Below are 288,358 nucleotides of genomic sequence, written 5' to 3'. Positions count from 1 at the left end.
AAAAAAATAAGTTTAATATTTAATTTTACAAAAACCTTAATAAACTTTGGAAATAGTTTCAAAAAGTTTGTAAATTAATTATTAGTCAAAGCTTTTTGACCCAAACTGATTACAATATACTGGGAAGGTATAAAAATAATAAGAAGTAAATAATAATTATATTAAAGCAAACAAAAATTAAAAATCATGACAAAAAAAAAAAAAAACATTGAGAAAAAAAAATTAAAATAATAATAAGTAAATAAAAATATACAATAAAACATGAAAATTTTTAAAAACATAAAACAAAAATTTAAACATTTAGAAATGAAAAAAAAAAAACAAACAAGACAAAACAAAACAAAAAGAAATAAAGAAATATTAAAAAACAAAATTAACTCATAAAAGACAATTTAAACAAAAAAAAATTAAAAATATTAAAAAAATAAATAAAAAACTAGAAAATATTAAAATATATATATAGTTTAACAGAAACATTTTAAAAAATAAAATAAAATAAAATAAAAAACAACATTAAATTGTTAAAAAAAACAAAATAAAAAACATCACAGATAAAATTAAAAAATATGAAAAACATTTTTAAAAATACAATTAAAAAAATCAAAATATTAATATTAATATTTAAAAAAAATTAATTAATAAAAACATTGAAATTTTTTAAAAGAAATTTATTAATAAACAAATTTAAAATTAATAAAAATAATTAATTAAAAGCCTCGCGTGCGCCTCACGGGTCCTGGGCATAGCAATTTGATTCCGAGAATCGGATTGCCACGCCCAGGGTCCATGGGGCATAACCCTGGGCGTGAGATTCGATTCTCAGTAATAGATTGCCCCGTTAAGGGCCCGTGGGGTGTGAACTTGGGCGGGGGCGGTAGTGGTAGGGCCCATGGGGTGAGACCTTGGGCGAGGGTTGCCAACCTCACCCAGGGTCATGCCCCATGGGCCCTGCAGCTCCCACCCCTGCCTAGGGCTGTGCCCCCTAGGCCCTGCAGCTGCCATCCCCACCCAGGGACGCACTCCACAGGCCCTGGGCGATCCAATCTAATTCCGAGAATCAAATTTCCCCCGCTTAGGGCTTGTGGGGCACGAGCGAGGCTTTTAATTTTTTTTATTATTTTTATATTATTTTATTTAAATTTTAATATTTTTAAATTTTATTTCATTTAATTTTCATTGTTTTTAAAATGTTTTTTTTAATTGTTTTAATGCTTTTTTTAACTATTTTTATTTTAATATATATTTTTTTCGATTTTTTTTTAAATTGTTTTAATGTATTTTTATTTAATTTTTTAATGTATTTTTATTTTTTATTTTTGTTTAATCTTTATGTTTTTAATTTTATTTTTTAATGATTTTGTATTTTATTTTTTTAACGTACGTTTGTTTGTTTGTTTGTTTTTTAAATTGTACGTTTTATTTGTTATTTTTACTTAAAATTTTATATGAATCATTTTTTTTGGAAAAAAAAACTTCAAATGTCATCATCTTTGGATATAAAATTCTATAAAATTTGTTATTTTTCCAATTTTTTTATTTAATTTTTTCATAATTTTTATTTATTTAATATGTCATTTTTAGCGAAAAGGTCCTAAAATACATATTTTTTTAATTATATTTAGATGATTTTTTTTGTGACAATTATTTTATGTGTATTGAAGTATTGATTAACAATATATAAATATATAAAAAATCATGACCTCAAAATATTAATGTTATCATTTTTTTTAAACTTTGCGAAAAAAATGTTTCATTATAAAAAAAAACATTGCGAAGAAAAACAAAAAAACACATATTTGGAAAACCCTTAAAGCACAAACATCTTAGGATGAAAAACAAGAAGAGGAATAATACAACTTGAAAAATGGTTAAATAATCAACATTTAAAAAAATTGTGCATACTTGGGACATAAAAAAAATTTAAGTGTCAAAAATATGCCTTAGAAAAAGTAGATGTTGTTCAAAATCCATATGAAAATCACCAACATTTAAAAAAAAATTATCCACACTTAATACATTAGAAATTTTAAAGTGTCAAAAATAAGCCCTCTAAAAAAAGGGGTTGATGTTGCATCAACACTTCACAAAATCAACATGAATATCACTAACATTTTAAAAAATATGTTCATACTTGATATATAAGAAAATTTAATGTGTCAAAAATATACTTAAAGAAAAAGGTGTATTCTGAATCAGCACTTTTCAAAATCAGATGAATTTTTTCTACCTCAAAAAAACATGTACTTGGTATAGTTCCCATTTGATAGTTTACATTGTTATTGTACCAATTCTTTATTTTCTCCTCATGGCATTAAGGAGGGCAAAATGATCATGAGTTATTTCAAGCCCAAGGTGCAGCAACCACAATCAGCAGCTGATTACATCAGGACAAATCTGGAGGTCTTGGCCAAGGATATTCATCCAATGGACCAGATTGAGCTTCATAAACAGACTGGAGAGATGGTCTACTCCACACTAGCTGATAAAGCTATGTTAGCTCATAAATTACAAAACTCCTTGAATAATACCTCTGCTCAGTTAGATTTGGAGAAAGCCTCTTCTCTTCCTAAGGACAACAGGATAAAGTCTTTGGAGGAAATCATCATTGAACTGGGACATGATCCCAAAAATGCCAAAGGCATAAAAGCACTGATGAAAAAGAAAGAAGAGGACATTGCTACCCTCAGAAAACAGCTGAAACTACCTCCTTCTATGCATCCACACACTGCAGAAGTTATACAACAGAAATATGAAGAGGACATGATGGACCTGCTCATGAGACTGAATGAGAGATTGAGTGAGATAGAACAGGAATTGGAGAAAGCTATACAAGAAAAGCAGGGAGAGTCGACCTCCCAGCCACCTGAAGTAGTCCCAACAGTCACTACTGCCCCCTCTACACTTATGACAGCATTGCCTCCCACTGTCCCGGCATCAACAACAGAGATCATCACAGGTACCACAGCAACAGCACCAGGCAGCAGTACTACTATGAATACAGAGCAGCTAATAAAAGCCATGGAAGAATTAAAGCTGCAAGTATCATAATTGAAACTGGTCAAAGAGCAATTGGCAAAGCTGGAAAAGAATTATGATAAATCCAAGATGAATGTGGCAGAGAAAACAAGGGAGGTCAAAACATTAGAGAACAAAGTAAGAGCATTGGAAAAAGATCTCTCTCTGGATAAACCTCTAGCAGAAATCAAAGGAATTCTGTGGACCAACATCAATCAATCCCTTAGTGATATGTGGAGGTCTATCCAAATCATTTATGAGCAGATTGACCTGATAAGAGTGACCCAAATGGAGATTCAAAAAACAAGAGCTTTATTAGGACAGGTGCCTGAACAAGCTAACTGGCTGATACATTTCTTGAACACCAAGACCAGTGAAGAACTGGAGGCTCTGGAAATCAGAGACAAAACAGGCACCATTTTAGACATCAAGAGAGTTCTAACCATGAGAACTCTAATGCAAAATTTGGAAAGAAGATGTCGGGACATGCAGGTAGAGGTTAATTCTTTCACAGAAAAGTTTACAGTCTTGCATCAAAAAGGTTTGCCAAGTCCTTTGGGAAGTAATGATCGTCTGATGAAACACAAAGACTATGCACTTAAATTGAATACATATGCTATTGACCAAATTAATACATCATCAAGTACTTTAGGAGAGAAGGCACTTCCATCTAGCCAAGCCCTCTACGACAGCCTGGAAAATTTGTTCTACATTGAGCACAAGGTGAAACATCTGTTCACCATCCCACCTAATTTCTTCAGATACACAGAGACTGATGAAACTTTGAGGAAGCTTCAGAGACATAAATTACCAGGATCGGAGTGGTGGCAAAGTATGTTAGAAATTCTATAAACTTATCTTTGGTCAATTGAAAATTTTGGACCATCGACTATAATGCAGAGAACATAAATAAATCAGAGTCATGCAGGTCAAAGCGCATCACATCAGAGTTGAAGAACATCCGACGCAGGATGGAGCAACCAGCACAAAGTATCAATAGAAGATGGCCTCAAACTGACGCGCAGCACCTATCTCCTGTACATCTCATAAAGACGAAACAGCCAACACACCATCAAATTTATTACATCAATTTATTGTTCCCCTGTTTTCGAGACTGTTCATCTCTATCTCTTGCAAAAGAAGCATTAATTGTCATCAGATATTATTTCTATCAGATATTTTGTAATATATTTTGACATTTTTGTATAAATACCCCCCCAGACGAAGTATTTGGGGTTGGTTGGTGGTGGATGTTCATAGTTTTGACTGTAATACTGAAGAATTTCGGAATAAAAAGCTGTTGGAACCATTTTTGTCGAGCTCACTGGATGAAGAATTGATGCTAAGGACTTGTTACAGAATTCTTGAATCGTTTTATGGATCAATAAGTTCCTTCTAACTTGTGTTTTACAGTTTCTGTGTTTACTATATCATCTATGTTTCATGATCTAAATAATAGAGAAAAAGAATAACTCAGAATTTGCTTGATTGCACTCTGTGTTCAGTCTTTGTTATTATTAATGTTTTCTTCAGAATTAGAATAAACAATGAATTCTTAATTGCTCATGTTTCCCCTGGTTCTTCCATCTTGAATATTTGCTAAGGAATTCTTAACTGCTCCTTAACAGTAGTCAACCATTTTCCCTCTGTCAACATGATGAAGGATTCTTAATTGCCCTTCACCCATTGACTCCATTCCACCTGATTCCAGCCTATGAATTGTTCCATGTTTGATTACCTTGCTCTGTGATACCATCCTTTGTTGAAAAACCAAATCCAGAAAGCTATCCTTCTTTGACTCCATCATGCCCAATGGACTGAAACTTTTCAGTTTTACTTCACTGTCCTTGTTAAACACACATGGGCAACCAGAAAATATGAAAGATAAAACATGCAGTACAATTTTTATTAACAACTGATATACATTTATAGTACATTGTTGTGACCGTTGGGTTTCACATCCCAAGGTATCTTGGACTACTTAGTCTATTCAGCTTCCACACTAACCCATTTAGGATTAGGTGTCCAACATTCCCCCCCTTAATCCGAAGGGTTATGTATGAGTCCAAGAAGAGAGCTGAAATACAAAATGTGCAAAAATGCATGGCAGCACTAGGCTGAATGTGCTCTCTGAAATGTTGGTATAAAGGGCGGTGGTTTAAGGATGACCACTAACACTGGAACGCTTAGTGCAGTTCCCGGAACTCTTCCAAAACTGGCAAGAAGCTGAAGTCTTCTGCTAGAGGAAGTGCTCCTCTTGTTTTGAAGAGGGAAACCTTCAACCATGAAAGGGAGGTCTCACCCCGCATAAAAGGGAGAACTTCAACCTGAAAATGGAAGTCTCAACCTGTGATGGTTTAAGGATGACCAACAACTCTGGAATGCTTAATGCAATTCCTGGAACTCTTCCAAAACTGGCAAGAAGCTGGAGTCTTCTGCTAGAGGAAGTGTTCTCAATTTTGTTCCTGGAATTCTTCCAAAACTGGCAAGAAGCTGAAGTCTTCTGCTAGAGGAAGTGTCCCAAATTGCCAACTGAAGGCATGTTCACGGGCATCTTAGTCTCTGGCTACAACTCTGAAACTGGTGTGGCAGGTTGTGGCTCAGGCTCGCTTGATGTGGCTTTGAAGCTTGTAGATGACCATCATTCCCCCCCCTGTCAGATACAAGGTGAGAAGATGGAGAAAACTCAACTGCAAGACTGTTCAATATTTTGGAACAAGTTCTGACATGTGTTTGGAATATCTTCTTAGCTGTTGATGCTCATTGCCAAGAAGCGATCCATCCAAGATGAATCTTTGTTCTTGCAGGACGTTTGTTTCTGAAGCATCTGTGTGAAGAATGGCTGGTTTTATGACAGTGCTTACATGGATGAAGATCAAAACAGTGATCTTTCAAATGGCCAACTCGGTCACAGTGTTGGCATTTCACAATCTGTTGTTGTTGTTGTTGTTGCTGTGGAAGAGGGGCAGAGTCTGGAACAACTGAAGCTGAACTGTCATGAGGAGCAGCTGAACTGTCATGAATGAATCCAGCACTCTGAAACTGAATGGGCTTGGCGTAGTCTGGAATATGAAAGGACAAGTCCTTGTCATATCCAAGACCAGTTCTGTGCTTGTTGTGGACAAGCTGTTCCCAAGGTCTGATGATGGGCTTGGGAAGTGCAGACTGAGTTTCTGCATCTGCATGTACAATTGCTGCTTTATTGGGCACTGGATTTGAATGAACTTGAACAATATTGACTTGCTATTTATGGGAGTCTGCTTCATTGTTCTGAACAGAAACAGGTTCAGAATGATGACTCCTTTGTTTTAATTCTTCTTGCTGTAGTTTTGTCTCAAGCTGCAAAAACTCAATATTCTCCTGTGCATTTTGTAGACATATTTTAATATTGAATAGAGAGGTTTTGTTGATCTTAACCATCTCATCAACAGTGGAATGTATCAGAGTATTTAATAACTCTAATGCATTATAAAGTCTGGTCATTTTCCTCATTATCTTATATGTTAAAGAAACAGATCACAACTATCAACCAGTGAAGAAGAAGCAAATCCTTTATAAATGTCAGCAAATGATCAGTGTGCAACATAAAAGATTACAATCAGCTCACCAAACTCTTTATGCAGCAGTGGAATCAAGGAATCAATGCACTATAATGAGTTTTAAATACAATGCTACACTGGAGCAGCAGCAACTGCAAACTTGCTTGGATCCTTCAAGTACTCCTTCACTTTCAAATCAGAAATGATGACTATCAAAACTTCAATAATTATAACACCATGTCATGGGCAGGACTTGAATACTCATATGCTTTGACTGGGGTACAAATTAATATTCTCTGATCTTGCCACTTTCTAGCAATGAAGAGAAGCAATGAGAGTAAATTCCAGCAAGGACTTTCAGACCCAGAATGCTGCTCCAACAACAAGGAATATAGTCAACAAAATGACAGTCTGTGCCCAGGAAGATAATAATTGTGAGACTGATTTTATAAATCGGATACAAATATTCCGCCCTCTAATATTATGCAATAATTCAGTCTTGAAAACCACTGTTGTGACAACAATTCAACCTTTGAGTCAAATTGAACTCGGATCTCGAAATAGTCTGCCACAGAGAATATGTCAGATATGGAATCAGCGAATGCCCACTCCTTTGAACTATGATGACCCAAACTAGTGCTCGGCTTTCCCTTTTAAAGACAGATAGCTTAATCTATTATGTGAACCTGTTTAGCAAATAAATGGGATACTCGGCCTCAGCGGATAGCGTAACAATTAGTCACAGAGGTATTCTTAGTGTATGAGGATTTCTGGTGCCTTCCAAACTGATACACACAGCCAACAATATGAGGCATTGGTCCATCCACAAACAACCTATAAGCCACTGGCACTTCGGCACTTGGACTAAGTATTTGCATATATGCTGTTAAGCATCATGTCCATACCATGCTGTTAAGCATCATGTCCATACCATGTAAATAAATTATTGTCATATATGTGTGGCTGCTACAGAATCCAGCAAATCGAAGAAAGCAAAACGAACCTTGTTGTCTCATTTGTTACAGTAAGCTGAGAAAGCACTGAAATAAAAGCGGAAGTAGTGCTAGTGCGCGTGCAGATACAAATGATATTTTCCAACAACATATAGAATCAACCCAGGATTTTATTTGTTTCCCATGTTTTTCTTCATTAGGAACAAATAAACATCATTAAACACAAGCCCAGTCAGAGAAGTATAATACATATTTAGTTATTACTGGTAAGCACCTTGTGAAGAATCTCGTTTCAAGTTGCGCATTCCTCACAGGTATCAGTTAATAATTGTAAGAAATGAAGCTAAGGTCTGAGGCTGAAAATCCAGACACTAATCATATCACCGCCCAAAACACTTCATCACCGTAGACGTGAGTGTTGACGAGAGAAACCTCATGCCGGCAGACCCTCCAGGGAAGTATGAGATAATATAGTATGACAGGGCCAACACCTGAACGCCAGAGAAAATAACTGATAGTATATAGCTATGAAGCACCATGCCGAGAAGCAGCGTTAAACTTTAAGATCTTTTGAGGTAAGGTGAGCTCAATACACGAACCATGCCGCGATCAGTTGATTTGTCCGACACAGTTTCTTGCACCGATCTCTCTTGTTCATAGTTCTCGGAAGTTTTCTTCACAGTGCAAGAAAGGGTGGCGGAGACTCAAAGATGTCAGTGCTGGCTTGTCGCTTTGAATACCGTGAAAGAGCAAGCGCAGGTACCAAAATCCTCCACCGCAAAACAACGAGAGGAATGGGACTGTGCGTAAACCATAAACTTACATTCTCCGGTTCAATAGACAGCGTACAAAAGAGCCTCCACCATAAACTTACATTCTCTGGTTCATGAATGGGACTGTGCGTTCAATAGACAGCGTACACAGCGTTGTCAATGATGCCGAGTCTTCCAGCTCCCAACCTAATGGCGTGATTTGCAAATGGTGCGACTGACGGCCAGGCGGGGGCGTTTCAATGGAATGAAAAGAGCAGCACAGCGTTTCATTAATGTCAAAACAGCGTTTCAGTAATGTCAGAACAGCGTACAGTAATGTCACCAGCGTTTAATAATGAGGTGTAGTAAAAATGGGTGGTCGATAGTGAGTTTGCAGCACCTGGCATCGGTTTTTTTTTTTTTTGAATATGGACATATGTGCAGCACTGGCAGAGGCAGGTTATCTCAAGACAAAGCACAGAATAATCAATGGAGGCGCAGTATAATCAAGTGAAGCAATTCATGCAATGGAGGCGCAGGTGCAAAAACGCCCTTTTTGAAACGTTTATGACAGTCAGAGAACTGAACAGTCAGACAAAGGGGCAGCTAATTTTATGGAGAACAGACACCAGCAGCAGTATAATCAGGTTGCAGCTAAAATTGAGCTGAAGAAATATTCATGAGAAAATATTCATGAATTTCATGGCAAAAATAAACTGCACAGAAAGGCCATAAAACAAATGGCTCAAATTAATTATTCAGGGCAGGAATACGCCTGCTTTGATACCATGTTAAACACACATGGGCAACCAGAAAATATGAAAGATAAAACATGCAGTACAATTTTTATTAACAACTGATATACATTTACAGTACATTGTTGTGACCGTTGGGTTTCACATCCCAAGGTCTCTTGGACTACTTAGTCTATTCAGCTTCCACACTAACCCATTTAGGATTAGGTGTCCAATAGTCCTATTGAATCTCCATCCCTCCAACCAAACTCCAAACAAAACCCTTGCACTTCATAACTACCCTAACACAATTCAAAACAAAGCTAAATTATAAAGAGAGAGCCCTCTCTAGATGCAGATTGGCTAGAATCTATATCTAAAAGATTGGTTTGTGGTTACCTCGGCCGTATTCCCCTTCTTACAACTTTGGGTAACAACCTGAGTGATAACACATTAAAGGCCTTCAAAACACCATATTCAACACTTACAATGGAAGTTGACATTGACACAAAAGAGACTAACGATAAAGAATGCTCTAACCAAGGAATTGATGTTGAATATGTTGGATTGTGATCTCCTTAGGATGACATGAATGAGACTAATAATCAAAGTGGGTATATGAAAAATGAGGATGTAAATACAGTTGTAGATGACGAAGATATCAAGATTATTGATTTTGATGATGGACATTAAGGGAAAATAGTTGATGCTGATAATGGAAAGAAAAATGTGGATGACATGTTCAATATGGACATGTTTGATTTTGGGATTAACGAGACAAACTCCTCTCCCTTACTGGACAATAGTGGAGATAAAGATAATTTACTTCTTTCTCCCTCCAAGCCTCGTATGAACGATAATATAATGCCCCCAACTAATGATAATGGTTTCCCTGCTTCTACTTCTTCAATAATTGTCCCTGTCAACATAGAATCACTAGAAATGCAGATCCCAGGAATTGTGTTTGTCAATGCAGTCTCTCTGGAAGTGCAACTCCCTCCTGTGCACTTAACATGGAATAATATTGATTCACATGGACTCACAGAACTGGAAGATCAGATATCTCAAGATTCATTGAATTTAGAGGCTACTATTGTGACATTTGCAAGGGTATACATTGCAAGAAATATAAATACAGATGAGACCGATGTAATCAAGGTGATAAGAAAAAAAATACATTACAAGAAGAATCAATCTCTGCTCAAAACAGAAGTCTCCGCAATGAGATCCCTAAGGCATCCGGACATCTTGCAACTATACGAGGTCATGTACAATGACATAGAAGTATATTTTGTGATGAAGTATGCGCAGAGAAGATATTTGTATCATAAACTTACTGACATCGACAAACCATTACCTGACGAGAATACAAAGAGAAGTTATTTTGTTCACGAGAATCAGGTGGCCGCACAAGAATTTACTGAGACTATCGGTGATGATTATAAAATAGTAGAAATTGTAGTTACTCTTCGTGAAGACTCGACAAGAAATAATCGTTAACTGATAGAAATACTAAGACAGAGGTGGCCGATTTCAGGGTGAGTGCAATGAAAGAAAACGTAGGGACGAACGAGTAATTTCACACTAGGTTCATAACTTCTCTCTTTTTGGCACTCGAGGTGATAGAGGGTCTAGGATACAATGGCACCAAGGCAGACATATGGTCATGTGGAGTAATTCTCTACACATTTCTTGCCCAGACCTACCAGAAGGACAACATTGTCCCATTCTCAATTATAGAGCTGCAAACCGACTTTGCGATGGATGCCACATATGTCCATATGAACTAACCTTAACGTGCATGTCCAAATGAAAAACCTTTGGGGACAATCGGATACAAGGGATGTGACTAGTGCTTAGTGGTTATATAAGTTAAAAAAAAAAAATACAACTTAAAAACATAATAATTAGGCAAGATAAAACTTTTAGGTTATATTTATATCTATATATATATATATATATTAAAACTTAAAATAATTATTATTATTATTATATATATAATAAAATAAAATAAATAAAATAACATTAAAAAAATAAAAATAAAAATATTTCATATTTAAAAAAAAAAAAACAAAAAAAATGAAAGGAAAAAGGGATAAACCTGAATTCCAAGTAAGTATCACAGATGAATTATGCATAATGAGATGACAAACACAAGGTGAATAAAATTGTTAACAATAAAGCTTTGGGGACAACGCTTTTTGAAGAGAGGGGGGGCAATGTTATAAACATAAGTTATATAAAATAAAATACAAATAAATATAAATAATAAATAATCAAAGTAATAAGCATTTAAATAGTCATTACTTATATGGAGAGACATGTTTAAAAAGGCATGTCCACTCATGAAGGGACAACTACCTAGGTATATAAGCATGCCCTCCTTGTAACATTCATTTTCATCATTGTACATTCATCTTATTAATAAAAATATTACTCACAATACATTTTGTATTTTACATTTTAAAAGCACAAACAACTCTAAGTTTTGTTCCTACACTTATCTTGTGATTGGAGGCATTGTATCCATGAGAGGTCGATAAGCTCTTGAATGGTAGCACCTGGAAATGGAGAAGTGTTAATTTTTCATAGGGCTACATTGTTCTTGGCTTCGATAATTGCATTTATTCATTAATACATTAAATTCACCCAATATCATCATTACATTATTCAAATCTACAACATTATTCATCAACATATGCAATTATGTAGAAAGAACAACATCATCATCATCAATGCAATGGAACATAAAGGAACACTAGAAGAAAAGCATGCACACATAGAGACACCAGGATTGGTCTAAGACTAGGGCAAAACCCACTATGGGGAAAACCATTGCAAATATTCTTTTTCTTAGATTGTCATCAAATGATTCAGCGAAAGAGAGTACAATGATCCATAAATTTATCTATGCAACAAAACAACTATGATATCCATGAAACAAATCTAATCATGCTTATAATAAAAAACCCATATTCTGAGGATTGTAAAGTGTCGTCATTGTCTGAAGTCAACTGCTGGATACTGTTGTCATTGATCTGAACACTATTGTAACTGAGCGAAATCTTTGGAATACAAAAATACCATCCATGAGTCCCGGACGCAGTGAGAAGGAGTTGTGCAAGTGTCTATAGCATATCTAGATGCTCTCTACATAACTGGATGACTGCGTCTGGAACAGATATGAATGCTCCCAGGTGAACTAGATGAGGGTGTCTGAGGTCAAACATACCCAAATCTGCCTCAAGTCCTGGATGCTCTCATAAGGTTGTTGTGCGAGCATCTATGGTAGCTCGGATGCTCTCAGGACCACTTTGTGCGAGCATTCGAGACTAATACTTCTCGATCTATTTCTGAAGCTCTGGACACTCCCATAACACACTTTGCCAGTATCCAAGACTCCTTGAGGTTGTTAGGACCACTGTGTGCCAGCGTCTAGGGACTAAAATACCCAGATTTGTGCCAGCGTCCAAGATCCAGAAAACCCTAGATTAGTGCAAGCTTCGCCTCTGATATTTTGGAACCTTGTGTGACTTTCCTTCGACAAACCTGTGTGAACCAAGAAAATAAGAGAAGAGAAGATGGCTTGATCAATGTGTCTAAATGAGCTTGAGGTCTCTTCTATTTATAGGATTTCTTGAGGGTCCACATGGGGTTGAGGTCAACCTAAGCAATTACACATGTGGTTAGGTCCGACCCATTCCATAATACATGTATGAATAAAATAATTCAAAAGTCAACTTTCACTTGTCCAAATAAGGTGATCTTTAGGTTGATTTTTCTCCTCTTGAAAAGAGGAATCTAATGCAATCATTATCTCAGTCATTTGAGTTGTCCAAAGTGGAATTTGACCGCAGTTGTAAAAATTAACACTCCCTCTCAACTAGGGAGAATTCCACCTGCCAATATATGTCCATGGATCAATATGTGACTCTAGAATCTTCAAGTGTTATCACGTATCATCCCTATCATGTAGTCATCATGCCATGTCCATCTAAAGTGTCTCATCATCACTAATCATCATTGTACATCTCGATCTATCCTTTTCTTATTTTTGCTTATCTCTTGATCGTTCCTGCTCGTATGCTGAACATTCTCGAATCTAGAAGAAGAATAATTTGTTAGCAGAAGGGAGCTTAAGCTCCCACCCTCTATCCATCAGGTTTCTACTTGGAATCTCTGCCAGCAGGCTGCTACCCAGAATATCATCATCAATCATCATTAGAGAGCATATCATCAAGGGGCACATCTCAACCTGGAACCACATCGGGGAGAACATCTTGACCCGAAATATCATGGGGGAGCTATACATCTATAACCCCATATTGAGCAATAGGACATCCAAACACACAGGGGAGCACATATCAACCCTGGGATCACATCAAGGAGCTCAATCTCAACCTGGATCGCATAGGGTTATCTCAACCCATCCTATTGCCTACTACTACTAATCTTCCCATCGATGACCCTAATTAGTCATGTGGTAGAACACCTTCATCGTAATTGACTTGGGTTGTACAACCCCAAGTACACTCTCAACTTGTTGGCCAAACGAGAGGCGGTATTCCCGACAAGCCTAGCTTGTGTGTATGATGCCAACTGGGGTATACTCTACAAAGATGAAACAGGGGGGCAACATTCCCTGACCCTATTAAGATAGGGGAGAAACATCTTCAACCCTATGGGTAACATATAGGGGTCATTCCCTATTATCTAGAGTTTCCTTAACCCTAGGAGACCTCTATCTCAATTCCTCACCCTGGGAGCTCAGACAAGGACGAAGAGTTGGCTCAGTGTCCTTGATCAGTGTTTCTCTCATCATACTCAAATCTGGTATTAGCTTGTCTCAATAGCAATTGTTTCCTGTTCATATAGGACATCAAATCAAATATCATGTCAGAACATAAATAATCATATAAATCACAAAAGTATACCATAATCATCCTCCCTCTCAAGGAGGTGCCAACCACAAGCCCGACCTTGTTTCGAACAACTGCACTATCTCAATATATGAGAGTATTTCGGTCCCAACTATAAATATGGGATTTTTTGTCATCCGGATCTCACTCTATGTCATCACAATGTATCCATTTCATAACCAGATCATGCTCAGACAACAAACTAAGGATCTTCTTCATCCCGCCACACAGCTAGCCATGATAGCAACATCGCACTCATCCTCAATCATACTATGGAACTATCATCCAATATATCATGGCATATCTCATACTAAAGAAGCATCCAAATGTGCTTATCAACAATAATCTCAAATATCAACAATACATCTATGCAGGCGCATATCATAGGAGAAATATCTCATTCTAAAAAATAGAACACTTCATGCATCCATTTCAAAGGATGCTCGGTGGAAACCCTATGAATTTATTCAGGTTCTATGCACATTATATATATACAGATGGATGTTCAAAATGGAACATCAATTCTTCAATCAACAGTTGGATACCATGTCAAGTTCAACAACATATTTGAACTTGAAATCGAAGTATCCAAGGCTTTGAATTTTCATTATTCAAAAACATTTCCCAATAGATTTGCAATGCAGAATTTCTTTTCCAAATTTCAAAAATCGATTCATCATGCCATGATACATCATTTTGAGCTTCAGAAGCCATCTCTCTCTTACTTAGATCATCAGAGGCTCATCACCTGTCAAGAGTATACCATCAGGATGTAAAACCAAAAGCATAATCAATATCAAAGACATACCTTGGAACTCATCATCTTGACTTCATCAGATAACAATCAAATATAGACATATCTGGATCAAGCTTGCTTCATGCAGTGCTCTAAGAATAATTCCTTGCTTAGCCTTACATAAATCAATGTTGTACCATCACATCAATAGAGTCAACTTATCAAAGTTTAGAAGTCAGATCACAACCAATATCAAAGTTATCAACATCACAGTATCAATTCTTTCAACCACGAGACAGGTGGAGATCATATCAAATCATGACTTCATCTATTATCATGACAACACGTTGTCATCAAGCATGCAATATCAATCCGAACGTTATCAAGTCATTCTCATAATCATAATATATGTCATTTTTGTCACTAGGTGCACATGCATATACCAAGGATGAGTCATGCAGCTTTTATTTTCATGCTGAATCATAACTATCAGTACCTCAACCATTGTGGCAGGAACGAGGAGGCTAATACAAAATCATTTTTCAAAATACCTACATAAATCATTATGCCCACATAGCATTGATATCAGGGAAAATCAGCAATCGTCAAATCAAATCATCAGTCATCAGGTCAAGTCCAAATTCACTATCGAAGAGAGATTTATAGTCAAAGCATATCTCAATCATCAATTCAAAATTCCAAGTTATTGTCAAGTATCATGACACAACACTAAGGGCTGCCCATCTATATCAATCAACCAAATCATGCCAACCTCTTGTAGCACAAACATAGTGGCATATCTATATGTATGTCCCGGTCACCTGCAAACGCAAGTTCAATCTGCATGTTCATGTTATGGAAAACATTCAAGTTTTTCATGCTTTCAGATCTTATTATCTGCAACACATCTGTGGAACTGACATCTTCCAAGTGAACATCTAATTTCATTCAAGATACTTCATTTTTATGTGATGAACAATTTAATCCAACAACCTCAGAAATCATATTACAGTGGTAGGAAATGTCAAAAACATCTTGATTCATAGTTCAAACAACTTCAGAAAGCTTCAGGTGATGGTCAATTGTAGTCAAACCCTTGGACGCTCCCTAGGTTAGCATGGGAGAGTCTTTAGCTTCTTGGATGCTCTCTGGGCCTTAACATGTGTGCGTCCAGGGATGAGATCTCCTAGTTCTGTGACTACATCTGGAGTAGAAACCCTAATTTTTGTACGGGCTTTAGATTTGAGACTGTTTTGCAGATCAATACTATTAGATGCACAAAAAGTATACTTCAGCAACACACAATGCAAGTTGTAATATGGGTAAGAGTCTTGAGAAGATATTCTCCCTCTAACTAGGGATCTACTTCATTCATCTTCATTCATGTCATCAACCTATCTCTACTAGAGTCAAGCAACAACATATCTGTTAGATCATAAACATATATCTATCATGGCTATCAGCATCATGACATTAAACTTTCATCAAAGGTTAGACTCAAAGCAAAATATAGATGCAACATCATATCTCAAAGATTATGAACACAATAACACTTTCTATCAAGTCACTTCATCAAGTTAGGGCATCCAATTTTACCATATGCCATTAAGACATGACCACATGTAGTAAGAGATCTGGAATATCAATCTTACACTTATAACTCTCATATCAAGGTTACCATGCTCTTCATGACCAATGAGATCAAATTAGGTCATTCAATAAAGCTTTACCAAAACAACAAGAGTGTCAATCTCTTTCCATATGCTTTCATCATGCTTATCGCAAGCATTACCAATAGACTCATGTATAGGAGTCAATGAGTTATCCTTCTATATGAAATCCATCATGACAAGTATCCAGAGTATTATTTACTAGAGACAAGATGATAGCCTTCCTTATAGGATCAAGATGTTCAACAAATGGATGTGAGCCAAACATCAAGTGTATCAATGTATCAACATTAGATAGCCTTAGAATCCAAGAAGATCAAAATGTTCAATACAAGGTGCATCATTTCATCATAGAAAACATAGATCCAAGTCGCTTTCATATGCATGTATGAGCCATCAAAGAAAGAGACATTCTCATCATACCTTAGGGCTTACTGGGCCAATAGCTGAAGCACAACATACCATGCATACCTTGTGGTATTGAAATACCTATGCACCTTCTTACTAGACATAGGTAGCATGTTTAACCTATTCATATAGTGCCTCTTTTCCTTTTCCATCTCTAGCCATCCTTCTTGTATTTCAAATTATCCTCAAGAAGGATTCACTCATCACATCTCATAAAGGAGGTTAGAAACATCCATATACTCATATATATATATATATATATATATATATGCAGGAAGTATCAAAAATAATAATCATTAGATTCATAGGTCTAAACAGAATTAAGAGGCATCATAGGTCAAGAAATACTTATCTTCAATGAGAGGTGATCCTCTCCCTCTTGAACCAATCTTCAAGGTCCATCAATGTCAATGGTCCATATACCAATGTTTCCTTCAATTATCCAACGAAGTCTGCTAGAGATTATCCCATCTAACCTTTGTCAAGTGCTTGAGCATCTTCACATTGACCAGCTAGGTTCCATATCTCATAAACCAGGGTTTTCTCTCCAACCCTAACCTCATAGAATCAGTCAAACCCTAATAATCAAGTTTCCTAGGGTTTTCTTCAAACCCTAGAATTATTTTAGGTCTCCACCATCCTCTTCTTGCTTCCATCAAAGGTGTCATCGTCAGGGTGATCTCCATGGCTTTTCTTCAGCCCACCTCTGATACCATGTTAACTTTTCATAGGGCCACATTGTTCTTTGCTTTGATAATTGCATTTCTACATTTCTACATTAAATTCAACCCATATCATCATTACATTACTCATATCTACACCATTATTAATCAACATGTGAAATTATGTAGAATGAACAACATCATCATCATCAATGCAGCAGAACATAAAGGAACAATAGAAGAAAATCATGCACACATAGAAACACTAGGATTGGTCCGAGACAAGGGCAAAAGCCATTATGGGGAAAACCCTGCAAATATTCTTCTTCTTAGATTGTCATCAAATGATTCAGCAAAAGAGAGTACAATGATCCATAACTTTATCTATGCAAAAAAAACAACTATGATATCCATGAAACAGATTTGATCATGCTTATAATAAAAAAGCCAGATTCTGAGGACTATAAAGTATTGTCACTTTCTGAAGTCAACTGTTGTCACTGATTTGAACATTGTTGAACATTGTTGTCACTGAGCGGAATCTTCGAAATATAGAAATCTCATCCATGAGTCCCGAACGTAGGGAGGAGGAGTTGTGCGAGCGTCTATAGCAGATCTGGACACTCTCTACATAACTGGATGATTATGTCTGGAACAGATTTGGACGCTCCCAGGTGAACTGGATGAGGGCGTCCAGGGTCAAACATACCCAGATCTACCTCACACCCTGGACACTCTCATAAGGTTGTTGTGGGAGTGTCTATGGTAGCCCAAAAACTCTCAGGACCACTCTGTGCAATCGTCTGGGGACTGATACAACCCAATCTACCTTTGAAGCCCTGGTTGCTCCCATAACACATTGTGTCAGTGTCCAAGGATCCCTAGACGATATCAGAACCACTGTGTGCCAACGTCCAGGGAATAAAATACCCAAATATGTGCCAACGTCTAGGGACTAAAATACCTAGATCTGTGCCAGCATCCGAGATCCAGAAAACCCTAGATCAGTGCGAGCTTCACCCCTGATATTTCAGACCCTTGTGCGAAATTTCCTCCGACAAACCTGTGCGAACCAAGACAATAAGAGAAAAGAAGATGGCTTGATCAATGTGTCCAAATGAGCTTGAGGTCTCTTCTGTTTATAGGCTTACCTGAGACTCCACATGGGGTTGAGGCCAACCTAAGTAGTTACACATGTGGTTAGGGCCGACCCATTCCACAATACATGTATGAATAAAATAATTCAAAACTCAACTTTTTCTTGTCCAAATAACGTGATCTTTAGGTCAATTTTGGTCCTCTCGAAAAGAGGAATCTAATGTAATAATTATCTCAGCCATTTGAGCTTTCCAAGGTGGAATTTGACCACAGTTGAAAAAATTAACAAGAACTTTTCATGATAACACAAATTTAGTTCACAAATAATCTCTTATTCTATCAAGCTATGAAACACAAAAGACAACTATTGGGAGAAGGAATTGCATAAGGACTAAGCACAAGCGACAATATTTGAGATAAGAGTGGCATGATTGGTCATTGGAAGTTCGAACTGTGAAATTGATGAGGAGATAGATTAGACATTCTTGATCAATAGAGGCAAAGATGAAGGTTAGGGTTTGTGATTGCGCAATGTGCAACTATTGAGGGAGAGATACTACGTGATTGTGTAGTTCATGGTTACAGTGGGAAAGGGCTGACACGCTGCTAACTAGAACTGTGCAATGCATAGTGGAGGCTAGGGCTTACATAGTGTGTAGTCACAAATGGCAAGGAAAGGCTCACAAGTGATTGAAATTGCACAATGTGTAGTTGGAGAGAGAGAGGCCTTGAAAACTATGCATGTTAGATCAACAAAGGACAAGGCTAGAGAAATGCACAATTGTAGTGATGGAGAGGCAGATCAAGTCAAAATTTAGCTAAGTATGGATCAACAACAAGCAATGAGGATTGCGAGAAGATAACATGCATAAATAGATTGATTTGCAATGATAACAGGAATGTGAAAGGACTTAGAATGTGAAATGACACTAGAAAAGAAGCATGCAAGAGAGGATTGACACATGCAACAACTAAATATAGTAAAAATGACACTTGTTATGTAAAAATCAGGGTAAAATGACACTTACAAAAGAAAAAATGACAAAAGCAAAAGTAAAAGCAACAAAAAGTGACAATTATGAAACTTACCCAAAGTAGTAGCGCATATGAGACCAAAAGCTCCTAGTGCTAAAGGAATGTGAAGATCTCCAAATATGAGCATGAGAATGAGATCTAGGCTAGCTTGTTATATAGGTGAGCACTTGTAGATCCAGGGTTAGGGTTTTGCGCATGCATGCCTAAAATTTAGGAGATAGGATTAGAAACTGCCACTTGTGATCGAGTCAACTTTGACAAGTGTGCCACACAGTAGACATGAGCTGCGTAGTTTCTATCCACAAGAAAAGTGAAGTTTCTATCCACAGTGATTGCACAATTGACTGGCTCAAGGAACTGCGCAGTTCATTGGCACAAGGAACTGTGCAATCAACTAGATCAAGGGACTACGCAATTGCCTATCACAAGAGACTATGTGGTTCTCTGCTGGAGAGGATTGCACAGGTGCTCTAGTCAAGGCATTGTGAAATCACTAGCACTATGGGGGTGCACAGTTGTGATTGGCAAGCAGTGACTGTCAACTCAATGTGCACATCTAGGAGCTAAAAACTAGACAATGCAAGATCAAGCAATTGCGACACTTACGATCACTAGAAGATGACTTGAAACTTAGTAAACTAAGACCAAGGGAGACTTGAGTAACTCAAAATGATAGCTCACAAGACCAAAAAGGAGGTTCCAAAATTAGAAATAGGCAAAATTTTGGAGGGGTTTGTAAAAACTCCAACACTTGGCGATTTACTGGAAGAACCCCAACTTCTTTGTCTAAGTCCACTTTTGTGCACACTGTTTAGCTTTCAGGAAGTATTGTTTCATCTCGTTGATCACCATAGTTTCTTTACTTAGCCTGATTACAGATGTATTCTCTTCTATTCCTCTAATCATCTTAACACATTCATAAAGCCAATCAAACTTTAGTTGTTTCGATTAGGGAGTAGGAATATAAAAATATGCGAGTTTAGGATGTCTGAGTTTTAATGTCATCTCTGGTGTTGCTTCGCTGCTAGCAAGCCTGTTCGGTACCCTGATGGAGTCACTTCAAGGAATCACAAGCAATGCTTTGTTGCCAGCGTGCCTCTTCAGTAACCCAACGAAATTGCTTGCTTCACCTCTCTACGTAGGAATCCTTTCTATTTTTTCTCCTGTTATTTATTGATTACATCATGCTTATGGAATTTTATAGGTATATGTATTGTCGCAGGTGGAAGAGGGATCCCAAATTATTTAATGAGCAAGAGAGGTTGTTCCTTGTTTTACAAAGACTCTTATATATACCTCTAAAAGTAATATGCTCGCTTGAGTTTCCTCCTTTCCCTTCTCTACTCGACCAAGTTGACACATTGAACTAATTGAAATAGAAAGGATGATTCAAAGAATGAAGATCCTATTATAGATACGAGCATCGTAGATCAACTATGGATTCTGTTAGGAGAGAAACATATTTTCCATCTAAGAATCATGGACTCTTAAAGATATGGGCTCAAACAAAGAGGTGGATCAAAAATTAATCAAGTGTTGTCAGTTGTTGCAATGTCCTCTTGAACTTGCCACATTTCTCCAAAGCCAAACAAGATAGATTTCATACAAAATTTATTTATGTACAAACTCGAAATAAAGCGCAAAATATTGAACTCAAAACAAACCAAGAAAAGGAAATATTAAAACGAATACAAGAAAGGAAACTAAACTAACCTACAACTACACTAACAATAAAATGTTAAGATTACATAAAATCAAACTTCCAATGTAACCTTAAGAGAGGTTCCCGACCTGTTAGAGACACGACAGGGATGATAAGTATCCTGATAATGCTAAGTGCAAGAATGCAAAGATCATCCTGAAGGATTTTCACATCAACTTGAAAGCCAGACATATTGGTGGAAAAATATAGAAAGAAGGCTTTTGCTAACAAACCTACCAATTTGTCTTGATAGTCATACAAACTTTGATCACTTCTCATCAAAGTACATTCACTCATATCATTAATTTTGACAAACATCATGAAAGATCAAAACTTATGTCTAGCAACACATCTTGCCAAGTAATATTCTTCTAACCATTCGACAATAGAATCATGATATTGAAAAAAATCTGTCGAAGAATATTGCGGTTCCAAAGAAGATATGTTTTCAATTTGCATAATTGGATAATGAAGAGTATCTCATGAATAAAATTTGATCTGATCATGTTTTGAAACCTTGTCAAGATCGCGAGAACCTGACATAACCGTCAGCTAATGTTGAAGTGCCTCGACTTCTTGACAAGTTTCCAAACTATCAAATGATGCATCATTAAACACGGGTGGCTTAGAGAGATCAACTAGTGGATATATACAACTATCAAAAGATGAATAGGTAAACACATCATCAAAGTCACTCACTCAATTAGATTTATCATTTGACGCAATAGATTCCTCATGAATAAAGAAACCAGATGAATAAAAAAAAAAGGACTTGCTTGAACATTCAAAGTTACAACCTTTTCTTCTTAACATATTAAAGATGAGGAATGAAAGAAATCATGAAAAACCAATTCCTCCTTCTACTCTTCTACCAAAGAATCAACAACACCCCATACTTGATTATGATTAAGACGAGCGGAAAAAGGATCAACAAAATCTAAAGAACAGTTTGGTGTAAAAGATTCATTAAATGTGTCAGGAAATGATGAATGATGTGTTGAGGGTGAAGAGGGAGTGGAGGACTCGGATGAAGGATCATTAACAACCAGTAATTCTTGTTCAAAATTCGAGTCCCACACATAATTATCATGAACAATCCCTTAACTCTTATTTTTCTATTCGAATGACATAACTCTCTTATACTTTATCATCATTTGAACCGATAGGTTGAGAAGAAAGAGAGTCTGAAACAAGTGATAAAGAAACTTGTTGATCCATTTTCAATCAAAATAATATTATGAATTGAGTAATCTGTTTGTTGAGGTTGAAAATTCTAATAAAACCAATGATGTAGGTGGCTACCATCGAGATAATAGTAATTTTGTGAACTTAATTGATAACAACTGTCCACATGCAATTTGCGATTTGACTCAATTTTCAAAATGTTGTTATATATCTTTTCAAAGTTCTGGAACTTGTTAGGAAGTCAAGGCCCTTCAACTTTCATTGATGGTTATGTCAGGGTCTCACAATCCTGGTGAGATTCTTGAACCATGTCAGATCTGGATTTTCTCGTAGAATTCTTTCATTTGTATTGTTTCATTGCAAACTCATCCTTTATGGATTTTGGGATTTCTCGTTACAATTTTTCTATCTCTCAAGATTGGGTTTCTGATCAGATAAAGAATACTGCTGTAATGAATTCATCTTCATCTAGACCTCTTGTATCTAACTTGGGATTGGAATGTATGTCTTTCATGAATGCACATAATTTTGAAGCTGATCAATGTAAATATTAACTTTGGCCAAAGAATTTATATTCATTGTGAATGTTAATCAACTAATCATTTTTGTTCTGGCCCAATCAATCCTTTTGAGCAACATTCAAGTCTTGAATCATTTAGTGGATCAAAACCCCTTGTTGATATGGATTCTAGATTTGATTTGACATATTCCTCTAACCTTTTGTCAGCATGTTGTTTCAATCGGTTTCCCATATTTACAAGGCCAACAATTTCTTTTGATTCCACAAGCTTTCATATTACTGGTCTAGTACAGAATTGGACACAAAGGGAACCAATGGAGAATCCAAAATATCATATGTTAATTCATCAATCCGGTCACAACATTGGTCCTAACAACTATCACTCGATGAATCATTTTCCCATTAGTACATTTGATGATAATTGTCCTACATCGGTTGATCTTGTCGATTCTCCTTATAATTTGAGTGCGCTAATTCAAAACTCATTTTAAGTATTGAGGGGTTTTTGCAGTGCATTATATTAGATATCATTTTTTGGGATTCAACTGTGTTAAGTAAGTCATTCATCTATATGACCATTTCCATGGGAGGTAGTCCTAGCTGACTAATTTCTCATGATTTTTGAATAGTCCACTTACCACTCATTGCATCGGGTGATGCTCACAGGGGTGAAGAAGTGGGATTGAAACTAGTGAAATGAATCACATAGCATCAATCATCACTTCCGGAGTTTGCACCCGGTAACCAGGACTTCCCGGGAGGTCACCCATCCTAGATCGCCTCTGGCTCAAGCGTGCTTAATTGTGGAGTTTTCCCCACAATCAAGCCCACTTGGCTTGCTACCCCATTTGAAAAACCTTAGCAAGTATTGTGCCTCATGAACTATTCAAGTTGTTGTCGCTTCAAATTGCACCAACAGCACAAGTGTTGCAAGGGAGATAGAAAGCCTCCTAGAGATAGCCTCGAGGTTGATTGTAGACCAATGACTAGGACATCTTAAAAAGAGGAGTGCTTAAGAGATAATATGTGAGGGGTTTTCAGCACTCCAATTATCATGTAAAAGGGTAATAGGATGTGCTTGGTTCAATAAGCCTTCACTAAGGTAGTTTCAAACCAACACATGGATACAAATGCTGGGGGTATATTTGGGGCAATCTCAAAGAGAAATGGCCTCTTCTTCTGGTGGCCAACACACAACAATGAGACAGCTTAAAATTAAAGTTGTAGAAATGGTGGAGAGGAGGAAAGGAAGGAGGGAAGTAGATGCATAGGGTTGTAACAAACAGAATCTTAAGAAACAATGTTCCAGCGTAAATATGGAATTTTATGTATAGAAATGTAAACAACACAAAATCCTAAGCAAAGATTTTCCAAGAGAAATATGGAAGAGGGAGGAGGTGGAGTGATAGAAATAGAAAAGTACTTATTGAGGTTTCATGCCTATGACGTGGGTACCTTTGTCACTAAACAATGTGAGGAAGGTTGTGCTCATATAGGTACTGTAGGCTAATCTAATAACACAAGTAAATTTGTAGTTACTGCAGGTACTGTACGCTATTGAACAACACAAGTAAATCTGTAATACACACAAGCATTGTTCTCTATTTAGCAGCCAAGGTAAATCCAAGAGAAACCAACAATCTCATTACATTATTTCAGAGAAGGAAAAACACAAATGAAATGAGATTACCTAGAGGAACATGTTGCACATTAATCATGCTTGGAATCAATAGGGAAATGCCATTTATCTTAAAGAGTCCAAATAACTAGTCCATACGTTCAACACGATATCAGTGAAGCGCCCATAAAAACAAATTGAACCAAAATGGCTTCTGCGAGTGAGAAATTCCGGAACCAGCCAATACCTGTTAAAGTGTTGCTTCCTCCTTTTTATAAGAGGGGGAGCTGGAATTATAGTTTACAAAATATCTGAGCCAGAGCTCCAGCTATCTGCTAGACTAGTTGTCTTGGCCTATGTAAGGCACTATTGCCCAAAACGATTACAATTGGGATTCGATCCCTTCTTGGAAATAAATGGAAATTAATAAACAGAGAAAGAAAATGGAAAGAGGAAGGAGCAGGTGTCCCCCTATTGTCCCTGTGAAGGTCTCTGGTCAAGCCACATCTCAGTCGTGATGCACATCCCCTGCTACTCGGCTGATTTCTGTCATTTTTGCCTTTACTGCGTGAACGACCAATTCTGTGGAATGGGGAGTGGGTCGCTGCAAGTGCCTGTCTCGATGGTCCTTTGTTGTGTAGAGGAGTGAGGCTCCATGCCGAGTCATTAAGTTTTCGTGAGCCTCCCATACTGGTTTAATGTTGCCCATACTCTATTTAATATCACAATTGTCGACCCATCCGCCTTAAGAGCTTTACACAATCCTTTCGGCGCTCTGATACACCTGGGGTTGCGTTTACAACGTAACAAGCAGTCCTTTGGATGTGGGCCTCTATCACTGAAATATCATGAAATAGGCGCGCTCTGATTTCCCCTTGGGCCCCCTTTGCTTCAACCCCTTTCTGCTTATTCATATCACCTGACCGTGGGTTGTGACCGAGCGCTTAGCCCTCAGGGGCCAAGGCTCTCAACTGCTGTTTGGGGGACCTTTTTCCTTTGTAACATGGAACGCCTTTGATAACTCTTTATACCACATCAGCCGATATCCTGGACGTGAAATCCTTATAAAATATAACCTATGAAACATTGCATTCGGGGACCCTTTTCCTTATCGCAATCACAGTCGTGGAGGAGTATCGGCGGAGGAAAGAAATTTACACTTTGTGCAACCATCGATCACCGATCTGCGGGGTGATGTCATCACTGCCACATGTCACCCAGTGAGTGGTGACATGTGTCACCCGGAAATGGCCCCATAAGACCCCTGAAAACACCGAAACTGAGTGACACGTGTCCACTCGTACTGCCACATCAGTGTCCATACTACCACATCAGCAATGACGTTAGCTGCCATGTCAGCGTTGAGGACCAATCATATGCCACCACGTGGCACCCTAGAGGAGAGAGAAAATGGCCTACCCAACCCTGTTTTTGTAGGCACTTTAACACTGAGGGCCTGAACTATCAGCGATTTGCGCTATCAGCGTGTTTCACCCCCTGCAATTCCTTAAAAATGGCCCATTGCGGGACTGTGGGATCGTGGGATTGCGGGATCACGGGACTGCGGGGTCACCGATATGCGAGATGCGAGATTGCGGTACTGCGAGACTGCGGGGTTGCCTGTATGCGAGATGCGGGTTGTGGGACCTGCAGGATGCGACATGGTCGATATGCGGGACTACCCACTGTCAATCGCCGATAAGCCGTACCACCACGTGGACGAGAGAGAAGAGGCCAACCATGCCTTGGTTTTTTCTCGCATTTCCTTTATAAACTCTTTTCGGCCTCCCCCGACGATGTTACACTATATCACAAATCACAACATAGAGAGGCTTTCAAGTTAGGACCCCGCCGATTGTCGATACGTTGTTATGTCGATGTGCCGATGATGCGGGACTACGGGGGCAGGACTACGATATCAACGAACAATACCATAACCCACCGATAAACCGTAAGCATGTGCTCGGGACCCCTCCGATAGTCTATTTTCCTTCATCCTTGGGTCACTTCTCTTTGTTTTTCGAGCTTTACAATGGTAACTTCAACATGCTCTAACTTCTACTCCAGGAGTCCATTTTTGGACTTCCATATACCGTTGGAAAGCTCTTTCCGAGAAATAGGCAATGGAGAGGGTCTGATTTATCTCTGAGAGATTTTGTGGCATTGTAAATGGCTTCAACTTCACTGTTGTTAGGAATTATGGACAGCTGACAACTCGTAAAGCAATGAGTGACAACACAAGTAGAGCTTCCTTCAACGCTCATTCTCTCGAGAATTTCAGGGGTTTCAAAAGGGTTGTTTTGAATTTCATGATCAAATCTATGAGTGGATGAAAGCATCTTACTTAGCAAGCCCTTATGCTAAGAATAAGTTCTGATATTTTTGGATGTTTGCTAAGCTTAACAACATAGATGCAAGTCAAGAGAAGTTACAACAATTACAATCGAAATCTCATTACACTTGACTTTGACCTTCTAGCTAGTTAGGTTAGGAGTAGGTCTAGTAGTTGTATTCTAGTTTCCTTTTTTGCACTCACCTCACGCTTGCTCTTTATCTAGTCTATGTTTTTCTTTTGTTTTCTTACTTCTGTCTACATGTTGCTTTATGTTCAACCTCCATTAGCTTGCCTTTTTTTCTTTATTTTGACTTTTTTTTTTGTGTTTTTCTTAACAAAATTTTGCATGAAAAACACTCATGTTTGGCTCAAAAGATAATGTGGTGAAACTTGAAAAGGGAAATTGTGATAACAAACAACGCTTGGCTTATCTATGATCCTCTTCTCTACCTTAGGTTTACATATATTTAAAGTCAATGACGTTTGAATGGAAAATACGATCCATTCAAATGAAAAGACTTTGGTTGAACCATAAAGGCTGTATTTATTCTAGGATCTTCATTCCTTGACTCGATATTGTAATTAAATGGTTTTCTCCCAACCGGTCCAACCGAGTAGAGAATGGAAAGGGGAAAATCAATAGCAAGAAAACCAATATAAGAGTTATATATACTCGTCTTTGAAGGAACAACCTCTCCTGCTCTCAGTAATTCGGGATACCTCTTCCGCCCCAGTAAAATAAATAAGTTCCTAAGCACAAACCCATATTAAAATAAATAAAAGGGTGAAAGAAGAGAAAGGCTTCCTACGCAGAGAGGAGAAGCAAGTAACTTCGTCGAGGTATTGTTTAGGATTGTTGGCAGCAAAGCGATGCTTGTGTTCCTGTAGTGACTCAATCGGGGTACTATCCAAGCCTATTGGCGGTAGAGCAACACCAAAGATGAAAACTCATACTCTAGTTATCTCTAACTCAAATTACTATATTACCCTCTCCTGGATCAAAACAATTATGATTTAGAAAGATTTGTAAATGTGTTTACCCAAGAAAAGGAATAGAGGAGACTATATCCATAACTGGGTCAAATGGGAAAGCTAAGGTAATCCATGCAATGAATTAATACTTCCTGAAAGACTGAGACGTTGCACTTAAAGATGAAACCTGAGCAAAGAAGCTAGAGTTCTACCAGTGTGTCGCCAAGTGTTGTTTATGCGACAAAAACCCTCCATAATTTGGCTTACACTTGAATTTTGGAGCCTACTGAGGATCTTTCAATCTGTTGTTCTATGGTCACTTCATGGTCATCTAATGATTTGTAAAGTATTGAGTCTTCTTCTAAGTGTCAAAGTCACTTTCTCACACATGTTCTGTCTTTAATGAATTCACAAACACACTTCTTTCGATGCAAGCTTAGATAGGCATTGCGCAACTCTTGAAGGTAAGGCTTGTACAATCACTGGTGACAGTGACTGCGTAATCCATAAGCACAATGCACTGCACAATACATATCGACAATTAGTGCACACTCTCCATTGACAATTTCCCTCACTTCAATTGTAATTGCACTTTCATTTCGGTGAGATTTCTCAACTGTCGTTTTGGCGCACGTTTGTTCTCTCAAGTGTCACTTTCATGTTCCCAACTGTCGTTTTTGCTTTCATTCACTTTGATAAGTTTTGTTTTCTTGTCATCTTTGCTTTGGCATGCATCACTTCCACTTTCTTTGAGCCTTTGCAAGTGTCCTTTTCACTTTTCATTTACTTTTGTAAATGTCGTCTCTTGGCATGGGAAGTGTTGCACATTGTGAAAGTAGTGTTTTGGTCTATTTCAAGAGGCAATTTTGGTGTCAATGGGTCCTATTTATCATATAGACATGTATTAGATCCATTCCCAAATTTTCATGCATTATCATACTAGTGTCGTCACTATCGTCGCAAAGTAGTGTCACACCTAGTCTAAGGGAGTCAATTGTACATTCTTAAAGGGCAGTTCTAATGCATTTTACTGCACCATTGTGTCCTCTTCATCCTAAAGAGATGCATTAGACTTATTCCCCAAGTCTTGAGCACTTTCGTACAAGTGTCGACAATGTTTTCGCAACGTGTACCCTAAGTGTCGCACTTGGGGGAAAGTATTATTTCATCGTCACATTAAGGGGATCATGTTGTTTATGAGTACTGAGTGTTATATGTTGTTTCGTCGATTGTTTTGAGTGTGTGATCATGTTCAAGTCTTACCTTGGTTTCATATCTGCTTCATTGATCCCACACTTAGTCAAATTCTAGAAGAATCCTCTACCCGATCAACTTGACCTCACTCAGCCTCCTTGAACTACGCATTGCATAGTAACAAGCCTCAAGTTGATCCCTTGCATCTTGGAATTGCAAAATGCACAATTTCTGCCTCCAAGGACTGTGCATTGTGTAGTCACAATGATGAAGGATTGCTTCCCTTCCCTTATAAATTGTGCAATCCTACCTCCCAGTTAGTCTCTTGTTGTGTATTACACAGTCTCAGTCATCAAGTTGCCTCCCTGAGTCCTTGAATTATGCAACTGTGCAATCCACTGACCAGTCTCCCTTCAAAACTACACATTGTGCAATCTTAAGGCTCAAGATTGCCTCACTGAGCTCCTTAATTGCACAATCATCTTTCCCATGCCTCCAAAACTATGCATTGCATAGTCTCAAGCTTCAATCCATCACTCATGACCCCTAGAACTGCGCACTGCATAATCCCTGAGTCTACCTCTCAATCTAACACCCAGTTCCAGCTCAATCAACATTTTCATGAAGCAAGTTAGACTAGGATATTTTTGGACTGATGTCGTCTTGTCATGAGTGGATTTCACTTGCAAGTACTATATCTTGACATGACAAGATGATGCCTGGAGAGGAGGAGAAGGAGACTATGCTAAAAGACACTTGTGAAGCTGAAACCATGAAGAGGTCATCAAGAGAGAAGATGAAGGAACACCAATTTATGACAGAAGACCAAATATTAGGACCACATGAAGACTCCATACCATTCAACCCCTTGGAGGGTGAAGATGAAGAACAAAGCAGATCTTTCATGAAGATGAAGTACTAAACAAACCTCTCATGAAGATTGAAGAAAAAGCAATAAGAGAAACAAATTGGTATTGCCACTTCATCATGAAGTCCATATCATCACTGTCAAGTTGTGATTTGTACCAGTGCCATCACAATCTCATGTGTGTCCATGTGTCTTGCCACATCATTTGTGGATGTAAAATTGTAATTATCAAAGGGAATGGACAAAATGTAATGTGTGGAAGTCCAAGAGTCATATGTGGAATATGAAAAGTCGCATAGTCATATATGAACAAAAGAGTCTTTAGGAAAAGTCCAAAAGGCATATAGAAGTCCAAAGGTCACATTAAAAAACTACGAGTCATGAGGGAAGCTCAAAAGCCACGGGGATATGAAAGGTCATTCCTCTTTTTATAAATACACCCTCATAACTCAAGCAAATGGATTTTGGAGGCTTAGCCTTGGCTTCTCCAACTTAGCATAGGAGAGAACATAACTCTTTGGAGAAGCAAGAAGTGCATAATGTTCCACTATTGGAGCAAAGTGGCTCGTCGTTGTAACTATATACCTAAATCTTTTACCTAATAATTAGAAGCTCGATGAGCCAACACATTTTCATGCATGTATCGTGAATGTAGTAAGACTATTCTTTATATGTTTGTGGTATGTGTTTTGTTCACATGTACTAAAGAAATTGAACTATTTCAGTGGCTTTGGTACTTATCGTGTTGAAAATGTGTTGTATTGCTTTAATGATCATTGGGTCTATGTGAACTACTTCGCTAGATAACTAACGAATCTTTTCATGATCTCGTGTGTCTCTCTTAGGTTAGTACTATTACTTCCTTCCAGAGACTCACTCCTCTCTCTCCCCTCATGAAAGTCTCTTTTTACACATTACAATTGGTGTTTCACAGTGTCAACTTTCTTGTTGATTTCAAAGGTTATGTGCATACTCTCTTATGGTATTCATTGCACCAAACTTTTAAGTTATGGTGGCCAAGCCGATACTTCGGATGGGGCTCCTACTCCAAACAGTGTGAGGTCTAATTGGGACTTCACATTAGGGAGACCCCCTTGGTTGATGAATTTCCAGCACCGTCAATATTGCCATGAACATACTATACCAAAGTATGTAAAGATACAACCACATATTATGTGAAAACTATCGTTGTAGGGAATATAAACTCTATCATTGAGAAATTATTTACAATTGATAATCCCTAGAATTTCAACTATGATATTTCTTAACCAGCTTATGTTGATGTTGTGGAGGGAACTTGGATAGCGTGAGTGACTGCTGAGAAAAAAAGGGGATCTCATTCTTTGGGTTGCATGCTGATGGGGAAGAGGACAATGGATTGAGATTGTTGTAAGTGTAAATATTGACTATGAACATGAGAATTGGACTGTGAAAAGAGAAATTAGAGGCAACCATAGGAAGAATACAACCTTGTAGATTCATAGTCTTAGCTTGAGGGTGGCTTCTATTGCATAGAGGTTAAGAGTCATATAGAGTCTATGTTTTGCGTGGAATCTCCTTCTGTAGCTAGTTGGCGAACAATTTCCATATAGAAAAGTATTATAGATTTTATTGTTGATGTGTTAAGTTTAACGTTGTTGTGCTATTGTATATGGGAACTATGTAGTGATGTTAATGTTGTTGTACTATTGTATATGGGAACTATGTAGTGATGTACTTATATTCCTTAAGATAAAAGTTTGGAAGTTACCTTTGTCTAAGGAGGGCATTCTTGGTTGTTTAGCATATATTTGTATGCAGATTTGAGGGTGTTACAACCACATATCGTAATGGAGAGAGAAAAATTCTCCCTTAGTTGCATTATTTAATTTACAACCATGTCAGTTTCCTATAAATGGCCTTATGGGCACCCAAGAAGAGGCTAGAATCATGAAGAAATGGTAATGACCTTCTTGGGGAAGTGTTGGTTACATATGTTACTATAGTTGCACCAAAAGGCACTCTCTACCCCAGTATGAGGGAGATGTTGTAGTGGCTTGTAAAATGAAGCATTAGATCAAATAATAATAATAATAAAACATAATGTCAACTAAGTTTAAAAAGCAATAAAACGTAAAAGTAAAAGTAATGAAAATAATAAGTCAGTTCAATTCAATTTATCATATTGTAATTTTGTTTTTATTAATAAAATTACAAACATTTTTTTCAAGAAAAAAAAATCATAATATGCATATCATATTAAAATAGATTTAAATAATAATGATTCATATTAGTAATCATAATATTTCAAAACTCCACAAGGTAGATGTTCAGAAGGGGGTTTTCCTCCACGGATTGAAATGAGTGTCGAGCATTTAAAGAAAGGTCGTAGAACTACCACCAAACAGTGTTCTGCATGTCACACAACACATTCGCACCTAATGGGGAAGTTAGCTAATTAGTGGGAGGCTGCTGAAGTGACTATCTTTATCGCATGGGAGTCTTCGGAAGGACGATCTATCATAAATTTGGTTTGCAAAAGCATCCTGGTGACAATAGTGGAAGTTGTTGGGCGATTAATAAGTATTATGATCCAGGGTGGTGGGAGAAGGTTATAGCTGGATTGATAAGTGCTTTTCCTGTTGCCTATAATATCATTGACAAACAGTTCTCGTGGGCTCTCAAGGGATTTTTTGGAGTTTCCATTTCGGAAATGCACTAGCTTAAAGCAAATTCATTGTGTTCGACGAATTTCAATGTTGAAATTCAAAATTCACTGAACCTAAAACCAAATCGAATTTCTCTGTTTAAATTCACTCACAAAATTAAAATTGAACAAAAACGCGAACCTGAAAATAGTTTTCAAATGGGTTCCATGAATGTTTAATCCTTCCTTTTTTTTAATTCGGGACGTCGATTCTTGAAGCCTCTGTTCTATGTAGTTGCAATCAAAATCTATATAAAAAGATAAAGATTATTTACATAACTTAAAAGCTTTTTAATAATCATAGTTTAAATTAATATAACTTATTTATTTATTACTATAGTTATATAATAATATATAAATTTTAATATATTTATAAAAAAAAATTACATAATAATCTAAGATTTTATATAATTATAATTTATACAATTTATTTATTCATCACTATATATATAACTTGTCAAACTACAAGTTAAATTTTATCATCTAATTTTTCATTGTTGAATTTTTTCTGAATTTCAAGGTTGTTGAATCCAAACTAGGTAACTTAGGTTTAAAGGGAGTGTGGGCCAATGTCAATTTCATGCTGAAGCTACCGCTGCATGTAAGTTTAGTTGGGCTCGTCAACTGGAAATTTACCAGCACATAACGAGTCATCTCTGGACTGCTACAAACTTGGTTAAGGAATTTCAGGATCAACATTATATTTCTCTTTATTCTAAACAATGGTTTGCTAGTAAACTTCTTGTTTTTGGTGTTTTCTGCTCAGTTGTACTTGGAATAAGAAGGACGGCTTCATTTCCCAATGGACAAGGCACCTCACAAATTTCAAATTCAGAAGTCTATGAGGGCAACTTTGTCCCTTCTTTTTCTCTCTTCTTCTATTTTCCTTCTCTATGCAAATTTCACACCCCTATCGGAGAGTTATAAAAATGACAATAGCATAATGAAGTTATGTAACAGAATTATAGAGTATTTTTTTCACTTAGTTAATTATTACTGCTTTTTAGCGGAAAATAATTAATTGAGTTTTTTAAGACAACCTCCAAAGCTATCTCAATAACTAAGCCATGAGTGGTTTTCTAAGTCTAAGGTGAATGTATATTACCATGCTAAGCATTATCTTGAGTCTCACGAAATTGCATTTGGTTTTAGTAGGAATTTTTAATAATTAAAAGTTTCCCACTAGACGAGAATTTTTAATTAATTTTTATGTGAAAAAATAAAAAAGTGGCATTAGGAAGACTCCTATGGCATGTGAGTACTTGATTTTCATGTTCATAGTACCAATATTATCCTACTACCCACTTTGGGTGGAAAATATTAATTTTCCCCCTCATGAAAAATCACGTTTGCTTTAAAAGTGAGGAAAAAGACAAGAAAAAGCAATAATTAATCAATTGGGAATATTCTCTCTCAATCGCTTAAAGGAGTGACTAAGCAAATAAGAGGGAGTTAGCACAAGTCAAAGGCTCACATGGAGGTTGAGTTTGAGTCATTAATGGGATCGATTTTTCTGCCACCTAGAGGCCAAGTTGAGGCCCGCACATGAATGCCCAGTTAGCTCCTACACATGGCCACTTGGAGCATGAGTTGAGTGGGAGTTAAAGTAGGCCGAGTTTACTCACACTTGGTTGTACTCTCACTCTTTAATCCCCTATGCATGTCTCCCCCTCCAACTCACAATCCACACTTGGATCTACGTTGCCCCCTCAATGAGATACACAACTCTCTCTTGGGCTCTATGCAAACACACTTGGCAACTTGTTTTCCCTCATTTTGCATCTCATTTTCCCTTGGGATTGTCATCTTGAAACTTGGGGAACTTGTCCCTCTTCCTTGGGATCATTAATCTTCTTTGGATCTCCTCCCATTGCTCTATAAATTGAAGGTTGCTCTCTTGAGAAATCTATTATGGAGACTTGAGATCCTGGGGAATTGTTGTTACTTTATAAGTTATATCTTTGTTTAATAAATGAAGGCTTTGGAGGCTTATGGCCCTTGTGACTTGTGTGGTTTGCTTCAAGATTTCACGAGGTAACTCTGTATTGTTTAAATTTGTATTGCTTTGAATTGTATTCTAGGCCTTGATATGGACATTGTTGTCCAAAGGAGAAGACAAACAATTGTTTGTTTGTCTTCTTGATATTTTGTGTATTGTAATTTAAATTTACATGTGTTTCTTCGTTGAATATCATGTTCATTCATTTTCTATATGCAAGCTTCACTTTGATTACTAATTTCTTTGCAAGATCTTGAGAAAGTTGCAATTTCATCAAAGCTTGAAGACTTGGGATTCTCCTTGCTTGGAGTACCAAACTTTAACATACAAAAGAATCCTTATTCCCACCTACCACCAAGTGTCTCCAAGGGTTTTGAAGACCCCCAAACTTCTCTTCTCTTCTCATATAAAAGTCTAAATTTCTTCTCAATATTTCTTGCTTTGATTTTTATAAGTTTCATTGATAAATCTAACATTTGGAGGCTAAAATCAATTGATGTCATAACAACAGTGATAGCAACTAAGAAAAAGCCAATTTGGATTTGCTTTTCCTAAGTTACTTAGTATAGAAGTTGATTTATTTCATTAGTATTTCACTTAGAATACTTTTGGTCTTTCGTACTAACTAATTTGGAGTGTTCTAAAAGATTTTGGGCACTTTTCACTTAGATTTGCTTGTTGGTTTTTAGTAGGTCAATGAATTTACAAGGGGATATTTTTCCAAAATTTCGTTAGGTTGAGTCATTTCAAGCACTCAGAAGGAACCTCATACAATTACCTTTGTAAAACAAGAAGTTTTACCATCATTGTAACTTCAACACCATCTTTTCTCCCTTTATTCACAAGGGATACCATCACTACTAAACATTGTAACATTAAGGGAGCTAAGAAAGTCTCTTAGGAATCTGAATCCCCCTTACCTAGCAGGGGGGCCTCTCTTGTGTTTTGTGTCTCATTTTCATGGTGTGTTTGTATTGGGCTAAAAACTTACTTAACACCACAAAACATTAGAGAAGATCTCAATTTCATAGATTAGATTTCATTTTGCAAAGACTAACGAACTCCGTCAAGCTCTATCATGATCTTTGCCATTGCACACGACCATAAAGAGCTTGTTGCTTGACTTAGTTTAATTAGGGAAAACCAATTCTACCACTTATTGTGAGATTGGGGGAAGGTAAAGGTTGACTTATGACATTAGGCTAGGAGCTAGATTCTCCTAGTGTTGGATCGCCTTGCAACTGGTCGACCTGTGAAATCATGATAGTAATCATTTAAGCAAAGCTTCCTCCTGTTAGATCTTCTTGTGACCCTCTGAAACTCATTCGAATGATAAAGGTAGAAGGGAAAACACACATTTAGATTAGATTTATTTTCTTGCAATCACATGGGTCATATACACTTATCTCTATTGTGCACTCACTTCACTAATTAATCTAAATCCAAGTGAAATCTAACTTAATAAAATTTACCAAGAACACACTCCACAACATTTCCTACAACATTCAACATTGAGTTATTATTTCATTTTCCATATTTATTTTCAAGCAATATTTACTCTTGGCATTTCATTTCCAATGCATAAGAATTTACTTTCAAGCAATAATCATTTACTTTGGGCATTTCATTTACAAGCATCAACAATTTAATTTTGGCACTAGTCTTTCTACTAATCATTTTTTTCTCGAATGTTGTTGGTGAATGTGATTATTCGCTTCTCTATCTTTCACATGATGTAAATCATATATTGAAGGTGAATGTATTCTCGAGTAATTAACTCCTAGATTAACATTTCTTATTTGCTATAACATACACAAAGACTTAGTTATTTTCTTAGGGACTACCTCCCTTGGCTTCATTAGGAGTTGGCCTAGACGCAGGAGTTGAGAATTGAGTGACAACTACTCCACTTGAGACTTGCCCCCAAGGCCACACCAAGTGGATTATAGATTTTCTCCACGATAGCCCGGGTGTGGATTAGGCGACAACATGGTGTTTTGCTTGTGTCTTGAGATAGTATCCATTTTATTTTCACTCCCCTCTCTTGGTTTGTTAATTTTGGGTGGTATGTTCTTTAGTTCCCCCTCTAAGCCTAGTTCCTGAGGTTATTTTCTTTTCCCTCACCAATATCTCTTTGCCTATTTTACTAAATGTTGGTTTTCTCTAACTCTCTTCTCTCTGCTAGTGTACCACCTCTCTCGCTTATGCGCCTAGTGCACCTCCAATTTTTCCCCATCTCTCCTCTCAACTTGTTGAGAGTGTTGGAAATTCGTCAACCAAGGGGGTCTCCTCGGTGTGAAGTCCCAATTAGACATCACATCGTTTGGAATATGATCCCCATCTAAAGCATCGGCCTAATTGCCGTGTATTACTGTATATTTTCCTTGGCTACACAATTCAACACAAGGGAATAATACACAGGTATTTATGGATCATAAAGTGTGTATGCCTTGTGAAATGTTCACTTGCGAAAAATATCGAGGTGTTTCTATTAAAAGGGCAGAGAAAAGTGGGCCCTTTAAAGACAAGTAATAGTACTAATCTAAAAAAGGCACATAAACATATACATATGAATGAATCATTGATCAACTAGTGAAATAGTTCACAAGGAAGAAAATATAACACAACTTCAACAAGATAAGTACCAAGGCCACTGAAATAGTTCAATTTCCTTGATACAGATGAAAACAACATACATCACAAACATTCAAAGAAGTCTTACAATATTCACGACATATGCATGAAAGCATGTTGGCTCAACGAGCTTCCGAATTAAGTAAAAGTTCCAAGATACATCAAGACAGTGAACACCACTAGCCCCAATAGTGAAGCATTAGAGCAGTCACTTGCTCCTCCAAAAACAATTATATTCCTCTCTAATGCCTGGTAAGAGGAGTCAAGGTGAAATGTCCTTTCCATGTACAATGAGGGTTCATATATAACAAATGGGGTGATCATTCACCTCCCATGTGACTCTTAGACTACCCTCATAGTGTTTTACTTCTCTATATTTCGACTCACACGTGACTTTTCACATTACATAGATGACTCTTGGATTTCCACTTTACATTACATTTTCCACTATAAAATTGACATAATTCACAAATGATGTGGATCGTGATGACTCATGACGTGACACGACACTAATGACATGGCACAGTCAAGCCACTCTCTATTGTTGCTTTGTCTTCAATAAGAGGTGTCCAATGCTTCATCTTCATGAGAGATATGTTTTGTTCTTCATATCCACCCTCCAAAGGGTTGTGACTCAGATGGAGTCTTCATGTGGTCCTGATCTTTGATCTTCTGTTGTAGTCTAGTGTTCCTTTGTCTTCTCGCTTGACGATAAGCTTATCTCTTCAGCTCCATATGTGTCTTCTAGCATGGTCCCCTTCCTTTTCCTCCCTCATCATCTTGTCAAGATAAGATAGAGTACCTGAAACTGAAAACCATTAATGACCAACCGACATCAGTCCAAAAAAACCCTAACCTAAGTTATTTCATGAACTCGCCTGTTAGGCTTGGAACTTGTGACCAGTTGAGTGAATGGCTAAGGGATTCCACAATTCCAGAGGCAAAGGCATAGGAACTGCACAACTGAGGGACTCAGGCTGGAGGCTTGATCCTTGAGTTTTCCCACTGCACAATTATGGGAGTTAGGGAGGCTTGGTGATTGTGCAATTGAGCAATTCAAGAGCTCAATATTGAGGCTTGAGGACTGAGATTGTGCAGTTCTGGGGATCAGGGGTTGGGATCAAGCATTGAGATTACGCAATGCAGAGTTCTAGAGGGCAGATATTTCACAGTGCGCAGTGCCAAAAGGCAAGGTTGTTGCCTGAGGACTAAAACTACGCAATGCACAGTTCAAGAGGGTTGACTGAGGCTGAGTGGCCTGGTCTGGGAGTTTTTCCCAGTTTTGACTAAGTGTTGGATCAGTGAGAAAAAGTCGAACCAAGGAAAGACTCGAACATGATCACACACTTAGATCACCTGACAACACGACAAGGAGCACTCTATACACATGAAAAGCATACTTCTCCTCAGTGCGACAACTCACTCCAAGTGTGACACTAAAGATACACTTTGCAACGACACTTGTGCGACAATGCTTGAAACTTTGTAAATGAGTGAGATACATGTTTACATGATAAGAACAAATCATTACAATAAAGATTACCCCTTTAGACAAACCAAAACTCCACTTTATACAATAAGTGACACTTCCCATGCCAAAAGACGACACATGCGATATTGAAAGAAATGTGCGAACAACACTTGCAATATGTGAACGACAGTGAAAGCGACACATGCCAGAGCAAAGATAACATGAAAACGACACTAATTAAAGTGAAAGCAAGCAAAAGCGACAGTTGAAAACATGAAAAAGACACTTGCGAGAACAAAGGTGTGCAAAAGCAACAATTCAAAAAACTCACCAAAATAGAGGTACAAGTGTAGCCAAAAGTGAGAGACTTTCAATGAACATGCACACTAACTGTCAACATGCACGCTAACCATCATTAAAAAAACCTTGGAAGCTTCTTGTGAATGTGTCTTCATCTACATCGAACTCCTTAACAAGCATGAGGAAAGATCAAAACTTGTTATTTGTGACAGAGCTTTCCAGGTAAGATTATTCCAACCATTTAGCGATTGGATCGTAAAACTCGAAACATTCCTCTTGAAAATCCTGAAATTTTTTAAAAGATGAATTTGAAATTAAAAGCACGGGATCAAGATGAGAATCTTGTATGGTAAAATGAATCTTATCATATTCAGAAGGCTTGTCAAGATAGTGAGGACCTGACATAACCATCAGTGAAGGATGAAGTGCCTCAGTTGCTTGACAAGTGTTCAAATGGTGAGATAAACCATAAATATTAATCGATGTCAAACAACTATCATCAAATATATCGATGGGAAAATGATAAAACAAATGATAGTTAATATTATGATCAGATGGACTGTTTGTGGCAAGAGATTCTCAGTTAGAAGATAACAAAGATAAATAAGTTTGAACGTCTTTACGAATGCCTTGAGCAAATGAATCATATTCCTCGCATGATAGATATGAAAACTCGTTTCCTTGTAACCAGTAACATATTGCACTAGCATCGTAATCATCGAAAGAAGTGAAAATGAATGCCAATACAACCAACACATGAAACCAGTCAAGATACAATGAGCGAAGAAGAATTTGATTCACCAAATAACTCATGCATTCATTATCACTCAAAAGGATTTCAAGTGTGATGAAGGGAAAGATTCACAATATAACATTCACAATAAAAACCCAGAGCTGACTATTACGAAATGAATCTGATAGACATCATTGCTTCGACAAAAGATGATTTTTGAAATGATCAAATTCACAGTTCCATGATTCTATGAGAGATACATATTCCAAACCCGAGTGTGATACAAGAGATTTGCATGAAGGTGAATCAACTGAGGAAGATTCGTGAATCTGATCAGAAATAAAATCTTGAAAGCTCGAAAGACTACATCCGCAATACCAAACATCTTTCAAGAAGGAATTTACATTTAGTGAAACCATGCAAAGAGAAAGATTTCGCGAGAGAAACCAGATTTGACTTAGTTAGGGAGTCTTACTAGAGTCGCGAGACCCTGAGATAACCATCAATGAAAGTTGAAGTGCCTCGACTCCCTGACAAGTCTCAAAATTTTCGAGGATTGTAAAATCATATTTTGAAGATTGAACCAAATTGTCCATGGTGTGAGGATAACTATTGTTGTTGATTTCAATAAGACCACTAGTAACAGAATGGTAGCCATCTTTGTCACTGATTTGATTGGATTTTACAACTTGAACAACCAGATTACTCAAGTCTAAAGATTCTTCTGATCGCAAATCTGAAGATGAATGAATCGGGAAATTTCCTGAGCAAGATGATTTGAAGAATTGTCTTTATGGAAAAAAAAATATTGTTATGTGGACCTATCCCTCTTGTGGACAAGAGCGATCTCCCTAGACTTCAAAGAAATCTAGTAACAAACAACTAGGAACTATTCCCTTTCTCTAGATTATGATTGATTGAAACAAATACTATGATAGAGGCCAGCTACTGTTTAAACAAAATGATTGATGAAGTCCCCTTCAAAGATTTCGATCATCCGCTCCTCAATGCTTTAGAGATCCTCCCGTTGCTCCCCACAACTTCTCCATAATGTCTTGAAGAAGATCTACATAGACGGAAACAAACACGAGATCAAAGCATCCAGTATATAACATAAGAGATAAATGGACTAATTAACTCAACCATGTATCATAAACTGATCAATATGTAATCACAATCTATGTAGGTGATCAAGGAATCCTACAAATTATATCAACTAAAATGTAATTGAGAAAGAAAAATTTCCTTTGTATTAATAAAATGAAGAATAACCTTACAACCATGTAGCCTTGATGTTGCAAGTCCCTTCCCACAATCTCCAACCCTCTCCTTGAATGAATAGCCTTCCAACCTTAATCCTGCAGCATAAACCTACTTCCAACAGTCCTCCCCCAATCCTCAGGGCTGGCTTAGCTTTATAGGCCAAGAGTGGGAAGTTTGGGATCCATTTTCCAAGGGATGAGATCCACTAATGGTGGAATATGGTTTCCACAAAAAGTAGTTTCTCCATGAAGGGAGGGATCAGGACTGAATAGGAAACCATTCAAATCTTGTTGGTTAGGATAGATGCTACCAACAATGCTTCTAGACTTTACTTTTTATTTTTACATGCGTTGAGTCATGTTCACAGGTCACAGTGTAAGACAATGCATACTTATGCACAATTCCTAATGGACTTTTCTGCGTATGCACAAAAATTGACTAGGGAACTATGTAGGAAGCCAAAGACAGGGTTTTGTACCACGGGATTCAGGAATTCCACTTTCTTTGGGATGATTTGGATTCTAACTTCGAAGGGGAATGTTTTTTGGGACGCATTTGTGGATAGTGAAAGATCCAAACTAATGGTCATTTGCCTAATGTGATAAAATGACGTGTAACAAAGATGATGAGGGATGGAAAGGATACTAGATGATTTGCTTATTTTCTCTTTCATCATGGATATCCTCACCACCTTGTGCCAATTGAGAAGTTAAACTCATCGGATAAAGAACTTGAAAATCATGAAGCATCTGCATCGCAAGTAGATGCATTGCAAACAGTAGAGCACAAGGGATAGTGAGATGAAGAGGAAGTTTCGATAAAAACATCTTCTTTGACCAAATCAGATTCTAGATTTACATTGAAATCTTCTAAATTAACATCTTCTCGAGGAACCAGAAAATCAATTGGTGCACTTGGGCATCCATCATCATATATATCGACAAAGACATCCTCATTAGAACGATTGTTGCCCAAGGCTACAAATTGATTCGGAAAATTGATTGCATTTGATTCACTATCGAGATTAGCAAATTGAAAATCATCCAAGAGCGGAAGTGCATCATCTTGACATGGGTAACTTTGAATAAGGGAAGAACGATCAAAAGTCTCTTCACTTTCCTCCTCCTCTACTAGAGTAATGTGACTGCCTTGTATCTTATCACAATTTGAACTGCAACTTGAAAATTAGAAGAGCATTAAGAGCTAGTTGGTGGAACAGATTGATCAAGCAAATCATGATACACAGAGTCATGACATGTAGATGATAGAGGATTACAGATGTCTCTTGAAGAAGTAACGCTTTCAATGAAACCAAATTCAAGATTAATGTTAAGAGTTCCAACGTCATCTTGAGGAATGAAAGGATCAAACTTCACCCTAGGCTCTATGAGCCATTTCGGGGTTTCTTCTGTTAGATATGAATCGTGAAAAGTGGGAGGAGGATGAAGATATGGATTAGGAATTCGATTTTCATACTTCCCAACTTCGACATCATCGCAAGGAGGCACCCATGTCAGAACTGAAAAGGGAGGAGGACAAAGAACAAAAGGAATCATAGATTCTTCATCTGAAATTAGAGGTGTCTCATGATTTACAAGAGTTGGGAAAGCAGAAACATCAAGAGGTTCAGATTCACCGTGCAAAAAGATGTGAACCAAACGCTCAAACTTTTGCTTAAAGAAATCCCAATCCGTGTCTTCTTCAAGAAATTCATAACGAAGGTGAAGGAATCGATCAAAGAAATCCTCAATAGATTCATTAGGCTTTATTCTTCGCTGATTGATTATTTTAAGAACATCTCCGTAATCATACCTATCGAAGGCTTAATAAAGCTCCTTGAGTAAATGATGAAAAGAATGGATGGAAGCAGATGGTAATGTATGACACCATCGATTAACATGACCTTCAAGGGTGAGGATGAAAGCCACACAAACAAAATCTTCATCATTGATCTCGTAATATTCACAAAAATTAAGAAAATTAGAAATGTGCTCGGTTATGGATGTTCCATCCTCACCATCAAACTTCAATTAAGATAAGTGATAAAAAGGCTCATCGGGGATTAAAATTTTACCATGGGATATGTTGGAAAAACACCTCAGGAGTATGATTTGAGGATAAGCCATTTATGATAAGAGATTCAAACCATAATCAATAGGCATAACTTGTCATCTGACCCTCCTTCTAGCAGTACCATTTGTTGACGATGCTGGAAATTGGTCAATCAAGGGGGTCTCCCCAATGTGAAGTCCCAATTAGGCCTCACACCATTTGGAATAGGAGCCCCATTCGGAGTATCGGCCCGACTGCCATGTATTCTCGTATATTTGTCTTGGCTATACAGTTCAACACAAGAAAGTAATACACAGGTATTTGTGGATCAACCAACGAATAATCTAGAGAAGGCATACGAGCATATACATATGAATGAATCGTTGATCAAACAACGAAATAGTTCACAAGGAAGCAACATTTGTTAAAGCAAATACAACACACCTTCAACAAGATAAGTACCAAAGTCATCGAAATATTTCAATTCCCTTAGTACAAATGAAAACAACATACATCACAAACATTCAAATAATAGTCTTACAATATTCATGACATATGCATGAAAGCATGTTGGCTCAAAGCACTTCTGAATTAAGTAAAAGTTCCAAAATACATCAAGACAATGAACACCACTAGCCCTAATAGTGGAGCATTAAAGCAATTCATTGCTCCTCCAAAACAACTATCTTCCTCTCTAATGCTTGGTAAGAGAAGCCAAGGTGAAAATTCATTTCCATGTACAATGAGGGTGTATATATAACAAATGGGGTGATCATTCACCTCCCATGTGACTCTTGGACTACCCTCATGAATGCTTGATTCTCTATGACCTTTCGACTCCCATGTGCCTTTTCCCATTACATAGATGACTCTTGGACTTCCACTTTACATTATATTTTCTAATATAGAATTTACATAATTCACAAATGATGTGGCACATGATGGCTTATGACGTGACATGACATTGATGACATGGCACTGTCAAGCCACTCTCTATTGTTGCTTTGTCTTCAATAAGAGATGTCCAATGCTTCATCTCCATGAGAGATATGTTTTGTTCTTCATATCCGCCCTCCAAAGGGTTGTGAATTAGATGGAGTCTTCATGCAGTCCTGATCTTTGACCTTTCGTTGTAATCTAGTGTTCCTTCGTCTTCTCACCTTATGATCTTATCTCTTCAGCTCCATATGTGTCTTCTAACATGGGCACCTTCTCCTTTTCCTCCCTCGTCATCCTATCATAATAAGATAGAGTACCTTCAACTGAAAACCATTCATGACAAGCCAACATCAGTCAAAAAAACCCCTAACCTAACATATTCCATGAACTCACCTGTTAGGGATGGAACTGGTGATTGGTTGAGTGATTGCTAAGGGATTGCACAGTTCCAGAGACCAAGGCATAAGAACCACGCAGTTGAGGGACTCAAGGACTCAGGTTGGAGGCTTGAGCCTTGGGTTTTCCCACTACGCAATTCTAGGAAGCAGGAAGGCCAAGTGATTGCACAATTGCGCAGTTCAGGAGCTCAAGGTTAAGACTTAAGGACTAAGATTGCGCAAGGCACAGTTCAAGTTGGGCAGGAGAGAAAGATTACGCAATTCTGGAGCTTAGGGGTTGGGCTTGAGCATTGAGATTGTGCAATTCACAGTTCTAGAGGGCAAAGACTTGATAGTGTGTAGTGCCAAGAGGCACGACTGTTGCTTGAGGAGTGAGACTGTGTAATGCACAATTTAGGAGGGTTGACTAAGGTTGAGTGGCTTGGTCGGGGATTTTTCCCAGTTTTGACTGTGTTGGATCAGTGAAAAAAAGTTGAACCAAGGCAAGAATTGAACATGATCACACACTTGGATCACTTGACGACACGACAAGGAGCACTCAGAACACATGAACAACATACTTCTCCTCAATGCAACAACTTTGTGACAACTCACTCCAAGTGCGACACTAAAGATACACTTTGCAACGACAATGACAACACATGTGCGACAGTGCTTTAAACTTTGGAAATGAATGTGATACATGTTTACATGATAAGAACAACTCATTATCATAAAGATTACCCCTTTAGACAAACCAAAACTCCACTTTATGCGATAAGCGACACTTCCCATGCCAAAAGACGACACATGCGATATTGAAAGAACAGTGCGAACGACACTTGCAATATGTGAACGACGGTGAAAGCGACACATGCTAGAGCGAAGATAACGTGAAAACGATGCTAATTAAAGTGAAAGCAAGCAAAAGAGACAATCAAAAACATGAAAATGACACTCGCGAGAACAAAGGTGCGCAAAAGCTACAATTCAAAAAAATCACCAAAATAGAGGTACAAACGCAAACGCAACCAAAAGTGAGAGACTATAAATGAACATGCGCACTAAACATGGGTTGAGCATAGCACATGCACTGTCTTGACAGACTGCGCTAGGCATGTTCAAGCTTGCGTGAAAGAATGCGCTCATGAATTCATTACGCACTAAGCATGTGTGAGCAGGTGACTTCGACACTTGCAATTCAAGAAGGAATCTCGAAATCTTAACAAAGGATCACCGACCAAGAAGTGGATATGAAACGACCGATCGCAAGATCCACAGTAGGCTCCAAAATTCGAGTGTCGGCAAAATTTTAGAGGGTGTTTGTCGCAACGACAACATTGTGATCCACAGTAGGCTCCAAAATTCAAGTGTAGGCAAAATTTTGGAGGGTGTTTGTCGCAGCGACAACACAACCCCTTCCCTGTCTATGAATACTCTCCCCCTCTCTGTGTTATCCCCCTCTATTTTCTCTCTCTTTGTGCTTCTCATGTCATGGCTAGGCGTCTTTTCTCCTCTGCTCACCGAGGAGGCGAGGTCATCCTGGCCCCTATGCAACCACTGATACATCTCCCCCCTCTGTCAACTAGACTCGTGCTCAAGCAACGACTCATTTTGCTATGGCCAGATACAAAAATATCATCCCTGAAGTAGTCGAGACAACGATTTCTAATGTTGAAGACCAAGTTAGGCATGCCTGAAGATTCTTTCCTGACATGCAGGTTGATTAGGATACCAGGGAAAGGATATTTGATGTGGACAACTCTTCCAGAGCTCGATATTTCTCCTACATGCAAACCGACAACCTATATTTGTATATCAAACCTCCAATGGGCAGGGTACTTACAAATAGAGCAGACACTCAACAAGAAATGATAATCTACATACCTAAACTAATGGACAAAGAGGACAGATTGAACAAAAGAGTCACAATTCGTGCCAAGAAATTGGCAAACTTTTGACTTTTCTTCCTCAAACGATGACAGTTAGCCACAACCATCGAAGCCGGTGGACCCTCCAATTGAGTAATGATTAAGCGAGCCAAACGTTTCTATAATGGCAATGCCATTGTCATGTTTGTTATCTCATGGTTTAGTTTATTTCCTGCTTCTTTTTCAGTTTAAAAGGCATCCTCGTAGCCTATGAAATATGCAACCATAAAAGTTTGAACTTATGCTACCTATTCCCAAGTGGCAGACCAGTGGCTTGTGAGAATTATTTGTGTACATCTTTTTGATAGTAATAAAAAAGGCCTAATTTAAAAAAACCAAAAAAAAAAAACCATATTCCAAACATTTCCTCAAGTTTTGCACTCAAAAGGGCTTTGCATCTTGAAAGATCTGATCCCTCTCAATCGTTGGTAGATCTGAAATTAAGATGGATCTATCCTGGTTTCCATGTATCAGTGGTTATTATCCAATGCATGAGAAAAAAATATGTTTATATGCTGATATGGTATGATTGATTATGATCATGGATATTGAATTAATTGTTTGTAGATATTGTATATTCTGCCAGTGAGTTTTATTTGCCTATCTATTCTATGTAAAATGTTGATCTCGGCTTAATTAGATGGCTGGGTATGTTACATTAACTTGACCCTTTAAACGAAAAAACTTTACATTTGATTAGAATTTCTTCAATAGAAGTCTAATATCAATGGAATGTATAGGTACTTATGTTCTACACCAGTTATTACAGGCAAAAAAGGACTGGTCTACTGATTTAGAAAAGTCCAACGTGCCATTAAAACAAACAGAACTTCAAGTTTGAACACATTCAAGCTAATGCATTACCATTGTTCTTGTCTATGAAGAATTCTGTCTGCTAATAATAGAACCGTATCCATGGACTGGATAAGTAATTATGTTCTGAACAAAATTTGGTAAACCAGGCAACAAAGGACTGGTATACTGATTTATATAGGTTCACAATGCCATTAAAACAAACTGGAGAGCATGGAACATATTCAAGCTCTTGCATTACTGTTATTCGTGACCATAAAGAATTCTATCTGCTAATGATAGACCCATAAATATCTAAGCAATGGTCTCCTCATTTCATTAAAAATTCCCTGTGGGAACGAAACAAAAGATAAAACTGAGGCTTGTCGAACTAACATCCATGAGCAAATAAATCATCCCACGACACAATATTGACAGGCATTTGGTTGTTACATTTCACCACACTCAGCAACAACACAAGGTAGCTTGGGTCGATTATGTTGCCCAGTTTGGACATTTTCAATTTTCCTCAAAACCAAGAGTCCTTCTCCTAGTACCCTCTGGCCAATAAAAGTGGAAGTCCATCAAGTCTGCAACGTTGAGATAAGAGTATACAAAGAACAAAGATATATGCTGGAAAATTACAAAAAGATCTAACGCAACTCCTGTTATTGTTAAACAAAATTTAAGAACCTGTTTGAGAACAACGATTTGAAAACTCACCCCAAAAACCACATGCTTATTGTCCAGCCAATCACATTTTGCACAAGTTAAAAAGAACTGCAGAGTAGCAGCAAAATGCATGATCAGATTTTTATAAACTCAAAGCAAGTTCACAACCAGGATGGTTACAAAAAGAGAAGCAACAAAATAGAAAACTGAGATTCAATTTATCCTCGTCAAATACAAATTAGAGATCTACTCAAAAAGTATAAAAGATACGAGACGGCATAGATTCAGAATGTATTCTAAACTTTCAAACTAATATGCAATATCAAATTATATCGAAGTCCCACACCTCAATTAAGAAAGCATGCAATATCTATCATAAATAAAGTATATTCTTAATATTAATAATCAGCATGTAATATATCCAGAATACAAACTACAAACGGCTGACAAAATAAGCAGAAAAAGCATAGGTGTCTAATAGTGTTTACAGGCATGTAACCAGAGCAGTGGCTGCCACCCGCTGGCAAACAAGTAAAAAAGCTTTCATGTAAATAAAATAATTTTTAGAAGGGACACATTAAAACTTGGGTTGATGGTCAACGGTAATTACCTGGCATCCATTAGTATTAGGCCCACTATTTGCCTGCACAATAGAACAGCCAAAAAAGCGTAAGGATGATGATATCAATTAAAGTATCTCGTTCGGTTACTTGTTGACAAATTATTTGAGCAAATGCACACCGATTATCATCCTAAAAATGCCAGAACAAGCATTCTGCTAAAAAAACATAGCATGCCACGGACAGCAACCATTCAAGCAAATTATCTCCAAATTCTTCAGTTTCAAATTAATCTATTTAAATGGTTTATGGTCAAGATGAAGTACTAATTCAGACATTAGAGTTAAATTACTACTCTAAGTTGCCCTGGGCACAAGCTGCCATTCAAGGAGGCCTGAAAAGTCCCTTCAAAAGTGCCAAATATTTGATAATAGTAAAGGAACAACAACCTAAGCCTGTACTGAACTGCAATTGTATCTGAATGGCATTTTGTCTCCAATACCATAAGCATGCAAAAGCATTTCCAATACAAATTACTGGAACCAATAGTCAAAGCTCGAGAGCATGGTCACCAAAGCACTAAATATAGTGATGCATATTAGCTCCAATTTTCGTATAATTTCAATTTAGGTTGCTCCATTTGCAGTAAACTATCAGTTACTTTCTTGAAAAACTGTAGTAAGGATACTATTGAAGATGTTCAAATCAAACTAAGAGACAAAGCACCTGCTGCTGAGCACTTGTCATAGAAGGAAAATACCTGCAAATTCCATCAGAAAAGCAAAGACTGAATATGATAAACCAACAGTAATACAAGGCTACAAATTACCATGAACAGCCAATCAAGGAAAATTTTAAGGATGGGAATTTATCTTAAAGTTTAGAAGCCTTGGCGAATCTTATTAGTCCCTCATATGCAGATTATAAAATATTTGGAGGTATCTTTGTAAAAAGCTCAAATTTCTAATGATTTTATGTGACAGCCCTGGTCATTTTTCCTTCCTAATTATGAATGCATTGTAAATGTGTCATGAATTTTTAATTACAAAAAAAAATGGCTGAGTCAAGAGACACAGATTCTAGGAACTGAGGATGGTTACTTGCTGGGATGCTCAGGTTTACTTGCTGCAGGAAAAATCTCGAGTTATATTGACATGCACAGCCATTAAAATCTGGTTGGTATGTTTAATGGGCTGGTATGTCTTAATTAAAGGAGCAGCAGCAGAAGGACACAGGCCCATGTTTGCCTTGGCAAATTCTACAAGGCAAAAATGACGAGAAAAATTGAGGAATGGGCAGGCTGCCAGCTTGTGGGGTGGCCCTGCAACAAGCCAACAGAAAAAATCTGGAAATAGATGGACAGGTGGCACCCTTCCTATTGGTTGGAAAGATTGTGGCAGGAAAATGTCACAGTCAGAAGGTAGGCAAGAAAGACCATTTGAATTTTTGGAGGACCAATGTCTATGTAAATTTTTCTGTAAAAGTGATTACTGCTGAAGATTAATAAAACCCTCCTCTGCTGCACCGGTTTTCCCGCATTGGGTTTTTCCGGGGACAATTGTCCAAAAATAACTATGTTGATGTGATTGATTCTCGTGCATATATTTGTTTCTGTATAATGGTGTGATATCTGCAGTAGAATTTATTTTAATATTTATTGAAGAGATTTCATAAATAACTTATTGGGAATAATAAGTATGTGAAATAAATCAGTTGTTGCAGTAATAGAATTTTTGTTTAGAAATTTTCACAAGAAGCAATGGTCATTGACCCTCTTTGGGAATCATGGAGGACCTCCACTTTTGATAGAGGGAAAAAAAATCAAGTTCATCATTCTTGATGATGCATGGTGGGACGATTTTCAATACCTTATGCGGTTTACTAAACCAATCTTGACCTTGATCAGGGCATTTGACACATATACATCTTGCTTGGGGGAAGTTTATGAAAACATTGATAGTATGTTGGAGAGGATAAGGGAAATTATCAGAGCAAGTGAAAATGACCCTTTTGAAACATTCTATTATGAAGTGAAGGACATAGTTACAGAAAGGTGGAACAAAATGACCACACCATTACACCTTTTGGCCTATGCATTGCACCCCAAATATTATCATTTCAAAATTTTGTCTTTACTACGTAGAACAACGTCAAACAAGGATTCTGAAGTGGTACAAGGGTACAAGACAACTATGAGGAAAATTTAGAGAGATGAGGGAGTTGCAATGGAAATATGCCAAGCATTTGGAGGATTTGTACAATCTACTGGCAGCGTTTCAGATTGAGTAGCTATGGATGATTGAGGGCATCTTGATCCTATTACTTGGTGGGACTTCCATGGTGAGGATAACATTCATCTCTCCACTGTAGCCACCAGGTTGTTATCACAGGTTGCTAGTTCCTCATCAGCTGAGAGGAATTGGAGTACATATGGCTTCATCCATTCAGTGAAGCGAAACAGGCTGGGAGCGGAAAAGACTGAGGATCTTGTGTACGTTCATTCCAACCTCTGTCTTCTATCACATGTTGAACTAGAGTATAAAAAAGGTCTGAGCAGGATGTGGGATGTGGAGCCTGAGATTTCTGACTTGAACCTAACACTGAATGCCATGACTCACCTCAACCTACTTGAGGATATTGTTCCACCACCAGTTTAGCCTACTGATGCGACTTCCTACATTCCAGGCCCCCATCATCTATTCATGATGTAGAGTTGCAATATGCAGAAGATAATGTAGATCCATTTGAGGATTTGTAGTTAAACCTACTGCACATTATGATATTAGTAGAGTGATCATGGATGAGACACTCATTTTTGTACTTACTATTATCATTTATGATATTATCCTTTTTGTATGAGGGAGGATGCATCATTTCAATGTTTCAGTCTTCATATTTATAATATATCTAATGGTTTCAATTTTAAATGTTGTGATTTATAAATGGATTTGATTTTTGAACTCTAAAAGTGTTTTTTAAAATTTTAAAAATATTATTATATTTTTTTTTTGTACTTGACATATCTTTGTCATATCCGGATCCTGGATTTTCAAAAAACTAGCGAATCTGGATCCGGATCCTTATCCGTATCCATATCTAAATCTTGGTAACTTAGAAAAATAGCTATTTGGTCAAAGGGATTGAATCTACCTCCATAGAGTTGGAATCTGGTGGGAACATTCATCTCAACAACATCCTCTATGTTCCAGGTTTGAAAAAGAATTTTCTTTCTATTTCTTGTTTAGAAGATAAAGGAGACAGGGTAGCATTTATTGATGGCAAAGTAATTGTTTAGGAAAAGGGATCTAGTATAGAAAATGCAAGGACTATTGGGATTCGTGAGGGGAGGTTGTATAGACTTCTAACTCCTCCTCAAGCTTTAGTACATTTGGACATCAATCCTTGTGAGTTATGGCATAGAAGGTATGGCCATCTCCATTACAAAATATTGCCATCCTTGAGTCAAATGGTTATAGGTATGCCCCAATTGAAAGAAGAACATGAAGGAGTTTGTAAAGGGTGTGCTCTTGGCAAAAATGTGAAAAAGCCATTCCCTAGCAGTGACTCAAGATCCAAGGAAATCTTGGATCTAATCCACTCTGATGTTCGTCAAAAAAATCACTTGGTGGTCATCAATACTATGTAACATTTATTGATGATCATTCCAAAAAGACTTGGATATATTTCTTGAAGTCTAAAGATGAAGTATTCAAAAAATTCCAAGAGTTCAAAGCAAAAGTTGAGAATATGATAGAAAAGAAGATCAAGACCTTGAGATCAAATAATGGAGGTGAATATACATCTAAAGAACTTGTGGCCTTTTGCAAAGAAGTTGGAATTAAGAGGGAGTTGATAGTCCCTTATAATCCTCAACAAAATGGTGTAGCTAAAAGGAAGAATCAATCTATTGAAGAATGTGTAAGAGCCATGCTACATGACCAAGATCTTCCCAAACTTATGGGGAGAAGCCTCTATGACAACAGTCTACATTCAAAATAGAAGTCCTCACAGAATTCTTGACAACATGACCCTGGAAGAAGCATTTACAGGAAAGAAGCCTAATGTTGATCACCTCAGAATTTTTGGATGTCCTATCTACATTCATATTCCCAAGGACAAGAGGAAGAAATTGGACCCTACAAGTATGAAAGGAATCTTCATTGGTTATAGCACCTCATCCAAAGCATATAGAATCTACATCAAGGAACAACGTCGTATTGAAGTAAGCAGAGATGTCACATTTGATGAAAGCATTGCATACAAGAAGTCCAAGGATATCCCCATTGACTCTGATGAAGAAGGACTTATCTTTCCCAATGAAGAGAGTCCAAGGCAAGTCAATTCTCTAGAACCTACAATTGATCATCATGAAGAACTAGAAGGACCAAGTGAACCTGTACAACTTATCATCATTCCAAAAACTCGAAAAAGACTAACTTGGCTAAGAACAACTCTACAAGAAGTTGAAGGACATGCAGTAGCAAAAGGAACATTCAGAGAAAGCAAGAGACCCAAAAGATATTCTAGTTATGCAACATATATGACCAAACTCATTGAAGCAAAACCTACTACTTACGAAAAGATCGTTGAACATAAAGTATGGAAGAATGCAATGTTAGAAGAATACCAATCAATAATGAAGAATGATGTTTGGGAAATCGTTCCTAGACCAAAGGATAAATCAATTGTGACTTCCAAGTGGGTGTACAAAATCAAGCATGCAGTTGATGGGAGTATTGATAAATACAAGGCAAGATTTGTGGCTAGAGGATTCTCTCAACAAGAAGGAATTGATTATGATGAAACTTTTGCTCCTACAGCTAGGTACACAACAATTAGATCTCTCATCTCTATTGCAACTTCTATGGGATGGAATATACATCAAATGCATGTAAAGACAACTTTTCTAAATGGTACAATTGATGAAGAAGTCTACATTGAGCAACCTCAAGGATTTGAAGTGCATGGAAAAGAAACTCATGTTTGCAGGTTAAAGAAGGCTCTATATGGCTTAAAACAAGCCCCTAGAGCATGGTATGCCTAAATGGATGTTTATCTAATAAGACTTGGTTTCGTTAAAAGTACTGCAGATCCGAACCTCTACATCAAGGTAGTAAAGAATGAGCCTGTGATCATATTGTTATATGTGAATGACTTACTAATAACAGGTGTGGAGCATCGCATTCGTCAATGCAAGAAGGAACTAACAGTGGAATTTAACATGAAAGATCTTGGAGTCTTGGACTATTACCTGGAACTCAAAGTTTGGCAAAAACCTAGCGTAATTTATCTTGGTAAAGGAAAATGTGTGATCAAGATCTATAGAGATTTGGGATGATGGATAGTAAACCCATGACAACACCTATGATCACCAATTTGATCCATCATCTTACTGGCAAATGATTGTTTCTCTGATGTATCTCGTGAACACCCGGCCAAATATATGTTTTGCAGTAAATACTCTTAGCCAGTTTCAGATGGAGCCTAGACATGATCATTGGATAGTAGCAAAACACATCTTAAGATATCTTCATGGGACCATACATCATTGTTTAGGATGCGTTGCAGGAAATGAGATTCAATTATTGGGCTACACTGATTTAAATTGGGTAGGCAGTGCTGAAGATGGAAAAAGTACTACAGGTGGTTGTTTTTGTTTGGGATCCACTATGGTTTCATGGATGAGCATAAAACAAGACTCGATTGCATTAAGTATTGTTGAAGTTGAACATATGGCAACTTGTAATATCCCTACAGGGAAAATTAACAGTAATTCTCAAAGAAAAATAGACAACACATCACAAAAAGAAAATAGACAATCAAACCACGAAAAATGCTCCACAACAGCGTTGTCTACTCCTCTTATTAAATGGGAAAGGAGTACAATCAAAGTGTTGGAATGTGTGCACCTGGGCTTGCTTTAAGCAAGCTAGCAAAGCCCACAATGATCCCTGAATCACCCTCCTTCAAGCCCTGTCAATTTGGCCCAACTGTTGAGCTGTAAAACCTAGAAAATGGTGTTGCTACCTGAAATGAAGAGCTGCTAGAGCCCAATCTACCGCTCAAAAAATTTCGGGAACTTAATCCTGACCTCTACTCATAAAACCCAGAATAACCCACGAAGGGCTTGGCCAACGCTTGACCCCAGAATTTCGACCCCTTGAACTTGACTAGCTCTCCTACTGAGAAATTTGACTTGCTGAATGATTTGTTGCCGAAATGCCTCCAAAATACTTGCAAACCCTGTTAGAAGGCTTCCTAAGCCTTCCCACCAATTCTCCACCTCAAACTCCCTTATCTCCCCTCACTCCCAGAGTGCCTCTATTAATGACTGCACAGTCCCTGCGTTGTTGTGGCTCCCTCTACTGCTGCAATTCGAACTCATGTTGCTGGTCTGGATTACGTTGAAAAGAACTCCGTCCTTGGGCTGGCACTCGAACTCCACCGAAGCAAGGGCTGGGATTTCCGCTCGGAAACACCTGGTGTGCTGAACAACACATGCAGACTTGGCTCACTGCTCAAGCGTGCTCTTTGTCAAAGACAAATTCGAAAATGATGAATGAATGATCCAAAATGAGAGCTCCTCCTTTTATCAAATTGCCTCCAAGGCTGCCCATGTGGGCCCACATCGACTTCCACCCACCTTCTTCGAGCCAATGAAGCGTATTCCCTTTGTGGGCCGAAAATGCCTTCGTGGTGGCCCCCATGTTCCACCAAAGCCACAATTTTTCGTTGAGCCTATAGTTGGAGTGCCTCTTAGGCCAAAAATCACACATGGGTCCCCTAGGCCCCCTTTTTCCTAAGTGAGATAGTGTGAGTGCCAAAATTGATCAAAATTTCGATATTCCCTTAGTGAAACACTAAGCAGAATATCACAGTCCTCCCCGCCAAAACGTTGCTTGTCCTCAAGCAACTGCAAAGAAGGATGTTGTAGTATCTGTTCCCCCTCCCAGGTGGCATCCTCATCCGGTAGATTCCTCCATCGAATCAGAAATTCCCTGATGACCTTGTTATGCAGGTGCCTCTCTCTGGAATCCAAAATGGCCTTTGGTTCCAGCACCAAATGGCCTTCATCGTCCATAGGGGGTAACTCTGTAGTAGCGGTGACCTGCTGCCCTAGTACCTTCTTGAGGCAAGACACATGAAAAACGTTGTGCACCCGACTCCTTGGTGGTAGCTCCAACTCATATGCTACCTCCCCCACCTTCTGAGCAACACGATAACGCCCACAGAAGTGGGGTTTGAGTTTTTCAGCCCCCTTCTACTTGAGCGTAGACTGTCGGCACAGCTAGAGCCTCAAAAAGACCGAGTCCCCAACTTCGTACTGCCTCTGAACTCTGCTCCTATCTGCATAAAGCTTTTGCTGATTCTAGGCCATTTGTAGATTGTCTTTTAGAGCCCCCAAGATGTCTTGGCTCTCCTGTATCCAGTCCTTGGCCCTTGGGGCCCTGCTATCTCCAAACATAACATTAGCAAAAGACAATGCATCATAACCATATAGAGCTCGAAATGGCAACATACCTATAGACATGTGATGGGTAGTGTTGTAGCAGTATTCCCCCAAATGCAGCCATCGTATCCATGCCTTTTGTTGCGCTATCACGTAGTTACGCAAGTAGCCCTCCAGCCACTTGTTAACTATCTCTGTTTGGCCATCTGTCTGTGGGTGGTAGCTGGTGCTCAGGGTGAGTTTCGTACCCACCAATCTAAATAACTCTTGCCAAAACCCACCCATGAACCTGCTGTCTCGGTCACTGAAAATGGTTTTAGGGAGAACATGTCGCCGAAATACCTCCCTGAAAAACAATTCAGCCACTTATGAGGTCAAGTACCGGGCTGGAATGGCAAAGAAATGGGCGTACTTCGTCAAGTGATCCACCACCACATATATGCAGTCCTTGCCCTGTGTTGTGGGCAACCCAGTGACGAAATCCATCGATATGCTTTCCCATTTTCCCTCCGGAATGGAAAGCGGGCGTAGTAGACCAACGGGGTGTGTCTGCTCTCCCTTGTTCCACTGGCATGTGTCACATTCTCATATATGCCTTAGAACGTCCTCTTTGAGGCCCTTCCATGCAAAGCGCTCCCTAATGATCCGGTGTGTCTTCGTAAACCCCTGGTGCCCTGTTAGTGGGGAATCATGGGTAGCCTGCAAAATCTCCTCCCTAGCGAGGAGTTGGGCACCAAGTAAATCTAGTTTCGATAGTAGATCACCTCGTTCATCACCCGATACCGGTCATTCATCACCAACCCATCAAGGATCTCGCATGTAAACTTGTCCTCGGAGTACTCAACGAGTAATTGCGCCCTCTAGTCCAGGGCAATGTTCATCAAGGACAAGGTGGCTGGTCTCCTGGACAACGCATTAGCAACTACATTGTGCTTCCCTTTGACATATTCAATGTCGAAGTCATATGCCTGCAGTTTGCTGACCCACTTTTGCTGCCTCTCCTGTAGTTGTTTCTGCTCCAAAAAGAACCTGAGGCTATTGTGGTCGGTTTTGACCTTGAACCTGTTCCCCACCAAATACTGCCTGAACTTGGCCAATGCATGCATGATGGCCAGCATCTCTTTGTCATAGATGGAGTAGAGAAACTCATGGGGCAATAGCCTCCTGCTCTCAAAAGCTATGGGGTGCCCTCCCTTCATCAATACAGCCCCCACGCCCACTCCTAATGCATCACACTCCAACACGAAACGTTGAGCGAAATCAGGGAGTGACAACACTGGACAACTACTCATGACCTCCTTGTGGCGATCAAATGCCTCCTGCATTGTAGTGGTCGACTTAAAAACCCCTTTCTTCGTCAAATCTATGAGGGGTGTTGCCAGTTGTGAGAAACCCCTCACAAATTTCCTGTAATAGGTGCAAATGCCTATGAACCCCCTCAACTCGGTCACATTCTAGTGCTCTAGCCAATCCCGAATAGCTCTGATCTTCTCCTCATGCACTCTGACACCATCCTCCCCAATGATATGCCCAAGGTAGAGCATCTCAGTCAACCCAAACTCGCACTTGGATAGTTTGGCATAGAATTGTTGCTCCTCCAGGATGCACAATACCGCCTCAAGGTGTTGTAAATGCTCCTCCCACGTCCGATTGTAGATCAATATGTCGTCAAAGAACACCAACACGAACTTCCTCAACTGCCCACGAAATACGTGGTTCATGCACGACTGGAATGTGGCAGGTGCGTTGGTCAGCCCAAAGGGCATAACCAAGAACTCAAAGTGCCCATAGTGGCACCGAAATGCTGTCTTTGGGACATCTTGGTCCCTCACCCAGATCTGATGGTACCCCGACCTCAGATCAATCTTCGAGAAGAACTTCGCTCCCCTCAACTCATCCATCAGCTCATCTATATGGGGAATAGGGTAGCAGTTCTTCAACGTTTTCTTGTTGAGAGCCTTGTAATCAATGCACATTCGTAAGGACCTGTCCTTCTTTTTCACTAGCACAACTGATGAAGCAAAAGGGCTAGAGATGGGTCTAATGTGCCCTAGTGCCAATAGCTCATGGATGGCCCTCTCAATCTCATCCCGGTAAGCCTTGGGATGTCAATAAGGGGTGGTGATGACAACTTGCACCCCTGGCTCCAACTCGATGGTGTGCTCAAATCCCTTGTCAGGAGGTTGTCCCGGTGGTATGTCCCCAAACATCACTGGATACCTGTCAAGAATAGCTTGTATCTCCGGATGTGGTGGCTTGGGCTTTCCCCCAGCCTCTAAGATCCTCAACTCCACAATCGACTCTATGTCTCCATGTCTCGAGTCAGCCTCCATCCTATGGGCTGAGATAGTCTGTGGGGGGTATGAGTGCATCCCGCGAAGCAGCATGGTCTTGCCATCTGGCCCTACGAACTCCATCTCCAGCTTCGGCCAATCTATCGTGACTCTACCCAGTGTGTACAGCCACTGAACTCCCAACACAACGTTGGTGTTTGATACATCCACCACAAAGAAATGATCTGTCATGGAGTAATTCCCCATGGTCATTGTCAAAGCCGACACATAGCGAGTGCACTGCATGGTCTTGTCCCTAAGCACAAGAACTGAGAATCCCTCGAACTCCTCAGTTGTGATGCCCCTCCTCTAAACCAGTTGCGCATCAATGAAGTTGTGGGTAGCCCCATTGTTCACCAGTACTGAGACACGCTGCCCTTGAATAGTGCCTCAGATCCTCAGTCAAGAAGTTGGGTACCCCTCCAGTAGGTGCAAAAGAAACTTCCCCTGTTGGTGGTGGTGGTGGTGGTCCTCCTCCTCCTCCTAGCGGTGTTGCATTGTCCTCTCCTGACATCTCAAAATAAGTCTCCTCCTCTGCATCACTATCAGAGAAGACCTTTATATAGTGAGCCTTGCCCGCTGCACACCTATGGCCTGGTGCCCATGGTTCCTGGCAAGTGAAACACAACTTCCTCTGCCTGAGGTCTCTTCTGGTCTCATCATCCTGCTGTGCATGCCCCTGATTGGCCCTTGGTGTTGGGGCCACGCTATCCTTCCCCTTCTGCTGGAAGTCTTGTCTATGGGGAAATGGTGCCCTTGTCCTGGGTAGGGCATCTTGTAGGTCTCGGGCTCTCCCAACGGCATCCTGCAATGTCGTGGACTTGTTGGACCCAATGTTTTAAAATTCGGCCGAATCGAATCCAAAACGGCCGAGTTGATCCGTTTCATTGCAAATTTTTGTGACTCGGTTGAAGAAACGGTACGGTCGGCCGAGTCATGGCTGACTCGGCCGAGTTATTGCATGACTCGGCCGAGTCAGCCATGACTCGACCAACTCAGCCGTTTCCGCAATAACTCGGTTGAGTCATTAACTGCGGCCTATAACCCCAATTAAAATGTGATTTATCATATTTTTTTTTAAATTTTTAAGTGTTTTTTGATTGGTGGGGACTCCAATGTGTTTTACGAATTAGTTAAATGCTATTTGGGGTCCATTTCCCCCTCCCAAACCCTATTTAACACACTCAAATGCTATCATTCTCTCACAGCCATCTCATGCATTTGAGTGAGAACTTCATTGAGAGTTAGTGAGCAGTTCTTGAGTTTGTTTTTGGAGCAGCAGTGAGGAGTCTTGGGCAAGCATTGTAGCTGGAGTGAGGAGCTTCTTGGGCAGCCATTTGGAGTAGCATTGAGGAGTTGATTCTTGGAGCAAGCTTGAGGAGGTAGTTTGTGCCTGGAGGTATTTTTTTTCACCTCTGCATCTGTGCTGCTACTAGTCCATTCTCCCAGCACTGCATCTGCACTGCATCCCCCTCTCATCATGCTACATCGTGCTACTGCATACTGCTACTGCTCTGCAACTCAGTTACTAAGAAGTAAGTAATTGATCCACCCAACTTTTGACATCCTTGTCAGGCTAGAAACACTCCCAATGCTAAATCTCTCTCTGTCGCTAACAAGTGCTCCCTCTACTGACCTCTGGGTTGCTGCAACAACTCCCTGCATCTCGCACTGTTGCACACCTCTCTGTGCCATCCTGCATTGATGCAAAACTCTTGTGCCTCTCGCATTGTTGCAACTTGCTAGCCTCGCGCTGCCCAGGGACTCCTGCACTGTAGCACTCTCTGTCGCTTCATCCGCATCCGTCTCTACCTACATCCGTCAGTCCTGCTACTCCTCTTCGGGGCTCCCGTAGCAAGATATAATCCATGAGGTTGGGTACCTCAAGGATCCTGCCCCTTATCGCCTGTAGTCCTCCTAACTACAGCTCGATGTCTCCCCACTTCTTCTCAAGTGGCACATGAGCACTCATGGCACAATCATCATCCTCCTCGACTTCTTTCTCCACCTTCGTTGGCATTGCCTTCAAGTCAGAAGCCTCTCCCTTACTCTTCTTCCTTGGACACTGGTTCACAAAATGACTCAGTTCCCCACAATGGAAGCACTTGACCTTGGAGAGGTCCTTCTTCCTCTTCTCTTGCTTTCCCACAGATGCTAGAGTTGCATCCTCTTCTTCCTCCTTGATCCTGACCGCTTTGCCGCTACTCCCTGCCTTGGTCAACCATCTGATCTCTTCTTGACGAAGAGCCGCCCACAATTCTTCCCAATCTGGAAGCTTCGTCCTGCCCAGTATGCTTTGGACAAATACCTCCCAATCCTCGGAAACTACGTACAGTGCGGTCCTCACCATCAATTCCTCATTCAGCATGGCCCCTATGGAAGTTAGCTGGTCATAGATCTCCTTCAACCAACCGAGGAAGACATCTATCCGCTCTCCCTTTTGCATCTAGTATGCCCTTAGCTAATTCTCCAAGAGCATCTTCCTTTGCACGGAAGTATGCTGGTACAATGTCTTCAAAGTGTCCCACATCTCCTTTGTCGTTTCCTTCCTGACAATATGTGGTACCACATGATCCTTGACCCCATCAAGGATAATGCACTTTGCCTTAGCCATTGCCTCCTCATACCCTATCATTTGCTACCGGGTCAACTGGGATAGCCATCGTTCTCAAGGCAAAGCCCTTGATGCGATGTCTGTCTAGAATGGACAAGATACTAGCCTTCCAGACCACAAAGTTGGACGCTCTGTCTAGCCTGTCCTAATCTCTCAGCCCATTCATGGCCATCTCGTTGCTCTTCTATCGACTCCTCTGAGTCTCTCTACTTCCCTCCTGGAAGTTCTCTATTCGACTCCTACTGAGTCTCTCTACTTCCCGTTTGGAAGTTCCCGGTTCTACTCCTGAGTCTCTCTACTTCCCATCTGGAAGCTCTTCTCTGGACTCCCTCTGAGTCCCAATTTCACTCCTGAAAATCCTTCTGCCAACGTCAAGTTGCCCCACTCTGATTATCTGTGCAACTGCACCACTGATCTGGATTCCTTGGCAAGAAATCCACCTTGGCAACAACTCCCTCCACCTTGGTCTTGCCCTGTTAGGTATTGTTCTAACCACAGTACCCCACCGGCTTCGCTCTACAAATTACCCACAGTCTCCTATGCCTCAACAACTGAAGGCTTGAGCCACTTGGTTCTGCGCAATCCCGACACTAGCAAATCAGCGCCAGCAGCCGACTGCGTCGGCCCTCCTGGCCTCTGTGTGGCTCTGCGTGAGTCTGATTCTGCCTCCCTTAGCCTCTGTGCTGCCTTTCTCTGGCCCAGAATGATGACGCAATCCCTCTACGTCACTCCTTCCTATGTCGCCTTTTGCAATGATCAGCTTTGTCACTCGGGACAGTTGAATCTGCTATAAATGCTCTGCTCGGCTGATGCCTTCAATTATCATGTGATCTGCAACCACGCTCTGATACCATGTTGAACTTTCTAAGTCTATCCATTATAAAACTAATCTGTATTCTGTTGGTTTATTTCTCCTACTTGTCTAAATCCAAACAAGTTATTTAATACAGTAAAATATTGAAATAAACACAAAACAGTCACAACATCTGCAGATCATCAACTGAAAGAAAACAAGCACACAAGTGACACTGTTATTTTTGGACCAATGTCCCCAGAAAAATCCAATGCGGGAAAATTGGTGCAGCTATTCAGAGGGTTATATTATTAAGCAATCTATCTGAGTACAACTGGACAACTAATCTCTCTCACCCGACAGAGAAAAATACACGGCAGCAACACCTCTATATCCGGAAACAGGTATTCAGAAAACATGTCTCATGAAACCCTCTCCGGCACAACTGAAGCTCAGTGCTGACCCTTTTGGCCTCTGCGTCAGCCTCTTGCTAACTTGTGTCAGCCCCAGGACTCTCTGCATCAGCCCTCTAAGGCACTATGCAACCTCTGGGAGCCTTTGTGTCACTCCCTCTGCGCTCTACGTGGATGTCACAGTCTCGTTGGGCTTTGCGCTGCCTCTGCTGGGCTCTACGTAGCATGGACTCACTGCTTCTCTGGCTCTCTCCGCTTCTATGTTGGTCTCCCAGTATTGTCCCTGCCTCTCTGCATCGTACTCACTACCCCTTGTTGTTGATCACTGATTCAACTTTTCTTAGCACCCTCGCTCTAGCAAAATGAATGACTGATCACTCTGGTGTGTTCTCCAACTGACCCTCAAGCCTCCTCTTATATTTTTCTCATTGGTCCATCAACAGCCGAGATTAAATCTGTAATCAACGGTTAAGATTAGATTTGGCTTGATCCATGACTTTTGGACCCTTCTAACCCAGTTTTATATTAATACCCATTAATATTTTATTTTTTCTAAGTTTAGACTTAGGAACTTCATCAAAAATATTAATTATTTTAATATCTCCCAAACCGTGTACAATCTGTCCAAACCATTTCTAGGTCTTGGAGATCTCATGCGCTTTAGCCTCTCCACCAATTTTCATGGCTAGAGCACATCCGATGCTACCCCAAATCAATAGTCAGTCCCATTATCAATCCTCAATATCTTGATTGTCTTCTCGAATTGGTTTTCGATCAAGGCTTTGAAGTGTCGGAACCATGTGAACACTTCATCCTTCTTCTTCAAGAAGTAGATTCAGGTCTTGCAAGTGGATCAATTGCAATATATCTGTGGCCTTGCTATTACTTGAGGGGAATGGTCCCCTTGTAAGTTTTCCTTCAGCACATCCCAAACATACACCTTCATGCTCTACTTTGAACTCAAGCATACCTGTCACCATCTCTCTCACATCGGATAGGGCCTTATAATGAAGATGCAAACCTCTAGTGCCATAGTTCAGATTGTAGAGATGTGTCGCAAGACATGGCTCCCAATGGACTTCCTCCAACTTGATACAAAGTATCAACCCTGAACCCAAGAGTAAAAACATCTTTAAAATTTATTTTCCAAACACGTACCTTTCCATCGATGAATGCCACCTTGAATCTTTTGTCCTCCATGGCTGAAATGCACACTGGATTTTTCTTGAGATCAGGTACATATAGTACTTCTTGCAAATAAATAGTGTTACCTTGATTCAATTGAAGGGTAACATTCCCTACTCCCTTCACGGGATAGGTGGCATCATCTCCAAGGATGATCTCCAAGTTTGTCTCCTTTTCTATCAAATTAGAGAGGGCTTCCTTGTATCCGATGAAGTGCCTTAAGGCACCACTATCAATCAACCAATTTCGCAAATTGTTTGGACGAGAGGCAATGGAGAGGGCCGATATAAGATAGTACTCTTTTTGCTTATTGTTAACAACATTTGATTCTTCATACTTGGAGTTCCTTGATTTCTTGGAAGGTCAACCATTTTCTTGATGTCCCGCATTCCTTTTTCCTGTGCCATTGGACCTGCCATTCCTTTGATCGTTGTTGTTGAAGTTGCCCTTGGAATGATTGTGATCATCATCATGCAATGTGTCCCTTCTAATTGCACACTCCCTTGCATAGTGGCCAAACTTATTGCAAACAAAGCACCTACCCTTCCTTCCTCCCTTAGATCTAGGCTTTCCATGGAAATGACCTTTAGACCCTCCATTATTTCTCCTTTTGGCATGAGAGGAGAATGCAGTGGGGTTGCTTCTTTTAGAAGGCATTTCTTGCTCCACCATTCTTGTTTCTTCTTGAATGCAACTCGGCATCAATTCTTCAAACCCTGGAATTTGATCATTGTTGAGGACGGTGATTCTAAATACATACCACTTAGGTGGGAGTCCTCCAAGGGTGGTGAGCGGAAGTTCCCTATCAGGAATGACTTCTCCAATCGAGAGTAGATCATTCTTGATCTCAATAATCCTCAAGAAATAGGATTGAATGTCCTCGTCCTTGCTTTCTTAACATCCTTCAACTTATTCTTGAGAAATAGAATTTGATTAGAATTACTAACCTTGAACATGTCAACCAACCTGTCGTAGATCTCCTTGGAAGTCTTCAATTCGGATATGTAGGCCACCAGATGCTTGTCAATGGAATCCCTGATAATCTTCTTTGCTTTGACTCCAGCCCTATTGTACTTGGTCTTCGCAGCAGCTGATACATTTGAAGGAGGCTCAGGGATTTTACCTTGCACATAGTCCATCACTTCTTTTTCTTCCAAGGTCAAATCAAGAGACATCTTCCATCCATGATAGTCAAATTTATCATGGAGATTGTCTTCAGTCGGGAAGTAGGATGAGGAACCCATTGAACCTTTTCTCCTTGTCCAAAGGTCTTTGGTGATTGCTCTTTCATTCTTGCTTGGTCTTTGTCTTCACTTCAGCGCCGATACCATGTTAATTTTAGGCAACAATGGTATGTTCTATGCTTTAGAGCAATTTTACTTCAATTTCGTTATTAGCGCAGTATCAATATTCAAATTAGCAATCACATCAACATGATAGTAAAATGCAGAAAGAACATAAACATAAACAGTAGAAGACAAGCCAAGACAAGAGGACACAAGATGTGGCACCAGCCAGGGACAAACCCCAATGTGGGGAAACCCTTGATCAAATCTTCTTTTAGTCTTCAATAGTTCAACAAAAAGAGATAGTACAATTTACAAATTTGATAATTTATAACAGCAGCAAAAGTGCCCTAACCAGAAAAGTCAACCCTGGTCAACAGGGCAGATTTGACCCTCAACAAATCGGTCAACTTCAATCAACTTCAGCCTCCAAACAGCAAGATAAAACAGCCCTCAAAACAGCGAAATTCAGCCTAATCAAAGTCTGGTCAAACAGCCCACCTGCGGTCAGCCCTAGCTGTAGTCAACATTGGTCAACACTTGGTCAAACTGTCCAAAAATTCGGTCTCCTAAAATTTTGGCCTCCTGAAATTTCACTCTCTAGATATTTCAGCCTCCTGAAATTTCGGCCTCTTGAAATTTCACTCTCCTGAAATTTTTCTCTCCTAAAATTTTGGACATGTGGAGAGAGGCCTAGAAATCCGTACCCAATCAATGATGAGAGAGAGAGAGAAGTGTGAAGATGAGTGTGTCCAAATGAGGCTAAGTCATCATGTATTTATAGCAAATGTTGAGGATGAATAGACGTGATTGTTGGGCTTCTGAGCCTACATAAGATTGTTGGTTGACCTTGACAATTTGTCCATAATCAAAATAAATTCATAACTTCATTTGTACATGTCGGAATCAGATGATCTTTAGATCAATCCTACACCTCTCGGAGAGAGGAATCCAAGAAAAAGCGGGCGACGAAATCAAATGTGTTACCATTGTTTAATAGGCATGAGCCAATAGTGGTGGTTGACGTATGAACTATACATATATGTATGTTCACATGGGTAACAAATATATATATATATATTACATCCAAATTTGTGGTATTGGTATATGGTAGGATCGTGGGCCATATAACCCAAGTGGACCACTGCAACAATATTAATCACAGATACATTCATAAGTATATATATAAATATATGTATGATTAGCCATATGGGGTATGCCATGTAGGCTTGTACTCTTAGGTTCTGAGAACCTCAACCTAATAGTGATGGGTTACTACGTCACATGGGTGCCACGTGGTAGAAAAAAGAAAACGATAGTTAAAATAAATGAAACATTAATGAGGCATAATTTAAGATCCAGAAGTCCAAATTGGACGAAATCTTATATCACTGGAAATGTCTCGTCGAGAGCAATACAATGGTGGCATTTATTTCGAGTTTTGATGACTTGAAGGAAACACAAGAAGAATGTTAAAAATATATATATCCCATTTCTCTAATTGTACAAGGGAGATTGGATAAGCAAGTGAACACTTCAGGTGGTATTAGAGCATCTAGGTTCAACACTTGGACTAGATGGGCTCTATCATGGACAAGTGACAGTAGAATTCCCACAAAGGGGTTTCATAATGATTTTTAGAAAATTAACTAAACTAATGTTTTAGGTGTTAAAAGTCGGTCTATAATTGATTTATTGCTTGCATGGTAATAATGCTCGGATCCCTGGTTTTGGGATGGACCTCAATTCTGAGTGTAATATCTAAATGTGCGTATGATGGCATCCTGCTCATAGTGTTGATTTTGGATTGCATATTAACTGCAATGATGTTCAACATGTTATTGTGACAAATGCCTTGGCAATGCATGTACTTGCTATTTGGCATCTTGAAGGTCTGGATAGTCGGTCATTGTGGCCTTGGAAGAACCTCAGTGGAGGTTGATTCTTGTTCATACACAGATGTTATGTCTCACCTTGTGAAGGATTTTTCTTGTGGTTAATACCTTCCATGTTTAAGGAGGGGGGGACTTGAATGCTTGCCTATGCGTGTAGGTGCTAGGTGTGGCACTGTGATTGTGTTACTATATGTAAAAATCCATTGATTGTGAAACTACGTGTATATGTATGATATACTGCACAAATGGGAAAAGTTATAAGTCGTAAAGTAAGTTATAAGTTGTTGGCCTTAAATAAAGAAGCTGAATTTTAACCTTGTAAAGGCATGAGTAAGGGCATGAGCTACTGCTGGCATAATAGATTGTTCTAGTTAATTCCCATAAGGTTGCAGATGCCCTGATTACTAGCCTTGGTATAGAGGCTGAATTTAAATTGTTGTTTGGCCTCGGTATAAGAGGCTGAATGAAAATAATGATGTTTATTTTGGCATAGTAACTGCTTCTACTCTTAGTTGAACTTGACAAAGAAAGAGAAGTTATAAATAAGCTAATATGTGCATGTGCATGTAGCAATTCTAGTTTTTGCAAAATTATGTTGAAAATAAAATATTCTTATTTACGTCATAGTTTTTGAGACATGCGAGTAAAGATGTAGATTGAGACGTGTGCAGTGGCAGGGCAGCATGCTTGTTGCAGTAGGGCAAGGCAACTGATGTATTTGTTTATATTTATTAATGCACTAACAATAGCACATAGCAAGACTTAGTGACAGCAACATGTATCGTGGCATGGTGTAGCAAGATATGGACCAAGTCCATCGAGAACGAGAAAGAGGGACATCCCTCCAAAGGAAAAGAACCTTAAGGAATTTGGAGGTTGAGCTCAAGGACTTGGAAGATGAGCTAAACATAAGCAAGGCGGAACTTAGAAAGCTCGCCAAGAAATAGAAAGCACTGGTTGAATGGAATGTTGAGCTGCAAAAGAAGTTGTGAGAGATGACATACCAGCTGAATCCTCAGAAAGGAAATATGGCATTGGCAGGAAAATGCCTCGTGAGGCTAAAAAGGAAAAGAAGATATTATGTTGTTGGTGTTGTGGAGAAGAGCATCTAAAAAATGATTGTCCCCACAGGCAGACGAAGAAAGAAATTAGCTCCTACAAGCCACAAGGACATGAATAAACAATGCAAGACATTGAGAAGTAGGAGGGTGCATTCCCTCAAGCTCCTTGATACACACACACACACGTGTGTGTGCTGAAATGATCCCTTGTGAACTTCTGGGGGAATGTGAAACTGTTGTGAGCCTTGCGAAGAAGTCTTGAACTGATTTGGTATATGAATATGCATATGTACATGTATATTTATGTGCACTTGTATGACGGCTAGACGTGCCATGAACGCTGGACTCATGGGGACAAATCGATTTTGGGATCTGTTGCCACAAAATCTAGCAGAGGCCCTAAGAGGCGAAACTAAAGGATGACTACTAGACCAAATGACAACAATCGGACAAAGATCCATTGTCACCTCAATCAGTGTCCCTTGCTCTTTACGGACTTTCACTAATGGGAGGAGTCTCGGTATGGAGTTAATGATAAGGTATGAAGTGATTCCCAGGGCCCATTCAAGGAGTGACTTAATTATGGTTTGATGGAGTAAAGGCTCTCCAAGAAAGACCTAAGTTGGAAGTCAAGGTCTAGGGTTCGAAAACTAGCAATTAAGATAGGTATGCCTAGAACCAAGATTCCAAATGTGATATAGGACCTCTCTAGAAGCGTTACAAGATGTTTTTCCACTTGACAGAGGTTTTTCACTTCACTAGAGAGACCCAAAGGAAGCCTATGAGAGACCTAGGGTTTATGAGTAATCGTGGGAGTAGTTCCTCTAATATGTTCACCAGGTCAAGATAAGATAGGGAAAGAGTCAAGAATGATCAATTCCTTTGAATACTATGTGCAAATGACCCTCAATAAGATCACCAAACCAAGGCGTTCAAGATGGGCATTTGAAGATGCAACTAGGCCTGAAGTTTTCTTGAAAACTGAACGTGAGAATTCCACCAAACTTTGTGAGCCCTTAGAGGAGACACCAATGCAATTTTCTATCCAATTAGCTTCGCAAGACTCCCCCTCTAGAGAATTTCGCAAGGAGCCCTAGCTGGCGATTTAGGAAAGGGGCCAAAAAAAAATTGGAGAGAGAAAAGAAAGGTAAGGAAGAGGTCACCGCCAATTTTACTTGGACCAATGCCTAATCCTTGGCCTATGGAGTTTATGATGATCTGAAATTTTGCCAAAATTGTCTTCAAGAAAGCTAGAAAGGGGTGCGCTAGCAACCACTCTTTAACATTTACACACCCAAGACCTATGGACTTTAATGGAAGAAAATAACTTTCAATCCACTAGGAATATTCATCTACTTGTTTTGCAATGAGTAACATGTTCAATTTAACAATCTAACAAATCTTCACAAGGATATTCAATCAATTACGGCACAAAAGATCTATCTAGTTGCAATGATTCCACACATTAGACATTGTATTAAGAAAATCTTCAACCAATAGCACTTACAAGATAACAAGAGATATATCCAATCATATATCAAGAAGCAGCTCCAAGAAAGAACGAGAATTTCAACTCCCAAATATATCGAAATGCATCAAAAGATCTCCAATAGTCATCCAAGAAAAAGTGTGAAGTTCGTATAAGAGAATAGATCCAAGAGATGATGATGATGATCTCTCTCAATGGGAGAGATCTCTATTTATATGGTCCGCTACTAACTCGAACTAGCCTAATAGCCCTTACAATCATAAAATAATGTGCAAATAACATGTCCTTGGTGACAAGCCCACCAAGTAGCTCATAAAGTGATGAAGAAGCCATCCATAAGTGAGTCGAAATGATGAAACCATGGTGTAGAAGGGTCGTTGGAAGGTCGAAATGAGTCCTCAAGGTGCCATAATGAGGGTGAGGGCTCCATGAATGATGGACAAGGGGTTGGCCCCTTAATCTCTGTGCAAATGATCATGTGGTGCTCCAAAGTGGCTTTGAGGCACAAGTAATGGTCTCATGGGTCTCCTAATGAAAAATAAGCCTGTAGACTACTCCAAATGAGGGCACAAAAGATGGTGCTTGCCCTCCCATGTCTCAATGATGAGATAAACCTCCTCTGGGCCTCAGATCAGCTGCCAAATCCTATATATACTACTACGCCGAGTGGGGGCACTGCTGGTCCAAGTGCATCATCTCGCATATAATGTGGGGCAATGAACAAGTTGCTAAAGGTGTTAAAGGTGCCCATAAGACGAGACAATACTATATCAGAAGTCCCATGGCTCTCAAATGCATCCCCTACAAGTGTCAATGTGAACCTCTAGTGGGCTTGGGCCCCAGTTAAATTGCCCAACCCATGATGAAACCACCTGTCAATTATGTAGAAGATCCAATGGGTCTCCTCACCCTCAGGTACAATACTTCATTAGTGCATCTAAGTGAAACAAGCTTGTTAATCCAAGGCACAAATGATACTTCATAATGGGTTTCCCTCCAAAATTTGGGGCTTTGAGCATGTAATGGTGTTACCTCCCTAGGTAGGAGTGGCTAATAAACAACCCTATTAGGTGTTCCCAGCCCCTAAATGGAAAGACATGTCCAAGGTACATCCTTCAAGTGGTAGGTGTCATGTGGATAATGATTAGGTGGATTGGGGCATAGGGGTCTCAATGCCAAATGTCATGGGCTCAAGGGTGGTAGTGATGAGGGATGTCCACACATTTGGGTGTATGAATGTAGGAGGGAGCAATCGTGGTACATGAGTAACCTCGGCCTTTGTTTTTCCACCCTTCTTCATTTGTCTTTTGCCTTTTATTGATATTAATTTTAATTTACTGCTCAGGGCTCCAAGGGATGAGAGCATGTTGTGCATGATATAGCAGTGATCACCCCCTTAAGGTGGGACAGTTCATCGTCCACCAGGGGTTGGGACATGCATGGGTTCCATAATGATGTAGTTGACACTCATAATGGCCCTAGGACCCAGAGTGATGGCCATAATGATAAGGGGTAGAGCTCATGTTTGGCTTTTGCCCACATGCTAAATTTTATTGTCTCAGGCATCTTTTGCATTTTGCGGTATTATTTCCTTTTGTATGTGGCCATGATATGCTTTTATCTTCTTTTTTTTAGCTGCATCAACCTCTAGGGCATCGTTTTAGGCCCGACCCAAACATGTGGACAAGTGGAGGGGGAGTACCAAAGCTTTGTGGACCCAAAGAGGGAAGATGATTAAATAGGGCATGTAAGTGCGGAGGGGAGTGAATAATGTGGATCGGGAAAACGGGACCGAACTGCCAAAATCGGGATCTCCCAAGTAGCGCCCATCCTGATGTTATAAGCCAATAGGGGAGATCCCACAGGACTAGGGTTGAGGATTAACCTCCCATTTAAGGTGAGGGAACAAGACTGCAGTCGAAACCCTTGCTCCTTCCAATTCACCCAATAATCCATACCCAAGTGCGCCCAAGAAAAACAAGCATAAGCATCCGATTGCACAATGAGAGACATACCTTTAGGATTGGATGGCCCACCTTCAAACATATGCTCTTGATAGATGGGCAAGGGGACATATGACTGGCTCAGGGAGTGGAGATCAACTAACACAACATCAGCTACACTGGTTGTTGTTGGGGTTGCTGGTTGTCAGCTGAAGACAAATCTAGGAGAAATTATTCTCCTATGAGTCACCCACAGGTGGTGGGTAACATCTAGCTCCAACTGGGAAATGAGCTCTTTGTATAGTGCATGAACCATGTACTTGAATGGGGAGGTCATGAGAATAACAACAATCCTCTAGGACCATAGACCTGTTATCCTACACATCACAAACAATTGTTGGAAGCATTTGTCCTAGGTGTACTATATCGCCCATGTTTTCATCACATAATAAAAACCATACTTGGAAATAAAATTCTATTCTAAAATGTAAGTCTACTATAAATGCATCTACTCTAGCATGAGAACATGATATGATGATGTTCGCTATGCAAAAGTCAATATGCAATGTATCCTACTCTAACATGCATGCTACATCATGCAAATGCTAAGTGTAGTCATAGCCAATGCAACCAGCATATCATTAGATCGACATCATATGTCCTATCTCTATGATTAATATACATGTGAAGATAAACATGATAGTTATGATACTCATATGCTAGCTCACAAGGGTGGGAGGTGGGAAAATAAGGTGACCACGAATGATGCACAGGAGCAATGAGAAAAGGGGAAGGACATGGATTAGGCCGAACCCATTGGATCAATCCCTCAATCCTAAACATGGAAAAGTCAATGACCAAGTTCAAGCATTCCTTCACAAAAGTCTCTTTGGTGGTGTAATGCTTCATGGGGTCCTTAGGGCCATGATCAGAAGGGTGAAGGGATGGTTGGCATGAAGGATTACAACCCATAAGTTGTTTTTCCTCATGATCGTATTCAAAAGAGGGAAATTACCTAGGCTCATCATCAATAATGGAAAACATTGGGGAATGATAAGGGTGTCCATGGATGACTTGAATATACCCCCAAGATCATAAGGAAAGTAGGGAAGGACAATGCTCATACTGGTATCATCATTGGTATCATAGATAAGGTCCTTGTCAAAACAATGGCCACCGATCTCCCATTTCCCATCTTCAATATGCAAGTAATCACCAATGTCAACATTCAAAGGGATGATGAGGTTGTCTTTCTCAAGGTCTTTGATATGCACAATATCAGGGATGACATCAGAGAGATTGGGCTATCTGGCACTACACTTTCAAAGGAAATCTCTTATTAAATTTTTTTTATCATGCTCCCACTCTAGATCACCCAATGTTTTCATTATTGACCTCATCTTGATGATCTAGAAAGGGATCTCCTTCTTCCTCATGGTCTTCTTCATTTTCAAGCAAGGCTTCCTCAAATTCTGCATCCAAAATCTAACATACTTCTTCAGTGGTTTCAAGATTCGGTCCTTTATGAAACAAGAAATATGAAGCTAACATAGAGAAAGAGGAAATGCTTCTACACTCACATGGCCTAATCCAATCATCATCAACAACCATGGATAAAATAAACAAGTAAATCTTGTCATTATGCTGGGTTATGTTGAATCTTGAAGTATACCTTATGAATTTTACAATATGATTGGTAGTTGAAAGTGGATCCCTATAGAACATTGGCACATTTTTTATGTATTTCGATTTGGGGTATTGCAGGATCCATGTTATCCAAGGCGAGAAAATGTTTGAGCAACATGTCGTTGGTTTTTGGATATTAATGACATGGGAGTCACCAGGGTGAATGAAAAATGCCTTAACGAATGCTCGCTTCACCCTACAAGCATTTCACTTTAAAGCTCAATGAAGAACAAGGGCTTCATTCTTCCAATGGAGTCGCCAAAAGAGGATCTATATTGTCGTTGTAAGAAACACTTCTTCAAATATTGAACCAAGAAGGTAGACCTGCTTCCTCCATGACAACGGTGCCAAAAATGTTGCCACACAATCTAGTAGGGGTCCTACGAGGGCAAACTAAAAGACGACTACTAGACCAAATGACAACAATGGGACAAAGACCCACCATCACCTCATTCAGTGTCCCCTACTCTTTACAGACTTTCACCGATGGGAGGAGTCCCAGTATGAAGGAATCACTTATAATGATGGAGTCAATGATAAGGTATGAAGTGATTCTCAAGGCCCATAAAAGGAGAGACTCCATTATGGTTTGATGGAGTAAAGGATCTCCAAGAAAGACCTAAGTTGGAAGTCGAGGTCTAGGGTTTGAGAACTAGCAATTAAGATATGTATGCCTGGAACCAAGATTCCAAATGTGATAAAGGACCTCTCTAGAAGCATTACAAAATGATTTTCCACTTGAAAGAGGTTTCTCACTTCACTAGAGAGACCTAAAGGAAGCCTATGCGAGACCTAGGGTTTATGAGTAATCGTGGGAGGAGTTCCTCCAATGTGCTCACCAAGTCAAGACAGGATAGCGAAAGGGTTAAGAATGATCAATTCCTATGAATACTATATGCAAATGACCCTCGATAAGACCACCAACCCAAGATGCTCAAGATGGGCTTTCGAAAATGCAACTAAGGCTTAGGTTTTCTTGAAAATCGACCGTGAGAAATCCACCAAACTTCGTGAGCCCCTAGAGGAGACACCAATGCAGTTCTCTATCTAATTAGCTTTGCAATGTTGAGAAATCTAGGGCAGCTAGATTAAGGGTGATTTCTCTTAACTTTGATAACTGCTTGTGATGTTCTTTACTTCAACTTATATTTATAATTAGATTCTTCTTATCTTGATTATTATGGTGTTCTTATCATCAAACAACTACCAAAACATGAAGATCAATAGAACAAATGGACATAAGATGTAGGCTACTAGTCAGGGCCAAAACATTTCCTAGAGAGGAAAACTCACAAGAAATTCTTCTCTTATAGAACCTTCAAATGACAAATTCCAAGACCTTTAGACCCAAGGCCAAAACCCCTTCCAAGACCAAGTCAACCTCCCTTTGATGAGCTTCTTTTCTACAAAGTCAACACAAGTCAAACTGTTTCAAAACTACTGTAACTTCACCATTGATCTCAAGTTGGGACCTGCAACTTCTCACTGCAAATTTCGGCTTTACTGCAGAAACCCTAATTCACATGTGTGGATGAAAAGATGGCAGAAAATGTGTTTCTTTTCTTTGCTCGACTTGCGTTCTTCTTCTAGGTGATGAGGCCTTCAAAATTGATCCAAATTTTGGCTTCTTTAAGTAGATTCGTAATTCAGTCTTGTAGCAACAAAATGTGCCCTAATTCCTTCGCACGTGTGGGAGAATATGGCCCAAAATCAGACTCCAAACTTCGATTTTTTCTTCTTTGAATTCCCCTCTCCTTTGCTGTCGTTTTCTTTCTTCTTGTGCTTCAAGGATAAGCTTGATTGATGGTCTCACAAATGAGGTCGAATACTTCTTATATATAGGCTTTGTAGGAGTGCAAATTGCCCTTAATGAGACCGATTTCTTCTTTGTATGCCAACTTGGTCTTTGAGGGACTCTTTGACACATTTTGACTCAAATAAATTCTTTTGTCTAGATACAAGATGCCCAATAGGGTCTACTACATATGACAATGACTCCTTTGACTTTTTACAATGACAACAAACCCTAGAAGCACACAATGGGTGCTTTGACCTAAAAACAAATTAACTTTAAGCATGAAACCCATGCTATAAAGATAATAAATTTTCTTTCTCTTTTACATCAAATATATAAAATCAAGAATACATAAGATATTATGAAGACCGAACCTAGTTACAAATTTCAACACTCCCTCTTAACTAGGGAGGTATTCATAGATGGTACATGGACATTCTCATACTGAAGAATTCTCAGAAGAAGAGTCCGATTAGTAAGCCAACTCATAAGCTATCTTTTCAGATTATATCAGTGCATCTCATCATATCAACCAGCATTGTCATATACCAAGGGCTTGACTAACAGATCTATCTCTCCACTAGATTAAAGCACAATGTTGGGGAGACAATGATGTATAGACACCTTCATCATTGTCTCTCAAGGCACATACCCCATTTAGATGTTCACAAGCTGTGTCCTTTTCGGATCATTCCCTTATTGGATTTATACATCCTCAAGGAATCTCCTCTTCAACTACTCTTACCTATTGGATGCCCTACCTCATCCTCAAAAAGTATCGGTATCTGTCTCAGATGCTTACCCACTCCTCCATTCTTTCTCATGATGTGAAGACAAGAATGATGTGTCTATCTCTCCCTCTCAACTAGGGAGGATCCACTCATTCCTTGATATGAAAGGAATATACCCAAGCTCCCTCTTAACTAGGGGCTTGTTTCCAACACCAACTGTTTATTCTTTCATGGAGATCATGGTATCAGCTGCTTGTAGGGCTCCTCTTCCTACATCATCATGTCATAAGTAAACTTCAACTTTTACATCATGGAGCCATCTTCTTCCATAACATCTTCATAGGGCTTCGACCATCTTTCTCATCACTTTCCTTCAAGGAAACGTATTGGTGAACCAATTACTACTAGTCATGTCATCCTTCTTATCATCTGAAAGTGACCTTCTTTCTCATCATCTAGCTATCCTTTATACTGCTACCTTTTCCAAGTCATGTTCCTTTCATAATCATCCATCTAATTTTATGTGTACTAATTGTAGGTGAATTTCTACAACTTTCTGTTGGTAGCCTATTCCAATCCAACAAGATGCTTGTTTTTCAAAAAATCAAAAGTGAACTTCAAAAAATAGAACATTTATGATGGCCCTTCGGCATAACATTTGCTTCTGCAGCATCATCATCTTTTTGTATACTACATGAATCTATCTATTATCAAGGTTCTCCTTCTTCACTATACTTATCAGAGTCTTCATAGCTTCTTCACAAGGATGTCATAGTTAATTCTTCTAATTGTCATCAGATGTTGATGAATCATCTTATCTAAGTAGTTGTAGACACATCTTCGCAAACTCTCCTTTCAATTTTTCACATACTACTTCCTCGGGATCTCTATACATAGCTCCTCTTGCATAGGAACAATTGTTGCCCACCACCTCATATTCTTCATGAGGTCATATGATGTTGATTCTATCATGTCATAATGTAGAAGAGTTCAAGGCATATTGTTTTTATGCCTTCATGTGTCATTCATAAGGAAGAGTTCCTTCTTCAATCATGCTTATAAGATAGAGTATTCTAACCATTCTATATGCAACTAAGTGATGACATGACTTTATCTATTAAAAATTACGAAATATATGCATACCTCTTCCTTCATGTGGTCATCTAGACTTCCTTTAGCAACTTCCTTTCCCTTGCTTGATGATGGAGAAATACTTCAACTAAATAAGCATGCTGCACATTTTTGTCATCATACGTGCAACCTTCCAAACCGTGGATCCCATACTAGGTGGAATGTAGAGAACCTATGTAGCACTTGCTTCTTCCAAGAAGGGGGAACCTTTTTCAACAAAGATTTCTGATGGAAGATCTTTGATGATCCTTATTTTGCGAAACTTTCTTTCTAATGATGACGTGATGAGCTTCTTCCTTCTATCTAATAAGATGACTGCTTCAACCATGTAAACTGCTACTTCTACAATCTTTCTATGCTTCTAATAATGATGTCATCTCAATCACTGCTACAATGCATCCTATCATAATTGTAATGCTTTTTATCATGATTGTTGTCTTCAAAAAGAACTTGATGTATGAGAGACCTTTAATGGTAAAGGTCCTTCACTTCTTCCTTCTTAGATTTCTTCCCTTCTGATTCTTCTACTTCTTCAGTCACATGCACTTTGTTGTCATACAGAATGTCTAGGCACCGGGACAACAGCTCAGATCGGGGGTTGTCACTCTGATCCCCAATGTCTTCATTTAAGTTGTCTCCCAACAACAGGGTAAGGGGGGAAGACCCTACGAAAATGAAATGAAGGAGAACTAGCTGGGAACCAACCAGTTCGGGAGACACAGTTAAGCGACCAAGTACTTGTTTTATATTTGGCAAGACTTATAAAATTCAATTAAACAATTGATACCAGTTCCTTATGGGGTCAACAATCTTGCTAGGAAATTTAGGGAAAGTAACTGATGAACAATTGCTGCTTGCATGAATAACTATCTTATATGAAATGCAGATCCTAAAACTAATGTGAGACGCAGGAATATTAGTTAATTTTAGTTAAATTCCTATCTAAGTTTTAACCCTTCAATCCTTTCTATATCGAGCCCGATTTCATAGTAAGTGGCAGAGAGAAGATAAGGTGAAGCACACTAAAGTGTGATTAACGATACCTCCCCTGAAAATCTAACATACCCGGTGCCTCCGGCGCTGCAGAGAGCTGTGGCTCTGACGAATGCAAGGTCGCCATTTTAAGTACTATTAAAAGCAGGCTTCTCAAGAAAAGATGGATGGGTACCTATCTTTCTATCGACCACGCTTACGCTTGGAAGTAAATTTTAATTAATGCAAGGTTAACTTAATATGCAAATGCACGAGAGGATTAGAATATGGAGCGAGAAGAAGTTAGATTCAAGGGTTGAAAGTGTTTATGTCGCGATCTATTTCTGAGTTATATACCAAAGCCCTTAATCGCCAAAATGAATGTTCACTTCACTAGATTGAAAGATAAACTTCTCAACAATATGCTTAAAATATCACAATATAATGCCCAATTAAATCACAACCTTATCACTTCAATTTATCCAAATTTCTTTCTGATGCAATTATAGCTCAAAGAGAACAAAATCTTTTTCACAATTTAATATGAATGCCAATTATATAGATGCTCAAAGATAGTCAGTTGAGGAAATGAAAGATACGCAATTTACTACAATTCCATAAAAGATACCATGTCAGGCCATCGACAGAGGCAGAGCAGCGCTCAGGACTGAGGCAGTGGCAGACTATTTCAGGACAGAGGCAGTGGCAGAGATGAAGGGAGTTACAACTATTTTTAGAACTGGCTCTGATACCATGTCAGGCCAGGCAGTAACTCTCCAAAGGCAGAAAAACTGATTCGTCTATTATTCCATAGGTAGGTTATTGTTATATACAATAGGAGTGATTGTTCAGTTCATCTCCCGATGACTGTTCACATTCCTAATTTATTTATTTACACAAATTCCCCAATCATGAAGATTAGGTGTCAACAGTACTTACAAATTACTTGAAGAATTCTCAAAAGTTTAATATGCAATAAATATTCAATAATTCAAGTAATTAAATCACGCTTAGAATTACTTTAACGACGAGCAATCTCAATAGATATCAAGCATAAAAAATGTTCAAAACCCTTAGCATGCAAAAGACTCTAGCAATTCAATTTCGAAAATTAATTACCATGTAAAACCATGAAATTCAAATGCTAGACACTCCAAACAATTCTGGATTTAAAATAATTTTCTTAAATGCTCCAATGCAGGAAAACTTATTGTTTTCCTATAGTCAAACTTTAGAGATAATTTAAAATATTTAAATGTGCCTTGACTATAGAAGAAAAAAAAAGGAACTTTAGATTTAAAAAATTTATATTAATCCTTTGGCAAATTTTAATATGACAAAGTTTGAGTAAAATTTTAATGTGTGAAAATCAAAAAATGTTTGATTTTCATTTTTAATGGGCCAAAGACCACATAAAAATTTTAATTCGAAGATTTAAAACCTTAAAAATGAAAGCTACACTAAATAAAATCAAAGCCACATTAAAAATATTTAAAATCGAAAATGAAAAACGATTAAGTAAAAAAAAAATTGATTTCTTTTGGTTTTGAACTAACCCTAAAAGAAAAAAGAAAATATAAAAAAAAACAAAAAACAAAAAAAAATGAAATGCAATCGGAAAGGCAAGTTGAGGGAAAGAAAATCGAAGGAGGGAGAAACGAAATGGACGAAAAGACACGGGGAAGGGAGGACGCAGGGATGAAAGCAAGTCCAGGGAACAGATGGGAAGAAAGGAAGCGACTAGACATGGAATAGGGAGATCGAACAGCAGCGAGGAGGATAGGTAGAGGAGGAGCGTTGCAGGCAGCGAAATGAATGGATGACAAGGGAGCTCGGGTAGCAATGGAGCTTGCAGGCAATGCAAATGAGAGAACGTGCAGCGAAGCAGCGTAAGGAGGAACCCACGAGGAGCAGCAAAGAAGAATGTAGCACGCAGAGATGAAGGAATGAAGGGTCGCACGGGAGAAGGAGAAGGCTCAGGCAACGTAGGGAGAACGCAGGGAAAGCAAAGGGGAAACCCATGTGGAGCAGCAAGGAAGGGACGCAGCGAGGACGCAGGTAGAAAATGCAACCAGAGGAAAAACACTGAGGGGAAGGAGGGAAGAAAATCGAATTATTGCAAAGAGCAGAGAAAAAAACGCAACAGTAAAGAGGAGCGATTTTTTAAGGGCTTCAAGGCAGTGAATGGTAGCCCAAGAATCTCAAAATAAATCCCAGAAATTTAAATATTAAACTGATATATTCCTGCTTCAAATTTCCTTAGAAAAACTTCATATATGAATTTGAAACCCTCAAAAAAATAAATTTGAATAATTTGTCCTTGCAAAAATGGTATTGAGGCCAGATCTTGCCTTCCAAGGCCTAGATCTGGCTTCAAATCAACATCTTTCAGATCTAACCTGCAAAAACAAAAACAAAAATTACCTAGATCCCGAATATACAAAAATGAACCAAAACCCCAAAAACCCAAGTTAGAAAAAACTTCAGATCTATACAAAATATTTACAGATCTATGCACAAAGGTTGCAGAGCTATTATGCCAACTCCAATACAATGTTAATTTTAGGCAACAATGGTATGTTCTATGCTTTAGACCAATTTTACTTCAATTTTGTTATTAGGCCAATATCAATACTCAGATTAGCAATCACATCAACATGATAGTAAAATGCAAATAGAACATAAACATAAACAGTAGAAGACAAGCCAAGACAAAAGGACACAAGCTGTGGCACCAGCCAGGGAGAAACCCCAATGTGGAGAAACCCTTAATCAAATCTTCTTTTAGTCTTCAATAGTTCAGCAGAGAGAGACAGTACAATTTACAAATCTGATAATTTATAACAGCAGCAAAACAGCCCTAACCAGAAAAGTCAATGCTGGTCAACAGGGCAGATTTGACCCTCAGCAAATCAATCAACTTCAGCCTCCAAACAGCAAGATAAAACAGCCCTCAAAACAGTCAAATTCAACGCAATCAAAGTCTGGTCAAACAGCCCACCTGCGGTCAGCCCTAGCCGCAGTCAATGTTGGTCAACACTTCGTCAAACTGTCCAAAAATTCGATATTCTGAAATTTTGGCCTCCTGAAATTTCGGCCTCCTGAAATTTCAGCCTCTTGAAATTTTGCTATCTTGAAATTTCGGGCGTGTGGAGAGAGGCCCAGAAATCCGTACCCAATCAATGAGGAGAGAGAGAGAGGTGTGAAGATGAGTGTGTCCAAATGAGGCTAAGTTATCATGTATTTATAGCAAACATTGAGGATGAATAGACGTGACTGTTGGGCTTATGAGCCTACATAAGATTGTTGCCCGACCTTGACAATTTGTCCATAATCAAAATAAATTCATAACTTCATTTGTACATGTTAGAATAGGATGATCTTTAGATCAATCCTACACCTCTCGGAGAGAAGAATCCAAGAAAAATATCAATTGTCATAAATAAGATGACCCGTGTGGAGTTTGGCCCTAGTTGCCAATTTTAACACTCCCTCTCAACTAGGGAGAACTCCATCTGCTAATTTGTACTATCTCTGCCATCAATGCACTGCTCTGCTCTGCTCTACTGAACTATGAAGAAGAAGAAGTGATCGACAATGTATCATACCATTCTCTACTGACCCGAAGTGAGTCCAAAATAAAAGAGAGTGTCTCATACCACTCTTACTGACCCGAAGTCAATTCCAATCAAAAGAGAGAGTCTCATACCACTCTTACTAACCCAAAGTCAATTCCAATTGATCCTAGATCAATATCGGTCATCCTAGCATAGCGAGTTCGGTAGTACACGATGCGTCCATCGATAGTACTATGGTCCCTATCCTCATTTCCCTACTCATTGGCCAAATTCGAGGTACTTCCCATGAGTCCCAGACTGCATGCATAGGATGCCTTAGCAGGAAAAGGATGAACCACTCATCCTGCCTACATGTCTCCAAGGGGTATCACAGGGTAAGGCTGAACCACTCACCCTGCACACAGCAAACCACTAGGAGAAGGCTGAACCACTCACCCTACGGTTGCTCATCACTCCAAGAAGTACCCCAAGCCCCCCGAAGCTCCCAACGCTCAATGTCCATCTCATACAGGACCCTCATAAGAGGGTCTCTCCCTAACTCCAAGTCATTCTTGGAAGGCCAAGAACTTGACCTTCCCCAGGGGCTTTGTCAGAATATCGGCAACCCACTCATCAATCCCAATGTGATGAAGCCTTATTGCTCCTCGTTGTACCATATCCCGGATAAAGTGGTGCCTAATATCTATATGCTTGGAGCGATCATGAAGCACGGGATAATTGAATCCCACTCTGGCTGTCGAAGAGGATCCCGGCGGTATCTAGCACATGTCCAAACATCTCACTGAAGAGCTTCCTCAACCAGACAGCTTCACAGGAGGCCATACTAGCAACTATGTATTCGGCCTCGGCGGTGCTCAAGGCAACCGATTTCTGCTTCCTACTCATCCAAGATATCAAAGCAGAACCTAAAGAAAAACAACATCCATAAGTGCTCTTGCGATCCACCACACTGCCAACCCAATCAGCATCAGAATAACCATGCAGCCTCACATTTCCGGAAGTGTATCCCTATCCATGAGTGATTGTGCCCCGAAGATATCTCAAAAGATTCTTGGCAGAAATCCAATATATATGATGAGGCTCAACCATGTATTGGCTCAATGTGTTAACTGCAAAACATATGTTCGGATGGGAGTTCACCAAGAACATCAGTGCTCATATGAGTTGACAATACCCATAAGCATTTCCCAATTCAGGTCCAACAGCACTACCACATAACTTCTTAAAGTTAAGTTCCATCAGAGTAGTCACAGGCTTGCAGTCCACCATCCCAAATCTTTCCAATATCTTCACAACATATTTTCCTTGAGAGAGGAAAATTTCACCTGGCTTTTGCCAGACCTCCAACCCTAGGAAATAGTGCATCGGTCCTAGGTCCTTCATCTCAAATTCAGAAGCCAACTCCCTCTTACATTTGTGAATGAGAGGGTCTGCACTTCCATCAGCGCCATGCTTGATTTTGTAGAGCCACTTAGAGGTAACAACCGATTTGTCTTGGGGTCTAGGGACCACATCCCAGACATCATTCTTCATAATTGACTCATATTCTTCATTCATAGAATCCTTCCATACTTGATGCTTCACGGCTTCTTCGAATGATGAAGGGTCATTTTGAATGATAGTGCTCATGGCAGTCAAAAATCCTTGATACATGTTCGGCTTCTTGCTTTCACAAAAAGTCCCCCTTGGTGCAATGTGTCTCTCGGCATCTTCGAGAGTCTCCCTAAGCCAAGCCATGAGGGTCTCCTTTTGGAGGAGGAGGATCAAAAGGATCCATAGGTTCATCAACATCAGGCATCATTTCGTCCTCTTTTGCAACTTGATTTCTGGTGTCAGCTTCTTTGTCCTTCCTTAGGATAGGAAGGTTATTGATCTTCCTGAGGGCCATATCTTTGTCAAAGGTGACATCATGACTTATCTCAACTTCCTTTTGACCAAGCACATAAATTTTATATTCCTTAGAATTTTCATTATAGCCCACAAAGATTCCTTTCTTCCTAGATGCACCCAATTTGCTTCTTTTCTCTTTCAAAACATGAAAATATACGGGACTTCCAAAAATTCTAAAATGAGAGACATCAGGTTTCTTACCAGTGAACATTTCTTCGGGAGTTTTGGAGTCCAATGCTTGATGAGGGCATCGATTTTGAACATACACGCGGTATTTGCTGCTTCAGCCCATAGGAATTTCGGAAGGCCTTAATCATGAAGCATGGCACGAACTGCTTCTACAATAGAGCGATTATTCCTTTTAGCCACACCATTATGCTCGGGAGTGTATGGCGTTGTAGACTTGTAGTCTCCCTCTTAATGCCAGCTTCTCTGCAATAATCTTGGAATTCATTGGATTTGTACTCGGTCCCAGTATCCATCCTCAATATCTTGATTTTCCTTTCGAATTGGTTTTCGATCAAGGCTTTGAATTATCGGAACTAGGTGAACACTTCATCCTTCTTCTTCAAGAAGAAGATCCAGGTCTTGCGAGAATAATCATCCGTAAAGGTGAGATAAAATAAGTACCCTCCCAAAGAGTTTACGGGCATCATAACAGATATGTCGGACTGGATCACTTGCACTATATCTGTGGTCTTGATATTACTTGAGGGGAATGGTCCCCTTGTAAGTTTTCCTTTGGCACATCCCGGACATACACCTTCATGCTCCACTTTGAACTCGGGCATACCTGTCACCATCTCTCTCACATCGGGTAGGGCCTTGTAATGAAGATGAGCAAACCTCTGGTGCCATAGTTCAGATTGTAGAGATGTGTCACAAGGCATGGCTCCCAATGGACTTCATCCAACTTGATACAAAGAGTCAACCCTAGAACCAAGAGTAAAAGGATCTTTAAAATTTATTTTCCAAACACGTATCTTTCCATCGATGAATGCCACCTTGAATCCTTTGTCCTCCATGGCTGAAATGGACACCAGGTTCTTCTTGAGATCAGGTACATATAGTACTTCTTGCAAATGAATAGTGTTACCTTGATTCAATTGAAGGGTAACATTCCCTACTCCCTTCACAGGATAGGTGGCATCGTCTCCACGGATGATCTCCAAGTTTGTCTCCTTTTCTATCAGATTAGTGAGGGATTCCTGATATCCGATGAGGTGCCTTGAGGCACCACTATCAATCAACCAATTTCCCAAAGTGTTCGAAGGAGAGGCAATGGAGAGGGCCGATATAAGATAGTACTCTTTTTGCTTATTGTTAACAACATTTGATTCTTCATACCTGGAGTTCTTTGATTTCTGGGAGGGTCAACCATTTCCTTGATGTCCCGCATTCCTTTTTCCTTTGCCATTGGACCTGCCATTCCTTTGATCGTTGTTGTTGAAGTTGCCCTTGGAATGATTGTGATCATCATCATGTGATGTGTCCCTTCTATTTGGACACTCCCTTGCATAGTGGTCAAACTTATTGCAAACAAAGCACCTGCCCTTCCTTCCTCCCTTAGATCCAGGCTTTCCATGGAAATGACCTTTAGACCCTATATTATTTCTCCTTTTGGCATGAGCGGAGAATGCAGTGGGGTTGCTTCTTTTAATAGGCATTTCTTGCTCCACCATTCTTGTTTCTTCTTGAATGCAGATCAACATCAATTCTTCAAACCCTGGAATTCGATCATTGTTGAGGACGGTGGTTCTAAATACATACCACTCAGGTGGGAGTCCTCCAAGGGTGGTGAGCGTAAGTTCCCTGTCAGGAATGACTTCTCCAATCGAGAGTAGATCATTCTTGATCTAAGTGATCCTCAAGAAATAGGATTGAATGTCCTCGTCCTTGCTTTCTTAATATCCTTCAACTTATTCTTGAGAAATAGAATTTGATTAGCATTAGTAACCTTCAACATGTCGACCAACCTGTTGTACATCTCATTAGAGGTCTTCAATTCGGAGATGTAGGCCACCAGATGCTTGTCAATAGAATCCCTGATAATCTTCTTTGCTTTGACTTCAGCCTTATTGTACTTGGTCTTTGCAGCAGCCGGTGCATTTGAAGGAGGCTCAGGGATTTTACCCTGCACATAGTCCATCCATCACTTCTTTTTCTTCCAAGGTCAAATCAAGAGACATCTTCCATCCATGATAGTCAGATTTATCATGGAGATTGTCTTCAGTCGGGAAGTAGGATGAGGAACCCATTGAACCATTTGTCCTTGTCCAACGGTCTTTGGTGATTGCTCTTTCACTCTTGCTTGGGCTTTGTCTTCACCTTAGTTCCGATACCATGTTAATTTTAGGCAACAATGGTATGTTCTATGCTTTAGAGCAATTTTACTTCAATTTCGTTATTAGCCCAGTATCAATATTCAGATTAGCAATCACATCAACATGACAGTAAAATGCAGATAGAACATAAACATAAACAGTAGAAGACAAGCCAAGACAAGAAGGCACAAGATGTGGCACCAGCTAGGAACAAACCCCAATGTGGGGAAACCCTTGATCAAATCTTCTTTTAGCTTCAATAGTTCAACAGAGAGAGATAGTACAATTTACAAATCTGATCATTTATAACAGCAGCGAAAGAGCCCTAACCAGAAAAGTCAACGCTGGTCAACAAGGCATATTTGACCCTCAGCAAATCGATCAACTTCAGTCAACTTCAGCCTCCAAACAGCAAGATAAAATAGCCCTCAAAATAGTCAAATTTAGCCCAATCAAAGCCTGGTCAAACAGCCCACCTACGGTCAGCCCTAACTGCAGTCAACGTTGGTCAACGCTTGGTCAAACTATCCAGTAATTCGGTCTCCTGAAATTTCGGCCTCCTGAAATTTCGCTCTCCAGAAATTTCGGCCTCCAGAAATTTCAGATGTGTGGAGAGAGGCCCAGAAATCCGTACCCAATAATGAGGGGATTAATAATTTTTTCGACCCTCTAATATTTAGCCATGGTATCTAATTATGACGGGGGCCATGCACTAAATATTTTTTACATCAAGATTTTACATTTTAATACATGAAAGCGGAAAACCTGTTCTTCATAGACCCTCAAATATCTACCCAATTTTGTGACTCAAAATATGATCTAGTAGACCCAGAAATTTGTAATAAAATAATCTCGCCAATTAGCTAGGATTATTCCGAAATTACTTTTACAACGACTCGATAAAAAGCACTAGGAGTCACTTAATATCTTGACAACAAAATCCACCCTCGCTTTGGGGTGAAGTTGGAGGGAAAACCTTTGCCGATCATTTGTGTCTAGAGACAGATGAATCAGTGAGACAAAAAACCCTCCTAGGGTAGAAATCGTCACCAAAATACTATGTTTACCTAAGTTGCTACATACATAATGGTCTTACTATGATCATTTACATTATAACCATGTGGAATGGGTTTACATCTTTAACAAAATTATCGGTTAATGATGAAGTATGAGTGGCACGGACACTCAAACACGATGGATCCCTTTTGCAAAAAAATGGGTGTACTGCTATGGGGTCGTTGACACAGAGTGGTCAAGATCTGGCTCTACTTGGGGACACATTGCTTCATCGGAGGAATGTGAAAATCCAGAATCCGCATCCAAGAAACACACAAGATTATATAAGTAACATCCATCCAAAACTCATCATATAACATTAAGCACATGAAAATAGAAACTCTTCATTTATTAACTATTTTACTAACATGAAAACATAAATTTAATCTAACTACAAAGTGAAAATGCTGAAATAACAGGGTGTAAGGTTAGAGATACAATACAACGGATGCCTTGTGGCATCAAATGTGTTCAATATAGTGCATACTGAGCATTTTCCTTCTTTCAGGCAAATCTGTCGGTTGTTTTTCGAATGTGCCATGTCCAATCCTGCATATGGTAGGACTTTGTCTTATCCGAAAATCGAATTGCTCGCGACCATCAGATGCATCAAACCGCTTCCTTATTCTTTTTATTTTCGCTTCAGGGTTTTCTTCTTGGCAAACTATATCGCTGATGATGTGGAACATTCTATTTGAGAACTTTCAAATGAAGTATTTAAGATATTTGTGACATGCCTATCTTCATTCTGCATCTACTTAGTGATAAATGATGGATCAGTTTCACAAGTGTTATGAGTTATAACCTAAACCTTTTCAATTTCTTCTCTGATTATGTCATCCCCAGCGAAATCTTCGTTAATGGGGTAGACCACATTCTCAGGATATTCACAACAAGACGGGACCTTGTTTAATGGATTGGGAAAGTTATGATCTGTTGAAAGCTTCTTGATTTTATGCCATCTATCATCTGGATCAGGCTGAAACTTTTGTCGTTGTGATTTCCTTTCTTCCAGCCTCTTATGTATGGAACTCATTTCTCTGGCATGCTTTACTATTAATTTAGCTTGATTGAGCTTAGTTTCACGAATATGTCTTGCAGAGTGATATGATTAGCCTCCATAGTTTTCATTTCCCGAGTGTTCTTTGCTTCCATTGCAATCATATGATTCTGAATAATGGACGTCTAATTAGAATGATTAACTTCCATTATCTTTGATTTGTTTTCGATGGTATCCATTCCTTCCATATTTATAACACATGGTGCTTGTTTTTTCACTATGGCCAATAACTTATTCTGAAGAGATATATGACCAATTTCCATGTCCATTATAATTTTATCATTCTTCGTTTTCATGGCCATGAAACAATTTTGCATATTGTTTCTCTCTTTCTCATGATGATTCCGCATGTCGGTCCTCATAGCCTCCATCTTCTGAACACACTTTTCTACTACGGTGGTTATGTGATCAGAGTGATTAATTTCCATGATCTACATTTCCTTAATGTGTTGTTCTTCTATAGCCAACAACTTATTTTGCACAGAACTCATTTCCCTAGCGTGATCTTTTGTTAATCTAGCTTGGTTAAGCTCCATGTTCTTAATGAGTCGAACCTGGTTGTCTTCCATATTCTTGATTACCTGCTCTTGATTTAGTTGCATATCCTTCTCATGGCCAAAGTTATTGATACTATAGGAAGATGTAAAAGGTCTAATTTCTTGACTATGCTCTTTAACTTCCGCCCAATATTCCAGAGACATTATATCCTTTACCACAACATTGACTTGATTATTTGTCCCTATCATTCTACTATCTATGATTCTTTTGACAACATGGCAAGTAGCCTCTTCATGAAAAGCATTGCATGCCCTGCAATAACGCAGAGCCTCATTCACTTGATTTGCATATTCAATCGAATGGGGAGGTCTTTGCTCACTAGGTTGGCCTTTTCTCTGCCAAGTATTACTGCTTTGATTATTATTGTTAATCCTAGGCTGAAAATTCTGCGCTTGAGCCATTTCCATTTGAACCAACCTAGACTGCAAACTACTTATTTCCTTAGCATGGTTAGAGATTAATTTTGCTTGGTTAAGCTCCATGCTTTCAATTTTTGTAGTAATTTTTGCATAGGGTCATCGTCAGATTCTTTAACCTCTTTTCCTTTAGGTTCTTTCAATTTGGTCGAAGCCCTATCAAAACCTGGGATTTCAGACTTCCCAGATGCCTTCTTATCTTTTTCAAGCTCTATAGCTAAAGTCTGAGCAACTTTATAATCACGATTCTTAGCTCGTCTCAATTCATAAGATGTATCAGGATTAAAAGCATCGATATAAAAATCTAGAAGAGATTTATCAGGAGGCTTATAATCTGTAGATATTTCTTTAATAATACCATTAAATCTCTTGTTGAACTCTTCAACCGTCTCGTTTTCTCTCTTTTTTATGACACTGATAGCTTTTACGAGATGTCTCTCTTCTCTCTTATCTCCATACTTTTCCTTAAAGGCATTAATAATCGATTGCAAAGAATCAAATGAATTATCAGGCTTTTTCGTAAACCAATCCAAAGCATCTTTCTCCAAGGTAAGAACAAAGAGGCTCATTTTTACATCTTCATGATTATAATCAACAACCCTTGCATACTTACCTACCCAAGAACCAAAAGCTTTCAGATGAGCATCAACACTAATTGCATTATTTCCCTGAAAAGAAGGCAATTTATCAATCCCATTCTCTGGAAGATCATTAGGATAACCTTGAATATTAGCAAAGTTACAAGGGGCGAACACATCCATGATGACTTGCCCAAAGGGAAAAGGAGGAGGCAAATGGATGTTAGAGAGAGATCCTTGCTCAAGAAAAACAAGAGATCCACAAGAAGCGAGCTTCTAGCAGAAATTCTTGTAAGAAATGAAAAAAGTGGAGTCGCCACTTGAACATGAATCTATCTCCAAGATCCAAAAGGCAAAAACTGAAAGATTAGTCAGGGAGAAAGCAAATGGATATCAAGAAGGGCTTCTTGTAAGAGGAATAATGGATGAATAAGTGGAGTCGCCACCCAAACAGGAAACCAACCAAAATGTTCAAGTGCTAAAGGTGCAGATAGAGAAGATGAAAGGATTAGTGAGAGGAAAAAAGATAAGGAGATGAAAAGATGAAGAGATGGAGTGGTGTCAGAAAATGTGGCGTTGATGGGACAAAAAATGATAAGAGATTGAAAAAATGGATGAGATGAATGAAAATGAATGTCGTAAAGCCAAGGTCTGATAAATTGGTCCCCGACAACGGTGCCAAAAAATGTTGTCGCACAGAATGTCTAGGCACCGCGACAATGGCTCAGATCGGAGGTTGTCACCCGAATCCCCAATCTCTCCGTTTAAGTTGTCTCCCAACAGCAGGCTAAGGGGGGTAGACCCTACGGAAATGAAATGAAGGAGAACTAGTTGGGAACCAACCAGTTCAGAAGACACAGTCAAGCAACCAAGTACTTGTTTATATTTAGCAAGACTTATAGGATTCGATTAAACAATTGATACCAGTGCCTTATGGGTTCAAAATCTTGTTAGGAAATTTAGGACAAAGTAATTGATGAACAATTGTTGCTTGGATGAATAACTATCTTTAGATAAAATGCAGATCCTAAAACAAATGTGAGATGGAGGAATCTTAGTTAATTTTAGTTAAATGCCTATCTAACTTTTAACCCTTCAATCCTTTCTATATTGACCCTGATTTCATAGTAAGTGGCAGAGAGAAGATAAGGTGAAGCACACTAACGTGTGATTAACGATACCTCTCTTCCGGCGCTGGAGAGTTGTGGCTCTGACAACTGCAAGGTCACCGTTTTAAGCACTGTTAAAAGCAGGTTTCTCAAGCAAAAGATGGATAGGTACCGATCTTTCTATCGACCAAGCTTATGCTTGGAAGTAAATTTTAATTAATGCAAGGCTAACTTAATATGCAAATGCACGAGATGATTAGAAGATAGAGCGAGAAGAAGTTAGATTCAAGGGTTGAAAGTGCTTATGTTGCGATCTATATCTGAATTATATACCAAAGCCCTTAATCGCCAAAATGAATGTTCACTTCACTAGATTGAAAGATAAACTTCTCAGCAATATGCTTAAAATATCACAATACAATGCCCAATTAAAACACAACCTTATCACTTCAATTTATCTAGATTTCTTTCCAATGCAATTATAGCTCAAAGAAAACAAAAGCTTTTTCACAATTTAATATCAATGCCAATTATACATATGCTCAAAGATACTCAGTTCAAGAAACGAAAGATATGCAATTTACTACAATTCCATAAAAGAGTACTTGAAAATTACTTAAATAATTCTCAAAAATTTAATATGCAATAAATATTCAATAATTCAAGTAATTAAACCACACCTAGAATTACTTTAACGACGAGCAATCTCAATAGATATCAAGCATAAAAAAATTTCAAAACCCTTAGTATGCAAAAGACTTGAGCAATTAAGTTTCGAAAAATAATTACCATGTAGAACCATGAAATTCAAATGCTAGACACTTCAAACAATTCCGGATTTAAAATAATTTTCTTAAGTGCTCCAATCCAGAAAAATTTATTGTTTTCCTATAGCCAAACTTTAGAGATAATTTAAAATATTTAAATGTGCCTTGACAATAGAAGAAAATTAATTTTACAATCAAAAAATTTTGCTTTACAAAATCCCAAACTCTTATCACAAAAAAACCCCAAAAAATGAACTTCAAATTTAAATTTTTTATATTATTCGTTTAGAAAATTCTAATGTGACAAAGTTTATGAGTAAAATTTTAATGTGTGAAAATTAAAAAATGTTTGATTTTAATTTTTAATGGGCCAAAGGCCACATAAAAATTTTAATTCGATGATTTAGAACCTTAAAAATCAAAGCCACACTAAATAAAATAAAATAATATAAAAAAAATCAAAACTTTCAAAAAAATCATAGCCACATTAAAAATATTTAAAATCGAAAATGAAATAAAATGAAAAACGATTAAGTAAAAAAAAAAAGATTTCTTTTGGCTATGAACTAACCCTAAACGAAGAAAAAAATAAAAAAACAAAAACAAAAAAATGAAATGAAATCGGAAAGGGAAGTCGAGGGAAAGAAAATCGAAGGAGGGAGAAACGAAATAGAAGAAAAGACGCAGAGAAGGGAGGACATAGGGATGAGGGCAAGTCCATGCAATGGATGGGAAGAAAGGAAGGGACTGGATGTGGGATAGGGAGATCCAACAGCAGCAAGGAGGATAAGTAGACGAGGAGCGTTGCAGGCAGCAAAAGGAATGGATGACAAGGGACCGCGAGCAGGAATAGAGCTTGCAGGCAGCGAAGATAAGAGAAGGTGCAACAAAGCAGCGTAAGGAGGAACCCACAAGAAGCAACAAAGAAGAATGCAGCACGGAGAGATGAAGGAATGAAGGGTCGCGCGGGAGAAGGAGAAGACTCAGGCAACGAAGGGAGAACGCAAGAAAAACAAAGGGGAAACCCACGTGGAGCAGCAAGGAAGCGACGCAGTGAGGATGCAGGTTGAAGATGCAACCAGAGGAAAAACGCAAAGGTGAAGGAGGGGAGCAAATCGAATTTTCGCAAAGAGAGGAGAAAAAACGCAGTAGAAAAGAGAAGCGATTTTTGAAGGGCTTCGAGACAGCACATGGTAGCCCAAGAACCTCAAAATAAATCCCAGAAATTTAAATATTAAACCGATATATTCCTGCTTCAAATTTCCTCAAAAAAGCCTCAGATCTGATTTTGAAGCCCTCGGAAAAATGAATTTGAATAATTTGTCCTTGCAAAAATTGTATTGAGGCCAGATCTTGCCTTCCAAGGCCTAGATCTGGCTTCAAATCAACTTCTTCTTTTAGATCTACACCTACAAAACAAAAACAAAAACAAAAAATACCCAAATCCAAAATATACAAAAATGAATAAAAACCCCAAAAACCCAAGTTCGAAAAAACTTCAGATCTATATAAAATATTTATAGATCTATGCACAAAGGTTGCAAATCTATCAGATCTGAGGAGTATAAGTCCAACTCCGCTCCCAGATCTGATAATCTAAAGCTCTTACTAGCTAGATCTATCAATTTTTCCACTAAATATTTAAAAAATAAATTTTTCTTTTTAGAAAGGTACTAGCCCAATAATACCCTATAGAAAAAATTAATCATTAGATAAATCCCAAAGCTTATATGAGGTAGGCTCTTCAAAAAAATGTGTTGAGAGTTGGTTGGCCCAACCGAGGACTATCTCCAAACACTCAATGAAAACCTAAGAGATCTTCGGCAAACACTAGATCAACCATCAAACCAAATAAAGAAATAGAATAACAATAAAATTCTGAAGAAATAAAGATACTTGCTAATTCAATCAAAATTAAAAATGTTATCCTAGATCCAACAAACTAAATAAGATATATGTATTCAGATTATTCTAGGAGAGCTATTGATTGATAGTTTTCACATAATATTAAGCAGAAATTAAAACAATGTTACCATAAATTCATGAAGAGGAACACCACTGCAAGTTGAAACCCCAAAGACTTTTGCATTTATTCCAGAAAATATACAAGAGAGCTTGAGAGCTTAGTACACGATTCAAAGATCGGATGAAAAAATAGACTGACAGTGACCTCTAATTTATAGATAAATTCTCCAATGGCTAGTTCGCTTGATCCCTATCATAGTAATCTCTACCGTTAAAATAGATTTGATTATCTTTTGATATCGTCCGTCGAAATTATTTATTTTTGAGAAATTTCGAATTTTTCATTTAATTCCTTTTTAATTAACTCACAAATAATAATTTTGAGTTAATTACCTCAAAAATTTGACTTTGACTTAACTAAAAGGTCCAAAGGTCCAAGATTTCTTAAAATTTTCAATATTCCCCTAGCCCAGGACCTTTTAAAAAAAAAATTAAGATCCACGAATCTTGCCTTCAGAGAATTTAAATTTACCTAAGACATAAAATTAATTAAATTTATGGCTTAGGATTTTAATTTTACTTTTCCAGAAAATTAAATTAATTGACTTATGCGGGGATTAATAATTTTTCTGACCCTTTAATATTTAGCCATGGTGTCTAATTATGAGAGACCATGCACTAAATATTTTTTACATCAAGATTTTACATTTTAGTACATGAAAGGGGAAAACCCGTTCGTCATAGATCCCAAATATCTATCCAATTCTGCGACACTCAAAATATGATCTAGTAGACCCAGTAATTTGTAGTAAAATAACCTAGCCAATTAGCTAGGATTATTCCCAAATTACTTTTACAAAGACTCGATAAAAAACATTAGGACTCACTTAATATCTTGACGACAAAATCCACCCTAGTTTTGGGGTGAGGTTGGAGGGAAAAACTTTGCGAATCTTTTGTGTCTAGAGACATAGATGAATCAGTGAGATAAAAAATCTCCTAGGGTAGAAATCGTCACCAAAATACTATGTTTACCTAGGTTGTTACATACATGATGGTCTTACTCAGATCATTTACATTATAACCATGTAGAATGGGTTTACATCTTTAACAAAATTGTTTGTTGATGATGAAGTCCGATTGGCAAGGACAATCGAACATGATGGATCCCTTTTGGATAAAAAGGGGTGTACTGCTATGGGTTCATTGACTCAGAATGGTCAATAGGCTTCACTTCTTTCTTTCCTTTTTGTGTTGTCCTTCTTGAGTTTAGGACAATTTCTCTTGAAGTGCCCATATTCATTACATTCATAACACTGAATCTTAGACATGTCAATTTTCTTTTGAGGTTTCTTACCAAGCTCAAATCTTCCAAACTTTCCTTTCCTTGTCATAGTTGTGAATGCTTGTGTTTGCTCATTTGATCCAACGCCATTCTTTGCTTTTAATCTGGTTTCTTAAATCTTACATAATGCCCATAAATCACTGAATGGTGTAGCATCCTTCTTTCCATAGATGCTTGATACAAAGTTGCCCCATTCATGTGGTAGTGCATTGAGTACACAAGTGGTCATCTATCTGATATTGTTTCTCCTAGCTCTTGTAGTTGATCTCTAATTTGAAATACCTGCATGAAATATGAAGCTACCCTTTCTTCCCTTGATATTTTCATTTTGTATAATTTGGTTCCTAAAGATATTATTTCCCCAATTGTACTTACAGAGTACAACTCCACCAACTTGTCATAGATCTCTTTTGATGTCTTCAATTTTACTACAAAGGGAATGAGAGAATTCCTAATAGATTCAATGAGGATTCTTGAGCCCTTGTTTCTCCTTTCATATATTTTGATCATGCTTGAGATTGTCCTTGAGGAGGCTTTGTCATGGAGCCCTTGACATAATCAAAAACTTCATTTTCTGTGAGAATCAAATCTATTCTTTTCTTCCATGAAAGATAGTTTGATGTCCCAACAAGTTTAATGTTCTCCTTGTAGAAAGTAGTCATTTGATTTGTAGGTTGAGACATGAATATAAAGTACTTACTTGATAAATGAAGATGCCTCCTTGAAGATAATGTCTTCCACTAGAGTGTGAACTTTCGAATGAGAGAGGGATGTTCTACCTTCTTCAAAATGGTAATGCTTCTTCTTCAAGATAAGGAGAGATGTTCTTCTTCCTTCAAAGATGCTTGAGATGTGTTATTTTCTTTAATATGAGGGAGATCACTTTGATTCCTTTGAATATGATGAAGAATGTGGAGGTTTCCCACAATACTTCAAATGTGTAGAGTCCTCCTTTCTTTGAGATGGGGGTGAGGTCCTTGAAGTCTTCATTTTCTTCTTCCAAGAGTTCTTCCTTCAAGATTATAAGGTCTTTGTGATGTGATGACTAGATGTCCTTGATGTTCTTCCTCTTATATTTGACCCTTATGATCTTCAAGTGCCTTTCGTTGTCACCTTAGCTTTGAAACCATGTGGAGAAATCTAGGGCAGCTAGATTAAGGGTGATTTCTCTTAACTTTGACCACTGCTTGTGATGTTCTTTAATTCAACTTGTAGTATAATTCAACTTGTAGTATTTATAATTATCTTCTTCTTATCTTGATTATTATGGTGTTCTTATCATCAAACAACTACCAAAACATGAAGATCAATAGAACAAATGGACACAAGATCAATAGAACAAATGGACACAAGATGTAGGCTGCTAGCCAGGGCCAAAAATGTCTCCTAGAGAGGAAAACCCACAAGAAATTCTTCTCTTCTTATAGTGTTAATTTGGAAGCTCAATGACAAATACCAACCATGGAATGAGATTCCTCTTTTTGAGAGGACCAATTTTGACTATTGAAGCGCTCAATTTGGATAAGGGAAAGTGTATTTTTGAATTATAAGCCCACATTTGCATATTTGATCAGGTTGCCCCTAAAGCAAATTGACACCCTTAGAAGGCTATAAATACAAGGGACCTCTACCTCATTTGGATATCATCATGTGTTGAAAAATGTGTAACTAGGTTTGGTCTTCATAAATATGAAATGTACTTTGATTCCTGTATATTGTAAAATGAAAGAAAAATTATTATTATTATTATTATTATTATTGAGCATGGGTTTCATGCTCAAGGTCTTTTATTTTAAAAGTCAAGCACCCATTGAGTTCTTCTGGGGTTTGTCCTAGGTCAAGAAGTCAAAAGAGTCATTGTCATAAGTTGAGAGAGAGACTGTCTTATTTATACAAGCCTAATGGGTTTCAATTCTTAAAGAAGAAGCCCCTAACATAACAAATGATGTGAGATACCCTTGGTTACAAACTTACAAGCCAACCAAGATAGTTTAAACATTAATCGTTGTTTAATTTGTCCTTTAGCCCATACAATTAATGTGGAGTGCTTTCCAATGCTAGTGTTGAGGCCTCATGTGCTAAGAATGAGGGTGATGCCTCAAAAATAATGCCCTCCAAATGTTGTAAAACATCTCCAAACCCCAATTTGGGCTATGTGGGCTCCAAATGGGTCTCATGGGTCTCCAAATGGCTCAAAGTCAAATCAATGCTCCATCAATGAGGGCTAGAAGATGACACATGCCCTCCCATGTCTCCCCAAGCAAGACGTAACCTCTTCTAGGCCCTGGATTAGCTACCAAGTGTCGAGTGCAATGTGTAGTCGGTTGGGCAACGTGATCTAAGTGCATCATCATCTCTGAATAACTGGGGCACAAACAAGTAATGTGGTGGTGCTGAAGAAGCCCATGGTGTGGCAATCAATGCTCTGCATGGCTGGAGGCCCATGGCTCTCAACGCCCACCCTACAAGTGCCATTATGACCCACCCTCTGGAGGGCTTGGATCCTAAATATGGAGGCCAAATCCAAGATGAAAACCCACCTGCAATCTTGTATAAGATCCAAAGCATCACCTCACCTTCCAATACAATAACTCATTAGCGCAATTGAGAAAATAAGCTTGCAAATCAAAGGAAAAAGTGGGCATTTCATAGTGGCATGCTCTTCCAAATAGCCTTTAAGCATGTACTGGTGTTGTCTTCTGAAGCAACAAAACTTATAATTGTTTGTACTTTAAATGTAAATTACACCAAGGTATTGTAAATAATATTTTTATTAATAAGATGAATGTACAAGGATGTTGAATGAGGGCCCGCTTATATACCTAGGCAGGTGCCCTTTCATGAATGGTCATGTCCATTAAGACATGCCTCTTCATGAACTAATCATTAATTAACTATTATTATTTATTCATTTATAATTATTTTAATTTTTATATAAATTATATTTGTAACATTGCCCCTCTCTTCAAAAAGCTTTGTCCTCTAAGCTTAATCGCTAACAATTTCTTCCTTGTCTCCATCATTTCAGCATGTGTAAGGAATGCATTTTTCACAGCCTTTTGAAGTCCTCAGTCGGAGAAATCGACGTCGTTGAGCAGGTTTTCTTTAATAAATGTCGTGGTGTCGTTCTCGCCATGACCGTCAAAGACTCCATAGAACACCATCGGTTGCCGTGACTTGAACTCACAACAGCCCAAATTGTTTCCCGCCACATTGTCAATGCATATGTGCTCGTCTTCCATGCTTGGCTTTGAACCAATGTCGGCCCAGCTTCCAAACTGCAAAACAGGAACAAAATTTTGAGCGCCTGATGGCATAGAGATAGCTTCAGCGTCAATATAATCGTTTAATTCCTTACATCTAGATTCAATTTTTTGTGCCTGTGGAGGTGACCCGCTTCTGTATATCGAGTTAGAGCTGGTCGTGGGGATTCTGTGTTTGATTTCTTCGCGAGCTCTCTTCGTATTCCTGAAGGTTGTTCTGATGGAATCCTCCATTTTGGATTTGAGTTCAATTCGAGAAAAACATAAGGAACGTTCTCTTATTATGAATCTATATAAAACGGTAAATATCAAATAGGTCAGCAATGGTTCTTTCATTGTGTTGTCTAGAAATCGCGATGGAGTTTTTTCCATTGTTGCCTTAAAATGTTTAATTATTAGCAATTTTGGATGAAGTTTTCTTAATTTCTTTAAATGTGAATGATCGTTGACGAAGTTGGGATTCATGGCGCTTGCAACAGAATCATAATAATAATTCATCATCTTATTGATGTTATAATTAACTCTGTTAGCAGGACTAGGAACAAAACTATTGTTGACATCATAATTGTTGAGGGCATCTTAATTATGATGATTATTAGAATTAAAAAAACCATAATGATTCTCACAAGGAAAGGAATTCCCCTCGATATCAAGCATGGCATTTGAGGAAAATGATGCATCATTAGTTTTCTCATTGTTTACGCTATGGGTACCAATGGCATGTAAGGTATCAATAACGAAATTAGGTTCATCAAACGTTGGCGCGTCCTTGCTCCCATGCTTAGTAGGGCTTTCTAGAAATTCCAATAAGTTAAACGATACAGTTCCATCACCTCTACTGAATTCTTTTTTGCATTCTCTATAAATTGATTGGTTGTTGTCTATTTGATTAGTCTCATCTATATCACCATGAGGACTTCCTAATTCAACATATTCAACATCAATTTCTTGATTAGAGCATTCTTTATCGTTAGTCTCTTTCATGTCAATGTTCTTCTCTGATAGACATGCTGCATATGCTTCAAGATGTTTTGTTGATTCTACAAATGATCTTTTTATTTGTTGTAATGATTCTCACATTTCACTTAACTGCCCAATGATTTCGGGACATAAACTTGATGGCATATTGTGTGGCGAGTAATGTCCAAAGACCCGCATGGCTCTGATACCACTAAAGCAACAAAACTTATAATTGTTTGTACTTTAAATGTAAAATACACGAAGGTATTATAAATATATTTTTATTAATAAGATGAATGTACAATGATGTTGAATGTTACAATGAGGGCCCGCTTATATACCTAAGCAGGTGCCCTTTCATGAATGGTCATGTCCATTAAGACATGCCTCTTCATCAACTAATCATTAATTAACTATTATTATTTATTCATTTATATTTATTTTATTTTTATATAAATTATATTCATAACACCTTCCTTGACAAGAGAGGTTAATGGAGGGCCCTATTAGGTGGTTTCAACCTTTAAGGGAACAACATGTCCATGGTACATCCATCAAATGGTAGGTGTCATGTGGAATAGTGATGGAACAGAGTGGGGTCAAGATGGGAGGCTCCAAGCCACATGCCATGGTACAAGGGTAGCTATGATGAGGGAGGCCCACATCTTGGGTATATGAATGTAGGAGGGAGCAATCGTGGTACATGATTTACCTCAGCCTTTGTTTTCCCACCCTTCTTCATTTTTATTTTGCCTTTTATTGATTTTTCTTCACTTAACTGCTTGGGGCTCAGAGGGATGAGAGCATGATGTGTAAGATGTAGCAGTGATTACCCCCTTAAGGTGGGGCATTTCATCCCCCACCAGCAGTTGGGACAATCATGGATTTCTTAATGATGAGAGGAGCACTCATATGGGCCCTAGGAACCAAGGTTATGGCCGTAATGATAAGGGGTAGAGCTCATGTTTGGCTTTTTCCCACGTGCTAAATTCTTATGTCCCAACCGTCTTTTGCATTTTGTGGTACATTCCTGCTGTATGTGGCCATATTATGCTTTTATCTTTCTTTTTAGCTGCATCAACCTTTGGGGCATCGTTCCAAGCTCGACCCAAGGTGTGGACAAGGGGAGGGGGAGGCTAACACCTTGTGGACCCAGATGGGGAAAATGTGAAAAGGGCTTGAAATGAGCGAAGGGGAGTGAAAATAGATGGTATCGAGAAGGGGGACTACGCAAACAAAATCAGGGTTTCCCGTGTAGTGCCATTCCTAAAGCTAGTAGCCAATAAAGGAGATCCCACAGGACTTGGATACAAGATTAAACCCCAAGTTGAGGTAATGGAACAAGAGTACAGTCAAAGTCCTTTCTATCTGTCGAATCCCCCCACTAATCCACGCCCAAATGTGCCCAAAAAAAGCAAGCATAAACACCCAATTACATAATGAAAAATCATGCCTTAGGGGTTGGATGGCCCACCTTCAAACATACGATCATAATAGATGAGCGAGGGCACAAAATGGTTGGCTTAGGTGGTGGAGGATAGTAGCACATTAAGCTATCAGGTGGCTGCAAGGAGTTGTTGGCTACCGGCTGAAGACAAATCTAGCAGAAAATTTCTCCTATAGGGGTCACCCACTGGTGGTGGGTAACAGGTACATCTAGTCTTGTGTCTTGACTAGAAGGACCTTGATTTGCCTCAATAGGAGCTTGCATTTGACATGTAGAGTGTGCAAGTGAGTTGCACGCATGTTGATGTGTTGCGTGTGACATGCATGAGATGTGCATGTAAAGCAAGCTAAATTTATCACTTGTACTTGAGTTAAAGTAGAGAAAGCTAAAGATAGGATAGTTAACTAAATTAATGTCACTTATCTTTAGTTAACTTGACGAGCTAATTTTGGCTATCAATCTTAACTTAGGAAAGTTATAAATTAAGCCTACGTGTTGAGGCAAAGACACAATAGCAGCACTAGCCTCAGGAGGAGGAGGAGTGTGATACTCCATAATGTCAGGTCTGAGGAAGGTGAAGGAGCAGCAAGGGAGACAGATCCAGATCAACCAAGGATGATCGAATGAAAAATCTAGGGCTTTATCAGTTGGATAACTCTAGGTTTATTGTTGTATAATAATTCCTCAGTGGGGCCATTATCCCAAGACGAGATCCCAAGTAGGTTCTGAGTTTTATAAATGATGAACTGAATTGGTGGGCAAAAATTTGTTTTGGTCATGTAATTCAGATCGTAATTTGCTTCCAATGAATTTTTATGTATTAGGAACTTAGTCGTGTATTTGTTCAGTAATTAATTGTTAGGAATTAAATACCGGGTGTTGGGTTTGGATAAATTTCTAACATCTGCAAACAACAAAAACAAAAGGAATGTGACGATCATGATCATCACGATCCTCTTTCACCCAAGTCTATCTCTAATCCTACTATGTAATTTATGACATTACATTACATTGCAACAAAGATATGTAAAAATTTCTCATTTCCCACCCCGGTTTTCAGTTTCACCTTATTTCTCCCATATAGTTAAATGCCCTTTCCCATATCCATACATTCAACAAGCTGGAAAAATAAATTTTGCTGAAAACACAAATTCTGGAAATTTTACAGAACGCTGGAAAATGCAGAAATAAATATCAGCACATACAAACAGCCATTCAACACATTTAAACACAGTGATTTTTGGTCAAGGTGACCCTGGAAAAACCCCCTACAACTCTTGGGGAAAACCAGTTCGAAAGCTTCTTTTATTTCTGGAAAATGCTTTTTACAGTAAGAAAAATATTCAGCAAAAATCAGCAAGCAAACTTTTACAACTTATCTCAGCCTTGCTGAAACTCCGCCTTGCTGAAACTCCGCTGTACAGACTTGCTGAAACTCCGTTGTACAGACTTGTTAAAACTCAGCCTTGCTGAAACTCCGTTGTACAGACTTGCTGAAACTCAGCCTTGCTAAAACTCCACCCTGCTGAAACTCCGCTGTACAGACTTGCTGAAACTCAGCCCTGCTGAAACTCCGCCCTGCTGAAACTCCTCCCTGCTGAAACTCCGTTGTACAGACTTGCTGAACCTCAGCCCTGCTAAAACTCCGCCCTACCGAAACTCGACTGTACAGACTTGCTAAAAAGCCTTGCTGAAACTCCGCTGTACAGACTTGCAGCCTCCTTCTCCTCACTGTCCAGAAATCTCCCTGGCTCTCTTGCTCTCCTTCTCTCAATCTGCTCATGAAAGAATTAATGACCTTTTCCTCTTTTTCCTCCTTTAATCTAACCCTAAGTGACTTTTGGGTGATCCCTAAATCCAATGGCTGAAATAGATTGAGATCTAGGGCTGAGATTAAATGTTCATTTAAATCTCACTTTCTATTTTTTAATTCACCCCACTTTAATAAAAACCCACTTAGTCATTTATTTCCAAAGTCACTTTTCCTTTCTAATTTTACATTGACTTTAATAAAGTCACTTTAAAATTAGACTTTAGTAACTTTATCACTTAAAGTCACTTTTAAATTAGATTTGACTTTATAAAAATTATAAAGTCACTTTAGGAGAAAAATTAAATTCTTTTGGACACTTTTCCCTAGGCCAAAGATCAAAGCCTTAGGGAACCACCTGTCCTTCGGTACCAAATTTCAACACTCCCTCTTACCGAGGAAGGTGTTCCTCACCACACCCATCTTGTCTCTGAAGTAGTCATGCTTGCCCCGTGGTAAGGCTTTGGTAAGAATATCTGCAACCTGCTCATCAGTGGGAATATACTCAAGCTTCACAACTCCCTTCTGAACACAGTCTCTGATGAAATGATATTTGATCCCGATATGCTTTGACCTGTCATGAAATACTGGATTCTCCGTGAGTTTAATGCAACTCTGATTATCACAGTAAATCACTGAAGGTCTCAACGGCTGACCAAATAAGCCAAACAACATCTTGCGAAGCCAGATGGCCTCACAACTAGCTAGACTGGCTGCCATATACTCTGCTTCCGCTGAACTCAATGCTACTGACTGTTGCTTCCGGCTGAACCATGACACTACTGTTGAACCCAACCCAAAACAGCACCCTGAAGTGCTCTTCCTATCAGAAGCACAACCTGCCCAATCAGAATCAGTATAACCTGCCAATCTCACTCCATCCCCCTGCCTGTAGTCCAGACCATAATCCACTGTCCCCTGCAAGTACCGCAAAATGTGTTTTGCAGCCACCCAGTGAACCTTCCTAGGCTCACACATAAACTGACTCATCGTGTTGACTGCAAAACAAATATCTGGTCTAGTATTGACCAAATACATCAAGGAACCAATCAGCTGCCTGTACAATGTGGGATCCACCAACTCGGAATCCGAAGCATGAAGCTTCTTCCAGTTGGTAATCATCGGTGTCGACATGGGTTTACAATCCTCCATGTGGAATCTGCCAAGGATGTCCACAATATACTTCCCTTGCCCCAGGAAGAAATACCCCTCCTCCTGCCACACCTCCAAACCCAAAAAGTAATGCATCAAGCCGATGTCCTTCATCTCAAACTCCGCCGCAAGATCTCTCTTGCAGTGCTCTATGAGTCTCTCTGCACCTGTAATGACCAAGTCATCCACATACAGCACCAGAATGAGAGACTCCTTACCTATCACAATAAAGTAAAGGTTCGGATCTGCCTCACTCTTTGTGAAACCCATCCCCTGCAAGTACGTATCTATCCTGGAGTACCAAGCTCTGGGAGCTTGCTTCAGGCCATAAAGGGCCTTCTTCAGTCTGCACACATGGGACTCCTTCCCATGCACCTCAAAGCCCTGTGGTTTCTCAATGTACACCTCCTCCTGTATGAAGCCATTGAGAAATGTAGTCTTCACATCTATCTGGTGGATCTTCCAACCCATCTCTGCTGCTATCGATATAATGGAGCGAATCGAAGTATATCGAGCCACGGGAGTGAAGGTCTCCTCATAATCAACTCCCTCTACCTGGGAGAACCCTCTAGCCACAAACCTCGCTTTGAATTTCTCAATGCTGCCATCTACAGCATGCTTTACCTTGTAAATCCATCTGGAAGTAACCACGGATTTGCCCTCAGGCCTCGGCACCACCTCCCAAACATCATTCTTCATGATAGAAGAATACTCCTCCTGCATGGCCTCTCTCCAGACCTGCTGGCTAGCTGCCTCCTCATAGCTAGAAGGCTCAGAGTCAAGGATGTTGGTAACCATTGCCATATAGCTACAAAACCTCTCAGGTGGTCTACTCTCTCTGACCGGCCTCTTCGGCTCAGCAACAGATGTGGCATCTCTCAAGGTGTCCTGAAGCCACTTGGGCTTCCTCTTCCCTCAGCATACTTCTCCCACTGGAGAATGAAACTCCTCATCATCATCATCAGGAGCCTGAACTCCTGACCGTCTGTCTGCTGTCCTCCTGCCTGCACCTGAAACTGTAGAAGCTGAGGTACCGTGTGAACTGTCCATCAATGAACTCCCTAGTGAACTGCTCTGTGAACTACTCTGCATGCTGCCTGGAGCACCACCCCTCTGGCTCGGCGAGCCACTGCTCACTGACAGACCTGACATCCTCATAGATGTACCTCCGGATCCTCCTGATCCCTGCCCACTGGATCCCTGCGACTGACTCAACTGCTGCTGAGGGTCTGGCTGATCCAGATGCTCTAACTCCCGTGACCTCCTAAAGGCCCTGTCCTCCTCGAACTTCACATCTCGCCTGACAACAACTTTCCTCTGTGCAGGAATGTAAATCCGAAAGGCCTTTGAGGTCTCACTGTAGCCCACAAAGATACCCTTCTCTGCGGTGGGCTCTAGTTTGGTCCTCTTCTCCTTGGGTATGTAGGAGTATGTAATGCACCCAAAGATACGAAGATGACCAATATCAGGCTTCTTCCCAGAAAAAGCCTCCTCCGAAGTCATGTGCCCCAAGGCACGATGCAGACTCCTGTTCTGCAAATAAACAGCTATGTTGCAGGTCTCTGCCCACAAGAACAATGGCAACCCCTGATCATGTAACATGGCTTTGGCAGCCCCTACGATGGATCTGTTCTTCCTCTCCGCAACCCCATTCTGCTGGGGGTTGTAAGGAACAATGAACTCCCTCCTAATGCCTGCCTCCGCACAATAGTCAACAAACTCTCCAAGGGTGTACTCTCCCCCATTGTCCGACCTCAGGGACTTGATCTTCCGACCTGTCTGTGTCTCCACAAGAGCTCTGAACTCCTAAAACCGCTTGAAGACCTTACTCTTGGTCTTCAAGAAATAAATCCAGGTCCTCCTGGAGTGATCATCAATGAATAAAACATAGTACTCATATCCACTCAAGGAAACATGAGACATCCGACCGTTCACATCAGAATGAATCAAATCAAGTATCCCAGTCGCTCTGTTGTCACTGCTGGGAAAAGGGGATTTGGCAAACTTGCCCATCGCACATCCTCTGCAAGTATCAAAGTGATCAGTGCTGAAATCTGGCACCCCTGTAATGATCTCCCGCAAGGTCCTCAAGGCTCCATGATACATATGTCCCATCCTGCGGTGCCAAATCTCACATAGCTCAGAACTGCTAGCTCTACTGTCGGTACTACTGCTCAATGCCACAAGGGACTGGAATGCAAACTTGTACACCTTTGCATGGCGTACACCTATCACTCTAGCTGAATCAGCTGGAGTGCCCCTGGGATACATCAACACCTGTCCTCCCCTGAACAGTACCTCATATTCTCTGTCCTCCAAAGCTGAGACGGATATGAGGTTCTTCCTCATCCCTGGCACATAAGGAACACCTGACACCTTCAAGGGAGGTTTGGACTCCCTCTAAAAAGTCAGTGTCCCCACACCGACCGCTCTAAAACTCTGTCATCACCGAGTACTACCTCTATATCAATGCCACTCTCTGAAAGCTCTGAGAAGTACTCACGGACTCCTGTCATGTGACGTGAAGCCCCACTGTCCACATACCAGATACCCGAAGATGCTCCGCTAATCGAGGGAAAAGCATGCTCCCTCTGAACCTGTGTGGCAGGTGATCCTGCACTAGAGGACTCATACGCAGTGAACCCAAACTCCCGGTCAAAACGAACTGCAAAGTCCTCAACCTCTGTTGAAGCTGCCACGCTCTGGTTCTTCCCCTTCTTCTTCTTCTCCGAACACACAACTGCATAGTGTCCCATCTTTTGACAATTCCAACACTTCACCTTGGAATAGTCCTTCTGTGTGTTACCCTGTTTACCTTTACCTTTGCCTTTGCCCCCACCATTGCTTGTGGAAGCCTGCTTCTTCCCTTTGCCTTTCTTGCCTCCTGCCACCAGTGCTACATCATCATCCTGCTCAACTGGCTTGGCTGCCCCAAGCTGACATTTCCTGATCTCTGTTTGAATGCAATCAATCCCAAAACTTCTCCCATGTGGGAAGGGTCTCACGTGCACAAACCCCATCAGCAAAGTTCATCCATGAACGGGGGAGGCCATTCACTGCAATCCGCACCAACTCGGTGGGTGAAATGTCCTCTCCAACTGCTGCCAACTCATCTCTCACATTAGTAATCTTTGTGAGATATCCAGCTGCACTATCATTACCCATCTTAATGGTCTTCAACTTCTCCTTCAGGACCATTTTCCGGTTCTCATTGGTACTCTGGTAGAGATTGGACAATGTTGTCCACATCTCATGGGCATTTCTCTTTCCTCTCACATAAGGAATGCAATGGTCTTTGACTCCGTCTAGAATCAATCTCTTACCCTTGTTGTTCTTTTTATTATACTCAGCCAACTGAGTGGCATCAGTAGGCACAACAACAGGGTTCTGTGTGGTATGCACCATGATATCCTAAACTTCTGCCTCCTCAAAGATACTCTGCATTCTCTCCTTCCAAACGCTATAATTTGTATGCCCATCCAACCTATCCTCCACTCTCAATCCCAATGACATCCTGCTGTCCTAAAACTGAAAAATAGCACTGCTGTAGTAAAGATAAAACTGTTGTTTGTGAAAAATCAGCTTGCTGGAATTTTCTGAGTGAAAAATCAGCACGCTGTAATTTTCCTCCTTGCTGTCCCAAACTGCACTTCAGCACTCAAGCTCTGATACCATGTAAAAATTTCTCATTTCCCACCCTGGTTTTCAGTTTCACCTTATTTCTCCCATATAGTTAAATGCCCTTTCCCATATCCATACATTCAACAAGCTGGAAAAATAAATTTTGCTGAAAACACAAATTCTGGAAATTTTACAGAATGCTGAAAAATGCAGAAATAAATATCAGCACATACAAACAGTCATTCAACACATTTAAACACAATGATTTTTGGTCAAGGTGACCCTGGAAAAACCCCCTACAACTCTTGGGGAAAACCAGTTCGAAAGCTTCTTTTATTTCTGGAAAATGCTTTTTACAGTAAGAGAAATATTCAGCAAAAATCAACAAGCAAACTTTTACAACTTATCTCAGCCTTGCTGAAACTCAGCCTTGCTGAAACTCCGCCTTGCTGAAACTCCGCTGTACAGACTTGCTGAAACTCCGCCCTGCTGAAACTCCGCTGTACAAACTTGCTAAAACTCAGCCTTGCTGAAACTCCGCCTTGCTGAAACTCCGCTTTGCTGAAACTCCGCTGTACAGACTTGCTGAAACTCAGCCTTGCTGAAACTCCACCCTGCTGAAACTCCGCTGTACAGACTTGCTGAAACTCAGCCCTGCTGAAACTCCGCCCTGCTGAAACTCCACTATACAGACTTGCTGAAACTCAGCCCTGCTGAAACTCCGCCCTGCTGAAACTCCGTTGTACAGACTTGCTAAAAAACCTTGCTGAAACTCCGCTGTACAGACTTGCAGCCTCCTTCTCCTCACTGTCCAGAAATCTCCCTGGCTCTCTTGCTCTCCTTCTCTCAATCTGCTCATGAAAGAATTAATGACATTTTCTTCTTTTTCCTCCTTTAATCTAACCCTAAGTGACTTTTGGGTGATTCCTAATTCCAATGGCTGAAATAGATTGAGATCTAGGGCTGAGATTAAATGCTCATTTAAATCTCACTTTCTATTTTTTAATTCACCCCACTTTAATAAAGACCCACTTAGTCATTTATTTCCAAAGTCACTTTTCCTTTCTAATTTTACATTGACTTTAATAAAGTCACTTTAAAATTAGACTTTAGTAACTTTATCACTTAAAGTCACTTTTAAATTAGATTTGACTTTATAAAAATTATAAAGTCACTTTAGGAAAAAAATTAAATTCTTTTGGACACTTTTCCCTAGGCCAAATATCAAAGCCTTAGGGAACCACCTGTCCTTCGATACCAAATTTCAACAAGATACATCACAAGGCTATTTGATGAACATTGCCAACTATGAGTCACTCTTATAGATCACACCACTCCCCATATGTAATTTATAGTACCACAATAAACACTTAACATTAACATTAATGGTTACATATTTGTCAACCCAAACATCATCTAACACTAGCCTAATATGGTCAAATAATACAAATGTTTACATGCTAATTTTTATTGTTGGAGCTCATATTTGCTTCTCCAACCAACATAAGGAAACTTCTAATGCAAGGTGAGGAACTACCTTCAACTTAGAATCCATGTCTACGAGGCATCTATTCCAAGAAATCACCCAAGACTTGCACTAAAACTCGTGTGCTTATTCGAGGGCAATGCCCACCAAATCTTATTCCTAGGTCTTATTGTGATAAGGAACTTGTTCTTACCGCTATACCACAGCTTGACAATTAGGTTTGAAGTATCAAAAGCAAAACCTACAACAATACCTTTTTAATCCTTCAGATGGATATCATTATTAGGTCTAACAATCACCTTTGTGCTGCATATCAATATTTTATCAATCCAAGAAGATCTTTTATTCCAAAGCATTTAACCCATACAATCCTGGAAATGCAAATATGACTTACCATAGAGAGGAGGCCAGGACCTGTATGTTTAGCAATGAAGTTTTCATCTTCAAACTTGCTACCATAGATAGAGATGCATCCGCTACCATCTCCCTAGAAAACCAAAAAGCGCCCATGAAACAATATTATTATAGAATCAGAACAAACAATATAACCACATCAAACCATCTTGTAAAGTAACTATCATGATTCGTCTTCCTTGTCTATTTAAGAAACATGCAAGATTTTTTTCATTACTAAGGATTTTATAGATACGTCATCCCAATTAAGTATAATGCAAGTGACATAGAAGAATGTAACCTTCACAAAATCACCAGCTTGAATCATGAAGTCCTTAATAACCCTGTGAAAATGGCAACCTTTATAGCCAATAGGAATGCCCGCTTTCCTACATTATCATTCCAAACATAAGATGTTAACGAATGGGGCATGTATCTGTGGGAAGGAAGCATACTAAATGGAAGAACTCAATTAAGATACTTGCACATAAATTATAGCAATTTAAATAAACACATGTTAACTTTACATATACTTCAAGATGTTTTTTATACATAAGTTCCAAAATTTTAAATGGACAGAGTCCATGCTCCAAACACCCTGGATGATGGATTATGGACTTCAAAACCAGCTGCCTTATGTGTTGTTCTTTCACGTTGACTGAAAAACCTCAAAAAGACTTCAAATCTGACATGCAATAATCACAGATGGTTTTGAAAATTACGAAGGCTGCAGTAATATTTTGCTGTCTTTGAATATATTTTACACCAAGTATTTATAAGGAGCACAACAAGACTAGTTAAACCCATTGAGTACTTGCAAGTTGGGTTAAATCATAGAGTATTCATGAGTTTGACAAAAATTGATCTATTATTGAACTTTAGTAGAAGCTGAGCTCATTTCAGGGCCTTCGTTGACTTGGCAAGTAATCATTATATTTGTGGAGTCTTGTAAAAAGAAGACCCTTCCTATACTCCAATCACAAGAATCTGGTTGAAAAGGGAAACAGGTACCATAAAACAACAAATAAGAGACCCATAACCAAAGCCAAGGAGGAACAAATCACAATGAGAAAACTAAAAATAAAAGGTGATTAAGCCAGGCAAGACATTGACAAAAATGTTGGACACTACAATGCCATGTTTCACAAAACCCATATAAGTGTGTATGCTATCAAGGAGAACATGAAGCAACATCAAATGACAAATAGGCAATGATTTTAACAGTAGGGAACCCTAGGCATGCTTACTGTGCAAATTTAGCATAAAGATTTTTTACAGTAGCCAAAAATAAATAAATGAAGGTCAATATGGTTGATGTCGCAAGTGTTGCAAAATGCAAAACAAGGAATTATAGTGGTACTTCCATTTTTGTCAAACAAGAAAATGCATGGCAGCATTTATAGCAATAGCAAGGATATTTAAGTTTGAGATGATCGAAAGCTACCATGTTAATTGAAAGATTAAATGAACTCCAAGAGATAGCAGAATAGAAGCATAAAGGATTGTTCAGCCTTAGTCACGACATTCAGCAATTTCTTTTTACAAAATACAGTGTTCACCATATCTCAACCTTAGTCAGGACATTCAGCAATTTCTTTTTATAAAATACAGTATTCACCATATCTCAAGCACTAACAAATTCAATGGTGAATCAAATTGGTTAGGGGACATTTTTATAAAACTCAAAGATAAAATCACTAAGATTCATTTTTTGTGAAAACACATTCATTTTTAAAAAACTGAAGAATATGACATGTTAACATGTTTTCATATTTTTGTATCAATTCTAAAGTGCAATTTTTTAGTTAGAATATGTGAAGTTATTAAAGAATTCACTCAATTATCTTTACTGAATTTAATTATTTTATCATATTTTTTGCACTGCTGATTATTTTTCCGAATTTCAATGTTGCCAAACGCAAACACAAACATGAACTAGGTGACTTAGAAAATAAAAATGGATGGCAAGTTGAGAATGTAGTAGCACTTAGCACTGTGAAAAATAAATAACACCACATCATTAGTGGGCTTAATTTATGAACTGCTTTCCAATGGATCAAATAAAAAACGCTATTTTGCACAGAGAGAAGCAAGGTTCTCTTACAGCTTGAGGAGGAAGATATCTGTGTCATATCATATCATGTGTAAAGCTAATAAAATAAGATGAAAAAATGGCATCCAACATCTAGGACCAAAAAGGAAAAAGTGGACCTTTTATTTCTTTAAACTAGCATAGATCCATCTTTAAACCCAGAATTCTTTGAAGGGATAGATGTTTGCACCTGTATTTTTTTTCTTTGGATCCCTCTTGGTTCTTAGTACTGGTAGATACAAGGTTAAGATGGATCTATGCTAGTGTAGACCATTTCCACAAACTAGTTGAATTTTAAAGCTACACGTTGTATTCTCTTGTAACAAGTATTGACCAAAGTTTATTAATATCCAATAAATGACCAAAGTAGGTCAAAAGGAGTATTCAGTATATAAGTGACTGTACATAGTGGGTGAAGGCCAGTAATATAAAAGCAAAAAGCAAAACTAATCTATCACACCTAAGCTCTTGTGAAACTAAAGAGGTAGGGTTTTGGAATTCAATTTCACTTGATATTCCCTATTTTCTATGTTTAAGAATCAAGTAAACAATTTAACTGCCTCTTTTGCTTTTGGTATGTTGCCACACAATCTAGCAGGGGTCCTAGAAGGGGTACCTAAGGGGCAACTACTAGACCAGGGGATAACAATGGGACAATGACCCATTGTCACCTCAGTCAGTGTCCCCTGCTCTTTACGGACTTTCACTGATAGGAGTCGTCCCGGTATGAAAGAAATCACTCGTAAAGGTAGCATCAATGATAAGATAGAAAGTGATTCCCAAGGCCCATTCAAAGGAGAGGCTCAATTATGGCTCAACAGAGGGAAAACTCTCCAAGAAAGATCTAAGAGGAAGACCCAAACCTAGGGTTAGGGATATTCAATAATAATGATTATGCCTAGGATCAAGGCTTCTAAGATGAGGCAAGACCTCTCTATGGGCTTGGTAAGAAAATCTTTTTTTCAAAAGGGTTTTTACTCCACTAGTCCGACCTAGAAAGAAGCCTAAACGAGACATAGGTTTTTGAGTGATCGTGGGAGGAATTCCTCCAATATGATCACTAGGTCAAGCTTAGGATAGGAAAGGGTCAAGAATGATTGATTTCTCAAAGTTTTAAGTGCAAATGACCCTTTAGAAGACCACCAACCATAGACTTTCAAGATGGCTTCCAAAGATGCAGCTAGGGCTTGAGTTTTCTCACAAGACGACCATGGTAATTGCTCCAAACTTGGAGGATCACTAGAGGAGACACCAAAGCAGTAGCTTATCCAAACGGTTTTGCAAGATCACCCCTATAATGCAATTTCCGGGCAGCCCCAGCTAGTCATCTAGGGTAGGGGCCGCAATTCAGAAAAAGGGGAAAAACAGAAGGATAAGGAGGGTGACTGTGAAAATTTCTAAACTGAAATTCTATTACTGCAACAATTGATTTATTTCACCTACTTATTGTACTCAATAAGTTATTTATGAAATTCTTTCGGCAAATATTAAAATAAATTCTACTGTGGTTATCAAACAATTACCCAGAGAAAAAATACATGCACAAGAATCAATCACATCAACACAGTTATTTTTGGACAATTGTCCCCAGAAAAACCCAATGCGGGAAAACCGGTGCAGCCGATGAGGCTTTATTAACCTTCAGCAGCGGTTGCTTTTACAAGGAATGATTTTATAAAGAAACTGAAAGAAAACACCTGAGACTTTTCCTCTGAGACCATCTGACACTTTGGAGACCCTGCTCCCACTTTTGCGTCACCCCTGCATCACTCTGATTGACCCAACGTGGCTCTGAGTGGCCCTGCATTCTTCTGCGTCAGAGCGTCTCTCCTCTGGACTGTGTCTCTCTTTCTGCGCTGTCCTCCACTGACCCTGCATCACCTCCTCCTCGATCACTGCCTGCTGCTGAAGCCCTCCTCTTCCTCCACCCTGCAACTCCCTTTGAAATCGATCCCCTCTTCCTTGAGAATCGAAATTCCTTGACATACTGAGTATCAGCTGGTGTATCTCCAAATGATCCTCAAGTCTTCTCTTATACTTTTCCTGTTGATGAATCAACGGCCGAGATTAAGTCCCTAATCAACAGTTAAGATTAAAATAGATTTGATCCTCGTCTCTTAGAAGCTTCTCATCCTTGTCTTTATTAATACCCATTAATATTTTTATTTTCCTAAGTTTAGACTTAGGAACCCATTAAAAATATTAGTTATTTTAATAACTCCTTATCCGGATGGAATTTCTCAAAATGATTTCTGGGTCTTGGAAATCTCATGTGGCTTAGCCTCTCCTCCAAATTTCAAGGCTAGAGCACATCCGATGCTACCAAAAATCAACACTCCCTCATAGCAAGGAATGTGCTCTAGCAATGTTTCACTATAGAAACATCACATTGATCTTCCGCATCGATGCCTGTGTTAATGCTTAGCTTGCTACCTCACATCCCCTGCACTGTTGCTTCCTGTACTGCTGCCCATGACACTGCCATTGTTGCTCCTGTACTGTAGCTCCCTCTCAACTTGCTGCAACATGGTGCCCATAGCACTGCCACTACTAACTATTGCACTACAACTTCTGATACTTATCCATTATTTAAATGGATTCTTTACCATCCCCATCTTCTCCCTGAAATGAACAAACTTTGTTCTTCCTAGAGCCCAGGTGAGGATGTCTGCCACATGGTCTCCAGTAGGAGTGTACCTCAACTGTATTGTTCCTCGTTGGACATAGTCTCTGACAAAGTGACACCTGACATCAATATGCTTCAACCGATCATGAAATATTGGATTCTCAGAGAGCTTGATACAACTCTGATTATCACACATGATCCTAGTCGCTTCCATCCTTCTCCTCAATAGATTCACAAGCAATTTCCTAAGCCATATGGCTTCGCACAAAGCTGTGCTAGCTGCCATATATTGTGCTTCAGTTGAGCTCAGAGCCACGGATTTATGTTTCCTACTACACCAGAAGGTCATTCCTGATCCAATGTTGAAACACTACCCAGTTGCACTTTTCCGATCTACTGAACTTCCAGCCTAATCTATGTCAGTGAACCCACTCAGCCTGATGTCATTGCCTCTGGTGTACAATAGTCAATGCTCGATTGTTCCTTGTATACACCTGAGAACATGTTTGGCTGCTGCCCAGTGCGCCCTCTTAGGTTCTACCATGAACTGATTGAGGGTGTTAACAGCGTAACAAATGTCTAGCTTGGTATTGACCAGATACATCAGGGACCCTATGAGCTGTCTGTACAAGGTGGGATCAACATCTTTATCTTCTGATGCATCAATCCTCTTCCAGTCGGTGATCATTGGAGTAGCCATAGGTCTACAGTCCTATATCCTAAATCTCTTCAAAATTTCTGTAGCATATCTCCCTTGTCCCAGGAAGATCTCACCCTTCTGATGCCAAACTTCTAACATCAGAAATTAATGCATCTGTCCCAAATCCTTCATGTCGACTTTTGTGGCTAAGTTCTTCTTACAGTCTTTGATGAGCCTGGATGATCCTGTCAGGAAGAGATCATCCACATATAACACTAGGATTAGAGGCTCATTCTCTACAACCAGATGGTAGAGATTAGGATTTGTGTCACTCTTAACGAACCCCATATTCTGCAAGTAGCCATCAATTCGAACGTACCATGCCCTAGGTACCTGTTTCAGCCAATACAAGGCTTTCTTTAATCTGCATACATGAGATTTCTTCTCATGTGTCTCAAAACCTTCCGGTTGTTCGATGTATACTTCCTCTTCTATTACCCCGTTCAAGAATGTCGTCTTGACATCCATCTGATGAATCTCCCACCCCATCTATGTTGCAAGATATATCATGGTCCTAATAGAAGTATACCTGGCTACTGGGGCGAAGGTTTCTTCGTAGTCTATCCCTTCCTTCTAAGCATACCCCTTAGCCACAAACATGGCTTTGTATTTCTCTACACTACTGTTTGCAACATATTTGACCTTGTAGATCCATCTTGAACCTACCACTAATCTGTCATTAGGCCTAGGTACCACTTCCCAGACATCATTGACAATTATAGAGCTGTATTCTTCCACCATAGCATCTACCCATACTTGATGCTAAACGGCCTCCTAAAAACTAGAAGGTTCCCCAACCTGAGCTACTAAGGTCTGGTATATGTCTAGCTGTCTTTGCTCCCTTTTACTATTCCTAGGTGCACCAATGAAGTCTTGTACATCCTATAGAATCTGTCGGAATTCCTGGCTCGTTCTTCCACTGGTAGTAGGTACATCTATCAACTCCTCTTCTTCTTGAGATTCCTCTTTTTCTGAAGCCTTGTCTTCAAGAAGATTTCTGGTACCAATTTCCGTTGGTTGAAGTGGTCTGACCAACGGCTCGTCTTTCACTGCTCCTCGGAAGGCATTTCTCAGGATTTTCTGAAAGCTCTATCCTCCATGAATTTTACATCTCGCTGAACTACTACCTTCCTACTCCCTGGAAGATAGGCTCTATATGCCTTAGCATTCTCGATATATCCCACAAGATATCATTTCTCAGCAGTTTGATCTAATTTCTCTCTTCTCTTCGGGTATACGGCAATATGTTAAATTCCCAAATATCCTGAAATCACTGACTTCAGGTGTCTTCCGAGTGAAACCCTTCTCCGGAGTGATTTTGCCCAATGCCTTGTGAAGAGTCTTGTTCTGGACATAAACTGTCGTGTTGCATGCTTCTACCCATAGGAATTTAGGCATATCCTGATCATACAACATTGCCCTAGCTGCTTCTACAATAGCCCTGCTTTTTCCTTTCTACTACTCCATTTTGCTCTAGATAGTAGGGAGTTGTCCACTCTCTTCTAATGCCTTCCTTAGTGCAAAATCGGTGAAATCCTTGTCAACATACTCTGCACCATTGTTCGAGCGCAACACTTTTATCTTCTTTCCTGTCAGGGTCTCCACTAGAGCCTTGAACTCTTTGGATCGACCGAAAACCTCATCCTTGGTTTTCATAAAGTAGATCCAAGTCTATTAGGTCCCTACAATACTAGTGATTACCCCATTACTATTGTAGTTTATCCCTTACTAATATTGTTGTGCCCCTATTGTCCCCATATTGTTATTACTGTGCCCCATAGAATCCCTCTATTGTTATTTTTGTGCCTTATATTATTATTGTTAGGTCGGCTGGGTTATATTGTGACTCCTTAGACTCCTATATATAGAAAAGAGGTTTTGTCATTTGAATCATCAAAGAATCATTCATTTGTGTAATGTAAAGGAGGTTGCCCCCTCGAAGAGGCTGAATTCTAAGGCATTGATCTATCTTTTCTATCTTTTTGTGAGCTAGTTTCATAACAAAGTCTTCCTAGAATGGTCATCGATGAAGGTGACGAAGTATTCGGCACCAATAAGAGCTTTTGTGGACATCGGTCCGCAGATGTCTGAGTTTATCAATCCTAGCACACTCTTCACCCTATTGTTACTTTTGGAAAACTCAACTTTGGCATACTTGCCCAGAGCGCACCCTCTGCATACATCATCTCGTTCAGTACTTAGTTTTGGAACTCCTGATACTGTTTTCCTGAGAATTTTCAAGGCCCATGGTGTAAGTGTCCCATCCTCCTATGCCATAGCTCATTCAAGTCTTTGTCTTCATTACTGCCTATCAATGATTCTATCTGTAACCTGTGTTGTCGTACAAAGTGTCTAGGCACCGCGACAACGCTCAGAGTAAGGGTTGTCACTCTAATCTTTACTCACTTCATTTAGACTCTCTCCTAGACAAGTCAAGGCGAATTGTCCCTAAGGTGAATGGAAGAGGATAGCCTGTGGAACATAGGCTCTAGGAGATTTTAAGGATGAACAACTTGATGAATTTAAAGCGAATCTCGGTCAATTGAGATAGATAGACACAATCACAAGATAAAAATGACTACAAACCAGTGCTTTTAATTTGAATTAACCAAAGACTAAATAAATAACAAGTCACCTAGAGCAATTTATAGTGTGGCAAAGCGACGATCATGAACAATTAATTGTAAAATGCCCAAAACTATAGCATATGGGAAAATCTAGCAAAATAATCTTTCTCCAACAAACAATATGATTTTTTAAACATTTATCGCACCTTGACAATAGAGAAAGCAAGAAAAATTAAGATTTTGCACTTAACACCAAAAATACCAAGGAACTTTTAATTAGTATTTTAATTATTCCTCAGGCAATAACTTTAATGTGGTAAATGAAGAAATCAAAATCTTTTATTGTGACGGAAGTAAAACGAATCAAAGAGTTAAAATTTTAAAAATTTAATGGGCCATAGGCCACATTAAAATATTTAATGTAAAAGTGCAAATCCCTTTTTCGTTTCTTTTATTCTCAATCCCAAATTTTAAAAAAAAAATAGATTTTTTTAACTTTTTTTTATTTTAGAATTCTCATAATTTTTTATGTTTTTTAAAGTTTTTTAAATGTAAATCAAAATCACAAAAACTAAATTGAAAAAAAAAAGTAAAACAAAATAAAATCAAATCAAAAATAAAAATAAAAATAAAATCGAAACTTTAAACTAAAACAAAATCAAATCAAATCAAAAATAAAAATAAAAATAAAATCGAAGCTTTAAACTAAAACGAATTTAAACAAAGTTAAAAAAAAAAAAAGAATTCGGATTATTAAGAAAAAGAACTAACCTAATCCCTAACGAAACAAATTAAAGCTAAGTTAAAACAAACATAAAAAAAAAAAGGAAAATGAAATGCTTGTTTGCTTTGTGTGTATGTAGGTATCGAAGAAGGCAACGACAGCGTATGAAGATGCAGCGGCGTTGTGGGACGGATTTGCTGCGGAAAGGGAATGGAAAGGAGAAACGAGGAAATGGAATGAAGGACGTAGCTATGGAAACTGAGAGCTTGAGATGCGGCATGAAGGGTTAGGAAATGAGGGCCGAGGAGCAGAGGTCGCAGGCTGGCAGAGAGTAGAAACTACATTGCGAGTAAGGGAGGAAAAGGCAACAGTGATGGGTGTGGATCGAGCTTCAAGCTCGAACTTGAGAAGAGAAAAGTGGGGTTGCGATAAGGATAAGGCAACGGGCAAATCGCAGAGAGGGATGGAGGAACACAGGCCAAAAGGGATGCGGGTAGCAGGTAGCCGCGGATTTGAAGGAGCTGACAGGGAAATGCAAGGAGGGAAGGAAAATGAATGGCAGCAAGGTTTAGGAAGCCCGTCTTTTGTAGAAATATGGAGGTTGTGGGCAACATTGAGGGATTTGTTTGAGAGGAAAAGAGCACACGGAAAATGAGGGTTGCAAGCAGTAACAAAGGGTTGTGGCCCTTCCATTAAAAAAAAAATCAAAATTTCTATAGCAAAAATGCAAAAAACCCTAGGCAGCAGACAGAATGGTAGGCAAAGAACCCAAAAAAAAATCCAAAAATCTCTAATTTAGTTGATATATTTTGCTTCAAATTTATCAGTGAAACCCTTGTAAAATAATTTCTAAATTTAAACAAAACAAAAAAAATTAAACCCCTGAACCGCAAAAAAGTTGGATAATATCCCTGCAAAAAATGATTTTGGGGCCAGATCTTACCCTCCAAGGCCTAGATCTGATTTCAAATCAAACCTCACATTCAGATCTACAACCTGTACCTGAAAACAAAAACACCCAGAACTCAAATATACAAAAAAAAACCCTAGAAACCCAAGTCAAAAAACCCAAAAATTTTACAGATCTATGCACAAGAATGGCAGATCTATCAAATCTGAGGAATGTGAGTCCAACTCAACTCCTAGATCTGATAATCTAAGGCTCTCAATAGCCAGATCTGTCAATATCCCACACAATTTAATTTTTTAAATTTTAAAGGAGGTGCTTAACTCAAAACCGTTCGTATATCATATAAAATCTTATGATAAGCCCGGAGCTAACTTAATTGAGGCCTTCAGAAAACACAGATCGGGAGTTGGTTGGTCCAACTGAAAACTTCCCCTAACACCCGAGGATCTAAAAATCAAGATCTTCCTGCAAAACTCAATCTAGCCATTAAAATAGAGCAAGAAAATGATAATAAAATTCAGATAAATAGAGATATCTGCTATTACATTCAAAATTTAAATTATCACTTAAACCCTAGTGACTAAGCAAGATACCTGTACTCAAATCACTCTTTAGAAACTATCATCAATGGCTAAAAAAAAATTATGCATGAAAGCAACACATCTTACAGTATTTCCATGAAGAGTAACACTAGCGAAATTTAACCCCAAAGTCTTTCTTTATTATCTAGGAAAAAATTACTCAAGAGTTTTTTGCTTAGCACACAATTTAGAGATCAGATGGATCAACTGACAAATGACTTCCTATTTAAAGATAAATCCTCCAACGGCTAGTTCGAATGAATCCTCGTCAAAGCAATCTCGACCGTTGATGAAGATTAAAATAAATTTTAATCTCATCCATCGAAATATTTAATTCTTGAGGAAATTCGAATTTAACAATTAAATGTATTTTAATTAATTCAAAAATAAATAAATAAATTGAATTTATTTCCCCAAAAATTTGACTTGAGTTAACCCTCAGAGACCAAAGGCTTAAAATTTAGCAAAATAATTAATTTACCTTAGTCCCAGGACCTTTTAAAATTTGATTTTTAAAGACCGGCAAATTTTGCCTTTGGAGAATTTAAATTTACCTAGGACTTAGAATTAATTAAATTTCTGGCTTAGGATTTTAATTATTGTTTGCCAGAAAATTTAATTAATTAACCTATGAGAGGATAATTTATTTTTCCAACCCTCAAGACATTTTACATCATAATTTTCATATTTTTTACATCATAAAAAGGAAAACCCATCTATAATAGACCCTCACAGACTACCCATTTTTACAACACAAATATAATCTAGCAGACCAAGCAATTTATAATAAAATAACCTAACCAAATAGTTAGGATTATTCCCAAATCACTTTTACATAGACTCGATCTAGAACACTAGGACTCGCCTAAGATTCCAGTGACAAAATACATTCCGGCTTTGGGGTGACACTAAAGGAAAACTCTATCGACCATCCGAGAATGGGTCAGTGATACAAAAAACCTCCTAGAATGTAAATCGTCACCAGAAAAGTAGGTTTACCTAGGCAATTATATACATGACACAGCTCTGCTGAGATTATTTACATCATACACATGCAGAATGTGTTTACATTATAACATGATGATCAGGCTGATAATGATAGTTGGACGGCACAGACATATTGATCAGGCGCTATCCCTTTTGCGAAAAAAGGGGGTGTACTGTTATGGGTCGTTGACACGTAGTGGTCAACATCTGGCTCTACTTGGGGACACATTGTTGCACCAGAGGAATGTGAGAACCCAAAATCTGCATCCACGCAACACACAATATAACATAAGTAGCGTCCATTCAAAAATCATCATATAATTTTAAGCACAGGAAAGATATAAGCTCTTCATTTATTAACTAGTCTAACAACATGAAAAACATAAATCTACCTACAAAATAAAATACTGAAATAAAAGGGGTAGGGTTAGGAATACAATACAAAGGATGCCCCATGGCATCAGATACATTCAATGTAGTGCATGCTGAGCATTTGCCTACTTTCAGGCAAATCTATAGGCTGTTTTTCAGATGTGCCATTTTCAATTGTGCATATGGTAGGACTCTTCCTTCTCTGAAAATTAAGCCGTTTGGATCCGTCTTCTGCAGAATTTACCTAAAAAGCCTTAAACTTATCCAAATTATTTAGAAAGTGAATAACACGTGTTTCATTATCAAAAGTTTGCCCATGTTCAGATTTATCCGAGATAGAAGGTTTAAAAATGATATCCGTCCTAGTTTTATCTTCAATTAATTTATCAAACAACTGCATGGTAGAAGCAACAATAGCTAACTCGTCAGCTAAGCAATTTTTCTCTCTTGGGATAGCTTCAAAATTGATGGCATCAAAATCCTCTATGGTATCCCACACAGCATTTCTATAATTTCTTAATCTTTGATTCTTACATGTAAATTTATTTTTTATTTGCATGATAACTAAGTCTAAATCACCCTTGATACTTAGCAATTTAACTTTCAAAGCTTTTTCCAATTCTATACCCAACAACAAGGCTTCCTATTCAGCCACATTGTTGGTCGCTTCCAATTCTAATCGATAAGCAAATTTGAAAATATGACCAAGGGAAGATTTTAGGACAATTCCCCCACCTTTACCATGCCTAGATGTTGCACCATCAAAGTATAAATGCCAAACCTTATCTTTTAAATCACCCTCTTTTTTATCAACCTTGACCTCTACGAGAATGATCGAATTAGATAAAATAGCATGATTCCCAGGGTTATGTTGCTCACATATTATCTCATTATGGGGACTTTTAGGATCTTCGACATGGAATCTCCTTTCGGGAAGGAATCATAGCATATGACCAATTCATTTGAATGTTTCCTCCTAAATCAGAGGCCCATTTCCTAGACAAAAGCATACCCCAAGCATTAGGCACGTCAACCACAACTATGTCCATGACAATCATGATATTAGGGTAGACAGCCAGATGGACTTGTAAGTCCTTGATCAACCCATGAACTTCAATTTTCTTCGAATCCATGGCACATATGTTATAATAAGGCCTGGATATCCTTAATTTAAGATGCTCCATGACTCTTAGTCATCACACAAGCAGAAGCACCAGAGTCAAGAATGCAGTTATATAACCAATAATTATTAACAAGCAAAGTAATGAAAAAAGGAGAATGTCCTTTGTTATTGGATTCCATACTTTGCAAATACACGGGAGCATCCTGGTAGAAATCCTCATGAGTTTCCTCTTGAGTTGCATTCACCTGGGTACTGCCAATAGCACTTAGTAACTTGGCCTTCTGGGAGGGGATCTTCACTATTTCGGTGACAGGAACCAAAACTTTAGAATTATTAAACCAACCTCCTAAATCAATATTCATACCAGAAGTTGATCCTGGGTTAAGACTTCGAGAATTAACTTGATTATCATCTTGACTTCTTCTCTGATAGGTTAGCCCCTTGTCCTTAGCAATTTCAAGAACTTTCTTAGGAGGAGGCTCCTCACTAAAAAGTTTAACCAAGACATTAGCTTTTTGACCAAAATTATTAATGCTATATGAAGATGTAAAAGGTCTGACGGATTAACTATTTCCCTTGACCTCTTCCCAATTTTCCTGTGATAAATGATATTCTTTACCAACCACATTTATCTGGTTGCTTGTCCCAAGCATCTGATGATGCATGATTCTGTTTATAGTAGGAAAAGTGGCTTCTTCATGAAGCTCATCACAGGCTCTACAACAAGGTGGGGTATCCTCCACAAGATTATTCGTTTCAAGAGGGTGAGGAGGCCTCTGCTCACTAGAATGACCTTTCTTCTACCAATTATTTCGATTATTATTATTATTATTCTGACCCCTAGGTTGAGCTCGTTCCATTTGAATCAACCTAGACTGTAATGCAGTTATCTCCTTAGCATGATCAACAATCATCCTAGCTTGATTTAACTCCATATTTTCTAACTTCTTAAGCAATTGTTGCATAGATTCTTCTTCAGATTCCTTTTCTTTTCCTTTAGGTTTTTTAATTTAACAACAAATCTATCGAACCTAGGAACTTCAGGTTTGCCAGAAGCCTTCTTATCTTTTTCCAGCTCTTCAGTTGTGACTTGACAAGCTCTTCAGTTGGACCTTCTCAATTCATAAGAAATGTCAGGATTGAAGCATCGAGATAGTGTTCAAGAGGCATTTTCTCAGTTGGTTTATAATCAGTAGATATTTCTTTAAGCATACCATTAAAGCTTCTATTAAATTCTTCACACGTCTCATTTTCTTTCTTTTTAATGACACTAAAGGCTTTTGCTAGAAATCGATCTTCTTTCTTATCACCAAATTTTTCTCTAAAAGCATTAAGGAGGGAATCATATGAATCAATGCTATGATCAGGCCTATCCCTAAACCAATCCATAGCATCCTGCTCAAGGGTCAAGACGAAGCATTTCATTTGCACATCCTCATAATTTTGAGCGAGGGCGAATTTAGCCCACCAAGTCTGGAAAGCATGTAAATGATTTTTAACAGTGATTGCATTGTTTCCTTGGAAGGCGGATAGCTTGTCTAGACCATTATTAGGAAGGTTATGGGGATAACCCTGGATGTTAGCAAAGTTAAGAGGCTGATAGATATCCATGATGTCTGGAACGGGAGGATTCAAGAAGATTGAATGGATGTCACGGAGAGCTTCCTAGCCGAGATTAACAAGGAGTGTACAAGAAGAGAGCTTGTGTCATCTAGCTCTAAGAGCCCTTCCAGGATTCGGAGCAAGATTGGCCAAGCTACTTGGATTCCTCCTAGTACATGCCCCCGTAGAAGATGAAGGAAGTGGAGTCGGCACTCGAACAGAAATCTAATTTAGACACAGAAGATGATATGATGAAAATGAGGTGAAGATGAATGAGTGAAGATGAAAGGATCAAACGATGAGAAGAGATTGAGAGAACCAAGGACGAAAAACACTATCCCCGGCAACTGCGCCAAAAGATGTTGTCGAACAAAGTGTCTAGGCACTGCGACAACGCTCAGAGTAAAGGTTGTCACTCTAATCCTTACTCCGTTTAGACTCTCTCCTAGACAAGTCAAGAGGATAGTCCCTAAGGTGAATGGATGAGGATAGCCTGTGGAACACAGGCTCTAGGAGATTTTAAGGAGAAACAACTTGATGAATTTAAAGCGAGTCTCGGTCAATTGAGATAGATAGACACAATCACAAGATAAAAATGACTACAAACCAATGCTTTTAATTTGAATTAACCAAAGACTAAATAAATAACAAGTCACCCAAAGCAATTTATAATGTGGCAAAGCAACGATCATGAACAATTAATTGTAAAATGCCCAAAACTTTAGCATACAGGATAATCTAGCAAAATAATCTTTCTCCAACAGTCAATACGATTTTTTAAACATTTATCGCACCCTGACAATAGAGAAATCATGAAAAATTAAGATTTTGCACTTAACACCAAAAATACCAAGGAACTTTTAATTAGTATTTTAATTATTCCTCAGGCAACAACTTTAATGTGGTAAATGAATAAATCAAAATCTTTTATTGTGACGGAAGTAAAACGAATCAAAGGGTTAAAATTTTAAGATTTTAATGGGCCATAGGCCACATTAAAGTATTTAATGTAAAAGCACAAATCCCTTTTTCGTTTATTTTATTCTCAATCCCAAATTTTAAATTTTTTTTTATTTTTTTTTTATTTTAGAATTCTTAGAATTTGTTATGTTTTTTTAAGTTTTTTAAATGTAAATCAAAATCATAAAAAAGAAATTGAAAAAATAGTAAAACAAAATCAAATCAAATCAAAAATAAAAATAAAAATAAAATTGAAACTTTAAACTAAAACAAATTTAAACAAAGTTTCAAAAAAAAAAACATGAAATCGGATTATTAAGAAAAAGAACTAACCTAAACCTTAACGAAAGAAACTAAAGCTAAGCTAAAACAAACATAAAAAAAAGAGGAAAACGAAATGCTTGTTTGCTTTGTGTGTATGTAGGTATCGAAGAAGGCAACGACGACAGATGGAGATTCAGCGGAGCTGTGGGACGAATTTGTTGCGGAAAGGGAATGGAAAGGAGAAACAAGGAACTAGAATGAAGGACGCAGCTATGGAAATTGAGTACTGGAGATGCAGCGTGAAGGGTTAGGAAATGAGGGCCCAAGAGCAGAGGTCAAAGGCTGGCGGAGAGGAGAAACTACAGTGAGGCTAAGGGAGGAAAAGGCAACAGTGATGGGCGTGGATCGAGCTTCAAGCTCGAACTTGAGAAGAGAGAAGTGGGGCTATGATAAGGATAAGGCAGCGGGCAGATGGCAGAGAGGGATCGAGGAATGCAGGCCAAAAGGGATGTGGTTAGCAGGTAGCCGCCGATTTGAAGGTGCTGACAGGGAAATGAGAGGAGGGAAGGAAAATTAATGGCAACAGGGATTAGGAAGCCCGTCTTTTGAAGAAATATGGAGGTTGTGGGCAGCGTTGAGGGAGTTGTTTGAGAGGAGAAGAGCACAGAAAATGAGGGCCATAGGTAGTAACAGAGGGTTGTGGGCCTTTCTTTAAAAAAAATGAAATTTCTGTAGCAAAAATGCAAAATACCCCAGGCAGCAGACAAAATGGTAGCCAAAGAACCCAAAAAAAATTCCAAAAATCTTGATTTAGTTGATACATTATGCTTCATATTTATTAGTGAAACTCTCGTAAAATTATTTGCAGATTTAAAAAAATAAAAAATAAACCCCTAAACCGCAAAAAAGTTGGATAATACCCCTACAAAAAATGATTTTGAGGCCAAATCTTACCCTCCAGGGCCTAGATCTGGCTTCAAATCAAACTTCACCTTCAGATTTGCAACATGTACTTGAAAACAAAAACACCCAGAACCCAGATATATAAAAAAATAAACCCAGAAACCTAAGTCAGAAAACCCAAAAATTTTATAGATCTATGCAGAAGAATGGCAGATCTATCAGATCTGATGAGTGTGAGTCCAACTCCGCTCCCAAATCTGATAATCTAAGGCTCTCAATAGCCAATCTATCAATATTCCGAACAAATTTAATTTTTAAAATTTTAAAGGAGGTGCTTAACTCAAGATATTATAATAAGCCTGGAGCTAACTTAGCTAGGACCTTCAGAAAACACAGACCAAGAGTTGGTTGGTCCAACTGAAAACTTTCCCTAACGCCCGAGGATCTAAAAATCAAGATCTTCCTGCAAAACTCAATCCAGCCATTAAAGTAGAGCAAGAAAATGATAATAAAATTCAGATAAATAGAGATATCTGCTATTACATTCAAAATTTAAATTATCACTTAAACCCCAGTGACTGAGCAAAATACCTGAACGCAAATCACTCTTCAGAAGCTATCATCAATGGCTAAAAAAATTTATGCATGAAAACAACACATCTTATATTATTTCCATGAAGAGTAACACCAGCGAAATTTAACCCCAAAGTCTTTCTTTATTATCCAGAAAAAAATTACACGAGCTTTTTGCTTAGCACACGACTCAGAGATCGGATGGATCAACTGACAAATGACTTCCTATTTAAAGATAAATCCTCCAACAGCTAGTTCAAGTGATCCTCGTCAAAGCAATCTCAACTGTTGATGAAGATTAAAATTTCTTTTAATCTCATCCGTTGAAATATTTAATTCTTGAAGAAATTCAAATTTATCAATTAAATGTATTTTAATTAACTCAAAAATAAAAAGAATGACTTTGACTTAACCCCCAGGGACAAAAGGCTTAAAATTTAGCAAAATAATTAATTTACCTTAGTCTCGAGACCTTTTAAAATTTGATTTTTAAGGACCAACGAATTTTGCCTTAGGATAATTTAAATTTACCTAAAATTAATTAAATTTTTGGCTTAGGATTTTAATTAATTTTTGGCTAGAAAATTTAATTAATTAACCTATGAGGGGATAATTTATTTTTCCAACCTTCAAGACATTTTGCATCATAATTTTCATATTTTTTACATCATAAGGGGTAAAACTCATCTGTAATAGACCCTCACAGACTACCCATTTCTGCGACACAATATAATCCAGCAGACCAAGCAATTTGTAATAAAATAACCTAACCAAATAGTTAAGATTATTCCCAAATCACTTTTACATAGACTTGATCTAAAACACTAAGACTCGCCTAAGATCCCAGTGACAAAATATATTTCGGCTTTGGGGTGAGACTGAAGGAAAACTCTGCCGACCATCCGAAAATGGATCGGTGAGACAAAAAACCTCCCAGAATGTAGATTGTCACCAGAAAAGTAGATTTACCTAGGCAATTACATACATGACATAACTCTGCTAAGATTATTTACATCATATACATGCAGAATGGGTTTACATTATAACATGATGATCAGGCTGATGATGATAGTTGGACGACATGGACATATCGATCAAGCGCTATCCCTTTTGCGAAAAAGGGGGTGTACTGCTATGGGTCGTTGACACGTAGTGGTTAACAACCTGTACAACCTGTTACTTCTGATTCCAATCTGAACCTTCTTTTTCCAACTTGAGTGTTTGACATATACTTTCTCCTTAATGAAGAAAACATCATAGCCCTTGTTTTGAAGTTGAGATATGGAAAGTAAGTTCATCCCCAATCCTGACACATGCAGCACATTGGTTGCCCGAAGTCGCTCTCTTGCTTCGGTTTGAAACACTATGGTATCTCTTCCCATTGGAGTACACTTTGCCTTATTCCCCATGGTGATCTGAAAATTCATTCTTTCTTCCTAATAATCAGAAAAACATTCTCGGATTCCTGTCATATGCCAGGAAGCTCCACTGTCTATATACCAAACCTCCAAGGAGGCAGAGCTTGCAAGGCAAGCGGCTTCTTCTTCTTCCAATCTGGAGGCTAACATCGAATATTCATCCCTTGTACATTCTTCTGGAAATTTGTGCGAGTCCCCTTGAGTGGATGCCCCTGCATCATGCTCTTGACCAATAATCGATTTTCCTTTCCTGTTGTCGGATCTCTTATCTGATTCCATGTGAAAATTTCTAAACTGAAATTCTATTACTACAGCAACTGATTTATTTCACCTACTTATTGTACTCAATAAGTTATTTAGGAAATTCCTTCAGCAAATATTAAAATAAATTCTACTGCAGTTATCACACAATTACCCAAAGAAAAAATACATGCACAAGAATCAATCACATCAACACAGTTATTTTTGGACAATTGTCCCCGAAAAAACCCAATGCGGGAAAACCTGTGCCACAGATGAGGGTTTTATTAATCTTCAGCAGCAATTGCTTTTACAATGATCTAGGTGGATATTGGTGGCCGCCCGCCAAGTCCACTTGGACCCCCACCATTGTTTCTTTCAACTTTTCAGTTTCCTTAATTGTAGCACAGTTTACTATTTTTAGCAGTTTTTTGGGTCCTGAACTTCCATAGCCATTTTGAGGCCCTAAACGACGTTTTTTGGGAAAACTGGGAGCAACATGGGTCCATGAATTGATGTTGCTCTTCCCAAAGTTGGAGTTCTCGGATAAATCTTTATAACGAGATATTGTGCCCGTCAAACGGAAATCGTATGCCAAAGTACGACCTCGGGAAGTTGATGCACCAATTTACCCAAACAGGGCCCACAATTTGGCGTTTCATCTTGTAGGGTTAGGGTTTTTTTATGTTTAGGGTTCTTCATTGTTTCTCAACAATAAATAGGCCTTCGAGCCTCATTGTAACACAGTTCAGAGGCATGTAGCCACCACATCTCTTCTCAGAGATAAGCTACCATCGCCCCAGCTAGTTTATTTCCATTTATGTTTATAAGCATATTTCAGTATTTTACATTAATGAAATGAAGTATTATTTTCGCTGCATCTCTGTGTTTATGGTTATCTCTGTAATTTGTTGCGTTCCTATTTAAATTCGGATCAGTGGTATAAAGCAGTCTGTTTTTTCTCTTTTTTCTTTGCATGTCCCCAACGAGGTCGGGATATAAGGAGTTAGGGCTTGAACTGGTCGAACCTTTGCAAGACCAACCTCGCAAATCCCGACGGCCTCCCATAGTGAATGAAAAGAAAAACGAAAGGGCAGGAGATCCTATCAAAATCTTGCTCGAAGAAGCCCTCAAGCGAAAAAGGAACACGATGATGGACAGCTTTGCCCAGATCCTTCAGCAGCTACCCAGGGGTGACGCATCGACTTCCAACAGCTACTCTGGAAACGCCACACCGTTTAAGGTACAAGTTAATTTTGAAATCCCCATATTCGAAGGTCAGATAGATGCAGATGTCGTCGATAAATGGTTAACCTTGCTAGAGGGTTATTTTTCTGTTCATGATTTTTCCAAACGAGAAAAGATTATTTTTGCTCTTCTCAAAGCAGCCCCCCACGTCAAGGACTAGTGGGAAACCTACTGTGAGCAAAAGGATGAAAGTACAAGCTCACTATTTTCAGTGGCACCCACTTGGAATTCATTCCGAAATGCCATCAAAGAGCAGTACTACCCTGTCGGAAGCTATGAGGATCAATACATAAAGTGGACCACGCTGCGGCAGGGAAGGGACCAAAACGTGCCAGAGTTTACCAATATTTTCCATACCCTTCGCACAAAGTTGAGTATCAAGGATTCAAAGCAGCATTTGATACTCAAATACCGTGACTGCCTGCACAAATACATACAGGAAGAAATAGAATTCCTGAACATCTCCTCGCTCGGCACGGCATACAGATATGCCGTCAAGGTCGAGCAAAAGTTTAAACAGAAGAAGCGAGACTTTGGATCTGCGAATCCGAAGCAAGGGAAAGGTGCCCACAAACCGCAAAACAAAGGACAAAGCCAAGGTGGGGCAACCCAAGACAACCCACTAAAGCTGCAAGCAAAGAACAGCGCCACGAAGCCGAAAAAGGACACGAGAAAGTGGTGTGAGTTCCATAAGAGCTCCACTCACAACACAAGTGAGTGTCGGGCCAAGCAGTCAATAGTGGCTAAGCTAAAGGTTTCAGAATCAGATGCATGTTCTGACTCTGAGTCAAAACCCGACAAGGGGAATGACAAAGGGAAGCAGATTATCGATGCGGAGCCCAACGACACCATTGCCACCACGAAGATCCAGAAGGAGGAACCCGAAGATCCAAAGGAGGAGGAGCGTCTCTTCCACTCTCAGATGTGGGTAAAGGGCTCCCTGCTACAGTTCATTGTCGACAGCGGGTGCCAAAAGAACCTCATTTCGGCAGAGGTCGTGAAGCGACTGGGCTTACCGACCACAGCACATCCACAACCGTACACCATCGAGTGGCTTCACCAAGGATGGGATCTTCGCATGAGCCAGCAATGCCTACTTCCATACAACATCAAGCTTTTCACGGATGAGGTATTGTGTGACATTGCTCCCCTTGAAGTTTGTGATGTATTATTAGGACAACCATACTTGTGGAAGCGACATGTTGTGTATGAATCAAGGCCCCATACTGTTATTGTTACTTCGGGAAATAAGTTGTACAGGATATCGGAGGTAGCACCGCCTACCGCCATCTCTTTGGTTACTACAAAACAATGCAGTAAGCTCATTTCCAAAACCGGGAAATTTGTTTTCCTGATGATACGCCCTCAAGGAAAGAAGAAGACGGTGGCCACGACCTCCAGACAGGACCCCTCCGCACGACAACTACAGATGGACAAGGTCGTGGAGGAGTACGAGGACATCTTCACCTCCCCCACAGGGGTTCCTCTGCACTGTCAAGTCAAGCACTCCATCGATCTAACCTCAGGTGCGTTGCTGCCCAATGGACCAATCTATCGGCACTCCATTCTGGAGAACGATGAAATCAAGAGGCAGATTCAGGCGCTGCTGCAGAAAGGTCACATCCGTCCGAGTTCATCGCCCTGTGGGAGCTCGATCATGTTGGTACAAAGAAGGATGGGACTTGGAGACTCTATATTGACTATCGGGCGCTGAACAAGATCACTGTCCGTAATAGGTACCCGATCCCACGGATTGATGACCTCCTGGACCAACTAGAGGGGGTAAAATATTTCAGCAAAATTGATTTGAAGTCAGGATATCACCAGGTACCAATCAAACCCTCCAATGTGTGGAAGATTGCCTTCAAAGCCAAGGAGGGCCTTTTCGAATGGTTGGTTATGCCTTTCGGATTGACGAATGCTCCTGCAACCTTCATGAGGCTAATGGATGACATCTTGCGACCATTCACCAACTCATTTGTAGTGGTATATTTGAATGACATCCTGATCTTCAGCCAGCATTGAGAAGAGCACCTCCAACACATCCGACAGGTTCTCCAAACACTGCGGCAACAAAAGTTATGTGCCAATTTGGAGAAATGCACTTTTGGCATGACCCAGCTTCAGTATCTAGGATACATTATTGATGAACAGGGGGTGCATGTGGATCCAGCCAAGATCCAAGTCATTCGGGATTGACCATCTCCAACCACTCTGACAGAGCTCTGCGGCTTTCTAGGTCTTGCCAACTTTTACCGCAGGTTCGTGTTGGGATTTTCTCATATCACTTGGCCCTTAAGTCAAGTCACCAAGGGAGGAGTGAAAGCAAAATTCTTTTGGTCTAAATCTCAACAGAAGGCATTCACAGAGTTGAAAGATCGCCTCTGCTCGGCACCAGTGCTCGCATTACCAGACTTGCAACAACCATTTCAAGTCGAGACAGATGCCTCTGACTATGTTATTGGGGCAGTCCTTACTCAACACGGGCATCCAGTGGCATATCACAGTGAGACACTTTCAGACACAGTCCGGAAGTATCCCACTTATGACAAAGAGATGTATTCCATTGTGCAGGCCTGCTGACAATGGAAGCGTTACACTTTGGGGAAGGAGACAGTCATCTACACAGACCACCGACCCTTGCAGTTCATAAAAACCCAAGGGAAATTGCAGAATGATCGCCATCAGAAGTGGTCCACATACCTGCAACAGTTCCATTTGAATATCAAGTATAAGAAGGGCAGCAACAATAATGTTGCAGATTGCCTCAGTCGATCACCGATCATGGCGTTAACCACCGTGCTCAACTCTTATGGGCACGAGACTTCTGATTGGCCACTTCTCTACAAAAGCAACCCAGAATTCGGCCACACATACCAGACACTCTTGGAGGGTCGGCATGTTCCAGATTTTCACCTACAGGGTGCCCTGTTATGCACCTGGGTCACCTTTGTGTTCCTTCAAGCGAGCGTGCCAAGATGATTTGGGAAGCATACTACAGTCGGGCTGCTGGGCATTTCGAGGTCGAGAAAACGGTGGCAGTACTGCAGAAGTATTTCTATTGGCCGAATCTTCGACAGGTGTCGGGAAGTATACCAAATCATGCACTACCTGCGCCATTGCCAAACCGACCATCAAGAAGCAAGGCCTCTATACCCCGCTGCCTACCCCTAGTTGACCTTGGGAATCCATCTCCATGGATTACATGTCAGGCCTTCCTTCCACTAAGCATGGAAACGACTGTGTTTTTGTGGTCGTCGACAGGTTCTCGAAGATGGCCATTATGGCTGCCTGCAAGAAGAATATCATAGCAAAAGCCACTGCTAAACTCTTCTTTGAACGAGTGTGGTACACTTTGGGATCCCACAGTCTATCATCTCAGATCGGGACAGCAGGTTCCTCAGTACATTTTGGTCCAGTCTCTGGTCGATGCTGGACACCAAGCTCACTAAGTCCACAGCCTTCCATCCTCAAACTGATGGCCAGACAAAGGTTGTCAACAAGATGATCGTACACATTCTACGCATGTACAACTCAAAGCATCCACACACATGAGACGAGAGCCTCCCCTATGTTCAACACAGCTACAACCGGGCTCTCCACAGCTCGACTAGCCACGACCCTTTTCAAGTGGGCTTGGGATTCCAGCCACTATGTCCTATTGATGTGGCCATGCCATTTGCAGCTACTCACGCAGATTCGGCTCATGTCCAGTCCGAAACAGATAAGGCATACAGCTTCATTGAGCACATCCAACATATTCGCCAACAGGTCCATGACATTCTCGAGAAATCAAATGCCAAGTACAAACAGCGACATGATCAACATCGGGTGCCACACAAGTTTCAAGTGGGCGACAAAGTCTGGTTGCATTTGCAAAAGGAACGCCTTATCGGAGCCTATCGAAAACTCAGACCACTCCGATATGGTCCTTAAACCATTACCAAGGATGTGAGAGACAAATGCATTTGAGCTCGGCATTCCCCCATTCCTTGGCATGCACCCAGTGTTCAATGTGGACCGCCTTCGGCCATACTTTCCACCATTACTAGACACATCTGACATTGCAGAACAGCTCAACCCCACAGAGTTAAATCCAGATTGCATGGAACAAGCTGCAACCGATCGAATCATGGACACACAGATCAAACACACTCGCCAGCAGAATATCCAACTGTATGGAGTTGTCAAAGCAGACCAACTCCTTCACCAGGGCAAGTGGCTCACTAAGGACCAAATTCAGCAGAAGTTTCCTCATCTCATGGAAGAACTCAACGCAATGCGGACCATTGCTTCCTAAGGGGGAGGAATGATCCAGGTGGATATTGGTGGCCACCCGCCAAGTCCACTTGAACCCCCACCATTGTTTCTTTCAGCTTTTCAGTTTCCTTAATGGTAGCACAGATTACTATTTTTAGCAGTTTTTCAGGTCCTGAACTTCCGAGCCATTTTGCGGCCCTAAACGACGTTTTTTTGGAAAACTGGGAGCAACATGGGTCCATGGACTGATCTTGCTCTTCCCAAAGTTGGAGTTCTCGAATAGATCTTTCTAACGAAATATTGTGCGCGTCAAACAGAGATCGTATGCCAAAGTTACGACCCCAGGAAGTTGATGCACCAATTTACCCAAACGGGGCCCACAGTTTAGCGTTCCATCTTCTAGGGTTAGGGTTTTTTTATGTTTAGAGTTCTCCATTGTTTCTCAACAATAAATAGGCCTTCAAGCCTCATTGTAACACAGTTCAAAGGCATGTAGCCACCACATCTCTTCTCAGAGATAAGCTACCATCGCCCTAGCTGGTTTATTTCCATTTAAGTTTGTAAGCATATTTCAGTATTTTACATTAATGAAATGAAGTATTATTTTCGTTGCATCTCTGTGTTTATGGTTATCTCTGTAATTTGTTGCATTCCTGTTTAAATCCAGATCATACAAGGAATGATTTTACAGAGAAACTGAAAGAAAACACCTGAGACTTTCCCTCTAAGACCATCTGACACTTTGGAGACCCTGCTCCCACTACTGCGTCACCCCTGCGTCACTCTAATTGACCCAACGTGGCTCTGAGTGGCTCTACATTCCTCTGCGTCAACCTAATAGGCCCTGTGTCTCTCCTCTGGACTGCGTCTCTCTTTCTGCGTTGTCTTCAACTGACCCTGCGTCACCTCCTCCTCAATCACTGCCTGCTACTGAAGCCCTCCTCTTCCTCCACCCTGCAACTCCCTCTGAAATTGATCTCCTCTTCCTTGAGAATCGAATTTCCTTGAGATACTGAGTATCTGCCAGTGTATCTCCAAATGACCCTCAAGTCTTCTCTTATACTTTTCCTGTTGATGAATCAACGGCCGAGATTAAGTCCCTAATCAATAGTTAAGATTAAAATAGACTTGATCCTTGTCTCTTAGAAGCTTCTCAGCCTTATCTTTATTATTACCCATTAATATTTTTATTTTCCTAAGTTTAGACTTAGGAACCCATTAAAAATATTAATTATTTTAATAGATCCTTATCCGAATGGAATTTCTCAAAACGATTTCTGAGTTTTGGAGATCTCATGTGCCTTAGCCTCTTCTCCAAATTTCAAGGCTAAAGCACATCCGATGCTACCAAAAATCAATAGTGACCACCAAGTTTTCTTGGACTAGTGTGTTACCCTTGGACTATGGAGTCTATGTAATTCGAAATTTGGCCAAATTTGTCTTCAAGGAGGCTAAAAAGTGATGCCTTGGCACGTACTTTTCAAAAATTACCCACCCAAGATCTATGGACTTTTATGGAAGAAAATTAGATTTCAATCCACTAGGAACATTCATCTACTTGTTATTCAATGAGTAACATGCACAAATTTGCAATTTAACAATGATATTCAATAATTAGGGCACAATAAGAACTAGCTAGTTGCAAAATTTCCACACATTAGACATTATTACATGGAAAAAATTTCAACAAAATCACTTACAAGATAACAAGATATATATCCAATCCAAGATCAAGATAGCGGCTCCAAGAAAGAACAAGAGTTCAGCTTCCAAATATATCGAAATGCATTAAAAGAGCTCCAACAAATATACAAGGAAAAAGTGTGATATTCTCAAGAGAGAGATATCCAAGTTGATGATGATGTTTGATACAAATGAGGCTTAACTCTATTTATATGAGCCTCTGAGAGTTCGAATTAGCCTAAGATGCCCCTAAATTATATTAATGTGCAAAATAACATAACTTTGGCGACAAGCCCACCAAATAGCTCAAAGTGTAAGATAAGCCATCCAAAATGAAGTCAAAATGATGTACCAATGGTGTAGGAGGGTCATTGGAAGGCCTGATCGAGTCCTCAAGGCACCATGATGAAGAAGAGGGCTGCATGAATGATGGTCAAAGGGGTGGCCCCTTGATCTCCAACTAAAACATCATGTGGCGCTCCAAAGTGGCTCTGGGGCACAAGTAGTGGTCTCATGGGTCTCCTGGTGTAAAATAAGCTTTCAGATTGCTCCAAATGAGGGCACGGAAGATGGTGCTTTCCCTCCCACGTCAAGGATGAGACAAAGCTCCTCTAGTCCTCGGATCAGCTGCCAAACCCTATATACAATGTTAAGTCAACTGGGGGTCACTATTGGTCCAACTGCATCATCTCACATATAATGTGGGGCAATGAACAAGTTGTTGAAGGTGTTGAGGCTTCCCGTGGCATGAGTTAACGCTCCATCACATGATGGAAACCCATGGCTCTCAACACTTCCCCTACAAGTGTCAATATGATCCTCTGGTGGGCTTGGATCCCATATAGGGAGGCCAAGCCCAAAGTGAAACCACCTTCCAATCCTGTATAAGATCCAATGTGTCTCCTCACCTTCAGATACAATAATTCATTAATGCAATTGAGTGAATAAGCTCGTTAATCAAGGGTAGAAATGGACACTTCATAGTGGGTTTCCCTTCTAGATTTGGGGCTTTGAGCATGTAATGGTGTTACCTCCCTTGGTAGGAGTAGTTAATAAACCACCCTATTAGGTGTTCCCAGCCCCTAAAGGGAAGGACATGTCCAAGGTACATCCTTCAAGTGGTAGGTGTCATGTGGATAATGATGAGGTGGATGGGGACACAGGGGTCTCAAGGCCAAATGACATGGGCTCAAGGGTGGTAATGATGAGGGATGTCCACATATTTGGGTGTATGAATGTAGGAGGGAGCAATCGTGGTACATGAGTTACCCCGACCTTTGTTTTTCCACCCTTCTTCATTTTCCTTTTGCCTTTATTGATTTTTCTTTATTTTACTGCTCAAGGCTCCAAGGGATGAGAGCATGATGTGTATGATATAGCAGCGATTACTCCTTCAAGGTGGGGCAGTTCATCACCTGCCAGGGGTTGGGACATACATGGGTTCCTTAATGATGCAAAGGGCACTCATAGGGGCCCTAGGAACCAGGGTGATGGCCATAATGATAAAGGATAAAGCTCATGTTTCGCTTTTGCCCACGTGCTAAATTTTATTGACCCAACCATCTTTCACATTTTGTGGTACATTTCCTTTTGTATGTAGCCATATTATGCCTTTATCCTTTTCTTTTAGCTGCATCAACCTTCGGGGCATCGTTCCAGGCCTAACCCAGACATATGGACAAGGGGAGGGGTAACAGAGCCTTGTGGACCCAGAGGGGTAAGATGATGAAATAGGTCATGTAATGTGCAGAGGAGAGTGAATAATGTGGAATAGGAAAACGGGACCATGCTACCAAATCGGGGTTTCCCAAGTAGTGCCCATCCTAAAGTTGACAGTCAGTAGGGGAGATCACACGGGGCTAGGGTTGAGGATTAATCACCCAATTAAGGTGAGGGAACAAGACTTCAGTCAAAACCCTTCCTCCTTCCAAATCACCCAATAATCCATTCATAGGTGTGCCCAAGAAAAACAAGCATAAGCACCCAATTGCATAATGAAAAATCATACCTTCAGGATTGGATGGCACACCTTCGAACATATGATCTCGACAGATGGGTGAGGGGACATATGACTAGGTTAGCGAGCGGAGACATCTGGCACATCATTCACTGCACTAGTGGCTGTCAAGGGCTGCTGATTGTCGGCTATAGACAAATCTAGGAGAAAAATTCTCCTATGGGGTCACCCACTGGTGGTGGGTAACATCTGGCTCCAACAGGGACATGAGCTCCCTGCGAAGTGCACATGACACAAACCATGTACTCGAACGAGGAGGTCATGAGAACACCAATAATCCTCTAGGACAATAGAGTTGTTATCCTGCACATCACAAACAAACATGGGAAGCATTTGTCCTAGGTGTATTTTGATCACCCATGTTTTCATCAATATAATAAAGCCATACAGGAAAAAAAATCTATTCTAAATGCAAGTCTAATCTAAATGCATCTATTCTAGCATGAGAACAAGATATCATAATGTTAGCTCTGCAAAAATAAATATGCAATGCATTCTACTCTAACATTATGCTAATACTAAGTGTAATCATAGAGCCAATGTAACCAATACATCGATATATCAATATAAAAACATGTGCCCCTATGATTACTTATGTGACAAATCCAAGAGCAAGGACACGAATAATCATATGCAAGATTATGAGGGCAGGAGGTGGGAAAATAAGAGACCCATATATTATAGAAAGGAGATATGGATGAAGGGAAAGACACCAATTTGCGAGATCAGATCCTTTCCTACAAACAAAGAATGGAGGATTGAACGACCAAGCTCAAGAACTCCCTATCAAGATCATTCTTAGTAATGTTATGCTTCATGGTCGCCTCATGGCCATGATTGGAAGAAAAAAGAGGTGGTTGGCACGAAGGATCATGGTCAATGTGTTGCTCTTCACAATGATCATACTTAGGAGGGGGAAAAGGCTCATCATTGTTGGTGATTGTATGAAAAGGGATGAGGCCATGGTCCATGGATGGCTTGAATATATTCCTAGGATCATAAAGAAAGTAGGGAGAAACAAGGCCCCTATTGATGTCATCACAAGTTGAACCTTTGTTTAAATGACAGACAATCACCTCCCACCATCCTTCTTCCCACAGGGGAAAATGATCATCTTCCCTTTCAAGGTTATCGATAGATATATCATTATAAATAGCGTTCTGGAGAAAGGGAAGACTAACCTTAACCTCATCTTCCTTGTCAGTATCATAAATAGGGTCATTGTCAAAATGATGGTTGCATATATCCCATTTTCCCTCGCTTATGTGGAAGAAGCCACAAATGTCAACCTCAGCGGAAGCAATAATGTCCACATTCCCTAGATCTTCATGGAGCACATTATTCAGCATCCCTTCTTGGATGAAAGGCCCAACTTTACTAGGTTCATCATCGCAGACCCGGGCTTCCACAGGGCTTTCATCTTTATTGTTGTCATATCTCATTCCCCAATCTCTATCCCAAAAGTCATCCATATATTCCTTGTTTGTTTGATTACCATGATCTTCTTTAGAATCATCCCACTCTTTATTATTAAGCAAGGAGAGCTCCTCCTCTTTCTCCTTTTCTTGAACAATATCACCCAAAGTGTTTACTACATAGTTCTGGTAATAAATTTCTAGGAGAAGGGCATCTGTAGGATTCATTTCATATTCACGTCGCATCTCATAGAGCTTTCCTCCTTGCTCACAGAAATGGAATAGGAGATCCTTTGCTCCACATTTCTCAACTAGATGCTCACAAGATTTCGCATATTCACTTGCCCTTTCCTGCAGCATGTGGAGGCTTATGGGATCAAAAATCTCGTCATCATCCTAGGATGACATGCTTTCAAGTTCATGATTTTCTTCTTCAACGTAGTCCTCGAGGTTTTCATCAATTCTCTCATCAAGTTCAACTTGTTCATCGTCAACTTCACTTCCATCCTCAATGAGGTGTTCTTCTTGGAGAGCTACAGTCAAGCTTTGGCTTGCCTCTTTAATGGTTTAAAAACGCAGTCGTTTATACAAGAGGAAATATAAATCCAACATTGAAAAGGAGGAAATGCTTCTATTCTCACATAACCTAAGTCAATCAGCATTAGCAGCCATAGATAGGATAAACAAGTAAATCTTTTTATTTTGGTGGGTTATGTTGAGTCTCAAAGCATACTTCATGAATCTCACAACATGATTAGTTGTTGAATGTGGATCCCCATCGAACATTGGCATATACTTTATGCATTCCAATTTGGGTAATTGCAAGAACCATGTTATATCCAAGGCGGGAAAACGTTCGAGCAGCACGTTGCTCGTTCTTGGATATCAATGACATGGGAGTCACCAAGGTCAATGAAAATTGCCTTGTCGAATGCTCGCTTCACCCTACAAGCATTGAACTTTGAAAATCAATGAAGAACATGGGCTTCGTTCTTCCAATGGAGTAGCCAGAAGAGGGTTTACATTGTTGTCAAAGGAATCACCTCTTCAAATATTAGACCAAGGAGGTAAACCTGCTTCCTCCCTAGCAATGGCACCAAAAATGAGGCCACGCAATCTAGTAGGGGTCCTAAGAGGGGTACCTAAGGGACAACTACTAGACCAAGTGACAACAATGGGATTAAGATCCACTATCACCTCAATCAGTGTCCCCTGTTCTTTATGGACTTTGACCAATGGGAGGAGTCTCAGTATGAAGTAAATCACTTGTAAAGGTAGGATCAATGATAAGATAGAAAGTGATTCCCAAGGCCCATTCAAATTATGGCTCAACATAGGGAAAGCTCTCCAAGAAAGATCTAAGAGGAAGACCTAGACTTAGGGTTAGGGATATTCAATAACGAAGAATATGCTTAGGATCAAGGCTTCCAAGATGAGGCAAGACCTCTCTATCGGCTTGGTAAAATAATCCTTTTTCAAAAGGGTTTTCACTCCACTAGAGGGACCTAGAAAGAAGCCTAAACGAGACCTAGACTTTTTGAGTGACCATGGGAGGAAGTCCTCCAAGATGATCATTAGGTCAAGCTTAGGATAAGAAAGGGTCAAGAATGATTGATTTCTCAAAGTTTTAAGTGCAAATGACCCTTGAGAAGACCATGAACCATAGACTTTAAAGATGGCTTCCAAATATGCAGCTACGGCTTGGGTTTTCTCACAAGCAAATCGTGTGAATTGCTCCAAACTTGGAGGATCACTAGAGGAGACACAAGCGCAGTGGATTTTCCAAACGGTTTTGCAAGATTACCCCTCTAATGCAATTCGCAGGTAGCCCTAGCTAGTCGTCTAGGGTAGGGGTCAAAATTCAGAAAAAAAGGAGAAAAAGAGAAGGATAAGGAAGGTGACCACCAAGTTTTCTTGGACTACTGTCTTACCCTTGGGCTATGGACTCTATGTGATTCGAAATTCGGCCAAAGTTGTCTTCAAGGAGGCTAAAAAGTGATTCCCTAGCACCTACTTTTCAACAATTACCCACCCAAGATCTATGGACTTTTATGGAAGAAAATCATATTTCAATCCACTAGGAACATTCATCTACTTGTTATTCAATGAGTAACATGCACAAATTTGCAATTTAACAATGATGTTCAATAATTAGGGCACAATACGAACTAGCTAGTTGCAAAATTTCCACACATTAGATATTATTACATGGAAGAATTTTCAAAAAATCACTTGCAAGATAACAAGAGATATATCCAATCCAAGATCAAGATAGCGGCTCCAAGAAAGAACAAGACTTCAACTTCCAAATATATCGAAATGCATCAAAAGAGCTCCAATAGACATCCAAGAAAAAGTGTGAAATTCTCAAGAGAGAGATATCCAAGTGTGATGATGATGTTTGATACAAATGAGGCTTAACTTTATTTATATGAGCCTCTAAGAGTTCGAATTAGCCTAAGATGCCCCTAAAAATATTTTAATGTGCAAAATAACATAACTTTGGTGACAAGCCCACCAAATAGCTCATAAAGTGTAAGATAAGCCATCCAAAATGAAGTCGAAATGATGTAGCAATGGTGTAGGAGGGTCGTTGGAAGGCCTAATCGAGTCCTCAAGGTGCCATGATGAAGAAGAGGGCTCCATGAATGATGGTCAAGGGGGTGGCCCCTTGATCTCCAAGTAAAACATCATGTGGTGCTCCAAAGTGGCTCTGGGGCACAAGTAGTGGTCTCATGGGTCTCTTGGTGTAAAATAAGCCTGTAGATTGCTCCAAATGAGGGCATGGAAGATGGTGCTTGCCCTCCCATGTCTCAAGGATGAGACAAACCTCCTTTGGGCCTCGGATCAGTTGCCAAACGCTATATACATTTCTAAGTTGGCTGGGGGGATTGTTGGTCCAACTGCTTCATCTCGCATTAATGTGGGGCAATGAACAAGTTGTTGAGGGTGTTGAGGCTGCCCATGGCATGAGATAATGCTCTATCACATGATGGAAACCCATGGCTCTCAACGCTTCCCCTATAAGTGTCAATACGATCCTCTGGTGGGCTTGGATCCCGTACAAAGCGGCCAAGCCCAAAGTGAAACCACCTTCCAATCCTGTATAATATCCAATGTGTCTCCTCACCTTTAGATACAATAATTCATTGGTGCAATTGAGTGAATAAGCTCGTTAATCAAGGGCAAAAATGGACACTTCATAGTGGGTTTCCCTTCCAGATTGTGGGCTTTAAGCATGTAATGGCGTTACTTCCCTTGGTAGGAGTAGTTAATAAACCCAGTGAAGCACGACCCTCATAAAACCCGCGGGTAAGGACAGGTGCTATGCTGGGTCGGGTCACCCACATAGAACCCGCGGTCTAGAGCCAGACCCGGCGAGTTTTGTATAAGACCCGGCTACCCGCATCAAACCCGCGAGTAGCCCACTAAACCCTCATCGGACTCATATAAGACCCTCTGGGCATCAAAACCCACAATCTGTCCAAAAATTCAAAAAAAAAAAAATTTTTTTCTTTTTTGGAAATGAGGTGGAGGAAAAGGAAAATTGGAGGGAAAAAAAGCTTTATAAGCACCTCTCTCCCTTCCATTTCTCATTCACTTGTCATTTGAGTGTTTGGCTAATTTGTGTGAGTGTTGAAACTTGAGAGTGAAGGTAAAGGAGCGTGAAGGAGTTGTTGGAGGAGACTAAAGGAGGCTTCATCGGATCAGACTAAGCTTCAGGTAGGATTCATGAACCTAGTTAGAATGTTTTCCATGTATTCATTTTTTTTTCAATTTTTGTTATGTTTGCAAAAAAAAAATTGTTTGGGAATGCTCGCGGCTGATTTTCTCAGCCACACAGCGGCCTTGTGTGGCTAAGAAACTCAGCCACACAACCAAAAAAATTTGCAAATTATAAAAAAAATTCAAAACCAAAAAAAAAAAAATATATATATATATATATATATATATATATATATATTTCTTCCAAATTTTCTTACCATGCCACAAAAGGGTTTCAGACAATCTCGTGATATGGCGTGGGCACATGGTCAACGAATCATTCCTGGTAATGACCACAATATCAAGTGCAATTATTGCAATGCCACAATGCATGCAGGCATAAATAGGCTGAAATACCACCTAGCCAAAATTCTTGGGCATGGTGTGGGATGTTGTCAAAGTTGCCCTGATCAAATCACTATTGAAATGGTAGTTGCTTTGGAATCCATTAAGGAAGCAAGTTCTAAGAGGGCAAAAAGGAAGGATGAGATTATTGGGATAGATAGATCTTCATCTCAGAGTGAAACACAGTTTCAAAGTCAAGATATTGGTAACTCCTCTTCAACTGCTATGGCAAACAAGAGTATAACCTCTTCTTTCTTCAGTCCTCGTACAACTCCAGGATCTCAACCAACCTTGGACAGTTTCAATGATAAGAAGAGGAAGGAGGCAGACATGGCAGTGAGGAGGTTTTGGTACCATAACAGTCTTTCATTCAACTATGCAAAGTCTTATTTTTATCAGCCCATGGTGGATGTCATTGCATGTGCTGGCCCTGGATACAAAGCCCCATCTTTTAATGCACTTAGGGGGGAAAGAGCTAGATGAGGAGCATGAGTGTGTCAAGGAACAATTGGAGAGCATTAAAAGCTCATGAAAATTTATAGGTTCTACACTTATGTCTGATGGGTGGACAAATCAAAGGGGTAGAACAATAATAAATTTTGTTGTAGCTTGCCCTAAAGGAACCATGTTCCTAAAATCCATTGATGCATCTGCAAATGTAAAAGATGCACATTTGATTTTTTCATTGTTGGCTGATGTGGTGGAGGAAGTTGGGGTTGCAAATGTTGTCCAAGTAATCACGGACAATGCAGCAAATTATGTGGCAGCTGGAAGGTTGCTTTGTGCCAAATATCCCACCATTTTTTGGACTCCATGCGCTGCCCATTGCATAGACTTGATGCTAGAGGACATTGGGAAGTTGGAGTGGGTGCAAGACATTGTGCAAGAATGCAAGCATATTACCAAGTATATTTATAATCATGCTTGGGTGTTGAACCTTATGAGGGAATTCACACAGGGTGAGCTTAGTCGCCCAGCTGTCACACGGTTTGCTACAAACTTTCTTTCCCTCCAAAGCCTTTTGTATGAGTACCAAGCTTTGAGAAGAATGTTTTGTAGCCAGCAATGGGTATTCTAGAAAGATAGCACAAAATCGGAAGCAATGTCTGTGAAAATATCTGTATTTGTTGATAGTTTGTGGGACAAAGTCACTAAGATTGTCAGCTTCACTGAGCCCCTTGTGAAAGTCTTGAGATTGATGGATGGAGAGAAACCTGCAATGGGATATATTTATGAGGGCATGGACAGGGCCAAAGAGGCCATCAAGACTTTTTATAAGGGAAATGAATCTAAATATCTCCCTATATGGCAAATTATTGATTCCAGGTGGGACAGACAACTACATTCACCATTGCTTGCAGCAGGAGCATATCTCAATCAGAGCTTATTCTATAATGAGGGTCTAGCATTCAAAGAGATCCCGACGTGATGAAACGTGTGATGATATGCATTGAAAAGATGTTCCCGGATCTAGATATTCAGGATAAAATCAAAATACAACGAGATATGTACAAGGAAGCATCTGGCATGTTGGGATTCAACTCAAGCCAACGTCTCAAGGACAAGAAAATGCCTTGTAAGTGCAAATTGTTAGAACTTAGCTTTTAATTTTCATAGTTCTCTTTTATATGTTTGGCATTGCAAACTGATAATCTTTGTGGTTATTTTTTTACAGCTCGTTAGCAGATAGATTGTGGCACTGAGGCACCACAATTACAAGAATTCGCCATCAGAGTTTTGAGTCAACCCTGCAGTGCTTCTTTTTGTGAGCGTAATTGGTCAGTGTTTGAGCACATCCACAGCAAAAAGAGAAACAGGTTGGAGCATGAGAGGTTGGAGAAGTTGGTTTTCATCTACTAGAACCTTCGAATGCTCACAAAACAAGTGCAACCAAAGGATATAGATCCAATTTTATTGGATACTATTGATTTAGAGTCTGATTGGGTTGCGGAGGAGGAGGCCCCTGATTTGATTTGGCTTGATGAAGAGACTGAGGATCTCTCTACTTTTCCATCTCAAATGGAGACTCCAAATAAGCTTGCCTCATAGTTGCTTCAGTCTTCCAATGTTACCACTAGCTCCACGAGGGCTTATTTTAGGCGTTGGAGCATGAGAGGTTGGAGAAGTTGGTTTTCATCTACTAGAACCTTCGAATGCTCACAAAACAAGTGCAACCAAAGGATATAGATCCAATTTTATTGGATACTATTGATTTAGAGTCTGATTGGGTTGTGGAGGAGGAGGCCCCTGATTTGATTTGGCTTGATGAAGAGACTGAGGATCTCTCTACTTTTCCATCTCAAATGGAGACTCCAAATAAACTTGCCTCATAGTTGCTTCAGTCTTCCAATGTTACCACTAGCTCCACGAGGGCTTATTTTAGGCGTGGTCGTCCATGAGGATGAGACTCAAGATTGTTATGAGATAATCATTTATCATTTATGACATATGTATTTGAATTTTGAACTTGCTGACATTTTTTATTTTAATTATGGAATCATGAGTCCTTTTCTTATTTAGTATTTAAATGTTTTGCTTACAAAAATCGAGTATGTTACGTTGTACTTTTATAGATATGAGATGATGTTATGAATTATTGCATATATTGTGGTGTTTATAACTTATAAGGATTTGAATTGTCATTAGTTTCTTTTTTGTGCTTAAATTTACCACATTTTAATTTCTTTTTTGTATTTTGACGAGTCTTATACTAGTCTTATAAGGGTCGTTCCCGAGTCTTATACGAGTCGATGAGTCAATGTCGTCACAAGTCTTATATGAGTACGAGTCGTGCAACATTGAATAAACCACCCTATTAGGTGTACCCAACCCCTAAAGGAAAGGACACGTCCAAGGTACATCCTTCAAGTGGTAGATGTCATGTGGATAATGATGAGGTGGATAGGGAGACGGGGGACTCAAGCCCAATTGACATGGGCTCAAGGGTAGTAATGATGAGGGATGTCCATATATTTGGGTGTATGAATGTAGGAGAGAGTTGTTGAGAAATCTAGGGCATCAATATTAGGTGATTTCCCTTCTTTAAATAATTGCTTGTGAATGCTTTTTACTTTCTTAGAATAGGATCTTCCTTTAATTAGATTATTAGTGTTCTTTTTCATCAAACAACGACCAATGCATAAACCATAGAGAGACAAGAGACACAAAATATAGGCTATCAGCCAGGGCCAAAACCTCTCCTCCTTGAGAGGAAAACCCGAACAAATTCTTCTTCTTATAGAGATTCCAATTGACGAATACCAAGACCAAGACCCTAGACCTTTTTGCCACTCCAAGACCAAGTCACAAACCTTCCTTGATGAAATCCTTCTTGAAACAAACTTGTTGCTCTTTCCTTCTCCTATGGTCAACACAAGTCAAATTGTTTGCACTACTGCAATTTCGGTTTCATCCACAGATCTGCAACCTCAGCTTATCTTATACCCTTGTAATTCTCACGTGTGAGTTGTTTGGAGGTATCTTCCTTCTTCGCTTGACTAGGAGACTCAATCTTATGACCTCGGCTATGATATATGCTAATATAAAGATCTTCTTCTGGGCTTCTTTGCTGACTGAGAAACCCTACTGCAGAACCCTTAATATATGCCACACGTTCGAGGAAAAGGTAACCAAAACAATGCCTAAATAGCTCGGATTCTCCTCCTCCTTACGCTGAATGAGAGGCTTCTATTTCTCTTTTTCGCACTTTTTGTTGTACTTCAGATGCATGACCGAATTCTGTGTCTAGAATGAAAGTCAAGTTGCCTATAAATAGTAGTTTTCCCATGCAAATTAGCCGACATGACTTGGAGACAAGGCCGACATGCCTTTTGAAGATTATCTTATTTTCATCTTGAGCCGACTTGAAGGAGAGGTCTTGTGCTTGTCTTGGAGGGCTTTCATACTTATTTAATGACTCATACAAAATGTAATATGCCCAATAAGGGTCCTTCATACATGACATTGACCCAATTTTGACTTTTATGACTAGACGACAAAACCTAAAGGCTCACAATGGGAGCCATTACTAAAATTAAAATTCCTTGCTCACAAAACCTAGGAGACAAGCATTACAATAATAATTTTATTTTTCTTCTTTACATCAATTACATAAAATCACACTTACACATGTCATTATGAAGATCGAACCTAGTTACACTTTTCAACACTCCCTCTTAACTAGGAGGGTATTCATAACGGTACTTGGTCATTCTCCATCTGAAGAATTTCTCATAAGAAGAGTCGGATTGGTAACCATCTGTTTAGCATCGTATCAACTAGCATTATCACATAGCAAGGCCTTGACTAACAACTCTATCTCTCCACCAGATCTGAACACAATGTTGGCAAGACCAATGATGTATAGACACCCTCATCATTGTCTCTCTTGGAACATACCCCACCCGAGTTCTCAGGGTGTGTTCCACCAGGACTATTCTTATCTTGGATTCCCAATCCTCAAGGAATATCGATCCTCTACGACTACTCTCATCTTGGATGCCCTAACTCATCCTCAAAGAGTATCAGATGCCAAACATTTACCCAATCCTCCATTCTATCTTCCCAAGTGAAGACAAGAATGATGTGTCTATCTCTCCCTCTTAATTAGGGAGGACATATATATTCCAATAAAGGAATGTACTCATTCCTTCAGAAGGAATGTACCTAAGCTCCCTCTTGGCTTAGGAATTTTGCTTCCAGGTTTCTTCCAAGTAAGAAACTTGTTTCCATGCTCCCTCTTAATTAGGGACCTACAGCAGCTCCTCAGGTGGAGATAATGGGACAACTAGTTGCTTGAAGAACTCCTCCTTGCAATGTCATGAACTTCTTTTCGTTATCCAGGAGTCTTCATGTTTTGGGACTTTTTCATAGGGCACGGACCATCCATCACTTTTATCCATAAGTTAGTCATGTCTAGGAAAGTGATCCATCAGTTCATATATGGCCTTCCTTCTTGCCATGCTTCGTTCTTCATGCCATGTTTCCATAAGGGTCTTTCATCCTACTACATGGGCATCAGTGGTGGAAGTTATCCATAGATCTTCCCTCAGCAGACCTGCATAAGCCCATCCAGATATTTGTTCAAAAATAAGAAATGAAGACTTAAATAAAAATTACCTTTGTGATGGTTTTTCATCATGACACCTTCTAGTTTACATCAGCGTCCTGCATACATATCGACACATCTCCCAAAGATATATATTGTCAAGGGTCTCTTTCTTTCTCAGACTCCATCAGAGTCTTCATATCTTTCATGGAGATATCCTAGTCAAATATTCTTGGTTTTTCGGATGTTGATTGCCTTTACCATGGTTGCATATTCCACGATCTCGTCCTTCCTTACTTTACACATTTCATTCCCAGGAATTTCCAATCAAAATACCTCTAATTGTTGTCAACCACCTCATATTACATATGCGGACATATTATGTTGATTTTATCTAGACAATGTGTGACTCATGCCTTCATGTATCCTTTCAGAGGAGGAGATCCTTTTCTTTTGATCATGCTCTCAAGATAAAGCATTGATCCACGTTACCTGCAACCATATTACACGACTCTTCAATATTGAATATAAGCATATATACCTCATTTTCCTTTGGGTCATCCAGAGTTCCTGCAGTAGCTTCATTCGCCTTTTATGTCATCATACCATCATCCCATGAATTCCACAACTTTGGAATTCTTTATGAAACACTCGCTTCCTCTCTTGATCGGTGAACCTTTCAATGAAGATTCCATCAGAGAATCTTCAGGATCTAGAGTATCCTCATCCAGCAGATGTTTCCTTTTGACAGATGTATGATGAGCCTTGTACTAGAAGACCTTTTTCCTTCTCTTCCGTAAGTGCCACCTATGTTACAAATGAGATTTCCAAGAGCTATATCCTTCCATAGTTGATTGCCATGCTTCGACCATCTTTCATGCTTTTCTATGTTGATGTCACGAGCTCTTGCTTTTAATGCTTTTATGATGCCTTGATGCATCCCATCATTTTCTTAGTGAATCATAATAGTCATATCTTTCAACAGAAGGCTTAAGAATTTGAAAAGAACTTATGTGAGGAAGGCTATCTCAATAATAGAGATCTCTTACTTCCACTTTCTTGGACTTCTTCTTTTCAGCTTCCTCTACTTCTTTGGTGATATGGGCTTCTTCTCTTCCTCTTTTGTTATTGTCCTTCTTGGTCTTAGGACAATCTCTTTTGTAGTGTCCATATTCTTGACACCCATAGCATTGGATCTTAGCCATGTCCCTTTTCTTTTTCCAAGAACCAAACTTCCCAAATTTTCCTTTTCTTCTTGTCATTACAGCATAAGCTTGATTTTGCTCACCTGCTCCCACATCAGATTTGGCCCTTAGTCTAGATTCTTCAATCTTCCACAGTTACCACAGATCCTGGAATGGAGTAGCTTCTTTCTTCCCATAAATACTTCAAGTAAAGTTAGCCCACTCCTCTGGAAGTGCATTTAATACAACTGTAGTCATTTCTCTATCAGACATGACTTCTCCCAGATCTTGTAGTTGATCCCAGATTTCAGATATCCTCATAAAGTATGAGGCTACTCCGTCTTCCCTTGACATCTTCAGCTTGTAAAGTTCTTGCCTTAATGAGATGACTTCTCCAGCAGTGCTTGCAGAATACAACTCTACCAGTTTGTCATAGATTTATTTTGAAGTTTCGAGTTTAGATACATATGGGATGAGGTGATACTTGATGGATTCTATGAGAATCCTTTAAGCGGTAACTTCCCCTTTCTTGGTTTAGTGATAGATCCTTTGACATGTTCCATAACCTCATTTTCAATGAGATTCAGATCTGTCATTTTCTTCCATGCAAGATAGTTTGAAGCCCCAACCAATTTGTTGTTTTCCTTGCAAAAAGACATTTTGACAGATTCAGATGTGGACATAAATATACTTACTTGATAGGATGCTCCTTCTCCTTGTTGCTTCCTTGATGTTGATGATGATATAGAGAATAGAAAACTTCTCCTTGATGAAGATAGTTTTCTTCAATAATGATCCTTGATCTCACAGAGAGGGAGATCCCTTTTGATGGTGAAGTCTTGTTGATGAAGATCAATGATGACTTCTTGATGATGTCTTCAATGGTAGGAATCTTGTTTCAACGAGAGAGAGAGATCGCCTTAGAGTCTTGATGACAACGCCTTTTGATCTAGCTTCCTTTGGATGAATAGTCTTCAAAACACTTCAACTTGATTCATAGATCTTTTCAACTTGAGTAGATGTAGGGTTTTGGCCTTCTTTTCTTGATGATGATCCCAATACTTCTTTGTAGACTTCTTTGATCTAGGGTTTTGATGCTTTCTTTATAGATCTTGACTTCAAGATGATCTTCACTTTTATGCCTTCTTTGAGATTTGATCCTTGAGTGTCCCTTGATAAGATGCCCTTCCTTGACTTAGTCACCTTAGCTCTAATACCATGTTGAGAAATCTAGGGCATCAATATTAGGTGATTTCTCTTCTTTAGATAACTGCTTGTGAATGCTTTGTACTTTCTTAGATTAGGATCTTCCTTTACTTAGATTATTAATGTTCTTTTTCATCAAACAGCTACCAATGCATAAACCATAAAGAGACAAGAGACACAAAATATAGGCTATCATCCAGGGCCAAACCCTCTCCTTCTTGAGAGGAAAACCTGAACAAATTCTTCTTCTTATAGAGATTCCAATTAATGAATGCCAAGACCAAGTCACAAAACTTCATTGATGAAATCCTTCTTGAAACAAACTTGTTGCTCTTTCCTTCTCCTATGGTCAACACAAGTCAAACTGTCTACACTACTGCAATTTCAGTTTCATCCACAGATCTGCAACCTCGGCTTATCTTATACCCTTGCAATTCTCACGTGTGAGCTGTTTGGAGGTATCTTCCTTCTTTGCTTGACTAGGAGACTCAATCTTATGACCTCGGCTGTGATATATGCTAATATAAAGATCTTCTTCTGGGCTTCTTTGCTGACTGAGAAACCCTATTGCAGAACCCTTACTATATGCCACACGTGCGAGAAAAAGGTAACCAAAATAGTGCCTAAATAGCTCAGATTCTCCTCCTGTGCTGAATGAGAGGCTTCTATTTCTCTTTTTTGCACTTTCTGTTGTACTTCAGATGCATGACCGAATTCTATGTCTAGAATGAAAGTCGAGTTGCCTATAAATAGTAGTTTGCCCATGCAAATTAGCCGACATCACTTGGAGACAAGGCCGACATGCCTTTTGAAGATTTTCTTACTTTCATCTTGAGCCGACTTGAAGGAGATGTCTTGTGCTTGTCTTGGAGGGTTTTCATATTTATTTAATGACTCATACAAAATGCAATATGCCCAATAAGGGTCCTTCATACATGACATTGACTCAATTTTGACTTTTATGACTAGATGACAAAACCTTAAGACTCACAATGGGAGCCATTACTAAAAATTAAATTCCTTGCTCATGAAACCCATGAGACAAGCATTACAATAATAATTTTATTTTTCTTCTTTACATCAATTGCATAAAATCACATTTACACGTCATTATGAAGATCGAACCTAGTTACACTTTTCAACAGGATCAATCATGGAACATGAGTTATCCCAACCCTTGTTTTTCCACCCTTCTTCATTTTTCTTTTGCCTTTTGTTGATTTTTCTTTATTTTACTGCTCGGGGCTCTAGGTGATGAGAGCATGATGTGTATGATATAGCAGTGATTACCCTTTTATGGTGGGGTAGTTCATTACCCACCAGGGGTTGGGACATACATGGGTGCCTTAATGATGCAGAGGGCACTCATAGGGGCCCTAGGAACCAGGGTGATGGTCATAATGATAAGGGGTAGAGCTCATGTTTCGCTTTTGCCCACGTGCTAAATTTTATTGTCCCGATCATATTTTCCATTTTGTGGTACATTTCTTTTTGTATGTGGCCATATTATGCTTTTATCTTTTTTTTTGTTACATCAACCTCTGAGGCATCGTTTTAGGCCCAACCCAGATATACGAACAAAGGGAGGAGGTACCAGAGCCTTGTGGACCTAGTGGTCATGTGGACCCAGAGGGGTAAGAATATGAAATAGGGCATGTAATGTGTGGAGGAGAGTGAATAATGTGTAACGGGAAAATGGGACCATGCTACCAAAATCAAGGTTTCCCAAGTAGTGTCCATCCTAAAGCTGTAAGCCAATAGGGAATATCCCACGGGACTAGGGTTGAGGATTAATCCCCCAATTAAAGTGAGGGAACAAGACTACATTCGAAACCCTTCCTCCTTCTAAATCACCCAATAATCCATTCCCAAGTGTGCCCAAGAAAAACAAGCATAAGCACCCAATTGCATAATGAAAAATCATACCTTTAGGATTGGATGGCCCACCTTCAAACATACGATCTCAACAGATGGGCGAGGGGGCATATGACTGGCTCAAGGAACATAGACATCTGGCACATCATTGGCTACACTAGTGGTTGTCAGGAGCTACTAGCTGCTAGATGAAGACAAATCTAGGAGAAATATTCTCCTTTGGGGTCACCCACTAGCGATGGGTAACATGGTATATCAACATATATCGATTCCCTTGTAAAATAGCACACACTTGACAATGTGATTGTTTTAATCATAAAAAAAAACATGTGTCAAAGTCTCAAGATGGTTTCATGTTGAAATTTGAGGTAGTTATGGGATGAGAATTTCCCATAAGAAACCCATCTTCCCAAAAAGAAGCCAATCTCGCCCCAAAGGAAGAATTCAATTGGATAAAGGAAATTATTATTAATTGGTTTGGCTGTCCTCTTATTTAATGTGGCTCAAATCTGCTTGTGATAGTAATCTTCAAATCATGTGGAAAAACATTTAATATCATTTAGATTCATGTTTCCCTCGATAAGTTACAAGTCGGCCTCATAATGTTCATGTTTGCCTACCCCCAATGGTCATGTCTTTTCACATACGGAAGCAAGTATATATACCCATTTGTTGTCCTCCAAAAAACACGAAGTATTTGTGCAAAAGATGAGAGTTTCCTGCGGTTTTGAGTCTACAAAATGTAAAGAACAAAGTTCGTACTTTGTAATAATCTTTTGAACGCTTGGTACACAAAGACATCCATTGAGGATAAGAAATATATATATTGAAGAGTCATATGTTTCAAGGCGTGTCATCTATTTCTTCGTCCTTTAATCTTTTCGTGTCTTTCAAAGTCTCTTCGAATTGTCATCTTCGTTGATACATGATAATAGGATCCTCGAAGTGATAAACAAAATTGTTGCACTGAGAAGGGATCTGGGCATCCTAAATCAATCTTCTGTGGAATCTTTCAATTACAGGGAATTTGTAATGAATTGTTATCATCAAACTGAATTGTTCAAACTTCAATATATTTCAGAAACATAAGTTTGTTGTTTATGTTTTAAGCGATACAGATTCGTAGATTGATTGACATGTCTATTCTTTTGATTTGTATGTAAATAAGGAGTTCTTTTGGTTTGACTTTCCCTTATCATGTCTGTGGCAACTTCCTGATTTACTTCAGGTATTGTTGTTGAGCTAGTTACAAAATCTTCATTTGGAATTTTCGTCGTCTGAACTGATTTATCATCTTCTTCAGTTGTGATATTGAATGGATTGATATTCGTTCATTTTTCTTCAACTTGGATGGTTACCTCTGACAACTTCAATACGTCTTTCGTGACGATTTCTTTTAATTTGTTTTTCAATGATTTGTTGTCATTTTTAAATTTCTTAATTTGCATCAATAATTTCTCATTGTGGTCCTTGAGGCAAGTCACTTCTTCGTTTTTGTCTGCAATAATCTTTTCAACTTCTTTCTGCATATTTTGCATTGCCTTCTAATTTTCTGAAGAATTGCTTTCGAGATATCTTTCACATCTTCTAGTGTTACTGAATCCGGTTTCAATGTAATGTCCTGTAGCACTATTTTCTTCTTGTAAGAAAATGTCGGAAATTTTTTCTTCATATTTAAAATGAACCCTAGTGACTCCATCCAAGGTCAACCTAGAATTATGTCACCTCGATCGCCCCATAGGGATTGAACAGAGAATTGCGATATAAATGTATAGACCCCAATGTTTACTTGTACATCAATTATGTCATATTGTTTTGCGTTCCAAAGGTCTAATTTTTCAATTATATTTGACTCGAGAATCACCAATTGGTTAGCGAATTTAGGGTTTATATAATTCTTATCTTCAGAGGACGAGATAGAAATAGTAACATCTTTTCCTACAAGATTCCCTTGAATTTTAAATAGCACTGAAACATAGTTATATGAAGTTTTTGGAAATCTTCCTTCCTTCATTTCTGAATTAGACTCCATTTTGCTTGGTTGATAATTTTACGTCAAACAATATTTAAACTTCAACGATAATTGACCCTTTTAATATATTTTTTGTAATTATTTGTGTACTTCAAGCCCCTTTTTCTTCTACTTTATAGAAGTATGTTAAATATCAATTAAAATATTCCTTTTTAACTCTTTATATATATTTCACTTAATAATTCCTTGGCTTCAAATGGTACTTTTTATAACCTTGGTCGTACCATTTTATTGTTCTTATATCATTTTTAATATATAATGAAATACCTCCTTTTTAATATTTTTATAGAAGGTATAGAAATATATATATAGAAAGCACTTTATATATATATACATTATGTTGAACTATTACACCTACATTGAAGGATGCGTCCATACAAATTGTGGCGTCCAGTTAAAAAAAAATTTAAACCTTTTGACTCTTGGCAATTGAATGGATGCGTTCGTACAAATTGAAATGGCCGAATAATTGATTGAATGCTAGATTACATTAATTAGATCGCAAATAATTTTCAAATAGAATGGATTGGCGTGATCCAATCATCAATTTTTCTAAACCATGCAATGAGCCCTTAGCCAGCGGGAAAACCATGAGGAATTGTAGTGGACAGATATTTGGTGTTTTGTATGGTTGATGCAGGCAGCAGGATTTATTGTTACAACGTCCACCGAGAGAGGAAAATATTGTGTGAGAACTATATGCAAAGAATTATAATGAGATGACAGTGGTTGTGCGATTGGGGGTGTGGAGGTTTCGTTATGTGGCATAAGTTCGTAACAACCCATCAATGGCAGAAGAACAGACAGCGATGACAGGGTTTTTCTAGCAGCAGTAGTGATGTTTCGGCGGCATGAGATTTGCTTGCAGCAGAGGAATAATGCATGCAGCTTGGGACCGGTGGAAGACAGATCAACGCAGTGGAGGACATGGCTGAGGGTCAGGCTACTGTTCATGGTGGGTCAGTCAGCTGGGTCAGTCAATTCTCTCTAATTTTTTATTTTTTATTTTTTATTTCAATTAATTTTTTATATACTTCTTTTTTTTTTTGTTAAGTCCACTTCTATTGTTATTGGTGGCACTGCTACTGAGGTTGCAGATGAGGTTGAGGCATCCTCAGACTCTGAACCAAATGATGTCTATGTAGCTCCTGTTGATGATGATGATCATGTGTCTAGTAGTGGTAATGAATTTGATGATTAATCATGTGTAGACTCTAGAGTCTAGAATCTAGACTTGTAGTCTTGTAGTAGGCCAATGGCCTCATAGCTTGTAGCATTGTTTTTGGACATTATAGGCCATTTAGAGCCTCATTGCTTATGTATTTTGTCGATGATATGTATTGCACTTGGTGCCATTTTGATATATTCACCTTTACATGGTATATAAATGAGTAAACTTTGCATATTTTGTCTCTATTGGCTTGGAATCATTGTTTTAAATCTTGAAAATAGTTTTTTTCCATTAAAAAATAATTATTTAATGTATTTTTTTAAAAACCGGTTCATTTAGACCTGACCAGTCCTGGTTTGACTAGTTCCAGTTTGAAACCCGGTTTATTAGGTGGACCGGTCCAGTCACCAGTTCCAGTTTTTAAAACTATGGTTGTGATATGGCAGTGACTTTGTTTGACATGGCAATGACCTTGTTGTATAGAAGTGACTTTGTTTGATATGGCAATGACCTTGTTCTATATGGAAATGACCTTGTTCTATATGGCAATGACCTTGATACATGACAGTGATATATAAACAGTGACATACGGCAGTATCTCTTGTTCTCTTGACAGCAGTGATAGTCGGCAGTATTAATAGGCAGTATGACAGTGCGGTATTGGGCAATGAGTCTGCATCCTATAGGCTGTAGCACTGACATATGATGTATTGAAAGTGACAATTATACCTATGCAGTCATATCTTCAGTGGTGTATGGCAACTCCTTTATGATAATGTGACAGTGACATAAGACAGAAATTCCTATGCTCGTGTGAATGATACAAATGCTCTCACAACTGTGATGTATAACAGTGAAGTAATGTATGGTAAAGTGTTCTCATGACAGTAATGTTAAGAAGTGTCTTTATGACAATAAGATATATGGTATTGATATCTTCAGTATTATGTGTGACAATGATCCTAGTTCAGTGATGTGTGATGATGATCCTAGTACAGTGACGTGTGACAATAATCCTAGTATGTCACCGATCCATATGACAGTGACATTCTGACAGTATCGCTGTGTCTCTCTATGACAGTGATGTGCAACAGTGCCTCTATGACAGTGATGTGCAACAATGCCTCTATGGGTAATGGTGCCTCTATGTCAGAGATGTGAGGCTGTGACAGTGATGCATATAACAGCGATGTGTGGACAGTCATCTCATAAGGACCTAATATGATTAGCCCTAGGTGGCCTGTTGTGATTGATGATGAAAAACATGTCTCGTTCTCATTGCACTCTGCATCTTAGTTGAACATTGATGAATAGCTAATAGAAAAAGAAGAATTGATTTATGGGTTTTCCCCCTTGTGGGGTTTTGCCTTGCTCTCCGACCAAAATCCTGGTGTTTCAACTTTCTGTTGTGTATGTTTTTCTTCTGTTGTTCCTTACTGTTCCATTGCATTGTTGATGTTATTGTTCTCTCTATATAGTTGCTAATGTTGATATGGGGTGACTACGAAGTGTAAATTGTTGAAAAAGTTTTAAAATGCAATTCTCTACAGCAGAGAACAATCTAGCCCTAAAAATTAACATTTCAAACCAGATTTGCAAGACAAAAAAATCGATACTGTTAATAAGACCTCCAACCTGTATTCCAGTGCCACAAGCAATGCCTTCCCAAATCAAAAGTAACAAGCATTCTAATTGAACTAAAGATCTCATTTTGGCACTGCCTATGTTATATACTATGGCCAAATAGAGGACAAGATTCTATATCACCAGCCACTAAAGCTAAAGATATTTTCATTGCCTTTTTTCTAAAGTGGTTTATCTACGTTAGTATTTGTTAAAAAAATTGCAGCTTTGATATGCTGACATGTATTCATTATAAGTAGGCTAACAAAAATATATGATAGCTATTTTTTTTAATGTACATAGAATCTGTTTCAGTGGAATTCAGATTTGCTTACAAATATCGATGTCCATATATAGATTCATCATCTTCTATTATTGGTCTCTCATTTATTCCCATTCACCACATTTCTTTGGTCTAGCACTATATCCTTTGGTTCTAACTTCTTTTCTTTTCATTTCTCTGTTCCACCTGATTTGTGGAAGAAAAAGATGACCAAAAATAATCTAAATTCATTCTGGGCAAAAGAGGTGGATACCTGTATTCCCCTGTGCAGAATTGCCTGCAAGACCACATATAGAGCAGACATTAGCAAAACAGTCCAAGAAAATTCACAAGTAAATGAGTAAGTATTCTAACAAAAGTATTCCATGTAATATGTTTTCCACATCAGATCATAGAGCCATAGTTCAGAGACTGTCTACCATGACAATTTCACAACATGCACATCATTAAGCTGCATCTGTAAGTTTGTAACAAACCCACCCCATTGGTCATGATATAGAGCATCACGTGTATTTGTGACCACCATGGCATTGACAATAATTAAACCGTTCACTTTGTGAGAACTAATGGAACTGTGATTGGTGAATGGGCCAACCCAACCATATATTCATATGTACTAATAATAAACATCTATGTTAGCCCTAAAATAGGCATCAATATCAACAGGGCCTTAGTTCACTGGTAAGGTTGACAGATTGTTGATCCATCCACCAGGGTTTCATTCCTCTTGCTGTTTTACGCATTTGGATGGCATGTTAAAAAGAGATGAAACTGGGTTCAAGTCCTGGGCAAATTGCAAAAACTAGATATCCTTAAACCTGGCATCCAAGACAAAGGAAGTCCATTTTATGTACTGCAGCCTGTTAGGAATATTTCTGTAACCACTTCCAACAAAAACAAAGAGCATTGAGTAAGATCCTTATTTGTAAGTAATAAGAGTGATAAAGTATTATGAGGGTCATGTAATAATTATGAGGCAGAGTAATTAGAGCACATGTGTATCATTAATGCATTTATGTACATTGGTCAACTGATATATTCCCAAACATAGAGACATTGAAGGAAGCCCCATAAAAAAATAATTGTATCACCGCCAGCACATAATACATATCAACTTTGTGTTGAGTAAATTTTCTGTGATTTACGCGTTCATAAGGATAAGTGAGACATGACGTCATGTGCACATACAACTAAGTTACAACTTGCTTTTCGTCTTTCCAAAATGTGGACAGAGAAATCACATGCACAGGGTAACATTTAGTGCCGTTACTGGATTTGGAATAAACAACCTGATTGATGATGGCAGTTAAGCAGCTTTAACTGAGTGTCATGCAGGAGCATGATGTGTGGCTCAAACATAGTGTCATGCAGGAGCGTGATGTACAGCTTGAACATAGTACTGTGCTGTGTATGACAGTGACATACAGAAGTGGTGTACATACATAAAAGAATAACACACATAGTGATGGTGGTGATGAGTAGGTGATGGCCTTGGGAGTCTGGGACCAAATGAGGTAAGAGAGATACTCGGACAGGGAGTCCTCCAATTGCACAAGACAGCAAGGTTATCATAGCATACCAGAGAAGATTGCAGCATGTGGAATTATCTTTTGAAAACAAAGATGGCATCCTCATAGAATGCGTTGATTTGCTTTTTACCTTCCTAGAAATGAGAGCATAAGTCATATGCGAAGAACAATGTCCAAACCAAGAATAAAAGAAGAGGAAGAGCTTAGGCATTCAGCATGTCTTGATCTAATTATTTTTATTTGAAATCTTTATTGACCAGAAATTCCACAACCAAAATTGCATTCAACTAGCTCTTTCAATCACGATTGCTTGTACAAGTTGGCTTTATACCCCTCAGTTGACATGCTTTCTCATCCATAGAGTCAATCAATCAGATGATGGTTAGTTTCCTAGTCAAGTCGTAGTTGGTTCAAAAAGTTGTCAGAGTCAACCTGACTGGATTCAAAAAGTCAAGATTCTCTCCAAGTCAATGTATGGTCAGTCAGCTTTGCATACATCAACTCCCATCACTCGATTTTGCAGTCGGAAAGACTCAAGCCTCGTCACAAGGCACTCCCACCAAAGAGGTAGATTAACATCACTACGTCGTTGAAAAATGATAAATTTTCTTCTCCCACATCTAACTTCTTGAATGTGTTTCCTCCAAGCGTCGGTTGTACATCAATCACTTTGAAATAATGCAATCTCTTATGTTGTCCAAGTTGGAGGTTGTTGTTGATCCTCATCTTCTTGAGCGAAAACCATTGATCCATTGACATCTTTCCCAGTCCTCAATTATGGGAACAGCATTCTGAAATTGACTAGAAATCCTCCATCAATCCTAATAGACCTGAATAGGTGCCATTTTGTTTTGCGTAGATCCATTATCAACTGGAATAGACATTGTTGAATAGTCGAACAAGTTGACTACTCATAATATCGAAAGTTAGAATCAGTTTACATCAAAAACATCATTCAACATCCATTGTAAGTTTCCATCAGACTCACATAGAAATGGCTTCTTGCAAGAATTAAATTTAGCTCTTCAAAACATTAGGCCCATTTAAATTCTTGAATTCTTTTTCATGATCAACGAATAGAGTCCAAGAATTCCTCAACTTTCACAGTGAAATTGCACCAAAACTTAACACGAATTCCTTCAACTTTGATGGTGAAAATTGTAGGAAAGACTCCTGTAGACAGTCATGTGCATTCAGATTCTCAAGCTTCAACATGAAAATGACAAAATCCTTCGACTTTTAGTATGATTTGAGGCTTTTTGGAGCCAAAACAAAGATGAAATTTGCATCAAAAGCTAAACAAATTCCTTAGAATTTGGCAATGAAAAGCAACAAAAAATTCCACCCGAACAGTCGTATGCTTTGAGACCCTTCGGCTTCAATGTGGAAATGAAGTGCACCAATAATTAAACAAAATCCATCAATTTTGACCATTAAAGAAAATGAATCCTTCAATTTTGATCATCAAAACTTCAAGAAAATGAATCCTTCAATATGCCTTCTTCTCATTATTCTCTTGTTTTTTAATTGGCTAAACAATTTTGAGTTCCTAAATTCAACATTGGCATCGAATTCAACAATCGTGTAGTAAAACTTTTATATTCTTTGCAATCTTGGTGGTATAACCGAGAAGCCTCATAATTAGCTTGTGATCGGCACACAATTGTGATCATTCTATTATTAATAAGCAATCTCAATGTCAAAAGAGAGAAGCATGACTTGTCATAGTCATCCAAGGAAGACTCTGATCTGTTGGAAGTTGCTTGGAGATGTCCATTCGGGCACCCACATAAGTCGCTATCGCAACCTCCTTTGTCCCTTCTTGCTACGTCAATTCTTCACCATATTCTGACGTGCAAGCATCCCCTGACCTCATTTAGCATGTGAACAGGGAAATCAAGTCGACTCCAGCAAACATCCAATCAACGTCCTCAAATCCAATAGTTCATGTGTGCTGAATGTAGGTGTCAGTGTGAGATGTGATTAGTTTTGCACTCAAAAAGACATTGGAACCTCGACAGGTCAACCGAGCCTTCTTGATGTGGTTGATTGTTGCTCCTTTCAACTTCCTTCTGATGTTTGCACTCTCATAATTTCAAACGTTTATTTGTGCAGGCAATGTCAAACATAGCCCACATGCAAGCATCCATGCGCAATATTTCATGAATACCTTTCATGCAGAAACTGATTTTTCCCGCAAAATACACGATCAACTTTTGAAGTTATAGATTCTCAATCTCATGCTTCTTTTACAAGTCTTCAATTTCAGCATCCCTTCCAAAATCGAGCCACTAGCAAATTATTTCAGCAACATCCACGAGTTTCCACACAATATCAACATTCCTCAACAAGCTTTTACGAGCATCTTCTTAAAAAGAATCTTCAACTTGCAGATTTTGTTTATCTTCCACAAGCTTTCGATCTCTTCATCTCTCTTTGATCCGCCCCATTCAACATTGTTGCAATCCCGAAATCAGTACCAACGGCAATGGAACTAGTGTTTGCCTTCACATGCAGGAAGAACAGACTACATCATGAGAACATCAAGAACATACACATTATACAGAAAGAAGAACAAAGTTTAGGGAAGGAATTCCAACCAAGTTTCTGTTAGTCTTAATGTGTATTTAATATTTATACAAAAGAGATGTGGTTGGAGCAGTTGTCCTAGCTCCAATCAATCATGTTGAAATTGGTAACTAGGTTCGGTCTTCATAATTATCTTTGTACTTATATCAACATATAATTCTTGTAAAAAGCAAAATAAGGAAAAGAAAAATTTATTATTATTATTATTATTTTTCTAGATAAGCATGTTCTTCATGCTTCTAGGGTTTCTTGAGTCAATAAGAAATTTTTTCATGAGTCAAAGTCCCTTTTGGGCAATTTGTAATCAAAAGAAAATATTATTTTTGAGTCTAGAAGAGTCATTGTGACCCCCAAGACCAAGTCGGCCGTCCTAGAAGAAGTCAGCCTAGAGAGGCCTATTCGACCACATGAAAAGGGTATATATAGGAGGACAAGAAGTGAGAAGGCTAAGGAAGAAGGAGCAAACCAAAGAAGAAAGGGAAAATCTAATTGTACGAAACTACAGGACCGAAAATTGCAAGGCCGAATTTCAGACCTGAGTTGCAAGGGCTGAAAATCTGAATTGTTGGGCTGAAAACTTGAGTTGGAGCAAATTTGACTATCGTTGAATTTATGAACTTTGACTTGCTAAAGGAAGGCTTTGCAGAAGGGTTGACTTGGTGCTTGAGGAGGTCTTGGTCTTGGTCTTTGGGTCTTGGATATCTCACTTTGATCTAATTCTATAAGAAGAGAATTTCTGGGTTTTCGCCTTAGATGAGTTTTGCCCTGGCTTGGAGCTTATATCTTGTGTTCTTTGTGTTCTTGTGATCTTCATGCATTTTATGTTTTGGTAATTGCTTGATGAAGAAGACATAATAAAGTAATAAAAGGCCAACAAATACTCACAAGTAATTATCAAGTAAGAGGAATCAACCTTAATCTACATCTACATTGATTTCTCAACATGGTATCAGAGCTAAGGTGAAGGAAGGAAGTTTGAAGATCACATCTTTGTTGGCACTCTTGTTGGAAGTCTCTTTTGAAGCAGTTATCTCTCCCTCTTCAATGGCAAGTTACATAAAGAAAGGTCTCAAGACTCTTAGAGGTCTTCTTGAAACTATCAAGAATTGCATCATCAAGTTCATCTCCAAGATATCAAAAGAAGTCATGGATGGAGGTCTCTTTTCCGCTCTCACAGGTACTTTTGAAGATGACAGTATATGGGTAATCGACAGTGGAGCTTCAAGACATATGACAAGGGAATGCAGTCAACTCCAAACCTTATCAAAAGGAAGCTCTTCTCATTCAGTTGAACTTGGAGACAAGAAAAGCTATTCAGTCAAAGGAATTGGATCTACTTCTTTGGAGCTAGAAACTGGTGGAAGCATTCATCTCAACAATATACTCTTTGTTCCAGGTTTGAAGAAAAAATTACTTTCTATTTCTTGCCTAGAAGATAAAGGTGATAGGGTTGCTTTTGTTGATGGAAAAGTTATTGTATGGGGTAAGGGATCTAGTATTGAACATGCTAAGACTATTGGGATTCATGAGGGGAGGTTGTATAGGCTTCTAACACCTCTTCCTCAAGCTCTAGTACATCTAGAAATTAACCCCTGTGAGCTATGGCATAGAAGGTATGGTCACCTTCACTATAAAATATTACCATCTTTGAATCATATGGTTACTAGCATCCCCGAATTAAAGGAAGAACATGAAGGAGTCTGTAAGAGATGTGCTCTTGGCAAAAATGTGAAGAAATCTTTTGCAAATAGTGACACTAGATCCAAGGAGATTTTGAATCCCACACATTTCGATGTTTGTGGAGAATACACTTCTAAGGAACTTGTGGATTTTTGCAAGGAAGCAAGAATTAAGAGGAAGCTAATAGTTTCCTACAATCCTCAACAAAATGGTGTGCCAAAAAGGAAGAACCGATCAATTGAAGGATGTGTTAGAGTCATGCTACATGACCAAGACCTACCTAAATCCTTGTTAAAATTTGGGTACCAGAGGACAAGCGGTTCCCTAAGGCTTTGATCTTTGGCCTAGGGAAAAGTGTCCAAATTTATTTATACTTTTCTCCTAAAGTGACTTTATAAGTGGTGAAGTCAATTTAATTTAAAAGTGACTTTATAAGTGGTAAAGTTACATTCTAATTTAAAGGTGACTTTATTAAAGTCAATGAAGAATTAGAAAGTGAAAAAGTGACTATGGAAATAAAAGGTTAAGTGGGTCTCTATTTAAGTGCGTGAGTTAAAAAATAGATAGTGAGAATTAAATGCACATTTATTCTCATCCCTAGATCTAAATGAATCTCAGCCATTAGATCTTAGGGTAACCTAAAAGGTCATTTAGAGAGTAAGAAGAGAAGAGAAGATAAAAAGATCAACTCATTCTTTCATGAGCATTTGAGAGAAAAAGGAGAGAACAAAGAGAAAATTTTTGAGCAGTGAGGAAGTGAAAGAGAACAACAAGAAGACATTTCAGCAAATCTGGGCAGCAGCATTTATTGGCACGCATCCCAATGAAAAACCATACAGTAGTAGAAAGGCACAAAAATCGAGGAAGAGGGATAGCAGCAAGAGCACGAATTTCGAGGCAAGTTTTGGGCACGAATTTCGAGGCAGACATACTACTGAAATCCATATGGTCCATACAAGAAGTTTTGGGCACAAATTTTGAGGCAAGTCATATAGCATTTAATGTTGTTTTATTGTTGAAAAAAATTATGTTTTAGTAGCTCGTTGATTGGTAGAATTTTTGAGGCAGAGTTCAAGCACAAATATCGAGATAAGTTGTAATTTGTGGTTGCTGGAATTTTTACTGTGTATTTCAGTTTCTCTGTAAAAGCATTTTCAGAAATAAAAAAGAGCTATCAAACTGGTTTTCCCCAAGAGTTGTAGGGGGGTTTTTCCAGGGTCACATTGACCAAAAATCACTGTGTTATTTTCTGTGTGGCTGTCATAATTTTGCTGTGTTTTATTTCTGCAATTTCAGCAGTTGTGAAATCTCTAAATTTGTGTTTTCAGAAAATATTGTCATTTCCAGATTTTAGAATTTTTATCATGCTTGGATTTAAAACTAAATGCATGAAGTGATAAGGAAAACTGATAACCGGAGTGGGGGTTGAAATTCTTTATGGTATCGGAGCTTGGTTCGCTGAAAAGTGCAATTTGGGACAATAAAGTGAAAATTATAGCAAGTTGATTTTTACACAGAAAACAGAAACCTTTACCACAAATTTGAAAATTTCAGTTTGGTGGGACAGTGAAACATGTCTTTGGGTTTGAGAGTTGAAGACAAGTTGGATGGGCAGAACAACTACAGTGCATGGAAAGAGAGAATCCAGAGCATCTTTGAGGAAGCAGAACACTGGGGCATTATGGTAAATACCACACAGAACCCAGTAGCAATACCTATTGACCCTGTACAGTTGGCAGAGTTTAACAAAAATAATGCTAAGGCAAAAAGATTGATTCTGGAAGGAGTCAAAGATCATATCATTCCCCACGTGAGAGGAAAGACTTATAAACATGAGATGTGGACAGCCTTGACTAGTCGTTACCAAAGCTCAAATGAAAACAGAAAAATGGTCCTAAAGGAGAAACTGAAGGCCATTAAAATGGCTAAGACTGACAGTGCTATAGCATACCTCACAAAGATCACTTCAGTGAGAGATGAGTTGGCAGCTGTAGGTGAGATCATTGCACCCACTGAGTTGGTGAGGATTGCTTTGAATGGTCTTCCCAAGACTTGGGAGAATTTTGTGGATGGCATTGTTGCACGGGAAAACCTTCCCGGATGGGAGAGGTTGTGGGATGATTGCATTCAGAATGAGATCAGAAAGAACCATCTTGGGGCAACCAAACAGGTGGAGGAGGATGACAATGTGGCATTGTTAGCAAGAGGCAAGAAGGGCAGAGCAAAGAAGTAAGCTTCCAACAGTGGAGGCAAAGGCAAAGGTAAAGGCAAGCAGCAAAACAAGGAGAAGGACTACTCCAAAGTCAAAATTTGGAATTGTCAAAAGTTGGGACACTATGTTGTTGTGTGTCCGGAGAAGAAGAACAAGAAAGGGAGAGACAAACCCATGGCAGCTTCTGCAGAGATAGAGAGCTTCTCAGAGAGCTTTGATCGGGAGTTTGGGTTCATAGCTTGTGAGGCCACTAGTGCAGGATCACCTGCCATACAGGTTCAGAGGGAGTGTGCACTCTCCACTACTAGCAGAGCATCTTCTAGCATTTGGTATGTTGACAGTGGCGCTTCCCGCCACATGACAGGAGTTAGAGAGTACTTCTCAGAGCTTTCAGAGGATGATACTGATATGGAGGTAGTACTTGGTGATGACAGCATGGTTAGAGCAGTCGGTGTGGGGACATTGACATTTGATAGGGGACCCAAACCTCCCTTGAAAGTGTCAGATGTTCTATATGTGCCTGGAATGAAGAAGAACCTAATATTCGTCTCAGCACTTGAGGACAGAGGGTATGATGTGTTGTTTAGGAGAGGGCATGTGCTTATATATCCTAGGGGAACTCCAGCTTCTTCAGCTAGAGTGATTGGTGTGCGCCATGCCAAGGTGTACAAGTTCTCATTCCAGCCCCTGATGGCATTGAGTAGCAGCACCCAAGACAGGACCGACAGTAGATCCAACAATTCAAAGTTGTGTGAGATTTCGCACCACAGGATGGGGCACATGTATCTTGGGACCTTGAGTACATTGCAGGAGATCAACACTAGTGTGCCAGATTTCAGTTTTGATCACCTTGATGTATGCAGAGGATGTGCTATGGGGAAGTTTGCCAAATCCCCTTTTCTCAGCAGTGACAGCAAAGCGACCGGGATCCTTGACTTGATTCATACTGATGTGAGTGGTTGGATGTCTCATGTATCCTTGATTGGCTATGAGTACTATGTTTTATTCATTGATGATCACTCGAGGAAGACTTGGATTTATTTCTTGAAGACCAAGAGTGAGGTCTTCAAGCGGTTTCAAGAGTTCAAAGCTCTTGTGGAGAGCCAGACAGGTAGGAAAATCAAGGTCCTCAGGTCAGACAATGGAGGGGAGTATACCCTTGGTGAGTTTGTTGATTTTTGTGCTGAGGCAGGCATTAGGAGGGAGTTCACAGTTCCTTACAACCCCTAGCGGAATGGGGTTGCGGAGAGGAAGAACATATCCATTGTAGGGACTGCCAAATCCATGCTTCATGATCAGGGGTTACCTTTATTTTTGTGGGCAGATGCCTGCAACACTGCTGTGTACTTGCAGAACATGAGTCCACATTTGGGGAATGTGACTCCGGAGGAGGCTTTTTCTAGGAAGAAGGCTGATGTTGGGCACTTTCGTATCTTTGGGTGCCTTACATATTCCTACGTCCCCAAGGAGAACAAGATCAAGCTCGAGCCCACTACAGACAAGGGCATCTTTGTGGGTTATAGCGAGACCTCGAAAGCTTATCGGATTCATATTCCTGCGCAAAGGAAAGTGGTTGTCAGGCGAGATGTGAATTTCGAGGAGGAGAGAGCTTTCAAGAGGTCACAGGAGTTAGAGTATCCAGAGTCACCAGACCCTCAGGAGCAGCTGAGTCAGTCATAGGGATCCAGTGATCAGGGAACAGGAGGTACATCGATTATAATGTCAGGTCCATCAGTGAGTAGTGGCTCTCAAAGTCAGGTGGGTGGTTCTTCGGGCACCATGCACGGCAGTCCACGGAGTAGTTCACAGGGTAGTCCACTAATGGACATTTCGTACGGTACTTCAGCATCTACAAGCACAGATTCAAGCATGAGGTCAGTTGGCAGGCCTTCAAGAGTTCAGGCTTCTAATGATGATGAGGATTCTTTCACTTCGGTGGGAGAAGTATGCTCAGGGAAGAGGAAGCCCAAGTGGCTTCAAGATACCTTGCACGAGACCACATTAGTTGTTGGGCCAAAGAGACAGGTTAGAGAGAGTAAACCACTTGAGTGTTTCTGTAGTTACATGGCATTGGTAACAAGCATTGTTGACTTTGAGCCTTCTAGTTATGAGGAGGCAGCCAGCCAGCACGTCTGGAGAGAAGCAATGATGGAGGAGTATTCTTCTATTATGAAGAATGATGTTTGGGAGGTAGTGCCGAGGCCTGAAGGTAAATCAGTTGTTACTTCCAGATGGCTCTACAAGATAAAGCATGTTGCAGATGGCAGCATCGAGAAGTTCAAGGCTCGATTTGTGGCGAGAGGGTTCTCACAGGTAGAGGGAGTTGACTATGAGGAGACCTTCACTCCCGTAGCTCGGTATACATCTATTCGCTCCATTATATCGATTGCAGCAAAGATGGGTTGGAAGATCCACCAGATGGATGTGAAGACCGCATTTCTCAATGGCTTCATTCAGGAGGAGGTTTATATTGAGCAGCCGCAGGGCTTTGAGGTGCATGGGAAGGAGTCCCATGTATGCAGATTGAAAAAGGCACTCTATGGCCTGAAGCAAGCTCCTAGAGCTTGGTACTCGAGGATTGATACATACTTGCAGCAGTTGGGTTTCACAAAGAGTGAGGCTGATCCGAACCTATACTTCATTGTGGTGGGTGAGGAGCCTCTCATTCTAGTGTTGTATGTTGATGACTTGATCATCATCGGTGCAGAAAGACTCATTGAGAGTTGCAAGAGAGATCTTGCTTCAGAGTTTGAGATGAAGGATATTGGCTTGATGCATTATTTTCTGGGATTGGAGGTGTGGCAAGAGGAGGGGCATTTCTTCCTAGAACAAAGGAAGTACATTGTGGATATTCTTAGCAGATTTCACATGGAGGACTGCAAACCCATGTCTACACCTATAATCACTAACTAGAAGAAGCTTCACGCTTCTGATTCCGAGTAAGTGATATATGTTTTGCCGTTAACACTATGAGTAAGCTCATGTGTGAGCCCGGGAGAGTGCACTAGGTGGTTGCATAACACATTCTTCGTTACTTGCAGGGGACTGTGGATTTTGGTCTGGATTATAGACAAGGTGATGGAGTGAGACTGGCAGGGTATATGGATTCCGATTGGGCAGATTGTGCTTCAGATAGGAAGAGTACTTTCGGGTGTTGTTTTGGGTTGGGTTCGGCAGTTGTGTCATGGATCAGCCGGAAACAACAGTCAGTTGCAATGAGCTCAACTGAGGCAAAATATACGGCTGCTAGTTTGGCTAGTTGTGAGGCCATATGGCTTCGCAAGATGTTGTTTGGTCTATTTGGTCAGGCATTGAGACCTTTAGTAATTTACTATGATAATCAGAGTTGCATAAAACTCACGAAGAATCCAGTTTTTCATGACAGGTCAACGCATATTGAGATCAAGCATCACTTCATTAGAGACTTTGCATAAAACTCACGAAAAATCCAGTATTTCATGACAGGTCAAAGCATATTGAGATCAAGCATCACTTCATTAGAGACTATGTCCAAAAGGGAGCTGTCAAGCTAGAGTATAATTCTACAAATGAGCAGGTAGCAGACATTTTCACTAAAGCCTTACCACGGGGCAAGCATGTCTACTTCAGAGACAAGATGGGAGTGGTGAGGTAAGAAGGAGTGTTAAAATTTGGGTACCAAAGGATAAGTGGTTCCCTAAGGCTTTGATCTTTGGCCTAGGGAAAAGTGTCCAAATTTATTTGTACTTTCCTCCTGAAGTGACTTTATAAGTGGTAAAGTCAATTTCATTTAAAAGTGACTTTACAAGTGGTAAAGTTACATTCTAATTTAAAGGTGACTTTATTAAAGTCAATGAAGAATTAGAAAGTGAAAAAATGACTATGGAAATAAAAGGCTAAGTGGGTCTTTATTTAAGTGCGTGAGTTAAAAAATTGAAAGTGAGAATCAAATGCACATTTATTCTCATCCCTAGATCTAAATGAATCTCAGTGATTAGATCTTAAGGTAACCCAAAAGGTCATTTAGAGAGTAAAAGAAGAACAGAAGAGAAAAAGATCAATTCATTCTTTCATGAGCATTTGAGAGAAAGAGAAGAGAGAATAAGGAGAAAATTTCCGAGCAATGAGGAAGTGAAGGAGAGCAGCGAGAAGACTTTTTAGCAAATCTGAGCAACATCATTTATTGGCATGCATCCCAAAGCAAAACCATACAGCAGGAAAAAAAAGGCACAGAAATCGAGGAAGAAGGACAGTAGCAAGGGCACAAATTTCGAGGCAGGTTTTGGGCATGATTTTCAAGGCATTCATACTGTTGAAATCCATATGATCTGTACAGCAGGTTCCAAGCACGATTTTCGACGCTGGTCGTACAGCATTTAATGTTGTTTTAGTGCTGGAAAATTTTCTGTTTTGGCAGCTTGCTGATTGGCACAATTTTCGAGGCGGAGTTCAAGCACGGAAATCAAGATAAGTTGTAATTTGTGGTTGTTGGAATTTTTACTATGTATTTCAGTTTCTCTATAAAAGCATTTTCAAAAATAAACAAGAGCTCTCAAATTGGTTTTCCCCAAGAGTTGTAGGGGGGTTTTCCAAGGTCACATTGACCAAAAATCACTGTGTTATTTTCTGTGTGGCTGTCATAATTTTGCTGTGTTTTATTTCTGCAATTTCAGCAGTTGTGAAATCTCAAAATTTGTGTTTTCAGAAAATATTGTCATTTCCAGATTTTAGAATTTTTATCATTCTTGGATTTAAAACTAAATGCATGGACTGATAAGGAAAACTAATAACCGAAGGGGGGGTTGAAATTGTTCAATCCTTATGGGGAGAAGCAGTTGTAACAGCCATATATATACAAAATCGAAGCCCTCATATAATTCTTAATGACATGACACCAGAAGAAGCTTTCACAAGAAAGAAACCAAGTGTTGATCATCTTCAAATATTTGATGTCTCGTATACATTCACATTCCCAAGGACAAAAGGAAGAAATTGGATCCTGCAGGTATGAAAGGCATCTTTGTTGGTTATAGTTCTTCATCAAAAGCTTATAGAATCTACATCAAGGAAGATCAAAGAATTGAAGTAAGTAGAGATGTTATCTTTGATGAAAGCATTGCATACAAGAAGTCCAAGGACATTCCTATTGATTCTAATGAAGAAGGACACGTTTTTGAAGAAATCTCAAGGGATGAAAATCCTCAAGAACCTACTACTAATCTTGAAGAAGTTGAAGGACCAAGTGAACCTATGCAGCAGATCATCATTCCAAAGACTCATAAGAGGCCAGCTTGGTTGAGGACAACTCTACAAGAAGTTGAAGGACATGCAGCAGCAAAAGGAAGTTTCAGAGAAAGCAAGAAGCCTAAAAGATATTCAGGATATGCAACTTACATAACAAAACTTATTGAAGCAGAACCTACCACATATGAGAAGGCAGCCAAACATCAAGAATGGAGGAATGCAATGCAGGAAGAGTACCAGTCTATAATGAAAAATGATGTCTGGGAAATTGTTCCTAGACCTAAGGACAAATCTGTTGTCACTTCCAAATGGATATACAAAATCAAGCATGTAGTTGATGGAAGCATTGACAAGTATAAAGCAAGATTTGTGGCAAGAGGCTTTTCACAAAAGGAAGGAATTGATTATGAAGAAACATTTGCTCCAACAGCTAGGTATACTACCATTAGGCGATGTTGCACAACTTGTACTCATATAAGACTCATCTCACTATTGACTCGGCGACTCATATAAGAATCGGGTATGACCCATATAAGATTTGTATAAACTCGGCAAAATACAGAAATAAATAATAATAAAAAAATCAAAATTTGTTGTCAGGGATGGGTCTTATACGAGTTTGATACGAGTCATATGCAAGTCAACGAGTCAACGCGAGTCTTATGCAAGTCAGTGCGGGTAAGGGTTTCGGCATATGACTCGTCAAGACCCGCAAGTCTTGAAGGGTATTATAAGGGTCGTGCTTCACTGCGATCAAGTCACTTATCTCTTTAGTTGCTACTACTATTCATCAAATGGATGTTAAAACACCTTTTCTAAATGGGACAATTGATGAGGAAGTTTACATTGAGCATCCTGGGGGATTTGAAGTTCATAATAAGGAGACACATGTCTGCATATTAAAGAAGGCTCTATATGGCTTAAAGCAAGCCCCTAGAGCATGGTAGGCAAGGATGGATGCATATCTTCTAAGACTTGGTTTCATCAAAAGTTCTGCAGACCCTAATCTCTACATCAAAGTGGTTAAAAATGAACCTGTGATTATACTATTATATGTGGATGACTTACTTGTTACAGGTGTAGAGCATCGTATTCAAGAATGCAAGAAGCAGTTGGCAGTCGAATTTGACATGAAGGATCTTGGGCTTATGCACTACTACTTGGGATTGGAGGTATGGCAAAAACCAGGTGAGATCTATCTTGGTCAAGGGAAATATGTGATCAAGATATTGCAGAAGTTTGGCATGATGGACAACAAACCAATGACAACCCCGATGATTACCAATTTGAAGAAGTTCAAAAGTTCAGAATCAAGCCTTGTTGATCCTACATGCTACCGACAAATGATTGGCTCCTTAATGTATCTCGTGAACATCCGACTAATATATGCTATGCAGTAAATGTTCTTAGTCAATTTCAAATGGAGCCAAGGCATGATCATTGGATAGCAGCAAAAAATATTTTGAGATATCTTCGTGGGACCATACATCACTACCTGAAATATGCAGGTAATGAGATACAGTTATTGGGCTATACAGATTCAGATTGGGGAGGCAGTGAAACAAATGGAAGGAGCACTACTGGTGGATGTTTTAGCTTGGGATCTTCTATGGTATCTTGGATGAGCAAGAAGCAAGATTCAGTTGCATTAAGTAGTGTTGAAGCAGAGTATATTGCAGCAAGTGAAGTTAGTAGAGAAGTTGTTTGGCTTAGGAAGCTGCTATCAGATTTGTTTGAAGGACCGTTGGACCCTACCATCATACAATGTGACAATCAGAGTTGTATAAGATTGACAGAGGACCCAGTGTTTCATGCCAGGACGAAGCATATCAACAATAAGTATCACTTTATTCAAAGTTTGGTTCAGGATGGGGTCGTGAAGTTGCAGTACATCTCCACAGACGAACAAGTAGCAGATATATTGACGAAGTCTCTTCCAAATAAGAAGCTAGAGTACTTAAGAAACAAACTTGGACTTGTAGACATCTCCTCTCTGATTGAGAGGGAGTGATGAAGGACACCATATTCTCCATGTGTCATGCACTAGACCAAGACTAATAGTTGTAAGTCTTAGTGAAGGCACTGGTAGGAAGAATGGAGGATTGGATAAGCATTTGTAATCGATGCTCTTTGAGGATGTGGTAGGGCATCCAAGACAAGAGTAGTCGAAGAGGACCGATATTCTTTGAGGATTGGAAATCCAAGATAAGAATAGTCCTAAGGACATACCTGGTGAACATCCGGATGGGGTATGTGCCTTGTGAGGCCATGATGATGGTGTCTATAGTCATGTCTCCCCAGCATTGTGCTCTAATCTAGTGGAGAGATAGAGCTTGTTAGTCAAGGCCTTGCTATATTGCTATGTTGACAATGTTGGTCATAATATTAAAGATGGCTTATCAATCTGACTCTTCTTATGAGAATATTTCAATTTGAGTATCCTTGTACCTTGTTATAGAATTATGAATACCTCCCTAGTTAAGAGGGAGTGTTGAAATTTGTAACTAGGTTCAGTCTTCATAATTATCTTTGTACTTATATCAATGTATATTTCTTGTAAAAAGCAAAAGAAGAAAAAGAAAAAATTATTATTATTATTCTAGATAAGCATGTTCTTCATGCTTCTAGGGTTTCTTGAGTCTATAAGAAATTTTGTCATGAGTCAAAGTCCCTTTTGGGCAATTTGTAATCAAAAGAAAATATTATTTTTGAGTCTAGAAGAGTCATTGTGATCCCCAAGACCAAGTTGGCCCTTCCAGAAGAAGTTGTCCTAGAGAGGCCTATTTGACCACATGAAAAGGGTATATATAGGAGGAGACTTCGTCCTCGTTAGCACACACACTCAACAAGTTCTATCTCCAAGCAAGAGAGACAAAAAAGAAGTGTGAAGGCTAAGGAAGAAGGATCAAACCAAAGAAGGTAGGTAAAATCTGATTTTTGTCTTGACCTTGTCAACACTTGTGAGTTTTGTGGCAATTGTACAAATAGCAGGTCAAAAAATTGGAGGGCCGAATTTCAGACCTGAGTTGCAGGGGCCGAAAATTTGAAATGCAGGGCTGAAATCTTAAGCTGGAGCGGATTTGATTAACTTTGACTTGCTAAAGGAAGGCTTGGCAAAAGGGCTGACTTGGTGCTTAGGGAGGTCTTGGTCTTGGTCTTTGGGTCTTGGATATCTCACTTTGATCTAATTCTATAAGAAGAGAATTTTTCTGGGTTTTGCCCTAGCGTGGAGACTATATCTTGTGTTCCTTGTGTTCTTGTTATCTCCATGTATTTTATGTTTTGGAAATTTCTTGATGAAGAAGCCATAAGAAAGTAATAAAAGGCCAACTAATACTCACAAGTAATTACCAAGTAAGAAGAATCAACCCTAATCTACATCTACATTGATTTCTCAACAAATCATTCACTTTACCTTATACATTTGTTGAATGTTGTTGTTACTGATGTTAAAGGCAGCCATTAGTGATCAGCATAAAGAGTGCATCCTCCTTGGAAGCAATGAAGGAAAGAAGGAAAGTCCTAACATGAATGTTTTAACTTGAATGCCTTTAACATACGTAAATGGATTACAATAAATGGAAGCACAAATGGACAAGAAGCCCCGAAAGAGAGGAAAGAAAGTCCAAGGTCCAAAGCCATGAAGCCCCACTTTCCCCGCTCTTGTTAACGCAAATGAATGAGAAATTATATGCTAGACTATCACCATCATGAAGTCATCATCAAGTTGTTTCCAACTATAAGTGGCACGCCATGTGGTTCCTCTCAATTGAGAAGATATGCTCATTTTAAGATGGTGTGCCCCAATCCATGGGTCATTCAATCAATCCATGTGAAATATTAATGTCCAAATTAAAGGTTAAAAAATGGAAGTTCCAGCTCTAAGCCCACACATAGGTTGGCCTAGTAAAAGGGTGAGTCGAATGCATATTTATGGAAAATTCTTTCTTGTAAAGTTGGCCCCAAAATTCAAAGTAAACATTAAAATTATTTTATGAGGGAAAGTTCAGATCAGCTCTAGCTAAAATTGAATTCGTGGGAGACATTCCTTTCTATTTTGTGACATAAGTCGGCCCCAATCTCAAATAAGCAAGTCGGCCCCGAGACCTCACGGGCAGTATATATATGCATAGCCCTTGGACTCAAAGCACAGGGATTTGATTGCAACAATCAACTCATTATGAGCTTGCTCATTTTTCACTAATTTTGTCTCATGTTCAAAGATTATGGAAGTCTGAGTTCTGAGCAACTATATTTGTTTCATTAAAGGGCTAAGGTGATGGTAAACAGTTCGAATTTTGGTTACACTTAAGTCTGGACAAGTTTTGTGAATAAGCACTTAGATTTTTTCTTGGTCATGAATGGAGGTGAAACAACATGGTTCTAGTTCTACCACGAGAAGCATTTTGGTTTGAGATTGTTTTATGACATTATTGGGAAAGGGTATGTTCTGTTGTGCTTTGGTTCTGCTTGTATCCAAGTGATCATGCCCAATGTGTCCTAGTTTGCTTAGTTCCCGTGACAATTTAAAAGGTTCGAGTTTGGTGGTCTGTCTCATCGCAAAGTTTGATTAACCTCTAATTCTTCAATTCAAAACCTCGAGTTCATATGACAGAAGTCGAAGTTTGCATGACGAGGCTACTATGCCAAACCTAAGCCTCTATTTGGTATGTATATCATGCAATGATACACTCCACATAGGCACTGCAAATGGTGGTTTTGATTGACTTTATTGGTTATGGCTATTAATTTTTCTACAGTAAACACAGTGGAAACCAGTTTTCTAATCTGATAATTACTTCTAAAGATCTTTAATTAATTCTTCTTATGCCATTGATCATTAAGCAATTATACACTGAAAATCTCAACAGTAATGTAGCGAAAACAGTAAAAACAAATAAGATTATAAAGAGATAGCCATGCACAATAGAGACAACAAATTTTCCCTAGGAAACCCAAACTTGGGAGAAAACCCAACAACTCTTCTTCTAAGGGAACTTATTTCTTTAGCAAAGTTTACAATAAAATGTCTAGAAATATGTGCTAAAAAACAAGTCCAAACTTTAGCCATTTCATCCTTTTTCTACTCCCATGAGTGTCTTCTATATAAGAGAGATGATGAGTGAGTGAGTCAAATGAAGTGTCACATCATGTGTATATATACAAGTCGAATAGGTGCATTTACCCCAAGAGACACACCCTTTCACGGTGGGGTCAGGTTGTCCCTTTTGAGCCTACATGAAACCCAAAAATAAAATTTATTTTATTTTATTTTCCATAATTTTTCTAGGTCGACTTAGGAGGCCTCTAGGCATGCGGGAATACATTTCAATCCTACACAAAAATCAACACTCCCTCTTAGCGAGGGAGGTATTCTCCCTGGTTGCAACAAATTCTCCTTTAGTTGAAATTTCTCCTTCCTTGATAAGAGTTTTTGAGCTTGCCATGTAGATACATGTCTATAGAAAACTCCATCCTGGAGTTGGCAATGTAACTCTCTCATATGTAAAGCATCCATGGCCTTTGGCCAAAGTCCTTTATGGATCCTTAGACAAATGTGTCAATCTCTTCTAGTCATGACCTAGCCAATTCCTTTTGGCATCCAAGTTCTTCTAGCTTCTCGGGAGAGAATTTCCCTTTAGACCATTCACCTTTCTGGTCAAGGTCCTTATGACCTAACCAAGTCCTTCTAGCTTCAAAGGTGAATTACATCTATCTCCTTCTGTTAACCCAACCAAGTCCTTTTGGCTTCAAAGGTGAATGTATCATATAATTGCCCTTGTAATTGCCTTGGGCCATTCACCTTTCTAGTCAAAGTCCTTTACGACCTAGTCGTCCTTCTAGCTTCAAAGGTGAATGTATTCATCTCCCCTAGTCAAAGTCCTTTATGACCCAACCAAATGTGGAAATTTCTAAGTCTGACACATCAGAAATCCCTACTACGTTATTTGTTTTATTATCTCCTACTTGTTCTTTCCATTAACAAGTTATTTATTAATATAAATACCGAAATAAACACAAATACAGCCTTCACACATATACAGATCAGCAATTGAAATGAGCTGAGACAACACAAGGGACACCATTATTTTTGGATAATCGTCCCCAGAAAAACCTAATGCGGGAAAACCGGTGCAGCAAATATGAGGGTTTTATTATTATGCAGTTTTTTGAATACAACCAAGGTGCCAGAAATGGCTCACCCTTTAGAGATTTTCCTTGGCAAAAGTACCTTTCTCCAAAGACAGATATTCCGGCTAATCAGCAACCGATGATGATTCCCACAGTGACTTCGATTGTTCCTCAGCTAGACATCTAAAGTTTCTCCAAGCTTCTCTCTAGAACTGCGTCACCCTCTACGGCTCTGCGTCTACCTCTCAGCTCTCAGTCTGCCCCATGAAAACACCCCAGCACAGCTCTTTCTGCCCAGCGTCAGCTCTGCTAGCCTTTGCATCTACCTATGTCAGCTTCTCGGCCTCCTGCGTCCTCAGCGCTAGCCCTCCAAGCCTCTGCGTCAGCTCTAGCTGTCTCTGCGTCAGCCCAGGCTGCCTCTGCACTGTCTCTCTGACACTATCTCTGCCTCTCTGCTATGTATTCTCGGCCTTCTGTTGAACTGCCCCTCGCTGCAACAGATCACTAACTCGATTTCTCAGCAAACCCTGCCCCAGAAAATCGAATTGACTAATCAACTTGGTGTGTCTCCAATTGACCCTCAAGCCTCCTCTTATACTTTCCCTGTTGACGATTCAACGGCCGAGATTAAGTCCCTAATCAACGGCTAAGATTAGATTTGGCTTGATCCTCATTATTTAGAACTTTCTCACCCATATTATATTAATACACATTAATATTTTAATTTTCCTAAGTTTAGACTTAGGAACCTCATTAAAAATATTAATTATTTTTATATCTCTCAATCCCAGTGGAATTTCCCTAAATGATTTCTAGGTCTTGGAGATCTTATGTGCCTTAGCCTCTCCACCAATTTTCATGGCTAGAGCACATCCGATGCTACCAATAATCAACACCAAATTCCTTTATAGCTTCAGGAGATGGTCTGTCCAATCTTGCAAAGACCTCACCATTTCCTTAAAATGAGGGAGACATTCAGCATCATACTAAGCTCGTCTCTGTCCACAATCTACTCATTTGTGCATATGTATTGGTGCTCTATTGCTTCTCCCTGTATCATGTCTCAAATGAAGTGACCCAACCATGTCTTAGTTTCTGAAGCAGGTCTTCCAGTCGTATATATGGCTGCACCCTTTGTCACATAAGCAAATCCTCCTGCCACTATTGCTCCCTTTGTCTTGAGCAGGTCCTTCTGCCACTGTTGCTCCCTCTTACACATGAGTAAATCCTTTTGCCACTGTTGCTCCCTCTTACTAGAAGAACCCTCTTGTCACAAGTCTTGTTTTGTTTTCCCTGATGTTGCCATCCACTGCCAGAATCATTGCCTTGGCAGTCTTCACGATGTACCTACAAACCTCATTTTGGAGGCCATGGAAGAAATAATTATGACCAAGCAAAAAATACAAAGACAAGAGGCTCACCACGAAAAAATAACATTAATTGAGGGTGAAAGATGTGCATTGTGAAGTACTTATCTCTTAATTAAGGAAGAAATTGCAGAGTGTTGTAGGAAATTGTCAAGTCCATTTGCAATCTCATCAAGCTTGGTTTCCTTTGACTTCTTCATCCTGCAGATTAAGCTTAACAAACCCTTCATTGAGCTATCTAGCCACACCAAGTACTCATCACAACAACAATTTAGTCAATTCAATGTTCTTAAATTGCTTACATAAATTATCGACCGGAGTTTGTAAACTTGTGAAGTGCAAGTGCACTATATATGCTAGAAGCCTTTTTGAGTTTATTAAGATGATGATCATGTTTGTTTTAAGGATTTTCTTTATTCCTATGTTCCTAATGAAAACTAAATATTTACAATTAAATTCCTACAATCAACTCTTACAAAAAAAGGAAAGTAAGAATAGCTATCATGATCCTATTTAACTGACTATTGTTAGTTTCAAAAGAGTTACTATGCAAGGTGATAAAAACAGAACTACCTAAACTACTTATGTTCTAGAAAGACAATTATTTCTACTCTACAAAGAATCACTTCTATTCAAGAATAAAATTTATAAAGCAATCTATGTTAAGATCTACGCACTGCAATTAACAATCTTACTTGAAATAATAAAAACAAAAGCAGAAATAATGTGATCTAGACAAACATAGTTGCTATGGAAAGGAGAATTATATACATAGTCCTATTTTAGAAAACATACAAATGATGTGAAATTGACAAACAGTGAATGAAAGATTGTAAACAACTAATTACAAAGAAATGAAAGTTGCGATAATGCAATTCTGGAAATAACAAAAACAAAATGAACTGAACTGAATGATAAAAGAATGAACCTCAACTGTCTGCAGGGGCCCTCCACAAAACAACAAGTTTTACGATTTTAATTCAACAGCTAACTGCGCATGATATCAATGAGAATGCTTCTTCAATTAAAAAGGAACAGAGTTATGAAACTTCAAACTGTCAATTAAAGATTACATATATGTCTGCATGTCGCTTTCTATTTACAGAGTTATATATATAGCATTCGTGCTCAACAAATTGAGACTTTCATGCCTTAAAAACTTAAAACAATCATAATCTAAATGCTAATCTTATAATAGAGAATTTAACATTTCTCGACAATTTGCTATTTGGAAAGCAAATTGGAGAGTCGTGATTTATTTGAACTCTTGTTGCTCTATTTATCCACGTGTTGACCTGCTTCTTTGACTGCGCCACTGGGCGATTTCCTTAATGATTTGGGTTGCGCAAATAGGAGGAGATCCATGAGGAGATCAATGCCCATCTGCCCATGTGCTTCTTTGCTTGGCTGGTGTATTGAAATCCGGAAAACCATGGAGATCGCTGCCCCTTCTGGCCTCTACGCAGTCACTGTTGGCCTCTATGTGGCTCCCTCTGGCTCTGCGTCTGCCTCTCTGCTTCTGCGCTGGTCTTCTAGCACTATCTTTGCCTCTCTGCCTCGTACTCACTGCCCCTCGCTGCAACTCTAATCACTGGTTCGATTTCTCTTAGCAAACCCCGCTCTAGAAAATCGAACTAATTGATCACTCTAGTGTATCTCCAACTGACCCTCAAGCCTCCTCTTATACTTTTTCTGTTGAGTCTTCAACGGCCGAGATTACATCTCTAATCAATGGCTAAGATTAGATTTGGCTTGATCCATGTCATTTAGAACCTTCTAACCCAATTTTATATTAATACCCATTAATATTTTTATTTTCCTAAGTTTAGACTTAAGAACCCATTAAAAATATTAGTTATTTTAATATCTCCTTCATGGATAGAATTTTCCCAAACCATTTCTGGGTCTTGGAGATCTCATGTGCTTTAGCCCCTCCACCAATTTTCATGGCTAAAGCACATTCAATGCTACCCCAAATCAACATGTGCAAGAGAAGTGTGAGAGCAAGTGAAGAGTAAGAGCAAGAGAAGAGCTAGAGCAAGTGTGAAGGACAAGATCTGATCAAGAGAAGGAGATCTTCAAGCAAAGAGCAAGAGCACTTCAGCTACAAGTTGATCAGACATTGGTGACTTTATTCATTCTCATTCTCTCTCTCTCTTTGTACTCTGCTGAACAATTGAAGAAATCTAATAGAAGAAGAATCATTTGGGTTTTCCCCTTGTGGGTTTTTCCCTAGTCATTGGACCTAACTCTCTGTCTTATATTTGTGTTTGGTTGTCTTCATATGATCCTTAAATTTATGTTCTATCTACAATTGTTGATCTGAAAAGTTTTGAAGAAGAAATTTGCATTCTAAGTAATTGTAACAACATAGAAAATTCAGTTTTCTGCAAAGTAAATTCAGTTTTCTGCAAAGTACATTCAGTTCCATTCAATTTTTTGCAAAGTACATTCAGTTTTCTGCATAGGACTTCCAAGTTTTTGCAAATAATTTTTTTAATTTCTGCATAGAACTTTCAGATTTTAACATGATATCAGAGCCTTGGTGAAGACAAGTCTAAGGATGTTGGATGGTGTTGTCATTGATGTCAACCCATGGAGTTGACCGGGTTTGACTTTGACCAAAAATACCTGTCATTGATGTCAAATGGTTAAAGAATGCTTCTTAGTAATTGTCGGATTACATCAAGATAGCAGTTAAATTGTTGGATGGTGAAAACCCCAAGTCCTAGGGTTTGGGTTCCTTGGACTGAAGATGTGCCCCATTTCGAGGGTTTTTGGTAGGTCAAATCATTGAGTTTGGGTCGGAGATCTATGTCAGTAGATTCTCCTTGAAAAGATGTTTCTGTTAATATGTGGTATGCCCCGAGAGGCCTCCTAGTTTGAGAGATATTCGTCTTTGAAGTCAGTAACCCCAATCTTTGGGCTAAAACCCCAAGAGATGGTGACTTGGCATATTTTCATTAGTTGTGGGCATCCAAATTTAGTAAGAGGATTCCTTGCCTTGATCTATGAAGAAACCATGTTAGAAGAAGTTAACAATCCACATAAAGTATCGCCCCTCACCTAAAAGGCCAAATTCCCTAACCATAAAAGCAACAATCCTTTCCTTAGATTTTAAGTCACTTAATTAATAAGTATTTATTAATAAAAGAATTAAATTATCTCAATTTCCTCCAACGATTACATTAAAAGCCCCAAATTAGTCTTACTAAAAACCTATAAAAAGGCACCTAGTTCATCCCTCAAATCATCAAATAAACTCAACGAATATTTCTATGCTTGAGCTCTGAAATTACTCGACCTTTCTAAGATAGGTTAGCGAAGTTTTCTGAGGAAGAGAAGTGTGGATTCCTGATGTAAGAGGCAGCAGAATCTTAATGATGAGAAAAATGGATAGTAGTGTGTGACTTGTGATCAGCGATAGGAAGACATATGTTGGTAGCTCTTCGTGGGCAGAGTTTGAGAACATTGGTAGTGGGTGTTAGTTTTTGGTAGCATCGGAAGTGCTCTAGCCTTGAAAATTGGTGGAGAAGCTAAGACACATGAGTTCTAAAGAATCCAGAAACCGTTTGGTGAAATTCCACCCAAATTATATCTTATTAAAATACTTAATATTTTTAATGGGGTTCCTACGTCTAAACTTAGGAAAATTAAAATATTAATGGGTATTAATCAAAATATGGGTGAGAATGATCTAGAAGGCGGATTATGTCATGTTTTAATCTTAGTCGTTGATTACAGACTTAATCTCGACTGTTGAAAACTCAACAGGAAAAGTATAAAATGGAGGCTTGGGGTTCATTTGGAAACACGCACAAAGAGAACGAACTAATCAAGAATTTGATTCCTAGAGCAGGGTTTGCTAAGGATTTCGAATTAAGTGATCATTCTGCAGCAGAGGGGCAGTGAGAATCCGAGAGAAGTACTTTTCAGAGAATACAAACAGAGAGGCGCAGAGAGCCAGCAGAGCAAAAAAGTTGCCTATCACGCAGAAGCCAGAACTGTTGGGAACTGTCGGAACAGCGCGGAACTTGATGTAGAGGGCATAAGTTGGAACTGTCGAGAACAACCGGAACTGCCGGAAAAGCTAACGCAAAGGGCAGAAGAGGTGACGCAAAAATAGCCGAGGTTAGCTAGTCTTGTGCTAAATTAGCCAGAATTCTGCCAGGTGAAGTGAGGTAAAACTCACTCAAATTTTCCGCCAGTATTTTTCTCTGTAAAGGATTGCTAGATGAGCATCCTAGATTTGTATTCAGATATTTCTCATGCATAATAATAAAAACCCTCAGAGATGTCGCACCAGTTTTCCCGCATTGGGTTTTTTCGGGGACTATTGTGTCCTATGTATCTTGTTTTTTGCTCGGTTTTTTGTTTCATGAGATCAAATATTTAATTAGTGTAGGCTACAAAAGTAATTTGCTTCAGTATTCAGAAGAATAACTTGATGAATGTAATTTAAAAAAAACAAGTAGGTGAAGTAGATTTAGATTTGCTACAGTATGTGTTCCTTGGACTAGGAATTTTCACATGGTATCAGAGCGTTAATTTTGAAACAGGAAGAGCAGATCCAGTGCTGAACAGTGAGGCCGAAAGCTGCACTTGGCAGCAGTTCGAATCCCCTTGGAGGGATTGCGCAGTCCTTGCCAGGACGCTAATCCGAGGAAATCTCTCTCTGAGTGAGTTGACAGAGAGGTACGATTTCTGAATCGTGAGCTTGCAGAGGCAAAGGAAGTGACGTAGAGCCTCAACACAGTGCTAGAAGGGCACAGTTTCTGCCAGGGCAGAAATCCACTGGAAAAGAACGAAGACACATAGTAGGGGAATTTTCTCCTTAGAAAACTTTCCGCCAGAAAGTTCGAATTTCTCACTTGTTGGGCAGTTGTGCTAAGCTGTGACTAGAGGCGTCAGTTCGGTAGTTGGGTGAGATGGCATCGCATGGGCTCAGAGATCAAGACAAGTTGGACAGAGCCTCCAACTATGTCATATGGAAGACCAGAATCTTAGTTGTTCTAGAAGAATACAATCTCGAGGCCTAAGTCAAAAGTGTTGTGGTTGTCCCTGCTGACAACGATCAGAAGAAGAAATACAAGGCCAAGCAGGGGAAGGCAAAGACGTTGATTCCCAATGCAGTTCGAGATCATGTGGTCTCACACTTGCAGAGCAAGGATATAGCCCGAGAGATGTGAGAAGCCTTGTCTTCTCTATATGAAGGCTCTTCCGAACAACGGAAGATGTATTTGGAGCAAAATTTGCAACAGACTTTGATGCAGAAAGGAGAAGGGGTGAACCTCTATCTTCAGCGTCTTCTGGACACTAGAGACCAGCTTGCTACAGTGGGGTACACTCCTCATCCAACCGAAATGGTGAAGATAGCCCTTAATGGAGTCTCGGATGAATGGCAAGTTTTCGTCCAAAGCATATTGGGCAGAGAAAAACTACCTTCATGGGAGGAGATGTGGGCGGCTCTTCAACAAGAGGAGTTAAGGAGGGACCTAGTGAAGGTCAACCTCAGTGGCAGCAGTGGGAGTGGCACAAAGACGAAGGAGGAGGAGGAGAAAGTAGCTCTAGCATCGAAGGGACAGCAGAAGCTGAAGCGAAAGTGAAAGAAGGACATTTCGAAGGTGAAATGTTTCAGTTGTGGCGAGATGGGCCACTATGCATCCCAGTGTCCTTTGAAGAAAAAGGACAAGGATGAGAAACATGATCCTAAGGCTACTTCAGCAAAGATTGACGAGGATGAGTATGCCATGAGGACCCACGCATCTCCAAGAGGGAGATGGGGTGATACTAAGCTGTAGTCGAGAGGACTACATGTGGGCAGGATCCTTGAGGAGTCCACCCCTTAGATCAATTCCTTCCTACAAGAGCCCAAGATTTAGCAGTAGCGAGATTACTTAGTGTCATATGATGCAGTGCAGTGTTTGGAGGACAGATGCAGTAACTGGGGACCAAAGACTAATCAGCACAAAGCAAGGTTGGCAGCAGTAAAGTTGGCACCGTGCACGAGTCAGCAGCAGTGCAGGAGATTCAGAGGGTCAGAATCAGCAGCAGTCAGAGTCCAACATTCATGTTGAGCACAATTAAATTCAACTAATTTTGGATGTTCTTCAGTTGCTTCTCTCAACAACTGAGTTGTAGTACGAATGCAGTGTTAGCAGTGGCAGCGCTAGCGACATAGCAGATGTAGTGTTTGAGAGGGAGTTGTAGTACAGAAGCAGCAATGCAGTGGCAGTGTCATGGGTCGCTGTTCAGTAGCAGAAGCAGCACAGTGTTGGTGGCAGCAATAGTGCGGAAAGGGAGATACTTCAGAAATAGAGCAGCGTGCAGTTGGGCATTGTTGTTAGAGCACTTTCCTCACTAAGAGGGAGTGTTAGTTTTTGGTAGCATCGGAAGTGCTCTAGCCTTGAAAATTGGTGGAGAGGCTAAGGCACGTGCATTCTAAAGAACCCAAAAACCATTTGGTGAAATTCAATCCGGATTTTATTTTATTAAAATAATTAATATTTTTAATGGGGTTCCTAAGTCTAAACTTAAGAAAATTAAAATATTAATGGGTATTAATCAAAATATGGGTGAGAATGATCTAGAAGGCGGATCAAGTCATGTTTTAATCTTAGTCATTGATTAGAGACTTAATCTCGGTCGTTGAAGACTCAACAGGAAAAGTATAAAATGGAGGCTTGGGGTTCATTTGGAAACACACACGGAGAGAACGAATTGATCAAGAATTTGATTCCTAGGGCAGGGTTTGCTAAGGATTTTGAATTAAGTGATCATTCTGCAGTAGAGGGGCAGTGAGAATCTGGGAGAAGGACTTTCCGGAGAATACAGACAGAGAGGCAGAGAGAGCCAGCAGAGCAAAAAAGTTGCCTGTCACCCAGAAATTGGAACTACTGTAACAGTTGGGATAGCTAACGCAAAGGGAAGAAGCCGAAACTATCGAGAACAGTTGGAACTGCCGGGAACTGTCGGACCTGTCGGGAAAGTTGACGTAGAGGGCAGAAGAGGTGACGCAGAAATAGCCAGGGTTAGCTAGTCTTGTGCTGGATCAGCCGGAATTCTATCGAGTGAAGTAAGGTAAAACTCACTCAGATTTCCACGAGTATTTTTCTCTGTAAAGGATTGCTAGATGAGCATCCTCGATTTGTATTCAAACATTTCTCCTGCATAATAATAAAAACCCTCAAAGTTGCTGCACTAGTTTTCCCGCATTGGGTTTTTTTAGGGACTATTGTGTCCAAAATTAAGTGTGTCCTATGTATCTTGTTCTTTGCTCTGTTTTCTGTTTCATGAGATCAAATATTTAATTAGTGTAGGATGCAGAGGTAATTTGCTTCAGTATTCAGAAGAATAACTTGATGACTGTAATTTTAAAAAAAAACAAGTAGGTGAAGTAGATTCAAATTTGCTACAGCAGGGGTTCCTTGGACCAGGAATTTTCACAGTGGGTCATAGGGATGACCTATGGCATCTTGGTATATGCCATTATCAGACATTTGGATTCGACACATTACAGGGTGTGTGGTTCAGTGATGTGACAGTCTGCTTATGAGCTCTTGACGATTACTCATTCATGAGCAGTGCAGTGACAGTGGATATGACATGGTCAGTTTGAGCAGTGACGATGATGTACAGTGATCAGTGATGAGCAGTGTTCAGCAATATGCAATGATTGTTCAGTGGGTTGACTTGGCAGTGGTTAGTTGAATAGTTTTGGGCAACAAGACTTGACAGGATATACATATTCATTACAACCTTCTTCTATTGATTCAGAGCATAGGGGGATCCAGTGTGAAAATTGTGAAACATGATCTACCGACTCTTCTGGGTGATTGGAGTCACCTTCAGGTTGTGGCCTAAGAACACTTCAGGGTGGCAGGGTGGTACTAGGGCAAGTTGTGGCTTGCATAGGGTGTTGTGGCATCCATTCAGTTGTGGCTAATAAACTAACAAGGCAGCAAAGCATCCTTTCCGACAACAGCTGGTAAACAGAGTGTTGGGGCACTCATCAGGTTGTGGTCTGATCTACAGGGCATTGGGGCATCCTTCTAGTTGCAACAGGATATTAGGGTCTAGTAGCGTCCTACAGGTTGTAGCCTGTGAATTAGGGGGTTGACGCCTCCCTCAATTGTAGCTGAAATCTTGATGTAATCAATTTTCTTTTAACAGGGAGAAGACAATTACTAAAGAAGCATTCGGTGGTTTTTGACCCGGAGGGGGTTTTCCACCTAAAAATCTGTGTCCTTTGTTTTATCTTTCTGCATTGTTGTATGGTGTTGTCTATTGTTGATTATTGTTTATGATCATCTGAAGAAGAAAAATAATAATAACTGAAGATTAACTAATGCTCTGAAAAAGATTAAAAAGTGTTAATTGCTAAGAAATATTGATTCACCCCCTCTCAGTATTTCCAACAAAGGAGACCAGAGATCACCTGAAGAAACCCCACTTGCTGCCAAAGTTTTTTTATCAAAATGACTTCGTCCTACTTCAAGGTAGAAGAGAAGTTGAATGATGTTTCAAACTTTTGTCCATGGAAAGCAAGGTTAGATGCCACTCTTGAATAAAATGAAATTTTGGAGTATGTTGAAGGCACGTAAGTTGATCCACCAAAGAATTCAAGTGTTGTTGTCAAATCCAAACATAAAAAGGGTGAAATCAAAGCTAGGAAAATTATCCTTGATTCTCTTAGTGATCATCTCATTACTTATGTTTCTGGTTTGAAAAAAGCTAAAGAAATGTATGACAAACTAATTGGTATGTTTGCAATTAGTAACTTGAATCAGATTATTGCTTTGAAGAATCAGCTGAAAGACATCAAGATGAATAGAGGAGAGACGGTTCAAGCATACTTCCTGAGAATGACTAAAATCAAGAATCAACTATCAACAGTTGGTGAAGTTGTACTCAACAAAGAAATGGTGTTGATTACGCTTGGAGGCCTTTCTCCTGTTTGGGAGACTTTTATCACCACCATCAACAACATCAACACTATTTCCACATTTGATGAGCTCCTGGGAAAATGTATCCAAGAGGAGGCCAAAATGATCCCTAGAGGGAGAATTTCACATCATAAAGGAGAACCTACTGCTTTTTTAGCCTATGACAAGAGAAAGAAATGTAATAAAAAGAAATTTGTTTTCAAATCAAATAAAGGGAATCTAGACATGTCAAAAGTTAGATGCTTTAACTGTCAAAAGCATGGTCACTTTGCTCGTGACTGTAAAGAAAAAAGAAGAGCACCTAGATTCAAAAACAAATCTGATTATAGAAAAGACTCTTTTGAAAATCAAAGAAAAGGGCATCCTAAGAAAACAAGAAATCCAAGATATAGAAATAATGCAGCAGAAACTCAATCAAAATATTTTCTTGTTTCTACTATTTCCAGTTCTTCTTCTGCAGATTCATTTGATAGTTGGTTAGTTGATAGTGGTGCTTCCAAACATTTTACTGATTACAAAAAAACACTCTCTAATCTAGTTGAGAGGGAGACTAATTTAAATGTTATCCTTGGAGATAATTCTACTCACCAAGTTAAAGGTTATGGTTCAATTTCATTTCAGTTAAATGACGGCAAATCTATTTTCTGCAAGAAATTTTGTATGTACCTGGTTTGAAAAAGAATCTTGTATTCATATCTGCGCTAGAAGATAAAGGAATGAAAGTTGCTTTTATTAATGGAAATGTTCTAATTTGGCCTTTGAACTCAAGTATGAGAGAAGCTTTCACTCTTGGATCAAGATGTGAAGGGCTTTACAAAGTCAATGGTAAACCCATTCATGCATTGGTCCATGATATTGATCTTCAGTGTGAGCTATGGCACAGAAGATTTGCTCACCTACACTACAAAGCCTTACCTCATGTAAGGAAGATGGTTTCTAGAATGTTTGAGATCAGAATGGATCATGAAGGAGTTTCCCAGTATGTGCAAGTGGAAAGCATATAAAGGGACCATTCCCTTCAAGCAGAACAAAAACTAGTCAGGTACTTTAGCTCATACATTCTGATTTATGTGGACCTATGCATGTTACTTCTCTTGGTGGCTACTTGTATTTCATGATTTTTGTTAATGATTTTTCTCGCAAGACATGGATATTCTTTTTAAAAAAGAAGGGAAGCATTTGACATGTTCAGAGATTTCAAGGCTCTGATTGAAAATCAAACTAGAAAGTTGATCAAAGCTTTCAGATCTGATAATGGGGGAGATTTCACCTCCAATGATTTTAATGATCTTTGCAAAGACATCGAAATAAAGAAAGAAACCATTGTGCCATACAATCCACAACAAAATGGTGTGGCTAAGAGGAAGAATAGAACCATTATGGAAGCAGTCAGAGCCATGTTGCATGATCAAAAGCTACCAAAGTTTCTGTGGGGAGAAACTACAAATACCATTGTTTATGTGCAAAATAGAACTCCTCATAAGGCCTTAAACAATAAGACACCTAAAGAAGTCTTCACTGGTAAAAGGCCCGAGGTGAGTCATTTGAGAATCTTTGGTTGTCCTGTATACTTCCATGTGCCAAAAGAGAAAAGGAACATATTGGAAGCTTTAGGTAAGAAAAGTATGTTTGTTGGTTATTTTGAACATTCAAAAGCTTATAGAATGTCCCTGGTCAAAGAACTATAGAGTTTAGCAGAGACGTAACATTTGATGAAGATGCAGCTCTTAGAAAAGCAAGAGACTCTCCTCCTCCTACCATTGTTGAAAAACAAGTTGTTAATGAAAAAGAGGTTGCATTTGAGTCTAAACTAGAACCTGAGAATGAGCTTGGTGATAATCCATTGGGTTCCATGGATCCTCTAGATCCTCCACCACATGATCCTCTTACCAGAAAGAGACCACTATGGCTACAAGATGATGAATAACATGTTGCCCCAAGAGGAACATTCAAAGAAAGTAAGAAGCCAAGTCAATTTCAAAGTTATGTCGCTGCCATGAGCAACATCATTCAGACATAACCATGCACCCTTTGAATAAGCTGCAAAAGAACAAGTCTGGAAAGATGTCATGACAAAAGAATACGAGTCCATCATCCAGAATGATGTCTGGGAAGTGGTTCCTTGTTAAAATTGGCAACTAGGGTCAAACTCCATGTGGGTCATCTTATTTATGGCAGCTGATATTTTTCTTGGATCCCTCTCATTGAGAAGTGTAGAATTAATCTAAAGATCATCCGATTTCGATAAGTATTCATGGAGTTATGAATTTATTTGTGTTATAAGACAATTTGTCAAGGTCGGCCAGCAATCAAATAAACCCCATATGTGCTCAACGTTTTAGTATAAAAGGAGATGACTTGAGAGTCATTTCACACACACTTCTCTCTTGATTTCTCTCCACCTGTTTTGGGTTTTAGTGTGAGAGAAATCTAGGAGGAAGTAGCCCTAACGCAGTCCTAAGGAGGATGCCCTAACACAGTCCTAAGGAGGATGATCTAGTAGCAATTCAAGGGAGGAGATCCTACTTCTATACGCTGCCTAAAGGAGCCTAGACGCAGTCCTAGGATGGAGAAATAACACTATAGAGGAGGCCTTAAGAGGTTGTACCTAGCCGCAGTCAAGTAGGGTTACAACATGCCCTAGCCGCAGTAATAAAGTCAGGCCAGCGAGGAGATCAGGGACTGTTTTGTGGGCACCGAGTTGCTGAAAGGGAGGCCGAGGTTACTTGCTGGGTAGTCCGAGTTGGAGACCTCTACTACAAATCTGTTTGGGCATTGTTTTGTGGACAAGATACTTGTATGGTGCAGGTCGTAAGCTACAGAAGTACTGTGTGCTAGGCCACAGGCCATAGCATCATAGTTAGAGCTTGCGTAGGGTGAATTGAGGGCTCAAATATGCCCAAAACAACGACAAACAGCATTATACAAACATATTCAGAGCAGCGTTTGTATGGTGTGTTCGCAGCTAGATACATGGGACAGCAAGGTCACTTGGTGGAGAAAGCAATAGGACAGCGATCAATGACATGGTGCAGCAAGGCTACGATGGTACAGCAGCAATAGCATAGTGTTGCAAACTCATTAGGACAGCAGCAAGGTACAGCATGCCAAATGGGACAGCTAGACAATGGTGCTTGTTGGAGCATAGCAAAAGGGACAGCGACATGCCAAACATGGAATGGCAATGTCACTAACAGTGGGACAGCAATATGCCACATGGGATAGCAATGGCTAGCATGGTGCAGCTATGGCACATGGGACAGCTGTGGCAGCATGGTGCAACAATGACACATGGGACAGCAGTGGCAACATAAGGTGCAACAGTATGATGTGTGTAGCATGATTATGAGGTCCAACATAGTGATGATGAGTGCAGCATGGTGCAGCCCAGTGAGGTGCAACATGATGATGAGGAGCAATACAATCATAGGTACAGCATGGTGCAGCATGATGATGAGTAGCAGTATAATGATAGGTGCAGCATGGTGATGGAGTCACCTGGGAGAATCAGTTGAAGCAACTTGTCTTCAACTAAGTTCAGTTACCTCATGTATCATCTACTTAGAGATGACTTATGCTCTTATTTAAATAAGTCAAAGTGTTGACTTCTGTTGTATATGTACTATCTCTCTCTCTCTCTGCTGAACTATTGAAGAACATATAAGAAGAATTGATCAAGGGTTTCCCCACATTGGGGTTTGTCCCTGGCTAGCACCACATCTTGTGTCCTCTTGTCTTGGCTTGTCTTTTGCGATCTATGTTTATGTTCTATATGCAATTTACTTTAATGTTGACGTGATTGCTAATCTAGAAAAGATAATGAACTAACTATGAAAATTGAAATAAATTGCTCTAAACATAGAACATACCTAAAATTAACATTCCTCGACCTCGAGGTAGATCTGTTGTCACTTCCAAATTGTTGTTTCAAATTAAACATGGTGCAGATTGCATTATTGAAAAATATAAGGCTAGATTTATAGCTAGAGGTTTCTCTCAGAAAGAGGGAATAGATTATGATGAGATTTTTGCAACTGTAGCTCGATCTGTTGTTGCCTTAGCTGCTAGCCAGAGATGGACTCTTCACCAAATGGATGTGAAAATTGCTTTCTTGCATGGCTTCCTCAAGGAAGAGGTATTTGTGGAACAGCCATAAGGCTTTGAAGAGCATGACAAGGAAACTCATGTATGCAGACTGAAGAAAGCCTTATATGGGTTGAAGCAAGCTCCAAGAGCTTGGTATGCTCGCATTGATAGCTACCTGATAAAGCTTGGTTTCACAAGAAGCAGTGCAAACCCAAACCTCTACTTCAAGACAATCCAAGGTATACCTTTGATTTTGGTATTGTATGTTGATGATTTATTCTTGACAAGAGGAGAACCTCTTATCCTCCAATGTAAGAGGGAGTTAGCTTTTGAATTTGAAATGAAAGACCTTGGTTTGATGCATTACTTTCTGGGTCTAGAGGTCTGGCAAAGACCTGGTGAAATTTATCTTTCTCAAGGAAAATATGTTGTTAAGCTTCTTGAAAGATTTGCTATGGTAGAATGTAAGTCCATGCATACTCCTATGGAAATGAACTTTAAGAAATTATGTGGCAAAGTTGTAGGACCTAGTCTAGCAAATCCCACAGAGTATAGACAACTCATTGGTGCTTTGATGTTTTTGGTAAACACTAGGCCTAACATATGCTTTGCCATGCCCACTGGATTGTTACAAAGCATGTACTCAGATACTTGCATGCAACTATCAATCTAGGATTTAAATATACTACTAAAAATGTAAGGCTTCATGGATATACTGATGTTGATTGGGCAGGTAACTTTGTTGATAAAAAGAGCACTTATGGGTGTTTCTTTAGCTTGGGATCTGCCATGATCTCTTGGATGAGTAGAAAGCAAAAGTCTGTTGCACTGAGTACAGCTAAACCCTGAAGTTGAGTACATTGCTGCTAGCATGGCTAACTGTGAGGCAGTTTGGCTGAGAAAGCTTTTGGGGAACTATTTGAGCAAGTTCCAGACACAACAGTTATATATTGTGACAATAAGAGTGGGATTCGTCTTGCAGAAAATCTTGTGTTTCATGACAAGTCCAAGCATATTGAGATCAAGTATCACTATATCTAGGATATGGTGCAGAGAGGAGTAGTGAGGCTCCATCACATCTCCACTGATGATCAGATAGTTGACATTCTTACCAAGCCTTTACCGAAAGGAAAGTTCTTGGTTTTTAGAGAGCAGCTTGGACTTATGGATGTGACCCTTCCGGGAAGTGGTCACAGCTGATCGAGAACATTGAGTTGTCTTTCCCCCTGTCAGAGCTCACAGGATTAGGGAATGATGTCGAAAAGCTCTTGAGGATGAGGGACCTCTTGTGTAGTGTGTGCCACAAGAGTAGGCCTCAGTATGCATCTAACCCACAGTCTGGGACGTGGGAAGAGCCACCTATCTGGCCAATAGGTGTAGTGAGACTTGTCTAGGATGCAAGTGTTCCACCACTTGACACTTGGTTGTGTTTGATTCTTGTTTGTGTGACTTGTTTGAGTCTTGTCTATGTGATGCCTGTGTTCTATCACTTAATTTTTTGAGATGAAAATTGGTTGAGTGTAATCCTTGTCTATGTGACATGTGATGATCCTTTCCTTTCCAAATTTGTGTCAAGTGGATGATTCTTCTTTAGATTGTGACTTCATTGTTACAGATGTTACAAAGCAGAGTTGAACTGAGATGAATGAAAGAGATCAAAGGAAGCAGAGATCTTTGATGCAGAAAGAAATTCCTCCCTAGCTGAGAGGGAGTGTTAAAATTTGACAACTCAGGGATGAATTTCTCCTAGAAGAAATCATATCTTTCAGTTCTGTTTGAACCACCTATAATAAAATTTCATTTCTAACAATTCTAATATGACTTTCCAAAAATAGTAAGTCACATCTCAATTTGGAAGTGACTTTCCAAATATAGATAGTCATGTCTAAATGATCAAGGATGATCTCAACATATGGAATCCACTTTAAAATCAAATCAATCATGATTATACAAGTCAAGAATTAATATTTTTATCCTTACTAGTATTATTATTATTATTATGATACTATTATTTATAAAATAGTCTAAAGTCATTCACCTTTAATGGATTAATAAAAACAAATTCTCTCATGGAATAAGTAAATTAAATTGAGAATTACTTGGAAAATCGAACCTCTCTCTTGGAATAAAATAGTAACTCCACACTTAAGAGAATGTAACTCTCCCTCTCTAATTCAATGTATGGCAAAAGTGTAACTCCTCATTAAATGCACTTGTAACTCCTTCATTCAATTCGATTTGTAACTCTCACCAAATATTCTCTCATGTTTAAGTGTAACTCTCTCTCTCCCTAATTCGAATTGTAACTCCTCAAGACAAGTGTACCTCTCTCTCTATTCTTGGGATGTGTTACACTTCTCCTCAAGTAACTTCGAGCCTCTTAGATGGCTATAAAAAGAAGGAACTTCGACCTCTTAGGAATACACTCAAGCATACATCCCTTTGATTCGGTCTGGAGTTGGAAGAAGGATATGAAGGCCTTGAAAAGCAAGGAGAAGGATAGCGAAACAAGGAAGAAGCCCTAGAAAGTTTCAGAAGTCTAAAATCTGCCTTAAACTGATCACACGTGCGAGTACCCTAGGTTTTCTAGGGTTACCTCAAGTCCGAAATTGCAGGAGGTATTGCAGGCTGCTTTGGCAAGCTTGAAAGGCAAAAAGAAGCACTCATCTTGACGAGATCATGTTTCGTTGTCCTTGGAGATTTTGTCTTGCATTAAAGAAGAAATATTGGCTGGTTGACTTGGTTCTCGGTGGGAGGCTTGATCTAGGTTTTGGTCTTGGAAGTCTCCTTTGAATCAATTCTATAAGAAGACAAGTTCTTTCTGGGTTTTTCCCTTGGAGGGGTTTTGCATTGGCTTGGAACCTATATCTTGTGTTCATCTCTGTATGATTATGATCTTCGTTGTTTTGCCATTTATTTGATGATAAGAACATAAGCATGATAATGAAAAAGAACATAATGTCACAAATAATTGTCAAGTAAGGAAAACTTAAATCAAATTGTTGTCCTAATCAATTTTCCAACGGAAATGCCTCTCTAAGCATCACACCATGCCTTTTAGGGCTAATAAGGCTCCAAAAATGCGAAAGGTGACCGAGATGAATCTCCAACTATCATGATCAACCATAATTTCAAGATGCAGGACTATAGACCCATGTCCACACCTATGATTACCAACTAGAGGAAGATTGATGCTTCAGAGGACGCAAATGTGGGCTCAACTTTGTATAGGCAGCTCATCGGTTCACTCATGTATCTGGTCAACACTCTCAGTGAATTTATGGTAGAACCTAAGAGAGTGCATATTTTGAGGTACTTGCGCAACATAGTCGAGTATGGTTTGAGGTATGCTTGAGGTGATGGTGTCAATTTATGTGGATATACAGATGCAGACTGGGCAAGCAATTCAATGGATCAAAAAAGCACCTCAGGGTGTAGCTTTAGTATTTGGATCAGGGGTTGTCTCTTGGTACAGTGGGAAGCAGAAGTTTGTGGCACTGAATTCTGCAGAGGCAGAATACATGGCAGCTAGCATGGCCACATGCAAACCTATTTGGCTTCAAAACCTGCTAGTGAGTTTGTTCAGTCGACGGTTACATTCGACGAGTAGCTGCTTTGATAATCAGAGTTGCATCAGGCTCTCCGATAATCTAGTGTTTCATGACAGGTTGAAGCACATCGACACAAGGTACCACTTCATTAGAGATTGTGTGCAGCGTGGATCAATTTGGCTACAGCATATTCCCATAGAACAGTAGGTTGCAGATATACTAGCAAAGGCCTTCGGTAAGGCAAACATTGTCTTCTTCAGGGATAAGATGGGAGCAGTGTCACAAGGTTCGCCGAATTTAAGCCTTGAGGTTTGAAATTCGGTGAACCTCAAAAATATTTTCAAATTCACATCAGGTTCGATCATGTTCGGTTCAAGTTCGCTTTTTCGTTTGCGTTATTTTACAGTACGGGGTCTATAGTCCACCATATTTAATTTTGGAAACGAAGCGGTGGGTGCTGGAGGAAGGACAGCCACCGCCAAGAAACAGTTTATAAACCAGAAAGAAGAGTTTGGGAAAGGGGATCGGAAAGAAGAAGGAAGAATGAAGGGGATACTGAAGAAGTAAACTTGAGTTACCAACGGAAGGAGAGCTGGTTGTTCTGAGGTTTCTGGGCATAGGGGAACGGTCTGCTTCAACTGAGAAGCTTACTGGACTGAGTAGCGAGGTTCTGCTCAATTTGGCTGGGTGGTTTCGGTCTTTTAGCAAACTGGAGGAGTTCTGAAACATTTTCATCCGCAGCAGACCAAGTAAGTACTTATCATCGAATCAAGCAATTAGTCATATGAAGTTTTGCATAAATTTAGAACATAAATTTTTCTTAAAGTTTCATACTCTGTTTAGAATAGATAGCTCTATAAAAACTCCTTTACAATATTTACAATTCAGTAAATCTTTATATTTTCATAAATGGTTCTTTACATCAGCTCAGCCCTTACAATATATGCTAAGAAACCAACGATGGATTTGCACTCGCATAGAAAGGAATAACACTTTGATTGGTTATGCAGAGGAATAACACTTCGGTAGGTTAGGGAATAAGCTTTATCGTTTTTTTTTAATTTGAATCACATCAGTATAGTTTTATAATTTGTTGTAGACACATATTGTTTTGTATATTTAAAAATTATATATATTCATATTATAATAAATTATTTATTAAATTTAACTTAATTTAATTGCTTTCAAATTTAATTTCTTATAATAAGATAATTTTATAAATAATTTGTTATATTTTGTTTCATATGTACTAAACATAATATTTTAATATTATAAAGAGTTATATCTTAAATTTAATTAAATTTTATGTTTTATATATAGATGTGTGTGTTGGGGGGGGTGGGGAGGGACGGGGCAATTTCATTTATATTATAAACATTAAAAATTTAATATATAAATATTATATTGGGTTCCATTTTAAATTTAGGAAAATTATATATATTTGAATTTAATGGCGAATCTCATTCGAACCTTATCAAAAAATTTGAATTCGAATCGAACTTAATCATTGTCGAACTCGAATTCGAACCCGAACCATGTGACATTGGGTGGGAGTAGTGGAGAACACCTTCCTCGCTAAGAGGGAGTGTTAGTTTTTGCTAGCAGCGGATAAGTGTTCTATTCTCTATGGTGTCTAAGAGGCTAAGGAACAGAAAATCTCCAAAACCCAAAAACAATTTCGCAAGAAAAGCTTTAGAAACATCTCAATTAGATTAATTGACCAATAATTAAATATTTCCCTAAGTCTAACTTAGGAAAACTAATTAATTGAATCAGATTAATTTAGGGAAATTGATTTTGCTCTAGAGACTTCCGGAAAAGTCATTTGATGGAGTCAAGATAATCTTAGACACTAATTGAGATGTGATCATGGTCATTGTTGACCTAGGTTGTCATTGATGTCAATATGGCAATATTCTGGATACTAAAGGATGACATGAAGCCAAGGGGAAGCAGAACAGATTCATGAAGAGACAGAGCAAGAGAGGCATTCATATATGCAAGGAGGTCTTTGAAAGACACTGCCAAGCCAGAGGAGCCACATTGGACTAAGAGGAGCTGCAGGAGGAACCATATAGCAAGGAGGCATATCAGAGTCATCAGGAGCCATCGGAGGAGCAATGGATGCGTTTAACAGCAAACAGAGGACGCAGAGAGCCATCAGAGCAAACAGGAGCAGACAGAGCCACCAGAGGAGCAGATGGAGACGAGAGGAGCTAACAGAGCACGAAGCACCACCATCGGAGCCATAGAGGAAGCAGACAGAGTTAGAGGAGCCAAGAGGAGCCAAGTGGAGCACACAGAGTGTTGTAACACTATCCACGGCATAAACATGCATATGGCGGCAAAGACCTGTATATGCATTTAACGCAAACAGAGCTATCGGAGGCGGAAGACTTAGACTCATATGCAAATACACTGACGGAGTGAAAAAGGCAGAGTTTATATTGTATGAGCAGAATACATTATCGGAGGAGAAAACCCATATACATATGCTTTAACACTATCGGCGGGCACATATTACAAACACTTGGAGAAAAGTTGCTGAAACACCAATTTCTCCGTTGCTGAAACACCGGTACTTGTGAAAAAGTTGCCGATACACCAATTTCGGCGTTGCTGAAACACCAATTTCGGCGTTGCTGAAACACCAACCTTTTCCGCGACGACATTATATTTTCAGCACATCGTAAACATGAGGAAGCTAAAGCGAATGGAGGAGGGAAGCCAGAAGGTCGAGCGAGTGTTGAGGAAGCCGAAGCTCAAGCGAGCGAGGAGGAAGCCAAAGAGCCATTGAGTAAGCGGAAACGAATGGACAAAGGCATGAGAATGTATAAAACAGTAAAAACAGAGAACTGTTGTTGCGGTTGGTGTTGTGAAGAACCAGAATGTATGGTAGCAGATGCAGCAGAGGTGGTTAAGCATTGTATGAAGTTGCTGGTGAACGCTGGTGAAGGCTGCTGCAGCTGTTGAACGTTGTTGAAATACGCTGGAGGAAATAGAGGCCGTGTGAGGGTCCAACAGAACAGAAAGAGGGTGCAGCAGAACAGAAAGAGGGATGAAGGACCAACAGGACAGTAGGCAGTCGAAGGGGAGAAACAGCCAGCAGAGAAACAGTCATGCTGAAGCATTCACTGTGACAATGAGAACATAAGCTTGAACAGAAAGTTGTTCTTTATACAGAGTTTAGTGCAGCTAACAGTAGACTGACTAAAGCTGTGTGAAGACATTATCAGAGAGCACAAAGACTATTGGAGACTCTGTGTGGACAGTATGGAGAGTTGTAAAGACTTCTCCATAAGAAGATTGGTTGTCATTGATGTTGTAGCATGGAGACTACAGTGAAGCTGTAAACAGACAGAACTCAGTAGAGAAGAGTTCTGAGAGCAGAATATTATTACCAAAAGTGTCTTGACAAGATTGGATTGGAGTCCTTGGGGTTGGTGCCTCAGAAGTGAGAAGGATTGGAGTCTTTGGGGTTGGTGCCTCAGAAGTGAGAAGGATTGGAGTTCTTGGGCTGGTGCCTCAGAAGTAAGTAGGATTGGAGTCCTTGGGGTTGATGCCTCAGAAATAGGAAGGATTGAAGTCCTTGGGAGTTTGTTCTCCTAAGTCCAAGATTGGTGTCTTGGCGAAATAGAGTTGGTGCTCTAGAGGTTGGAGCCTCACCAAAGTCCAAGTTGGAGCTTGGCAACTGATTGTAACCATCTATATATTGTTTTACTGCACAGTTTATATTAATAAAAGCATTTATTCTTGCTGTTCATCTTGTGTTCTGAATATATATGTTTTAACTGGTAAAACAATAGTGGGAAAAAGAAATACTGATTCACCCCCCCCCAGTATTTCCAACAGTTGAGAGTCCAACAAAAGATTATAAGAGCAAGTCGATGGGGTTTGGAGAAGACACTCAAGTAGTTCGACTTACCCAATTGGAATTGAATTACCAAGGGCATAGCTGAAGCAAAGGGAAACACCAGCGGCGAGGTTTTCAACAGTGAGAATTTCCGGAGAAATTCTAAGGAGGTTTCCAACATTCGAGTGTGTGGAAGGGAGGCCGAGATTTCCAGCAGAGGAGTTTGAAACAACTAGTGTGAGTAGCTTGTTTAACCAGTGCGAGTAGCAGGAGCAATAATTCCACTTCTAGTTGCTCGAGGAGGTGTGAGTAGCTTCAGGAGGTAGAGGGAGGCAGTACGACTTGTCGGAAAGTGATTCCAAAGGTTGTGTGAATTTTCACGGAGCTCCAATGCACATTCCTAGGCAGTAGTGCAAGTGCCCAAGAGGCATGCGAGTTGGCTAGGAAGAGGTCGAGTTGATTTGTTGGAGGGAAAAGGATTTCCCAATTATTTTGCAAGTGACATAAATTTGTCGGAAGCTTTGCTAGTATATAGCCAAGCAGTTGTATTCTCTATTTTGTTGAAGAATAATAATAAAACCCTAATCTATTGCACTAGTTTTTCTTTCGAGGTTTTTCCATGGACGACTATCCAAAAATATCAATGTCCAATTTTATGTGTGTGAGAATTATTTTCTCCGTTCTAGTATTTAATTTGTGAAGAATTGCAATAGTGAGTTTATCATTATTTGCCATAATTTTGTGAAGACAAATAAACTGTATAAGTTAGAAGATAAAATTACAGTTACTGCATCCGTGGAAATTTCACATGGTATCAGAGCGAGGTTGGTGCAAATGAAATAGATCAATACACTAAAGAACAGATCTAGCGCAGAGGGTTAGCCGCAAAGAGTTTGCAGGGTAAATCAGTGCAAAGCAGATCTAGAACAGAGGGATTTCCGCAAAAGGGTTTTGCAGGGGTAAATCAGCGTAGGGCACAGGAAGAGAAAGCACAAGAGGTTTTATAACCCTGTTTATTAATTTCTTCAATGTATTTGAGTTCGCATATTTTCCAAAGATGGCCACAGAACAATTCAGAGATCAAGATAATTTGGGTCCGTCCTCTAAATTGGAAGATGAATCTGATCTCATAGCTTGCCTCTCTAGCTCCACATCCACAAGTGTTTGGTACATAGACAGTGGAGCGTCAACTCATATTACGAGGGTTAGAGACTACTTCTTCAACTATAGGGAGGAGGAGATGGACTTCCATATTCAAATGAGGAACAAGACGAAGTGTACTCCAGTTGGGAGAGGTACCATCAGCGTTCAGAGGGAGTCAGGCAAGAACAATAGTGTTACAAGTGTGTTCCATGTGCCAGGTTTGGGCAAGAACCTGATTTCAGTTTTCGCACTACAAGATAAGGGATATGATGTCTACTTCGTAGGCAGAAGTGTTCATTAAACACCAAAGTTGGAAGAAGGTGAAGTAGATTGGAGTTCGAAGCAACAAGCTCTACAGGATGCAGCTCAATTCTCCAAAGGAACTAGTTAGTAGTAGCAGTAGCAGTGTTAACGACTTGGGAAAGTTGTGGCATAGGAGAATGGGACATTTACACCATGGAGCACTTAAGATGCTCAAGGAGACAGTGAATGGTGTTCCAACATTAAGCACAGAACACGATGATGTGTTCAGGGGCTACGTGCTTGGGAAATTCACTAAGGCATCATTCCCAAGAAGTGACAGTAGAGCAGATGGTATGTTGTAGCTTGTAAATTCAAACATTTGCGGCCCAATGTCCACGAGATCTCTCAAAGGGTACGATTACTTCGTGACCTTCATAGATGACTACTCTAGGAAGACCGGGATCAACTTTTTGAGGACGAAGGATGAAGTCTTTAGTCGCTTCCAAGAGTTCAAGGCTCTTGTGGAAAACATGATAGGAAAAAGTATCAAGGTGCTTCGTACAAAAAATGGAGAGTACACAGATAGTGACTTCACAGGGTTCTTTGCGAAGGAGGGCATGAGGAGGGATTGGACAACTCCATACAATCCGCAACATAATGGAGTAGCGGAGCAAAAGAACAGGACTATTGTTGGCGCAGCAAAGGCTATGTTGTATGACCAGGATATGCCCAAGTTTCTATGGGCAGAGGCATTTAGCACGACGGTGTACATACAAAACAAGGTTCCTCACAGAGCATTGGGCAAGATAACACAAGAGGTCTTCACAGGGAAGAAACCAAAGGTCGGTCACTTCAGAATCTTTGGTAGTAAAGTGTATTGTCATGTGTTGGATGACAAATGCACCAAACTGGATCAGAATGCAAAGAAAGGATATTTCATTAGGTATAGCGAAACATCCAAGGCATACAAGATTTGTGTTCCAAGCAGCAGGAGGATCATCGTGACACGAGACGTGAAGTTCGAGGAGGAGAAAGCCTTTAGGAAATCTCGTTAGTTGCCAAAAGGTGATAAGAGTGAGCCAGCAGAAGCTCCAAACTCTTAACAGAAATAGCAGCAGGGAAAGCAGAGCACCAGTACAGTTACCCGTACGAGCACTAGCTCAGGTGCAGAGGGTCCTGCGAATTCGCAACAGACAGGGTTGCAGGGGCAGGATGACGAGCATCAAGCTCCACTTCTAGCAACAAAGAAGCTCGTCAGATACTGAAGGATGCGCGGGAGTTTGTGGGAACTCCTAGGATGGGCAAGAGGGAGTGTAGAGAGCCATACAGGTATAAGGTGTTGATAAAAAAGGTCATTGACAAGGAACCTTCCAATTATGAGGAGGTTGCACAGCATCAAGTGTGATAGGATGGCATGGTGTAGGAGTATAGCTCCATCATGACAAACGATGTATGGGAGGTCGTGCCTAGACCTATGGATAGGTCAGTCGTAGGCTCCAGATGGATCTACAAGATCAAGTACGTCATCGATGGCAATGTAGAGAAGTACAAGGCTAGGTTCGTGGCCAAAGGGTATGCGCAGAAGGAAGGAATTGATTATGAGGAGACCTTCGCACCAGTGGCCAAATATAATTCTATCCAAGTAGTTATATCTCTAGCAATGCAAATGGGATGACAGATTCACGAGATGGACGTCAAGACAACTTTCTTAAACAGGGTGATAGAGGAGGAGGTATATATCAAATAGCCAGAGGGGTTCTAGGCGCATGAGAGAGGCACACGTGTGCAAGTTGAAGAGAGCACTATACGAGCTCAAAACTAACTCCCAAGGCATGGTATGGTCAGAATGACAACTACTTGCAATAGATGAGATTCGTGAAAAGTGAAGTGAATTCCAAGCTTTACTATTTGATGGTAGGGGGTGAGCCACTCATCCTAGTTTTGTATGTGGATGATCTCTTCTTGACAATCTCATTAGGGCTAATAGAAGACTGCAAGAGGAACCTAGCAACAGAATTTGAGATGAAGGATTTGGGGTTTATGCATTACTTCCTAGGCCTAAAGGTATGGCAGACAGATGGGGAGATCTTCCTTGGGCAAGGGAGCTACACTATGGAGATCTTGAAGAGGTTCACGATGCAGGACTATAGACCTATGTCCACGACTATCATTAATAACTGGAGGAAGATCAATGCTTCAAAGGAAGCAGATGTGGACCCAACCTTGTATAGGCAGCTCATCGGTTCACTCATGTATTTGGTCAACACAAGGCTAGACATTTGTTTCACGGTCAACACTCTCAGTCAGTTTATGGTGGAACCTAAGAGAGTGCACTGAACAGTGGTGAGACATATTTTGAGGTACTTGCGCGACATAGTTGAGTATGTTTTGAGGTATGCTCGAGGTGATGGTGTCAATTTATGTGGATATACAGACGCAGATTGGACAGGCAGTTTAATGGATCAAAAAACCTCCTCAGGGTGTTGCTTTAGTCTTGGATCAAGGGATGTCTCTTGGTGCAGTAGGAAGTGGAGGTCTGTGGCAATGAGTTTTGTAGAGGCAAAATACATGGGAGTTAGCATGGCCACATGTGAAGCTATTTGGCTTCGAAAGTTGCTAGTGAGTTTGTTTGGTTAGTGGTTAGATTCGACCAGTATCTATTGTGAAAATCAAAGTTGCACCAAGCTCTCTGAGAATCCAGTGTTTCATGATAGGTTGAAGCACATCGACATAAGGTACCACTTCATCAGAAATTGTGTACAACTTGGATCAATTCGGCTACAGCGTGTTCCCATAGATGAGCAGGTTACAAATATACTCACAAAGGCCTTGGGTAAGGCAAAGTTTGTCTTCTTCAAGGATAAGATGGGAGTAGTGGAGAACACCTTCCTCGCTAAGAGGGAGTGTTAGTTTTTTATAGCAGCGGACATGTGTTCTAGTCTCTATGGTGTCTAAGAGGCTAAGGAACACAACATCTCAAAACCCACAAAAGGTTTTGCAAGAAAATCCTTAGAAACGCCTCAATTAGATTAATTGACCAATAATTAAATTTTCCCTAAGTCTGACTTAGGAAAACTAGTTAATTAAATCAGATTAATTGAGGGAAATCGATTTTTCCCTAGAGACTTCCAAAAGAGTCATTTGATGGAGTCAAGATGATCTTACCCATCGATTGAGATGTGATCATGGTCGTTGAGAGTCCAACAGAAAATTATAAGAGCAAGTCAATGGAGTTTGGAGAAGCCACTCAAGCAGTTTGACTTACCCAGTTGCAGTGATTCAACAAGGGTGCAATTGAAGCAGAGGGAGACACCAGCAGTGGGGTTTTCAGTAATGAGAAATTCTGAAGAAATTCTTAGGAGGTTTCCAGCATTCCAGTGTGAGGAAGGGAGACCGAGATTTCCCGCAGAGGAGGCCAAAAAAGCTAGTGCGAGTAGCAGCAACAGTAATTCCACCTCCAGTTGTCGGAGGAGGTGCAAATAGCTTCAGGAGGCAGAAGGAGGCAGTACGACTTGTTGGAAAGTGATTCCAATGGTTGTGCGAATTTTCACAGAGCTGTAGTGCGCATTTCTAGGCAGCAATATGAGTTGCCAAAGAGGAGTGCAAGTTGGCTAGGAAGGGGCCAAGTTGATTCGTTGGAGCAAAATGGATTTCCCAGTTATTTTGCCAGCAAAATAAATTTGTCAGAAGCATTTCCAGTGAATACGCAAGCAGTGGTATTCCCTATTTTGCTAAAGAATAATAATAAAACCCTTGTATGTTGCATTGGTTTTCGCTTCGAGGTTTTTCCAAGGACGACTATCCAAAAATATTGGTGTCCAGTTTTATGTGTGTGCATTATTTTCTCAGTTTCAATATTTAATTTTGTGAAGAATTGCACTAGTGAGTTTATCGTTATTTGTTGTAATTTTCTTAAGACAAATAAACTATATAAGCTAGAATATAAATTTCCTGTTATTGCATTCATGGAAATTTCACATGGTATGGTGCAGATCAAATAGATCAGTGCATTGAAGAACAGATCTAGCACGGAGGATTTGCCGCAATGAGTTTGCAGGGTAAATCAACATAGATCATATCTAGCACAAAGCGTACTCAGCAAAATGGTTTTGCATGGGTAAATCTAATCAATGAATGAATTGAATTGATTTACAATGAGCAATGAAGCTCAATAAATAATACAACTGTATTTACAGAAACAGCAAGTTTCTATTAAGAAAATAGAAACAGCAAGTTTCTACTAAGAAATAGAAACAGCAAGTGTCTAATAAGAAACTGCAAATAAGACCACAGAAGAGCATTAAACACTAAAATAGCATTATTCTAATACTCTCCCTTAATGCTCCATCTATTTACAACACCTATAGACCCTCTGAATTTTACAAACTTATCAGGACCAAGGGGCTTGGTGAAGATGTCTGTTGGCTGCTCCGTTGTGGGAACATATAGCAACTGAATGGATCCCATCTTCAACAAGCTGTCGAATGTAGTGACAATGGGTCTCCACATGCTTTGTTCGTTCATGGAAGACTGGATTCTTGGCGAGTTTGAGCACTCCCTGATGATCACAAAACAAGGGAGTAGGACCTGCTTGCGAAACATGCATATCCACAAGCATACGTTGAAGCCAAACTGCCTCACAAGATGTCTTAACTGCTCCCCAATACTCTGCTTCTGTCGAAGAGAGAGCCACTGCCTGCTGCTTCTTAGTAGTCCATGTGACAGCATCGGATCCCAGACTAAACACATACCTAGCTGTAGATTTACGGTCATCAACCGAACATGCCCAGTCGAAATCTATGTAACCACTGAGTGTAGGCTCTGAACTCCGAGTGTACAGAAGTCCATAATCAGGGCTGCCACTCACATAACACAGTACACGCTTTGCTGCTATCCAATGATCGGCCTTAGGAGCTGTCATAAGCGTGAAATGTAGCTCACTGCAAAACTAATATCAGGTCTAGTGGCAGTAAGGTAGATGAGGCTGCCTGCTAATTGCCTGAATAAATATTCATCTAAGTGGTGAGGATGACTGAGCTGAAAGTTTGAGCCCTGGTTCCATAGGAGTCATGGCAGGTTTGCAATCCTGCATTCTGAACTTGTCCACAAGACTTCTGGCATACTTGGACTGAGAGAGAAAGATGTTGTTCTCAGTCTGCCAGACTTCAACCCCCAAACAGTAATGAAGAAGTCCCAAATCTGTCATATCAAAAGTGCTGCACAAATCCTGTTTGATCCCATGGATCAAATGTGTTGAACTGCCAGTAATGATAAGGTCATCCACATAGACAACCACAAACAGAATATCATCACCAGTATGCTTGATATACAGGTTTGCATCAGATGGACTCCGCTGAAAGCCATGATCTGTTAGGTACTTATCAATTTTCATGTACCAAGCTCGAGGGGCTTGTTTCAGACCATAGAGTGCTTTGACTAATCTACAGACTTTCTATTCTTGACCAACAACCTTGAATCCTAGAGGCTGCGTCATGTAGACTTCTTCCTGTAAGTCACCATTCAGAAAAGCACTCTTTACATCCATCTGATGGACTTTCCAACTGAACTGAGCTGCTAAGGCAAGGACGAGCCGTATGGTACTCATCTTGGCTGTAGGAGCAAAGGTCTCCTCATAGTCTATGCCTTCCTTCTGTGAGAACCCTCGAGCAACAAGGCAAGCCTTATACTTGTCTAGGGTTCCGTCAGCTTTGTATTTCACTTTATACACCCATTTGCAGCTAATGGGCTTCTTCCCTGCAGTAAGATCAGAAAGGGTCCAAGTGTGATTCTTCTGAAGACTCTGGAATTCAGCGTCCATAGCATGTTCCCACTCAGGTATACCCTTAGCCTCTGAATAGGTTTGAGGCTCAAAAACACTGTGTAGGTTAGCCATAAGAGCAAAATTTACTATAGGCTGTTGTTTGCTCTTATTTTTGGAAATTTTACCTTCAAGGAGCTCATTATCCCGGAGATCACCAATAGTTTTAGCCCACCATTTAGGTCGGAGAGTAGAAGAACCAATATCTGGAGTAGGTGGAGGAGGCTCATGAACAACAGGAGCTGCGAGAGGCGGATTAGTTTCCAGAGGGAACTCAGGTAGTGCATCATCAAACACTGATGCTGCATCATCCCTCCCATCAGGTGGACCTAATGGAAGAAGAACATTGTGAGGTTGATCCTCAGAACACTGCTCAGAAGGAGGGGACTGAAAGAACCCTCTGTCTTCATCAAATACTACGTCCCCACTGAAGATAAGACGATCGGTGTCTATATCTATCAGCCTGTAGGCCTTGTGGTGATCACTGTACCCTGTCATCATGAGTTTCTAGCTTTTGGAATCCAACTTAGAGCGCTTAGCAGCTAGAATCCAAACATATGCAATCGAGCCAAACACTTCGAGGTGACTAATCTTAGGCTTACGGCCAGACCAAACCTCTTCTGGAGTCTTCCCCTTAACAGCCTAAGTAGGTGATCGGTTAAGAAGACAGACAGCAGTAAACACTGCTTTAGCCCAAAATTTGTTCGGAACACTCCTGTGTTGTAACATGGAACGAGCCATTTCAACAACCGTACGGTTGCAACGTTCGAAAACACTGTTCTGCTGAGGAGTGTCGGGTGTAGTGAACTGGCGTTTGATGCCATGGGTATCACAGAGGTTGAAGAAAGCAGAAGAACAAAATTCCCCCCCGTTATTTGTCCTAAGAGTTATGATATTACAGCCAGACTCTTTTTCAACTAAGGGCTTAAACCTCTGAAAGATACTAAATACATCAAATTTATGTTTTAGAAAGTACACCCACATCTTTCTACTGAAATCATCTACAATAAGCAAAAAATATTTGCAACCAATAACTGAAGATGTATTCATAGGACCACAAATATCAGCATGAATTAACTGGAGTACCTTAGATGCGCGCCAAGATTCTCCATCCTTGAATGAAGACCGATGTTGCTTGCCAGCTTGACAGGCGTCGCACACTCCGAAATGTTGAGTCTAAATATCAGGTAACCCTGACACAAGTCCCTCCCGAGATAGCTGAGAGAGATATTGAATGTTTAGATGCCCATATTTCTGATGCCACAAAGTGCTGATGGGAGAAACACAAGCTGCTAGAGCCACTTCTGGAGAATCACCAGTGTCAAGAAGCCTGTATAGGCCATGATCCTCTAGGCCAATAGCAACCGTAAGACGAGTTTCCCTGTCAATAATGGAGCACTTGTGCGCACTGAACACCACATCGAGCTGAGGAGAGTTCCTCATAATCTGGCTGACAGACAGCAGATTAATTTCCATACCAGGAACATAGTACACATTCAGGAAGATGAGTGTGCACCCATCAGACTGGATCTGAACTGTACCTCTGCCAACCATTGTGTACTCCTCACCTCCGCCGAATACCACGGAATCACTGAAAGATGAGAAGTCAGTAAACCAGTCATGCCTGTGAGAGAAATGACGTGATGCACCAGAGTCAATGTACCAGGCAGAAGACGGGGCATGATCTGAGGACCTCTTAGCCATAAAGGTGTAAAAGGCAGATTCCTTCTGCTCGGAATGTTCTGCAACATTCGCTTTCTGATGAGACCCTCCCTGCTTCTTCTATTCAGAAGCAATCCTCTGTTGGCAATCTTTCTTCATGTGGCCAAACTTGTGACAGTAATTACACTGCACATTTTTCTTCTTAGCAGGATCAGAAGGCTAAGAAGAACCTTTCTGCTGAAAGCACTGAGAGGACTGATATTTGGCAGCAAAAGCATTTTCTGAGGAGGCTAATGAAGCACCACTACCAAACTGTTGTTTCCAACGATCCTACTGCAAGAGTTTGGTGCATAACTCTGGAAACTTCAGATCAACATTAGTGGAGGTAATGTTGAGTGTTTCTATGATGTGCTCATAAGGTTTTGGTAGACTTTTCAAAGTGATGACTACCATATCTTCTTCCTCCATGGTCCGACCAATGGCTTCGAGCTGATCTCGAATGTCTTTAATCTTGTTAAGATGTTCCTATAAAGACATATGTTCGTCCATCATGATGGAGAACAACTGATTCTTTAGAAAGAAAGCTCTGCTCTTGTTGGATGTTTCGTGCAATTCCTTCAAATGTTGCCAGATTTCGGCCACTGTCTTGCTGGAAGGAATCTGTGGTAACTGATCATCAGTCATAGAGAGTTTGAGAAACATAACAGCCTCTCGATTTCGATCATCAAACTTATCTTGATCTGCACCAGGTGTACCAGGACTGAGCTCTTTGCCCAAAACGAGCTAGTCAAGATGCCTATATTCAAAAATGGTCAACATTCTCTGTTTCCAGATGTTATAATTGGTTCCATTAAAGCGTTGACTACCTTCCAACATCAGGTTGGTTAGCGAGGCCATCTACACGTTTCCCAAGACACAGAAAACAACAAAGGAGTCCGACACAGATTTCAATGCAAATGCTGGCTGATCCGGACAAAATCTGACAGGGGCAAAAATTCCCCACACTCAATAATTACTCCTACATAAACATGCATTTGCATGCACTGAAAATACATGTCCAATCGCCGACTTCTAAAAAAACTGAAAAAGAAATGCCCTCGGCCCCCACCGATTATGCAATCTGGAGAATTTGCGTTGACTTAATTTCCCCTTTTGTGCAGCCAACAATTAATTCGAGAAATGACACTCACCAAGCGTTTCAACTAAAGTTCCACGCTGAAACCGCTCAGACAAAATGATTAAGCAGAAAACCAACGCCGATTGTTTTAGCGGAATTCTTGTGCTAAAAAAAACGTTGTTTCCGCTACCAATTCGACGCAGTGAACAAAAAATTGTGCCCCGATAGTCCGCCAGGGTCGATTATGGAGGTCCCGTGTTCAATACTCCTCAACGACGAACAAGTTCAGACTCTCAAATAAACCTAACTATTGTCGGGATTGATTTCAAGTCGGCCTCAGCAAATTTGATCCTAGAAATTTTGGGCGACTACTTACAAAAAATCACAATAAAACGACCACGTGAATCCAGCGGTCTCTGATTAAGCGACTCATGCCAGGTTCTTGATCCCCCACGGATTCAATTGCTACGATTCGACCTCTCGGCTTCCCAAATTGAATCACGCATTCGACACACCTTTCGCTGCCACGGAAACTAGTCGGACAGTGGAAGATTCAATGCACGCGTCGACCATGAAAGTATAAATGAGAACTTCAAATTCGACCAAGCACCTGTGTGGCTTCTCAGGGCGAGATTGTGCTACTGCGGCTCAAAAATTGTGACAAATCGAGACGTGTCGAGACGTGCGGACACAAGGATAACCAGATCTGGAGGACCAGAAACCCTCGTGTTTACACGATTGATTCGACTCACCAGAATCGCTATCCGAGGAACAATTTTCCTCTGCAAAGAATGGCAGATCTATTTTCTCTCTCCGCAGAGAAAAGAACGAGGAATTCTGTGAATCGATGGAGAAACCCTCCTGCTTAGCCTCTTCCATAATAGAATTAGACCTGCCAGGGGAGAAAGAGAAGCGTTTGGAGATCAAACCACGCACCAAACCTGGGGGCAAATCATTGGAACCGTTGCTGGAATCTATAGAAAAGACGCTAGATAACAGTGGATTCTCTGCTGCTATAATAATGTATCGATCCAGTAGAGAGCAATTTCGAAATGAAGCACGAAATTCTTCAAACAATGAAAAATTATTTCGAAAAAATACCCGAGCTCTGATACCATAATTAATGAATGAATTGAATTGAATTACAATGAGCAATGAAGCTCAATAAATAATACAATTGTATTTACAGAAACAGCGAGTTTCTACTAAGAAAATAGAAACAGCAAGTTTCTACTAAGAAATAAAAACAGAAAGTTTCTAATAAGAAACTACTAATAAGACCACAAATGAGCATTAAACACTAAAATAGCATTATTCTAATAAAATCAGCACAGGGCACAGGAAGAGAAAGCACACAAGGTTTTATAACCCAATTTATTAATTTCTTCACTGTATTTGAGTTCGCAGATTTTCCAGAGATGGTAGCAGAACAATTCAAAGATCATAATAGTTTGGCTTCGTCTTTCGGGTTGGAAGATGAATCTAATCTCATAGCTTGCCTCTCTAGCTCCACATCCACAAGTGTCTGGTACATAGACAGTGGAGGGTCAACGCATATGCCGAGGGTTAGAGACTACTTCTCCAGCTATAGGGAGGAGGAGATGGACTTCCAGATTCATATGGGGAACAAGACAAAGTGTACTCCAGTTGGGAGAGGTACCATCAGTGTTCAAAGAGAGTCGGGAAAGAACACCAATGTTACTGATGTGTTGCATGTGCTAAGTTTGGGCAACAACCTGATTTCAGTTTTCGCACTACATGATAAGGGATACGATGTCTACTTCGTAGGGCAGAAGGTGTTCATTAAACACCAGAGTTGGAAGAAGGTGAAGTAGATTGGAGTTCGAAGCAACAAGCTCTATAGGTTGCAGCTCGATTCTCAAAGGCACTAGTTAGTAGCGGCATTAGCAATGGTAGAGACTTGGGAGAGTTGTGGCATAGCGTATGGGACATTTACACCATGGATCACTTAAGATGCTCAAGGAGATAGTGAATGGTGTTCTGGAATTAAGCACAGAACACAATGATGTGTGCTTGGGAAATTCACTTCCCAGGAAGTGGCAGTAAAGCAGATGGTGTGTTGCAGCTTCTACATTTAGACATTTGTCGCCTAATGTCCACCAGATCTCTCAGAGGGTACGAGTACTTCGCGACCTTCATAGATGACTACTCCAAGAAGACCTGGATCTACTTTTTGAATACGAAGGATGAAGTCTTCCGTCGCTTCCAAGAGTTCAAGGCTCTTGTCAAGAACATGACAGGAAAAAATATGAAGGTGCTTCGTACAGACAATGGGGGAGAGTACACAGATAGTGACTTCACGGGGTTCTGTGTGAAATCGGGCATCAAGAGGGAGTGGATAGCTCCATACAATCCACAACAGAATGGAGTAGCATAGCGAAAGAACAAGACTTGTTGCCACACAAACTAGCAGGCCTTGTAAAGAGGCAAGAGCTAGAGGGCACAACAACACCTTGGGACAAAGGCCCATTGTCACGACAGCCTAAGTCCCCTACTCTTCTCGGATTTTCACAAATGAGAGGAGTCCCAATATGACTCACTTGTGACAGATATGTATCTATGAAATGTTTGAAGTGGAGGAAGGTGGCTCCTTCTATGTAAAGGTTCAATAAATGTGCGAGCTTTGGGAGAAGCTAGTAAGATTTTCCACGAGACCTAGGGTTGAAATATTCAACAAGATAAGAGTGCATCCAAGGTCAAGGTATAAGAGTTCATCCAAGGTCAAGGTAGACAAGAGAAAAGGCCATGTATGATATACTTCAGCAAGTACCAAAGCACAAGCCTTTGAAGAATCCCCAAGTTGAAGAATAGCTTCTAGGGTTCCCTCTTGGTGTGATGGCTAGGGAATCAAATTTCTGAAGATCCCATCGTAGGAATTGCATCAAAACATGAGGATCACTAGAGGAGACACTAAGAAAGAGATTTATCCAAGCGAAATTCAAAACACACTCTTCTAATGGATTTCGTACCAAGCCCTAGATAGTAGAGAGGCCTCTTTATCCTTAAAGGGGCAAGGAAAAGAAGATGAAAGGAGGTGAAAGAAAGATAATTTATCAATTTAAAAGTGATCACCAAGGATTAAGACCAATGCCTAACAACTGGGAGAATTGTAGTCAAAGACAACATTGATATGGTGATTCGCTCTTCAAGGAGACCTAGAAGCAGCTTCGCTAGCCCTAATGAAGCAGCAACAAAACGACTTCTAGATATTTATATTTCGATGACACTTGTTGATGGAGTTTCAAGGGTGCAAAATGGAATAGAACCTCAAGGAACATTCATTCATTCATTATCCATTAGTAACACATACAAAATTTCCCAATAGCTTCAATGTTCAGACAAATTTCATCAATTAGGGCCCATAAACAACCATGAGAAAACATTCCATGCATTAGACATTAATCAAATTTCAAGAATATAGCATTAAACGTCACTTACAAGACAATGAAGAATATATATCCATCCATCACAATGCCAAAATGAAGCTCCAAGAGGGAGAGCGAAAATTCCCAAACATCAAAATGCATCCAAAACATCCAAATTCATCCAAAAATTGCAGGTCCTAAGTTTCTCAAGAAGAGATATCAAAATCCAAGTGATGATGGATAGACTGAGACTAGGTCTCATCTATTTATACATGAGTTATGAGTTCAAAAATGAAAAGACAAAGCCCCTCCAATGCCTAAAGTGTCTAGTAACCCACCCATGGTTAAAAGCCAACCATGATAGCCCAATAATAAAGTCGAATTAGCCCTCTTAAGCCCATGCAAGGCTGATGTGGAGGCCTAGAGGGGCAACGTTGAGGCCTCATGTGCTAAGGATGAGAGTGAGGACCTCAATGATAATGAATAAGAGGGGGATTCCATCCATATGCTACAAAACATTTCCAAACCCCTCTTTGGGCCCCGTGGGCTCCAAATGGGTCTCATGGGTCTCATGGGTCTCCAGGTAGCTTATTATCAAGTCGATGCTCCATCAACACGAGCTAGAAGATGACACATGCCCTCCCATGTCTCCCTAGGAAAGAAATAACCTCCTCTGGGCCCTGGATCAACTACCAAGTGTCGAGTGCAATGTGTAGTCGGCTAGGCAATGTAGTCCAAGTGCATCATCATCTTTCTATAACTGGGGCAACATCGAGCAAGTGGTGGTGTTGAAGAAGCCCATGGTGTGGCAATCAATGCTCTGCATGAACGGAGACCCATGCCTCTCAACGCTCACCCTACAAGTGCAATTGTGATCCTTTGGAGGGCCTGGATCCCGTATAGGGAGGCCATGTCAAAGATAAAAACCCACCTGCAATCCTATATGAGATCCAATGTGTCTCCTCACCTTCTAATACAATGATTCATTAGTGCAATTGAGTAAATAAGCCTGCTAATCAAGGGCAGACGTGGACAATTCATAGTGGGTTTCCCTTCCAAATTTGGGGTTTTAGACATTCCTGTTGTTACCTCCCTTGGCAAGAGGGGTTAATGAAGGACCCTATTAGGTGGTTTCAACCTCTAAGGGAATGGCAGGTCCAAGGTGCACCCATCAAGTGGCAAGTGTCATGTGAAATGATGATGGAATAGAGTGGGGACAAAGGCGAACCTCTAAGTGGGGACAAGGGGAGGCTCTAAGCCACATGCCATGGTACAAGGGTAGTTATGATTAATAACGCCCACACTTTGGGTGTATGAATGTAAGGAGGAAGTAATCGTGGTACATGAGTTACCCCGACCTTTGTTTTTCCACACTTCTTCAGTTGTCTTTTTCCTTTTATTGCTTTTTCTTCATTTTACTGCTCAGGGCTCAAGGGATGAAAGCATGATGTGTAAGATGTAGCAGTGATTACCCCCTTAAGGTAGGGCATTCCATCACCCATCAAACGCTGGGACATACATGGGATACTTAATGATGCAAGAGGCACTCATAGGGGCCTCAAGAACCAGGGTGATGGCCATAATGATAGGGGGTAGAGCTCATGTTTAGCTTTTTCCTGCATGCTAAATTTTATTGTCCCGACCATCTTTTGCATTTTGTGGTACATTTCATGTTGTATGTGGCCATATTATGCTTTTATCTTTCTTTTTAGCTGCATCAACCTTTGGGGCATCGTTCCAGGCCTGACCCAAGGTGTGGACAAGGGGAAGGGGAGGCTAACACCTTGTGGACCCAATGGACAAATGTGGAACCAGATGGGGAGAATGTGAAAAGGGCTTGTAAAGAGGGGAGTGAGATATATGATATCGAGAAGCGAGACCGCGTAACCAAAATCAAGGTTTCCATGTAGTGCCACTCCTAAAGCTAGTAGCCAATAAAGGAGATCCCATGGGACTAGGATACAAGATTAAACCCCAAGTTGAGGCAAGGAAACAAAAGTACAGCCCAAGCCCTTCATTCTTCCAAATCACCCAATAATACATACCCAAGTGTGCCCAAGAAAAGCAAGCATAAACACCCAATTACATAATGAAAAATCATAGATGTGGGGTTGGATGTCCCACCTTCAAACATACGATCATGAAAGATGAGCGAAGGTACACAATGGCTAGCTCAAGTGGCGGAGAATGATAGCACATCATAGCTATCAGGTGGCTGCAAGGGGTTGTTGGCTGCAAGCTAAAAACAAATCTAGGAGAAAATTTCTCCTATGGTGTCACCCACCGGAGGTGGGTAATAAGACTATTGTTGGGGCAACAAAGGCTATGTTGTATGACTAGCATATGGCCAAGTTTCTATGGGCAAAGGAATATAGCACAACAGTGTACATACAGGACAGAGTTCCTCACAATGCATTGGGAAAGATAACACCAGAGGAGATCTTCATAGGGAAGAAACAAGAGGTCGGTCACTTCAAAATCTTTGGCAGTATAGCATACTATCATGTGCCGAATGACAAATGCAACAAACTAGATCAAACTGCAGAGAAGGGATATTTCGTTGGGTATAGCAAAACATCTAAGGCATAGAGGATCTATGTTCCAAGCAGTAGGAGGATCATCGTGAGACAAGACGTAAAGTTCCAAGAGGAGAAAGCCTTTAGAAGATCTCGCGAGTTGCCTGTAGGTGATCAGAGTGAGCCAACAGAAGCTCCAAGGGCTAAGCAGCAACAGCAGCAGAGACAGCAGAGCATGAGTACAGTTACTTGTACAAGCACTAGCTCAAGTGCAAAGGGTTCTGCGAGTTCACAACAGATGAAGCAGCAGGGGCAAGATGAGGAGCTTCAAGCTCCACCCACTACCCGTGGTAGAACCAGCAGAGAAGTTTTTTGGAGGCTGAAGGATGCGTAGGAATTTGTGGGAACTCCTGGGATGGGCAAGAGGGAGCGTAGACAGCCAAACAAGTATAAGGCATTGGTGACAGAGGTCATTGATAAGGAACCTTCCAATTATGAGGAGGCTGCAAAGCATTATGTGTGGCAGGATGCCATGGTGAAGGAGTACAGCTCCATCGTAACAAACAATGTCTGGGAGGTCGTGCCTAGACCTGTGGATAGGTCAGTTGTAGGCTCCAGATGGATCTACAAGATCAAGTACGCTGCAAATGGCAATGTAGAAAAGTACAAGGCTAGGTTCGTGGCCAAGAGGTATGCGCAAAAGGAAGGGATTGATCATGAGGAGACCTTCTCACTAGTGGCCAAATATACTTATATCCAAGCAATTATATCTCTAACAGCGCAGATGGGATGGCAGATTCACCAGATGGACATCAAGACAGCTTTCTTGAACGTGGTGATAGAGGAGGAGGTATATATCAAACAGCGAGAGGGCTTCGAGACGCATAAGAGAGGCACACATGTGTGCACGCTGAAGAGAGCACTATACGGGCTCAAACATGCTCCCAAGGCATGGTATGGTCAGATTGACAGCTACTTGCAGCAAATGGGATTCGTGAAGAGTGAAGCAGATTCCAACCTTTACTATTTGATGGTGGGGGTTGAGCCACTCATCCTAGTTTTGTATGTGGATGATCTCTTCTTGACAAGGTCATCAGGGCTCATAGAGGACTGCAAGAGGAACCTCACAGCAAAATTTGAGATGAAGGATTTGGGGTTGATGCACTACTTCCTAGGCTTGGAGGTATGGTAGACAGACAGGGAGATCTTCCTTGGGCAAAGGAGATACACTATGGAGATCCTGAAGAGGTTTAGGATGCAGCACTGTAGACTCATGTCCACGCCTATGATTACCAATTGGAGGAACATCGATGCTTCAAAGGATGCAGATGTGGACCCAACCTTGTATAGGTAGCTTATCGGTTCACTCATGTATCTTATCAACACAAGGCCAAACATTTGTTTCACGGTCAACACTCTTAGTGAGTTTCTGGTGGAACCTAAGAGTGTACTAGATAGCGGCGAGACATATTTTGAGGTACTTGCACAGCACAATCGAGTATGGTTTGAGATATGCTTGAGGTGATGGTGTCAATTTACGTGGATATACAAATGTACATTGGGGAGGCAATTCAATGGATAGGAAAAGCACCTCAGGGTGTTGCTTTAGTATTGGATCAAGGGTTGTCTCTTGGTACAGCAAGAAGCAAAAGTCTATGGCACTGAGTTTTGCAGAGGCAAAATACATGGCAGCTAGCATGGCCACATATGAAGCTATTTGGCTTCGAAACCTACTAGTGAGTTTGTTTGGTCAATGGTTAGATTAGACCAATATCTATTGCAATAATCAGAGTTGCATGAAGCTCTCTGAGAATCCAATGTTTCATGACAGTTCAAAGCACATCGACATAAGGTACCACTTCATCAAAGATTATGTATAGCATGGATCAGTTCGGCTACAGCATGTTCCCACAGATCAACAGGTTGCAGATATACTCACAAAGCCCTTGGGTAAAGCAAAGTTTGTCTTCTTCAGGGATAATATGGGAGTAGTGGAGAACACCTTCCTCGCTAAGAGGGAGTGTTAGTTTTCGACAGCCGCAGACAGGTGTTCTAGTCTCTATGGTGTCTAACAGGCTAAGGAACACAAGATCTCCAAAACCCAGAAATATTTCCCTAAGTCTAACTTAGAAAAACTAGTTAATTAAATTGGATTAATTGAGGGAAATCGATTTTTCTCTAGAGACTTCTGGAAAAGTCATTTGATGGACTAAAGACGATCTTAACCATCGATTGAGATGTGATCATGGCCATTGAGAGTCCAACAAAAGATTATAAGAGCAAGTCAATGGGGTTTGGATAAAACACTCAAGCAATTCGACTTACCTAGTTGCAGTGATTCAGCAAGGGCACAATTGAAGAAGAGGGAGACACCAACAACGGGGTTTTTAGTAGTGAAAATTTTCGGAGAAATTCTCAGGAGGTTTCCAACATTCCAGTGTGAGGAAGGGAGGCCAAGTTTTTCAGCAAAGGAGACTGAAACAGCTAGTGCGAGTAGCGAGTTTACCCATTGCTAGTAGCAAGAGCAGTGATTTCACTTCCAGTTGTCGGAGGTGCGAGTAGCTTCAGGAGGTAGAGGGAGGCAGTGCAACTTGCCGAAAAGTGATTCCGAAGGTTGTGCGAATTTTCCCGAAGCTACAGTGTGTATTTCTGGGTAGCAGTGCGAGTGCCAGAGAGTAGTGTGAGTTGGAGAGGAAGAGGCCGAGTTGATTTGGTAAAGTGAAAAGGATTTCCCAGTTATTTTGGCAGTGAAATAAATTTATCAGGAACTTTTCTAGTGAATAGGCAAGCAATTGTATTCTCTATTTTGCTGAAGAATAATAATAAAACCCTCATCTGCAGCACTGGTTTTCCTTTCAGAGTTTTTCCAGGGACGATTGTCCAAAAATATTGGAGTCAAATTTTATGTGCGCGCGCAATTATTTTCTCAGTTCCAATATTTAATTTTGTGAATACTTCTAGTAGTGAGTTTATAGTTATTTCTCGTATTGTTTTGAAGACAAATACACTGTATAAGTTAGAAGATAAATTTTTGGTTACTGCATTCATGGAAATTTCACATGCAGTGTGAGTGGCTCAATGACCAGTGCGCAGAGGAGGAAGAATTACGAGTGGGTTTGAGAGAATTCAAGAGGGTCGAGTTAGAGGCGACCGCAAGCCTGAGTTCTCGAAAGGAGATCGTGTTTGTCTAGAGGAGGCTGAGTTGTTGGAATGTTGGGGTTTTTCCAGTGCGCATTAGTGGCAGGCCATAGATCGAGTTGCTGGAGGACGTAGATCTGATTGCATGAGGATGATTTTTGTAGAGCGATTTCATCTGGAGACAAATTTCCTCGAGGCCGATTTAAATGGGCCGAATTCGTTCTGAGGGAGCCGAGTTACAGGTTCTAGATTGTATTTTTCCTTATATCTTTGTGGGTCGAAAAACCCAAATTTTCTAGATAAGGAAATGATGGAGAATTGTTTGTGGGTTAATTAAGTTTGCAACGCGTGCTTGATCCCTCTAGTTTATTTTTGTTGCATATTTTTAATTCTAGAAGTTAAAGATACCAATGATTTTATTTTTCAGTGATTCAGTTATTATTTCAGTAAATAAATAATAAACTGGGGATAAGTTAAATTGTCGTGAGAAAATAAATCTAGTTGGTATTAGCTATTTAACATGGTATCAGAGCTATCTAGATGACTCTGAAAGAGAGATATGAAATCACGAGGGTTTGCAGTAGAGAATTTTCCTTTTTGCAACTGAGTTTCGTGGCCATGGTTGATCTACAAAGATGGCATCATTAAATAGTTTGAGATGTGAAGATAGGTCGGATGGGGTATCAAATTTCAGCCCATGGAAGGAACGAATTACCTGGATCCTGAAGATGAATGATCTCTAGGATTTAGTAAGTAGAGATTCGCAGTTTCCTTCAGATTTGGTACAAGCAGAAAAACATAGAACCGAGGATATGAAAGAGGGTTACATAATTTTGGATCGTGTGAGGGATCATATAATTCCTCATGTATCAGGGAAGGATACCAATAGAGAGAAGTGGGTAGCTCTGACCAGTCTTTATCACAGTACAAATGAAAACAGAAAAATGGTGTGGCAAGAAAAGTTAAAAAATATTAAAATGGGTATTTCTGAGATCGTGACTTCCTATCTCACGAGGGTCTAGCAGGCTCGTGATAAGCTTGCAGTTGTGGGGAAAAACGTGTATGATTCATAGCTCGTCAAAGTTGCTCTGAAGGGGTGTGTGAAATAGTGGTCCACTTTTGTGGACAGGATTCTTGCTCGTCAATAGATTCCTAATTGGAGTAGGCTATGGGACGATTTCACCCAGAAGGAGATTTGGGAAAATTCATTGACCAGAGGACAGCGAAAGGGCAGTGAGGAGAAGGATGAAGTTGCTCTTGTTGCACAAGCGAAAAAGGGCAAAGTGAAGGCCAAGCAAAACCAGAGTGGAGAAGCATCTTCACAGAGCAAGAAGGAAAAGGACATGAGCAAAGTTAAATGCTTTGCTTGTCATAAGTTCGAGCATTTTGCCAGTCAATGTCCTAACAAAAAGAAGGGCAAGGGTAAGACTGCTACAACAGCTATTGCACAGATGGAGGAGATGGTGGAGAAGTTCGATAAAAACTTTGCCCTAGTATCTTGCCTTTCTGGAACTGTCACGAGAGGTGTCTGGTTCGTGGACAGTGGAGCATCTCGTCACATGACAGGATCGCAGGACTTCTTCACCAACATGACCAAGGGTGGTAGAGATGTTAACATGGAGCTTGGTGACAAGGCCAAGTATGCAGTCGAGGGCATTGGGAGTATCAAGTTCCAAATGGACTCAGGTGGCATCATGGAGGTGAACGAAGTGCTATATGTATCGGGTTTGGAGAAAAATCTCCTTTCAGTTTCAGCCATGGAAGACAGAGGACTGGAGGTTAGCTTTACGAGAGGTGAAGTGGTTGTTGGGTCGAAGAGCATTGATTTCAGCAAGAAGTGGATGATCGGTAGGAGGGAGAGAGATCTCTATTTGTTGAGAGGACAGTCAATGAAGGCTCTCATCCATGAGAGTGACAGCCAAAGCGATATTTGGCATAGGAGGATGGGACACCTAGACTACAAAACTCTTTTGATGGTGCAAAGCATGGTTATTGGTTTTCCAGAGATCCAGGTGGAGCGGGATGGAGTGTGTAAAGGGCGCGCGCTTAGCAAGCAGGCTAAGAATGCGTATCCTCATAGTGAGACCAAGTCCAAGGGTGTGCTAGACTTGGTGCATTCTGATATATGCAGTCCTATGTTTGTAATGTCGATCACAAAGTCCTTATATTTTGCAACATTCATAGATGATTATTCTAGGAAGACTTGGATCTACTTCCTGAAGACCAAGGATGAGGTCTTTAATCGGTTTCAGGAGTTCAAGGCTCTTGTGGAGAACCAGACAAGAAGGAATATTAAGGTGTTGAGATCAGATAATGGGGGCGAGTACACCTCCAACGAGTTCCTGGACTTTTGCAAACAGGCAGGAATCAAGAAGGAGCTCACAGTACCCTACAACCCTCAGCAGAATGGGGTTGTCGAGAGGAAAAATAAGACCATCATGGAGGCAGTGAGGGCAATGATCTATGATCAGGAGTTGCCTATGTTTTTGTGGACAAAGGCTTGCAATACAACTATGTATGTACAAACTAGGAGTCTTCACAGAGTGTTGGACGACGTGACCCTTGAGGAGCTATTTATAGGAGTGAAATTGGATGTGAGTCACTTGTGCATATTCGGTAGTCCAGTTTATGTCCATGTGCCTACAGAGAAGAGGACTAAGCTGGAGCCCTTATCTAAGAGGGGTGTGTTTGTTGGCTATAGTGAGGTCTCAAAGGCCTACCGAGTCTACATTCTAGGACAGATAAAGGTGATCTTGAGTTGGGATGTTAGATTTGATGAGGATAGGACCCTTAGGAGATCTCATGAGCGAGAGCCAACAGTGGTAGAGGAGGAGCAAGAGGCTCCTAAGGCTGAGCAAGGACCAACAGCACCAACAAGGACACAGCCAACAGATTCAGAGGATGAGTTGGATATTCCGTCGAGTTCTACCGGGAGACCGAGATGGGCCAAATAGACATTGAGGGATGCTGAGGAGCATGTGCAGGCTCCTAGCAGCACTTTCACATAGAGCAGACCATCGACCAAATATTCTAATTATTTGGCACTATCGAGCAACGTCTGCAAGTCTGAGCCATCCACTTTTGAGGAGGCTATAGGCGAGTAGGTCTAGAGGGATGCCATGATAGAGGAGTATAGCTCCATCATGAGCAATGATGATTAGGATACAGTGTCGAGACAAGAAGGGAAGTTTGTGGTCACTTCTTGATGGATCTACAAGATCAAATATGCAGCAGATGGCAATATTGAGAAGTATAAAGCGAGGTTTGTGGTGAGAGGGTTCTCCCAAAAGGAGGGAGTGGAGTACGAGGAGACATTCGCACCCGTCACCAAATATGCATCTATTAGAGCAGTTATGTCCATTACTTCAAAGATGGGGTGGAGGATACATCAGATGGATGTGAAGATTGCTTTCCTCAACGGAGTGATTGAGGAGGAGGTGTATATTGAGCAGCCTCAGGGTTTTGAGGTGCATGGGAGAGATTCCCATGTATGCAGGTTGAAGAAGGCCTTTTACAGGCTGAAGCGAGCTCCACGCGGATGGTATGCTAGGATCGATGGATATCTTCTTAGTTTGGGCTTCACCAAGAATGAGACAGATCCTAAATTGTACCTTGTACTCATTCAAGGTGAACCGCTCATCTTGGCATTGTATGTGGACAATCTCTTCTTGACAGGATTAGAGAAGCTCATAGAGATGTGCAAGGAGGATCTTGCTTCAAAATTCGACATGGACATTGGCTTGATGCATTACTTTTTGGGATTGGAATTGTGGCAGCAGCCAAGAGAGATTTTCCTTGGAAAAGGCAAGTATGCAGTGGAGATCTTGAGGAGATTCGAGATGGAGGATTGCAGGCTTATGTCTACACCTATGGTCATTAACCTAAAAAGTTAAGCGCGTATGAAGGTGAACTAGTGGATCCCACACTGTATAGGCAGCTGATAGGTTCTTTAATATATCTGGTCAACACTAGACCGGATATATGTTTCACTATGAACACACTCAGACAGTTCCTGGTGGAACCGAGACAGGTTCATTGGGTGACAGAGAAGCATGTGCTGATATACCTACGTGGGGCAGTAGACTATGGACTAAGATATGTCAAAGCTAGAGGAGTGGAGTTGCAAGGGTAAACAGATTCTGATTAGGAAGGGAGTGTGGTGGATAGAAAGTCCACATCTAGATGTTGTTTCAGCTTGGGATCAGCCATGATCTCATGGTTCAGCAGGAAGCAGCATTCAGTGACACTCAGTTCAACAAACGCAGTGTACATGGCAGTGAATATGGTAGGTTGTGAGGCAGTGTGGCTTCGCAATATGCTTGCAAAATTATTTGATCTGTAGATGGGGCCAATGATGATACACTATGATAATCAGAGTTACATTAAGCTCTCTAAGAATCCTATGTTTCATGATCGGTCCAAGCATATCGAGATCAGATATCACTTCATCAGAGACAGGGTTTAGAGGGGTGTTGTGAGATTGCAATACATTTCTACAAAGAAGCAAGGGACAAATGTTATCACGAAGCCTCTAGTGAAGGGAAAGTTTGTGAAGCACTGGGAAAAGATGGGGGCGGTGGAGAATCCCTTCCTTTCTAGGAGGGAGGTTGATGTGAGTAGCATTGGAAGGTCTTCTATTGCTTGGTGTCTCAGCATGTGGAAGACTTTATTTGCCTCTGCTAGTGATTTATCTCTTCTTTCCTAAGTTTGACTTAGGAAAAATACAGTAATTAAAGTCAATTAATTATTGTGGACTACTGGGCTATTTTCTAAGGATAGATAATTTAATTATTTAAGTGACTTAGATATAATCTCAATTGTTGATCTTCAAGATGTTTCTAGAAGGGAGATTGGGGTTAAAGATTTGGACTCAATGAATATTATAAATGGAGGCTAGAGGTGGAGGTGAAGATAAAACAAAGAGCACGATGTGTGAGCAAGTCATCACAAGCACAAGTGATTTTCTCTGAAGTGCGAGTGGCTCAGTGACCAGTGCGAGTGGGTTTGAGTGAATCCAAGAGGATTGAGTTGGAGGAGATTGCAGGGTAGAAGCAGGTGACAAATGTTCTCACGAAGCCTCTAGTGAAGGGAAAGTTTGTGAAGTACTGGGATAAGATGGAGGCGGTGGAGAATCCCTTCCCTTCTAGGAGGGAGGTTAATGTGAGTAGCATCGGAAGGTCTTCTATTGCTTGGTGTCTTAGCAAGTGGAAGACTTTATTTGCCTCTGTTAGTGATTTATCTCTTCTTTCCTAAGTTTGACTTAGGAAAAATACAATAATTAAAGTCAATTAATTATTGTGGACTACTGGGCTATTTTCTAAGGATAGATAATTTAATTATTTAAGTGACTTAGAAATAATCTCAATTGTTGATCTTCAAGACGTTTCTAGAAGGGAGATTGGGGTTAAAGATTTGGACTCAATGAATATTATAAATGGAAGCTAGAGATGGAGGTGAAGATAAAACAAAGAGCACAATGTGTGAGCAAGTCATCACAAGCGCAAGTGATTTTCTCTGAAGTGCAAGTGGCTTAGTGACCAGTGCGAGTGGGTTTGAGTGAATCCAAGAGGGTTGAGTTGGAGGAGATTGCAGGGTTGAGTTGCCAAAAGGAGATTGTGTTTGTCTGTAGGAGGTCAAGTTGCTGGAGTGTTGGGGTTTTGGGGTTTTTCCAGTGCACATTAGTGGGAGGGCATAGATCGAGTTGTTGGAGGGCGCAGATCTAATTGTAGGAGGCTGATTTGTTCAGAGTGATTTCATCTGGAGGCGGATTGCCTTGAGGCCGAATCCATTTTGAGAGAGCCGAGTTGCAGGTTCTAGATTGTAGTTTTCCTTGTATCTCTATGTGTCGAAAAGCCCAGATTTTCCAGATAATGAAATGACAGAGAATTGTTCGAGGGTTAATTAATTTTGTAATGTGTGATTGATCTCTCTGGTTTATTTCTGTTGTATATTTTTAATTCTAGAAGTTAAAGATACCTGTGATTTTATTTTTCAGTGATTCAGTTATTATTTGGGTAAATAAATAATAAATTGGGGATAAATTAAATTATTGTGAGAAAATAAATCTGGCTGGTATTAGAAATTTAACTGATCTATGAACCCAAAGAAAGGGTATTGATGCTCAAAGAAAATTCAGAAGATGGTGATAATTTAGAAAATGGATTACTACACCAGCAAATGGAAGACTATAAGGCTATGTTGCAGGAAATGACCCCCAACATGGTGTATCGGTACTAGAAACGCCCAAAAACACCGAAATTCTTGTATGGTGTTTCATGATTTGGAAATGCCACCAAAACGTTACAGCCCAAATTTGCCCTGTTTCTGCAACTATTTTTGCTTTTGTAGGCTCACTCAAGGGCCCACGAAGAGTGTGGGGCCCTTCTATGACCAAAAAAAATATCTACCACTAAAATTTATCTCTAATCAATCCATGCTCTAGTTTTGCTGAACCAAAACCTTGTTCTATTTTTGTGGAGGATGACGTTGTGAATTATTAGCATATGTAATTGTACTTGTCACGTTTCCAGCCGTAAATGTTTAGGAAACTTCCAGATGTTTCCATGTTTCATGCAACTTAGGTATGAGCTCTATTCCATGTTTTGATGTTTGTACCCATTGAGGAGTTGGACAATGAGAACGGAAGTGGCAATAATAAGGGTGTAAAGGGGATCAACTACAATATCATGAGGAGGATGGTGAATATGGTGATGCAACAATAAGTGACATACATACTAACTATTGCACAAGGAGAGAAGATGCGCAAACTCGTGAAGTGGAGATGCACAGACTATTGACAATCATGCAGTGTGTGGGACTCGTGTATCAGTATAATGGTGTGGGAAACAATAAGAAAATGGTCGTAGATGTCATGAGAGTAGAATGGCCAAAGGTTACATACTCTGTTCTCAACATAATGAAATTTAAGTGGGGGATAACAGAAATATTCATGCCCAAAATAACATAGATGTTACCGTAGTAACCGCAACAATCATTATGTACAAAGGAAGAGTCCACTGAGCAGTTCAAGAGTTCCAAAGGGTGGAGACCTAAGAACAGTATAGTTGTGAGTAACTTCACACAAAGATATTTGGAAGAGCAAGTAGAAGAATGCAACGGGAAATGTATGCGACCCGCTTAGGAGTTTTAGGAGAGAGTGCACATGTAAATAATTGCGTTCAAGATGAGCAGAGCTTGGTGGCAGCAAAGAACAACCAGCTACGAAGAGGAGCAGTAGATAGGGCACAGTTAAGAATACATCCAAAGATTTCAATGTTGAAGATCCTCAAAAGAAAGTGGTTCTGAAGTTGTTGTCAAAATACACCAAGGAGTATGAGAGGGGCAAATACCCACCAAACCTCACCAATATGAAAGGAAATGTAGAAATTTCTCATTTCCCACCCCGATTTTCAGTTTCTCCTTATTTCTCCCATATAGTTAAATGCCCTTTCCCATAACCATACATTTAACAAGCTAGAAAAAATAAATTTGCTGAAAACACAAATTCTGGAAATTTTACAGAATGCTGGAAATTGCAGAAATAAAAATCAGCAGTAATAAACAGCCATTAAAACACATTTAAACACTGAGATTTTTGGTCAATGTGACCCTAGAAAAACCCCCTACAACTCTTGGGGAAAACCAGTTTGAGAGCTCTTCTTTATTTCTGGAAAATGCCTTTTTACAGTAAGAGAAATATTCAGCAAAAATCAGCAAGCAAACTTTTACAACTTATCTCAGCCTTGCTGAAACTCAGCCTTGCTGAAACTCCACCTTGCTGAAACTCTGCCCTGCTGAAACTCCGCTGTACAGACTTGCTGAAACTCAGCCTTGCTGAAACTCCGCTGCTGAAACTCCGCTGTGCTGAAACTCCGCCGCTAATACTCCGCTGCTGATACTCCGCTGCTGAAACTCCGCAGCTCACTGTCCAGAAATCTCCCTTGCTCTCTTTCTCTCAATCTGCTCATGAAAGAATTGATGACCTTTTCCTCCTTTTCCTCCTTTAATCTAACCCCAAGTGACTTTTGGGTGATCCAAGTGACTTTTGGGTGATCCCTAAATCCAATGGCTGAAATAGATTGAGATCTAAGGCTGAGATTAAATGCTCATTTAAATCTCACTTTTTATTTTTTAATTCACCCCACTTTAATAAAGACCCACTTAGTCATTTATTTCCAAAGTCACTTTTCCTTTCTAATTTTTCATTGACTTTATAAAAGTCACTTTAAAATTAGACTTAGTAACTTTATCACTTAAAGTCACTTTTAAATTAGATTTAACTTTATAAAATTATAAAGTTACTTTAGGAGAAAAATTAAATTCTTTTGGACACTTTTCCCTAGGCCAAAGATCAAAGCCTAAGGGAACCACCTGTCCTCCAGTACCAAATTTCAACACTCCCTCTTACCGAGGAAGGTGTTCCTCACCACACCCATCTTGTCTCTGAAGTAGACATGCTTGCCCCGTGGTAAGGCTTTGGTAAGAATATCTGCAACCTGCTCATCAGTGGAAATATACTCAAGCTTCACAGCTCCCTTCTGAACATAGTCTCTGATGAAATGATATCTGATCCCGATATGCTTTGACCTGTCATGAAATACTGGATTCTCCGTGAGTTTAATGCAACTCTGATTATCACAGTAAATCATTGAAGGTCTCAACGACTGACCAAATAAGCCAAACAACATCTTGCAAAGCCAGATAGCCTCACAACTAGCTAGACTGGCTGCCATATACTCTGCTTCCGCTGAACTCAGTGCTACTGACTGCTGCTTCCGGCTAAACCGTGACACTACTGCTGAACCCAACCCAAAACAGCACCCTGAAGTGCTCTTCCTATCAGAAGCACAACCTGCCCAATCAGAATCAGTGTATCCTGCCAATCTCACTCCATCTCCCTGCCTGTAGTCCAGACCATAATCCACTGTCCCCTGCAAGTACCGCAAAATGTGTTTTGCAGCCACCCAGTGAACCTTCCTAGGCTCACACATAAACTGACTCATCGTGTTGACTGCAAAACAGATATCTGGTCTAGTGTTGCCCAATACATCAAGGAACCAATCAGCTACCTGTACAATGTGGGATCCACCAACTAGGAATCCGAAGCATGAAGCTTCTTCCAGTTGGTGATCATCGGTGTCGACATGGGTCTACAATCCTCCATGTGGAATCTGCTAAGGATGTCCACAATATACTTCCCCTGCCCCAGGAAGAAATGCCCCTCCTCCTGCCACACCTCCAAACCCAAAAAGTAATGCATCAAGCTGATGTCCTTCATCTCAAACTCCGTTGCAAGGTCTCTCTTGCAGTGCTCTATGAGTCTCTCTGCACCTGTAATGACCAAGTCATCCACATACAGCACCAGAATGAGAGGCTCCTCACCAATCACAATAAAGTAAAGGTTCGGATCTGCCTCACTCTTTGTGAAACCCATCCCCTGCAAATATGTATCTATCCTGGAGTACCAAGCTCTGGGAGCTTGCTTCAGGCCATAAAGGGCCTTCTTCAGTCTGCACACATGGGACTCCTTCCCATCCACCTCAAAGCCCTGTGGCTGCTCAATGTACACCTCCTCCTGTATGAAGCCATTGAGAAATGCAGTCTTCACATCCATCTGGTGGATCTTCCAACCCATCTCTGCTGCTATCGATATAATGGAGCGGATCGAAGTATATCAAGCCACGGGAGCGAAAGTCTCCTCATAATCAACTCCCTCTACCTGGGAGAACCCTCTAGCCACAAACCTTGCTTTGAATTTCTCAATGCTACCATCTGCAGCATGCTTTACCTTGTAAAGCCATCTGGAAGTAACCACGGATTTGCCCTCAGGCCTCGGCACCACCTCCCAAACATCATTCTTCATGATAGAAGAATACTCCTCCTGCATGGCCTCTCTCCAGACCTGCTGGCTAGCTGCCTCCTCATAGCTAGAAGGCTCAGAGTCAAGGATGCTGGTAACCATCGCCATATAGCTACAAAACCTCTCAGGTGGTCTACTCTCTCTGACCGGCCTCTTCGGCTCAGCAACAGATGAGGCATCTCTCAAGGTGTCCTGAAGCCACTTGGGCTTCCTCTTCCCTGAGCGCACTTCTCCCACCGGAGAATGAAACTCCTCCTCCTCATCATCATCAGGAGCCTGAACTCCTGACTGTCTGTCTGTTGTCCTCCTGCCTGCACCTGAACCTGTAGAAGCTGAGGTACCGTGTGAACTGTCCATCAGTGGACTCCCTAGTGAACTGCTCTGTGAACTGCTCTGCATGCTGCCCGGAGCACCACCCCTCTGGCTCGGTGAGCCACTGCTCACTGACGGACCTGACATCCTCATAGATGTACCTCTTAATCCTCCTGATCCCTGCCCACTGGATCCCTGCGACTGACTCAACTGCTGCTGAGGGTCTGGCTGATCCAGATACTCTAACTCCCGTGACCTCCTAAAGGCCTTGTCCTCCTCGAACTTCACATCCCGTCTGACAACAACTCTCCTCTGTGCAGGAATGTAAATCCGAAAGGCCTTTGAGGTCTCACTGTAGCCCACAAAGATACCCTTCTCTGCGGTGGGCTCTAGTTTGGTCCTCTTCTCCTTGGGTATATAGGAGTATGTAATGCATCCAAAGATATGAAGATGACCAATATCAGGCTTCTTCCCAGAGAAAGCCTCCTCCGGAGTCATGTGCCCCAAGGCACGATGCGGACTCCTGTTCTGCAAGTAAACAGCTGTGTTGCAGGCCTCTGCCCACAAGAACAATGGCAACCCCTGATCATGTAACATGGCTTTGGCAGCCCCTATGATGGATCTGTTCTTCCTCTCTGCAACCCCGTTCTGCTGGGGGTTGTAAGGAACAGTGAACTCCCTCCTAATGCCTGCCTCCGCACAATAGTCAACAAACTCTCCAAGGGTGTACTCTCCTCCATTGTCCGACCTCAGGGACTTGATCTTTCGACCTGTCTGTGTCTCCACAAGAGCTCTGAACTCCTGAAACCGCTTGAAGACCTCACTCTTGGTCTTCAAAAAATAAATCCAGGTCCTCCTAGAGTGATCATCAATGAATAAAACATAGTACTCATATCCACTCAAGGAAACATGAGACATCCGACCGCTCACATCGGAATGAATCAAATCAAGTATCCCAGTCGCTCTGCTGTCACTGCTGGGAAAAGGGGATTTGGCAAACTTGCTCATCGCACAACCTCTGCAAGTATCAAAGTGATCAGTACTGAAATCTGGCACACTTGCAGTGATCTCCCGCAATGTCCTCAAGGCTCCATGATACATATGTCCCATCCTGCAGTGCCAAATCTCACACAGCTCAGAACTGCTAGCTCTGCTGTCGGTACTACTGCTCAATGCCAAAAGGGGCTGGAATGCAAACTTGTACACCTTTGCATGGCGTACACCTATCACTCTAGCTGAATCAGCTGGAGTGCCCCTGGGATACATCAACACCTGTCCTCCCCTGAACAGTACCTCATATCCTCTATCCTCCAAAGCTGAGACGGATATGAGGTTATTCCTCATCCCTGGCACATAAAGAACATCTGACACTTTCAAGGGAGGTTTGGACTCCCTCTGAAATGTCAGTGTCCCCACCCCGACTGCTCTAACAACTCTGTCATCATCGAGTACTACCTCTATATCAGTGCCACCCTCTGAAAGCTCTGAGAAGTACTCACGGACTCCTGTCATGTGACGTGAAGCCCCACTGTCCACATACCAGATACCTGAAGATGCTCCGCTAATCGAAGGAAAAGCATGCTCCCTCTGAACCTGTGTGGCAGGTGATCCTGCACTAGAGGATTCACACGTAGTGAACGCAAACTCCCGGTCAAAACGACCTGCAAAGTCCTCAATCTCTGCTGAAGCTGCCACGTCCTGGTTCTTCCCCTTCTTCTTCTTCTTCTCCGGACACACAACTGCATAGTGTCCCATCTTTTGACAATTCCAACACTTCACCTTGGAATAGTCCTTCTGTGTGTTCCCCTGTTTACCTTTACCTTTGCCTTTGCCCCCACCACTGCTTGTGGAAGCCTGTTTCTTCCCTTTGCCTTTCTTGCCTCCTGCCACCAGTGCTACATCCTCATCCTGCTCAACTGGCTTGGCTGCCCCAAGCTGACCTTTCTTGATCTCTGTTTGAATGCAATCATCCCAAAACCTCTCCCATGTGGGAAGGGTCTCACGTGCACAAACCCCATCAGCAAAGTTCAACCATGAACGGGGGAGGCCATTCACTGCAATCCGCACCAACTCAGTGGGTGGAATGGCCTCTCCAATCGCTGCCAACTCATCTCTCACATTAGTAATCTTTGTGAGATATCCAGCTGCACTATCATTACCCATCTTAATGTTCTTCAGCTTCTCCTTCAGGACCATCTTCCGGTTCTCATTGGTACTCTGGTAGAGATTGGACAATGCTGTCCACATCTCATGGGCATTGCTCTTTCCTCTCACATGAGGAATGCAATGGTCTTTGATTCCGTCTAGAATCAGCCTCTTACCCTTGTTGTTCTTTTTATTATAAGCTGTCAACTGAGTAGCATCAGTAGGCACAACAACAGGGTTCTGTGTGGTATGCACCATAATATCCCAGACTTCTGCCTCCTCAAAGATACTCTGCATTCTCTCCTTCCAAACGCTGTAATTTGTATGCCCATCCAGCCTATCCTCCACCCTCAATCCCAATGACATCCTGCTGTCCTAAAACTGAAAAATAGCACTGCTGTAGTAAAAATAAAACCGCTGTTTATGAAAAAAATCAGCTTGCTGGAATTTTCTGAGTGAAAAATCAGCAGCTGTAATTTTTCCTTTTGCTGTCCCAAACTGTCCTTCAGCACTCAAGCTCCGATACCATGTAGAAATTTTTCATTTCCCACCCCGATTTTCAGTTTCTCCTTATTTCTCCCATATAGTTAAATGCCCTTTCCCATAACCATACATTTAACAAGCTGGAAAAAAATAAATTTGCTGAAAACACAAATTCTGGAAATTTTACAGAATGCTAGAAATTGCAGAAATAAAAATCAGCAGTAATAAACAGCCATTAAGACACATTTAAACACTGAGATTTTTGGTCAATGTGACCCTGGAAAAACCCCCTACAACTCTTGGGGAAAACCAGTTTGAGAGCTCTTCTTTATTTCTGGAAAATGCTTTCTTACAGTAAAAGAAATATTCAGCAAAAATCAACAAGCAAACTTTTACAACCTATCTCAGCCTTGCTGAAACTCAGCCTTGCTGAAACTCTGCCCTGCTGAAACTCCGCTGTACAGACTTGCTGAAACTCAGCCTTGCTGAAACTCCGCTGCTGAAGCTCCACTGCTGATACTCCGCTATGCTGAAACTCCGCTGCTGATACTCCGCTGCTGAAACTCCGCAGCTCACTGTCCAGAAATCTCTCTTGCTCTCTTGCTCTCCTTCTCTCAATCTGCTCATGAAAGAATTGATGATCTTTTCCTCCTTTTCCTCCTTTAATCTAACCCCAAGTGACTTTTGAGTGATCCAAGTGACTTTTGAGTGATCCCTAAATCCAATGGCTGAAATAGATTGAGATCTAAGGCTGAGATTAAATGCTCATTTAAATCTCACTTTTTATTTTTTAATTCACCCCACTTTAATAAAGACCCAGTTAGTCATTTATTTTCAAAGTCACTTTTCCTTTCTAATTTTTCATTGACTTTATAAAAGTCACTTTAAAATTAGATTTAATAACTTTATCACTTAAAGTCACTTTTAAATTAGATTTAACTTTATAAAATTATAAAGTTACTTTAGGAGAAAAATTAAATTCTTTTGGACACTTTTCCCTAGGCCAAAGATCAAAGCCTAAGGGAACCACCTGTCCTCCGGTACCAAATTTCAACAGGAAGTTCTATTCAAAGAAACACCAACATGCAACTTTTTGAACAATGATGGTACTATGCACAAACCATTGCTGCAACAAAATTCTAATTTGGACAGAAGACCAGCCAAGCAACATTATTATGGGAACAAAGCGGACATCAAAAATGTTTTTAGGTGTTCTGAGATTTATTTTTTTATAAATATGAGGATGTATTTTCCTAGATCTAGCAAGATTTGAAGTGTGCACTGTTAACATGCACTTTTACCTCCCAGCCTGTTCCATGATGAGGTTCAAGCATGAGGCTGGCACAACATATTTTAAGAGGGGATTGTCCATAGCCCTTTTTGAAGAGGCTGCTGATCTCATTAGATGGGTGCATTGCTTGTGGGAGTTATATTATTTTGCAGAGAGTTTAAAGAGGGATTGACAACAGTATTAAAATAAGTAACAGCATCAGATGGATAGATCATTCTTTTTATCCACAAGATACATACAGTTGTCAGTGCAGGTGCTACAAATGGAGCTATGGGTACCTACAACATTTATACATGCCATAAAGTCTCAAGGCCCCATATCTGAGGGATAATATTTAATTTGTGAATGTTTTATTTAGGGATTGAGCTTACAAGCAAGATTTGATGTGCTGAAGGCAGTGAGCAAAGTTGGAGACAGAGTGGGTGTACTCATTGAAGTGTTACATATTTCATGAAGTCAACCATTGGCACAAAAGAATTTAAAAATGGTTTGAAGTCCGAAGTGGAGAAGGTGTCTCCTGTATTGGGCCATAGTGAATTGTGTTTGAAAAGAATCGCATATTACAACCTTGCCAAATTATTCAATTGACCAGATTGTCCAATTATTTTGGAAGGGCAGTTAAAACAAAGGCAAAGATTTTGAGGAAAGTAGGTTTTCCTGTAGAGTTGGATGTTCTGCATTTCTGTGTCGACGAGCTGCATAAGGAACCATGCCAGCTTCTCAGAAACCAAGAAAACTGAGATATAAGATGGGAAGTTCAGTCTAGAGGAGGAAGAAACGTCACTCAGATTTATAAACTTGAATGCTGTTACAACATTGCAAACGAATCTGGAACTCAGCTTTCAACAAGCACAACCTTCTTAGATCATTGCAAAGGAATGGAGTATGTTGCTAGGAATACATGGGGTACTGCTGTAGCATTTGGTGGCAGTCTTTTCAAGGTATAACGCAGGAGGAAGGCACTAGTTCTTATCTGGATGCAGTCATAGCGAAGGCATATTTGCCATAGTGGTTGGGCACACATGTAAACAGCAGTTCTTATCCTTTTTAATAACGTGTGGAAGAAGATGTATGCCTCGCTATGTATTTAGAGATTATGTTATTTTTAGGAAAGGCATACTAGTGGCTGTGAGGGCATACATACAACTTGTCATCTGATCCTATCCATGCTGGCCATCAATTTACTTGGGCAGGAATGCAAAAGTGCACCACTTATTGATGAAATCTGCTTTGTACGTTGAACTAATAGTGGATCTGGAGGTGCATTGAATAGGGAGATTGGTTACTATTTTTAGCAAACTTACACATTCAGGCACATGTCCCAGCAGTTGAGTCCACTATTAGCAATTTCTGAAGGGCACAGCTCGGGAGGGAATAATGTATCCGATTGATCAACAAAAATGAAGTAAGTGAACTGTGAGTATACAGGCTATTCTGGGTAGCATGCAGGAATTCTCAAACCTATGGCACATATTTCAAGGAAGCAATCATTGTGATGGAGTTGGGTCCTGGGGTTTCATTCCCCATTGTATGTGTAATATGTTCTCAGGCTTGAATATCAATGCAATGAGTAGCTTGGTCCTCATTTTCTCTTTTCTTCCAGTACTTTGAATATATCTTATTGCTGCAGCAATTCTCCTGCTCAATTAAGTTTATTTCTCTGGGCCAGTTCAGTGTAGGCTTGCACAGACTTTGTGTAGACGCGGAACACCAGCTTGACCAATCACACAGGATCTGCCCGTTGTGCCATCTTTGGGAGGTTGTGTTGATATTTACAGTTTGGGCGGGTACTTCTGCACAGGCTTTGTGTTTAGGCGTGCAGAAGTCACCCACATTCTCCTTAGAACACTTGCTTAAGTGTGAGCAAGATTGCTAATGTAACTTAGCCCAAGTATAACTTACGAAAAAGCACATATTATTATGTTGCCTTATTGAGCTAAAAGAAACTTAGAAAAAGTAAATAATTTACTTTAGTAATTATGTTTTAACCTTATTATTATGTTGCCTAATTGAGCTAAAAGAAATTTAGAAAAAGTAAATAATTTACTTTAGTAATTATGTTTTAACCTTAGCCGTTGATCTCAAGTGAGGCAAGATCTAGTCTCAGTCATTAATCACTTCAAGATTAGGGTTAGGGCTAGGGATTTAGCTCAATGTAAAGTTATAAAAGCAAGGCTAAGGAGAGGAGAAAGGCACACTACAGCAGCACATGATTGAGAAAGGCATCTCAGTGAGCAGTGTGTTGGGTCCAAGAGAGTGTAGAGAGGTTGCAGATCTCACTGCAGTGCGTTGGGTCCAAGAGAGTGTAGAGAGGTTGGAGATCTAGGTCTGCAAAGAAGATCGAGTTCCGATCTAAGGCAGATCTGTTGGATCATATCCAGGTTTATTTTGTATTTTGTATTTTCTCAGTTGGGCCATTATCCCAGGATGGGAACCCAAGTAGGTTCTAATTTCTAAATCATTGTTAATGGACTAATTTGATTGGGCAGAATTTGTTTGTGTCATTTTATGAGATCAATTATCTAATTTTTGCTTGCGCTGAATGTTAAGAACCTAGTTGTGTAAGTTATTCAGTAGATCTCACTTCTGCTAAGTTAATAATTTACCGGTGCTAGGTTTAATGGAAATTTAACATGGTATCAGAGTTTAATCTCTAAAAACCAATCCCAAAATTACAGATGCCATATTCGTACAGAATCGTCAGGGCCAAATTCGGCCGCAATCTTATGAGGCAGAACATTTTTTTAAGGAGGGGACTGAAATCTGTTGTACTAATCATACAACGGCCCAAGCATAAAAAAAAATTAAAGAAAAAAATTTTAAAATAAGAAGAGGGGCAGTTGGACAGGCCGACGGTCAGCTAGCTGCCAAAGGTAGCTAAGAAGCTGGGTGTAGGTGCTCAAGAAAACAAACGAAGCAGCTAATGGGTCGCAGACAAGCTAGCCGAGCCAAAAATCAGGCCCGACCGTAGTAGAAAACGCCCACGCAAGAAGCTAGCAGTCAAGGGGGCACAGATAGGCACAAAACAAAAGTCACACCGTCGCAAGCCACAACGTAATCTGAAAATAAATAATAATAATAATAAACAAACAAACAAACAAAAAGAGGAGTCGTGAGTTGGGCATGAAGGTCGCACGGGGTTCCAGCCAGCCACATAGAACGAGATGACACAGGGGTTGTGGTGACTGCAGGGAGCAACAAACGGGACCCGTTACAAAACTGACAAAAATTGTCAACAACTAAGATGAGACGCCTGGGTGTACAGTGTCGAACAACAGTCGGCATAGTACGCAAGCAAGACAGTCATGCAAGGGCAAGTCACACGACAGTGAGTGCAAGCTTCTGAGAGCGAACGGCAACGTGAGGAGACAACATCAGGAGGCCGATAGCCACCAGGGCCAGCGGCAAGTCAACACTGACAAGGTGACAGTCACGGCACCGCAAAAAACAGCGAGGTTGCACACACAGGGCTATGTAGCGAACACAAAGCTCAAACAGGTGACAATTGTTGGGCCAAGTCCAAGGAAAACAATGATGGCGGTGTCGAGTGTCACAGTTGGCAACAAGGGCTGCAGGGTCAACCAGAGCCTCGGGTTCACAGGGTCATACCTGGCAGCACAGGTTGACATAAACAAACTAAATTTGGGAGCCTAAAGGACCAAACATAATATTTTTCAAAGTTTTTTCAACAATATTTGGTTAAAAATGACCACAATGGGTCTCTGATACGAAGACAAATTAGACGAATAGTCAAACTTCCTACCTTGGAAGGTTAGGGTCACCTTAGTACTCAAGGATAACGATCTTTGGGAGATTGTTGAGAGTGAGATCCAAAGTTATCAAATCCTCAGGAGAAGGCCCTTCTAGCATAGAAGGAGATAAAGGCATAGAGGGTACCTATGGGTGTCATGAAGGATCATTTAATACCTCACTTAATTGAGAAGAAGATAGCCAAGGAAATGTTCGAAACACTAGTAGGGTTATACCGAAGAAAGAAAATAAACAAGAAGATGATATTGAAAGATATGCTCTGGACTATGCAGATGCCCAGATTTGACTTAGTGATGAGTTATTTGATGAAGATCACACAAATTCGTGATCAACTTGCAGTAATGGGAGAAAAGGTAAAACACTCAGAACTAGTAAATGTGGCATTGAACAGGTTCTTAGAGGCATGAGATCTACTCATCAAAGGAGTTTGTGCTAGAGATAAACTACCCACATTTGATAGGCTCAAGGATGACTGCATACAAGAGGAAATTAGGTTACAATCAAAAGGAAAGATTAGCAAGCAAGTAGATGACGAGAACATGGATCTGACTACAAGAGGCAAAGGAAAGAGCTCAAGCAAGAGTGAGGAGTCAGCCTCACAGCCGAAGAAGACGAAGGACTTGACTAAGGTCAAGTGTTTCTCTTGTCATAAGACTGGACATGATGCTTCACAATGTCCAGAGAGGAAGAAAGGGGAAAGGGCACACAGCCAATTGTAGCTACATTGGCAGAAGCTCGTGAGGAGTTTGCCACGAAGTTTGAGACAGAATTCGCACTTGTTTCCTACCTTACCTCAAGCACATTACAGTGAGTGTGTGGCTACTAGATAGCGAAGCCATAAGACATATGACAGGAGCACAAGAGAAATTCACCACCTTGACCGAGTGGGACTCAGAATTGGATGTGAAGTTAGGCGTTGATACGAAGCATGCAGTTAGAGGGGTTGGAACAATGTTATTCCAACTTGAGTCAGGAGGCAGGATGGAAGTGAAGGACGTGCTATGGGTGCCAGAACTCAGGTGGAATTTGCTCTCAGTCTCGATGATCGAGAAGAAGGGGTTTGGTGTAGCATTCCAAGATGGACAAGCATTGATCAAACCCAAGAGATCTAGCTCAGATGGTGGCCACATCATTGGGGTTAGAGAGAGCAACCTATGTAGGCTAAATGGCCATCATATTCAAACAATGGCAGGAAGCAAAGTCGTGACAGAGAAAAGGGAGTAGGTAACTTTGAAGGTTGAGCAACTCAAAGGTAGACAACCTTTAGGTTCAGGAGGGGAGAAGTAGTCAATAGATTTCTCCCAATCTGTCAAGAAGGTCTATTGGTATGACATAACCTTACAAGATGTACAGGAGAAACAAGCTTCTAGGAACAAGTTCATCGGGAGCGAGTCTTCGAAGATGATGGCAAGGATGTCTTCTAGTTTAGAGGGAGTAGTCATAGAAATTAATGCAAGTCTGGGATCGGAACCAAATTCCAACTTCCTGGTGATAGAAGTACATTCCCCTTAGAACACTTGCTTAAGTGGAAGCAAGATTGCTAAAGTTACTTAGCCTGAGTATAACCTAGGAAAAAACACATTATTATGTGGGCTTACTGAGCTAAAAGAAACTTAGGAAAAGTAAATAATTTACCTTAGTAATTATGTTCTAATCTTAGTCGTTGATCTCAAGTGAGGCGAGATCTAATCTTGATCGTTAATCACTTTGAGATTAGGGTTAGGGTAGGAATTTAGCTCAATGTAGAGTTATAAAAGCAAAGTTGAGGAAAGGAAAAAGACACACTACAACAGCACAAGATTGAGAGAGGCATCTCACTAAGCAGTTTGTTGGGTCCAAGAGTGTGTAGAGAGGCTAGAGAGATAGATCTACAGAGAAGATCAAGCCCCAGTATAGGACAGATATGCTCAATCAAATCCAGGTTTATTTCGTATTTTGTATTTTCTCAATTGGGCCATTATCCCAAGACGAGAGCCCAAGTAGGTTCTCAATCATTGTTAATGATGAACTAATTTGATTGGGAAAATTTTGTTTGTGTCATTTTATGAGATCAGTTATCTTATTTTTGCTTTCGTTGAATATGGTTGTGTAAGTTATTCAACAAATCTCGCTTTTGCTAGGTTAATAATTTACTGGTGCTAGGTTTAACAGCGATTAAATGAAGGAAGCAAAGACTTATAAAACAAGCAAATTTTATTGTGGAGTTGGTTTTGGGGGTTTTATTCCCCATTGCATTTGTAATATGTTCTTAGGCTTGAATATTAGTAACATGAGTAGTTTGGTCCTCATCTTCTCTTTTCTTCCAACATTTTAACTTTATCTTATTGCTGCAGCAATTCCCCTGCTTAGTTAAGTTTATTTCTCTAGGCCAATTCAGTGTAGGCTTGCACAGACTTTGTGTAGAAGCAAAACACCAGCTTGCCCAATCAAACAAGATCTGCCAGTTGTGCCATCTTTGGGATGTTGAGACCATTGTTGAAGAAATTTCCATTAGCAAAAAATCACTAAGGGTCCATAATAGAACTCATTGACATCATCAGCAAACCATGGCAAGCATTAAAAAATACAAAATAAAGTCAATATGTTGAACACATAAACCAAAAACAAGATAATATACACACCTTAGTACATAAATATGGAAAAGCACTGAGATATATGATGTGGTGGATGCCAAATAAAAAATCATAAACCAAAGTTGATACTGAGTTATGAACCTTGATAGTTGTCCAATCAAGGACTCATAAATGAGAAACCAATACAACATGACATCAAATATATAAATGTATCCCATCATCATGAACCATCTGCAATGATAAATTTAATAATTTAGTATCAATTCCCTCTCCCCCTTTTACAGGAAAAGATCATGGCTTACTTACTGCTAAAAGGTATTTCGTCATCTATCTAATGTCGATTAGTGGGTGTAGATGTATCAATCCATGTAGAAGGTGGTGTTGTTGTTGCCACATCACCCTTCATGCTATCGAACTGCTAATTTTCCCCCATGCTTGCTATTCCTACCATGCCCCCTATGCCTATTTCTACTCTTCCTCTTGTAACCATTCAAGTGCCTCCTCCATAATAGGTGCCTTGTACTCCACCCTCCACTCAGATAATATGTTAATATTGTCTAAGGAAATGGTATCCACACCTAGTATTTTCTCCAACTGCCTCACCCACAGATAGTAGTGGACATTATCAAATCATTAGGATATTGGAAATTGAACCTATAATAGGGTCATAATAAATTCAATGAGTCCTGACGGTCAAAAATTATAATAATTGCAATTGCTTAGTTGAAGTTCTAACCGGTTGTGCTTCTTTGAGCGTATTTTTCCAGACACACTCCAATTCCTCTTGCATCTTGAAGCACTACAGGTTTGGCTAAGGGCCCAAATAACAAATTTCCATAAAATAGCACTTTTACACAATAATTTTGTTGAGTATGTGTTATATTCTTTACATTACTAGCTCCATGAGCACAACTATATTTTTGCATCAACTTTTGGTGGTTTTCAACACATGGTTTTTGCATTTGGCAGTTCTGTGGCACATGGTGGTTCAACCCATGGTTTTCTAATTCTAATTAAGGAATTAAGGTTGTAATTTAATTCGGGTTAATGAATTAGGGGTTTTGGATGCCACGAGACCATTTATATTGTATTGTAAACAACGAAGTTGATTGATGATAAAAATATTAGAGGTGCGGCTCTAAAATGTTTGCTCATTTTCCCACTTTGGATTTCCAAGGTACATCTCTGTGTAATATGTGATTATGTTAAAATTGGAAACTAGGGCCAAACTCCATGTGGGTCATCTTATTAATGGCCGCTGATATTTTTCTTGGATCCCTCTCATCGAGAAGTGTAGGATTGATCTAAAGATCATCCGATCCCGATAAGTATTCATGGAGATATGAATTTATTTGTGTTATGGGACAATTCGTCAAGGTCGGCCAGCAACCAAATAAACCCCACTTGTGCTCAACGTTTTAGTATAAATAGAGGTGCCTTGAAAGTCATTTGGACACACATCCTCTTGGTGATCTCTTCCTCTCCACTTGTCTTTGGGTTTTGGTGGGAGGAGAGATCTAAAGAGGATATGCTGCCCTAGAGGATGCCCTAGATCCTAACGCTATCATGGAGGAGATTTTAACGCAGTGAAGGAAGCCTACATAACGCAGCAAGGAGAGATCTAATTGCTGGTCTAAAAGAGAAGCCCTACACTGCCCTATACGCAGCTCTATGGGAAGCCCTACGCTGCCCTATACACAGCTCTATGGAGAGCCCTACGCTGCCCTATACGCAGCTCTATGGAGAGCCCTACGCTGCCCTATACGCAGCCCTATGGAGAAGCTCTATGCTGCCCTAACCGCAGTCCTCCAGGTGATATAAAGGAAGACTATTCAAGCATGCCCCAGTCACAGCCATGAAGGAAGGTCTGAAAGCGGCTTGTATGACATGAAGAAGAGTGCTGAAGGGTATACATTAAAGTCTGTCCAGCAAGGCAGCATATGTTAGGACTATGTTGATAATAGTACAGTCACTTGGATGGAGAAAAGGGTGTGAACTTGATGAAAGTTATGAACAGTAAATTCTATGAGAGAAAACAGTGATGATACATTGAAGCAGCATGATGTTGGAAGCAGCAGATATATTGCAGCAGCATGTTGATGGATGTTGCAGCATGATGGGTACAGCGATGAAGTGTATCATAGCATAATGAGGGGCAGCACAATGGTGAGGTACAGCAGTATGATATAGCAAGTTCATAGTGCTGCTAGTATAACACATTGGGACAGCAGCATGATATTTAGTGCAGCAAATTCATGGTGTTGTTATGGTATAGCAGTGGCACAATGGGACAGCCATGACATAGTGCAGCAGTGGCACAACGGGACAGCCATGACATTGTGCAGCAGTGGGACAATGGGACAGCAAGCATGTGCAGCATGGTGCAGCACGATGAGGTGCAGCATGATGATGAGATGCATCACTCTGATAGGTGAAGGAGTCACCTTGGAGAATCAATTGAAGCGGCTTGTCTTCCACTGATCTCAGGGATCATCTTCTTAGAGATGAGCTATCTAGATAAGTCAAAGTGTTGACTTCTGTTGTAAATGTACTATCTCTCTCTCTCTCTGTGTTGAACTATTGAAGAACATATAAGAAGAATTGATCAAGGGTTTCCCCAAATTGGGGTTTGTCCCTGGCTAGCGCCACATCTTGTGTCCTCTTGTCTTGGCTTGTCTTCTACGATTTATATTTATGTTCTATCTGCAGTTTACTTCAATGCTGATGTGATTGCTAATCTGGAAAAGATATTGAGCTAACTATGAAAATTTAAATAGATTGCTCTAAGCATAGAACATACCTAAACTTAACATATTACCATCATTTCACTTTTTGGTTTATTAAGAATCTATGTATACATTGCAGATCTAAAACTTACAAATTTCACCACCAAACATCGACAACAAATAAGAAAAAATCGGCTTAAATTATATTTCATTACAGTGGAAAAAAGGAAATAAAAAATATATATATATAATTCAACTTTCAAATAAAACACGTAATTAAAATTCTAAATTCTAATGGCTTATGTGGCATCAAAAATACTCCTTTCTCAAATAGCATTGGCAAAACCAAATAGTCTACTATCATCCCAACATATCTCCATCTCGCATTTAATTGTTCTAGAAACATATACATTAGGTACCATCCTTTGTAGACATGTAAGGAAGACTTCCATAACCTCCCCATAAAAATCAAGTTTACATGAATAAGCACAGGCAAGGTTGAGGAAAAGTGATGTTGCATGAATAGACAGATGGAGCATCTTTACCCATCAACTACGAATCAAATCACAAATCATTATGTATTTTTCATATTTGAGGGCATCCTTGCCCACATAATAAGATTGGATGCCTTCTTTGGCCCTATTTATAGCCTCATACAAGTAGCCTATTTTGAGCTTATCCCCATCAACCAGGCGAGAAGCAACAATGAAGAAAAACAACATCAGTCTTGATCCTCCTCCTTCCAACTCTTCTTCTCGAGTGCATGTTCTTTCTACTTCTAGCTTTCGTTTAATGTAACATTTACTTCTTCTAATGTGTGGCTTATTGATTCTATATGTAATGTCCTAGGGTGATTTTTCCCTTAGGATTACTATTTTGGCCAGGGTTTTATTTTTCTTTTTAATAACTCAATCATGAAATATGTCCATGCATTCATATAACGAAAAGCAACAGTTTATGTGATGCACAATTATAATAATACAATTGTCAATAAGTTGGGCATCCGACAAACAGTAGAAACAACTAATGATATTGTTCTATATTGTTAACCATATCATGACTTTATTGAATTAAGGCTTCTGTGATCCATATCAACTTTGGGACAAGTTTTCGGTGACAATGAACCACACTTGTTGGTTTGAAACGCGTCGACAAATGAATTTTGATGTGATTATTGCCAAAAACTTGTCTCAAAAATATCATGACTTTACAATGGACCACGTAGTATTTGGGCTGACTGCTCACAGACAATTCCAAATCCACCAGTATATTCTAAATGCAACACAAAAATCTCGTAATCCAATCCTCTAAATATAACTCAGTACTAGACTAAGATTCCACTACATGTTATTGTTTTGTTACATATGCTTAGAATTTACGCCTGGGGATATCCTCACGCTGACCTGATTTCAGGCCTATAAATACCTGGGTATGACGATGTTCACGTGTTTGGGCACTGTAGGATATGCCTTCTATTGCACTGCAACTAGCACTTCGATTTAGAGAGTATTGTAACTTCTGCGACAACAGATTTTGCGACATCCATGGTAATTATTTATAAAAATTGTCATCACAATTGGGACAGAGATTCACCAAAAAAACCCTTCGATCCAATATCGTTTCACACCTCCGAGAGATTCTTGGAAACAGCATGATCCCTTATGGACCTGGCTCACGGATGGGCACCCTTGGATGATGTTTCTCCTTCTTCACTCACTCGACAATAGTCGTTGCCCTGGTGAGCAATTACAATAATATGAAACTAATCCAAAAGTTGCCACTGGTTAGCTTATGCGAGTCAAACTAGATAACCCGACTCGAATTTGCACTGGATCTCTACTTCCCTATACCTTTAACACTCTACGGACTCTCTTCTATTACAAGATCCAAAACATCAGTTTTGTGGTGACAGCCCTAGAAACCAATTATTTATTACAGCATATGATTCGATCTATCACCAAACTCCACGAAGATAAACACAGGGAGACTCACTCCACCTCAAATCACCAGCAATGTCACTACAGGAGCCCTGGCTTGTTACAACAGTGCTTCAATAGTTTTGGTTTGTCTTGCTTAATCTAGAATACTCGGTTTTCTTCAAGAAAATGTAGAGCAAATCCGAATGCCCTAATTTTAGTTTGTTCATAATTTGTTTTTTCTTCGCATCAGCTCGCATAGCCCAAAAATGTTCACAAATGCACTTTAGGAAGAATTTGCATGTCTTGATGAACCTCCTCAGACTAGAGAATCTTGTGCCAAAACAAGTAGAAAATAGAAAAATAAAGAGAAAATAATTTTATCAACTAGCATGGAATCTTTAACCACTGAAATTGATAGGAAAAAAGGGGTCTTAAAACCCTCAAAGCCTCAAGATCAAAGACAAACAGAGATGAAATGATCCAATTCAATGATAATCAAATGAAATCAACCCTCATATATTTATAGATTTCCTAGAGGGGTCTCTTCTTCTTAATTGATTGAGTAAATTTTACTCCAAACCCCAATTTTGGGTTTCTTTGCCCAGCTGCCCCAAAACTTGTCTAGACATTGGGTGTTTTGGGGTTTTCCCCTTTATCATTATAGGGATCGATAGGCTACTTCATCTCTTGAACAATTAATTTCTCGAAAACATTATCGTATAGCATTTTATCACATGGCTAAGGATAAAGCCATATTACCTACTCAATTAATGGAACACCAAACAAGTATTTGCTAGTGATGATAGATCTCTTAAGTGTTGTAGGGTCTAGAACAATTAAACTAGATGATGGCCACTTTGAGGATGTATTTTGTGTTCCAAGTCTTTCCTGCAACCTTCTATCAAGGTATGAAATCACTCATTGAAGTGAAGGCAAGCTATAAAATTTTCACCTCGCCAAGGATTTAAAGAATCTCGTGCATATCTTAAAAACTAGAATTGTTAAGAAAGTACACAGGAAACAAAGCTAGGTAAACTCAAATATTGAGCTGAAAGTGGAGTTCACACCTATAATTCACAGTTTTTGCCAATATTTCACGTTGGCTAGAGGGTTATTTTCTGTTGGTCTAGTGGACTATTGTTTTTAATCCTGCTTCCATGGTTTCACAATGTTCAAGCTCCACTTTTAGTTCATCTCTTGCTTAAAGAGATTTGACACCAACAATAGCAACAGAACAAGCTTTAAGCAAAGCTTACGGTAGATATGAAGTCACAATTCCACTGATTGTTGGGACAAACAACAACAGGTTTACAGCCAAGAGATTCCAACTTTGTAAGCGTCGTGGACATGTTTTGCAATCATCAGTCCCCTCACATCTATCCATGCTCAACGTCCTATTCTAAAATTTATCTTGACTGACCATCCGCCTCCAAAAATTAACAATACTACAAATCAAAGTCAGCATGAGGAACCTCATGACTAATGGAAACCTCAATTGTAGCTTATTCCTATGCCTATAGTCTCCCAAGAATGTATTTCATTGCAAAATTCCCAAGCTGCTAAAACAATTGAGAAACATCCAACTCCTACAACGCTACTATACGACAAACCTTTGATGTTGGGGAACCATTGAAAAGTCATCTCCACACTATCCTCTCATGTTTGTTTGCCTTCAATGGTCATCTCTCCTTTCCCCCATTCAAGGTTGCTCTTCCAATCTTCTCCTCTTTTGATAGTTTTCAAAACACCTCACAGGACTTTCTCACGATCAAGTTGCACACTAGCATTAGTAGGAGTATTTACTATACTAGTAGCTAAACAATCTTTCAGGTCTTAATTTATCTTATCTTGCTTCAAACAAGGATTCACTCAACTTCTTGCTTGGACACACCTCTATCAAGTAGATAGGTCTACACCCCTCATTGTCCAACACTAATTTTGCAGTTCATCTAGTTCAAGGTTTGCTTCAACCCAAGCACATGGGCAGAATTCTTTTGCAAAAGTTGGTGAAAATGGTTGTTGTTGTCCAAATGAAAGAGAAAAATACATAGTCAAATTGTATATTTCAAGACCTTTCCAACAATATATGGCACGCCTTCTAACTCCTCGCGATTGAGGAGAAATGATTTTTTTGAATATTCATTATACATTCTACCAGTTGCACAAGTCAGCCCAGCCAATGGACAAGTCAACCCTCAGACCCCCCAGTAGTATAAATATGCCACTCATGTCGTTCATTTGGGCAAGTAATTTGGTGTTCTGAGTAAGGAATAAAGTCTGAAATGAGTACAGGGTTGAGTTGAGGAAGAAAAGGAGGCCAAGCTCAGCTGAGGTAGTTTCTATTGTTATTCTTTATGGTGTTACTCTGTGACAGCCCGAATTCTGTGTTGGTTTTGGAGGCAACAGGTCATAGTGTTGGGTTTTGTTTCCCTGTTTTGGGGTAGGCTAAGCCCATTAAAGGGTTGGCTAGTAAGCCCTATCTGAGCAAATATCAGGCCTGATCTAGACAAAAATCGGACCTAGTAAAAGGCTCGAAATCAAGCCCTGTTACAGGCCTGAAAACAGCCTAAAGTGCAGACCCAAATCTGTGCTTTTGGAGTTGGCCGCAGGCTTGGTTGCAAGCCCGAATTTCATGATGGAGTTGAGTCCTATTACATACCCGAATTATTGAGGAAAACCAAATTCTCCTTAATCAAACAACATTTTTATGCACATATGAGTTAGTGTTGAGGCTGAGATATCCCTAGACAGCAAAGGTGTTTGAGGACCAGGAAGAGTAGGGCCAAGCACAGTGAATAGAGCTAGCCTACAGCTAGGAGTAAGCCCTTGATTGTGCACAGGCTACAAGGCATTAAGGGGCTAAGAAAGCCATAAAAGGATGGTTCAGTTGTGAGAACCTGTGACACCTCAAGATGCAAGATTTGAAGAATGCTTGTGGGTAGGGTATAAACAGTGTGTTGACAGCAGATCAAGTTTAGGACTGATGGGTGAGCAGACTAAGGAACAGAAAATTGAATCAAGAGGAGTCTAGAGAGGACTAGTGCTGAAATAGGCCAAGAACAACAGGTCAAGAACAACAAGAAAAGCTAAGGAAACACTGACTGTTAAGAAATGGCAACAAGAAATTCCAGTTTGATTTGTCCTTGAATTAAACTGAGAATTAAAATTGAATTCTATTCTCATAGCAACTTGTAAATAGTTAATCAAGTTTAATTAACTTAATTAGCTTAGGAATTTCAAGTTGGAAGTCTTTCTGAAGTCATGTAATGTTCTCCCTATATTTTAGGAGTCCAGTATGAGTTTAATTGTGAGTTGTAATTAGATAACTCAGTTTACTGAGTTAAGTTCACTTAAATTAGTTCCAAACTGTTTGTGGAACTAATAGAGAGTTAACAGTCAGGTGGTGCACTAATGCATCCACTAGTGCTACTCCAGTTAACTGAAGACTCCCTCATCAGAAACTCATGCATATCGATTATGAGAAAGAACCAATTGAGACTAGAGTGCAGGGACAGTGTACTATCAGTTGTATGATTTACTGAGTTGTATAGATCATGCATGCAATCATGAACTGAACCTAGTGTGGATTGCGCAGTTTTGGATGCACTGGATTCCCATTAATATGGGTTATTCAGCCATAGGAATTGCGCAAGGAAATAGGGGCTTGGAGAGTTGCAGAATTGGCTAAGTGTTGGCCAAGAGCTTGCTTGTGAGCTGAGGATTGATTACACTGAGTGCTGGGATTGTTCTTGTGAGAACAAACATTGTATTATCATCTTGGATTTCTGATATATGCAATACAGATAGCGGGGTTTTGAGTTGTGGCTTTCCCCAGATAAATATTGTGTTATGTGTCTTTGATTATCTTCCTCTTGTCGATTATTTTTTTCATCGATCTATTGGCTTCCGCTAGTTGAAAGTAGTAGATTCTTGTCTTTTGCTTTAGTACATTGCATGAACTTGTGAATCTATAGGATTTTCTACACTGACGACAGAGCCAAGGACTAGGACAAGACAGAGGAGCAAGCTGCAAGACAAGTGGTTGTGCTCAAGATTGATCGTGCAAACCTAAAGGTGGCATGGTTGGGTGACAACCCTACTAAAGAAAGGCAAGTTGTGTGAACAAGGAAAAATTGTGAAATGTCTTGAAGTAGGTTGGTGCCTACAAATTTGTTGTGTTGGTGCTCAACTAGGGGATTGAAATCTTTTGTAGGTTGGTGCCTACAAATTTGCGGAGTTGGTGCTCAGCTAGGGGACTAAAATCTCCTGTAGGTTGGTGCCTACAAAAGTTGTAAGTTGGTGCTTACTTTGTACGAAGAAGTTTACAAAATATTTACAAAGAAAAATTGTATAAATGTTTCTTACATAAAGATCTGTGCTTCACCCCCTCTCTGTATTTCCAACAAAAGTGTCTCAACTAACTATTGTAGGTTTGGTTGTTCAGCAAGGAGTAAATTCAATAGTTTTCTACTTCAAACATCTTCAGTGCCAGAAATTGTTCCAACCCTAGTTAACACACTTTACATTTAGAAGAATTTATCTCAATTCTAATATACGCAAATACCAGGGTCTATCGTATATACTGTGAAGCCAACTACACAACTCCGGCCTACTATTACATCCTTCATTAGAAAAGGTGTACCATGAGGAAATATAGAAGACAATTTCCTTTTAGTAGGGAGGAAAAGATGAGACTTCATTAGACAAAGTCAAAGTTTGCATAGTTCTACAGACGTAAAGCAGATATTGTGAATACTAAATAGTTTTTAGCTTTTCTTCTTTTATTTCTCATCCAAATTTTCCTTCTTTGGATGAGTTAGATTTTCTTTAGGAAACCAAATGTGCAAGCTATGCATGGCACTTGTGCTAGTCTTGCACATACCAACTTGGTTCTTATGTACTTTTCTATATGCATATACATCTTAATAGTGTATGGTTAGGCAGGCCACGGACACTTGTCTCTCTTGCGTATGTGTGAGTTCATGTTTGCTTCCGTGTTCCTCACTTCTCTGCGTTTCAGATGTAAGCACGCATTGCAAACAAACTTGGAAACGAAAGAAACAAACTAAATTATTAGATTGCATTTCACATGCTAGCATGCCCCCAAGTCCTACTTAAAGGCTACTAGAATTATTTAGTTCCATGTCTTCTTTTGGGCTCTTCATTGCTCTGTTTGCACATTTCTTTCTGGTGCATTGGAATTGCAAAAAAAAAACATATCCAGAATGACCAATCCTAATCCTTGGAGAGTGGAACTGTTAACCATGCTAGGCAACCTCTGAGATTCTGTGCCTAGTGAAATAGAGCGATGATTTCATTCATCAGCTGATCATTATAATAAGTGCTCTAATATACTGTACAATACTGGAATTCAAGAGCTAGGATCATTAGACTCAACAGATTCCACCTAAGCCTAACTGAACAAGTGCTTTCCAGACAGTCTGCCTGGTACACCTAATATATCATTAAGTATTTGGATAGCAATTTATTCACTCAAACAACAGACTATACAAAAACGATCACATACCCTAATCCCATATTTTTTTCAACCTAAAAAGGGTTTTTTCATTGAAAGATGACTCTGATTATCACTATACGGCAAGCGTGCCCTTTGCCTTTCTGGGAGTGTTAGAAAAGAATGTAGCCAGGTTACAATATTCTTGAAAAATCCGTTTGGCTAAGAAGCAGTGGGTGGAAGTGTCTTTCTGCCAAATTCCTCTAGGACTTGCACCTGACCCCAACTGCGTGGAACAGCCCACAAGGGAGGAAACGTGTCTCTGGGGGATGTGAACCTGATGGAGGTATAAAACACCCTTGCTTTACCAACTAACTAAGACCCCATTAAGTAACCCACCTACAAAGGTTTGCTGCGGCTATGCCAGTTTCTTCCAAAAACATTGTCCCTGACTACACCATAGAAACTTTCATTCTTCAAAGCTTAGAAAAGACAAAACCAATAAATTCAATCTTTAGCTGCTCTAACCGATTAGTATAACAGATTTAAGTGTCACGCCAGCATGCATTTAAAATATGAAGCGTGGTGTATAACTACTTGATGGTCAATCTATCTGCAACTATATACTGCAGTATATGACAAGTATTAGTGAGCTATAGTTAAACCTGTCCAACTTCTACCAAATTCTTTGGAAACCAAATTATCGTGTGTTTAAATCTACCTGGCCCTCAATGGGATATTCAAAAACATTCCAATAAATTAGTCATTCGTTTTTGTCCAAGTCTAAAGATTTAATAGCCTGTCGTTAATCTTTTCTGCTGAAGACCAAAAAGAGTAGCAGCGTCTCCTAAACAAGCGATACGTACCGAAAGTTTTCAGCTGTCTTGGGAACAATATCGGCAAAGAGCTCCATCTTAATTCGCCCGGCTGGAATGGTGCCTATCGTTACGTCAAAGAAGACAACAGGATTCTTTGGATTTGGAGGCTTCTGGTGCCATTCGACCACCCCTGCTGCCCCTGCTCCACTTGCCATTTATGTCGATGCTACACTCCGCTCTTGAATCCTCTCTTGAATGATATAATACTCTCGCTCGCTCCTACAAGGGACTCTTATACGATGGGTTCTCAACCATCTCAACAAATAAATATGCAGTCTTAATTATGTCAAGACGTCCAAGATTCACTATGCAGGTGATGTTAATTATGGTAGACCATCCATTGAGATGCTCTCGACTAAGTACAAATCCTCCAATGTGATAGAATTGTGTTGTTTGGATATTTGGAAATGTAAATGGTGATTTTTATAGAATTGTGTTGTTTGGATATTTGGAAATGTAGGCGGTGATTTTTATTAGAGTAGCAGTTAGGTTTGATTTTGCCCATTACCTAGATTACTCCAATAGATTCACTATGGTTCAAGCATAGTGAATCAATATTACTCATTTATTTTGTTTTATGTTGATTTCATTTTGAGTATGGTGGGTTAATGTAATGTATTATATGGTGTGTAAATTTTGGTTATATATTTTTTTAAAAAAAAATTTATTAACAAAGTATTGTTATGGTTAAATATTTTAGAATGTAAATTTATATAATATAAACATAAAAATCATATAATTTTAAAATTGTTTAATAATATTTATTTTCATGCGATTAAAGATGAAAGATGGGAGTATATTTGAGCAACCTTGGTTGTATATTCCTTAATCTATCCAACTACTATTTCTAATTTTTATATTGAATTTCTCAAGCAAAAGGTCACAACATAGAGGGTGCTTAGGATCCTACCAAGGTTCAAGGTATGTTTAGTTCCGATTTTCGAGATATATTTTCTTCTTGTGCTTTAATGAATAAGTTGGTAATTGCTAGAGATGCATGTTGCCATGTGGTTTCCTGTAAGGTCTTTGGTGGTGATAGGGATATGTTGGACAAATAAAATTCAGAGAATAGTGTTTTCTTGCATTATCTTCTATACAAAACTGTAGATCTCCAAACATATGTGGGCTTCCTTATGAGTTCTACAAGGTGATGTGGCATACTATAGATGTTGATTTCTACTCTTTGGCCTTTGAAGTTTTTGCTACTAGTCGATTATCCAAGTTTCTCATCCAAGGTTGAGCCCAATTAGTCTTGAAGAGTGTAACCACGCATTCCATGTGTGTCTAGAGACCTATCACCTTACTCATTGTTACCTATGAACTTATGGCCAAGGCCTTTGCATTGTGAATCCATTCAGTGGTCAAGCATGTGGTTCTTTGTGAGTGAATCAGATTTCCATTGAAGTTATGGTTTCTACATGAGAAATTGTGGAGTGGGCTACAAAGACTAGGCAGTAGTCCCTTCTCTTGAAAATCGTTTTTCACAAAGAATATAGTCAAGTGGATTGGTCTTTTATTTATGAGATGTTGAAAATGGATTGATCTTTTATTTATGAAATGTTCGTTCAACTCAGCTTTGTCCCCAATGTGTTTCTATGGTAAACACTTTGTTCACGAATGCCTTGGATTTTGTTTTTGTCAACAAGACTTTGTCACCTTAGATCCATTTACATCAATCAATTCACTAGGGATGTCATTTTGCCCCATACTTATATGTCTTTACAACAATTGCTTTGAGATACTTATTACAGGCAACAAACATTTCTAATCAGATTCATGTTTTTCTTCTCCCATGTGGTTTTGAAATGGTTAATAACCACTTTGTGGATGATTTTATCCTCTCAATTAGAACAGAAAAGGCATATGTCGATGGGGCCCATGCTTGTCTTAATAATTTTTTCTCTGCCTTAGTTGCCATAGTCAATGCTCATAAACTATCTTTTGGTTAGTAGGTTTCGATGCACTCCCAAATTGAATCTCTAATTCTTGGTCTCATATTCAGCGTTGGGTCATTACACGATAATTCAAAATTCCCTTTGGAGTTGATTTATTATCAATCTCCATGGGGGGATTGGCATTTTCAAAGGTTATAGAGCAAGCTTCATACCTAGCATTATAAGAATTTTCCATCTCTTGAGAAGCTAATTATCACTAGTCACATTCTTCAAACTTCTCATATATTTTATATGTGTTCTTAGTCTCCCAGCAAGACTCAGTTTTGGCAAATGGAATATATTTTGAGAACTTAATTTTGGTCCAAGTGTGTTGGAGATCAAGGCTTGCTATTAGTTCCATGGGATGTTTGAACCAAGACTAAGGATGGATGGCGGGTTTGGTTTCATCAATGTTGCCACTCAAGAGAGTAACCTGGTAGGAAAGTGGATGATGCGGAGTCTTGAGGGTTTTGTTCCTTGCATATATTGCTTCGACATTTGGTGCCTTTAGTGAAACATTCAAGTAGAGTTCATGGGGCATTTGAACACTATGATATCACCTTGTTTCCTCATTTCTTTCAAGTGTTTAGCTCCCTCGTCTTTCAAAGCATTTGGGCCACCTAGAAGGTGATTATCTGATGGGGTGTAATTCCGTTGATCCACATATCGGGAATTTTTAAATTAATTAAACCCTGTTTAATTAATTATTAGACCCCAATTACTTTATCGAAACCCAAAAACAATTAAAAATCCCCTTTAAACTTTATATTTCGTTGTTCTGCTAAAATAGCAAAATCCTTTGATTTTCCCGAAATATGGCAAAACCCAATTTTACACACGGGACCGAAAGAATAAAAACCTAGCATATAATCTTCTCGGGTCCGAAAACTAAATTAATCTGTGCGCACCTTTACCACGCGATCACAATAAACGGTTACAATTGATCTAGAACTCAACTGGATCAAATCACAATTCATACAATATCACATCCGTTTTTTATATTAACTCTCGATCATTTCTCCGCACGATATCTATCGGATCTCGCTCCCTTAATCGGACAGTCATCATTGACTGGGATGTTAACTTAGTTTAATAAAATATCGTGTTTGTTTCTGGATTAAACCTCAGCTCTTATTTGCAAGCAATGACCGTAGATCTGTTGATCTGTTTGATCGGACAGTTGTGATCTTTTCCCAGTTCCTCACGAACTTTGTCAGGTTTCCTCGTTCTTATTATGTTTTAGTCCATTACCCGTGTTAAGGTGTGTGCGCCTTCATCAGCGAACACCATCGATCTTCTCATAAACAGATCATCATTGATCCATCCTGTGATCAATGATGATTCACCAGTTCATTCGATCTCTATCTGCGTTCAATCGGCAATCAATAAAACTAGTGTTTAATAGAGGATTCAATCTACATTTAGAGAGTCAATTCACATAATAAAAACACACAGAAACAAGTTTTGTACACAACTCTTTCATTCATAATAGTATTTACATAATATACAGAACATCTCGTGCTCTGATCTAACACTATCCACTACTAGCTTTCTTTAACACTGCCTAACTCTGTTCTAACACTCTCTAAACCTCTCTCTCTCACTAACCACTGGCTAACCTCTCGAATTATTCAAAAGATCACAATTTATACATAAACGGGTTCATGAACCAATTTAGTTCAGATCCAACAATCTCTCACTCTCTCCCAAAGTATCTCTTCAGCTCCACTCTTTTCTCAAACAAATCCTAAATGAAGCTTTTAAATCCCTCAAATCCTCACTCTTCCTAGGATTACTCAACTATCTCTAAAATCTCTACATTCATGACATATTCTCCACAATTTGAATTTACAACTTAAAATCTCCTCAAACTCAACTAAACTTAGGAAAATAAATAAAATGATTAAGGGAACCCACTCCCTTTAGTAAATGTGAAATAAGACTCATGGGTCTTATAAGCTTGGATGAATGCTCCTGCATCAGACTCCCCAGGTTGAAATAATTCATGGACTCCTGTTCATGAGTCACCCAACTGCTCCTGTTGCAAACTTCATCAGATTTCATCTTCCAACTGGTTGTCTGACCTTTTCCAATTGCAGGTGCATTTACTGCCTTCTCTCCTTCTCCTGGATGCCAAACCTTACTTTGTAACTTGCCATCTCTTTCATCATGCTGCTGCTCCATTTTTTCTGCCACTGTTGCTTTAGTCCTTCCAGGTTTCCAAATCTTATGTTGTTGTTGTCCTCTCTCTTTGCTGATGCAGATTTCTTTTGTTAATTTCTCTTCTTTGCTAGTTCTCTTTTTTACTGGCTTCTCCATTCACAATTTCTCAATTTCCTCTTTGCACTTTGCTACCTTCCTGAAACACATGGACCTTAGTTGATCTCCAATGTCAACTAACTGCTATTCATTCTCTTTTTCTAAAGTAACTATGAAATTTCTATCCAATTTTACTTCACCCCTTCCTTTGACAACCTGTTGGTTGCACTTTACAACTTCCCCTTCGTTGTTATGAAAGACAATCGTTTCTTCTATATCATCAGGGTCTCTTAATAACTTTTCCAGCAAATTAAATCTTCCTTCATATTCAATAAGCATGTCATTTACATATGGCTCCTCTTTCCTGTATAAAACAGAATTTCCATCATAATTGTCAGATTCAAAATTACTATGCCTTCCATTCTCCACAGATAATTCTGTCGTCAAACCCTTATGTTGATTTTCTACAAAATTTATGAAATTGTCAGCAAATTTTATTTCAGAACTTTCCTCTGCACTACACAGTGTTCCTTGTTCTGACACAAGACTATCATTCAACAATTCAATAGCTAGAATTTCTTGGAACATATCATCATGAAGTATCCTCTCATTTTTTGTACTTATACCATTGCAACACAATGATGTTGTTTCAGAAACAAAACTCTGTTTTTCTAAAGCTTCTTCATGGTTTACAAACTCAAAAATAATCAATTTCAAAATCACAGATTTCCTGATCTTCTGTATCTGTCAACATCATCATACATTCTTTCACATTTTCCATAGTAATTCTATCTTGATTCTCTACTGAAGATGCTTCATTCTGGTTACCAACTCTCATTTGCTTGTCTTCAGCTTCTTGAATTATGTCAAATTCCCTGCCAATGCCATTATTCTCAAAGTTATTAAATACATGCTCAAAATACTTTTCTAATCCAACCATTTCTTCCAGTAATCTCACTTCTTCATCAACATGCATAAGCACATTGTCCAATTGATGTTCATTACCTGTCAAACCTGAAAACATACACAACATATCAGTTTCAAAAATACAAGGTTCTTCATTTGAAGCATTAGTGATTAGATATTCATGCTACTCTGAACTATTCTGATAGTTCACTAAGTTATTCAGAAATTCTTCCTCAACATCTCCAATTTCTTTTTCATCAAAGAATACTTCTTGAATTGCAGCTTCTTGACTATGCTTGGCAACTTCATCATAGGTTTGTAGAATTCCTTCTGCTCCACACAATTCTCTCCATCACTCAGTTTATCCAAGTAAGGCAATAATGTCTTCCTCTCTTCTATGATAAGACTTTGATCCTTCAAAGTTTCCCTTGACTTAACTTTTTGAGCTAAGTTCTCTGTGTCAGCTTCTCTTGCCTTCACTTCACAAATCTGCAATGCAGTTATTTCCTTTTCTTTGTCCATTTTCCATTGGGTTTCTATCCATGTTAATATTCCTTCAAACATGATCCAATAAATTTTTAATAAGAGAAGACACAACCATTCACTTATACCTTTCAGTTTTCTCCGCCAATTGAAGTCTTGAAATTCTTTATGAATCTCCTTTTGTGTTTTTCCTATCTCTGGCTCTCTCACTTTTCATGCACAGGTTCAAATTCATTAGGTGTCATACCTACAAATTTACATTCACACAAATAATTAATTCCAAAAATATGAGACTCCTTTGTCTGTGAAGATGCTACCAGCACCTTTCTTTTATGTTGATCTATGTAGATCATTTCTTCATCACTATCTCCTTCCCCAAGGAGAGGTCCCTTCTCTGGTTCACAAATGTATTCTATTCTTTCATTCTCAACTATTTGGTGTATTAATTTCTCAGCAAATAATTCCCTAACATGCCACTTAACTCTTTTTCCCACATAAAATCCTTGTTTCCATTCTTCTTTGGTTCCTTTTTGTATCAGCTTCTTCAAACGACTGAGTTCTGTCTTTACCTCAGTCACCTCTATGTCAATTTCTTCCTTACTCATTCTTTTGAGTCCAACTGCTTTGGCACTCTTTTCTCTATGTCTGTGACTTTCCTCTGTACCCCTGTTATGACCAACAATAGTCAAATTCATTGTTTCCTTTGGTGAACTTTCCTTGTTCACTGGTGAGCTACAACTAGCCCTTCTCTCTTCTGTAACAAGTCTATTAGTTGTTACACATACCAAATCATCCTTTTAGTATCCTCTCTTTTCTAGGTTCTCTGCACTAGAACCTCTTCTTCTCCTTGAGCACTCTGGCTCAGCTTCCAAAGATGTTGGCTATTGCATCTTCAATTGCTCACTTCCCTTTACCTTCAGTAATTTCATTTTACTGTTGGGTATTGTCACCTTTTATCCATCTGAGAGTTCTTCTTGCTTCATCTTCTTTAACATAGCTCATGTGCTATGATGTTGTTATAGCTCATTCCATCTTTCAGCAATTTTACTGCTTCCCTTGGCCTGCATAGTCTTACCTCAAGATTCATCAAGTATCCTTCCAAACCTGCCAATTTTCTTCAAAGACATCTTAAAACTAATTCCCATGTTACTTTTCACAAGGAACACTTCAACTTTTAAGATCAATTAAGATTCTATCTGAACTTCAACAATAATTATAAAATTCATGATAGACACTACAAATTTCTTCTGACAATGTTTTTGTAAGCAAATCTTGTCTTGCTTGTACAAATTCCAAATTTAAACCCTTGTAGCAGCTCTTCTTTCAGATCTATCGAACCCAGTCTTCAGTCTAATTGTTCCTTCACCATCAATATCATTGTCTTTAACAATACTTAAACATTCTTCATTCATGTATTCGGTCTTCATTCTCTTTCTCTTGAAACCATTCCTGTAGTATATTCAATTCTGCTCTCATCTCTGCAATACTTATCCTACGCTCTTTATGACTCATCTGACCTTTGCTAAGTTTCTCCATATTTATTTTCACAAATTCTTCAAACTCAATCAATATTTGAAATTCAATAAAAGAAAATATCTACCTCAATCAAATTCTAAAACTAACTTCTCTGCTTTTTCCTTTGCTTCCGCTGCACCTCTGATTTTCCTTGTCATATGCTTTCTTGATCTCTAATAGCTTTAACTGGTGAGCTGCAATCAGCCTCTGCAATAACAAGTCTCCTTCTTTCTACACATGCTTCACCAAGCTTTCCTCCTTTAAGCTCAGTCTATTAACATTTCTCTGGTTCTCTCCTCTGGAACCATATGAGCACTCCTTGTTCTTAGGCTTATGCAAATCTCCTCACCTTCCTCTATTGTTACTCTGCACAAACATTATAAAGACTAACACTGACAAATATAATCATACTTCACACATAATCTTCTTCTACTCTGATACCAAATGATGGGGTGTAATTCCGCTGATCCAAATATCAGGAATTTTTAAATTAATTAAACCCTGTTTAATTAATTATTATACCCTAATTGCTTTATCGGAACCCAAAACAATTAAAAACCCCCCTTAGACTTTATATTTCGTTGTTCTGCTAAAATAGTAGAATCCTTCGATTTTCTCGAAATATGGCAAAACCCAATTTTACACACGGGACTGAAAGAATAAAAACCCAGCATATAATCTTCTCAGGTCCGAAAACTAAATTAATCCGCGTGCACGTTTACCATGCAATCACCGTCGGATCGCGGCCTTTACAATAAACGGTTACGATTGATCTAGAACTCAACTGGATCAAATCACAATTCATACGATATCGCGTCCATTTTTTATATTAACTCTTGATCATTTCTCCGCATGATATCCGTCAGATCTCGCTCCCTTAATCGGACAGTCATGATTGACTCAGCTATTAACTTAGTTTAATAAAATATCGCGTACGTTTCTGGATTAAACCTCGGCTCTTATTTGCACGCGATGACCGTAGATCTGGCGATCTGTTTGATCGGACAGTTGTGATCTTCTCCCAGTTCCTCACGAACTTTGTCAAGTTTCCTCGTTCTTATTATGTTTCAATTCATTACCCGTGTTAAGGTGTGTGCGCCTTCATCGGCGAACACTGTCGATCTTCTCATAAACTGATCATCATTGATCCGTCTTGTGATCAATGATGATTCACTAGTTCATTCGATCTTTGTCTGCGTTCAGTCGGTGATCAACAAAACTAGTGTTTAACAGAGGATTCAGTCTACATTTAGAGAGTCAACTCACATAATAAAACCACACAGAAACAAGTTTTATACACAACTCCTTTCCTTCATAATAGTATTTACATAATATATATAACATCTCATGCTCTGATCTAACACTATCCACTACTAGCTTTCTTTAACACTGTCTAACTCTGTTCTAACACTCTCTAAACCTCTTTCTCTCACTAACCTCTGGCTAACCTCTCGAATTATTCAAAAGATCACAATTTATACATAAACAGATTCATGAATCAATTTAGTTCAGATCCAACAATCTCTCACTCTCTCCCAAAGTATCTCTCCAGCTCCACTCTTTTCTCAAACAAATCCTAAATGAAGCTTTTAAATCCCTCAAATCCTCACTCTTCCTAAGATTACTTAACTATCTCTAAAATCCCTACATTCACGACATATTCTCCACAATTTGAATTTACAACTTAAAATCTCCTCAAACTCAACTAAACTTAGGAAAATAAATTAAAATGATTAAGGGAACCCACTCCCTTTAGTAAATGTGAAATAAGAGTCATGGGTCTTATCAGCTTGGATAAATGCTCCTGCATCATTATCGATTTGGTTTATTGGCAATGGGAGAGAAGCAAAGCTATTTGGGATTTAGATTTTTATCCCATTTGGAGTTGGAGGGTTTATGATTTATGTGGGAGCTACCCCACTTCCTATCCCTTAAATTGAGTAGGAAGTGCATATTTCTACAAGGTGATTTGTGGGATTTAGTGTAACATCCTTTTTTCCGCACCCCGTGATTGTAAATGTCCCTATGTAAATTTTGGGGACATATGTAAATTTAAGAGAAAACCTAATTAATGGTTGAACTAAAGTGGAGGGACATGAATCTAAAGCTCTGAAGGGTAAGGTTGTGTGGTTTGTTGGATTGGCATTGGAGTACTGTGAGTACGTCGCACCTAACTCATTTATCTTTTTCACCTATCACCCTGACCATGGTGTTGCGTACGCTTACAAGCATTGAAGTTTTGGATTAGGCAGCAAGAGTGAAGGAAGTTTTGTGCCCATCCTAGTTACTTCCTCAAGGATCGAGATAGGAAAAGTGGTCGAATAAGGAAAACGGAAAGGGGTCAATGGTGAAAGGAGGATGTGGCAAAATAGAGGAGAGATCACACGATAATGGTCGATCGACCCAAAACAGGAAGAGGAATGCACGTGAATGGGAAGGCAATTAGAAACTGAGCTAGAGCTCTGACATTTGGGATGTCATTCCCTACATTATGATGAGAAGACTCTGGATGATGTGCTTGAACCTGAACCAAAGGAGGATTGAACCACGAGTGCTTGATGTGTAAGTTGGTAAACCACTAAGTGTTTGATGAATAATCTGACAAACCACTCAGTACTTGTTGAATAGGTTGATAAACCACTTAGTTGCTTATTGTGAGGTTGATAAACACTTTTCAAAGTAAGATTAACCACTGTGGTGCTTGTAGAAAAGGTTGCTAAACCATTTGGACATTGAGCTATAGGCTCTTACAGTGCTTGCCTTGAAAACACAATTTGATAAACCACGTATATAGTGAATTTAGTCTCTTAGAACTGAGCAATACCCTAATTGAGCCTTAGGTGAATCCTTGTGATTGATCTTAGAGAGAGTAAGTGAGTCACTACTGTGCTTACTATCGGAGAGCGGTTGGTAAACCACCTGAACAGTGGACTCCATATCCTAGGTGTTTGACAAAACTCTGTTGTGAATTTTCCCTTGAGAAAGTATCCCCTCAAACTTTGGATCTGATTTGGGGGTGGTCAGCTGCAAGAGAGATTGCAATGTAGCTGGTGTTGGAAAAGTAACTAGGTTTGGTCTTCATAATTGTCTTTGTATTTACATCATTATGTGTATTAAGCAAAAGAAGAAAGAAAATATTGTTTTTCAAGCATGGGTTTCTTGCTCCATTTAATGGTCATCTAGGTCAAGCACACATTTCATGCTCCCAATGTTTGTCAAGTCAAGAAATATTTGTCATGTGTCAAAAAAATTATTCTCATATGTAAAAGACGCTTTTGGGCAAACTTTTATTAAGAAAGAAACAATATTTTGAGCTTATAACAACCCTCATGAAAATTCCATGTAAAAATATATAAATACCATGGATGATGGGACACGCATTCCAAACTCAATGGTGGGCAGGACATCCTAGTGGGTGTTCATTTGGTTGTTTATGGTTTGGCAAAGGCAATGGCTAAGATATTAAAGAGGCAAAAAGGTATTTTGGCACATTTATTTATGAAAATAATGGAAATTAGGAGAAAAAGGAGGTGAAAGGTCACAGGTTGCATGTGAGGAGGAAAATGAAGGAAAGTAATGGAAATTAGGAGAAAAAGGAGGTGAAAGGTCACAAGTTGCATATGAAGAGGAAAATGAAGAAATAGAAGCCGCATTAATAAAAGGGATTCTGAGGATTAGTTGGCAAGTTTCGTCCTTTCAATGTGAACTTTTTGTCAGTTTAGTTTTGTAACTCTCTCATTATTCTCTCTCTCTCTCATACTCTTGGAGACTTTTTCTTGGAGCACTCTTGGTGGGTGTGGCATACTTGGATTCTTGGAGTAAGAATGCATCGACATCAGCAGCTACATCATATTTTCTTGCAAGTACTGAGTTGCATGTATGATTTCTTCACTATTTTGGCATGCATGTCACATGCATGTGGTTTCTTGTTTGTGATCTGTCATTAGCATGGAGGACTGTCTGGTTCAACAGTGGATTTCCTAGCCTTGCCATTTCTTGGATAGCCACTGTGATTGTGGGTTTACTTTCATTGTTTTGTTTTGGTTGGTTCTCATCTTTCCTTAGCTTGGGTTGTGTTATTAGTCCTAGAAGCATTGGTTGAACAAACGCTCCAGAAGCCCTATAACAGCTTGGGTTGAGTTACTAGTCCTCGAAGCCCTGGTTGGACAAACACTCTGGAAGCCCTTAGTGGGTTGAGTTACTAGTCATGGAAGCCTTGATTAGACAAATGCTCTAGAAGCCCTGTATAAATTATGGGTTGAGTTACTAGTTCTGGAAGCCTTGGTTGGACAAATGCTCTGGAAAGCCCTGGAAGCCTTAGATGGAGACCAATCTGATGATGGTTTTTTTTTTGTGATGTCTGACCGTGAGGTGGAATCACTGTTTGAAGGGTTGAGGTGGATGGCCTCTGGAAGCCTTGGATGAGTTTTGATTGATGTGTTCTATGAGATCCCACATTCATGCTGGGAATATGGAACGAGGGTGAATGGCTGAAGAGAGATTTGGCTCATCCATTCTACAGTTGGGTGGAACTTGTGTTAGGCCCCTATACTACTAGTGTAACCCCTTATTATTATTAGTACAACCCCCTTATTATATTGATGTACCTATGTAGTGCCCATATTGTTACTATTGTGCCCCATAGAAGCCCACTATTATTATTATTATGCCCTTACATTATTATTGTTATGTCGGCTCTAATTATATTATGACCCCTTAGACTCCTATATATAGAAATGAGGTATTTTCATTTGTATCATCGAAGAATTGTTCATTTATGTAATGTAAAGAAGGTTGCCCCCTCGAAGAGGTTGAATTATAAGGCATTGATATATCTTTTCTATCTTTTTGTGAGCTAGTTTCATAACATTTGGTATCATAGGTTTGGATTCTAGGGTTTCGCTCCTCCAAATAGGTCATCCTGGAATTTTCGCTATAACTTTTTTTTCTGCGATGTTTCAGAAGTGAAAAACAAAACCCATTTGAGATGAAATCGCGCTGAACCTTGGGTCCGAATTTCAAAGCTTTTCGCGCTATATTTGCGGAGATATGATCTGAGGAAGTTGGTCTTTTTGCAGACTCTTGAATTACATTCCAAACAAGTGACTTGGGGAAAATCATCATAACTTTATCTCTGAGCATCAGATTGAAATTTCGTAAGAAGGTACAGAAAGAGGACGGACTGTAGTTTCTTGTATATATTTTTTAGAGCCAAAGGTCGAAACAGTGACACATGGCACATCGTACAAGTTCGCTCTATTGAACTAGTCTATAATCAGGTCACTGTGGGAGATTTGGCATAACTCTTCCTTGGAGAATCCAATTTGGATTAGACTAGTGGCATTGGAAGGAGGACGCAGAGGGCTACTGCAGGTCGCAATTTCAAAACTTAAAGATACGAAAGTACAAAGTTACATTTGTTTCAAGATCGAGCTCCTAAAATCAATAAAAAGCAAGATGAGAAAGTTTGATGGCAAGGATCCGGTAAATTGGATACTTCAGATGGAGCAATATTTTGATCTACATGGTGTACCACTGTTACAAAAGGTATGTATTGCATCTTCATATTTAGAATCAGATCAATTTTTATGGTATAAAGGGTTTTGTTCTCGTAAACAACTTGTTACGTGGTCAATTTTCACGAAGGAAATGATAGCACATTATGAGGATACAAAGAGAAACACTTTCTTTAGAGCAACACCACAACAATTGGAAAGAGTAAAAGGGATTTGTTACATAGTGGAAAGTAAAATTATGGCAACAAGGAAGTCTACCCCTCACAACTATAAAGATGGAAGTGTTGTTTCTTATAGCCTTCCACAACCTACAAGGGTTACACCACAACAATTGGAAGAAAAAAAAGAAAAAGAGCTTTGTTACAATTGTGATAGAAAATGCACTAAAGGTCATAAGTGTGTTGAGAAGAAATTATTTTACATAGAGTATGAAGAGGAGGAAGAAAAGGATCAAGAAACATCAAAAGAAGAGGATATACGCTAGGACCCAACCCCAGAGAAAGAAGAAATGAATCAGACCATATCTTGTAAAGCATTGGCAAGAATTACCACTCAAACTCTCAAGATAGAAAGACATATCAAGAAGAAAAAGGTGCAAGAAGTGAAAGATCACATCAAGAAAGAAGAAATGAATCCAACCATATCTTGTAATTCGTTGGTCGGAATTACCACTCTTCAAACTATCAAGATAGAAGGGCATATCAAGAAGAAAAATGTTCAAGAAGTGAAAGATCACATCGAACATCAAGAAATGAATTTGACCATATCTTGTAAAGGATTGGAAGAAATTACCACTCCTCAAACTCTAAAGATAGAAGGACATGTCAAGAAGAAAAATGTTCAAGCAGTGAAAGATCACATCGAGCATCAACAACAAGTTCTCCAACTTTTAAAGGATAACGCCACTTTGGTGCAAAATCGAATGAAACAATAGGTAGATCAACATCGTAGTGAAAAATGTTTTGATATAGGTGATTGGGTATTTTTACTGCTACATCTCAAGTAAGCTATTTATGAGAAGGAAATGTTGGCAATACTATATGCACTTAAGAAATGGCGACCTTACCGAATGGGAAGACACTTCAAGGTAAAAATGGATCCTGATAGTCTTAAATACTTTTTAGAACAACTATTATCTTTAGAAGAACAAAAAAAATGGGTCACAAATATGTTGGGTTATGACTTTGACATCATCTATAGAAAAGGGAAGCAAAATTTTGTTGCAGATGCACTCTCACGAAAGGATGAGGATGTGGAAGCATTGTTTTGTGCTATTTCTATTATCTAACTAGATTGGATAAATGAAGCAAGGGATGAATGGAAGAAGGACGAAGAAGTATGGCCACTTATTCAAAAGTTGCAAAAGATCCCAATTCAAACAATATTGCCAGAAATTAAAGAGGAAGGAAAAACCATATTGGAACCTAGAGCAGTCACAGAAACAAGAACCCGACAACTATGAAATCGATCAATTTCAAAGTACCTCATCAAGTGGAAGAACTTACCCGCTGAATATTCCACATGGAAGGACAAGAATTTTATATAGAAGCATCAAGAACTGCTCAAACGTTGAGGACAACACTTTTTGAAGGAGAGGGGCATGTTAGGCCCCTATACTACTAGTGTAACCCCTTATTGTTATTAGTACAACCCCCTTATTATATTGATGTACCCATGTAGTGCCCATATTGTTACTATTGTGCCCCATAGAAGCCCACTATTGTTATTATTATTCCCTTACATTATTATTATTATGTCAGCTCTGATTATATTATGACCCCTTAGACTCCTATATATAGAAAGGAGGTATTTTCATTTGTATCATCGAAGAATTGTTCATTTATGTAATGTAAAGGAGGTTTCCCCCTCGAAGAGGTTGAATTATAAGGCGTTGATCTATCTTTTCTATCTTTTTGTGAGCTGGTTTCATAACAACTTGGTAGTCCCATCTTTGGTTGGTTCATTACATTCATTAATGAGAATTCCATTCCCTTGATTTTCATGTGTAAAGGTACTGATGTATTTATGGATTTGATGGTTGATATGTTTATTGTATTCATGTTCCTATTATGTGGTTATATGCACATTTTACGATAACAACTATGTATGGTTCTCAACATGTTTTTGTTAGGATATTCCGACACATAGGATATAGTTAAGTTCAACTTGGTCTAGCATAGAGTTAGGTTAGAGTTAGGTAAAGTGTGTTTCTTTACCGTTGTACATTTTGTAACTTACAATCCGACGGTCACGATATGTAGTGATCCGACGGTTCACTCTCACCTCGGTATTACCGACACTTGATCCGTGGCTTGACACCCGATTGGTCCATGAGTTCTATTTAAAGCGCATGGAGGGTCATTGTTCGGGTAATCCGTGCATGAGAGAAGCTTATGTAAATTTTCATTCTTTGATTAATAAATTGTCTGTACCCACGTTGGGACAGGCCGTGGACTGTTTCCCTCCTTGCACTCTGAGGGTTTTAACCATGTCAAAAATACTGGTGTATTGATTTGAGATCTGGTTGTGAGCGGTGTCCTTTTGGTATTCTTTCTGAGGAACTTACCCTGTAAATTCCTACATGGTATCAGAGCTATTTGAGGGCCGCGTCCGTTGGTGATCCAAATCTGAAGCCGGTAGAACTGCATGCGGCTGTCGTTTCCTAGATCTGCTGTTTCTGACTGCTTTCGGGCCGAGAGGACTGCTCTGTTGCGTTCGGAGCATCTGTTTCAGTGAGGAACCCCTTTCGTTTCACGCGAAAAGGTTTCCGGTAGCCCTAGCTGCGTCATTTTTCAGATCGGGAGGTATACAGTGTTTTTTTTTTCAGTTTACTGTCATTTTCTCTCTGCTTATTTCGGTTTCGGTTTATTTAGCCTTTTTTTTCCCGGATCTATACCTTTCATTTCTGCGTATGCTCTTTGCCCTGCGACTCTGTGCGATCTGGGCAAATCAGAAACAGAAAGAAAGGATTTTTCTCATGCGTATGCTCTTTTCCCTGCACCTTAGTGTGATCTTGGAAAATCAGAAACATTGAGAAAAATATTTAGTTTTTCGGTTAAAAGCTAACTTTGAGATTTTTTTTTAAAATTCTAGTTTTTTGGCTAAAGCTAACTTTGAGCCGTAAGGTTCGTTTTTCTTTGCATATTCGTGTTGGGTTTTGTGTTTTGTGTTTTGTAGGGGAAAAGAGCCTTCCCAAGGCAAGCACGCAAATCGAGGCCCCCCCCCCCCCCTCTCTCTCTCTCTCTCTCTCTCTCTCTCTCTCTCAAATATTTTGTATAGATCAATTGGTTCAAAGACTTTTTAAGAGAGTAGAGGTCTTGGGTTCAAATCTCCATTTTGTGGGGGGCGGATTTTTTCATTCCCGCACATTCGCGCACTTTGCCGGCAACGTCAACAATTTTTTTTTCAAAAAGCCATATCTTCTTCATCCGGAAGCCTTTTTCAGAGCCGTTTTTTTTAAAACCGCCTATTTTTTCGAGATCTATCCATTGGACCACTTACTTTCAGCATCTTCAGCTTCAGTTTTTTTTTTCAAAAAATGGAAAGTCCATGCCAAGTCATTCTTGACAGCACTAACTACTTCCAATGGGTAGCCTACATGGGAGATTTACTTAGAAGTAAAGGTCTCTTCAGAATAGCCACAGACCAAGAGAAGAAACCCAAAGATGAAGACAAGGCCGAAAAATGGGAAAATAGACAAGATCAAGCACGTGGTTTGATAGGAATGTCTGTTTCTCCTGATCTTAGATTCCACATTGCAGAAATTGAAACTCCTCATGAAGCATTAGAAAAACTTGCTAAAGTTTTTGGGATTAAAAATGAAATTAGAGCCCATCAACTTGAGAATGAGTTGCTTACTTTGGATCCTAATAATTTTTCTTGCATTGAAGATTTCTTGTCCAAATTCAAGACCCTTAGATATCTCTTGGAAGGTGTTAAAGTTAAGAAAGAAGATGGTAACCTTATTTATTCCATCCTTACTAAGTTGGGACCAGCCTACTCTGTATTTGTTTCCACTTTCCATTCTACAAGGGAAGCTTTCATTTGTCAAGGCAAAGACTACAAACCCCCTTCCTTTGACTCCTTTTGTGATTCCTTAATAAGAGAACAAAAAAAACTCTTACACCTTGGTCTTCTTAATCTTGGAAACTCTTCCTCGAAAGCGTTAGCCGCCCAGCAGCAACCAAATTCAAAGAATCCTAAGAAGTCTTATCCTCAAAGGAATGGTCCTAAACCAACTCAGCCTCAAGATGAAAGATCATTTCAGCAAAATGACAAGACCAATAAAAACAAATGGAAGAGGACTGACAGACATTGTAACTTTTGTAATCGAGATGGCCACTTAGAATCTAAATGCTTTAAGAAGATGGAAGCCTTGGAAGCCGCAATGAAGAAACATAACATCCATCTGGAGCCTACTTCAACTTCAACTTCCGGAACGGCACTTTCTGCATGTCATCGTCAATCATCTCAGTCTGGTTATGCATTAAATGTATCTTCTTCTTCTTCTCATTCTCATGAGTGGCTCATTGATTCTGGAGCCTCTTGTCACATGGCCAAAAACCAAGCCATGTTTTCTTCTTTAAATGATTGTAACACCAAAAATATATATGTTGGTGATGATAGATCTCTTAATGTTGTAGGGACTGGAACTGTTCATCTAGACAATGGTCAGTTCAATGATGTATTATGTGTTCCAAACTTATCCTGCAACCTTCTATCTGTCTATCAGATAACTCATTCAGGTGAAGGTAAAATTGTTGAATTTTCACCTCATGATGTTGTAATCAAGGATCTAAAAGATCCTAAACAGATTCTAGCTACTGGTCTTGCTGATGATTCCAAAAGGTTGTATAAGTTTCACAACTTTGGGTCATCCCATCTTCCCTCAGTGTTTGTTGCTCATAATGATGAAGTGAGCAAACTTTGGCATGAGCGGTTTGGTCACTTAAACTATCGCTCCCTTCAGCATCTATGTAAAGAAAATATGGTGACAGGTCTTCCTATGGTATCTTGCAAAGATGGTGTTTGTTCCGGATGTGTACTCGGAAAACATCATCGGGACAGTTTTGACAAACGTGCCTCTTGGCACGCCTCAGCCCCTTTACAGCTTGTGCACAGTGATTTATGTGGTCCTCTTCCTGTTGCTTCATTCTCTGGCTGCAAGTACTTCTTAACTTTCATTGATGATTTCTCTAGACGCACTTGGGTATACTTCTTAAAACTCAAGAGCGAAGTATTTAGCACTTTTTTGGCCTTCAAAGCATTTGTTGAAAAACAATCTGGACATCAAATTCTTAAGCTAAGAACTGATAATGGTGGAGAATATGTTAAAAACGCATTCATCAACTTTTGCACCGAAAATGGAATTCAAATGCAACATACTGTTCCATACACTCCACAACAAAATGGTGTAGCTGAAAGGAAAAATCGCACCTTAAAGGAAATGGCTAATTGTATGCTGCAATCTAAAGGACTCAGTCTTAGTTTTTGGGCCGAAGCAATTAATTGTGCAAATTATATAATCAATCGCACTCCTACTAAGGTTCTAGAGAATATCACTCCAGAAGAAGCTTGGAGTTCCATTAAACCAGATGTAAGTCACTTTCGTGTGTTTGGAAGTGAAGCATGGGCCCATATTCCAGATGAAAAGCATAAAGCTTTAGAACCTAAGAGTGAGAAATGTACTTTTGTTGGATATTCTGAAGATGTAAAAGGTTATAGACTTATTCCATTTAAGTCCAAAAATGTTATCATTAGAAGAGATGTAAAATTTGATGAAAATAAATCGGCCTGCGAGCCTAGTCCGGCGGATGTGCCACCTCTTCCTATCTCTTCTATCTTTGAAAACATTTCTTCTTCTGATGATGAAAGCGAGGATGATAATCCTCCCCCACCTTCTCAGGATCCTCAACTTCCAAGATGGGTCCGTGCTACTCGGGATGCAGCAGGTGATCTTGCCGGTGATCCTACAGATCAGCGACGTACACGTTCTCAGTTTGAAAGAGCCTCTTCTTTACTGGCTCAAGCTCCAGTAAATCATGATCCTGACACTTTTGCAGAAGCTTCAGGCCATCCACATTGGGAAGCAGCTATGAATGAAGAATATCATTCATTGATGACAAATGATACATGGGATCTTGTTCCTCTACCAAAGGGACGCAAACTTGTTAGATGCAAATGGGTTTACAGAACCAAGTATGGACCAGATGGGAAAGTTGATAAACATAAGGCTCGTCTAGTTGCTAAGGGCTTTTCACAGGTTGAAGGCATTGACTACACTGAAACCTTCTCTCCAGTTGCCAAAATGAACTCTATCCGCCTTGTTCTTTCCCTTGCTGCCTCTTTAAAATGGGAAGTCCATCAAATGGATGTTAAATCTGCCTTCTTGCATGGGGACTTGCAGGAAGAAATCTATATGGAACAACCCATTGGCTTCATACAAACAGACTCCAGCCTCGTTTGTCGACTTAAGAAATCCCTTTATGGCCTCAAACAAGCTCCTCGAGCTTGGTATGCCAAAATGGATAGCTTTCTTTTAGAATCTGGCTTTTCTAGGTGTCATTCTGACAATACTGTCTACACCAAGAAAGTGGGCAACTCTCTTATCATCCTTGTTCTTTATGTTGATGATCTTATTCTTACTGGTAGTGATCCCAACCTTATAAACCATGTGAAGTCCAGCCTTAAAAAGAAATTTGAAATGACAGACTTAGGACACTTACACTATTTTCTCGGTCTTCAAGTCTTGCAATCCCAAGAAGGTATTTTCCTTTCCCAGTCCAAGTATGCTTGTGATATTCTTCGTCATTTTCACATGGAAGACTGTAAGCCAGCCCCTTCTCCCTTTCAGTCTGGAGTCAAACTTTCAGTCTCTTGTACTTCTCCTGAAGTTGATGCTACCTTATACCGTCAACTTGTCGGAAAACTCTTGTATTTAACCCATACTCGTCCTGATCTTTCCTTTGTTGTTGGCCTTGTTGCTCGTTTTATGCAAAACCCCCGTGAAAGTCATTGGAAAGCAGCTAAAAGAATACTTCGTTATGTTCGAGGTACAGTACAGTTTGGGATTCATTACAGTGCCAAAGCAGCTCCTCTGTTAGTTGGTTTCACTGATTCTGATTGGGCTGGTGACCTTGATGATCGGAAGTCTACTGCCGGTTATGTCTTCACTCTTGGTTCAGGACCTATTACATGGGCTTGTAAGAAACAGGCTGCCATTTCTCTTTCGTCAGCAGAAGCAGAGTATCGTGGTGCCGTGGAAGCTAGTAAGGAAGCCTTGTGGCTTCGTCAGATCCTATCAATTTGGCTTTGAGCAGCAGCATCCAACCACACTTTGGTGTGATAATCAAAGTGCCATTCAGCTATGCAAAGATCCAGTCCAGCATCAGCGCAGCAAACACATTGAACTACACATGCACTTCATCAGAAAGCTCATTCATGACCATGTTCTTGAAGTGCAATATTGTCCAACGGATGATCAGGTTGCAGACATCTTCACAAAGGCTCTCACAGAGGCGAAGTTCACTAAACTTCGATATATGCTTGGAGTTCAGGAAGTTGTCACTAAGGGGGGATAGGCTCTAGTGCCTCCTTCCTTCTCCTATTGTGTCATATTTGTAAATCCTTCAATCCTATCCCAAGTTGTTCTTAAGGGGGGATGTTAGGATATTCCGACACATAGGATATAGTTAAGTTCAACTTGGTCTAGCATAGAGTTAGGTTAGAGTTAGGTAAAGTGTGTTTCTTTACCGTTGTACATTTTGTAACTTACAATCCGACGGTCACGATATGTAGTGATCCGACGGTTCACTCTCACCTCGGTATTACCGACACTTGATCCGTGGCTTGACACCCGATTGGTCCATGAGTTCTATTTAAAGCGCATGGAGGGTCATTGTTCGGGTAATCCGTGCATGAGAGAAGCTTATGTAAATTTTCATTCTTTGATTAATAAATTGTCTGTACCCACGTTGGGACAGGCCGTGGACTGTTTCCCTCCTTGCACTCTGAGGGTTTTAACCACGTCAAAAATACTGGTGTATTGATTTGAGATCTGGTTGTGAGCGGTGTCCTTTTGGTATTCTTTCTGAGGAACTTACCCTGTAAATTCCTACAGTTTTTACTTGTATGTGAATGGATAATGTGTCTATGAATTAATGGAGGATAATGCAACAAATGGCATGAGGGAACAATGGTTCATAGTAATTCTCAGATAAGTATGAGATCCCTACACTTAATTCTATTATTTACACGTGTAGATTACATATCGATGATATGTTTGATGAAACGCCTGTCATGGCTAATGGGGTTCTGGTTATGATCTTGTTCAGTTTATTACCTTTTTTAATTCCATTTCCTTAAAGTCACCAAGGAGGTTGAATCTTATAAATAATGGCCTCTCGTCACATGTTTACCCTGAATAGCTGGTTGCTTTGGTAGATATGGGAGGAGGGTGTTACAGAGTGGTATCAGAGCTTCCGGGTTCAAACACTTGGACTAGATGGGCTCTATCATAGGTGAAATGAAGAACAAAGGTTTAAATTTTAGACCTTTCTTTCATATCTGTTATAAATTTTCTTCTGTGGCATATTAGAAGTTGAAAAATTGTCCATATTGAAGGTAAATCCCACTGATAATGTGGTCAAAATTTCAGATATTGGTTCACAATACTTTAGGAATTATGATCTAAGGAAGATGACCTTCCTAAATGCACCTTTAAACAGGTCATGTTGGAATTTCTGCAATAACTTATCTTCTGTAGGCTTTCAGAAGCTGAAAAATTGTCCACATTGAGGGGACATACCACTTATTATGTGGTAGAAATTTCAGATATTGGGTCGCAATATTTTAGGAGATATGAGTAGAGGGAGTTGAGCCTTCTGAATGCTCCTAAAATCAGGCCTCAAACAAGTCACGCTGAAATTTTTGTTATAACTTTTCTTCTAGGCACTCTCAAGAGCTGAAATTTTTTCCACGATGAGGGAAAATCCCACTAATATTGTGATAAAAAATTTAGACATTTATTCGCTATATTTTAGGAGATATGACCAGTGGAAGTCGATCTTTCTCGATACTCCTAGAATTGTGCACCAAATAGAACTGCGTTGGTATTTTTGTTATAACTTTTCATGTATGAAATCTAAGAAGTTGAAACTTGAACCATAGTGAGGAAAAATACCACTGATCATATGGTTCAGTTTCCATAACTTGTACTGCTACAGTTTAGGATATATGCATTGAATCATTCGCTATATTAGTTTGCATACAAAGTGTTTGATGAAATGCTTAAAGGTTCAATGATTAATTGCGTACAAATTGTTTAATAAAATGCCCCAGTGAGTATGTTGTTTGTGGTTGGGGATAGTATTAATGTGTAATAGTATTGTTGTAGTTGATATATGCTTACTTTTATGCAAACAGTTTGCTCTATTAGTTTGCATGTAAAGTGTTTGAAGAAATGCTTACATGCAAATGTAATAGTATAGTATTTGTTTGAAGAAAATGTAAAAGTATGGTAATTGTTTAAAGAAAATGTTATTTTTTTTGGATGGGATAGTATTTTAGTATAATATGGATGTAGTTGATCTATGCCTATTTGCATGCAAAGAATTTGAAGAGTTGCATGTAAGGAATTTGAAAGGTTGCATGCAAGGAATTTGAAAAGTTGCATGAAAGGAACTGGAAAAGTGGCATGTTTTTAGTTATTGTGTTGCAAGTGGAATAAGTGCAATGTTTTGACTTAATCTCGTACAAAATGTATGAGAACTGAAAATCAATTTCTTTTCAAGTGTGGTTAAATTTAGTAGAGCTTTGGAGATCCCATTTCCATAATTGGACATTGGAGATTGGGCCATTATAGTAGCTTCCTCCTTCTACCTTAGTGTGGTTCATGGATAGTAAGGGGGTATGTTTATAGGTTGTTTGAATGCTTGACTGAGTGCATGATATGTGTTTGTGATTATAAAATTTTATGAAGGAATGCTCTTGTTTTAATACAATTGTACTAACACAATATGTGTTGAGATAATTGATATGCACTTGCGTGCAAGTGGGTGCTAGTTTTAATATTATGACTATGATTGTGAGTTGATTGTCGACTATGACATGGTTGTTACTAAGTGTGAAGGCTGATTTCAAATTAATAGACACGATGTCTTGATTTTTGGAACATGTGACTGACATGTGTGAGCAGTTGTAGGTAAACGTGTTTGGTATTATCTAGAAAATGTAATAGTTGATTTGTTTATATAACTAACATATTGGTGAATGTGATAACACATAATAAGACTCAATTGCAGCAAGGTAAAAAGGTAAAATAAAGGAATTGGGTGAGAATTCCTTTGGCTATGTTTGGAAACTGCAATTCCAAATGAATGAGTGCTTTGCATGAATACAAAAAGTTTTCTTAACCTTAATTTTCACTGACATTATGTGGATATGTGTTATATTCATGAATATGTATTTGATAGGTTGTTATCTTAATATTGATATTTGAGATAAGAGGTTGAGTTCTAATATTGTAAGGGCATGAATAAAAGCATGAGTTAATGTTGCGCAAAGTAGGGAACCAAAAGACAAAAGAGACTGTCATAGATCTTTAAGAAGGCTCGAGCTGAGCTTTCACTCATGAATCCTTGGAAATACTGGGAAATCACGGGGGTTGAGTCATGGTGTTTTTTGGAAGTCTTGTGCTTACAGTGTTTTATCATTTGTTTATGCTTGATTTTTGGTTTTGATTATGTATGGTTCATGGCCATGCCACTCTGTTTTTGGTGTTGTATTGTTGTTGGTTTTCCATGATCTTCTTCTTGCCTGTTTCTTGACTTTCCATTTATTGTTTCGAGTCTTGGGAATTGGTTGGGAAAGAGGAAAGTTAATGGAGCTCGGGGAGAGTTGTGTGGTACCCAACAGGTAATGCAAGTAATGCAAGACCCGGATGAAGCTCAGTGTATGAGTAAGCGTAGCAAAAGGTAAGACTATGACAATCAGATTAGATTGGTTCGGTCCATTGGTGTAAATGGACAGTGGCAGTATAGTCATGAGAAAGGTAACCAGAAAAGGTAAAGTAAATGGATCTGAGGCGTCAGATGCCTTGGCTATGTTGGGAATTATTGTTCTCAATATCGTGCATGTTGTGCATGAATAAAGGAAGTTCTCTTAACCTTGACCTTGATATCTGGTAATTATTTTATGATCATGATTATGTTGTTGTTTATATATGTATACATGTATGTATGTCATATTTGATAGGGTGATCATGAATCATGATTATTTTATGTTAATGTTTATATGTACATATGTATCTATGTATGACGTTGACTGACGAGATCATTATTATTTTATGGTGTATGTATGTGTACATGTATCTATGTCACTGTCTAACAAGGTCATCAGGAATCATTCTTGTGGAGGAATGATTGCTTATGCATGAAAATGGCATGAAGAGGTCCTAGGTCTCGCGAGGGATCAAGTGGAAGAATAGTCATGACAAATATATGAGGTCAGTATCATGTGAATATAAATTTATATGTTTGTATTATGCTTGTGTTTATGTTAAGACAGGTAATGCTAAAGGATACATCAACAGAATGAAAGCAACGTGGTCCAAAGCATGCTAAGAAAAGCATGGATAAGACACTGGAAGCAAGGTTTCTTGGTAAGGACAACGTGGTTTTGGATATGTGCTACTACTATTGTGCATATACTATATATGTTGTACGTGTTTCATATATGATGTGTGCACCTGCGGTGTTGTGTATATATAGTGTGTGTACATGTTGTTTATGCAATGGTATGTACAGGATGGTACATATAGTGTTGTATGAATGTTACATATTCAATACTGGGTATAGATGGTGCTATGTACATGTTGGATATGCAGTATTGTGTATATATTGTACTGTGTGCATGATGGATATGTGGTATTGTGTGCATATGGTGCTATGCGCATGTTGGATATGCAGTGTTGTGTACAAATGATGCTATGTACGTGTTGGATATGCAGTGTTATGTACAAGTGGTGTTGCGTGCATGTGGTTCATTGGTACTATGTACATATGGTGTGGTGTGCATGATTGTACAAGTGGTCATGTGCGTGTGGTGTTGTGTACATGTTGTACAAGTAGTGTTGTGTGCATGTGTTGCTATGTACATGTCGTGCATGTTGCGCTGTGTACATGTGGTGTCGCATACATGTCGTGTGTGTGGTACTATGTACATGTGGTATTGTGTACACGTTGTACAGTGGTGTAGTGTACATGTGTTGTTGTGTACATGTTGTGCAGGTGGCGTCGTGTACATTTAATGTTGTGCACATGTTGTGTAGGTGGTGTGGTGTACGTGTTGTACATATGGTCCTGGTGCACGTGTGGTATTGTGTGCATGTCATACATGCTGTTTTGAGGGCATGTGGTACTATGTATGTGCATTGTGTAGGTGCATGTATTGTGTTATGCACTGGGTGTAGAAGTATGAGTTGTGTTGTACATCAGGTATAGGTGTACGAGTTGTGTTGTATACTAGGTGTACGTGTATGCATTTTGTGTTGTCGCACGTTGTGTGTGGATGTATGTCTTATGATGTACATTGTGCACGTATACGTTGGGTGTAGGTGTATGTGTTGTATGTTAGGTATAGGTGCATGTGTTGCATGATGTTGTATGGTGTGTGTGGTTGTATGTGTGTGATGCACACTATGTGTATGTGCACTTGGCGGAGGAGAAGTCACTGGGTGTTTTCTGTGTGTGGAAACCAATCCGGTGTGTGTACAGAAAGAACAAAGGTAGAAGTAAGGATCAATGAAGGATAAATATCGATATTATTTCAGTTTTACTATGCATGTGATTTATGATTCTTATATATGATGACTACATGTGATCTACGATTCTGGTTTATGATGGCTACATGTGATTTATGATGTATATGTTTTGAGCTAACCATATGTGATATGTTTATACATGATGTTTTGATAAAATAGTTAGTTTGACTTGTTGTGACGGCAAGTAAACAACTGAAAATGTACCTTATTGACGAGCTACTAATGAGGTATGATTTGAAGTTATTTCAATTTATTTCGAATCTAATGGAAGTTATGTGCTTGGTAAAGGAAGCACAAAAATGCTTGGTTGGGTGGTTAAAATCAACTGTAGGAATTGGCAGCAACAACAAAAGAAATTGGAACATGCAATAGCAAGTTGGTAAAGTATTCAAAAGCAGGGCCATTTTGGGACACTGGTAACCAATAGTGTCCATTGATTTCCATGAGCATGCTATGACCGGTATGATGGTTTTAAGGTAGGGATATGCCTTGGTTGTTGTATCTTCCAATGCAAGGAAGCCTTGCCATGGGATGGACTACCCAGAATGGGGGTGCCAGTGGAACTTGGAAGGTGAGTGACTGCATGGAAGGGGTGACTGGATTCCCGAGGAACTGTGTAGTAGAGAAGCAAAGGTCACGGATGGATTTTTTTTGGTCATTGGCATTGCCAGATGGAATCATATGCACATTGGGAGTGCGCCCTGGAACAATGAGCCAGTAATTGTTCCCTGAGAGGACAAGTGGTGCAAGATTATAGCGCTGGACATTGGATGCATATTTGACTTTGCATTGGATTCTGGACTTCCTAGGAAGGAGGTGAATCTTGGTATTACTTTGAGGGTGGAGGTGTGAGCCTCAAGATACCCTTGTTGATTGATATGGGCATCATATCCTTTATTTGTTGGTTAAGAAAATGTGTTATGTGTATATGTGCATATCATTGTAAAAACCGTAGTGAGTTGTGTTATAAAGCTCCAATATGTGGTATGGTTTTTATATGGTCATGTTGTCATGATGTTTTGCTTTTCAGTCGGTCATTCATTGTAATCGTTGCAACGAGCTGTGTTATAAAGCTCCATGGGAAATATGTTTTGTTTTCAACGGTCATGTTGGTTATATGTGTCATTGAACACGGAGGACGATGTTCCCCTAATGGGGAGGGTTTTGTAACAGCCCCGGTGAAAATTCCATGTAAAAATATATAAATACCATGGATGATGGGACACGTATTCCAAGCTGAATGGTGGGCAAGACATCCTAGTGGGTGTTCATTTGGTTGTTTATGGCTAATTAAATTGGCAAAGGCAATGGCTAAGGCATTAAAGAGGCAAAAAGGTATTTTGGCACATTTAATTATGAAAATAATGGAAATTAGGAGAAAATTGAGGTGAAAGGTCACATGTTGCATGCGAGGAGGAAAACGAAGGAAAATAATGGAAAATGAAGAAAATAGAGGCCTCATTAATAAAAAGGCTTCTAAGGATCAGTTGGAAAGTTTCTTCCTTTCAGTGTGAACCGTTTGTCAATTTAGTTTTGGAACTCTCTCATTATTCTCTCTCTCTCTCATAATCTTGGAGACTTAAAGTTTTCTTGGAGCACTCCTAGTGAGTGTGGCATACTTGGATTCTTGGAGCAAGAAGGTAAAGGAAGAGTAGGAAAGCAAAAGAAGGCATCAAAATCATCAACTACATCAAATTTTCTTGCAGGTACCGAGTTGCATGTATGATTTCTTCACTATTTTGGCATGCATGGTACATGCATTTGGTTTCTTGGTTGTGATATGTCATTGGCATCGAGGATTGCCTAGCCTTGCCATTTCTTGGATAGCCATGGTGATTGTGGGTTTACTTTCATTGTTTTGTTTTGGTTGGTTCTTATGTTTCCTTATCTTGGGTTGAGTTATTAATCCTAGAAGCCCTGGTTGAACAAATGCTCCGGAAGTCCTATAATAGCCAGGGTTGAGTTACTAGTCCTGGAAGCCCTGGTTAGACAAACGCTCTGGAAGCCCTTGGTGGTTTGAGTTGGTGGGTTGAGTTGATATGTATTGTCGCTTAGGAAATACATGCCTATGTTGCTTCAAATTGGAATATTTGAATTGTTTTCTCAGGGCCAAACCATGAGAGTGATATATGGGTTAAGCTTGAAAATATGGGCTGCTAAGGAGACTATAATTTGATCCATCCAACAAGTGCAATATTCTTGCAAGAAATACCTAGGACACGTTAGATAACTAAGATGAATAGGAGTAGAAGGAAGGATGAGTTTTTGTCTTTGTTTATGGTTTGGTTTGGCACGGGTAATGTTATGTAACCAACTCACAAAATAGAAAAAAAAAGATAGATCAACGACTTCAAAATCAGCCTCTTCGAGGGGGCAACCTCCTTTAAATTACACAAATGAATAATTCTTCGATGATACAAATGACGAAACCTCCTTTCTATATATAGGAGTTTAAGGGGTCACAATATAATCAAATCTGATATAACAATAATAATATAAGGGCACAACAATAACAATAGTGGGCTTCTATGGGGCACAATAATAACAATATGGGGACAATAGGGGCACACCAATAACAATAAGGGCTACAATGACAATAGTAATGGGGGAATCACTAGTGTTACAGGGACCTAACATGCCCCTCTCCTTCAAAAAGGTGTTGTCCTCAACGCTTGAGTAGTTCTAGATGCTTCTGTATAAAATTCTCACCCTCCTATGTGGAATCTTCAGCGGGTAAGTTCTTCCACTTGATGAGATAATCTAAAATTGATCGATTTCGTAGCTGTTGAGTTCTTGTTTCTGTGACTGCTTTAGGTTCTGTTAGCGCTTGAAATTTCACCTCAGGCTGAGAAAGGTAAACTCCAAGGCAACATCAAACCACTTAGCCTCGTAGCTAGCCCTACGGGGCAGGAGAGGGCTCTCTCCGGTCTATCTCGGCAAAGATCTTCAACGAGGCAGAGATAACCAATAAAGAACACTGATTTTAGGCTAGTAAACTGATAAAAAGGTTTAGTTTGCGTTTTTTAGGGTTTTGGTGGAAAGTTGGGGAAAGGCAATCTTGGGTGCGGGGATTGGACACAGTTTTTGCAGGGTGTTCTTTGGGGCAAGGTAGGAGACTGTATTGATGCCTTTGAATTAAGTGAATGGATAGGAATGACCGATGAGGAGCTAAAGAGAGCAAGAAACCTTCAAGAGTTCTCTTTAGACAGATGAAAACATAAATATTAAGCAAACTTAAAAGCAGAGCATGGCAATCATGAATTCTACTTTAACACTTCATTTGCCTAATTTGCAGAAGGAAAAGTAAGAAGATGATTCACATAACAAACTTACAAGTACCAAGAGAAACACACCATCAATACATGTAACCACAGGAATCCCAAAAAGGACTGCAAAACCCTGGTCTTTCTTCCTTTGCCAAAATTGCGGAGATACAATGAGTAATACAATAGAAGCTTTCTCCCTCAAGAGTCCAACCATGAAAATGACCAAGAAAGTACATAATATAGGCAATCTAACATATTTCATTGCCTCTAGGGGTCGAGCTCACTATCCTAGGAGCTGTTTCAACCAATTCTAAACTGAGCACTGAAAACTAGGCAGTCAAAACAACTTGCCTCTATAAGCTAGGAAACCAATTCATTCATTAAATTTTTGCCTATCTCATGAATGAATCTTCTAGAAGAGATAAATAAGTGTCAAAATATCATAAAATTACATCATTTACAACAAGGAAGATCAAAATCTACTCCAACAAGTCAAATCCAGTCAAAACTGCGTTTTGCTGAGCTGTAGGTGAATTTCTGTGAAAACTGCCCAACACGTCGCGCCCTGATCCTGAACGCATTGCGCGCCTTTGGAGCTGCTTTTGAGGCACTTCTAGGTGTCCAAATGAGGCAAAAGTGGGCTTGTTGGAAAGGTCTAGATGTCTACTTTCCAACCCAAGTGGAATTTCTAAATTTGGTGGCCATTTGCCCCTCCAAAATTGCAATCTCCCAAGACTACTTCCTGTGTGTCAAAAAGGTGGCAGAAAGTCATTTTTTGCTTGTTTTTTGACTTTCTGGAGGCCCAAAACTTGGTGAAATTTCTTGGCAATTGCTGAGCAAGTGTATTTTAGCATGACAAATCCAAAAATGCTGAGTTTTCCTGAAATGGAGTTGCCCATCTTAAGGGTCGCGCGCGGCACGCTACGCGTTGAGGGCAAAAACCTGTGTTTGGCACAAAAAATTCACAATTGACAAAATTTTCTCCAAATTTCTTGAAATTTGGGCTGGGAGTCCCCAATCAATTACCATGCTCAGTAAAAGAGGCTTTGGCCAAAATTTGGAGTGGATCGGGCCTTTTCCGTCGTTTTAGTTCCTTGGCCAACCTCCTTGGATCTGGCGATTATATTTTTGACATTTCTCTAAAACCATGACACATGTACAAAAAGTGAAGGAGGTTTTTTTCTTTGGTATGTTGTGGACAAAAACCTCTCTCAGTTTTCCAAAATTCATCTTTGATTCTCTGAAACATCTTTTGAGTGAAACTTATCCCGATGTGTGAAACAAGGAATTTTGTCGAAATGAAACGAAATGAAGGGGATAAGAGGCTTCTAAATTCTTGGGGAAATTTTTGGAAGTAGGGAGGGATTTTAGGAAGCAGGGAAAAGTGGAATCTCAGAGATTGAGTGAGGGGAAGGGGTCCAAAAGGGCAAAACACAGGCCCAACCTAGAAAATTGCCAGGTTGTAGCTAGAAACTAGGGTTTGTGGGAAAATGATGAATTTGGGGAATCTCAGTGATGGGAAGTGTTTAATAAGGTACATTAATGATAGGGGAAGGTGTATGAACATCTGGATATAAGTTTTGCTGATGATTTGACCGTCCAAGAGAAATTGCCTTTCAAAACCCTAGGAGAGGGAAATGACCTTGCCTAGGCGCAACTGAAGCATGAACAAGGTGTAAAATGACTCATTAGACACTGAGATGATAATGAAAACCCTATGAATGATGATAGACTCAGCTGAATAGTGACATAGATTGGCATTTGGGCAACTTTGAAAAGAGTGAGAGCAAACCCTAGACCTAATGCCTAGTGACCAAATTTTGCTTGAAGACTCACTGAAATGACAAAATTTGACCTTGACACTTCAAAATCACTTTGTAAGAGCACGTTTGATCACTGGAGGAAGGCTGGAAAGACAGACACTAACATTGGCTCCAATGGGGATGGTAGCTCCTTGGAGGTACCAAGAACCGCAGATCTCTGTAAGAGCTAGATAGTGCCTTCATCCATTGGGTGATGGAGTCATTATTTTGAATGGATAACACAAAACCTTTGACACATTTATTGAATGAAACTTGACCAAAAACTGACTGAAACTTAACTGAAACTTGACTCAAACCGACTCGATGACAAATTGAAATGATGGAAAAAACTTGATTCTAACAAATTAACTCAAGACCTAAACTTAAAACTTAAAACTTGATGGCAGTACATAACCGTCTAGGTTACAGGACAACATACCATCAAACTATATCATAATGCCAATGTAACTAATCAAGCAGATGCCTTCTTGATTGATTCTCCCAATCAGATCTCATGATCAACAATAGATACTGGTAACTGGGCATCCAAAAACATAGCTGACCATGATCTCCTTCATCACTGAACACAACAATAATCACTTTCACTGCTGACTGTACCAAATCTGCCATTGGATCATGGAAAGCATGAAGACTTGACATTGCCACCTCCTGCTGAAAGAACAAGGTATCCTTTGTTTCAAATTCTGATCTGCCTTCATCATGTGCTTCAGTAAAAGTATGCTCATAAGCTTCAACAAACTCCAAACAAATGGATGAGCAGATCTCTTCTTGGAAAAACATTTCAGCACATGAAACATATGAAGAATCTGAAAGGTAATCCTGTATGCTATGATCTTCTATAGTTTGACAATATGGTAGGTCATCTTCATATGATATCACAACCAAATTATCAAGTTCCTTATTACATTCTTCAATAGTATCAAGCACAATATTATCATTTATATCGTCTACCACAAATTCACTCAAAGAAACTTTTTCACTTGCTTGAGCAAAGATCTCACCTTGTTGTTCATGAGCAGACTGAATGACCTCCTCGTGAAGACTCTGTTCTGATGAGATGGGAGCACTTAGATTTGTAACTCTGTTTTCTTCATGCCAGATGATCTCAACAGCAAAGTTCTCCTTGATGGGTTTCAGCACAAGATATTCCTGGTCATCACAATCTGAATCTTGGTATGCTTGGTTATCACATTCTACAATCTGCATGCTGTCTTCTTCTGTGGGAAGATCTGAAACAAGCTCTTCTCTTTCATCAATTTCAGCCATATAACAAATTTCAACCTGCTGATCTATAAAGCTGCTTACAAGACTGTCATCCTTTTCAGAAGAGGAAGAAGGTCCACCATCATCTTCTTGACCATGTGCACACTGCATTTCTGCGTTAACTTGAGCTGGAACAAGACCTCTCAAAAGTAGATCTATCTCATCTTCAGATAGAGGAGATAATACCTTTTGTTTTCTTTTGTTCAAACAGTGATTGTCTTCATTGATTTCAAGTGAAGGAGTATACAGATTTTCCTCATACTGCTGATCCATTTCATGCAATTCCTGTTGACTGTCAAGATGCGAAATTGTTTCATTTTCCACCGTACTAAGATCTTGGTCCTGCTGCAAATTTTCATAATCGTCTCTATGGGAATCCTCTAGGTTCTCTTCATGTTGCTGAAATGGATTCTCATACAGAGCCTCCATGATCTCAACGTCCATAAAATTATCATCTTCATAATATTTCTCAAGGCTTTCAATAAAATTTGAAGCATGTTTGCAACAGTCATGAACTAAATTTAATGATGGATAAGATGCTTGATATCTTTCAATAAACAAGGCATGAAAATCCTTTAAACAGTAAATACAGGCCTGCGGCAAATTTTCATACCAGGATTGAGCTGCACCTTCCAGAGTGGCCAGGAATATCTTCATCAAGCAATCTTCAGGAAAATCCACCTTCAACTTGCGAATATGCATATGAAATCTAACTAGATGTAAAGCAGCATCCTTCTTACCATCATCATTAAATATAGGCAGATTCCTTGACCAATCTACCTTTGGAATTTTATTTGGAAAACCAGGGATGTGATCTCAGCTCAAGGGAGCATATCTTCTTGTGATTCAGTCCATCTTGAAAATCTCACAGCTACTGATCTCTCTGCAGTGAAGTCACCATGAAGAATTGATCTCTGGAGTTTTCAGTGAAGGAGTCACCAGTGAATGATTTCAGCCTTGTCAGTGTCTGATCGTTGTCCACTATCAACAATCAGATCTGAACTTGATACATGTACTGGGGTAAAATGCAAATGAAGTGTTGTATTCACAAGCTCACGGAGGTCGACTGAAGCAGCGTTTATCTACTTGTGCTGATGCAAAGCAAGAGCGTTTTCGAAGGCTACCTGGCGTATCTTCAGACTCCGTCTAAGACTTATGAAATAAACACATTAATCAGCAAACCATTTGTTCTCCCCAGTATGGTCGCCAATATGTTAGCGCTTGAAATTTCACCTCAGGCTGAGAAAGGTAAACTCCAAGGCAACATCAAACCACTTAGCCTCATAGCTAGCCCTACGGGGCAGGGGAGGGCTCTCTCCGGTCTATCTCGGCAAAGATCTTCAACGAGGCAAAGATGACCAATAAAGAACACTGATTTTAGGCTAGTAAATTGATAAAAAGGTTTAGTTTGTGTTTTTTAGGGTTTTGGTTGAAAGTTGGGGAGAGACAATCTTGGGTGCGGGGATTGGACACAGCTTTTGCAGGGTGTTCTTTGGGGCAAGGTAGGAGACTGTATTGATGCCTTTAAATTAAGTGAATGGATAGGAATGACCGGTGAGGAGCTAAAGAGAGCAAGAAACCTTCAAGAGTTCTCTTTAGACAGATGAAAACATAAATATTAAGCAAACTTAAAAGCAGAGCATGGCAATCATGAATTCTACTTTAACACTTCATTTGCCTAATTTGCAGAAGGAAAAGTAAGAAGATGATTCACATAACAAACTTACAAGTACCAAGAGAAACACACCATCAATACATGTAACCACAGGAATCCCAAAAAGGATTGCAAAACCCTGGTCTTTCTTCCTTTGCCAAAATTGCAGAGATACAATGAGTAATACAATAGAAGCTTTCTCCCTCAAGAGTCCAACCATGAAAATGACCAAGAAAGTACATAATGTAGGCAATCTAACATCTTTCCTTGCCTCTAGGGGTCGAGCTCACTATCCTAGGAGCTATTTCAACCAATTCTAAACTGAGCACTGAAAACCAGGCAGTCAAAACAACTTGCCTCTATAAGCTAGGAAACCAATTCATTCATTAAATTTTTGCCTATCTCATGAATGAATCTTCTAGAAGAGATAAATAAGTGTCAAAATATCATAAAATTACATCATTTACAACAAGGAAGCTCAAAATCTACTCCAACAAGTCAAATCCAGTCAAAACTGCGTTTTGCTGAGCTGAAGGTGAATTTCTGTGAAAACTGCCCAACACGTCGCGCCCTGATCCTGAACGCGTCGCGCGCCTTTGGAGCTGCTTTTGAGGCACTTCCAGGTGTCCAAATGAGGCAAAAGTTGGCTTTTTGGAAAGGTCTGGATGTCTACTTTCCAACCCAAGTGGAATTTCTGAATTTGGTGGCCATTTGCCCCTCCAAAATTGCAATCTCCCAAGACTGCTTCCTGTGTGTCAAAAAGGTGGCAGAAAGTCATTTTTTGCTTGTTTTTTGACTTTCTGGAGGCCCAAAACTTGGTGAAATTTCTTGGAAATTGCTGAGAAAGTGTATTTTAGCATGAAAAATCTAAAAATGTTGAATTTTCTTGAAATGGAGTTGCCCATCTTAAGGGTCGCGCGCGGCGCGCTACGCGTTGAGGGCAAAAACCTGTGTTTGGCAAAAAAAATTCACAATTGACAAAATTTTCTCCAAATTTCTTGAAATTTGGGCTGGGAGTCCCCAATCAAGTACCATTCTTAGTCAAAGAGGCTTTGGCCAAAATTTGGAGTGGATCGGGCCTTTTCCGTCGTTTTAGTTCCTTGGCCAACCTCCTTGGATCTAGCGATTGCATTTTTGACATTTCTCTAAAACCGTGACACCTGTGCAAAAAGTGAAGGAGGTTTTTCTTCTTTAGCATGTTGTGGACAAAAACCTCTCTCATTTTTCCAAAATTAATCTTTGATTTCTCTGAAACATCTTTTGAGTGAAACTTATCCCGATGTGTGAAACAAGGAATTTTGTCGAAATGAAGTGAAATGAAGGGGATAAGAGGCTTCTAAATTCTTGGGGAAATTTTTGGAAGTAGGGAGGGATGTTAGGAAGCAAGGGAAAGTGGAATCTCAGAGATTGAGTGAGGGGAAGGGGTCCAAAAGGGCAAAACACAGGCCCAACCTAGAAAATTGCCAGGTTGTAGCTAGAAACTAGGGTTTGTGGGAAAATGATGAATTTGGGGAATCTCAGTGATGGGAAGTGTTTAATAAGGTACATTAATGATAGGGGAAGGTGTATGAACATCTGGATATAAGTTTTGCTGATGATTTGACCGTCCAAGAGAAATTGCCTTTCAAAACCCTAGGAGAGGGAAATGACCTTGCCTAGGCGCAACTGAAGCATGAACAAGGTGTAAAATGACTCATTAGACACTGAGATGATAATGACAACCCTATGAATGATGATAGAATCAGCTGAAATAGTGACATAGATTGACATTTGGGCAACTTTGAAAAGAGTGAGAGCAAACCCTAGACCTAATGCCTAGTGACCAAATCTTGCTTGAAGACTCACTGAAATGACAAAATTTGACCTTGACACTTCAAAATCACTTTGTAAGAGCACGTTTGATCACTGGAGGAAGGCTATAAAGACTGACACTAACAGGTTCCAATATGATTTTTCCTTCCTCGTCAAGTTCTCGCAATATTTTTTGAACTGGGAGTTTTTCACCTATAACCTTCTTTAAGCATGAAAGATGGAAAACTGGGTGCACTTGGGAGGCTGCAGGAAGCTCCAATTTGTATGCCATAGTACCAATATTATGCAACACCTTGTACAAGCCATAATACTTTGGTGATAATTTATTATCCTTCTTAGCTTGCTTGAGGGACATTTGTTTATATGGTTGTAGTTGTAGGAATACATGGTCACCTACATCAAAGCTTCTTTCTCTGCGATGTTGATATGCCTATTGTTTCATTCTATTATGCGCCTATGTGAGGTTATCCTTTAAGAGTTGGAGAACTTGTTGTTGATGCTTGATGTGATCTTCCACGGCTTGAACCTTGGAATTTTCTCTTAAATATGATGTGATGGACGGTGGATGATATCCATAAAGTGCCATAAATGGGTCATTTTTGCTGCAGTATGGAAGGAAGTGTTATACCACCATTCATCCAGAGGCAACCATTTGACCCATTGTGTCTGTTTATCAGATACAAAGCAACGAAGATATCCTTCCAAAGATTTGTTTACTATCTCAGTGTTCCCATCAGATTGAGGATGATAAGATTAGCTATGAGCTAAATGAGTACCAAGACAAGAAAATAATTCTTTCCAAAAATTTCCAGTGAAAATGGGATCTCCATCGCTTACAATGATCTTTGGGTTTCCATGTAGCTTTTGAATTGTTTCCATAAATGTAGTAGAAAATGTATTGGCTTTAAATGGATGCGATAATGCACAAAAGTGTGCATACTTGGTAAGTCTGTCAACTACCACCATGATGACAATCTTTCTTTCGGACTTGGTTAAGCTTGTGATAAAATCCATTGAAACCTCCTCCCAACGTTGGCTTGGAATGGATGAAGGTTGTAATAGACCTGGGGTCTTAATTGTTTCAAATTTATTTTGTTGGCAAACCAAACATTTTGCCACAAACTTTTGAATATCCAATTTAAGGCCATCCCAAAAAAATTCCTTCTTAACCTTGTGGTAAGTTTTTAAAAATCATGAGTGCCCTCCTAAGGGAGAGGTGTTCAATTCCATAAGAATCTTTTGTTTGAATTGGGAATTCTTATATAGGTATAAGCGATCTTTGTACCATAACGAATCATTTTTCGAGCTAAATGTATCAGATGTATTGGGATATTGTTGTAACTTTTGAATGAGTGCCCACACTTCTTCATCATTCTTCCATCCATCCCTTGCTTCATTTATCCAATCTGGTTGGATAATAGAAATGGCACAAAGCAATGGTTCCACATCCTCATCCTTTCTTGAGAGTGCATCTGCCACAAAATTTTGCTTCCCTTTTTTGTAGATGATTTCAAAGTCATAACCCAACATCTTTGTGACCCATTTTTGCTGCTCTTTTGAAGATAATATTTGTTCTAAAAAGTATTTAAGATTATCATGATCTGTTTTTACCTTGAAATGTCTTCCCATTAGGTAGGGTCGCTATTTCTTAAGTGCATGTAGTATTGCCAACATTTCCTTCTCCTAAATAGCTTTGTGTAAATACTTTCCTTTGATTGGATGACTTTCAAAAGCAATGGGTCTTTCTTCTTTCATTAAAACAGAACTAATTCCATTTCCTGAGGCATCACATTCCATAATAAAGGTTTTTGTGAAGTCCGACATAGCTAAGGCCGGTGCTTGGCACATTGCCTCTTTAAGATGTTCAAAGGCCTTTGTTGCTTCTAGAGTCCATGAAAATGCATCTTTATTCAATAATGTTGTTAGAGGTGCTGCTATTCGCCCATAATTCTTAACAAACTTGCGATAATACCCTGTCAACTCGAGAAATACTCGCAAATTCTTTATGGATGTGGGGATTTTCCATTTCTTAATGGCTTTAATTTTGCTAGGGTCTACCTTCACACCTTCATGAGATACAATATGACCCAGATATTCCACCTCTTGTACTCCAAAGAAATATTTTGAGCTTTTTGCATATAATTGTTTCTCCTCCAATAGTTTGAGTACCCTGTCAACATGTTGAACATGATCCTTCCAATACTTGTTGTGGATTAGTATATCATCAAAAAATACTAACACAATTTTTCTAAGGAAGGGTTTGAAAATGGAATTCATCAAACCTTAAAACGTAGAAGGTGCATTGGTAAGGCGAAAAGGCATGACCAAAAATTCATAATGACCCTCATAAGTTCTAAATGTTGTTTTTGGAATGTATTCAGTCTTCATTCTGATTTGATGATATCCTGAACGAAGATCCAACTTGGTGAAGTAAATTGATCCATGCAATTCGTCCAATAATTCATCAATGACAGGAATGGGAAATTTATCTTTAATAGTGAGCTTGTTGAGCTCCCTATAATCTGGACACAGGCTCCATGACCCATCCTTCTTGTGCACCAATACTACTGGAGCAGAGAAAGAACTTTGACTAGGTTAAATTATACCAGTCTCTAGCATTTATGCGACCATACGTTCAATTTCGCTCTTTTGGGCATAGGGATAGCTGTAAGGCTTGATGTGTGGAGGAACACTTCTTGGAATCAAATGACTAGCACAATCATGATCACGAATAGGTGGGAGGCTTTTGGGAGTCTCAAATACCTTGGAATGATTGTCCAAGACTTTTTGGAGATCTGGAGAAATAAATGATTTCGATGTGGGAACCTCTAGCGAACATAATTGTGCAATTACGCCTCGTTGTTCTTTCTTTAGAAACTTTGTCATTCCGTTAGAGCTGATTATCTTTCCTGGTTTCCCTGTGATACACCTTAATTCAACTTCCTTTCATTCCGAAGAAAATTTCATGAAAAGTTCTTGAAAATTAAAAGCTATTGTACCCAAGGGTTGTGGCCATTGGACTCCTAGTACAACATCAGCACCACCCATTGGAATGGAAAGCATTGGGCTATTCAATACATATTCTCCCATGGATAACTTGATATTATGGCACTTTCCAGAGCAATTTATGGTTCCTCCACTTGCAACCATCACTTGACACTCTGTTGCTAGATATAGGAAGCAATTCAATTCCTTGGCTATCTTACAATGAAAAAAATTATGGGTACTTCCCGAATCAATCAACACTATTACCTTTTTCTTCTTGATATGTCCTATATTGTAGTTTTAGGAGTGGTAATTCCGGCCAATGCATTACAATCTATGGTCAAATTCATTTCTTCTTTCTCTAGGGTTTGTTCCTGGTGTATATCCTCTTCTTTTGACGTTTCTTGTTCCTTTTCTTCTTCCTCTTCACATTCTATGTAAAATAATTTCTTCTTAGCACACTTATGACCTTTAGTGTATTTGCTATCACAACTGTAACAAAGCCCTTTTGCTCTTTTTTCTTCCAATTGTTGTGGTGTCAACCTTGTAGATTGTGGAAGCTAGGGACAACAACACTTCCATCTTTATAGTTGTGATTGGTAGGCTTCCTCGTCATAATTTTGCTTTCCATTTTTCTTGCCAACCTGAATGCCTTCTCCAATGAATTAGGTTCCGAAAGGCGAACCTTATGTTGGATGTTATCCTTTAAAGTCCCTATGAACACATCAATCCTATGCTCCTCTAGAATATATTTTACCCTTCTATTCAATTTTTGGAAGTCCTCAATGCGCTCCATCATTGAACCCTTTTGTTTGAGATTTATCAATTGGCTAAAAAAAATGTTTCTTTTTGTATCCTCATAATGTGCTATCATTTCTTCCATAAAAATTGCCTAAGTGACAATTTGTTTACAAGAGCAAAGCCATCGATAGCATACAAACTAATTTGGTTCCAAATATAAAATTGCAATGCGTACCTTTTGTGTTTTTTGCACATTATGGAGATCGAAATATTGCTCCATCTGTAGTATCCATGTTATGGGATCCTTGTCATCAAACTTCGTCATATTGATCTTTGTAACATGGTGGGCCTTCAATGCACCGTTAGAGTCTATGAAATCATTAACATTTCTTTGTTCTCCTCATGAGTTTCCTTTACTACCCTTTCGCCATTAGTAAGCATTTCTTGTAGCAAATTTGTTAGATCTATCTTCAAATCTTCCATGTTGCCTTTAAGTTTTTCTTCTAAACCATCCATCTTAGCTTCCACGCCTATCTTCAAATCTTCCATGTTGCCTTCAAGTTTTTATTCTATACCATCCATATTAGCTTCCACGCCATTCTTTAAACCATCCATCTTAGCTTCCATGCCTTTCTTTAAACTATCCATCTTAGCTTCTATTACTTTTTGTGAGAGTGAATTTTGTTGCACTTGGTCTTGTAATTTTGATATATCATGTTGCATTTGTTCCTCTTCTTCATGACTCATGCTAGAGATTTCAGGTTGCTTACTAGGTGTCTCCATTTTCTTTCTTCAGGGAATCAATTAATGATAATAATGCTTCACTATGCCCTTTAAATTCCTTCAAACTATTTTGTCAAACCAAACTTATGCAAAAATTTTAAAAAACTACGCACCTTTTTTCACTTTATAGGAGCTTGATATTGAATCTATTGTATATTTGTAATTTCAGATCTCCAAGGTCTGAAATTACATCTTGTGGTAGCCCTCTGAGTCCTCTTTCCAACCCCACAAGTCTGATCAAGATTGGATTCTCCAAGGAAGAGTTATGCCAAATCTCCCACGATGGCCCGATTATAAACTGGTTCAATAAAGCGAACTTGTATGAAGTGCCATGTGTCACTGTTTTGACCTTAGGACCTGAAACTGATAAACTCAAAACTACAGGCCGTCCTCTTTCTGTAACTTTTTACAAAATTTAAATCTAATGCTCAAATAGAAAGTTATGATGATTTTCCCCAGGTCACCTGTTTGAGATATAATTCGGGAGCCTACAAAAATCCTAACTTCCTTGGATACTATCTCCGAAAATATAGAAATAAAAGATCTAAAATTTAGGCTCGAGGTTCATCGATATTTCGGCTCAAACGGGTTCTAATTTCCGCTTCTGAAACTTTGTAGAAAACAAGTTATAGCAAAAATTCCACGATGACCTGTTTGGAGCAGCGAAACCCTAGAATCCAAAGCTTTGATACTAAATGTTATGTAGCCAACTCACAAAATATAAGAAAAGATAGATCAAAGACTTAAAAAATTAGACTCTTCAAGGGGGAAACCTCCTTTATTTTACACAAATGAATAATTTTTCAATGATACAAATGACAAAACCTCCTTTCTATATATAGGAGTCTAAGGGGTCACAATATAATCAAAGCCGACATAAAAATAATAATATAAGGGCACAACAATAACAATAGTGGGCTTCTATGGGGCACAATAATAACAATATGGGGACAATAGGGGAACAACAATAACAATAAAGGCTACAATAGTAATGGGGGAATCACTAGTATTATGGGGACCTAACACTTTTGGAAAAAGATGCAAATAACAAATTACAAGAAGATAATAATGTCTGAGATCTGAGTCACTATAGTATACACATGATCTGAATTGATCCAAGTTACTTTATAAGTATTACATGATGCAAGTATGTTACAATATGTTTGATCCAAGATATGACACTATGCTACAACTGTACAATGATTCGAGTTACAATACAAGTTGAAGGTCTTTTTCCATACTACTGCAATATGAAGATTCAATGATATAAACTAATTCTTAAAGTTTGATGCAAAGTCAAAACAATGATATGTGTTGTCGC

At 39.5% G+C, this 288,358-nt stretch overlaps 1 protein-coding gene across 2 annotated transcripts; it reads right to left on the bottom strand.

Annotated features, from left to right (window-relative positions):
- Nucleotides 1-47,406: 47,406 nt before the first annotated feature.
- Nucleotides 47,407-247,600, bottom strand: LOC149236232 (Cyclophilin-like peptidyl-prolyl cis-trans isomerase family protein). 2 transcript variants are annotated; one of them, XM_089372337.1, is made up of 7 exons: nucleotides 247,266-247,594; nucleotides 155,929-155,952; nucleotides 108,181-108,268; nucleotides 107,881-107,973; nucleotides 48,375-48,407; nucleotides 47,816-47,872; nucleotides 47,407-47,652 (listed from the first exon to the last, which is right to left on the bottom strand). In XM_089372337.1, the coding sequence occupies exons 1-7, from the start codon at nucleotides 247,430-247,432 to the stop codon at nucleotides 47,542-47,544; spliced, it is 573 nt and encodes a 190-aa protein (XP_089228463.1). In that variant the 5' UTR covers nucleotides 247,433-247,594; the 3' UTR covers nucleotides 47,407-47,541. The 2 variants fall into 2 exon arrangements, with proteins under 2 accessions (XP_089228463.1, XP_089228464.1); XM_089372338.1 differs by lacking the exon at nucleotides 48,375-48,407 and having other exon boundaries at nucleotides 247,266-247,600.
- Between the last annotated feature and the right edge of the window lie 40,758 nt (nucleotides 247,601-288,358).

This window comes from Pinus tabuliformis, chromosome 8, assembly GCF_031772625.1.
Source record: "Pinus tabuliformis cultivar Carrire ecotype Pingquan chromosome 8, CPIR1, whole genome shotgun sequence".
Lineage (NCBI taxonomy): Eukaryota > Viridiplantae > Streptophyta > Pinopsida > Pinales > Pinaceae > Pinus > Pinus tabuliformis.
This window is presented reverse-complemented; position numbering and strand designations above follow the sequence as displayed.

Excerpts from the sequence above, each read along its gene's own strand:
- LOC149236232 (XM_089372337.1), bottom strand. The coding sequence starts at position 247,432 with ATGGCAAGTGGAGCAGGGGCAGCAGGGGTGGTCGAATGGCACCAGAAG. Across the intron at positions 48,408-107,880 it reads GTCCTGGCCTCCTCTCTATG|GCAAATAGTGGGCCTAATAC; the intron begins GTAAGTCATATT and ends TCTATTGTGCAG. Across the intron at positions 47,873-48,374 it reads CTAATACTAATGGATGCCAG|TTCTTTTTAACTTGTGCAAA; the intron begins GTAATTACCGTT and ends GCTACTCTGCAG.